Here is a 288,358-nt window from a genome sequence, read left to right as displayed (position 1 = left end):
GACACAATTTGAGATTTAAAGAGAATATTCACAGACCCAAAGATAGAAAATATTTTCCTGCATAATAATTTAGGAGTAAACCTGGCACAATTCAACTGAAGCCCCAAATCCATGTGTCCCCCTCCTTTCTCACTGTCACTGATCTTGTTCATGGCCTCATAGCTCTTACCCAGAAGTTGCCTCAGAATGTTCCACTGGCAACCACTGACTTCCAGTCTCCTACTCCCCTACTCCATCTGACATACCATGTGCAATTGCTAACATAAGCAGATAATATTTTCCTTGCATCAAAAATATTTTTCACAATAATGTCTATAAATAAAGGCCAAACTCCTTAGCATTGCATTTATGGCCCGTCTTGATCATTCCAAGTCCTTTCTCCACTGCATAGATCCTCCACTGAAGCCGAATCTTTTTACCATTCCCCAAACATGCTCCACACATTCTCCCCTTTGGAACTTTACTGTTGTCCCCTGTGCCTAGAAGGCCCTTATGTCATCTTCGTCTATTGAAATGTCCCAATCCTTTAATGGTCAGTTCAGATGCCTCCCTCTCTACTACCCTAATTCTCAATCAAAATTAATTTCTCCCTTTTCATATCTATAGTCTTTTTTTTAATAGTACAAAATTTAACTTTAGATTTTTACAAGAATTACTTTTATACAATGAAATTAGGAGTGTGAGAACAAATGCTAGATTATTTAATTTTGAATCTCCCCACAGCACAAAACACATTTATTTAGGTAGGTGATTAATAAAGATTGTTGCAGCTAAAATTTAGAAGTTTTCATACTTAATGAAATTTCACACAGTAAACGTCTAATCAAATAGTACAGCCTGTCCTTCTGACTCAAGTATAAGTGTCCTACAGACTCTTTCTGCCCAGGAGACTTGAGAGGAATAATTTCATTAAACCACAAGGAGCCCATTCCTGCTTAGGCACCACAATTAATGAACATGCTGCTGGTGAATTTCACCAGAATTTAGGCCTATTAATAACAACCTATATCCTGTGCATCTTGAAGTTGGAAATAGATAACCAAATGGATTTGAGAAAAAAAAAGAAATTTATGTTTAAAATGTAAACTTAAATATACTAAACATTGAAAATAAGCACACCCAACTAATTGCATTTGTGTGTGTGTTATTTATTCAGAACATATTATCAAGCCTCTATTATAAGCCAACCATTGGACATATGAGAGAATTAAACATAATCCTTGCTCTTTGAAAACTTCATAGTGTACAGACACCAGACAACAAAACATACACTGAAAAAATGTCTCACAAAAACTGTGCGAAGTTCTGTAGTTACATAGGGAAGTTGCCTCAGGAAGGCAGTAAAGATTTAACAAAATATCACATTAGAATTCATGATCATGAAAGATGAATACATGCTTACTGGGTATAAAGAGGACAAGAAAAGTTCCATGCAAAGGAAACGGTAATGAAGTGCAAAATGACATGGCATATTTGCAAATCCATCAGTGGCTTAGAACAGCTAAAGCACATGGGAAGGGAATGAGGTAAAGGTGGTAAAACAAAAAGTGTACAGACTAAGAAGAGCTTTATGTTCCATAACAAGGATTTGGCTTTTATCCTCCTCCAATTGGTGGGGTTATGGTCAGAACAGCAACATGATAGTCTTTGTGCTTTTAAAATTCAGTTCTGACAGCGATACAGAGGGCAGAATGAAAGCAGACGCCCCAGTTGGGAGGCAAGGTGACAACCAAGGCAGAAGTCTGAAGATCGTGAACTGTGCCAGTGGAGGCAAGAGTGAAGAGGAGAATACAGATCGAAGAGATACTTTGGAGGAAAAATTGAAGATTTGGTAAACAACAAACCGTAAAGTTAAAGGCAAAAGAGGAATTTAAAATGACCCTGATTTCTAGCTGAAGCTAGATGCTGATCTAATAAATGATAGAATGAAAAAGAAGTGGGTTTGTAGGACAAAAACAGAGGATTAGTTGGAGACACAAATGTTTTCAAGACATCCAAACGAAAATATCAGTTGAAAAGACAATTGGAAATGTAGATGTGGGGTAACAGAGGGACCTGGGTATTGGAAAAAGAGATTTGGGAATCTTAGATACAGTCCATTCTCGTTATTCGCAGATTCCATATTTGCATATTCACCTACTCACAAAATGTATTTGTGACCCCCAAACCAACACTTGCAGTGCTTTGTGATCAAACCCATACACAAAGGAGCAAAATATTTCTGTTGCCCCATGAGCACATTCCCAGTTGAGCTCAAACAAGGTGACACTCTGCCTTTTTATTTCAGCTTTTATACTTTAAATAAGTGTCCTTGCACAGTCTATTTAGTGCCATGTTTTTCACATGTTTGTGCTTTTTGTTGGTGCTTTGCTGTTTGAGATGACCCCCAAGGGTAGTGCTGAAGTACTGTCTGGTATTCCTAAGTACAAGAGGCTGTGATGTCCTTATGGAGAAAATGCATGTGTTAGATAAACTTCCTTCATGCAGGAGTTATAGTGCTGGTTGCTGTGAGTTCAATGTGAGTGGATCAATAATCATATTAAACATAGGGTCTTCAACAGAAATAGACATAAAACAAGGTTATGCATTGATCAGTTGATGAAAATGTAAGAAGTTCACAGGAACCTACCCTGTATTTCCCCTAGCAGCAATGATTCAGTATTCAATAACTCAGCGTTCTCAATGACTTTAAAGAACATAACTACTGTAAATAATGAGAATTGACTGTGTGTAAATAGGAGGTATGAGAGCAGAAGATATTGAATAGCGAAAGCATAAACACAGTGAGCAAATAAGAGTGGCAAAGGCAGAGCCCTAAAGAACATCATTATTTAGAGGGTGGATAGAAGATAAAATGTTAGAAGAAGCTCAAAAGGAATGCTCAGGTAGGTGAGAAGAGCAATGTTAAGAAGTATCATGAGGAAATTTCAGGAAAGGTACAATCACAAGAGTCAGAGGCTGAAAAAAGCTCCCAGGAGACACGGAGATAGTATTTTTTAACCAAAAAAAAACAAAAACAAAAACAAAAAAAAGCATATGCTTTTGAGTGTAATGGACCTGAATTTAAAATTTAGTTCTGCTACTTAATAGCTGAGCGACATAAGGAAATTCATCTTATTTCTCTGATCCTCAACTACTTCTGTAAGGTGGAGACAATACCTATCCCAGAAAGTTGTTGTAGATTACATGAAATAATGTGCAATCCATGAAAATTACCAACTGTAAATATTCTATTTCTATTTTTGGAATGAGATAAAAATGTTTTAAAGGATGGAACAAGGCTATTATATATTACAGTGACCTCTGATCTTGTTCTCAGTGATGTCCAGCATATGTAAAATTACACAAAAAGTGAGTTTCATTTAGGTTGTGAAGTTGGAGCTGGATTTGGTTTAGAAGTGCAAGATAAATAGGCCTGCATTTTATACTGTCTGTCCTGTCTGTATCTAATGAAGATATCTGTTGATAGATCTTATTTCTTGACTTTCCATGAATGGAAAATGGGCTTTGGAGATAGTCAAATGTGGTTTGAGTTATGGATCTGATATGGTTTGAATCTGTGCCCCCACCCAAATCTCAGGTTGAAATGTAATCCCCAGTGCTAGAGGTGGGCCCTGGTGGGAGGTGACTGGATAACAGGGGCTGCTTCTAATGGTTTAGCACCATCTCCCCAGTGCTGTTCTTGTGATAGAGTTCTCACGAGATCTGGTTGTTTAAAAGTGTGTGGCCCCTCCCCGCACTTCCTCCTGCTCCAGACACGTAAGATGTACCTGCTTCTCTTCCCCTTTGCCTTCTGCCATGATTATAACTTTCCTGAGGCCTCTAGAAGCCAAGCAGAAGCTGCTCTGCTTCCTCTATAGCCTGCAGAACAAAGAGCCATTTAGCCCCTTTCTTTATAAATTATCCAGTCTCAGGTATTTCTTTATAGCAGCACAAGAACGGACCAATACAGGATCCCTACCACCTTCATTCACTCACTCATGCAAATAGTTATTAAAAGTACATATTATGATCCCAGCACTTTGGGAGGCCGAGGCGGGCGGATCACGAGGTCAGGAGATCGAGACCACGGTGAAACCCCGTCTCTACTAAAAATACAAAAAAATTAGCCGGGCGTGGTGGTGGGCGCCTGTAGTCCCAGCTACTCGGAGAGGCTGAGGCAGGAGAATGGCATGAACCCGGGAGGCGGAGCTTGCAGTGAGCCGAGATCGCGCCACTGCACTCCAGCCTGGGTGACAGAGCGAGACTCCGTCTCAAAAAAAAAAAAAAAAAAAAAAAAGTACATATTATGGTTCCAGGTTCTATGTTAAGGCACTAGAGATGAAGTCCTGGCCCACATACTCCATGAGCTTAGTCTAATGGAAGGAGAAAATAAGTATAATGAAATGTCTAACATTAAGTTTCCAGTTTAAGCACCCCATAATATACATGATAGGTCAAAATGGGTGTGAGAAAGACGCTCCTGGAGAATGTTTCATAGACGACGAATGTCGTGATTCTTGAACCTCCTCACCCACTTTGAGAATAGAAAATAGAGAATTAAGGAGAGTGAGGTATGTAGTCATAGTTCCTTGAAGAAGAATGGGGAAAGATATCACTTTCATCACAAGCCAAAAGAAAGGAGACTTCAAGGGGACCACTTGAATGTTTGTTGATATTTTTGTTCACATTAACAAGATACACATAAGATGCAAGTGAAACACAAACATCCATAGTAACTCAACGATGTGAGAAACTTCTTCCAGAATCAGCTAGTAATTTTCAAATACTAGAGGAAAATTTACATTTTTTTTCTTTTGCTATTCACAGCATAACAGCTGCAGGCACAGCATACTTTTAAGTCTTATCTGCCTTGTAAACATTTTCTCCAACAGATCCTTAAATCTACAGTGGGCAATCAACAAAACTAGAAATCGAACTTTTATTTATGGCATTTACCAATTTCTGAGGTGGGAATACTTATACCATGGTAGATTTCAAGCTACTAACATGTTGTCACTGAATGCGAATTGGGAAGAGGTGTGCAATAGCATCTCCACCATATAGATCCAATAGATGTAAATCCCCTCAGGAGCATAGATAGTAGCACAATGTATTCAAATAACTAGGAAATGAGAGATTTGAATATTTATTGCATGAGTTTTCAGTATAATTTAGTTGTACATTTATATCATTTAATTTTTAATAATCCCTGTTTAACAACTGCCTTGCAAAATTCCTAAAAATTTAACAGTAGGCTCTCATAAGCCAGTGCACAGCAACTTCTGCACACGACTGACATTAAGTTCATTGAATATGTAGCCTTCACTGTCCTATCTGTCACTCTGAAACTAGTAAAATATGGATTTTCTTCACTAACTATGAAATTGGTGGTAACTTTTGAGACAGCATCTCCTTTTCCTTTAATCCAGTGGATACTTTTTAGTCCTAATCTTTCTTGATTATCTGTAGTAAATGACATCATTGGTCTTCCTGTTGAAACTGCCTCATCACCAGTTTTTCCAGTCTCTTGTGTTCCTCTCACCTCTCTATTACTCAGGGCTACATTGAAAGCTTTCCTTTTTCCACTGAGTTCTTCAATGTTGGTGTTTCTGAGTGTTCTTAATCCTCGTATCTTCTCACATTTCACACTGCTCCTGCGAAGCCTTGTCTACTCTATCATTTACATGCAGTCAACACCAAAATCTGTATCTCCAAACCAAAATTCTTGCCTAATCTTCTAATCTTTAGACCCACATTTGCAATTGCTCCATGATGCATTTTCGCCAGAGTGTTCCACACACATTTTGAACTCAAAATGTCCATAACAAACTTATTTCCTTTGAAATTTGTTTCCCCCTTTCAACTCAATAATTTACAGATAGCACCATTTACCAAATCACCTAGCCAAATCCCCAGACGTCATTTTTTATTCCTCTTTTTTTCATGTATTCCACATTGAAGACTCCAGCTCCTGTCGGTTCTGATGTTAATATTTCTACCAAGTATTGCTTCTTTCTGTTCTCACTGCCACTGATAAAAATTGAGTCCTAATTACTTCCCATTGTTGTAATAATCTTTTTCCTAACTTTGACTCATCATACACATCGATGCATCTGTAATCTTTGTAAATCACAAATCGTTTAATGGCTCCCAGTTGCCTTAGAGCAGTGGCTCTCAAACATAGCTGCACAACAGAATCAGCTGAGCAAGGATTTTGTTCAATCAAGTTTATAAATGAATAATTTACATATAATAAAATGCATGCATTTTAAGTGTATACAGTGTTTTTTTAACAAACGTATTAATATATACCTATTAATATATACCTAATAACTACCACCACAATCAAGTTATAAAACACTTCTGTCACCTCAAAAAGTTCCTACATGTCCTACAATTGGAGAATTGAATCCTTACCCCAAAAGACAGCACCAAGCTACCACCAGCTTTTAGTCATTAAAGGTGTTGCCTGTTCTAAAATTTCATATAAATTGAATCAGACAATATTTACTCATTCGTATCTGGCTTTTTTTTACCCAAGATAATATCTTTGAGATTCATTCAGGATGTGTGAATCCATAATTTCTTCCTTTTTACTATTGAGTAGTATTCCATTGTATGATTTATCAAAATTGTATCCATTCATTGGCTGATGGACATTTGGATTGTTTCCAGTTTGCAGGCTATTACAGGTAAAGCTTCTATGAACATTTGGGTAGAAATACTTTATAAATGTATACTTTCATCCCTCTTGGGTCAATATTTAGGAGTAGAATTGCTGGTTCTTATGATAATGGAATATTTAACATTAGAAGAAACTGACAACCTATTTTCCAAAGTGGCTGTACCATTCTAGGACCCACTAGCAGTGTATGAGAGTTCCATGCAGAAAGCCAGGGCAACAGCTACTCGGGAGGCTGAGGTGGGAGGATTGCTCTAACTAGAGAGGTTGAGGCTGCAGTGAGGCGTGATTGCACCACTGTACTCCAGCCTGGGCAAAAGAGAGAAACCCTGTCTCAAAAAATAAATAAAAATAAAGAGCCTGGGCAAATATAGTCACCTTGTTCGTTTTCCTTCTTTCAGATATCACAGACCTGTACTGCCTATTGCTCAATGCCTTAAAACTGTTGTTTTTAGTTGTTAAGAGTGGGAGGACAAGTCCAATATCAGGTATACTGTCATGGCCAGCAGCAAAATCCACTTTGCGAACATCTTAAGAAATACGATGCCTGAGTTCCACTCTATACCAATTATTAATAAATCTGAGTACCTGGAGACAAGGGAGAAGAAGTGATTCTAATGTACAAGAATGTTAGAGAATCACTGGCTCAGAGGATTCCATCCCCAAACTTAGGCAAGATCCTTCAGAATCTGTCTCAAGCCTCCATTCTAGATCTGTCTCCTCCCCACCATTCCATAACCATCTTTTGTCATTTCTAAGCTGCAACCATATAGCAATTTGCTGACATGAATATAATATTTCAAATATCGGTGTCTTTGTAAATGTCTTTGCCTTTACCAAGATTCTTTCTGGTCTAACACTTCTACTGGAAGTACTTTCCTTCAACACTCAGCTAAAATGTCTTTGGCTCTATGAGGCATTTCTTGTTAAAGAGCCCGAGATTTCTAGGGCAGAATCTGGTGTCAAAAGAGTATCAAGAAAACAAGTGCAGTTTAGTATTTGGCACTGCCATTTACTACAGGGTGAAGTTAGTCTTTATCATCTGGTTTCCTCAGGTATAACAAGATAATCATAACTACCTAGTAGAGGGATAAATGAAATTACACAGGGAATGCACAGCTGGGGGGAGAAAAATTTCTCCTTTACTCTCTCAGAATCTCCAGCTGGGTCCAAGAATTAAACGGACACAAAACAGATTAACAGGGAAAAAGCATACAAATTTTATTTAATAAAACTTTACGTGTAAGTGGGTGTCCTCACAGGAAAATAAACACCCAAAAAAGCGGCGAGGCCTAAGTGCTTATACATTAGGTTGAACAAAGAGAGGCAATCGTGGAAGAGTATCTAGGAAGATACCGGTTAGTTTAACAATATCTGTATAGATGTCTCTCGGCCTCAACTCCCCTTCTCTGGTGATGAGTATCTTTCCTCTTGGTATAGGGAAGGCATCTATCACATGGTAGTTTCTCTTCCTGCTTTCAGGGAGAAAAGGTCAGAGTGCTCTTCTTGCACCTGCTGTTTATCAAATGCTTTTTTTTTTTTTTTTTTTTTTAAGACGGAGTCTCTCTGTGACACCCAGGCTGAAGTGCAATGGTGCATCTCTGCTCACTGCAACCTCTGCTTCCCGGGTTCAAGCGATTCACCCGTCTCAGCCTCCCGAGTAGCTGGGACTACAGGCATGCGCCACCATGCCCGGCTAATTTTTGTATTTTTAGTAGAGACAGGGTTTTACCACGTTGGCCAGGCTGGTCTCGAACTCCTGACCTCAAGTGATCCGTCCGCCTCGGCCTCCCAGAGAGTTGGGATTACAGGCGTCAGCCACCGCGCCCAGCCTCAAATACCTTTATACATCAAAACGATCAGTATGCCAAAGCTCGGGTGGCAAGCTGTCAACTCCAGCACCTAGCCTGGTGCACACAGCAGATAGCAAAGGAGTATTTCCCCTCACGTGGCTCACATTTCCTTTGTAACCCTCCCAAGCAAAGCTCTACTGCAAGCTGCATCTTACCCTTTTACATATCTCTTTTCCCCACTAGACTGAGTTTCACAATGACTGGGACTATTTCTTTTTACCTTTGCATCCCTTGGGCATAAAAGTGCCTAGGAGGCCGGGCGCAGTGGCTCACGCCTGTAATCCCAGCACTTTGGGAGGCCGAGGTGGACGGGTCATGAGGTCAGAAGATCAAGACCATCCTGGCCAACATGGTGAAACCCCGTCTTTACTAAAAATACAAAAATTAGCCGGGCGTGGCGGCGCGCGCCTGTAGTCCAAGCTACTCGGGAGGCTGAGGCAGGAGAATTGCTTGAACCCGGGAGGTGGAGGCTGCAGTGAGCCGAGATGGCGCCACTGCACTCTAGCTTGGGCGACAGAGCGAGACTCTGTCTCAAAAAAAAAAAAATGCCTAGAATAAGAAGACCGGAGTCTAAATCAATCTCAGCTGAATGACGAGAGCGTGATAGTCTGGAGTTCTGCTTTTTTTTTTTTTTTTTTTTTTGAGACGGAGTCTCGCTCTGTCGCCAGGCTGGAGTGCAGTGGCGCGATTTCGGCTCACTGCAACCTCCGACTCCCTGATTCAAGCGATTCTCCTGACTCAGTCTCCCAAGTAGCTCGGACTACAGGCACGCGCCGCCACGCCCAGCTAATATGTATGTGTGTGTGTATATATATATATATTTTTTTTTTTTTTTTTTTTTTTTAGTAGAGACGGGGTTTCACCACGTTGGCCAGGATGGTCTCGATCACCTCGTCCGCCTCGGCCTCCCAAAGTGCTGGGATTACAGGCGTGAGCCACTGGGCCCGGCAGAGTTCTGCTTTTAGCAAATTATTCCAGGCACTTTTTACGGTGTTTTTCACGCTCAATGCCAATTCACGCTGTGGTGACGATGTACCATCCAATCCTTGATAGGAAAGACGAGAGAATCTGACCAAGACTACAAGGAGAGGCTACAATTTTCCATCAGACGAAAAATCCAGAGGATGTTTTCACTGTTGTGCTAAATGAATCTACAAGTCTATGCTGCCCTCTAGGGTGGCCTACAGTGCCTTTAGGCGAGTAGCAGGAGCAACACAAAACTTAACAGAGGTTTCCCTATGGAGAAACTTCCTTTAAGAAAAAAGGGGAAACCGAAAGGGTGGGCCAGCACCGGAAATGGGGGCGAGGGTTCGGGTAGCGGGGACGCGCACGCACCTTGCGCGTCTTCGCCCCTCCTTCGGTTGCCAGGCAACCGGCCCCGGAAGTTGCGGGAGGTGCGTCCGCAGCGGGCGCCGCTAGCCAGCGGAAGATGGCGGAGGGCGGAGGCCCTGATCCCGGCGAACGGGAGAGGAGGTCTTCCGGGCCGCGGCCGCCGAGCGCGCGGGATTTGCAGGTGAGGCGAGCAGCCGGGGGAGGGAGCGCGGCGGTGGACGCAGGCTGGTGACGGTGCGGGCTGGTGCCAGTCGGAGGCTGCCTTTCCCCGACCCCGTCTAGGGATAGAATCCGGCGCCCGGTCTCCCGAAGTCGGCGCTTAACACTGTGGTGGTCGTGGATACAAGTACCCGAGCCTCCAGCGCTGATGCCTCGTCTGCCTTCCACCCTACCTACGATGTAAAAATAGCTATTCGTTTAGAATGACATTTTGCGGGGTCAGTTGGTCGGTTCACGGGTTGATGCTTCCTTCTTGAGACTTACTCCGTAAGAAAGGTTACTGTGGCCTCAGGGAAGTAGGCAATCACCTGAACGGTAATGATACGTGATTTGTTCTTTTTTGTCTTGGATGCTATTTCTGACTTGCTTGCTTAAATATAAAAATGGTTCCATTTTATCAGGTAAGCTTTTTTTTTAAAGGGGTGAAGGAAAACGATGCACGCTATGCCCATACAGCCTAGTTGTCTAAGCTGTGGTCTTTAAAACATTGCACACAAGAAACAGGGGAATAAAACTTCGTAATGTTGTGTGGAACACTTAGTTAGCTAAATAGCAGTGCACCAAATCCCGTTTTATCAGGTACTAACTCCACTTTTCTCATTTTAGGCGTTTTTATGTCTCATTATAAGATTATTGATAAAAATTTAACAAGTAAATATCAGTAAGGAGATACTAAGGAGAATCTTGGTAGAACAGTTTTACAGTATTAGTTTACAACCACACTTCATTCTAATGTGAACAAACCACCATCCATTGTAACATACTGCTGATCTTTGGGAATGTGGAAATAAGGACATCAAATCCTTAGTCGGTGCTGAACTCTATTGATGGGTATGTAAGTGTAAAAGACAGTTCTACCTTTTGGAAGCCTACAGATTTCTTCGCAGAAATAGGGTATGATTACATTTAGCATAACATTTTAAGATGGAGTATGATTGGGTACCAAAATAAGCAGTGCATAAAGCGAAGAATTTGGAGACTGGAGAGATCAGTGTAATATTAGGAGGTGAACTCAATGTAGAATAGTTCCAGCTCATAGTTGGTTCAGTAGTAGTAAACAGTAGCAAGGGATAGGAAGCTATTGTGTACCTCATCTTTCCTATTATAAACCCGCATCACTAAGAGGCAGCATGGAGTTAGTAGTCCCACCAATTTTGATTTGCCTCCGAGTCCTGCTACTTAGTAGTTTTGTGAGCTTAGGAGAAATGTCTTAACCTGTCTGATCCTGTGTCTTCATTTGTAAACTGAGGAATGTGAGGGTGCTGGTGGTGGTGTAAGGATTAAATAATGTTGTAAAGGGCCTATGCAAAATTCCTACATTATCCTGGCTCAGTTGTTGCTGGGCAAATATTTGGTTCCTTTTTCCTCAGGAGAAAGATGCTATAACTTTCCCTGGCTAGTCAATTCTAATATCATTAAAGTTAATACAGTATGTAACTTGGAATGTCCTTTCCCTAATTTAAATCCATTTCTTCTTTTTATGTGAAAAGTGAGAACAGCTTGGTTAATGACCACCTGATTCTTGGCAAATTGTTTGTAGACTTAATCCAGTGGATCAAAGTATGATTAATGTTTGGAGATACTCTGGTAGATGTTGCTAATTGTGAGAATGCCTTCATTTCCACCCTAAGTTATGATGGGGATTTTTTTTGTCATCTCCTGTCTACTTGTAGGTTAGGGCAGTAGGAAGCTAACTGATTTCTTTATGAATGTGATTTGGTGTATCAAGTACAGTATCTAAGTATTGATAATCTTTCCTTTAGAACTTAATATGAATGTGAAGAACTTGCAAAGAAACTTGAAAACAGCCAAAGGGATGGCATATCAAGAAATAAAGTATGTATCAAAAGTTTAAAAGAATTAAATAATGTTCTTCCCAAATGGTATCTTGGATATTGATTATTTATAGATTATCTTGTTATCGTTTAATCTAGACATGCTTTTCTTAAGAGTTACCCAGTTCGTGCAGCTTTCAGTAGATATTTCTTACTTCCCTAACAGCTTGCTCTAAGAGTCTTTCAGAGTGAGTAAAGGGGCAACATATTTCTAATTGGAACAAGCAGAATTACCGCTGAGTAAGTGTATCTTAGCTGCCATGCAGTGTAGGGTTTGTCAGCATCTAAATCAGGAGGGAGTGTTCCAGGTACCACCAGAGAAAAGCTGCATAGTTGCTTCCCAAAAGGCCTCCCAGCCCTGGGAGCCCCCAAGTTACAAACTGCAGACTCGGAAATGTTTTTTTGCATATCAAAGTAGATTTTCATAGCTCCCTTCATCCCCCTCAAATAAGGAGATTGTCAGGGGGAAAGTTAGGGGTGGGATTGTTAGTGGCAAAACTAAGCCCAAAACGTCATCAGTGTTCAATAGTATTTCTGAATTGCTTTCTCCTCTGGTGTCCCTCAGCCCGTCCACACACATGTTCATTAAGGTATTTAGTTGTATACTCTGTTCCAGTTTTCCGCCACATATTATGTGTTTCTATATAGGTTGGACGGGGAGGGAGTGGGAACAGGGTTAACTTCAGTATTACTAGGGTTAGGATTGGATTTTTTAGGATGGACTCAATAGTGGGTACTATAAATGAGAAGAATTAAAATGTCCGATAACTGTGTTGCCACAAGTACCCTAATCATATTGAATGTCATTATTCCGTATCGTTGATTCTCTAGTGTGCATCTGTGACCTGGAAGGTTTGTCAGAGATTGCTGTGCCCTACCCCAGAGTGTGATTCATTGGTTCTAGAGTAGAATTTAAGCATATGCATTTCCTACAAGTTCCCAGGTGTCTGTATAATAATCATTTATTACAGCTTCTAGAATTGGTTACTCTAAGGCTGAGAATTCCAGTACTTTTAATATTTTGCTATATAAATTTTCTCACCCATTCCTTTGCTTTCAGGTTTCAAGTTCTTCACATTTCAAATTCTAGAGGAAAGATTATCAATACTTTATTTACATACTTTATCCTCTGCATATTATTGAAACATTTTCTTAATTACGTTTTGAGATTTTTTTGTTGTGTTAGTTTTGACCAGTACTTCAATTAATATTTATCAATTTAAATTATCATTTCCTCTTTTGATGTAATATCATCTGCTATGTTAAATAATATAAATTAAATTTGTTTGTAGTATTTACTAATGAACTCATGCCATATGATGCCATATGGCATCAACTCCCTCTAAATATCACTCATTTTATTCTAAGTTTTTAATGATGTACAGTTAATAACAAGAATCTTTCAGCCAGGTAGACTCTTTAATATGATTTTCCTCATATTCCTCTTTTGTTAATGTATGTTCCACATTCCATGGGGTCAGAGGCACTTTTGCTTTTTTAATTTATGTCACCAAAGGAAATTGTTATTTGATTGGAAGCATTTATTCAAATCTTGTTAAAGCAAAAAACGTTTAGCAAATATAACCCCAATTTAAAATCCATCTATCTATATCTATTTCTGATTCACTTTATATTATGTTCTTTATATAATTCAACGTGAATTTTGTTGCCTTTTAGATACAGTATTAGAAACAATTTGAGAAACTTAAAATCTAGTTGGGGAAATAAAACAGCCAAAGTACACAAGTAATGACAACATAATGCTTAATATGAATGTCATTGGGGTATCATGTGCTGTGAGTATTTAGAAAAAAATTAGAAAAGATTTTGTGAAGGAGAGCTGAAATGGGCCTTTGAAATACAGATGACATTTTCAATGATGAGAATAGGAATATCATAAAAGTAATTCATAAAGCTGACATAATCAGCTCAGAAGGAAATCCATAAAATACTACTACTTTAAAGAAATTTCAAGGAGGTCAAATTTCTGAAAACTTTAGACCCTAGTCATCAGACTGTGTATGTGCATGTCTGTCTCTCTCTCCTCTGTCATTTGTTTGTTTTTTGTTTTGTTTTTTTGGAGGGGATGGAGTAGTAAAGGACCATAAGGAGATATAACACTGTAGGAAGAAAAAAAAATCTTGGGGAAAATGAAATACTGATACAATCATTGCTAAACATTTAAGAATAATATCTTCTAGTGATGGAACACATGCTTTGTGTTTTCCATACATTATTTAATCCTTCAAATGACTATGGTGATTTTTTATAGGCGTTTGAAGATGTGGTAACTAAGGCTCAGAGAAATTAAATAATTTGCCCAAGATCACACAGGAAGTGCCTAAGTTAGGATTTGAATTCAGTCCTTTTAGATTACCAAACACTTTTATAATTCAGATTTCTAGCAAAGTTGCCATTGTACAAATATGAATGTTACTGAATGTGGGAGGGTAGGGGTAAAAAAATTAGCAGTCTTTCATTTTGTTTTACTTGTGTATATTTTAAAAGTTGACTAATAGAATTTTCAAAGAATTAACGTTGCCCCAATGCCCTGTTCTTCTTGGAGGTAGTTTTCATATAATTTGTGTGTCTAAAAGAAACATTTTAATCTGTTTTGTTTTGGTTTTGGGGTTTTTTTGGAAAAAAAAAAACCCAGAGATTATGGTCATGCCAATTGTAATTGAATAGCCACAGGAGCATTAAAGAAAGTTGTTGAGTTGTTGTCCAAAGATGTCAAAAGTCAGAAAAAATTCTATACAGTACTGAAATATTGGATTACTTTTTAAAATTCCATTTTAAGAACAAGTACAATTTTATTTCATTTTGAAATAAACTATCCAGCCAATATCTAGAATGTATAATTTGGTAATATTATTTTCTAAATGGTATATAAACCATAGATAATTTATGGTCTTGTTTGTTCAGAAACTCATTTTCCTAAACACGATGAAATTTATAAGTTTAGTAGACTTTTAAATAGAATACTTCTGAAATTGTTTTATGTGCTTGGAGTTTGAAAACTTGAATAGCTGAATGAAACTATTTTATGAGATCTGATGAAAGAAGCTGACATTAGTGTGAACATCTTCAGGAATTCTTAAAAGAATTGCACAAGAATTTTAGGTTTAAATTTGAAAATGGTTTGTTACGTAAAGCAGATTTTGATGCTGTTCAATAGTTAATTGAAAATAAGTAATTATTATAACTTATTCTAATAGATGTGGCATTTTGGTTAGCTCTATATAATGAGATGCAGTAAGTTTATTTCAGAAAGGACTCATCTGAAGCAGCAGCTTTTTTCATGAAAAGTCTTTACCACTCAATTTTAAGTTAGTGTTCTACACATAACTTCTAGTTGTATGGAAGAGGTTATTCCTAGTGTTATACTTTGTAACAAGCCTATTATTATGTAGTTGGCCTTGGCAGAATTGTATGAAGATGAAGTGAAGTGCAAATCTTCCAAGTCTAATAGATCTAAAGCTACAGTCTTCAAGAGCCCACGGACACCACCTCAACGGTAAGTTTTATTTTGTTTTGTTGTAAAAAGAAAGTATAATCCTTTCTAAAAATTTACTAACTTCAAATTATTTTAAATGGCCTTCTTCAAGGTTTCTTCAATAATTTTTAAAAATTATTATTCCAAGATCGAGGCAGATTTGGATAAAAAATAGAAATGATTAATATCATTTAGGTACTATTTTTAAAACTTTTACAATCAGAAAGCTAAAAGAAACTTATGGAAAAATTACCTTAAAATACCTAATATTTTGGTAGATATCATATGAAATTGTATCCTGAATACTATTTTTCTTGGGCACAATGGTTCTTTAATATTTTTTGAGTCATAGGACTCATTAAGGGTCTGATGAAAGCTATAGAATTCTCCTCTCAAAACAACTTTCATGTGCAAGTTTGTCGTTCGTTTTTAAGGATTTGTGTGTTTCTTGAAGCCACTCCATGGAGCCTGTACAGGTCTTTTGTCCTCCATTTAAGAATCTATGATTTTTGAAGTCTGTCTCTTCTTCCTTTGGGTGATGATTCCTCTAATTGTGACCTCCTAAATAGCATTTGTTGTTATTAAAATCCCTGAAGTATAAAAACAACCAACTATGAAGACTTAAGAGATGAGAACCAGGTGTATTTTATTGCCATGAGTTTTCTTGTTGCCAGTAATATTTTCATTAACATCTTTTTAGTACTGTAAATATCATCCCTGGGGAAGAAACGTCAGTTTTCCCATTATATCTTATTCTCAGAAAGTCTATTTTACAAGTTTTCAATTCATCAGAAATCCAGACTAGTAGAGTAAATACTGTGTTTACTTCACTTATATTCACCAAGTTGTTACAATGTTACATTGAACTTGTGCACATATGTATTCTCTCTCTTTTACTCAACTGTTTGAAAGGAAATTGTAGCCATCATGACACTTCACCTCTAGATACTTCAGCATGAGTCTCCCAAGAAGAAGCACACACTTACAAAATTGATAACACCTTACAAAATTAATAATAATTCAGGTGGGGAGTGGTGGCTTATGCCTGTAATCCCAGCTCTTTGGGTGGGCCAAGGTGGGCAGATCACTTGAGGTCAGGAGTTCAAGACCAGCCTGACCAACATGGCAAAATCCCACCTCTCCTAAAAATACAGAAATTAGCCGGGCATGGTGGCACGGGCCTATAATTCCAGCTACTTGGGAGGCTGAGACACAAGAATTGCCTGAACTTGGGAGGCAGAAGTTGCAGAGGGCCGAGATGGCACCACTGCACTCCAGCCTGAACGATGGAGGAGGACTCTGTCTCCAAAAAAAAAAAAAAATTAATAGTAATTCTATGATGCCATTTAATATATATTCTGTAGTCACATATCTCTCATAGCTTTTTCTTTGGATTTAGGATTCAACCGAGGACATTGCATTGCATTTAATTATTCCTGTTTTGAATTTCTGAATATACAGAATTCTCCCCACCTTTTTATTGTTGTTTTTAGCTCAGCTACATAATCTAAAATTTATTACATTGACTTTTTTAGAGAGTCTAGGCCAGATGTCTTATAAAATGTCTAACATTCTAGATCACTGTTTCCTCATGATTAGATTTTTATTAGAATTTTTGTCGAGGATGCTAGATAAGTGATATTGTCTGCCATTTATTACATGACACCAGGAGTCATAATTTCAGGATTTTCCACCATTAGTGATATGTTCATTTGGTTAAGGTGCTGACCACCACAGCACTCCATTGTAAGATACTGTGTGTGCTTTGTAATCAGCAGGTTGGTATCTTGACACTGTTTGAACATCCTATTCTTTCATTTGATTCTTATCTTTATACATATAAAATACTGTATTTTTAGCTGCTTCTTTAATTTGTATATTCTCCCAAGTCTTGAAAGTACTTAATATGTATCTGTGTACTTACATTTTACTCACTATTTGGCCACTGTTTCCCCAGTTTGAGCATAAGTTGAATGACTTAATATTTGAGTTCTTATCGTAAGATTACTGTATGAATATTTTCCTTGCTCTTCAAATATAATCACTAAGATATTTCAGTGAAGGGTTTTCTTTTATGCTGTCTGAAACAATGCTGTGATTAATAGGTGTAATTCAGTAATCCAGTTTTTAAGGATTTTGTGCCTCATGTTTGATCTCTAGTATAATTTATCTATCAAAAGATCTGAGCTTCCTTAAAATATATAGGTTGAGACGTAAACTGTGTTTAATCTGTTTATAATACAATATATAGCAAATTGTTCGCAATCTTTTTTCTAAGTATGATATTTTCTAATGTAAAGTGTACACTTCCTTTTATTTCATATTCAATATCGAAATTTTCCCAGTTTTGTTGTATTTCTACGTGTCTGTTTTGTACAGAAAACAGTGCTTATTTTCATGGCCCACCTCCTTGGGCAATATTTGAAATCAAAACAGTTATTGTCTCATTGTCATTTTAAGCCAAGATAGTTTCATTATCTGAAACTCTGGACAGCTATTGCACAAGGCCCCATGCTTAGAAGGGCCCTGTGCTTGGAGTAATGCTTTGCTGTTACTGTTTTGAAATTCTTAATTGGTTTTGAACAAGGGGACTCGATTTTCACTTTGCACTGGGTCTCACAAATTATGTAGCCAGTTGTGGATACAACCTTGAAGACCAAGAAGATATGTTGCACCTGTGTAGAAGGCAGTGGAAGATCAGTTTGTCTTTTAATAAAAATTTAATGACAAAACTATAATACAATGTTAAAAGCTTTGACTCGAGATAGATACATCTCAGTTGTAATTTTTTGTTTTCATGTAAGAAAATGATTTTATTCCTAATTTTTAATTCCCATACAGTTTACAAATACACTTTTACTCTGATAATACGGCTTTGCAACTAGCAAAGCAGTTGCGCTAACACCCATAAATATAGGTGGGGAGACAATTAACATCCACTAACGTTTCTCTACATAAAGTATTCTTTTAATGTCATTTTTTAAAAAACAGTGGCAAATAGACTACATAATATAAGTGGGCAAAAAGGCAAGTGAATCTCTTGAAACAGTAAATGTATAATAAACAGTATATTATCAACATTTACATGATTCACATCAAAATGATGACATCCTAAAACATATTCCTTTTAAAAGATAGATTTACCAATAAAATATTACATATCTTTTAATACTTTGGTACTTTATATACTGCAGGAAAATTAATTGTAGGTCTAGTCATCAGCTTAATCGGGGATCCTTTTCCCATCAGCTTTTATTAATAAAAGAATCACTATTAGGTCACAAATAAACAGGCAAATTATTAATTACATGATTTGAGGCTTAGGATGAAAACTTGTCAAAATTAGTTTGATATACAGCAAAGTTATATGACCCACTAAAACCAACTGTTGAATAGTTTTTGCCTTGTGTGAACTGCCTGTAGTAAAAAAGGAACAAATTTTTAATGATGAAAGATACAATAAACCATATTTTGGAACTTTTCAAGAGGAAGAAGGAAAAAATATTTCAATAAAATTAAGGGCAAATACAGATCCTGACAAAGGCATCCTGACATCAGGGAGGCCACGTGCTTGCTATATGTAAAACTTGATTCCCCCAACAACATACAGAAAATAAAAACTGCACTGGCTTTGTAGTTATGTCTACAGTCTAAGTTTCCCTCATGGATACTAAGCTAAAACAAAACACTTCACAATTGCAAACCTTTCCACATCCCCCTGAACTAAAAATAACTCAAGATATTATTAGTTCTTAAAATCCCCAATAAAATAACCTCTAAAAACAATCTTGACCGTTTTCTTGACTGTTTCCCCGAAACAACTGGGCTCTTTAAAGAATGCACACACACCAAGAAAGTCCTACACATGTTTTCTCATCCCCATTTAGCCACATTTGAAAAGACCTTGATTTCAGTGGGAGAGATGACCATAAGTTTCAGGAGGGCCACACACTAGACATGAAGTGCCTTTTTGTTTTTGTTTTTTTTTTTAAGTTATTAAGACTGTGAAATTTTTCTTTTTTAAAAAACCCCAATACCATGTGCCAGATAACTCTTTCACCCCAAAATATAAAATCCTATGCTTATAATTTTAAAATCCTCAGTGAGCTCTGGAATATTGTGCGTATTTAATACCTACCAGCAACCTGGAAGTAGACAAATACCATATATTTGTGACACCGACTTTCCAAATAACCTGATTCACCCATTACTGACTGCTCTGGCCCTGGGCTGTCTGACTTCCTCAGAAACCACCTCTTTGGAACTTTAATTTCCACACCTTTTTTTAAAACCTGCACCTCGAGCTTTCTCCATCATCCCAGCCTCTCTGCCTGATTCCATCCCATGTAAAGTAACCTCATTTGAGAACCTGCAATCACCTTTTACCAAACACGTGATAAGCCTTAGCAACCTAGGGACTATGATAACTCTGGCCTTGGCCTAAGGTTACATAAGAACATGATAGTTTGCTGACCTTGTGGAGGGAAATCTAAGTGAAATCAATATAACAAACAAAGCTTGCCAAGATCAGGTATTTCCATTCTGAGTATAAAAGCAACTGATCTTAAGCAACAGGCAGAGATGTTAATACAGGAGATATATTTGTACAATCAAACTCTTGTGTGCTGGTGAAAGACTTTACCCCCAAAGTCAAGTCAAAACAAAACCAAAGCAAAATGGAGAATGAGTCAATGTCACAATGCAATAAAAAGAACAGGATTCAAGCTTCTTGCTGCAAATACTGAACTGGAATCTTCTTCTTTACAAGTTTGACTAGAAGACAAAAGTCATGACATTTCCCTAATAAGGGAATACCTTTAGGCCACACCTGTGCTCTGAAGCCATTCAAAGTTCAATGAATATTGGGGGGCAGGGGTAGGGGTTGATACACATTTTGTTAGTGAGAATGGCAGCCAAATTAATTCAGAGTCTTAAAAGACTGAGAGACCTCAGAAAGGAACTACTACTACCAGGGCTGGATCTAGGCCTTCCTTTCAGGAGCCAAAGTCGGAAGAATCCAAGGAGACAATAACTTCACAGCAAAGATACCATAGCATTTTATTACCGTCACAAAAGTCAACCAATGATACTTTCATTGAAATATCCACACTTGATGATTCAACATATAAGTCAAAGAGGGATGTCTTTGGAGAAGGCATTTAAGGTGGAACATTAGCAAATGTTACCATTTGACTAAAACAAAAATGAGCTCGTTCAACCTGGCTGGAGACCTGTTAGGGCTGTTCCTTCTCACTGTGGCCTGACCAAAAACCAGTGGCATTGGCCGGGCGCGGTGGCTCAAGCCTGTAATCCCAGCACTTTGGGAGGCCGAGGCGGGCGGATCACGAGGTCAGGAGATCGAGACCATCCTGGCTAACACGGTGAAACCCCGTCTCTACTAAAAATACAAAAAATTAGCCGGGTGTGTTGGCGGGCACCTGTAGTCCCAGCTACTCGGGAGGCTGAGGCAGGAGAATGGCGTGAACCCGGGAGGTGGAGCTTGCAGTGAGCCGAGATCGCGCCACTGCACTCCAGCCTGGGGCACAGAGCAAGACTCCGTCTCAAAAAAAAAACCAGTGGCATTAAGAAAGAGTCACATTTCCCAAGTCTGGGGGTGCCCCAGTGGGGTGGTGCTGCTTTCAAAAGCCCTGTGTCCCTAAACACATCCATCCTCACAAGATCAGTTTCCCCAGGTGCTAGTTCCAAAAATAGGCTCAGGATTGGCAGAAATCATTCAGGAAGCTTCTTGAAGGCCCTCTATTTCTCAGTCTTTCAGCTTGTCTCAGCTACTGTAAGCAGCTTCGGCTTCCCAAGGTCACTAGCAACTTCTGCTTTTGCTAATATCCTTGGTTTTCCATGGCACTGGTTGTGACCATCTGTTAGACTAGTGGCCCCCCAATTAACTGCACCTCTACTTCACACCCTTTTTTTTAATCTGGGCTGGGCATGTGACTTGTTTAGTAAGTAGAGGGCATACTCCAGCTCTCTTATGATTAGAAAAAATCATCATCATCATCGTCATCATCATCATCATCAGTAGAGGGCAGTAGAAGGGAAGCTGTGACAATTCTGGACTTACATCTTCAGAAGGCCTGGCCACTTCTGCTTTTGAGCTCTTGGGAGCTCTGAGCTGCATGTCAACCACAATGCAAGCCTTCCAAATCCAATTTGGTCTTCACATAAACTTTCTTGCGAAAGCTTGATCTTTTTAGGGAGAGGGTGAAAGTCCACATCTATTTTTGTGCTGCAGCTTTGGCAGATTCTCTCATCTGAAACTCTTCTGCTGTTGCATCAGGCCCACGTTTTCATGGACTCTAGCACTGTCTCCTCTCATTTCTGCACAACGTGGAGTTGGAGTACAAGCCGGAGGGGGCTCTGATCTCCACTCATCTGGTCCGCTAGAGAATACTTAGTATTTGTATATTCATGCCCTTTCCTCTTGCTTTTCTGCTCTTCTTCAATCCTGTGCTGTAGAGTTTCAGTATAATGCTGGACCGCCATATAGATAAATCGGTACTGTGCTTCTGTCTGGACCATCCCTGACCTCTGAGACCGCACCATCTGGATGGTTTTGGGAACATCAATGTCACAGTCAACACCTTTTTCTCTGATGATGCCAATCAGAATATCAGTCACAACGTATGTCCCTGTCTGGCAAATTCCAGCACTGCAGTGCACCATGATTGGCCTTGCATGCATGATGCGTTCCTGCTTATGGTGCACCTCTCCAGGAAGTCCAGCACACCCCCAGGGTCAATGGGCACTCCATGGTCCGGCCAGGTCCAAAAGTGGTATTGCCAGACCATTCTCTCCATATTCCCTTGTCCAACCTTTGAAAGTTTAAGTTCTCTTAGCATATAGTTGTGAGCGGCGCTTTCTCTGATGTTCCTAACACACATGATGCCATATTCTTTCAGAGCATACTCATCAGGCCAGTATTTGACACAGTTACTCTTTCCTGTCTCCACTTCTTTCGTTGTTATGACAATCACTCGGGAGTTTTCTTGGAACACCATCCGCCAAAAGTCATTGACCATGTTTTGCAGGCAGCCTTGTGTAGCAATGTAACTCTTTTTGGGCTTTGATACACTTGGTTTCAAATTCGGGCATGATGATATTTGCATTGATGTCATCTGAAACAGGCTCATTGGGATCACCACTGTGTAGGACAACCCTGGTATGATCAAAGGGCAGGATGTTTTTATATCTATTTTTGTTTTTGTTTTCTTGCCTTTGACCCTCTTTTCGGCTGTAGAGAAGTTTGCACTCCTGTTGTTGTAGTGTCTCAAATTCTTCCCAAAAGCCTTGTTTGACTTTATTGTGGTCTCAGCTGATTTGCTTAGTTCTCGAACTCTGCTTTCTATTTCAGCAGCATTTATACGAGTTGTGTTAAGGGGCTACTTGAGTTGTAGTACTGTACCCAGTGTTTCCACCATAGGATTCTTTTTGTAATGTTCCACAAGATCTGTCAAAGAATCAAACTGTTCTCCTCCACCAACATCATATTTCAGTTCCTGACAGCAAATCATAACATGGGCCACTTTAGACTTGCCGTTATTGCTCTCCCCTTTGTCATCACTGGTGCGCACAGAGAGAACAAAATCTCCAAGGTGGCTCTGGCTCTCTCGTACAAGAAAACTAACATGTTTTCCTTTTTCAGTTAATAATTTCTCTGCTTCTTTCCCAGAGAGGTGTCCCTGAAACCACCTTTCAGAGGTTAGGATCTGCACAGTTCAGAGGATATTTAAGATCAATAACATCTCCATTCTTCTCTTTTAATTGCCCGTCATGTTCTATGTAATGCTGGACCAACTCAGCCAAAGTGGAAAATTTCTCCCCTCCATACAGATCATAGCAATCACTAGTGTTCTGAATCTTTTTTTTTTTTTTTTGAAACAGAGTCTCACTCTGGCACCCAAGCTAGAGTGCAGTGGCACTATCTCGGCTCACTGTAAGCTCCGCCTCCTGGGTTCATGCCATTCTCCTGCCTCAGCCTCCTGAGTAGCTGGGACTACAGGTGCCTGCCACCACGCCTGGCTAATTTTTTTGTATTTTTTAGTAGAGACCGGGTTTCACCATGTTAGCCAGGAAGGTCTCAATCTCCTGATCTCGTGATCTGCCCGCCTCGGCCTCCCAAAGTGCTGGGATTACAGGCGTGAGCCACTGCGCCTGGCCCAGTGTTCTGAATCTTGATGTGGGTGACAGCTCCATTTCTTCTAACAGAAAGTGTGAAGTCTCCAGGGTTACTTTTACTAAGCCTTGCCAAAAAACTGCTATCAGCTCCTCTTGTCAACAGTGGGTTTTCTGCTTCCACCCCAGTCATATTTGGGTGAAACCATCTCCATGATGTCATGTTCCTCCCACATTCCAGCTCCATGACGGACCCGCTCCTTGTTCAGGCTCCGCTGGGCTTGGTCACATTGGGCTGACCCAAGGGAGGCCCGCACGGGACCAGATGTGGGACAGAGACAGTCAACTGTGCACAGACCCCCCTCCAGGCCTGGGGATCCCGGAGACTGTGCAGCCGCCCCCCAGGCTGGCTAGCTCCTACTCCCTGTAATTTTTGTTCTCTGTCTTCTAATAAGGTTTTGCCAATTGGCAAGTTATTTAAACTCCTTCAGTCTTAGTTTTCTTACCTGTAAAATAGGAGTAATACCATTGTTAGAAGGATTAACTAAACACATAGTCATCCCTTGATAAATGTTAGCTATTACTATTCATTTAGGAAAATAGGACTGGCAATACTGTATAAAATTAATGAGGATGGGAGAACAGGATAAAGAGGGAAAGAAATCAAGACACAAGTAATTGAGGTAAACTAAGGAATGAGCTAATAAGACTTTGGATTCAAGGCCAAGGACGGTGGCTCACGCCTGTCATCTTAGCACTTTGGGAGGCTGAAGCGATGCAGATCGCTTGAGCTCACAAGTTCAAGACCAGCCTGGGCAACAGGGCTTAAACCCCGTCTCTACAAAAAAAATAGCCAGGCGTGGTGGTGCACGCCTGTAGTCCCAACTACTCGGGAGGCTGAGGTGGCAGGATAGCTTGAGTCCAAGAGGTGGAAGTTGTAGTGAGCCAAGATCACGCCACTGCACTCTAGCCTGGGCAGTAGAGCCATATGTTGTCTCAAAAAATATATAAATAAAATAAATTTTGGATTGAGGTAGTGTCAATGGAATGGAGAGAAAAGGGTGAAATTAATGCAGGATATTTTCAAGGTGTTTATTGTAGAAATGTAGTGACACGGGATATAGGGAGTAAGCCAGTGGGAAAGAGTGGAGACTTAAATGTTTTAAATTTGGGATACAGGAAAAAGTGTGATTGTTAATGGGAGGGCTTATGTGTAGAAATAGCTTCAGTTTTGGAGATGAACTTGATTGAAGTAGAACTATCTAGCAGGTGCTTTTAAATTCAACATTGGGCCATAAGTGAGTGGTAAAAGCATATATTTCAGAGTCATCTGTATAGAAGATGTTATCTTTGGCAGTGGATAAATATTTTGATGATGACATGAGCTTAAATAAAGAGGAATTGAAGTCAAGGATATAGGCATATTTATGTAAGAGTAGGAGGAAGAAAACTCAGTAAAATAGAGAAGGAGATGTTGGATCCCACTGGGCAAAGAAACAAGCAATTTTGGTATGATGAAAGTCCAGGAGAGAGTTCAACTATGAAACAGCAAAAGGGAGAAGAAGGATAGGCTCAAAAGGATCAAATGTTTCAGAAAGTGGGTAATAACTGAGGAAAGTCTTTTATGTTTGGCAATGAGAAGATAACTCAGAACCTTTGAGTATTCAGTAGCAAACCTTGAGATTCAGTAGCAAAATGGGAGCAAAAATGTTACCGCAGGGAGTAAATGCACAGAAAAGATGGGCACCAGTCACAGATAATATGTTTAAGGTTTGGGTAATCATCATTAGGATCTAAAGAGATTGAAACCGCCCAACTCTTCTGAAGTTGGGAACATTATCAGTGGGTAATCCGTATCACAATTTTCATTCAACTTGTACTGGAGGTTTTAGTCAGCACAATGAGATTAGAAAAACAAAAGTATACAAATTGGAAATAAATAAAATAAAGCTCATTATGTGTAATGGCATAATTGCATACAAAGAAAACTGTAAAAGACTGATTCTTTTTCTGATTTCTCTGGTCATTTTGATTTTTCCTCCTGTGTTCCTCTTCATTCCTAGAATTTTGTCCCTTGTCCTCTGTGCTTATCTAAGTCCTAATGTCCTAAATCCTTTTAAGGCCCAGCTAAGTACTAATTCTATACTAGGCATCTTTTATTCCCTTTCACTTATATTTAATAAGTCAGTTTGAATGAGTATAGAGAATTACTTCAGCAATCAAATATTTTTGCCCCAAACATCCATGAAGAATTAAGTTGAGGACTTACACTGCTGCATGCAAAGACTTATTGTAAAGCTGCAATCGTTAAGAGAGTAAGAACGGACAGTAGACCATGGACCAAAATAAGAGAACTCAGAATCATAGGCAACTTGATTTATGACACTGCAGAGCAGTGAGGGGCAGAATTTCATTAGGTAGTACTGGGACAAATGGACATTTATATGGAGAAAAAATAGTTCTTGTCCTCTACCTTATACCACCTATAAACGTCAGTTCCATATGGGTTGTGGATCTAAATATAGAAATTAAACAATAAAATCTCTGGAAGAAAATAGAATATCTTTATGACCTCAGAGTAGGCAAAGATTTCAAATAATAAAAACCATTAACCATAAAGGAGATAGGAAATCATTTGCTATGACCGATTTTTGCAGTAAGGTCTTTCTCGCTAAGACTGAGATAAAAAGGAATGATTATTCATTTTGCCAGATTAGAGACGTGGACAACCTTGAAGGTGACTTCCGTTCCTCGTTTCCAGGGCACTCCAGAGAGGGGAGGAGTGTTACAGCAGCAGACAGCTGCAGCAGGAAGCACTGCTTTGCTTTTCTGTGTTTGTCGTAGCTACCTAAAATAATCTGCTTCTAACACTAAGGCTTGTCTTAAAAGCCAGCTAGGGCAGTGTTCAACCTTGCTTGCTACCCTGGACCCTTGAGTGTAAGCTTGGGAGGAAGGCTTCCATAGGCTCCTGCTCTAGATAAATTTGGGCCCAGTGTACTTCTCCAGAGCACTGGCAGGATGAAGCCCCACCTCCACCTTCTGCAGTTTGTGGGGTTTAGTAGGGTTCTCCTGGTGTCTCCTTGTTCTCCATCCTGATGGATCTTTTCCTTCCTTTACTGCAAAGTTAGAGCTGGTCTGTTCTTTCCTCTATCTTACTCAGTTTTGCATATTCTAATTTAGGAGAAAGCCTTGAAGATGAATTCCATTCCTAGTCTCCAAGGCAGATATCATTTCCCCCCATTGTTTTGTTCTATGTGTCAGTTCAGTGTGAATTTGGAATTGAATTGGAGAGTTATAAGTATTTTAACAAATGAAGTTTGATTGTCATCTTACCCTGGAAGTCTCCATGCTGATACTTCATTGGTTATAGTTTCTGATATTCTTGATAGAAAAAATCTTGAAAGATAAAAGTAGGTTATTAATCTTACGTAAAGGTAATTTTTATGTTTCCTAGGATCATTTATGAAGTTGGAGTCGAAGTAGAAATTGGTCGCCAAAAAATTACTGTCTAAATTATTTACTTTTAACAAACACAGGGGCTTATACGGGAGTAGGTCTCTTTTAAATCCAAAAATCTCTGAAAGATAAATCCTCTATAGATAACCCTTTAGTTTAGAATTAGCTGTTTATACTGTCTAAATCTAGAGATCTCGTCACTAACTAGGTCTCTACTGAGTGTGGCCTTCTTAGAGAGAAGGGACTATCTTTTGATTGTTGACACTGCTTTCCCTTCTACATCAGAAGTGCTGAATTAGTGAATGAGATGTATGTGATAAGCAGTTACAGAAGGCTGAAGGATCAGCAAGCAAGCCAGTTACTGTGCTGGAGGCTGAACTTGCCCTTAGAATCAATCTTTGCAAACTCAGTGAGAAAGTATATGATCTATTTCCTATTTATTCTTTTCCTTAATCCCATTTTAAAAATTATATATTCTCATAGAAGTCAAAAGAATGCCTCTTTTTAAATAAAATACTTTTATTTTCATAAGACTGTGTAGCTTTTTACTTCAGTTTATGTCTGTTATCCTAACTTTTTATTCATGAACTAAAATGTTTAAAGGTTTTACTCAAGTGAACATGAATACAGTGGATTAAATATAGTTCGACCTTCAACTGGGAAAATTGTGAATGAACTTTTCAAAGAGGCAAGGGAACATGGGGCTGTCCCTCTGAATGAAGCCACAAGAGCTTCAAGTGATGATAAATCTAAGGTCAGTGCTCAATTTTAAACTAAATACATTGTTTCTATATTTTACCTCCTCTTTCATTTTTATATTATTTGCAAACATTGTTTTTCTAATTGTAAATTTCTGTTTTAAATATTTGTTTTCATTTTTATAAAATTATAATATTTCTATTAATGATTGAAAGTTGAGACAATTTCTTACATTTCTGAACAACTTTTTGATTTACCTTTTAATTACAAAATAATTAGTAGAGTCACAGGCATTTGCAAAAAGAATACAGGGAGGTTTCATGTACCTTTCACTTAGTTTCCCCCAATGGTTACATTTCACATGATTGTAGTATAATATGAAAGCCAGGAATTTGGCATTTCTCTCTGTCTATGTCCTTTTATCACATGTGTAATCACCCAGCTGAAGCTCTCCTTCATAGCCTACCCATTTGCACTCACACCCACCCCGTCTCTCCTGCCATCCCTAACCTCTAGCCAGTACCAGTCAACTGGGTTTTCATCTCTATAATTTTATCATGTTAAGAGTGTTACACCAGCCGGGTGTGGTGGCTCATGCCTGTAATCCTAGCACTTTGGGAGGCCGAAGCGGGCAGATCACAGTTCAAGACCAGCCTGGCCAACATGGTGAAACTCCAGTGTTACACAAATGGAGGCATACAATATGTGACCTTTTGGAGTAGCTTTTTTCACTTGGCATAATGCCATTGAGATCTGTCAGAGTTACTGCTTGTATCACAACCTTGTTCCTTTTTAATTCCTGAGTAGCATTTTATGGTATAGATACACCACAGTTTAACCATTCATTTATTGAGGGATATTTTAGTTTCCAGCTTTTGACTATTACAAATAAAGCTGCTGTGAGCAATTGGGTACAGGTTTTTTTACTTACGTATGGTTTTATTTCTCTGGGATAAATGCTCAGAAGTGCAATTGGTAGATCATACATTGTGTATGTTTAAGAAACAGCCAAACTGTTTTCCAGAGTGGTTGTGCCATTTTATATTCCCACATATATGAGAGAGCAAGTTTCTCTGCATCCTTTTCAGCATTTTAGTATTGTCACTATTTTTAATTTTAGCCATTTTGATGGGTGTGTAGTGCTAACACACCATGGTTTTATTTTATTTCTCTAATAACTAATGATGTTAATTTGCATTTTCCTGATAGCTAGTGATGAACATCGTTTCATGTGCTTCCTTGCCATTATCTGTATTACTCTTTTCAAGGAAATATCTCTTCATTACTTTTCCCACTCTCTAATTAGATTATTTTGTTACTGTTGAGTTTTGAGAATTCTTTGTATATTTTAATAGGTATGGGTCCTGTGTCAGATACATGGTTTGTAAATATTTTCTCTCAGAATGTCATCATATTTTTATCCTCTTAGCAGGATTTTTCACTAAGCAAAATATAAACTTGGATAAAGTCCAATTCCTTTTTTTTCTTTTATGGATCATGCTTTTGCTGTATTGTCTAAGAACTTTTCACTTAACTGTAGGTCCCAAATATTTTCTCCCTTGTTATCTAGAAAAATGTTACAGCTTTACATTTAAAGCTATGATCTATTTGAATTTTTATATAAGGTGTGAGGTTGACACCAGAGTTTATTGTTTTGCTTACGGATGTCCAGTTGTTCCAGCATCACTTCTTGAAAGGCACTCCTTTCTCCATTGAATTGCTTTTGTACCTTTCTAAATTTCTTTCTTTTTTTTGAGACAGGGTCTCGCTCTGTTGCCCAGGCTGGAGTGCAGTGGCACGATCTCGGCTGACTGCAAGCTCTGCCTCCCGGGTTCACGCCATTCTCCTGCCTCAGCCTCCGGAGTAACTGGGATTACAGGCGCCCGCCACCACACCCGGCTAATTTTTTGTATTTTTGGTAGAGACGGGGTTTCACCATGTTAGCCAGGGTGGTCTCGATCTCCTGACCTCGTGATCCGCCTGCCTCGGCCTCCCAAAGTGCTGGGACTACTGGCGTGAGCCACCTCTGTACAGCTTTTACAATTGTTATCAACTGACACAATATTGATATACTAAAGACGAACAGTTACGTGTCTTTTGTGATATCATTTCATACATTCTTATAAGTGGCATTTCTCAACCTGGAATTTCTCCATCAAAATCATTTGGGGAGGTTGTCTAAACTACCTGATGGCTTCAGGTATTATGGTTCAACAGATTTGGGATATGCCTAGAAACGTGTCTTTTAAAAAAGCCTGTATGATAATTTTGACATCCATTGTCGAGAACCGCTGCTCTAATGAAACTTAAATTTTGGTTTTCATTTCATTATTCGTCAATGGTTTGAAATTATCTTTTAGTCAAGTCTTATGGTAATTTTGGTTCTTGAAGGCTCCCTAGTATGAGCCACTTTGGCTAATTAGAATTTATCTAGTTTTAAAATGCATATCACATAATAACTTTTTGCCAAATAATCCTTTGTGTATTTTAACTCATTTGCTATGTATTTTAGTCATTTACAGGTGGAGGATACAGATTGGGTAGTTCTTTTTGTAAGCGGTCTGAATACATCTATGGAGAAAATCAGCTGCAAGATGTAGGTACAATAATCAAAATGAAAAAGTATAAATATTTGCTTCTAGTTACTAAAACTGTTGGTTTTAAAATTAAGAATTGATAATATAAATATATTTTTGTTACTTTTTAAAACATGGGTTAAAAGGACCAAGGATATGTGAGTTTTCAGTCTCAATCTTTATGTTTTGTATCACAATTATGCCTTGCACGTAGAGATATGTAACTGTTTGTTGAAAGAATGTGTGATTCATTTTCCAAATGAATTTGCAGCCAGGCATGGTGACATGCATTTGGAGTCCTAACTACTCCAGAGGCTGAGGTAGAAGGATCACTTGAGCCCAGAAGTTCAAGGCCAGCCCGGAAAACATAGCCAGACCCTCTCTCTTAAAAAAAAAAAAAAAAAAAAGGTGTTTAAGAAAATGAACCTGGGCCAGGCACAGTGGCTCATGCCTATAATCCTAGCACTTTGGGAGACTGAGGTGGGCAGATTGCTTGAGCCCAGCAGTTCAAGACCACCCTGGGCAGCATAGTGAGACCTTGGCTCTTTAAGATAAAAAATCAATTAAAAAAAGAAAAATGAACAAATATATAGTTATTATTATAAATGATATATTTTCATAATCTAAAATGAGGTGAGGTGTAAATGTAGAACACCTAAAGTCATTCTTTGTTTCTGTTGCCTTTTGAAATTTTGGAGGTTTAATTTTATTTTAGACATTTATAGTTTCTTGGAAGGTCACTGGAAATTCTGTTCCCCTTAGCATGAATATTTAAGCTCTGTAGCAAAGAAGAGTATGGATGCAGATGAAGGAAAATGAAGGAAGTGGGAATCATGGAGTACAGCTCTTCTCATTGCTTTCATTTTCTAGTGAACCATCCACCAATAGTTGTACTTCAAGGCCAGGGTCCAGCTGCAGGACCTTTGGTATTTGCAGCCATTGCCCATTTGTTAAGCTGAATGCAAACTAGCTAAACAAACACATGTGGTTTCATTAATGTCTTTCACTATGAATAAAGAATAGTAGAAATAACTCCCTATTTTAAATTAAGTAAATACGTTTTATGATATCACATTTGGAACTTAAAATTATTTAGGGGAGATGTATTCTTATATATATGTGAATATATATATATATTTTTTTTTCTTCTATACCCAAAAGGTTCAGATTTTGCTTAAACTGTGGAGCAATGGTTTCAGTTTAGATGATGGAGAATTGAGACCTTACAATGAACCAACAAATGCTCAATTTCTGGAGTCTGTTAAGAGAGGGTAAGATATATTATTTGTCTTCTATTTGTTACGTAGAGTGGGACTTATTTTCTTAACAGACTACTCATTATTAGTGCACTACGGGTTTTCAAGAAGTAGTTCCTGGAATATATTAAATAAGTGGTTGCTGGAGGTGTAGGTATTCTTAAGTTTATAAAGGATATACTGCTATCTGTAAGTCACTAGTTCTTAATTTTGTGGGCCAGGGGCATTGGACATTGGCCCATTTTAAAATCTGATGAAACTATGACCCACCTCCAAGAAGAAACATCTTAATGTGATAATCAATGAATTAATTAGTATGTAGCTGCCCACCCACTAAGCCACTGTCCTGCTCACTGTTGACAGGGTGACTCTCATTGCATGTATGCCTGAAATTCAGCAACTTATGTTAGAAATCTTTTAATGTGGCATTACTGCTGGCAGAAGATTGCAAAAGGTTAATTTGAAGTTGTAATTTGTGAAAGTAAACCCAGATATTCAGTGCTCTCACCCATCCAAAGAACATTGTAACTTACCAGCTCTTCTTGCTAAAAGATGAGAAATCAAGTGATTTTGCTATGATAATAAAAGCTTTTCTGTGTTACGATTAAACTAGCTGAAAGTGGGGTTATTTCTAAGTAGCTATGCAACTAAAGACATAAAGTTGAGCATTAACTGGAGAATTAAGTTGTAGGAAAGGATCAGAGTTTTACTGTATATAACCAGAGTTATATATACAGGGTTATACTCCATAAAGGAATAGAGAAGGTGCAGCATTTCCAAATGTTGAAATATGTCCAGGATGAGTGGCTGACATGGAGTGGAGGTTAAATTAGTCTTTTAGAAGACTAATTAGCATGAATATTGAATTTAAATTATATACAGATACTGTCAGGATACCAAACAAAGGCAACAAATGCCATAAGAAGTATGCTGAAGGCATTGGGAAAGGTGGGAAGCTGTCCTTGGAGGCAGTATATGGGGGTGGCAAATACAGGATATAATGGTTTAAGTAAATGCTGTGGACTTGGAAACCTGCAGAATCACTGGGAAGAGCTATGAGCAACTAGGTGGGGGAGGTTTTGATTGGCTAAGTGAAGAGCAACATAACTATAGAAATTGATACTAATTTCAAGATAGTGGAAACAAAGAACATATTGAGAATGAATGTACTATCATATAGATAAAAACTAATTTATTGTTAAATGAAAATAAACCATAAACTTTATAGGCTAATGTTTAAACAAATGTGGTATATTAAAAGAACTTTAAAATTTGAGCCACACCATATCTGCAATAATGTACAAATTATGATCAATAAGAGTTTTAGAAAAGACTCTTTAAAGAAAATGAGTAATGTCAGGTAGTGATTCTCAGCTGTGTAAGACCCATTGTCTCCTTTTTGTAAGAAATATTTTGTGAAACCATCTACACTATCCTCAAAGAAGAACTCATAGATAATATAATCTATGTACATGATTCTCCAAAAGAAATTAATATATGTTCTACCTTAAATATATTGAAGAAATAAAGTAATTTATTATACAAATGATACATGTTTTAGTTTATAAATGCCCTGGTATGACCACACAGCACACATAAGAAGTAGTTAGTTTGTACCTCTGTGCAGTCTAGCACTTCCCATGTAAATGTGACAGGTATAAAAACAGAAAAATGAAGTATATGAGGTTGTCAGGTTAATTACAAGTAGCATTGCATTCAAGGACTTGGTAAAATTCCAAACAAAACAAAGTACAGTCTTCCCTCACTTTACATTCCTGGAGATTTCAAAGTATATTAATACAATAGCCTAAAAAATGCGTTTTGCTTGTATATGAGACAGAGTTAGGTTTTAGGATCAGACAGTATTATCCATATGACTCCCTGAAGAGCAAGTGATGATTCTTTGGAACCCAAGACGAGTCTTTATCATGTAAGACAAATCTCCTGTTGGAGTGCATCTGACATCCCCTACCTCGACACTGAATGACAGCAGTGCTCACAAATCACGCCATGATGTTTAGGTGGTTTAGATGTTTTGTCCTCCTCAAATCTCATGTTGAAATGTGACCTCCACTGTTAGGGGTGGGCCTGTGGGAGGTGTTTGGATCATGGGGTGGATCCCTCACAAATGGCTTGGTGCCATCCCCATGGTAATGAATGAGTTCTTGTTCTGACAGTTCAAGTGAGCGCTGATTGTTTAAAAGAGCCTGGAACCTCCCCATCTCTCTTGCTTCCACTCTTGCTGTGTCATACACCAGGTCCCCCTTTGCCTTCTACCGTGATTGTAAATTCCCTGAGGCTTCACCAGAAAGAGAATCTGGTACCATGCTACTTGTACAGCCTGCAGAACCATGAGCCGAAATAAACCTTTTTGCTTTATAAATTACGCAGCCTCAAGTATTCCTTTATAGCAGTACAAACAGACTAATACAGAAAATTGGTACCAAGGAGTAGGGCATTGCTCTAAAGATACATGAAGATGTGGAAGCATCTTTGGAACTGGGTAATAGGCAGTGGTTGGAAGACTTTGGATGTCCTTGAAGAAGACAGGAAGACAAAGGAAAATTTGGTACTTCTTAGAGACTTCTCAAGTGGTTGTGACCAAAGTACTGATAGAAATATGGACAGTGAAGTCCAGGCTGATGAGTTCTCAGATAGAAATGAGGAAGTTATTGGGAACTGGAGTAAAGGTCAGCCTTGTTACACCCTAGCAAAGGACTTGTCTGCATTGTGTCCATACCCTAAGGCTTTGTGGAAGGTTGAACTAAAGAGTGATGATCTAGGGTACCTGGTGGAAGAAATTTCTTTTTTTTTTTCTTTTTTTTTTTTTTGAGACGAGTCTTGCTCTGTCACCCAGGCTGGAGTGCAGTGGCGCAATCTAGGCTCACTGCAACCTCCACCTCCCAGGTTCAAGCAATTCTCCTGCCTCAGCCTCCCAAGTAGCTAGAATTACAGGTGCTCGCCACCACGCCCGGCTAATTTTTGTATTTAGTAGAGATGGGTTTCACCATCTTGGCCAGGCTGATCGTGAACCCTTGACCTTGTGATCCACCTGTCTTGGCCTCCCAAAGTGCTGGGATTACAGGCATGAGCCACCACACCCGGCCCTGGTGGAAGAAATTTCTAAGCAGCAGAACATTCAAGAGGCTTTGTGGCAACTTCTAACAACCTGTGGTCAGACATAGGAGCAAATAAATGATTTAAAGTTGGAACTCGTATTTAAAAGAGAAGCAGAGCCAGTTGAAGTTTGGAAAATTCTCATCTTGGCTATATAGTAGAGAAGGAGAAAGTGTTTTCAGGAGAAGAATACAAGCAGGCTGTGGAGCAACCACTTGATAGACAGATTTGCATGAATAGAAGAGAGCCTCGCCTAGTGCTACTAATCAAGATGATGGGAAGAAAGCCTTGAAGGCATTTCAGAGACCTTTAAGACAGCCCCCCCAATCCCTATCACAGGCCCAGAGTCCTAGGAGAAAAGTGTGGTTTTGGAGGCCAAACCCGGGGCCCAGCTGCCCTGTGCAGCCTCTGAACACTGTTCCCAGCATTCCAGCTGCTGCAGCTCCAGCCGCAGCTCAAAAAGCCCCAGGTATAGCTTGGGCCTCCACTCGCTCTGAAGGGCACAAGCCACTACTGTAAGCCTTGGTGGCTTCTACATGGTGTTAAGCCTGCAAGCCCACAGAATGCACAAGTGAAAGAGGCATGGGAGGCTGCACCTAGATTTCAGAGGGCCATGCCAAAGGGAAATGTGAGGTTGGAGCCCCCAGACAGAGTCCCAGCTGGTGCACTGCCTAGTGGAGCTGTTGAAAGGGAGGTGCCACTCTCCAGACCCAAGAATGGTGGAACCAGCAGCAACCTGAGCCTGGAAAAGCCACAGGTACTCACCTCCAACCCGTGAGAGAAGCCACAGGGCCAGACCTACCCAAAGCCTTAGAAGCCCACCTCTTGCACCAATATGCCCTGTATATGAGACATGGAATCAAGGATTATTTTGGAGCTTTAAGATTTAATGTCTTCCCTGCCGGGTTTCAGACTTGTGTGGGGCCTGTTGCCTCTTTGTTTTGGCAGATCTCTCTTTTGGAATGGGAATGTTTACCCAATGCCTATATCACCATTCTATCTTAGAAGTAAATAGTTTATTTTTTATCTTACAGGATTATAGGTAGAAAGAACGTGGCTTGAATCTCAGATGAGATTTTGGACTTTTGAGTTAATGCTGGAACGAGTTAAGACTTTGGGGGACTATTGAGAAGGGATGATTGTATTTTGTGATGTGAGAAGGACATAAGATTTGGGGGGCCAGTGGTGGAATGATATGGTTTGGATGTTTTGTCCCCTCCAAATCTCATGTTGAAGTGTGACCTCCATTACTGAGGTGGGGCTGGTGGGAGGTTTTGGATCATGGAGGCAGATCCCTCATGAATGGCTTGGTGCCATCCCCATGGTAATGAGTTCTCACCCCGGTAGTTCACTCAAGAGCTGGTTGTTTAATAGCCTGGAACCTCCTGTCTCCCTCTTGCTTCTGCTCTTGCCATGTGATATGCTGGGTCCCCTTTTGCCTTCCACTGTGATTGTAAGTTTCCCGAGGTCTCACCAGAAGCAGATTCTGGTGCCATGTTGCTTTTACAGCCTGCAGAACCATGAGCCAAAGTAAACCTCTTTGCTTTATAAATTACCCAGCCTCGGATATTTCCTTATAGCAATGCAAATGGACTAACACCCAACAAGCAAAAACACCCATATCAATTTTCAGAACTTTCTCCAAGGAGTTTATTAATAAATACGCACATTACCTTTTTATCCTCATAGGAATTTTCTAGTGCTGGTTTACATATAAATTGCTGTCTTAAAATTTAACTTTCTAAATGCCAGAAGCTCTCCAAGATAATTGTGACAACCAAAGCATCCCTGTGTTGAGAACCAGTAAGGAGTAATGTGAGTGACTTTAAAAAAGATCTACAAGGACTAATCAGTCATCATGGAAATTTTTGTGTTCTAATTTAAGCCAAAAATTATGTTTTCCAGTGTAGCTCATGAAATAATTACAGTAATCTCAACAGTGTAGTTTAATTCTTGAAAAACTTAATGATAACCTTTTCCCCCTTTTTGAAAGAGAGATTCCCCTGGAGCTTCAGCGCCTTGTTCATGGTGGCCAAGTGAATTTGGATATGGAGGATCATCAGGATCAAGAATACATAAAACCTAGACTGAGGTTCAAGGCTTTCAGTGGAGAAGGGCAAAAACTTGGAAGGTAAAAATCCTAAAATGAGAAAAATACCTTTGTTGAACATGAATTTTTCTTTGAGAATAAGAAAAGCAAAATGACCTATGAAGTAAAAAACAAAAATATGAACCATGCACATTAGATATCTAAATCTGTTAATAGTATTATATTATTATACCGCTATATCATTATGATATTAATTGCGATAATAATACTGTAATTTATATTAATACTTAGATTGCAGTTACCATGTTCCTGGCCCTCTAAGCCCTATACATGTGTTATCTCACTTAATCTTTACAACAGCTCTTTGATGTAGATACTGTTATTACTTCATTTTGCAGATGCAGTAGTTTGCCCAAGATGATTGAGCTAAGAAATGACTAGCATGTGAGATTCAAACCCGGGCACTCTGACTCCAGAGTTTGTGCTTTTCACCACTATATTATATGCCTCTTTCAGATTACCTGCTTTCAGAGGAGAGAACTGTAAAGGGTCGTCGATGAGATAAAATAATGGATACCTTACATCACAACTTAAGCATGCATGTCTGCCATCAGTAATGACCAAGCTCTTGCAGCAGGAGCAATGTGCTTAGCTTTGTGATTTTCAATAGTTTTTAAACAGCCAAACCCTTTTTTCACGTCATGGAAGCGCAATATGTAAAACCTGAGCTCCTCTGATTGTCGGTGAAAGAAGGCATTGTGTCTGAGACATTTCCAAAGAACTTTAGGACTTTGAAGAGCACAATTTAAAAACCAATGCACATGGCAGAATGTATGAGTGGTTTCCTTTATAATAGCCATGGCTTAATGTAATCTTAGAAATTGTAAAATATGTTGGTAAAAGTTACCCTCCGCTTGTCCACATTTTGTTGCAGGTGATATGAAATTGCCGCGTTGGCGATGTTTCCAGTGTATTCTTTGGTGCATCTTTTGCTTCTCTTCATGTGATTCCTTCCCTTCCAAGCCCCTTCAGTTGCCTGGTGTATACTGGTTGTCTATTCTCCTCTTATTTTTCAAGATAGGAAATAATTCAATATTGCTTCTTTATGCTTTGCTATCTCTAGTCTCCCTTTCTGTATTCTCTTCTCCTGATAGAGACTGGCGCTGGGGACATAAAGGAAATACAGGAATTTATGTTGACCTGTTTTTCTTAGGACACAAACTCTTCAATTTTAAGTCACAGGTTTACTTGGAAATTTTCTCCCTCATCTCTCTTTCCTGCCAACACATGTCAGGCTTCTCTTTCTTTCTTTTTTGAGATGGGGTCTTGCTCTGTTGCCCAGACTGGAGTACAGTGGTGCAGTCATAGTTCACTGCAGCCTTGACCTCCTGGGCTCAAGCAAGCTTCCTACCCCACTCTCCTGACTAGGACTACAGGCACTGCCGAGCCCAGCTAATTTTTTTTCATTTTTAGGTTTTGTAGAGATACTTGTCTTACTGTGTTGCCCAGGCTGGTCTTGAATTCCTGGCCTCAAGCTGTTTTTCTGCCTTGGCCTGCCAAACTGCCTGGGTTACAGGCATGAGCCACTATGCCTGGCCAGGCTTCTCTTGAATTGTATGATATTATGTTTTTACTCCTCTTGTTGTGATCAACATATATATTAATTTTCTAGCACTTCCCATTTTTACTTAATATTTATTGAGATTACGGCTTCCTTCCTTCCTTCCTTCCTTCCTTCCTTCCTTCCTTCCTTTCTTTCTTTCTTTCTTTCTTTCTTTTCTTTCTTTTCTTTCTTTTCTTTCTTTTCTTTCTTTCCCTCGCTGGCCCAGGCTGCAATCTACTCGGCTTCCTGCTGCCCGCGCCGCGGACTGCCTGGGACTGCCGGCGCGCGCCGCCGCTGCCTGCCTTTTCTCCTTTGGATGCAGGCGCGCGTTCGCCATCTTGGCCACGCTGGTCGCCAGCTCCTGACGCCGAGTGCCCTGCCCGCCTCGGCCTCCCGGGGTGCTGGGACTGCAGACGGAGTCTCGCTCACCCAGTGCTCGGTGTTGCCCGGGCTGGAGGGCGGTGGCGTGGTCTGGCCTCGCGGCAGCCTCTACCCCCCGGCCGCCTGCCTTGGCCTGCCAGGGTGCTGGGATTGCAGCCCCTGCCCGGCCGCCGCCCCATCTGGAAGGTGGGGAGCGCCTCTGCCCGGCCGCCCCGTCTGGGAGGTGAGGAGCACCTCTGCCCGGCCGCCCCGTCTGGGAAGTGAGGAGCGCCTCTGCCCGGCCACCCACCGTCTGGGAAGTGAGGAGCGCCTCTGCCCGGCCACCCACCGTCTGGGAAGTGAGGAGCGCCTCTGTCCGGCCACCCACCGTCGGGGAAGTGAGGAGCGCCTCTGCCCGGCCACCCACCGTCTGGGAAGTGAGGAGCGCCTCTGCCCGGCCACCCACCGTCTGGGAAGTGAGGAGCGCCTCTGCCCGGCCACCCACCGTCTGGGAAGTGAGGAGCGCCTCTGCCCGGCCACCCACCGTCTGGGAAGTGAGGAGCGCCTCTGCCCGGCCACCCACCGTCTGGGAAGTGAGGGGCGCCTCTGCCCGGCCACCCACCGTCTGGGAAGTGGGGAGCGCCTCTGCCCGGCCGCCCCGTCTGGGAAGTGAGGAGTGCCTCTACCCGGCCGCCCCATCTGGGAAGTGAGCAGTGCCTCTGCCCGGCCACCCACCGTCTGGGAAGTGAGGAGCACCTCTGCCCGGCCACCCACCGTCTGGGAAGTGAGGAGCGCCTCTGCCCGGCCGCCCCGTCTGGGAAGTGAGGAGCGCCTCTGCCCGGCCGCCCCGTCTGGGAAGTGAGGAGTGCCTCTACCCGGCCGCCCCGTCTGGGAAGTGAGCAGTGCCTCTGCCCGGCCGCCCCGTCTGGGAAGTGAGGAGCGCCTCTGCCCGGCCACCCACCGTCTGGGAAGTGAGGAGCGCCTCTGCCCGGCCACCCACCGTCTGGGAAGTGAGGAGCGCCTCTGCCCGGCCACCCACCGTCTGGGAAGTGAGGAGCGCCTCTGCCCGGCCACCCACCGTCTGGGAGGTGAGGAGCGCCTCTGCCCGGCCACCCACCGTCTGGGAAGTGAGGAGCCCCTCTGCCCGGCCACCCACCGTCTGGGAAGTGAGGAGCGCCTCTGCCCGGCCACCCACCGTCTGGGAGGTGAGGAGCGCCTCTGCCCGGCCACCCACCGTCTGGGAGGTGAGGAGCGCCTCTGCCCGGCCACCCATCGTCTGGGAGGTGAGGAGTGCCTCCGCCCGGCCGCTCCGTCCGGGAAGAAGTGAGGAGCGCCTCTGCCCGGCCGCCCTGCCCGGGAAGAAGTGAGGAGCGCCTCTGCCCGGCCGCCCCGCCCGGGAAGAAGTGAGGAGCGCCTCTGCCCGGCCGCCCCGCCCGGGAAGAAGTGAGGAGCGCCTCTGCCCGGCCGCCCCGCCCGGGAAGAAGTGAGGAGCGCCTCTGCCCGGCCGCCCCGTCCGGGAAGAAGTGAGGAGCGCCTCTGCCCGGCCGCCCCGTCCGGGAAGAAGTGAGGAGCGCCTCTGCCCGGCCGCCCTGTCTGGGAAGTGAGGAGCGCCTCTGCCCGACCGCCCCGTCCGGGAAGAAATGAGGAGCGCCTCTGCCCGGGCGCCCCATCTGGGAAGAAGTGAGGAGCGCCTCTGCCCGGCCGCCCCATCCGGGAAGAAGTGAGGAGCACCTCTGCCCGGCCGCCCCATCCGGGAAGAAGTGAGGAGCGCCTCTGCCCGGTCACCCATCGTCTGGGAAGTGAGGAGCGCCTCTGCCCGGCCGCCCCGTCTGGGAAGTGAGGAGCGCCTCTGCCCGGCCGCCCCGTCTGGGAAGTGAGGAGCGCCTCTGCCCGGCCGCCCCGTCTGGGAAGTGAGCAGCGCCTCTGCCCGGCCGCCCCGTCCGGGAGGAGGTGAGGAGCGCCTCCACCCGGCCGCCCCGTCCGGGAAGAAGTGAGGAGCGCCTCCGCCCGGCCGCCCCGTCCGGGAAGAAGTGAGGAGCGCCTCCACCCGGGCGCCCCGTCCGGGAAGAAGTGAGGAGCGCCTCCGCCCGGCCGCCCCGTCCGGGAAGAAGTGAGGAGCGCCTCCGCCCGGCCGCCCCGTCCGGGAAGAAGTGAGGAGCGCCTCTGCCCGGCCGCCCCGTCCGGGAAGAAGTGAGGAGCGCCTCTGCCCGGCCGCCCCGTCCGGGAAGAAGTGAGGAGCGCCTCTGCCCGGCCGCCCCGTCTGGGAAGTGAGGAGCGCCTCTGCCCGGCCGCCCCGTCCGGGAAGAAATGAGGAGCGCCTCTGCCCGGGCGCCCCATCCGGGAAGAAGTGAGGAGCGCCTCTGCACAGCCACCCATCGTCTGGGAAGTGAGGAGCGCCTCTGCCCGGCCACCCACCGTCTGGGAAGTGAGGAGCGCCTCTGCCCGGCCGCCCCGTCCGGGAAGAAGTGAGGAGCGCCTCTGCCCGACCGCCCCGTCCGGGAAGAAGTGAGGAGTGCCTCTGCCCGGCCGCCCCGTCCGGGAAGAAGTGAGGAGCGCCTCTGCCCGGCCGCCCCGTCTGGGAGGTGAGGAGCGCCTCTGCCCGGCCACCCATCGTCTGGGAGGTGAGGAGCGCCTCTGCCAGGCCACCCATCGTCTGGGAGGTGAGGAGCGCCTCTGCCCGGCCACCCATCATCTGGAAAGTGAGGAGCGCCTCTGCCCGGCTGCCCCATCTGGGAAGTGAGGAGTGCCTCTGCCCGGACACCCATCGTCTGGGAGATGAGGAGCGCCTCTGCCCGGCCGCCCATCGTCTGGGAAGTGAGGAGCGCCTCTGCCTGGCCACCCATCGTCTGGGAAGTGAGGAGCGCCTCTGCCCGGCCACCCATCGTCTGGGAAGTGAGGAGCGCCTCTGCCCGTCCACCTATCGTCTGGGAAGAAGTGAGGAGCGTCTCTGCCTGGCCGCCCCGTCTGGGAAGTGAGGAGCCCCTCTGCCCGGCCGCCCCGTGTCTGGGTAGAAGTGAGGAGCTCCTCTGCCTGGCCGCTCCGTCTGGGAGGTCTACCACGGAGGCCAGAAGCAATGTGGGGGCTGGACGTGGTGGCTCACGCCTGTGGTCCCGGCACTCTGGGGGGCGAGGCGGGTTGATCACTTCGGGCTAGGAGTTCGAGACCAGTCTGGCCAACTTGGCGAAACATGAAGAATACAACAGACAAACCAACCAACCAACTCAATGACAACAAAACAGGTCTACCCTGGAGTCATACTCTAATTTTTTCTATTTTCCTCCCTTTCTGATCCTTTATCCCACTTTCTTTTTCTTCCTCTTCCTTCTCCCTCTTCTTTGTCAAATAGAGGATTGAGTTATTATCACTGATCCATATAAAGTCCCTCTCTCATTTAAAAAAAAAAAAAAAAAAAAAAAATATTTATTGAGATTACGATTTTTAATTAGAATGCAGATAAAATGCCTAGTCATCTCTTTGCTATATACATATTCCTTCTCTATTATTTAAATGTATGACCAAGAATTAATGTTAGACTGCACATCCTTGTTAGTAGACCTACAGTAAATCTAGACTTGGAATTGAAGAAGGTAGCGTAAAGGGAAGGCAGCTGAGGAGAGCCAGTGATTATTAAACTCACGAAAATAATGATATTATCTGATGATAGTATCTCACAAAGGCCAATCATTTTCCTTATAAGGCAAATAGAGAAAATAACAGAAAAGAAAGAAACTGATGGAAGAAAGTGACAGATCAGTGGTAATAATGCCATGTTAATTTACTAGCCATATTGATCAAGATTTTGATTATAGAAAACAGAATGTACTTGCCGGTAGTAATAGGTTTCTTACAGGATCTTGTGTAGTTTATAGAATATCTGGAAGAGACCAGCAAACCAAGCTTTCCTTAGCCAGGAGAAACAAACACAGTAGAAGAGTGTTCCAGAGAAAACAACTATGTCCCCCAGTCAGGTGCTCGGTGCCCATGAAACTAGGGACTAGATACTAGAACATTCCATCATAGAAGAAATAAATGCCTCCACCACCTTAGTAACCAGAAGAGCTACAGAGTTTCCACTTTGCAGTGCTTACTTCTGCCAAACAAGTGTATGTTTGTTTGCTTGGTGGAAGGGTAGAATCATGAAATCCTAGCTGCAAAGAGTCTGAGAGATGGAGTCTTTAGAATTTTCAGCTTCTAACGGAAGGAGATAGCATGAAGATGTGAGACTATGTGTACACAAACCCAAATGTTGAATAAGCAAATATCATATATTCTAAAGTGAAGAATTACATAGAACATTTTATATTAAAGATTTACATTAAGAAATATATTAAAAGCTTAATAGTTAACCTTCATTTAGAAAGTAACTTTCTAAAATGGCTTGGTTCTCAAGAGTTCAAGACAATTATTTACTGAGCAGGAAATAAAAAGAGGCAAGTAAAACAAAGGAAAATAATCTATTGTCTTCCATAGATGGCAGTCTGATTACACACAGAATGTTACACAGATAGGAACTGAAACTTTTCATGTGATGTACAATTATGGTGCAAACCAAAATGCCGTAAAAATGTTACATAGTACCCTCACATAATAGAAGAAAGCAAACCATAGATATAAAACTGCAAATTTGCAATGGTAGAACAAACTGTATTATTGAATAAAAATTAGTTTGTTGAGCTAGAGTAGTGCCTAACAAGTAAAAGACCTACAAAATCACGGAGTCATTTTTAATAGGGAGGACTAGCGAATAGGCATTCTTGGCAGGCTTTTGAGCTGGCGTGTGTAATGATAAAAATCATGATTTGAAGCTGATCTTTCTGCAGAAGAAACAGTCACTGCCTGTTTGTCCTACTGTTCTCTTCAAAAGATTGTGCTTGCCACTCTCACTCACCTGAGATTTGACTTCATCTGGGGCCCTAGACCCTGAGGGCTCTCTTTAAAACTTCAAAGCCTTACCTTATCTCAGCTCTTCAACAGCTGTGGCCTGACTGAAGCCTGACTGGATTGTCAGCCCCTTGCGACTCAGTACTTCTGGGGACAGTCTCAGCTGTGCTGAGCAGGCAGTGCTGTGCCTTGCCAGTCTCACAGGCCTGAGCTGCTTTCCTAAACCCCCTCCTCGACCCCTGCCCCTCACTCTCAGCAAATTTCTTTGCTTCCAGCTTCATTGAGAAAATAGAACCTGATGGGAATTCACATTCTTATTATGTTTCCCACCAGCCTTCAAGCTGGTCATTTCCATCCTCTTCTCCCTCCATAAGTTTGAAGAAGAGGGTGTTTCTCCTCCTGTCTGAGGGAATTACAACCTACATCCTTTCCTGCCATTTGCCTACAAACCTTGTTGTACCAATTAATTTTTCTTTCTTAAAAAATTTTCTTTTTAATGTAAAAGTTTTACTATGGCTTGAACAATTGAATGATACGGAGAAAGTTTTAAATAGCAAACAGATGTGATTTTGACAGCTAAATATTAGAATTAACATAACTTGCCTGGGCACAGTGGCTCATACCTGTAATCCCAGCACTTTGGGAGGCCGAGGCAGGCAGATGACGTGAGATCAGGAATTAAAGACCAGCCTGGCCAACATGGCAAAACCCCATCTCTACTAAAAATACAAAAAATACAAAAAAAAAATAGCTGCACGTGGTGACAGGCACCTGTAATCCCAGCTACTTGGGAGGCTGAGGCAGGAGAATCACTTGAACTCAGGAGGCAGAGGTTGCAGTGAGCTGAGATCACACCACTGCACTCCAGCCTGGGCAACAGAGCAACACTGCATCCCAGAAAAATAAATAAATAAAGTAAATTAATTAACATAACTTTTTAAACTGGTTTTTTAATACCACACTAGCAGCTTGTCCAGCTATCTATCTGTGTGGTTCTGAGCATGTCTTTTAGTCTCTCTGTGACTTGGTTTCTTTTAGATAAAATGATATGGTTGGCCTAAATTATGTTGAAAGTCCATCCATTCCAGTTCTCAAATGTTACTATTCCATATACAATAGTTTCATTGTCACATACACACATTTTCTTACCTAGCTTCCCCATCCTGTATTTTCTGTTCTGAGAAAAAGCATACCTGGTCAGAATCTGCCTTAAACAGAAAGCAGTAGATTACAAAAATAACAGGGAGGCAACTTGGTGTGTGGAAAGAGCCCAAGATAAACCTCAGCTCTCTCACTTACCAATAGGAATATTGGGGGTAACTTTTTTTTTTCCAGAGTTGTTGTTAGGATAATTATAATGCTAATAGCCAACTTTTAGTAGTACCAACTATATAAAAGCACCATTTGAAGTGCTTATGTGTCCTAATTAATTTAATCTTTACAACACTGCTGCTGTTGTCTTTCAGGCACAATAAGGGTAAGTGACTTGCCTGGTGTCACAGAATAAGTGCAGAGTTGGGATTGAAACCAGGTAATCCAGCTCTGGGAACCATGCTGTTAACACTGCTTCCTAGGCTGATGTAAATGAAATAATGCATGTGGCAGAGGTGGTAATGGTGGTAGTGACGATGATAATGTGTGTACCTGGTTATCAGTGAGGCGGAGGTAAAGAGGACCTTTGCATTCAGTGTCTCATGTCTTTTCTCTTGGATTTTCATCCCCCTCCCTTGTATAAGAAACGCTGGACTGTTGGCACAGTAAACCAGATTGGCAGTGCAATTACTTAGGCCCTCAATTCCAAATTGAAAAGAAATTCCTTAATATCTGATCATTTATTGTAAGTCATAATTTTAACCTTATGTATATTTTTATGTATCCTCAAATCAGTTCTAAAATTAGCGTCAGGAAATGGCTAAAGAAAGAGAAAGTGTCAGCAGTTATTACCAGGTAATTTTATCACTTTACTGTGTACTCTGAGAGAGAAACTTTTTGAATAGGAGTAAGAGTCATGATGATTTAGATTGGACTAAAGCCCAGATGCTCATAGAACTTTTATACTAGTAATATGTAGATATATGTGTGTCTTTCTTCCAGAAGAAAATAATCTATAGGAAACCATCTAAATCTCAGTGTTCAAGAGAAAAAACTTCAAGGCTATCAAAAATTCCTTGAGATGACTGAGAAAATTGAGCTAAATTTATTTTAATTATTTAACCAAAAGAGCACTCCTCTATTTTTGGCATTCACTTTTGGCATATACTGGCTGATCATCCTGCTAGTGTTAGAAGGGGCTAAGACAGCAATGCTACGGGTCACTAGTAACCAATTTCAAATGGTAAGATGTTCTATCAAGCTTCATTATGAATTTATTATCATGTAATAACATTTTATTCCTCACTAGTACTTAGAAGTTGTTTCGCTTTTGCAAAGCAGTGCTTGAATCAGATATTTTTAAGTAATATTAACCAAGTTTAAATTAAATGAATTTAGTGCTGATAATATGTACACAAAAGCTGGCACCCGTTGAAACACTGTGTTCTAGGCATAATATTAAGGACTTACTGATATAATATACCTTCATAACATAGTATTATTCCCTCACTTTATAAATGATAAAACTGGGATTCAAAATGATTGATGTACTTACCCAACTTTACACAATTGACATACCTGGGATGTGAAACCATGTCTGCCTGTGCTCTTAGTGATTCTTTGACACTAAGTCAGAGTTGCTCATATTTCTAAATAAAACTGGTTTGCTAAACAGTGATGAAGTTGCAGACAGTTAAATGAGGAAAGGATGCAAAGTTAGTTCTTTTTTTTTTTTTTTTTGGAGACGGAGTCTTGCTGTCACCCAGGCTGGAGTGCAGTGGCACGATTTCAGCTCACTGCAAGCTCTGCCCCCCGGGTTCACGCCATTCTCCTGCCTCAGCCTCCCAAGTAGCTGGGACTACAGGCACCCGCCACCGCGCCCAGCTGATTTTTTGTTTTTTTTTTTTTTTTTTTTTAGTAGAGACGGGGTTTCACTGTGGTCTCGATCTCCTGACCTCGTGATCCACCCGCCTCAGCCTCTCAAAGTGCTGGGATTACAGGCGTGAGCCACCGTGCCCGGCCGAAGTTAGGCTTTTAAGAGAGATTAGATAAACCAAATAAGAATCATAGGATCCAAAATAACTTTAATATAATGAAAGAGGTTGAAAGAACTATAGGAGACTCAAATGAAGCCATGTTCTAAGTGTGTATCTGCTGTCTTCAGTTTGTCACATATTTTACATATTCAGATTTGTGTTCTAATTCTTTAATTCTTCTTTTTTAGCCTTACACCTGAAATAGTCAGTACCCCTTCTTCTCCAGAAGAGGAGGATAAATCAATACTTAATGCAGTTGTTCTTATTGATGATTCAGTGCCAACAACAAAAATTCAAATCAGGTTAGCAGATGGGAGTCGTTTGATACAAAGATTCAATAGTACACATAGGTAAGCCTCTTTACCAACAGTGTCCTGTTTACTGTTACATACACTGGATTGCTTATCTAAGTAAAACTGTATGTGACTTGAGTAATGAAGAATATGATATTCTTTAGGTTTACTTTTGAAGTAAGTTTTTGAGAGAAAAAACATTTTTAAAAGGACAATAGCTGTGTATAAGAAATGAAATATGTGGTATTTAAACAGTCTCTATAAACTATCCAAATTCTAATGTGATCTCAGATATCACACAAAAATAAATTAAGAACTATAGTTTTACGTTTTTACTAAAACTATATGAAGTAGAATCAGATTTAATTTAACATAGTAAAACCTTTTGGGGACTTTATTCATTTAAATATTTGTGATAATTTTGATTGGGATTAATTTTCTGTATAGCAAATACTTCATAATATAAATGTGTATTGTAAATCAAGTTTAATTGAACTTTTGTCAAGAACTTCAGATAGTTTTAAATGTTTCTTTAATATTGATTTGTACATCAACATTTGATTTGTCCATTGAAGTAAGACTCTAACAGATGTATTTATGATTTTGGTTGAATTACTATGTTTATGTGAGAGTAATTTTTTAAAATTATTCCTATGATAACATATTTCATAGTTTTAGACTCACCTTGTCACAGGCCAATCATAGTTACCTTTTTCTGGGTCATATGCTGCTAACATATTTTATACTCTGAAAAAAGTATGACCTGCACTTTTTTTTTTTTTGGAGACAGAGTCTTACTCTGTCTCCCAGGCTGGAGTGCAGTGGCGGGATCTCAGCCCACTACAAACTCCGACTTCCAAATTTAAGCAATTCTCATACCTCAACCTCCTGAGTAGCTGGAATTACAGGCAGCCACCACCATGCCCAGCTAATTTTTTCTGGTTTTAGTAGAGACAGGGTTTTCACCATGTTAGCCAGGCTAGTCTTGAACTCCTGGCCTCAAGTGATCCGCCCACCTCTGTCTCCCAAAGTGCTGGAATTACAGGCGTGAGCCACCGTGCCCAGCTGGACCTGCACTTTTAAAATAACAACGTTAGTACACTTACTTTATGCATAACTTACCTGGAGATTGTTTCCATTTTACAGGAAAAGTAAATGTTAAGTACACACTAAAGTTATTTTACCTTTTAACTGAAGCCTAAGATAAATCCTTTAATTGAAATACTATATATTAAAGAAAATTACAACACCTTTATATAAAGATTAAAATTTTGTGATTTTTATTATGATTCAGTTTTAAGTTTACATGAAAATAGTGATTTTTTATATTACAAATTATTTTTATCTTACTTCTTCAGGATCCTGGATGTCCGGAACTTTATTGTACAGTCTCGTCCTGAATTTGCAGCTCTTGACTTTATTCTTGTGACTTCATTTCCGAATAAAGAGCTAACAGATGAAAGCCTGACACTGCTAGAAGCAGATATTCTTAACACTGTGTTACTCCAGCAACTAAAATAATATTGTTCCTGTCCATGCAGTAGCATGTGGGAATAGATGATGTGCCATATTAATAAGGACAATACTTCAGCATTAAAAACAACCAAATTATTTTTATTATTTTTACAGATAAATTTTGGTTTTATTGCTATTCTGTCTTCCAATCTGAATATAGACAAATTTGGATTAGGAATAGACCTTGAGATAAGTATGTTTGAGTTTTTAGTTGAAGGACTGGCTTATGTTGATAGTTTTTGGATTTCTAGGCAAATCAGTTTGTTACGTGCTTAGTGTTAATGTAACATTTGTTTGCAGAAAAAAATGAACAAAACCCCTTTTTGATAAATGCATTTGGTAAAATTTGCACTAAAGTTTCTTGATGCAGCATTGACCAACAGCCATTAAGAAATCTTTTGATCAAATAAGTTGAAAATTTGTCTATAATATATACTGAAACGTGTCTTACTTTGATTTTGAAATTGATCATACAATAATTATTTCTCCTATTAAGATTTTACACATCCTTTTTACTTACTGATTTAGATATATTACTACTATCAGAAACTACAGTTTTGCCTTGTGTTTTACAGAATTATGACTGTTGTGAACTTAAACACATAAAGGTCAGCAATTTTTTTTTTTTTTTTTTTGATACGGAGTTTTGCTCTTGTTGCCCAGGCTGGAGTGCAATGACATAATTTCTGTGCACCACAACCTGTGCCTCCCAGGTTCAAAAGATTCTCCTGCCTCAGCCTCCCAAGTAGCTGGGATTACAGGCATGTGCCACCACGCCTATCTAATTTTTGTATTTCTCCATGTTGATCAGGCTGGTCTCGAACTCCCAACCTCAGATGATCCACCCACCTCAGCCTCCCAAAGTGCTGGGATTACAGGCATTAGCCACCACACCCAGCCTAAAGGTCAGCAGTTCTTAAGAAGATATGGTAAACAGCAACAACATTTTAAAATCAAGTAATTACAGTTCCTCCCAGAGCTTGCATTGATCACATTCATTTATTCATTCAACACATTTTTCTAGGAAACTCACTGTATACACTAAATACTCTTCTATGTGCTCAACCTAGAATGTCTTCTCCAGAACAAGACTAGTGTAGAAATACAGGAATGTAAATTCTGTCGGACACACTAGATCTAAAGAATTACCAGCATAAGTATTTGTATTTCTGCTGAAGCCAGAAGCTTTTCCTTTTTCCCGGACACCATTTCATCCTTAGTTATCGCTTCTGGTTAGTTTTCCATTGCCACCATAACAAGTTACAAAATGTGGCTTAAAATAGCACAAATTTATTATCTTCACAATTCTATAGGTTAGGAGTTTCGCGGTGCTAAGATCAATTTGTTGGCAGGGTTGCATTCCTTTAGGAGGCTCTACAGGAGAATCATTTCCTTGTCATTCCACCTTCTAGAGGACATCTTCATTCCTTGGCTTGTGGCCTCCTTCTTCCATCTTAAAAACCAGCGCTGTTTCATCTCTATGACCCTTCTGTTACCACATATCTCTGACACCAGCGTGGAGAGGTTCTCTGCAGGACTCATGATTAAATTAGGCCCACTGGATAATCTCGGCTTATCTCCCCGTCTTGAAATCCATAGTAACCTTAATTACATCTGCAAAATCTCTTTTACCATCTAAGGTTACATACAGGTTTGGAGATTAGGACATTAACATTTTACATGGAACATTATTCTTGCCTACTACAGTTCCTACCCACCCCCCCGCTCCACCCCTGTGTTAAAGATTCAGATTCATCACAAGCAAATTTGCGTCACTCATAGGCGCTCAAAAGTCACAACCCATAATTACAGCATCAACTCTAAATCCAAAATCTTATCTGAGTCTCACCAACTCAAAAGTCTCAAATCTCACATTAAAGCCATCTAAATTAAGTTTGGGAGAGGATATGTGTGATTTCTGAGGCATAATTCCATCTGTGCACTTGTGAACCTAGAAAACAAGTTATCTGTTCCCAAGTATGATGGCATGACAGGCAGACAATAATAGTTATACACATTCCTATTCAAAAAGCAGAAATTGGGATGAAAAAAGGAGCCATTAGCACCAATCAGTTTACAAAACCAGCCAGGCACCCTCCTTTAAGTTTCAAGGCCTGGGAGTAATCTTCAGCTCACTGCTGTTCTCTGAGCTTGTTGACTGTCTCAGAGTCATCTTTACTTTTTCACAAAAGGTAGCACACGCTTGCAGCTATCAGTTTATCAGTTTGTTTCTTCTTTTATATTCTCTAAAGCTTTCTGTTAAAAATGGTGGTGCTTCTGCTGCTATAACGTTGTCAAGAAACTTGTGGGTCTCTTACATATGTCACGGGGATGCACTCATTTAGATAGGAGGCTCCTCACATATCTTTCCTGGAAAATCCTGTCTCTGTTTTTGGCTTTTTCTGAAATAGCTGAGAGGATTTATGATTCACACCCTTAATATCTTCAAAGAGTCTTGTGTGTGACCTGATATTCAGACCTTTTGATGTTTCTGAAGTATTAGCTAAAGGTTATACAGCCATATCTTCATCAGTTTCTCTAGAGAAGGCTGTCCTGACAGTGAATCTTAGTTTTAGTGGCTTTTGCCATTTGAATAGGCCACGAATTTCCCAAATCATCAAGTCCTGGTTTCTTTATATTTAACAGTTCTTCTCTCAATTTATCTACCTCCTTCCACATTTTACTGTAATCAGCAAGAAGACAGCAGGCTGTACCTTCCACAGCTCGCTTGGAAATATCCTCAGCTAAATATTGAAATCATCACTTAAAAGTTCTGCTTTACACAAAACTGCAAGACACAATTCAGCTTAGCTTTTTGCCACTATGTAACAAGGACTCCTTTCCTCCACTTTTCCAATAACATATTCCTCATTTTTTACCAACAGTCTATTCATGATGATTTAGATATTCTATGGCAATCGGGGTATTCTCTATTATGCTCCTTTCTTCAAGGCCGCCCTAGCATTAACATTCCATATTTCTACTAACAGTCTGTTTAAGGCAATTTAGCTTCTTTTCTGGCATGCTCCTCAGAATTCTTCCAGCCTCTACCTACTGCCCAATTCCAGAGCCACTTTTCCACTTTTAGGGATTTGTTACAGCAGCACCCCAGGTACCTAGAAAAGTCTTTTATGCCTGCTTCTCTGCCAGATGACTTGAATATCCTACTAGATTTGGAATTCACCTTTCTCCAAGGTCACTGTTTATTTCAAAGAGGTGAATTTACCTGTGCTAGGGTTTTCACACTGGGAGTGCTACCAGAACTACCACAGGATGAAAGTGGTGAGCCCACCACTGCAGAGAAGTTTTCTCAGTGCCGTAATATAGAGGAATTCTCAAAATAAGCCCTACACCTTTTCACTTACTGAAAACAACTTGGGTAATGTATAACAGCCAGCCCCATTTCAAAAAGATTACCAGGGGTAAAACAACTTTTTCATGGGTCAAAATCATCTGCCGAAGACAATGATTTCTTAAAAGAATTAAACATTGTAAATCAAAGGGCATTGTCCTGTTTTGGATTAACAAAACAGGAAAAATAACCAATCCTTGTAAAAGTATTTGAAATTTTCTTGTTTTTATCAGTTGAGTGCCTATAGATGCACACGCAAAAACAACTGCCATTTTTGTATATAATAGTCTTCCAAGATAGAGATTTACATTAGGAGAGAATTAAACATCCAGGAGGGATAAAACAGTATTTCATGTGTGCTATGTAGTGTTTTGCTTCATTGAGAGTCATTTTCATGAATTATTTTTACTACTGCAGTCATCTTAAATTTATAATCATCTCAAAAAAGATGTCACAATGAACAGACAACCATCTGTGAGGTCAGTCATTTTGCATGATGTATGTAATCAAAAAGTTTGAAATGTCTGCTTACTAATAAAGAATGTTTTCACTGAAACTTACTGGAAAGGTTTTTCAAATTTTCTTTGATTTGTAGTTTTGAGTGCCTGAATAGATTGTTTTAACATGAATAATATTTCCTGTGGTTTAATTTCCCTTGGTGCACCTTTGTCAGGGACAGAGAAGGAACTGGTTGTAGCAGTGTTATCTGAATATCCTGTTACTCTTTCTGTTTTTATTCTACCCAAATAAAAAGGTTCAGGTGCTGCTTTTTTGCCACAATGTATTTCTGAAAACCTTGTCACAACTGTGAAAGGAAAGTAAATCTTGGGACCCCAGAATCACTAAGCTAAAGGGAAAAGTCAAGCTGGGGACTGCTTAGCACAAACCTGCCTCCCATTCATTCTATTCAGTTATCTCTGTTCACTGAGATAAAGGCCTGTCTGATTGCCTCCTTTGGAAAGGCTAATCAGAAACTCAGAAGAATGCGACTATTTGTATCTTATCTACCTGTGCCCTGGATGTCCTCTCCCACACTTCGAGTTGTCCTGCCTTTCCATATTGATCCAATGTCCATCTTACATATATTGATTGATGTCTTATGTCTCCCTAAAGTGTATAAAACCAAGCTGTGCCCCGACCACCTTGGGCTCATGTCATCAGGACCTCCCGAGGCTGTGTCACACTTGCGCATCCTTAACTTTGGCAAAATAAACTTCCTAAATTGAGACCTGTCTCAGGTATTTGGGGTTCATGCAACATATGTTGTTAAAAAGTGCATCATGTTGAAGCGGCCTTGTCTGGGGCGACCCCTAAGGTTCGTCTCACAGCCACAGAGATAAAAAATGCAGACACACAGAGTGAGGTTAAGAGCTGAAGTTTAATAGGCAAAAGAGAGAATAGCTCTGCTACCAAGAGGGGTCCTGGAAAAATTGGTTGCTGATCCGTGGTGAAATGCAGGGGGTTTTATAGATGAGCTAGTGGGGAGGTAGTGTCTGATGTACATACGGTGCAAAAAGCCAGTTAGGAAGAGGTGTGCCATCTGCATAGGGTGTAAATCTCTGGCAGCCCCCACCCCAATCTTTTATTATGCAGGTGGGTTCTCTGCCTGAGCTTCTCCCTGTTGCTCATTTCTTACTGTACACATGCTAACAAAAAACGGAAGATGGAGTTTCCATGATGGACATGTCTGGCCCCCAGGTAACCCTTTTCTATTGGCGCAGCTGCAGGCATCCTCCCGTGCAAGCTTCCAGCCTCCTTACCTATGTTTGCAGCTCGATCTTTCAGGCTGCTCTTCGTTAGAAAAGAAATGATTTCTAGGGCTGCTTTTTGTTAAAAGGGAAGTTCTGCTGAGGACTCTTTTGCCCTCACTATCTGCCTAGATAATTTATTTCTATATCCTGTATTAGTGTTTGCCCCTTAAGAGTGTCCCTGATCAATGATGTGAATATATATGTGACCAATATTGTCATAAAAGCTAATAATTTCTATAATCCTCTGTAAAGTTTTTAATTGAAGTATCTTCTAACTCAAATAGTTTATAAAAAGAGTCCTAGTACACATGTGTAACCATGTATATGTATGTGAAAGGGTGACTCTGTAGGCTCAGACTCAGACCACGCCACACCGGTTGCAGTCAAGAGATCTTTATTGGAGGAGTCCGAGGGAGAGCTGAAGCGGAAGAAGAAAGAGAGCGAGGGCTCTGCAGCCTCCGTCTTTTATGCCTAGGGACGTTACGTGGGGGTCGCTGGTTGGCTGAGGGGCTGTGTCTAGGCTGAGGCGGGAAGGCGTGACCTCTGATTGGCTCCTTTTGGCCGGCCTGTGTTGGGGAGGAAGAACCCGGAACCAGCGCCATTAGGGTGCTCTTGTTACCTAACATTCCTCCCTTTTTTGTTTTTTAAGAAGTGGGGAGGTGGGCGTCGCTGTTCGTCCGGCTACTTCCTGCTGAACGGGGGCGTCGTGGGGAACGGATATTGGAGGACTGTAGGGGCAGAGCAACAGCAGGAAGCCAAAGAAGACGGCGCTGAAGGTGAACACTTCCCGGGGTGTGAAGTCTAAAATGTCCCTTGTAAGTAGAGGTCATCTATGAACACGAGCCATCCGTATGGCAGGGAAGGACCTGCTATGAGCCACGTATCTTCTTGGAGGGCCTGGAGGAAATCTAAGAAATTACGGGTCCTGGAGGCGGAGGCCATAGGTACGGGAGTCCTCTTAGTCTTCCTCGGTTGCTAGGAGTTGGTAGTGCCTGATGAGAGGCTGGTTAAAAGTCTGGTTAGACAAGGAGGAGATTCGTTGTTGTATGAACTTTATTAGGCAAGGGAGGAGAATACACAAGGCCGCTATGCCTAAGAGGGGTCCGAGAAACGGTAGGACCCAAGCTAAAAGAGGCATTTTTAGAGTGTCCCAGGAGAAGGAACGAGAATCTGAGATGCGTTGTCTGATCTCAGAAGCCTTGTCCTGTATACGCTGGGCAGCATCTCGCACTATCCCTAACTGATTTGTGTAAAAACAACACTCTTCCCCTAAGAAGATGCAGAGTCCTCCTTTCTCAGCAGTGAGGAGGTCTAGGCCTCGGCGGTTTTGGAGAGTCACTGCTGCTAAAGAGTCTATTTGAGATTTTAAAGTAAGGATAGATTTTGTTATTTCTTGTAAACTGTCTGAGAAATCTTTTGAGAGGGTGTGGTAGTAGAATAATGACGTGGACAAGCCGCCTATTCCAGTCCCTGTGGCAGTGGCTATTTCTAATCCTATAAGTAGGGGTATTAGTTGCACAGCTCTTCGCGGACGGACTTGAGCTTTGAAGGGTACTGATAAGGTCTGATTCCCTGGGGCAATGTCAGTGTGGGGGCTTAGAAAGACTAAGGTGCAGGTGCCTGTCCAGTTAGTGGGGAGGCAGATATAGGTTGACATTCCACATAAGAAGAATATGCCTTGGCTGGGTAGACAGAACTCGTTATGTATGTTAAAAAGGTGTGTGAGTTTGTTGTTTTCATTCTCCCATACTCCTAGAGTACTTGCTAAGGTGGCTCCAGTGAGTGGCTGGAAAGGGGTGTTGGGAGTAAACTGAGTGGCTCCCTGTGTTTTATTTTCCCATTGAAGGAAAAAAACGTTTTGTATCTACTAGGAGCCATTCGAGAGAGCGATTGAAAGAGGGGATGAGAAGGCACTCACTAGTGGTGGGGGCGCTGCTGCAGGGAGTCCAGGGGTGAATGATCATGCAGGGAGTATGTCTGCCATTACAGAACCGGGACTGTTTGTTGATTAGGGAGGAGGTGATGATTTTGGGGGGCCCAGAGAAGCGGACAGGCTGGTTGAATGGAGCTGTTTGGGTGACTTGAAAGCTAGCATGATCCATTGGGGCTTGAAGTTGTGAGGTGTAATTACACTGATGTGGTGGTAGGTGCCCTAGAAGCAGGCCAGATGACAGGTTGCATTGTATGCATAAAGGGGCTTGGAAAGTTAAAATAGTATTTGTGGTTACAGGGCCGTGTATGGGCTTTTTATTGTTTGTGTAACGGGTGATGTTGGAAATGTAAGAAAGCAAAAGTTGGGTTGCACGTCCTGTCATGGTATTTTTGGTCGTATCAGAGATGGGAAAGTCGGCTAATGACTGCATGTTTAGAAGTTGGAAAGGGTCTTTTCCTTCATAACGAGGGTGGTAGGTCAAGTTGGTGAAGACCTAGTTTTTTGTGGGAATGGGAGTGGCAACATAGCCAGAGGTTGATAGAGAGATACACAGACAACAGTCATTTGCCAGAGAAGGATTGGACTGGTTTAACAGAGTGTGAGTTAAGTTGAGAGTCTTGTAGAGGTAATTAGGAGCTAGTGGAAGGGGAGAGGTGGTTGTGTGAGGTGTTGAAGGAAGTAGGAGGGACAGATAGGCAAAGAGTAAAAAGGAAGGTAAAGAGGGTGCTCTGGAAAACGAGACCATTTTATCCAGTCTGAGTTCTCTCACCTATGTTTTTTGGAGGAAGCGGCCGTTCCTCAGGATTAGTGGTAGGAGCCTTTTAGTCTGGGATGTTTCTTTCTGAAATAGGAGGTGCAAGTCCTCTAATTGTTCACAGGTGTCTTGGGATTCCTGAGCTGATGATCCCCGACTATGGGAGGGCCAGAGGTGGAGACAGGGCCCCAATACTCCTGCAGAACCGAGAAAGTAGCTCCGGTATTGAGAAAAATGACGAGACGCCCATCCACTGTAAGAGGCACCCTGGGCTCCTGCATGGTGATGGTGTGTGTCGGGGAAGAGATCCCAGGGCCCCGTCAGTCGTAGGCCGCTAACCCAATGAGATCGGCTTCAGGACGGGGGTCTGGCCCAGCTCCCCCGAGGGAGCTGGGGCAGTCGGTCGCCCAGTGGCCGGATTGTTGGCACTTGGGGCACGGTCTTTTGGGTGGCCTGGGATTAGGACACTCACGAGCCCAATGACCTTCGTTCCCACATTTAAAGCAGGGTCCAGGGGGTTGGCGGTGAGTGGTGGACATAGAGGCATGGCGTCTGATAGGCTGGGTTGAGGCCTTGAAGGCCTGAGCCAACATCTGGCACTTTTGCCTCCTTGCCTGCTCGTCACGGTTGTGGTAGACTTTGAATGCGGTGGCGAGGATCTCGGTCTGCGGGGTAAAGGGACCTCTGTCTAGCTTTTTTAGTTTGGCCCGAATGTCTGGGAAGCTCTGTGCGAAGAAATGGGACATGAGAAGTTGCCTGCCGTCGGGGGCTTTGGGGTCTATGTTGGTGTATTGTTGGAGTGCCTGTGTAAGGCAGGCAAGGAAGGCGGATGGGTTTTCATGTTTTTCCTGAATGATTTCGTGAAGTTTTTCAAAATTGACTGCCTTTTGGGCTGCCTTGCGGAGACCTGTTATTAAACAGGTGGCGAAGTGGTCTCGGGCTAAGACACCGTTCTGGGAGTTATAGTCCCAGCCAGGGTCGTGTTCGGGGACTACCTGCGCCCCGATGGGTAGGGCTGGGGTTGTTTGGTGAACCTGATCTGCATAAGTACGGGCCTGCTCCTAGACCGGTCTGCGCTTCCTGAGAAGGAGGGGGTTAGAGAAATTCTGATGTAAGAGGTGGAGTTAGAAGTGTATGAGCCTAAGCGTTGACAAGCCAGTCACAGAGAAGGGAACATGGACAGGAACAATGTATTTTGTTCGTGTAACTTCTATAAGAGGGGCGACCACGGAAAGGTGTGATGTGGAATGAGAGATGGGAGGGCTGAGCGGTGGAGGGGAGGGAGCTGGAGGGGTTGTGGAGGAAGGGGAAAGGAGAGAGAAGTTGGGGGAAGTGGTAAAGGGCGGGGCTGCCGCTGGCCGGGCTGCGGCCGGAGGGTGGGGCTGAGGGTGGTGATATGGAGTTAAGATTGGGGGAAGGTGAGGGCAGCGATACGATGTTGAGGGTTATACAGGGCTATGGGCATAGGGGATCTCTTCCCAGTCTCCTGTTCGTTCACAATATTTAGAGGCCCATAAATGGGTCATTTATTTTGGTTGTTTAAGGGGTTGTGAATTGGATTAAGCATTTAGGTTTGAGGTCGGCGGCAAGGCCTAGGGTAGCCAGATTGTCTAGAAGGCATTTTAGGGGAGAGTCGGCCGGCAGGGATGTGGAGCCTCTGATAGTGGGCAGTGATGGCTAAGAGGGCGTCCCCTAATTAGCCGAACACTGTAACCAGGTTCAGAGCCTTCGGTTGGTCGTCACCAAGGCGAAGGGACTGAAGGGCCAACAGGATGGCCGAGGGACCGTGAGCCACCTGGTACCAGGATTTTGTATGTAGCCAACAGTATGGCGTGGGGCGGAGGCTCAGGCAGGAGGGGCGAGGAAGAGAGGGAGAAAACTCCGTTCCCTGCGGGTCGAGGAGGGGAAGCGAATGATAGGGGCCTACCACTGCCGTAGGGGCGTCGGGCGAAATGTGTTTGTGGAGGCTCCGAGTCACGGCACCAATGAAAGGGTGACTCTGTAGGCTCAGACTCAGACCACGCCACACCGGCTGCAGTCAAGAGATCTTTACTGGAGGAGTCCGAGGGAGAGCGGAAGCGCAAGAAGAAAGAGAGCGAGGGCTCTGCAGCCTCCGTCTTTTATGCCTAGGGACGTTACGTGGGGGTCGCTGGTTGGCTGAGGGGCTGGGTCTAGGCTGAGGTGGGAAGGCATGACCTCTGATTGGCTCCTTTTGGCCGGCCTGTGTTGGGGAGGAAGAACCCGGAACCAGCGCCATTAGGGTGCTCTTGTTACCTAACATTATGTGTGTGTGTGTTATAGCACATGAAAATAGCACGTGTGTTCTAAAACTAATAACTAGCTCTAATCCACTTAGCTTAACAGTTTTGCCTCTTTGGAATTTGTAGCTATGACCTGGGGATCTGTGCAGGGGAAAATGCTCTTTTAGAAAGTTTGAACTTGATGATTCATTTTCCTTTAGATAAATGTTTCTTTATTAAGGGAGGAGACCACCCCTCATATTGTCTTATGCCCAATTTCTGCCTCCGAAGAAAGAAGAAGTAAAAACTAAAAGGCAGAAATGAAATCCACAGGCAGACAACCCAGCACCGCACCCTGGGCCTGGTTAAAGAACGACCCCTGACCTAACCGGTTATGTTATCTATAGATTCCAGACACTGTATAGAAAAGCATTGTGAAAATCTCTGTCCTGTTCTGTTCCATTCTGATTAGAGGTGCATGCAGCCCCCAGTCAGGTACCCCTTGCTTGCTCAATCCATCACGAACCTCTCACGCGGACCTCCTTAGAGATGTAAGCCCTTAAAAGGAACAGGAATTGCTCATTCAGGGAGCTCGGTTTTTGGAGACGTGAGTCTTGCCAGCAAAGCTCCTGGCCGAATAAAACCCTTCCTTCCTTAACTTGGTGTCTGAGGGGTTTTGTCTGCGGCTTGTTCTGCTACAATATAAAGCAGAGACATTCAGAATCATCCTCGCAATGGCTACCTTAAAATTTCCTTTGAGTCCTATAGTTTGATTTCATGTGGCTTCACTGGCACAATTCCAAGTGCACCTACTCAAAGGAAAGCCACAAGGAAAGAGAATGCTGATAAACCACTGTTTTGTTGATTGTATCACAACACTTCTTGCTTTCTTTAGGGGGCGTAACAGTTAACTAACTTATTAGCATGGACTTAAAGACTTCACACATAATTAGCAATACAATGTTTTCTGATGACTTATTGTTGAATTAAGGTGTGTATGATAATTAGGAAACATTAAAAGAGGACTAAGAAAGGTTTTTTCTCACAAGATTCTCTTTACTGTCCTTTACCTCCTTCAGTTTACACTGGCTTGGAAATAGTGTTTAAAATGGCTCACAATGGCCGGGCGCGGTGGCTCAAGCCTGTAATCCCAGCACTTTGGGAGGCCGAGGTGGGCGGATCACGAGGTCAGGAGATCGAGGCCATCGTGGCTAACACGGTGAAACCCCGTCTCTACTAAAAATACAAAAAATTAGCCGGGCATGTTGGCGGGCGCCTATAGTCCCAGCTACTCGGGAGGATGAGCCAGGAGAATGGTGTGAACCCGGGAGGCGGAGCTTTCAGTGAGCCGAGATCGCGCCACTGCACTCCAGCCTGGGTGACAGAGCGAGACTCCGTCTCAAAAAAAAAAAAAAAAAAAAAAAAGTGGCTCACAATTAGTGTCAATATTGGAGCCAGTGCCTTTTCTCACTTTAACATTGGAGATAGAAGAATATTTAAAATGAGTACATGTCCTTTCTGTTTTATGCCTTTGTATTGATTTTTGGTTTGTGTTTTCCTTACATAGTGTACCTTTCAATGTACTTTTTAGAACATTCTTAATTATAAAAGGTGTTTCCTCATAGTTTCTGTATTTAACATCTTGCCTTTATTCTTCAGTTTTATCTTTGTGGGAAAGGCTTGTTTAACAGATTTTATCATTTTTATCAGGAATGGTAAAAACTATAATGTTTAGTTTTCTATAAGTATCTATGTTGATTAAAAAGTAGCAACTATAAATACTACAGATATTCAGAGCATCAGTAGACTTGAAAGTGAAAGCATCAACTAGTTGATACAAGTGGAGGTCCTGCTTGCCCTAGCTTGGAATTTGCGACTGTATGTGGGCTTTTGAGAAAGAAGGTAGTAGGATGAAGTTATATCTTGTAGAAAGAAATGTTCATCCTTTCTACAAACTGATAATAGGTTCAACATTCCAGGGGATGAGGTGGTCGTTTTTATGAATACAGTAAAATTACATGCAAATACCATGTTTAAACATGTATTTATAAAATACGTAATATTGAGGCTAGGAGGGATTTCTTTTCCCCTTTGAAAACCTATGATAGGCCAGGCGCAGTGGCTCATGCCTGTAATCCCAGCACTTTGGGAGGCCGAGGCGGGCAGATCACGAGGTCAGGAGCTTGAGACCATCCTGGCTAACATGGTGAAACCCCGTCTCTTCTAAAAATACAAAAAATTAGCCGGGTGTGGTTGCAGGCACCTGTAGTCCCAGCTGCTTGGGAGGCTGAGGCAGGAGGATGGCCTGAACCCGGGAGGCGGAACTTGCAGTGAGCCGAGATTGGGCCACTGCACTCCAGCCTGGGTGACAGAGTGAGACTCCATTTCAAAAAAAAAAAAAAAAAAAAGGAAAACCTATCATAAGTATTTGTAACGTAAGTAGATGTTAGTGTCTAGAATATGGTGTACATTGGTGTTCTATGGCAACCCAAACTAATCTGACTTTGTTTAATATTAAGCATATGTATGGTACTTTTGCAATAGAGTACATGACTTTTGGAGGTTTTTATGTTTTGTTTTCGTTTTTCTGTTTGAGATGGAGTCTTGCTCTGTTGCTCAGGCTGGAGTGCAGTGACACGATCTTGGCTCACTGCAAACTTGGCCTTCTGGGTTCAAGCGGTTCTCCTGCCTCAGCCTCCCAAGTAGCTGGAATTACAAGCGTGCACCACCATGCCCTTCTAATTTTTTTTTTATTTTAGTAGAGACGGGTTTTCACCATGTTGGCCAGGCTGGTCTTGAACTCCTGACCTCAGGTGATCCACCCACCTTAGCCTCCCAAAGTGCTGGGATGACAGGTGTGAGCCACTGTGCCCAGCCAGGAGTATGTAACTTAGAGATGACTACTTGGACTTACCACTTATTGAAGGCCTACCAAGTACACAGTCCTGTATTTGCAGGCAGCACATTACTTAGGGTAAATAACACTCTCTTACAGTTTGTCCTTCCGACCTCAGCTTAATAAATGTAATTTCTTCAGAAAGGCCTTCCCTGATGCCTCAATCTAAAGCCATCTCTTTTCTCTCTCAGTTACTTTTTACACTATTTACCGTAGCATTAGCAATACCTGATATTTTCTTGTTAACTTGTTTGACTAACATGCTCCTTTCCCATTCCTCTAGATTCTCCACTGTGTGTCCCTATAGCCCAGAACAATATCTTACATACAGAAGTCACTCGGTAAATGGTTAATTAGTAATAAATCTGTGAATGAAGAATAGAACCCTCTGGACCTTGAGAAAATATATACATTAATGTTTTTTAAACGAGAGAACAGTACCAACGAAGTTGATGCTGGTGATAGAAAAATGTATGTTGACTGGGCACAGTGGCTCACACCTGTAATCCCAGCAGTTTGGGAGGCCGAGGCAGGAGGATTGCTTGAGGCCAGGAGTTCAAGACCAGCCTAGGCAACATAGCAAAACCCTGTCTCTACAAAATATTTTTAAAGGCTAGCAGGGTGTGGTGACACATGCCTACAGTTCCAGCTATTCAGGAGGCTGGGGTGGCCGAGGATCACTTGAACCCAGGAGGTTGAGTCTGCAGTGCTATGTTCATACCACTACACTCCATCCTGGGTGACAGAGCAAGACCCTGTCTTAAAAAACTTTGTATATATGTATATATACATATATATGTATATATATATGTATATATATATATATATACACACACACATATATGTATATATACATATATATGTATATATATATGTATATATATATATATATACACACACAGACACATATAAAATATAATATATATGTTTTGATTGAGTTTTAAAGGGAGGAAAAAGGCATTTTAGAAGGGATGTTGGTTCATTTCTGGGTGTTGGTAATATCTATATAGCTTTAAGTGAAGTGTCCTTGGCAGTTCCCCATGGTAGAACGGGAAAGAAAAAGCCGAAGGAATGCCCATATAAGAACCCACAGTGTGTGAAATACCTACGATTTTCTTAATTCCAGTAGTAGTAACTGCTGTGATTCTAGAAGTCTGGAGATAAGGAAGAACACTGTGCTATGAAGACATTGTAGAAAACTTCAAGCTGTTCAGTAACTATTTTTGTTTTCACTCTGAAACAACCAAAGTTTCCTTGTCACTTGTTATGCAATCTGATTGCTTACAGTATGATTATTATAGATTTTATTTTTATATATGAACTCTATATAATGCAGGCTATATGATACAAACCTGTGTAATATCCATTTTTCAATTTATTTTTATTAAGTTTCACATATTCCAACATTTTCAGGCTTTGAATGTAATATCTCATCATCATTTATTTGTTACCTGACTACTGACACCCAAAAAATGTGAAAGAGGACTTAATGAGATTCTAAATCTATGTAATAATTTTTTAAATAAAAAACTGCAGAAAATAAGATGATACTAGAGGCTTTAGTTATGTGGCACTCATGCCTCTGAAATCAAACAAGTTCAAGTAGCTGTTGACTTTGGCTACCCACTCAGTTTGGCTGAACTTATAAAGAAAATTCTCACTTGTCATTATATATTGTTTTTGTTCTCTAAATTAACTCACTTACGCAATCTTTCACGCAAGCAAAGGCAGTAGAAATGACCTGGACTTACAGATTTCCAAACAACCTTTATAAACAGACAAGGGTATCTGCAAACATGCCTGAGTTTCAATGTTCTTTTTGGAATTATTTTTCAGAAAAAACAAATGATATTATAAATTCTTCTTAATTTGGATAGTTCTTGAAAGTACCCTTTTGTGCGTGTTAAAATATTCAACCAGTAATTACTTAATTTCCATAGGTTTTTATTACATATTATAAATAAAAATCTTAAGTATATTTGACATTAAAAATGGCACTAAAATTTACAAGAGATCAGGAGTTCTCTATATTTAGTTCTTAAAATGAGAAACTACTTTTAACATAGGACTGTACCCACGCATCTCAATCGTTTTGTTTTAGATGTAATGAAAATAGCAAAAAGAAGTCTTGATGGGTTTCCAGGTCATGTTCATGCCACAGTGAGTGAATGGCATATATTAACGTGATCCCACCTTCTTAGATGCAAAGGATCACTGGATAACTCACAAACTCTTTTTTTTTCTTTCTCTAAATTAGTTTTAAATTAGGAGGGGCTACCTTAATCTATTAGTGAAAATAATAACATTATAAAAGATGTTTGCATTTCTAAAAGTTTTTAAATTTATGACAAGTTATTATTGTATACCTGCAAACAGATCCCCTAATTCCACTTTTTACCACTTTTGATGGTTCACCAATCAAAGCTAAGATTTTACTTAGATAATTGCATTTAAGCATATGCAAAAACATGTTTATTTCCTCATTATTCTTCCCGCTGTAAGCAGGTTGGTATTTACTTTTACTCATTGTAAATATGCCAAAATATTTTTAAAATCTTCATACTATATGTAAATAGGGTAGGGTAGTGGTGGCGGTTTTTTGTTTTATTCATATACTTCTAAATCTCCAACCAACTTTCAATAAACTTTCATAAACTTTCCATAAAGTTTCAAACACTCCATAACTTTCACTTCTATTCCTCTTGGGTTCTTTTTTCTCATTGTTCTCCATATACTTCTAAATATTACTTCCAAAACTTTCTGACTCACTGGGAACTTTCCTTGGAACATTGAGTTCCCCTGACAGTAACATGTCAGGAGAAGTACCAAGTGTGAATGGAATCTTGCCAGTGGCAGGGCAGAGGTGGGGCACCGTCAACTCTAACAAGGCTAACTAGAGGATCGGAAGAGCAAAGCCCTGTAACACAGACAGCTTTCATCAGGAATATCTTTACATATAAGATAACATTGGTATTGGTGCCAATTCAACTGCAAAATAAAATAGTTGTTTATCGATGATTCTCTATCGAGTCCCTTTAAGGGCAATCTGAATGACTTAACTACAAAAATCAGTTTACATTCAACACTTGGGGTCATCTAATTTGTAAATGGAGATATATCTATAAATACCAACAATGTAAAATCCTATATAAACATAAATCCTGAAATATCTCTACTATGTCAGCACTTGTGTTTGTAAAGCTCTTCGCTCGTATACAAAACTCATTATTTCAAAAATATGGCTTCCACAAGAACCCTCGGAGATCAGCAGAATAAATCTTATCCCCATTATTTTCATGGGTAAAAGTTGAGTGACATGAAGAATCACATCGTGAGTAGAGATGAAGTCAGTATCTCCTTCTGGTTGGCATGGTTCAGTTTCCATTGTCCTACAGTTTTGGGTAACAAACATTGTCCTTATTTCTTAATAGTAATTAGCAGTGTAGGTACAGAGATATTGACATATTCATTTTATAGATTATTATAAAGGATTAAGTAGTTTTCTAAAGGATATTCAGAAAATATGGTGAGTATTCAGCATATTAAGTAATTTTCTGAAGGCCATTCAGCAAATGTAATTTTTGGCCTCACTGCCAAAAGCATCCTCAGATGAAATGTTAATGGACGAAGATTTGGTAGTTTGGGTTCTGTTTAACTTTCTTGTGTGGAGTGTTCTAATGTGTTTTAATGTTTTGATATATTTTCCTTGAATGTTTGCTGTTTTTGTTTTGTTTTTCAAACCTATCATAGAAACTTTATTATATCAAAAATGATGTGGCAGAAAAAGCAGAATATTTGAAAGGCACTGGCGCTAATTCTATAAGAAAATTATGTTTTTCTTTAACCGGAGATAGGAATATCAAGTTCTTTTTTTTTTACATTGATCTAGTGCAAGAATCTGGTATTCCTATTCAACTGTAAGCCAGAAAAGAAAAGACTACATCAGATATCACTGGTTGGCAGCAATTAGAATATCAAGAGTACTATTGTTTATTACATTTTCACTTATTTGACAAAGTGACTTGGATCTGATACAACGACCCAGGCTGTAAGACAAGGAACTGTGTGATTTCCACCTACTGATAATGTATGTATGGGCGAGGAGCCACGTCAGGTAACAATGAGTGACGAACTATGTTTTTTTCCCCCCAATATTTCATTATCTGGCAATAAATACTTAAGGTCATAGAGCCTGTTAATCTTTACAAAATCAAGGTGCTACTTGTAGTAAAACAAAATCTTATACAGTAGTTACCTTTTGACAAGTTAACATCAGGTCATCAGGGTATGGGAATTTGGTTACTTCTTGTTGTCTCCACCAGGGGGTGTATAGGTCCTGGGAAAGAATCCATGCCAGTATCTTTCCCATATCTGCACTAATAAAATGAAGGGAGAGGATCAAAGTTACCTGTTCAAATAAGAATTAGAAATTACCCAGACATCAGTATCATGTAGCCACAGTTTCTGTGACCTCCTGCAGTACGGATGAGGAATATTTGGCTGAATATGATTGGCATTTTCAGAAATGTAATATAGCTAATGTCAAAGCATAAAAATATTGAGGGTGTCAGTGTAGTAGGCCTTGGGTTTCTTTTTTTTTTTTCTTTTCTTGAGACAGAGTCTCTCTCTGTCGCCCAGGCTGGAGTGCAGTGGTGCCATCTTGGCTCACTGCAACCTTCGCCTCCCTGGTTCAAGCGATTCTCCTGCCTCAATCTCCTGAATAGCTGGGATTACAGGCACGCGCCACCATGCCTGGCTAATTTTTGTATTTTTGGTAGAGACGGGGTTTCACCATGTTGGTCAGGCTGGTCTTGAACTCCTGACGTTGTGACCCTCCCGCCTCGGCCTCCCAAAGTGCTGAGATTACAGGCATGAGCCACCACACCCGGCCGACCTTGGGTTTTTTTTAGGGTCGTGTTGCCCATCAGATATTTACCAGATGTCCATCACTTGAGTGTATTGCTCACTGACCATGCTCCCTGGACAGCATTTAAAATGCCCCACTGAGTGCTCCCCTGACTTCTCAATAATGCATTCTTTATTTAAATGCACTACCAGAAAATTTAGTCTTTTTCCTTTTTTTTTTTAAACCCATTCCATATTTCCTTCTGTTTTCCTTGGCTAAATTCTGATTTATCAGATTTGAATTCCTAGCTCTTTTCTACCTTTGCAGTTACAAGTTCTCACAACTTCTACTTTTGTTGGGAACAGGCCCCCCAAAATCTGGCCATAAACTGGCCCCAAAACTGACTATAAACAAAATCTCTGCAGCACTGTGACATGTTCATGATGGCCATGAGGCCCATGCTGGAAGGTTGTGGGTTTACCGGAACGAGGGCAAGGAACACCTGGCCCGCCCAGGGCGGAAAACCGCTTAAAGGCATTCCTAAGCCACAAACAATAGTATGAGCGATCTGTGCCTTATGGACATGTTTCCTGCTGCAGATAACTAGCCAGACCCATCCCTTTATTTCAGCCCACCTCTTTGTTTCCCATAAGGAATACATTTAGTTAATCTATAATCTATAGAAACAATGCTTATCACTGGCTTGCTGTCAATAAATGCGTGGGTAAATATCTGTTCAAGGCTCTCAGCTCTGGAGGCTGTGAGACCCCTGATTTCCCACTCCACACCTCTGTATTTCTGTGTGCGTGTCTCTAATTCCTCTAGCGCCGCTAGGTTAGTGTCTCCCCGACGGAGCTGGTCTTAGCATACTTTGATCTTTACCTTTCCCTCTTGCAAAATGTTGTTGCAACTTTACAATTATCAAGTGTGCTAACAGAGATATAAGTGGCAGAACTGCAAAATGAAAATGGAGAGAATTAGCATAGGAGTTGGATGTCCCAAATTTTTAAGCATGCCCCTACCACCAACTCTGCAAGTCCCAACTTTCTCATCTCCAGAATGAGGAGATTAGAACATGGTCCTTCAGGTACAGCCGTTATGGAAAACAATATGAACGTTCCTCAAAAGTTTGAAAATAGAACTACCATTTGATCCAGAAATCCTACTTCCGCATATCAGTTCTACTTCTGAGTATATGTCCAAAAGAAATAAAATCACTGTCTTGAGAGATGTCTACACTCCCGTGTTCACTGCAACATCATTCACAATCACAAAGGTGTGGAAACAGCCTAAGTGTTCTACAGCAGACGAACGTATAAAGAAAACATGGTGCATATATACAATGGAATATTACTTATTCTTAAAAAAAAATAGAAGGAATTTTCTAGTTTTTCTCTGCCACTTCTGATAACATGGAAAAACCTGAAGGACAATATGCTAAGTGACATAAGCCAGGCACAGAAAGATAAAAAGACAAATATCACATGAGCACTTACATGTGGAATCTAAAAAAAAAAATGCTTAAACTCCTAATAACAATAGAACGGTGATTACAAGGGATTGGGGAGTGGGGAAAAAGATTTATTGATCAAGGAATGTGAACTTTCAGTTATAAAATGAGTAAGTCCCGGAGACCTAATGTACAGCATGGTGACTAAAGTTAGTAATAAGATATTGCATACTTGAAATTTGCTAAGACAGTAGATTGCTATTGTTCTCACCACACACACACAAAAATATGTGAGTTGATGAAGCTTGATTATGATAATCATTTCACAATGTGTGCTGTAATGCCCAATCTTGTTTTCACTAACCCTGTTCTTAGACTCTCCCTTTCCTTTAATCACCTAGCCTTGTTTCCACCTGAATTGACTCTCCCTTAGCTAAGAGAGCCAGACAGACTCCATCTTGCTCTTCCACTGGCAGCCCCTTCCTTGTGCAAGCTGACTCCCAGCACATCCAAGAGTACAATTAATTGATAAGATACTGTGGCGAGCAATATCTGCAGTTCCCGGGAATTCGTCTGATTGATAACACCCGAAGCCTCACATCTATCACCTTGTAATAGTCTTTTTTTTTTTTTTTTTTTTTTTTTTTTTTTTTTGAGACGGAGTCTTGCTCTGTCGCCCAGGCTGGAGTGCAGTGGCACAATCTCGGCTCACTGCAACCTCTGCCTCCTGAGTTCACGCCATCCTCCTGCCTCAGCCCCCCAAGTAGCTGGGACTACAGGCGCCTGCCACCATGCCCGGCTAATTTTTGTATTTTTAGTAGAGATGGGGTTTCACCTTGTTAGCCAGGATGGTCTCTATCTCCTGACCTCGTGATCCGCCTGCCTTGGCCTCCCAAAGTGCTGGGATTACAGGCACCTTCTAATAGTCTTAAAGCCCCCGCACCTAGAACTGTTTACTTTCCTGTAACCATTTATCCTTTTAACTTTTTTGCCTACTTCTGTAAAATTGTTTTAACTAGACCCCCTCTCCCCTTTCTAAACCAAAGTATAAAAGAAAATCTAGCCCCTTCTTCAGAGCCGAGAGAACTTTGAGCGTTAGCCGTCTCTTGGCCGCCAGCTAAATAAACGGACTCTTAATTCATCTCAAAGTGTGGCGTTTTCTCTAACTCGCTCAGATGTGATACTTGTATCAAAATGTCACATTGTACACTTTAAATATACACAATTGTTGTCAATCATACTTCAGTAAAGCTGGAAAAAAAAGAAACTGTTCCTTTAGTTCTAAATTCTGATATTGTTTCACAAAGTTAAACCCTAACCAACAAAGTGCTTAAAGATGTCCTGACGTGGTTAAAAATGGAAAAATGATGCAAATCAGTGAATAACAGTGAGCAAATCTAGGGAAGATATAACTTGTGTTGTTTATTGCCTTCCATTTGAGTTGGTTCTCTGGTAAGATAATTTGAGAATTCTTACTGAAAACATTTTCAGTCTAGTAAGATCTATGAACTGGTTTATAGGGTATAATATTAACAAGTAGGTTAAAGTCAATGAAAATTTTGTAGGACCACTACCTTTCCTGGACTTAATAGCTTTTTGAAGAAAGTTTAACTGCACAAGCCTATTCATCAAAAATTATAATACTTTCATAGAGCACCAGTCACTTAAAACGGCCTAGTAGACAGGGCCGGGCGCGGTGGCTCAAGCCTGTAATCCCAGCACTTTGGGAGGCCAAGGCGCAAGGTCAGGAGATCGAGACCATCCTGGCTAACATGGTGAAACTCCATCTCTACTAAAAATACAAAAAATTAGCCGGGCATGGTGGCGGGCGCCTGTAGTCCCAGCTACTCAGGAGGCTGAGGCAGGAGAATGGCGTGAACCCGGGAGGCAGAGCTTGCAGTGAGCCGAGATCATGCCACTGCACTCCAGTCTGGGCGACAGAGCAAGACTCCATCTCAAAAAACAAAACAAAACAAAAAAGTCCTAGTAGAGTATTTAATAATGTGGGGGAAATTCATGATAAGAACAAAGTCGGAATCCAGGCCCTTCCACACGCGTGTGGGCGCGGGGGCCCCGAAGTGCTTGTGGTTCCGCGCTAGGTCTCCGCTGGGGCAGGAACCGGAGCCATGGGTGGGACCACCAGCACCCGCCGGGTCACCTTCGAGGCGGACGAGAATGAGAACATCACCGTGGTGAAGGGCATCCGGGGTGTCAGTATACCAGCACTAACTTCATTAACACACTCTCTGCTGCACCTGAATTTGGAGCCTCACATTTTTGGACGTATGATGCCTGAACCTAGTAAATAAAGCAATTTTGACTTCAAAAAGTTAAAAAAAAAAAAAAAAAAAAGAACAAAGTCAAGTTAGAAACAAATTTACCTTAAGACTATAGTTTAGTTTTTTTAAAAAAATATCATTTCAAACCCAAATTTTGATCTCTAGTATCATTGCTCACTAAAAGTAAGCAGGACTCCTTGAAGAAATGGCTGATTCCAGATTTAAGACAGGGAAACACAAGGTGAGCCCACATTATCTTCTGACCAAAGTAAAGAAGCTTTCAAAGACAGGGAGTCATTTCGTTTTTTTTTTTTTTTTTTTTTTTTTGAGACAGAGTCTCGCTCTGTCGCCCAGGCTGGAGTGCAGTGGCGCGATCTCAGCTCACTGCAACCTCCGCCTCCCGGGTTCACGCCATTCTCCTGCCTCAGCCTCTAGGAGTAGCTGGGACTACAGGCGCCCGCCACCACGCCCGGCTAATTTTTTTTTTGTATTTTTAGTAGAGACGGGGTTTCACCGTGGTCTCGATCTCCTGACCTCGTGATCCGCCCGCCTCGGCCTCCCAAAGTGCTGGGATTACAAGCGTGAGCCACCGCGCCCGGCCAGGGAGTCATTTCAAAAGGGCACAAAAACCTCGTAGATGGGGTTCCCACTGGCCTAATTTGCCACCACTTGAACATTGAGATTGTAGGTAACTGAAACACATTGGGTCTAGGAAAATTCATAAGTCCATCATAACTCTCAAATAAGTCATAAAAACCTATTTGTTACCATTTGAGATGGCCATTAAACCAACGTCTTACTTTGAAAATTGTTAAGTAAAGGGAAGTATTATACATTTATTCTGCCTTTCCAGTAAGACCGGTATTTCTGAGTAACTAGTAGCCCTAGTTGACAAGTCAAAGCTGTACTTTACAAAAGAATGCCAGCTAATAAATATAGATGGTAATAGAAAGATAAAATTCACCATTTTGCAGCCCTGATGAAAATTACTGACTCAGGCAAGGATTATCAGTTGATGTTAAAATTGTTAGGTGATCAATTGGTGGGGAAGTGTATTTCGTATGTGATTTGCTTAAGGAACATCAAAAAAAGATCACATTCTTTTCACAAGGGGGAAATCATAAATATACAATGGCAGAGGCAGGATAAGACTAAAATTGTACAATAGAGAATAAGGCCATCATCATCCTAATTCATTGACCAAATTTAGCACCCCTAATGCTAGAACAACCAGGTATTATCCATCTCCTAATGAATTACCTATGGTATATACACGTTAACTATGATGCACTTTCAACTAAAACACTTAACTTGAACCTATGAAGACTTTATTTTTTTTGTTGTTGTTGTTGGTTTTTTTTGAGACGGAGTCTCGCTCTTCCGCCCAGGCTGGAGTGCAGTGGCGCTATCTCGGCTCACTGCAAGCTCCACCTCCCGGGTTCACGCCATTCTCCTGCCTCAGCCTCCCGAGAAGCTGGGACTACAGGCGCCCGCCACCGCGCCTGGCTAATTTTTTGTATTTTTAGTAGAGACGGGGTTTCACATCGTTAGCCAGGATGGTCTCAATCTCCTGACCTCGTGATCCGCCCGCCTTGGCCTCCCAAAGTGCTGGGATTACAGGTGTGAGCCACCACGCCCAGCCAAACCTATCAAGACTTTAGATGTAACTTTCAGTTTATAGGAAACATATAGAAGAATAAACAGTTGCCACAATGAAACAATTAGATAAATTCAGGTGAAACACTTTACAGAACAGATCAGTGTCATTGAGAAAAAAAAAAGACTCTTCCACATTGGAGAGGTAAGTAGTGTGGCTTGGACAGGATCCTGGTTTGTATAGACCAGCTGTAAATGATATTTGGAAGGCGGTTTGTGAAATATGGACAGGGTATATTAAAAAATTATGATTAATTTTTGTGAATTATGATAATATTTTGGCTATGCAGAAAATGTTTCTTTTAAAATACATACTAAAGTTAAAATATCTTCAAAAATGTAAATGGTGATGGAGTATAGGCTTTGGAGACAGGCCTGGTTTGACACACCTGACTTCATTTACCAGCTAGTGACGTTTGGTCAAGGCATTTAAACTCTATGCCTTAGTAACTGTCAGGCCTCTGAGCCCAAGCCAAGCCATCATATCCCCTGTGACCTGCACGTATACATCCAGATGGCCTGAAGCAAGTGAAGAATCACAAAACAAGTGAAAATGGCCGGTTCCTGCCTTAACTGATAACATTCCACCATTGTGATTTGTTCCTGCCCCAACTTAACTGAGCGATTAACCTTGTGAAATTCCTTCTCCTGGCTCAGAAGCTCCCCAACTGAGCACCTTGTGACCCCTGCCCCTGCCCACAAGAGAAAAACCCCCTTTGACTGTAATTTTCCACTACCCACCCAAATCCTATAAAACGGCCCCACCCCATCTCCCTTCGCTAACTCTCTTTTTGGACTCAGTCCACTGCACCCAGGTGAAATAAACAGCCTTGTTGCTCACACAGATCCTGTTTGGTTGTCTCTTCACATGGACGCGCGTGACAGTAACCTCATCTGGTAGTACCTACCCTTGATAGATAATGGAAATTACATGACATAATGCATATAATGTATTCTAACATTGAACTACTGCGCTTCTTTCCTCATTAACATACTGCTGGTTGGCCCATCTACTTTTTTTCTATTCTTAATTCTTCTTTTTCTTTTTGAGACGGAGTCTTGCTCTGTTGCCCAGGCTAGAGTGCAGTGGCACGATGCCTCAGTCTCCTGAGTAGCTGTGATTACAGGCGCCTGCCACTGCACATGGCTAATTTTTGTGTTTTTAGTAGAGATGATCTCTTTTCTGTTCCTCTCTGTTTCAAGCTTTCACTGGATTTTGCTCTTATTTCCACTCTTGATTCTTTTGATCTCTTTGTGCACTATGAGAACTCAGTGTGAAATTATCCTTTGTTATTTGTGTTTATGCAACTGAGTACCCCATTACTTAATTATTCACTGTCTTAGGTCTTCTTGTCTCTAAAAAGTTCAACAATCTCTGCCTCTTTGTCCTTTATAGCTCTTCACTTAGGACAATACCTTTTTTTCTTATCGACTCTTCATAATCTTTAGCCATTCATTCCTAAAATCTCTTCTTCTCTCTCTGTCTCTCTCTCTGTCTCTCTTTCTTCTCTCTTTCTCTCTCTCTCCTCCCCCCATGCCCTCTAACCATAGACCTTTCACTCTCAGTGCTAAGGGATGTAAGGGAGAAATCTGCTTTTCTCTTTGAATGTTCCTACACTTCTGACATCCTCATATTTCCTTTATCTTGCACCTAAGCCAAAGTTGAGAGGAGAGTCTAAGCCAAAGTTTGCTTCTGAAGTTCTTTGCATAAACACTTGAATTGCCTCAGCTGTCCCCTCTCCAATGCTCTGTTCTATTTGGGCTCTTGCTTCTGTCACCCTTAGTTGTCAGAAACAGCCATAATAAGGTCTTTTTTAACCTCTTCCTTCTTAACTAAATTCAAAATCCCCATTGTTAGCTTAAATCTTCAAATGTTTCAGTTACTTGTGATTGTAATTAAAATCCAGTCTCATCGTTATTCATTTCCATTTAACTAGCTTTCTTACTTTCCCAGTAATTTAATTCTACCATTTGACTGCAACCTACTTGACATTCTCTCTCACTCACCCCTCATTTATCAATAATGAATGTTTTCCCATATTTTCAATATATTTAGTTTTTAATTCCTCCAATGTCTGTGAAAACAGTAGAAACATTCTATCTTCTGGAGTAAATTCACCCAAGAAAATGGACTCTGGGGAAGAACTAGTGGTGAAAGATAAAATAAATGATGATATAGCAAAGGTAATTAATTCCTTTGAAAGCGCCTATTAATTTAGGGATCTCAATATATAGATCGATAAATAATTACAGTCAGTAATACATGGCAAACTGAGATTTTTACATTATATGTCACCAGTCATTCTCCCCGTTCTCATAAGCATGCATTTCCTCAGTTCCAGAAGGGATCATGTCACTTTTATGAAGCCCAGTGGAATAAATATTGCCCTGGAGTTGGACAGATCTCAGTTAATTCCTTGCCCTGTTACGCATTCCTGATTGGCTCTGAAAAAGTTATTCAGAGCTGTAGTGTCTCCATTTGTAAAATGAAGTAGAAGCTAATAATATTCTGCAAGGGTAATAGCATTAAAAGTTAGGTAAAGATATTTATATATTTGTTAACCACACTCCTCCCTGCCTAAAGAGAGAGAGAGAGACAGAGACAGGCAAATAGACAAGGTAATCCTACCAAAAGTAGCTATGCTTTCTCTTCCTTTTAACTTCTAGATAAGGTCCCTTCCTACATCCTGTGGAAGTGAAAAGCCCTTCCCCACATTTCCCCAGATCCCCAGGAGACTTCATTTTCATTAGCATCCTTACCTGAAACTCCTTGTTTCTATTTAATCAGTTGGATTTATGATCATCCCTGTGTCCTTGTATGTGGTTCCTATTCATACTACCTTGACACAGATGTCAAACTTAGAGACCTCTGTGGTTTCTGCACCCATCCTACTCTCCCCAAAAAGAAAAGCCTAGAAGAAAGAACACAAAACTCTGTACACAAAACCTTCTTGATTTTGGCAGCCAATGTTAACAAAAGAAGATTACAGAAAGAGAAAGAAATATTACAGCATTGCAAACAACTGCAACAGAATACTCAATATTTCTTCATTTATTTTTAGACAGAGTCTCACTCTGTCACCCAGGCTGGAGTGCAGTGGTATGATCTCAGTTCACTGCGACCTCTGCCTCCCAGTTCAAGTGATTCTCCCAACTCAGCCTCCCAGGTAGCTGAGACTACAATTGAGCAGCACCACACCCGGCTAATTTTTGTATTTTTAGTAGAGTCGGGGTTTCACCACGTTGGCCAGGCTGGTCTCAAACTCCTGACCTCAAGTAATCCACCCACCTGGGCCTCCCAAAGTGCTGGGATTACAGGCGTGAACCACCATGCCTGGCCAACATTTCTGTTTTCAAGTCCTTCCAACTGTCCCTCCTTGGAGATTTTTCTTTAGCCACGTTTTTCCATGCCACACTCTCAGACCTATGCTGTCACAGCAACTTCATGTTCTCTGTTTGGAGACAAGATGCTTCCCGAAACTCTGTGTCCCCACCCAAATCTCATCTTGAATTATAGTTCCCATTATCCCCACATGTAGTGGGAGGTACCAGGTGAAGATAATTGAATCAGAGGCAGTTTCCCCCATCCTGTTCTCATGACAGTGAGTTAGTTCTTATTAGTTCTGATGGTTTTATGAGGGGCTTCCCCCTTTTTCTGGGCATTCATTCTCTCTCCTGCCACCCTGTAAAGAGGTGCCTTCCACCATGATTGTAAGTTTTCTGAGGCCTCCCCAGCCATACAGAACTATCAGTTAAACCTCTTTCCTTTATAAATTATGCAGTCTTGGGTATTTCTTCATAGCAGTATGAGAATGGACTAATACAGTAAGTTGGTACCACAGAGAGTGGGGTGCTGCTATAAGGATACTTTATGTGGAAGTGACTTTGGAACTGGGTAACAGGCAGAAGTTGGAACAGTTTGGAGGGCTCAGAAGAAGACAGGAGAATGTGGGAAAGTTTGGAACTTCCTAGAGACTTGTTGAATGGCTTTGACCAAAATGCTGATGGTGATATGAAGTCCAGGCTGAGGTGGTCTCAGACGGAGATGAGGAACTTATTGAGAACCGGAGTAAAGGTCACTCTTGCTAGGCAAAGAGACTGGTTGCATTTTGCCCCTGCCGTAGAGATCTGTGGAAGTTTGAACTTGAGAGAGATAATTTAGGGTATCTGGGGTAAAAAATTCTAAGCGGCAAAGTGTTCAAGAGGAAGCAGAACACAAAAGCTTGGAAATTTTGCAGCCTGACGATGCAATAGAAAAGAAAACCCCATTTTCTGGGGAGAAATTCAAGCTGGCTGCAGAAATTTGCACAGGCCAAATGTTAATCACCAAGACAATGGGGAAAATGTCTTCAGGGCATGTCAGCAGCCCCTCCCATCATACGCCTGGAGGCCTAGAAGAGAAAAATGGTTTCCTAGACTGGGACCAGGGCCCCCTCTCCCTTTCCACCCCACCTGTGCAGCCTCAGGGCATGGTTCCCTGCATCCCAGCTGCTTCAGCTCTATTCAAGGCTAAAAGGGGCCAAGGTACAGCTCAGGCCATTACTTAAGAGGGTGCAAGCCCCAATCCTTGGCAGCTTCCACATGATGTTGAGCCTGTAGGTGCACAGAAGTCAGGAATTGAGGTTAGGGCCTCTGTCTAAATTTCAGAGGATGCATGGAAACACCTGGATGTCTAGGCAGCAGTTTGCTGCAGGGGCAGAGTGCTCATGGAAAACCTCTGCTAAGGCAGTGTGGAAGGGAAATGTGGGATTAGAACCCCCAAACAGAGTCCCCACTGGGGCACTGCCTATAGAACTATGAGAAGAGGGCCACTATCCTCCAGACCCCAGAATGGTAGATCCACTGACAGCTTGCACTGTGTGCCTAGAAATCTGTAGACATTCAACACCAGCCCATGAAGGCAGCCAGGAGGGGGGCCTGTATCCTGCAAAGCCACAGGGGCAGAGCTGCCCAAAGCCATAGGAGCCCACCTCTTGCATCAGTGTGCCCTGGATGTGCATGGAGTCAAAGAAGATCACTTTGGAGCTTTAAGATATGACTGCCGCACTGGATTTCGGACCTGCATATGGCCTGTAGCCCCTTTGTTTTTGCCAATTTCTCCCATTTGAAAAGGCTGTATTTACTAAATGCCTGTGCCCCCATTGTAACTAGGAACTAACTAACCTGCTTTTGATTTTACAGGCTCCTAGGCAGAAGGAACTTGCCTTGTCTCAGATGAGACTTTAGACTTGGACTTTTGAGTTAATGCTGGAATGAATTAAGACTTTAGGGGACTGTTGGAAGGGAAGAGCATGATTGTGTTTTGCATTGTAAGAACATGAGATTTGGGAGGGGCCAAGGGCGGAATGATATGGTTTGGCTGTGTCCCCACCCAAATCTCATCTTGAATTGTAATCCCATAATCCCCACATGTTGTGGGAGAGACTCAGTGGGAGGTAATTGAATCATGGGGATAATTACCCTCATCCTGTTCTCATGATAGTGAGTTAGTTCTCACAAGATCTGATGGTTTTGTAAGGGGCTTCCCCCTTTGCTGGGCTCTCATTCTCTCTCCTGCCACCCTCTGAAGAGGTGCCTTCTGCCATGACTGTATGTTTCCTGAGGCCTCCCCAGTCCTGCAGAGTCAATTAACCCTCTTTCCTTTTTAAATTACCCAGTCTTAAGTAGTTCTTTATAGCAGCGTGAGAATGGACTAACAAAAACTCCAAATTCTCTCTCTGTCTTAATAGAGAAAATTACATCTCTTTTGCCTCTGATCATAAACTTAGCCCATAAGCAAAACCAATTGAGGTCCTCAGCAGGAAAAGGTGGGGTGGGAAGAGTTCATTCAGTAGGATTTTCCTTTCTTAGAAGTTGTAGTAAATAACATTTCCCCCATTCATTACATAATAATTTGGGTCTTGTTCTTAATGAAAGTGTGGCTATAGCATTGTAGTTTTTAAAAATGCCACTTAATTAGAGTTTATAAATCTAAGAATATAGAACTACCTCAACATAAATGTAATAATTACAATACACACAGGATCAAGGCTACATGCCAGTGCAGTCTGGTGTCAATGTTCTCAAACAGCCGTAGTCCATAGTTTAAATAGTTAAAAAAAAAAAAAGAACTTGATAAATATTGTTCAGGGTCTACTCTTATCAGTAATCAGCCTTGATCTTTGCTGTTGGGTCCAGAGTTGATCAGGATCTGTATATCACCTGCTGGCATATGTTGACTTTGGAAGCTTTGTGGCTATTTAGTGTCAAAATGCTTGGCATTTCTAAGCTTTCTAATACACATGCATGTACACAGCTCTTCTGACACTTCTTTATTCTAATAGATATAGTCATGAGTTTACCTTCTTGTATAAATCTATTGTTGTATAAGCTTTGAAAAGTGTGCCATTTCAAACCAAACAGAACAAAGAGAGGAAAATCATACCCTCAATTCAATTAACATATCTCTATAGAACCAATCTTAGTCCTCATGCTTTATTAGAGATTTATTTTTCAAGCACTTGTAAAATGTCATGTGTGGCCAGCAAAATACAAACTCAAGATGGAATGGAGGCTGGAGTGTGGGAAAAGTTCTTGCAGTCTTTCCTTGAGCTTCATAATGTCCAAAATCAATTGAACAACTAAGAAAAACAGCATATGACATGACTTCAGATGCTTGAAGAAAATTTTCAGTTAAATTGTAGTAGATTAAAATCTGTTGTTCTACGCTGTTCTCCCATCCACCTAGCATTGTGGCAAGTATCTGAAATTTGTCCTTTCTGTTTTAGTTCAGAACTCTAGACAAACTCTGAATCTTCAGAAGTATTATCTGGATATGTTTTAGTTCAGAGGTGGACTTGATCACCTTCACTGAGAAAGCAGGATTTCAAGGAGGGCAAGACTTCTTCTAAACCAAGATTTTATAATGCAGCTTTATTTCTGGCCTAACAAGCCACAAGCCAACCCAGACTCAAGGAGAGGGCAAATGGACTCCACTTCTCAATGAGAGGAGTAATACTTTTTATCTGCCACAATTTCATTGTCCAGAAACATTACTCTCTAATAAACTTTTATACCTAAAGGGACATTTCTAAAAGCCAAGATGGATTCTAAGCATGACATAAAGCATTAAATCTAAGACACAGAGTCATTATGATAGCTCACTGGGAAGTTCTTTTCTTTTCTTTTTTTTTTTGGTTTTGGAGTTGTATACCAAAATGTGAGTACTATGCCATTACCCTATTTTGGGGATCCATTCCTCTTGCTATATAGCTTCAAAAATATCCACTCTAGGTTAAGATAAGCCACTTCATTAGGCATTGTGGGCAGTTGCTTAGGGAGAAATGCTTTTTTCTAAAACAGTTAATATTTATATTTGTATCAAAAAGTATTACTGAATGCTAGAAATAATCTCCCAGAGTCTGGTAGCTGTGCTTTACCTACTTCAATATATAACTAATGTGTATTTTTATTTTAAATCTAGTGTCTCTCAACTAACAGCTAGTGGAAGCTAATCAGCTGCTAATAAGTACACATTGTCTGTGATGTTCAAGGTTTTACAGATAGTATCAACAGGTCCCACAACAAAAACAACTTGAGCGAAACTGATCTTTTTAGCTCTACAGCTTACACAAACTCACTTTGTCAGCTTTGGAATCAAGCCATTGACTAAGGCAACTATCATATGAACAGCTCCTGTGGATGGAAGCCTCCCAGGTTGTGTGCCGTAAATAGGTGACAGCAGGGCACAGAGAGGCAACACGTGGCAGGCCAGTTGGGCACTGGAACTCCTAGAGCCCCAAGTCAATGACCAGCTTCAAGAAGGATCTTCTGGTTGCTCCCAAAGGACTAAAATAGAATGTATTCTGTGTTGTGGTTTTCTACCACGATGGAGAAAAAATAAACATGCATTCACCTAGTAACAGCTATCATCATTACATTTTTTAATATCCAGATTTGAAGATCTTCAGACCTAATATCTAGATCAATTTACCAAGAAATATATGTGTTTTCTAATAACTGCAAGGTTCCAGAACATTGAGCTCATCCCCAGTGTTTTATTTTATTGTAGTAAAATACATGTAACAAAAATTTACCATTTAAATCATTTCAAATAGACATTTCAGTAGTGTTAAGTGCAACCATCACCACCATCTACCTCCAGGACATTTTCATTTTGCCAAACTGCAACTCTATACCCATTAAACAACAACTCTCCATTTCTCTCTCCCTCCACTCACCATTCCACTTTCTGTCTATGAATTTGACTCCTGTAAGTGAAATCATACAGAACATGTCTTTTTGTAACTGACTTATTTCACTTAACAAAAGTTTCAGTCTTATTGCAGCATGTGACAGAATTTCTTTTCTAAGGCTGAATAATATTCAATTGTATGTATATACCACATTTTGTTTAGGCTATCTTTGTTTTGTACATGTTTTTATTACTGATACAAACTTACTTGCCTCCCTGGAGCAAGACCCAGGTACCTAGAAGTCACTGCAGTATGATCCTTTTTTTCTTTTTAATTATCCCCTTAAGTAAACCCATCTGCTAATAAATCAGCTACAATACTTCATTTTTGCCTTGGAAATGTATAATGGATGTTATATAATGAAAATGGGACAAACATTATTAGAACTCTAAAACGGGCTAAAGCATTTGCGTGTCTGTGACATTGACTGAAATGTCCTTTATGGCTGAGTTCATTAAAAAAAAAAAGAACTGTATTGATGAAGACTCTTGCTTGCTAGTGATTTACTGGATATCTTACAGAATTTAAAGAGAATCTGAGGAGCAGGAAGGAAAGGATTCCTTGGGGATGCAAAAACAAGTGGAAGCAGGAAATCAAATACCATTGAGATCTTCACTTACATTATCTACTTCTGTCTCTATCCTTCCCCCTACGCATACTGGCCTTTTCCATGGGGCAGCAAATATAACAGCTTCAGAATCTGACTGAGCCGTAACAATTGTCAACATGTGGATTTTTGATAGCCTTTGAGAAGGGGGTCCTTCCCAAAACCCACTTCAGATGTAACTGTGAAGATAATGAGTACCTACTGCCCAGAGGGTAGATCCAGAGACCCCAGAGAAGGACAGACAAAGCATTCTTTATTGAGAGTAGGATCAAGATCTACTTAAGGACACACACACACACACACACACACACACACTTACACTGACACAGCAGTGCCTGCCCTAAGAGATTCTGGCTTGGCTACAGAGCAGTGACTATTGTATTCCTTTTCTGAATGGGAGTTTTTTTTGTTCTTTGTTGTCTATTTTCTGTTTTTGTCTTTTATTTATTATTTTTGAATTGACAAATGAAAAATTGCATATATTTGTGGTGTACAATGTGATACATGTTTTGATATATGTATACATTGTGGAATGATTAAATCAAGCTAATTAACATATCCATCACCTTCACATCCTTACAATTTTTGTAATGATAATATTAAAAATCTACTCTCTTAGCAATTTTCAAGCATACAGCGCATTATTATTAACTATAGTAACTATGCTGTTCAATAGATATCCAGATTGTATTCCTTCCTCCTAATTAAAACTTTGTACCCTTTAACCAACATTTCCCCATCTCCACCCACACCCCCAGCCCCCAGTAACCACTGTTCTAACTCTCTGCTTCTATGAGTTTGACTTCTTAAGGTTTCACATGTAATTGAGGTCACGCAATATTTGGCTTTTTGTGCCTGGCTTATTTCCCTAAGCATAATGTTCTGCTGGTATATCCATATTGTTGTAAATGAAAGGATTTATTTCTATCTTAAAGCCAAATAGTATTCCACTGTGTATGCATATCATATGTTATTTATCCATTCATCTAAGGTTGCCTGGATGTCTTGGCCATTGTGAATAGTGCTACAATAAACATAAGAGTGCAGATACCTTTTCAACATACTGTCTTCATTTTCTTTGGATATATACTTAGTAGTGGGATTGCTGGATCATACAGTTGTACTATTTTTAATTTTTTGAGAAATGTTCCTACTGTTTTTCTATAGTAACAGCATTAATTTACATTGCCACCAACAATGTACAAGGGTTTTCTTCTCTTGATACACTCACCAACCTTTGCTAGCTTTTGTCTTTTGATAATAGCCATCTTAACAGGTGTGAGATGATATCACTCAATATGGTTTTGATTTGCACTTCTCTGATGATTGGTGATGTTGAGCACCTTTTCTTTTTTTTTTTTTTTTAATCATTAGACTTTTTATTCAATTCAATAACTTACTTTTGGGAAAATGTAATAATAAAGAAATTCAAACAAATTCTAAAGAGACAAAATTTGAGCTTTGTTACATTTCTCTCAAATTCTCATCTCCTTTGATTTTTTTTTAATTGTGGTGAAATTCACATAACATACAATTAACCATTTTAAAGTGTGTGATTTAACGGCATCCAGCACAATCACAATGTTGTGCAACCACCACTTCTCTCTAGTTTTATAACTCTTTCATCATCGCAGAAAAATACCCCTAATCCAATAAGTTATTATTCCCTCTAGTCCCTCTGCCCTCCATCTTCTGTTAAAAACAAATCTGCAGCTAGGCACAGTGACTCAAGCCTGTAATCCCAACACTTTGGGAGGTTGAGGTGGTTGGATCATGAGGTCAGGATTTTGAGTCCAGCCTGACCAACATGGTGAAACCCCATCTCTACTGAAAATTTAAAAATTAGCTGGGCATGGTGGTGCGTGCCTGTAATCCCAGCTGCTTGGGAGGCTGAGGCAGGAGAATAACTTGAACCCAGGAGGCGGAGCACCTTTTCATATACCTGTTGGCCTTTTGTATGTCTTCTTTTGAGAAATATCTATTCGGGTCCTTTGCTCATTTTTTTAATTGTGTTGTTTTCTTGTTATTAAGTTGCTTGAGTTCCTGATATATTTTGTATATTAACCCCTTATCATATGAATGGTTTGCAAATATTTTCTCCCTTTCTATAAATTATCTTTTCCTTTACTGTGCAGAAGTTTTTTTAATTTGGTGCAATCCCATTTGTCTATGTTTCGTTTTATTGTTTTGGTATCACATTCGAAAAAATATTTGCCAAAACCAAAGTCAAGAAGCTTTTTTTTCTATTTTTTCTTCTGATAATTTTACAATTTGAGTTCTTACATTTAGTCTTTAATCCATTTTGAGTTGATTTTTGTATATGGGGTGAAATAAGTGTCCAATTCCATTTTTCTGCATTTGGATATCCAGTTTTCCCAACACCATTTATTGAAGAGACTGTCCTTTCCCCTGTTGTGTGATCTTGGCACCTTTGTCAAAGACCAGTTGACTGTTATGTGTGGACTTATTTCTGGGCTCTCTATTCTGTTCCATTGCTCTATATGTCTGTGTTAGTGCTAGTACTATATTGTTTTGGTTACTACAGATTTATAGTAGATTTTGAAATCAAGTAGTGTGATTCTTCCACTTTTGTTCTTTTGGCTCAAGACTTCTTTGGCTACTTGGGGTATCCTGTGGTTTCATACTAATTTAAGATTGTTTTTATATTTCTATGAAAAATGTCATTAGAATTTTGATAGGGACTCTGCTGAATCTGTAGATGGCTTTGAATAGTATGGCCATTTTTACAATATTATTTTTTCAGTTCCTGAACATGAAGCATTTTTCATTTATTTGTATCTTCTTCAATTTCTTCCATCAATGTTTTATAATTTTCAGTGTACAGATCTTTCATCTGTTGGTTAAATTTATTTCTAAGTAACTTTTATTCTTGTAAAATGGAATTATATTCTTGACTTCTTCTTTGGATAGTTCACTGTTGGGCAAATGGGAGTTTTTATTACAATTATCTGAGCCTTGCACACTATGTTCTCAGCTGAAACACAACACATCAAACCACTTTGTGGCCTCATATTCTATAGGGTGTCCAAGCACAGCTGTTTGTATTTGACTCCCTTGTTCTGGTCTCTAGTCCTTCCCTCTTCCCACCTCTGCTCAGAGAGGGCTCAGGAAAGGAAGAAAAGCAATGTTCCTCCCTTTCTCCCCTTAGCCATTTTGTCAAACGTGGCTGGTATACCTCAGATCTTTCTTTCTGCAGAAAGAATTCCGTCACCATCTTCACCACAGTCAGAGGCTAATGAGTTGAGATGTAAGTTTTAAATTCCCAACATCATTAACATGTTAGTGTTGGTCTTTAGTGGTCTGGCCCCACTGAGACTCTAGATGTTCCAAAATTAATATTATGTCCTCAATGATGGCTCTGGCTTTGAAAGAAAAATCTTCCTATTCCCAAACCAACTGTTAGTAAATAACATCTACCTTTCCCTTCATGTGAACAACAGCAGAAGGTCTTTGGGGCTTCACCTTGGTGCCTACTGGGAAAGGGGTGTGATGGGGCAGTGCTACTCAATTTGTAATCTATCCCCTCCTCACTCAATTATTATTATTATTTGAGATGGGCTCTCACTCTGTTGCCCAGGCTGGAGTTCAGTGGTGCAATCTCGGCTCTTACTGCAGCCTCAACCTCGCAGCCCATCCTCCCACCTCAGCCTCCCGAGTAGCTGGGACTTCAGGCATGATCTGCCATCCCTAGCTAATTTTTTGTATTTTTGGTGGAGACAGGGTTTCACCATGTTGGCCATGCTGGTCTCAAACTCCTGAGCTCAAGTAATCCACCTGCCTTGGCCTCTCAAAGTGCTAGGATCACAGATGTGAGCCACCCTGTCCAGCCCACTCTATTATTTTAAAGACAGCAGCCTGCTCATTGAAAAGAAATACACACACACACACACACACACACACACACACACATCAGTTATTCAGTTTGAGAATTCTAAGTTCTTTATTCTTTAGTCATTAGTTTTGTGGTATAGAGCATATGCTTTCAAGTCAGATCTCTGGGGTTCAGATGACTGGTCACAAATTATTTAACTTCTATAAGTCTCAGTTTTCTCATATGTAAAAAGAGCTAATAATATTACATACTTCCTGTGGTGATTGAGAGGGTCGAATGGACACTCACGAAAGCCCTCAGTACAGTGTCTAATAGATAATAAGCATGCAATAAATTTGCTATGATTACTATTATTCTCTACCAGCCCAAAACATTGGATGGAATTAAACACTTGAAATTTCAATCTGATTTAATAAATCAAAAGGTCTGAGCCATGGAAATCTCAACGGAATTCGTATGTCACGTCCCATCACTAAGCTTTATTAATTACAACAGCTTCTAGGTGATTGATGTACTCACTGTCCTGAACACGTGGGTTAAAGGACAGAGTGAAGACTTATGAACTTTGTAAACTTCTCATGCAGCACAAGGTGAAGAAGATCTATTTTGGGAGATGTACCCTTGTGCCTTATATGATGATCCTCTTTAAGAAGTTGGCGGTTTGGCTCGGAATTCTCTTGTTTTTACACTCCCAGCCTGACAAGCAGATCATGAGAGTGCTATCTAAGTTCTCTTTACTGGCAGTTGCATGGCTTTCAGGTCTGTTAGGGAGGCATAGCTGTCCCCTGAAATCAATACTGAGTTGCAGGGATATGTTTACTTTGACTTTAGTCCTATTGGAATTCTGTGACCTTGGCCTAAAATGGACAGTGCTCAAATATATTATTTCTGAAGGGCAAAGTTAAGAGATTTAGCCTTAGGAATGGGAATGGGGACATCAGAAATAGGACAAAGCTGCTGCTCTTCAGGTTCTTGAAGGACTTCTCAAGGTGAGACTTAGTTCGTACGTCCCCTTTTCTCCGTGCTCCATGCCATGAGAGGGGAATTCCAGTCACACTCTGTCTGGGCAGCTGTTTATAATTCTGCTACTGCTGATGTTAAGCCATTTTATTTCTCTTTCAGTGCCACATCTCTGTGGATAATGCACTTAACAAATATATCACCTACTGTGTAAACTACTACAGAAAGTTCTTATTTTTATGCCCATAACATTCTGAAACCCAGAGCGTTAAGCAATCCCTTGTAATAAATTAAACTTCTGTAAGGCTTTCTCAGTGCCATCTAGCATTTCAAAGCACTCGTTTACTCCTCATAACGCCCCTCTGAGTTCAGTGCTTTAGGTTCTGAGAACCTAAAGGTGAGGAAACCAAGGCATAGAGAGAGCTAAGACCATGAGGCTAGGAAGTGGAGGAGCAGAGCAGTGCATGCAGGCCTCCTGGTGCAGAATGCCGGCTCCAGCAGCCTCTGAGATGGTCCTCAGCGACCCCAGACTTCTGCTGTTCACGCCCTTGTGTGGGGACTGAAATTGTTGACTTTCAAGTTAAATACAACAAAAATGATGGGATATCACGTCTGAGCTTAAGTTACGCTCATGTGTACCTACTTGAATGAGTCCAGAAGCAGATTCCTCAGCCCCCATCTGGCCTGCAGATGACTGCAGCCTCCAGAAAGAGCCTGAACCTCAGGCACCCAGCTGAGCAGGTCTGGGTTGCTGCCCACAGAAGCCATGAGTTAAACTTTGTTGTTTTAAGCCGCTACATTTTGAGGAAATTTGTGATATAGCAACAACACAACACCTGAATCGTGCTGCTAGGTTTTTGTTTTTGTTGTTGTTGTTTGTTTGTTTTTAAATAACACAAGATTTCACAATTAGAAGTAGCATTTCTTAATAAGGCCTATAGTTAGTGAGGGCACTTAGCCCATGCCTGTGTTGATTACTGGCTCCATGCAAGTTCCTCATTCATGTTCAAGCAGGATTATTTCTGTATCTATTTCATGATGATTAAAATTCTTTTTTTTTTTAATTTATCAAAGACTTTCTGAAATTCTAAACTTATTCACTGCTCACCCTTATTGATTTTTCTCTCTCAGAGAATTCCTCTGGTCATGCATACCTTACTGGAATTATGTGGACAACTTTTGTTTAGTGAAGAGAGATGGTGCCCCATAGTATAGGCTCTTTGAGCTTGGAACGTGTGGAAGGATCACCCAGGGGCAATCACCCCAGTCTGCCTTCCCCATCTGGTCCCTGCAGTGTTTTTTTGTCTTGCTCTCTTTTGTCTTTTCTTTCTTCTTCATCGTGTGTGTGTGTCTGTATGTGTCCATTTGCGATCTGCTCAGCATCTGACACAAATTAACATACTCTGACCAGAAATTTTTTCCTAGATTCCAACAAAAATATCAAATTCTTTTCATGTGGGTTGAGTAGTTTTTCAACATTTATCAACATAGCTTAGAAATGCTGAGGGACAATAATATGATCTTGTTTATTTTATAGAAAATTTGATCAGAAGAAACTCTTTAAAGTATTCATCAGTCAGGAACCGGCCAAGGACGTATTTAATCTGTGAGTCATCACTTTTCTTCCTGAAGGCTTTGTCCCATAATCATGGAGAGTTCCATAGAATGCACCCTTGAGGATTTGCCATTCACAATTGTGACCATTCTGGAAGGTCCCCCAGTGCTCATAACATTTAGTAATTTGTGGTTTTGCCAACTGAGGTTTGTGTACACGAGTGAGGCACTCACCTAGCAGGTAGACACCTGACCATCAGCCCAACATCAGCATCTTAACAGAATTCTATTGATATGTAATATAAGCAGAATATATGTAATATATGGCAGGCATACATTATGGGGTGATTGCATATTACAGCAGTATTTTATAAATTTAGTAGGTCTCAGAAATACATCTCTAAGAGCAAAGGGGCTACTGAATCTTTTTGTTGTTTTTGTTCTTTTGTTTCTTCTCAAATTCTTTTGGCCTGCCTCACTTTTAGTTTGCCATCTAGAGTTGGAAATTTTTTGTTGTTGTTATTTGAAAATGTCTTTCCCTGCTTTTATTTTGTATAAATGCAAAGCTTTACTTATATTTGTTTATGTGTGTGTGTGTGCGTGTGTGTGTGCCGTGCCATATATGAAAAAGGCTTCAGTTTTCTGCACTCTTACCCATCAGCCTTGCCACTACCCTAAAGTGACTTTAGGGTATGTCTTGCTGACTTACCAAAAATAGAGAGATGGTTACCTCATTTCACCAGAGGTAACCAAGGTCAACACTTTGTAAGTCACTATTGACTCTAGATCACCTGCCAAAATTGCAAACACCATGAGACAGCATTGGAAGACATCCAGCGAGAGTTTTTAATTTGGAGCACTGAGCCCCAGCATGGTTTTGCAGGATTCATATGCCAAGTGAGTGATGATAAGGGCTAAAGAGTTGTGGTGTGTTTTTGTTTTTTTTTTTTTTTTTGAGATAAGAGTCTTGCTCTGTCACCAGGCTGGAGTGCAGTGGCGAGATCTCGGCTCACTGCAACCTCAGCCTCCTAGGTTCAAGAGATTCTCGGGCCTCAGCCTTCCAAGTAGCTGGGATTACAGGCATGTGCCACCACGCCTGGCTAATTTTTTTGTATTTTTAGTAGAGATGGGGTTTCACCATGCTGGCCAGGATGGTCTCAATCTCCTGACCTCGTGATCTGCCCGCCTCGGCTTCCCAAAGTGCTGGGATTACAGGCATGAGCCACCGCGCCCGGTCAGGCTAAAGAGTTTTGATAAGTAAAGAAAAGAGCTCAAAAGAAAATTACCCCTTGGTGTTTTGTAACTGAGCGGTCAAATAGAAGCAGCAGCCATTGTGTGCTTGAAGCATGGCCAGGCTCCAAAGAGCAATGACCCCCAAGTCTGACTGCAGCAAAAGACATCATCATTTTCCTAAAACAGTATCACCCACCTGCCACTCAATATCCCCTAATATTGGCGGGGCATGCTGGCTCATGCCTGTAATTCCAGCTCTTTGGGAGGCTGAGGCAGGCAGATTGCTTGAGCTCAGGGGTTTTGAGATCAGCCTGGGCAATATGGCAAAGCCCTGTCTCTATTTAAAAAATAAGAAAGATAGAAATCCCCTAATATAGAATGAAGTCTTTACATTCTGCACTTAGAAGTTACACTCTAAATACCCATGCCTCAGAAGAAATAATACTTTTAATCCACCCTTTGGTATGTATGGAGTTGGAATTAGACCCATCTAAAATGATTGGACTAGACTCTGAGTGCCTTGAGGGGAGGGAGAGGGTCTTCCCATTTCTATAAATCACTGCTCCCAGCACTGAGCCTGGTACAGCCTGAGCACTCAGCAGCCCTCAATTCTTTCCTGAATGACAGATGGGCACTGTGAGATGAGGAAGGGAGCACCAAACACGAAATATGCTTCATGCTTTTGCTTTGCCTTGTTCTCAAATGTCAGAATAAAATAATGTTGGACTAGGCCAGCAGTCCAATGTGAGTCCTTCTGGTTGAATGAATGCTGTAGGTACCGGGTAATTAGAATATTGTCATCAGTTACCTTCTAAGGGACCCACTGCCTGCATGAAAATAGAATGTATCGAGTGAGGCTGAGATTTGTTCTGTGATCCCCATTGTTCTGCATTTGCCTACTTCAGAGGAAAACAGGAGTGGAGTGGGCCCTGGATATGAATGCATATTTATGCTATCTTTCTTTTTTTGTATTAGCACATCCAACACTGCCCATGTTATACCTTAGATTCCTAGAACTTGCTTTGTATAAACTTAGACCAATATATATCCTTTGACCAATATCTTTGTCCTTCTAACCCCCACCCACCCCCCGCCCCCTAGTAACCATGATTCTACTCTCTACTTCCATGAATTTGACTTTTTTAGATTCCACATATAAGTGAAATCATGCAGTATTTGTCTTTCTGCATCTGGCTTATTTCACATAGCATGTTGTCCTCTAGGTTCACCCATATTTCCCCCAATGGCAGTATTTCTTGTTTTTGTGGCTGAATAATATTCCATTGTATGTACATACCACATTGTCTTTTTCCATGCAGCCATCGAAGGACACTTGGGTTGTTTCCATACCTTGCCTATTGTGAATAATGCTGCAACATGGGAGTTCAGGTAGCTCCTGAAGATACCACTTTCATTTTCTTTGGGAATATTCTCAGAAGTGGGATTGCTGGATCATATGGTAGCTCTATTTTTAATTTTTTGAGGAACTTCCATACTGTTTTTCATAATGGCTGTACTAATTTACCTTCCCACCAACAGTGTACAAGGGTTCATTTCTCTCCACACCCTCGCTGCCAACCTTTGTTATCTCTTACCTTTTTGATAATAGCCATTCTACCAGGGAGGAGGTAATACCTTATTGCGGTTTTGATTTGCTTTTCTCTGATTATTGGGGCTGTTGAGCCTCTTTTCCTATGCTTGTTGGCCATTTGTATGTCTTCTTTCAAGAAAGGTCTGTTCAGTCTGTGTAGGATGGCACTGGGTATTTCTAGCCCTGAAGGAAAAGTGAAACGCATGAGGATGAAAATTTAGGCTCTTTAGTCACTTTCCACACCTCCCTCCAACGCCCTCACGTAGACACACACACACACACACACACACACACACACACACACACACACAGGTCAGGCTTATTCAAGAACCAGCAGAAGCCCCCAGCTCCCTTCTTCCCTGCCATTATTGCTTGGTGGGCTCCGCTCTGTTCACTTGGCACCTTAATAGTACTACACCCTCTTTAACTTTCTTCTTGCTTCTTCCACGCTCTCTGCGTGCTATAGGCTGAATTTTGTTCCTCTCAAATGTATATGTTGAAGCCCAAATTGCCAGTACCTCAGAATGTGACTGGGCCTTTCACGAGTAATTATGGTTAAGTGAGGTCACAAGAGTGGGGCCCTAATCTAACAGGACCAATGTCCTTATAAGAAGAGAAAGTGACAGTCAAGATGCCTGCTCATAGAGGAAAGACGGTGTGGGGGCACAGGGAGAAGGTTGCCATGTGTGCACCAAGGAGACAGGCCTCAGGAGAAACTAAACCTTCCAGCACCTTGATCTCAGACTCTCCAGCCTCCAGAAGCCTGAGAAAATGCATGTCTGCTGTTGAAGCCACCTGCTCCCGGGTCCTTTGCTACGGCAGCCCTAGTAGGACAATACACTGCTCTTTCCCACTTCCTCCAATTCCTCTGTATGGTGCTGTCAGCCCTCTCCCCTCCACCTCCCTCCCTTTACTGGCAAAGCTGAATGAAAGGTAAATAAAAGGATAAGCTTTGAAGTACAATGATAAGTAGTCTTCTGCCTCTTGTTTTCCTCAGCTACAAAATAAGGGATTCGCTTTTACCTATAACCTGGAGACTCTATGATTCTAAATCACCTCCTGTGAAATGCCTCCTTTGAAAATTTCTAAGTGATTCCTTCAGAATCTTCATGTTTTATCTCCCGTCCTCTTTTAAGACATCTGTTTTCAAGATAAATTAAAACTATTTCTTAGTCAAATTAAAATATTCATATTTCAACAGTGGGTTTTCTCCCTTTCTTTACTTTTGCGTTGTAAAATTATTCAAAACAGAGTGACTCATGATATTATGGGTTACACTGACTTTTGTTTGTTGCTCTGGGAACCTAAGTCCCATCTATAACATAATTTCTTCAATAAAATGTGTTCTGAATCCCAAATATTCTATTCAAGAGTGAATCTTTGAAACATACTGCTTATGCATTGGGGACTGTTTAAATATGGTTGAATTGAAAGAAGTCATACATCCTGACACTATTTCTTTGGAAGTAAGCTTTCATTATTATGAGACAAGTTGCTTTGCCTAATTATAACAAAAGGAGAAATCAAACAGGTGGCCAGCATTATGGAGCAGTCCTCCAGCCCCAGAAAACTGTACAATGAATGGATTTCTTCATTGTGTTGCAAAGCAAAGGCCTGACTGGAACCAGAAGCAGGCTTAGACCTTCAGTAGGCTGAACATTTCTGAAACTTCACTTAATAAAGAATAGAAAATAAATAGGAGATTCAGTACATTAATGACTGGATTGCGGGTCGAAGAAGACTCTGTCTGCTTCCCCCCTGGGCCTTTGCCCCATGCCGATCTATTGACTGTGCCAATGGGGCCCACCTCTCTGTGTCTCTGAGCCCTGTCAGCTGCCCACAGAGCTGACGCCTTCTCCACCTCCAGTTTGTTTCAGCAAATAGTAAACCTGCCTTGTCACGCAGCGTGGGCCTGAGCACTGGCCAGCTGTGTTCTCAATTCTGTGTGTAACTCTTTCCCAATATTTCAATAGAGTGAGAGATCGATAGAGAGAATCAAAAAGATCTGCTAATAAAGCAACCAAAGTGTTTGCAACTCACTAGAAGGCTAAGAAGAAAAACAGAGACCCCAAAGTGCCCAATGCCTCCGCACAAATAACACACTTATTCCATCACCGTCTTCAACTGTTTGAGCTCCCGCCATGTTTAAGGTGTCAGTTGGAAGCTTCGGTGGGCTATGCAGTTGAGTAAAATACAATTGCCCTCCTTGGGGAACTGCCATTCCCTGGAATCACTCCAGAGAAGTGATGAAGTAAAGGCATTTACAGCCAAGTTTCTGAGAAACTGCTGACTCTGTTTGATTGCCACTTGTCTGTGGCCAACGCACTCCCAGGGACACCTGACCTCACTCCAATACCTCCCCGTGGCCCTGGCACACTGTTACCTGGAGCACCAAATGTTTCACTGAGATGATATCCCTGTGTCCCTTCATCTGCCCCCAACCATCTTCTCACCAACACACTCCAAGAAAAACTGTGAGGAAAAGTATTTTCCTGTACATATTTTCCTGCACATATTTTCCTGCATGCACATACTATTGTGTTTTAAAATAACAATTTCTGTTTCCAGTGGAGTTTGTTTCACATTGTTTCTTGCCAGAAAATCAAAAGAAAAAAGGGTTCCATTTTGATGTCTTGTTGGTGATAGTGGGGAAGAAGATAATTAATACCCCATCAGCTCCCTCCTGTTCGCCCCATTCCTTGCTCTTCTCCAAAGAATTATAGGAGCCAGAGATAAAACCTCAAATTGGAAACTTGAAAGGAAATTAAATATGAAAGCCTTAATTGAAATTACTTTTTGAACCATCTTTCTGAGTAAAGGCAAATGTGGCAAAGTATTAGGATGAATCTAGGTGAAAGTCATGGGTATTCAATGTATTTTTTAACTGTTTTTCATGGATTGAAATTCTGCAAAATAGCACATGGGAAGGTGATCAGCCCTCCTCCTGTCACCTCTCACTTCTCTCATGAATTCTCTCATACAAGTTCTTATAATTCTTGAAACTGTCATTGATTTAATCCATGAGAACTTGCTCCAGAACTGTTAAGTGTAGAATCTATATTCTAATTAACTTTTCCACCTATGGTTGGATAACTGTCCATGAGAAACGGTTCTTCAAAATGGAGTTGAGGCTACCAAAGATTGTGGGTGCACATTTTTTTCAATAAAAGTGGGGAGTTTTCATATAGTCATTTAAAGTTTATGAATATTTCTATTTTTCACTTTTTATTTTTTTTTTTGAGACAAGGTCTTGCTTTGTCGCCCAGGCTGGAGTGAGTGACACAATCTCAGCTCACTGCAACCTCTGCCTCCCGGGTTCAAGAAATTCTCTTGCCTCAGCCTCTCCAGTGGCTGGAATCACAGGCATGCGCCACCACACTGGGCTAATATTTGTATTTTTAGTAGAGATGGGGTTTCACCATGTTGGCCAGGCTGGTCTCGAACTCCTGACCTCAGGTGATCCACACACTTTGGCCTCCCAGAGTGCTGGGATTACAGGCGTGAGCCACCACGCCCAGCCAGTATTTTTATTTTTAATTAATTAATTTTATTTGTTCATTTTTTTCATATGTAGCTTTATAGATGAAGAAACAGACTTTGTGGAGTCTATGAAACCTATGCCTGTATTTGAAAGGTAGGTCCTAACATATGCGTTAGTTCAGTGGATACAGCATTTCATGTGCAGACAGGAGGTTTCTAGATTGGGGCCTGCCTTATAACTTGCTGTGCAACCCTTTAAACAAAAATCACCTCTGTTTCACCAAATATGATTTTCTAACTAAAATGAGGGCTTAGACTAGAGGACTTTAAATAGCTGTGAATAGTCTGTGAAGCATCAGTGCTGCTGTCTTGACCTCACTTCATAGGCCCGAGCCTCTGCATTGGTATCAACCAAGGTGGTGTGGAGATGATGCTGATAAGAAGCTGTATTCCATAATCCACTCATAAAACCAAGGCTAAAACCTTAAGCCCATTGCCTCAAAAATGTATAACATGGACCTTAAGAGAAACAACATGAGAATACACAATTAACTCCAAGCTGTTGGTGAGAATGAAGAGACACTGTCCTACCTGAAGGTGAGCACAGCATAATGTTGTATTTGATTATACTGTGGCTCTTCACGGGCTCTCAGCTAGAGTCCTCAGCCTCCCTCCTGACCTTCCTAGGCCTAGCAGCTAGAGTGCCCCACCCTCTGACCAAGTGATCCTCCCAAACAGTGAGGATTTAGGGACAGAAGTGACATCATGGATTTTGTTTACTGTGGCATATCTTTTCAATGACCTGAGTCAAGACAGTCTGTCACCTCGACTTGCCACAAAGGGAAGAGTGCTGGCTCTGGAGTTGGAGCAACCTGGATTCCAATACTCCCAGCTCTTGCACCTGTCAGCATTGTGACCTTGAGCCAGTGACTTAACCTTTCTGGAGTTCTGCCTTTCTCTTCTGTAATATAGAGGTAATAGTAACACAAATCTCAAAGAACTCTTGAGGATATGGTGGGATGATGCATGGCATGTGGAGTAGTGACCTGGCCCTGGCCCATGGGAATCTGAATAGATTCAACCATGAACATCTCTCCTCCTAGGTCTATTTGATCTTACAATAGGTCGTAATGTCTTTTAGGTGCTTTTGAAAATAAAAATATCTTTCCTAAATGGAATGGTTTCATCTCCAATAAAGTTCTAACTTAATGTTGTCTAAGATAAAATTATATCTATAGCTTTATTTATTTGTTTATTTATTTATTTATTTATTTATTTTGAGTCAGAGTTTTGCTCTTGTTGCCCAGGCTAGAGTACAATGGTGTGATCTCGGCTCACTGCAACCTCCATCTCCTGGGTTCAAGCCATTCTCCTGCCTCAGCCTCCCAAGTAGCTGGGATTACAGGCATGCGCTACCATGCCTGGCTAATTTTTTTTTTTTTTGTATTTTTAGTAGAGATGGGATTTCTCCATGTTGGTCAGGCTGGTCTCCAACTATCGACCTCAGGTGATCCGCCCGCCTTGGCCTCCCAAAGTGTTGGGATTACAGGCATGAGCCACTGTGCCTGGCCATCCATGGCTTTTTAAATGTATTCTCCTCGCATGCATTTTTCAAAAAAGACAAAATACTTCATATACCAATGCATGTATACATTCTTTAAAGTTAGTAACATTATAGTACAAAATAGCCTTTGGGATTGCGATACAACAGGGATTGGCAAACATGTTCTGTAAAGAACTAGACTTTAAATATATCAGGCTTTGTGGCCACATGGTCTCTGTTGCAACTGCTCAGCCCCACAGTGGCATCGCAACAGCAGGCAGGGACAAGAATGCAAACAATGGACATGCTGCGTCCCAATAAAACTTGACTGATTGGCCGGGCGCGGTGGCTCACGCTTGTAATCCCAGCAGCTTGGGAGGCCTAGGCGGGCGGATCACGAGGTCAGGAGATCGAGACCATGATGAAACCCCGTCTCTACTAAAAATACAAAAAAATTAGCCGGGCGTGGTGGCGGGCGCCTGTAGTCCCAGCTACTCGGAGAGGCTGAGACAGGAGAATGGCGTGAACCCGGGAGGCGGAGCTTGCAGTGAGCCGAGATTGCGCTACTGCACTCCAGCCTGGGCTACAGAGCGAGACTCCGTCTCAAAAAAAAAAAAAAAAAAAACTTGACTGATGGGTGTGGAAGTCCAAATTTCACGTACTTCTCATATGTCATAAAAGATTCTTATTCTTTTGATTTTTTTATCTAACCATTAAAAATGTAAAAATCATTCCCAACTTTCAGGCTATACAAAAACAGAGGCAGGGACCCTTTGGTTCATGTGCTAGCAGTTGCCAACCCTTGATCTACAAGAACAAAGATATGGAAAAATGTGGGATGCATTTAAAAAGTCATAAAATCTATTAGTAAATCACATTGGAAATTTAGTTTATAACTGTTCACTATAAAATAGATTTTTGTTAATCTTGAACCACATCTATATGACTTTAATTTTCTTAATATAAAAGGTAACCTACTTAAGGGATAAATCTATGGTAATATTAAATAGCAAGATGAAAACTTTTAATAAATTTTACATAGTATGAAGGAGATTTTTGAGTAAATTATTACATTGAATATTTTTGCAATATTTGAATACGTGTATTTTGAATGAATATTCACCCAGCTTATCAGTGGGTGAATGTTTTAAACACTCTGAATAATTCAAAATTTAAAACACATAGATTCGGCCAGGTGCGGTGGCTCGTGTCTGTAATCACAGCACTTTGGGAGGCTGAGGCGGGCAGATCACCTCAGGTCAGGAGTTTGAGACCAGCCTGGCCAACATGGTGAAACCCTGTCTCTACTAAGAATATAAAAATTAGCTAGGCATGGTGGCACATGCCTGTAGTCCCAGCTACTTGGGAGGCTGAGGCATGAGAATCGCTTGAACTCAGGAGGTGGCGGTTACGGTGAGCCGAGATCGCACCACTGCACTCCAGCCTTGGCGAGAGGGTGAGACTCTTTCTCTAAATAAATAAATACACATAGATTCACACTTTTATTTTTGAAAGATGAATCATTTCAAAATTATCAAATGTTAGAATATTTTCTTAATATTTGTAAAATAAGCAAAAAGGTACATATAATTTAAATATAAATACTACACAGAAATATAAATTGACATAGAGCTGATAACTCACACTTAAAATATTTTATCAAAGCATTGTTGTACACAGCATTTAAACACTCGGGTCACCTTATTTTTTTTTTCATCTGCAAGTCATTTAGCGAAAAAAAGCATTTAAATAAAACGTAATGTCAAGCTGCACTTAATACACTCCACATGTTTCATAACCAAAGCTTTCAAATGGCTATTTCCATCCAGTTTTAACTTTAAAACATATCACATAAAAGCTACATTTTTTCAGTGATAATGTGTATTTAACAATGACAGAAAAACTACCTTTTTTAATCTCTGAGAAAACTCTTCTCATTAATATGAAATGGAGAAGATAGTTAAAGCTGGACATAGAGTTTTCAGCAACAATAAGTTAAAACATGAAGGGAAAATAAAACCACCTTTAGTGTTTTTGGGAAATCAAGATAATCATTTTTAAAGCCCTGAATTTTGGATATAGAAGAAGTTGAAAAATATTTCCTTTTTATTAAAAGACATAACTAATCATAATCATTTGAAATATCGTTTATGATATATGATCACACCCGAGGAACCCCACCATCTAGTCAACAAATAATGCAGTTTCACTAGAACGTGAATTTGAACACTTTTCATAATTGTTGGGCAGTTTTATAAAAATAAAGCAGTTTCCTTAGGAAAAAACAATCTGCCAATTAGAATATCTTTTCTTTAGAGACGGGGTCTCACTAAGCTGTCCAGGCTGGTCTTGAACTCCTGGGCTCAAGCCATCCTCCTTCTTTGGCCTCTTGAGTAGCTAAGACTACAGGTGCCTGCTACCACACCTGGCTGGAATGCATATCTTCATTTTGAAAAAAAAAAATAATAAAGGTGTTTTCCTCTGAAAATAATAAACTTCAATCCCTGGCTATATGAACATTCATGGACTTATACAAATGTAAACAAATTATTGTGCTCCTAGAAACCAGTTCTTTTCACTAGCAGAGTCTGCAATAGCATCTGGAAACTGTCACCAAAATGTTAAGATTCACAAGCAAGCATTGGTGAACAACACTGGACGTGGTGAATCATTTCTACCACCACTAAATGCATTTGTCCAAAGGGACTGTGTGGTGATGGTGTTCTGCAGACCTGTAATATCATCTAGTGTCCTCTTATTCCAGCCATGTATTCACAAATGCTTGAATTTATATTTAAATTCAATATCATTCAATGGCGGCAAAATGCCCAAGCCTGCCCGGGACTGGTCCAAAGGCGGACATTTAGCTTGGCCCTCTGCAAGCTCCAATTCAAAATAAGAAAGCATCAGAATCAAAAATTGCTTGATTTCGTGGATAGCAAACAATCTTCCAGGACATATTGTAGCTCCTGATCCAAAGGGCATGTAGTAATACTTCAACTTGAGTCCATTACAATAGAAGGTAGTCTTTGTCTTCCCGTTTTCATCAAGATACCTATCATATTTAAAAGTCTGCAATAAAAATACAAAGAAAACAGCCTTTAAGCTAGTTTTAAAGAAATTTTTCTCTTTCTCAACCTGGAAGCTCCAAAGAGTAATTTTCTTTTTAAATCTCCTCCATTAGTGATTTAGCAAATACTCCACATTGAATCAGAAAGTAATAAGGAACAGGAGCTTAATGAGCTAAGGAAGTCTTCTGATACCTCCTAACCTGCTTGAACGATTAGTTCCTTAGGCAGGCAGAGCTAGAGAGAGAAGAGTTCCCAGAAGAAACTAGAAGAATCAATATATTAGCCTCCAATTTCCTGGATTTGGGAGGAGGTGCTTTTTAAGAAAAAAAAAGTGGCAGTTTTATTATCATGACTGCAAATATAATCTAGCAAAGACTGTGTGATGGCAAATATTAGGACTAAAAATGAAAAATTCAGACCACTATCTGAATTTTCCAAAATATATGACTATTTAACACAATTAAGGGGACAATCCCTATGACTACAGTGACAAAATCAATTCTACCATTGTAAATTTCCTCCTTATTTAGATCTAGGTAGCTATCACCTGGATATTGAACTTCAATGAGCAGGCACTTACCAAAGGGTCTGGGTAGATTTCTGGATCTAAGTGCATTAACTGTGGGTAAAGAGCTATGATGTCATCTTTTCGGATGTTGTAGGAACCGTCCTCAAGGTGCAAAGTGAAATCCTCCTTAGCTGTCCGGATGTTGAGGGAGGCACTGGAAAGCCTCAGTGATTCCTTGATTATACTATCTAAACATTTTAAAAGAAAAAAAAGATAAAAAATGAAAGAAGGAAGGGAGGAAGGAAGAGAAGAACAAACCAAGTGTTTGAAGGTCATATGATATAGAGTCTGAACTACAGACAGCCTGGCAGTGCATAACACAAAGATGAACAGGGTATGGGAAGCTGATCAGATAAAAATTTCCCAAACTTTCTTTCTGTTACCACTATGCTGTTATCAATGATTCAACTGTGTCTGAATTTTTTTATTTTTGTTTTTCTTTATAGCCAGGGTCTCATTCTGTTGCCCAGGCTGCAGTGCAGTGGCATGATCCTGGCTCACTGCAGCCTCAACCTCCCAGGCTCAAGTGATCCTCCCACCTCAACCTCTCGAGTAGCTGCGACTATAGGCATGTGCCACCATACCCAGCTAATTTTCTTCTTTTTATTGTTTGTAGAGACAGGGTTTTGCTATATTGCCCAGGTTGCTCTTGAGCTCCTAGGCTGAAGCGATGTGCCCATCTCAGCCTCCAAACGTGCTTTGATTACAGGCGTGAGTCACGGTGCCTGGCCTGAATGTATCTGTAAATCTGATCCTCTGAGTTAATAATAATCTTTTGATTAAGAGATAATCATCTTGGTCATAATTGGGAAACAAAATTCCATCATTTTATAGAAGAGTAATCTAATAAAACTGGAAAAATTTGTAATATATTTTTATATAAATTATTCAAAGTTTATCACTTCTGAGATTGAATATACTGAGGACTTCTGAGATTGAATATACTGATAGCACTGATATATACATATGTTTCTTCTAAGTGTTTAATGCAGCTTCAGTTCAACATTTACAAGAACCTATTTTTATCCATATACTATCTGATGTTGTGTGGCGATCCCCACTACCTGGTAAAGGCATAAAGGGACAAAAAGAACCAATCTGAAAATGGCTGAAATACAGAGAGCTCACGAGAGGTCCAGGCTGACCTTTTAGCCTTATCCTTTAACTGTCATGTTTTAGGGTGCTCATCACATGATTGTGTATAAAATCCCAGAATGTTAGCATTTTATTTTACAGATAAGAAAAGTAAGGCCCCCAAAAGAGAAGTGACATGTCCATAGTCTCCCAAGTCAGACCCAACATGGAACCTAAGCTTCTTGCCTCCTTAAAGAAAATAACCAAAAAAAGAAAACTTTATTACTATAAACATATCATATTGTCGGCCGGGTGCGGTGGCTCATGCCTGTAATCCCAGCACTTCGGGAGGCCGAGGTGGGCAGATCACTTGAGGTCAGGAGTTCGAGACCAGTCTGGACAACATGGTGAAACCCCGTCTCTACTAAAAATACAAAAATTAGCCAGGGTGGTGGCGTGCACCTGTAATCCTAGCTACTTGGGAGGCTGAGGCAGGAGAATGGCTTGAACCCAGGAGGCAGAGGTTGCAGTGAGCCAAGATCGCGCCATTGCGCTCCAGCCTGGGCAACAGAACGAGACTTTGTCAAAAATAAATAAATAAATAAAAATAAAAATATCATATTGTTATAGTTCCATAAAATGTAGAAAAGCAGAACAAAGAAAAATCAAAGAACATTCAAATCCATCGCTCAATCCATGCAGGTAACTGTGGTTTCTTAGTGGTTCTTTTCCCTCCTTTACTTTATGAAAATGACAATATGCTTCCATTAACAATCAGATTAGTGGTAAGAGGAATACGAGAAACATAAGGTGGCAGTGCAGGGTGGTAGTTGAGAGAATAGGATGCCACATAATGATGTATTTGATTCTACCCTGGCTGCAGCTTAACCTCTAGGTGTCAGTTTCCTCACTTGGTACAAATAAATAGTAACAGTCCCAAGCCACAGGACCGTTGTGAGGATTAACTGAGAAAACTCATATGAAATACTTAATTTAATGCCTAGAATTCAGTAAGCATATAATTTATGTTGGTCATTATTGTTAAAGTAGTAGGACATAGAAAATGAAACTCAACATAACAAGTATACCCACCTAATACTGGCAGGTCATTCAGTTCTGTTTGACTCAAACAAATAGGATTGCCTTCCAAGCTGACTTTTTGACCAGCATTCTCTAATGTTCTTTTCACTTCTTCAGTAGCTGCTTTCATTGCTTCCGGGTTCCTATTAAAAGTTAAGAGAGAAAAAAAAAGTTAAGAGAAAAAATATATGTACAGAAAATAAACTTTTTCCATACTTTGAGATCTGTAAACAAATAGGCCTTTTCCCCTCCTTTTAACTAGATAGTGAAGATATCAGGGGAGGAGGGAAAGGGATATTCCTGTTTGCATTTACTCCATTTGTAATTGCATTTATGTCCTTGGATATTAGTAAGAATTGTTGCCTTAAAATGGCCTTGCAGCCGGGCGTGGTGGTGCACACCTGTAATCCCAGCACTTTGGGAGGCCGAGGCAGGCAGATCATGAGGTCAGGAGTTTGAGATCAGCCTGGCCAACATGGTGAAACCCTGTTTCTACTAAAAATACAAAAATTAGCCAGGCATGGCAGTGGGATCCTGTAATCCCAGCTACTCAGGAGGCTGAGGCAGGAGAATTGCTTGAGTCCAGGAGGTGGAGTTTGCGGTGAGCCACATGATCACGCCACTGCACTCCAGCCTTGGTGACAGAGCAAGACTCTGTCTGGGAAAAAAAAAAAGAGTAATAAAAAAAATGGGGCTTTGCTACATAAAAATCAAACTTTGGTCAGGGCTTTTATTTTATTTTTATTTGTTTATTTATTTATTTTGAGATGGAGTCTCACTCTGTCGCCAAGGCTGGAGTGCAGGGGCGCAATCTTGGCTCACTGCAAGCTCCACCTCCCGGGTTCATGCCATTCTCCTGCCTCAGCCTCCTGAGTAGCTGGGACTACAGGGGCCCGCCACCACACCCGGCTAATTTTTTGTATGTTTTTTAGTAGAGACGGGGTTTCGCTGTGTTAGCCAGGATGGTCTCGATCTCCTGACCTCGTGATCTGCCCCCCTTGGCCTCCCAAAGTGCTGGGATTACAGGCGTGAGCCACCATGCCTGGCCTGGTCACGGCTTTTATAAATAAGTGTTTCTAATAAGGATTAGACGTGTCTAGGGAGCTACATAACAAAATTACAGTAAGTTGAGTCTCAAAATGTTTGACTGATAAGTATTTGTGAGGCTATCATAAAATATGGCTATAATTTCTTTTATGATGTTAAATTGATGTTGTATGCCTGCTGTAAATATGTGAATTTATTCTGGATGTGCTTTCTCAAGTAATAACTTTGGAAGATAGTCAACATTTGTGACAAATTAATAATAAGTTCTCACATCTGAAATTAAGTTTTAAAATATTTTATAAGACCTAAAGTCGGCCAGGCGCTATGGCTCACGCCTGTAATCCCAGCTCTCAAGGAGGCAAGAGGCGGGAGGATAGCTTGAGCCCAGGAGTTCGAGACCTGCCTGGGCAATATAGCGAGACCCCGTTCTCCAGAATAAGAAAAAAAAAAAACAAAAGACAAGACCTAAAGTCATCAGCCATGAATAGAAAGTTGGCATTCCCAGTCCTATGGAGGAGCAATTTTGTGTCTACATGATGATACTAAATATCTAATTTAATTGGAATAATTCAATAGACCATTCTAATTTCAAATTCCCAAAAGACTAACACTTTGGAGAGAAATCATGTTATGTAAAACATATTACAGTTTTTTTCTGTTACATACAGTTGGAAAAAGCACAACGTAGTTAAGTCTCTAATTCAATAGACCATTCTAATTTCAAATTTCCAAAAGATAAACACTTTGGAGAGAAATCATGTTATGTAAAACATATGTTATTACAGTTTTTTCTGTTACATACAGTTTGAAAAAGCACAACGTAGTTAAGTCTCTTATCAATAATAATAGATTATGATTGATTCGTAGCTCTCATAATTGGTCAAATAAACAGAAGAACAGCAATTCCTAATTGAGCGAAAACAAACTGAGAATGAACAAATAAATAAGGCATAGTCACTGCCCTGATTGTTGTCCATAAATCAGTAATCACTTAAATACATTTTTATGATTATGAAAACTGCATTTATGGAATGGAGTTGGTGTCGTGAAGAACAGTATGGGGTTAAGAGCAAGGGCTCTGGGCCAGGCAGCCTGAATTGACCCAACACCAGCACATGCAAGCTCTGTGGCTTGGGGTGACATCTCTTTCTGTAAAACACTTTTACCAGTCATAGCTGCCCATCTTTTTGTGAGGACTGAATGAACTTATACATGTTAAACACTAACACGTGTTAGTGCTATGTTCTTGACTGATGACATGATAAAGTACTATGAGGCTTTTTTTCTTAAAGTTAAAATGGTTTAATTTCTACTTTCTACTAAAATTAAAAAAGAAATGAATATGGTATTAGTCACCTAATCATTTGAAATAAACTCCAGAAAGTCGCTGGAATGGTGTTTGCTTGAGATGCCCAGAGGACCACGAGGTGTGTCTTCGCCTTCTCCAGGTCATCAAAGGTGGACAAAGTGTCATTGAGAAACATGCGCAGCCTGATCAGTTCTGAGATGCTTTCCCTCTTTTGGAGGTTCTCGTGCCTCAAGCTCTCTGCCAGTTTCTCCCGGGCATTGTGCGCAGTCCTGAACATGTGAATGGGGAGGCCTGCTACCAGGGCTGGAAAGACTTTGTCGAATTGCTTGAAGTTGTCAAGATTGTTTAGAATATGTGCTTTCTGTGTATCCTGCCTTGTAAGATCTCTGCCAAAGATAGTTAAATACCCAGCTTCAAACATCACTCGGTAGCAGAAAGAATACATTCCTTCTGTCACCCAAGCAGCGGTCTTTGAGTTAGAGGAGACTGGAGGTCTCATGATACGTTGCAGGTTTTCCATCATGCTTTCCGTGAGGGAATTCAAGGCATTGCCCTGCAGGGTTTTGATGAAAGTGTCGTTTATGTTTTCAGTGGTATTTCCATCCCTCGGGTCAATGCTTCTGTGCCCAAATGCCTGATAGCAAATAAAACATGCAGAAAAAGAAATTAAACCTGACCTAGTCATAGTAAATGACTGAAAAACAGATTAGATACTTTCATAGTTCCTTACTTGTTAAACACGAGAAATTGGCTTTCCATTGTACAAGTTCATAGCACTTTACAAATAAATGGCCAAACTGTACCTTTCCTTTAAAGCCAACTTCAGTGGCACTACCCTGGATCACTCAAGTCATCTATGTCTTATTTCTTATGCTACTGCACTTATTTACACCTATTACACATAAACTAATTGATAGTGTTTTAAAATCATTAGTTATCTTTTATATTATTTGTAGATTTCTTTTCCTTTTTCTGTTAGAGATGGGGTCTCACATTGTCACCCAGGCTGGAGTGCAGTGACACAATGATAGCTCACTGCAGCCTCAAACTCCTGGGCTCAAGCGATCCTCCTGCCTCAGCCTCTCAAGTAGCAGGGACTACAGGTGTGTTCCATTGTGTCCAGCTGTAGATGTATTTTAACCAAACTTTAAGCTACTTAGACACAAAGACCAAAGCTAATATTTATTTGCAGTAAGTAAGTAATTATTGTTTTTTTCCCTCAGTAACAGAGCTTCTTTTATTACATCTAAATGATGTTAAAATATCTTGCCAATTCCTTAACAAAATGAAACACTGTGTGGCATAAGTGTGGTAAGACAACTGTTGAATGTTAGGTTTCCGTCACTTGCATTCTTGCATAGACATTGCCGATGTGATGAATTTTTATCTCTCTTATTCATACAGTGCCACCTGTCTCAGTAGAGCATTTAATGTATATTTCACCCTCATTAGCTCGTCAACAAATGACAAATCTATACCTATTTTGACTTTCTAAATGATTATTACTAAGAAGCTATGTATAATTTAATTTATTTATGTTTCTAAGACTCTCTACATAAGGATAACTCTCTTCAACACCTTTATCATAAAATCTAAGTACATCAAAATTTCTAAATAGACTAGCACATAAAAAGGTAGAAGACAAACAGAACGGTATATAAACGTAAAACTGCTTACCTTCGCAGAAGTAGCAAAGTGAAATTTTTTCCAATCAAAATATTTTCCATGGCACAACACCTTATGGTATGACAAGGGATTTGTGATGAAATGGACATATTTTCCCATTAGTTTGCAGGTAAAAACATGACCATGTTTCCTTTGATTTGCTCTGAGGAACTCAAGAGGATTGGCACCAAATTGCAGAGCACAGCCCAGGTATGGAATCAACCCATTCTCTAGAGGTGGTTCACCCGTTTGCCTGTCAGACACAAATGTATGACAGACATGGATGATTACAGATTTGGGTTTTTACTTACATCAGGTTTTAAAATTTTTCCAACTGACTTCAAACTTTGAAACCCTATAGTTTATAAATATTTCTTGTGTTGAATGGGCCCTGCTCTTTTACTACAGTAATAGGTTATATTAACCTAGTAACATGATATGTTGGTGGAAAGGATTACTAAATCCATCCATTCATGCATCTGTCCATATACACATTCAACAAGCACCCGTCTACTATGTGCTCGTCACTTTTCCCAATGATACAGGCAAAAGGATTTACGAGACCAACAAGATTCTTGCTGTCAGTGCGGAAACAAAACTACATTCTAGTGTTTATCATTTTGCTAAGCATCATTTTTCTAAATATCTCAAAATGTTTCTTTTGATTATTTTCTTTAAAGACACAGATCACTGAATAAGAGAGGATTTCAGAGAACTGAGGTTTTCAAAATCTTCCTAGTTTAAAGATATTACTATTCTGTAAGGATGGTTTCAGAGAAGAAGAATCTCATGTGAGACATCAGCTTATTATAAAATGAAATTGAGTAAGATAAACACTGACAGAATCACCTATTGTAACTCAGTGCTCCTTTAAAATGTTTTTATTAGAACATGTAAACTTATTTTCCAACATAAACTTCTGTACCTCTTGATAGAATAATACAGTATAACGTAATTACTTTTCCTTTCTTAGTTTGAAGATAAGTAGTTTTTTTCTTTGTTTTGTTTTGTTTTTGAGACGGAGTCTTGCTCTGTCGCCGAGGCTGGAGTGCAGTGGCGCAGTCTTGGCTCACTGCAAGCTCCGCCTTCCGGGTTCACGCCATTCTCCTGCCTCAGCCTCTCCGAGTAGCTGGGACTACAGGCGCCCGCCACCACGCCCGGCTAAGTTTTTGTATTTTTCAGTAGAGACGGGGTTTCACCGTGGTCTCAATCTCCTGACCTCGTGATCTGCCCGCCTCGGCCTCCCAAAGTGCTGGGATTACAAGCGTGAGCCACCGCGCCCGGCCGAAGATAAGTAGTTTAATTAAAAGTAAAAAGTATCAGGCCTGAAAGAAACTGCAAAAGGCAGAAAACACATAGCAATCTACAAAGCTGAAATATGCTCAGGGTGATTTTCTCTTTTTGAGATTGACATAGCAGAGAATATCTATATGCCTCCCCACAATTACTCCTTGAGCCAATTAGAAGTTAAATAAACTTTGGTTCTGGATCTGACTGTATTTGTTTTTCTTGCATTCTTGAACCAGTTGTAAATAAATGAAATCGATGTCACATACACCAGCAAACTTTCCCAATTCACCATAGTTGATTAACATTGATTTAAAAACAGTAATAGAATGATCAGCTCAGGCTCTATGCTCTTGTCAGGCTTAGGCTGAATCTATACGATGCACAAGAATGAGCTTAAAAGAGAACATTTATTTAGTAAGAGTGTCTATTGAAGCCATGTGAGAGAAAGCAGTCCTTTCCATTGTAGATTCCCACTTGCTACTTGTATCCTTACTAATTTGGGCTTCCTCTTTAGATACACATATAAATGTACATAGAGACCTTATACAATTTCTGTCAATTATGTTTAACACGAATATACAGTTATATATTACCATCAGTATATGCCAATACTAAAAAGGGAAGCTGTCATCATATGTTTTGTGAGATATAGTAAAAAAGATATTACTTTAAAAATTCAAATCAAATTTTTCATTTAAAAAATAAGGAAGATAATGTTAATATGTGTAAGTATAGACAACCAAATTTACTGTATAAAAATGAAGGTAAAAAAATTAAATGGATGAATCAAAGAGCAATTTAAAGATAAAACATTCCTTACCTTCTCCTTATTCCAAGAATAAGCCATAGACAACAGCATGCTGCTATAGCAATCCCCCAAATCAAAGATATGGTCATTTTGCAAATCTAGGCCAAAATCTCTGAGGAAGAAAATCTCGGATTAGAAAGGCAAGGATGCCACTGAAAAAAGACTCAGACTAGGCTTTTTATATACATAGTACCCAGGTCCATTAACTTGAGCTTGATTGACAAAGCAAACAATTAGCCATTTGTTCATTCTATTAGAAAAAAAAAAAATTGGTAGTAACTGGCCTTGAACTAAGTCCACAGGTATCAGAAGTGGTTCCAAAGCAATCAGAGACCTGCAATACTTGATAAGTTGAAGGTCTCTCAAATAAATGTTGACTTAACATTCGGACCTGGGGACAACAGCTGATATTAAGAGTTTGGTATGTGTAAAAAGAACAAATAAACCTGTTTAAGATGGGCATAGCTAATAAATACATAAAATATAATAATTTAAAGAAAAATAAGAATGAGTTATTCATCAAGCTTATAATTTGGTCTTGTTAACTTTTAAAGAAGAATTAATTTAGGTGCTTTGCCAGAGAGACGGTGATCAAGTTCAGAGGAAAGAGAACTGGGAAAAACATTTCTGTTGCTTCATGTTTCAGTGCTTTTATAAAATCATAGATATTTTACTACATATAGTAACATGTTACTTACCTAACATCCTCAAGAGAGTATTCTACATGAGTGCATCCTCTAGATAAATATAGCTTATTGGAAGCATCAAAATTTTATCTATCACTTGTAATTAAAATGTTTATTAATGTTTCTAATTATTAAAGTAATAAATTTCATTTCAAGTAAGTTAAGACTAACTAAAACATATCTTGGTGGAAAGTGAACATCTATTAATAATTTACCTACCACGCTACTCCTTTACTCAGAAGTAACCACTATTAACAATTTAGCATATGTTCTTCCAAACTTTATTTCTGGGTACACAAAAATATTAGTTGAGTATTTATTCCGTGCCAAGAACTCTTCAAAAGTATTCTAGTTACAGGCATTAACAAGATAGGCAGATTTCCTAATCTAATGGAGATTCTATTCCAGTGGAGAAAGGAGTAATAAAATACATGTTATGAAAAAAATAAAGCATGATAGTATAGAAAGCTATGGGGGAATGAGGACAACTTTAGATATGATGATCAGAGATGCGCTCTCTGAAGATGTGACGTTTGAGGTCTGAATGACAAGAAGAGACTACTCATGTGAATATCAGAAGGAAGGATATTCCAGGAAGAAGAAGCAGCAGATGCAATGTCCTGAGTCAAGGATCAACTTGGTGAGTCTAAGAACCAAAAAGAAGGACGTATCCTACTGAAGCAGAGTGAATGAGAGTTCACAGAATTAAAAGACAAGAAGGTAGGCAACAGTACTGTGTGTGTACATATATGTACATATACACATACACCCACAGTATTCTCTATATTTATACATGTATGTGTATATATATATGTGTATAAATAATTATATTGAATATGTGCTTAATCTTCCATTGGATAAATGTACTATAATTTATTTAACTGATTTCCTATTGATGGATATGTGGGTTGTTTCCAGTTTTGGCTATAGATGCCATAGATTTATTTCATGGGTTTTTTGTTTTTGCCTGTTTAAACAGAGATCACACATTTTTTGTGTGTAATTTATCACCATAATTATTAATATCAATCATTGTATGGCAGTACATAGATTTTTCTTAGAATCTAGGTTTTTGGGGGGCTTTGTGCATATTATTTAGACAGTTGTATTTTTTAAAAATTAATGTATCTTTTTAAAAATACGGCTCATAGAAAAGCTGACCTTATACATGGCCAATCACAGCAAGATATCCCAGTCAGATAAAATGCCAATCTAATATCCAAATAATACAGCCCTTTAGAGTCACTTCTCAGGCACATGAAGAACAAGCAAACATACAAAAATGGAAAGGAAGTCAGGCATGGTAGTGTGACATGGTTTGGCTGTGTCCCCATCCAAATCTTATCTTGAATTCTCACGTGTTGTGGGAGGAACCCGGTAGGAGATGATTGAATTATGGGTGCAGTTCTTTCCTGCGCTATTGTCGTGATAATGAATAAATTTCATGAGATCTGATGGTTTTAAAAAGAGAAGTTTCCCTGCAGAAGCTCTTTTCTTGTGCCATGAGATGTGAAAGGCCATGTGAGATGTGCCTTTCTCCTTCCATCATGATTGTGAGGCCTCCCAAGTGACGTAGAATTGTAAGTCCAATAAACCTCTTTCTTTTGTAAATTGTCCAGTTTCAGGTATGTCTTTATCAGCAGCATGAAAATGGACTAATACAGTAAACTGGTACCAGTAGAGTGGGGCACTGCTGAAAAGATAACCAAAAATGTGGAAGCGACTTTGGAACTGGGTAACAGGTAGGGGTTGGAACAGTTTGGAGGGCTCAGAAGAAGACAGGAAAATGTGAGCAAGTTTAGAACTTCCTAGAGGCCTGTTGAATGGCTTTGACCAAAATGCTGATAATGATATGCACAATGAAATCTAGGCTGGGGTGGTTTCAGATGGAGATGAGGAACTTTTTGGGAACTAGAGCAAGAGGGACTCTTGTTATGTTTTAGTAAAGAGACTGGCAGCGTTTTGTCCCTGCCCTAGAGATTTGTGGAACTTTGAACCTAAGAGAGATGATTTAGGGTATCTGGCAGAAGAAATTTCTAAGCAGCAAAGCATTCAAGAAGCAACTTGGGTGTTGTTAAAGGCATTCGGTTTTTTTTTTTTTTTTTTTTTTGTTTTTTTTTTTTTTTTTTTGAGGCAGAGTCTTACTCTGTTGCCAGGGCTGGAGTGCAGTGGTGTGATCTCGACTCACTGCAACCTCCGCCTCCCGGGTTCTAGCGATTCTCCTGCCTCAGTCTCCCGAGTAGCTGGGATTAAAGACACCCGCAACTATGCCCAGCTAACTTTTTGTATTTTTAGTAGAGACAGGGTTTCACCATGTTGGCCAGGCTGGTCTCGAACTCCTGACCTTGTGATTCGCCTGTCTCAGCCTCCCAAAGTGCTGGGATTACAGGCGTGAGCCATCACGCCTGGCCAGGCATTCAGTTTTATAAGGGAAGCAGAGGACAAAAGTTTGGAAAATTTGCAGCCTGACAATGCGATAGAAAATAAAATCCCATTTTCTGAGGAGAAATTCAAGCCAGCTGCAGAAATTTGCATAAGTAACAAGGAGCTGAATATTAATCCCCAAGACCATGAAGCTAATGTCTCCAGGGCATGTCAGAAGCCTTCATGGCAGCCCCTCCCATCACAGCCCCAGATTCCCAGGAGGAATGTATAGTTTCTTGGGCCAGGCCCAGGGTCCCCCTGCTGTGTGCAGCCTAGGGACTTGGTGCCCTGTGTCTTAGCACTCTAGCCTGGGCCACATAGACAGACACCATCTTTTTTTTTTAAAAGGGAAAGGGTATGGGGGAACCTCTCAGTACAATCTTAGCAACTTCCTGTGAATCTAAAATCATTTTGAAATTAAAAGGCTTCCAAAAATGGTAAATATATGGCTTTGCAGATGCTGATGACACCCCTGCTACCAGCCATGGTTAACTCCACTGTATTATCTGACATCTTGGGTCACGTCTTTTTTGAGCTGTTTGCAGACAGAGTTCCAAAGACAGCAAAAAACTTTCATGCTCTGAACACTGGAGAGAAAGGATTTGGGTATAAGGGTTCCCGTTTTTACAGAATTATTCCAGGGTTTATGTGTCAAGGTGGTGACTTCACGTGCCGTAATGGCACTGGTGGCAAGTCCATCTACGGGGAGAAATTTCATGACAAGAACTACATCCTAAAGCATGCAGGTCCTGTGTTGTTCTTGGCAAACGCTGAACCCAACACAAACGGTTCCCAGTTTTTCATCTGCACTGTCAAGGCTGAGTAGCTGGATGGCAAGCATGTGGTCTTTGGCAAGGTGAAAGAAGTCATGAGTATTGTGAAGGCCATGGAGCACTTTGGGTCCAGGAATGGCAAAACTAGCAAGATCACCATTGCTGACTGTGCACAACTCTAATAAATTTGACTTGTGTTTTATCTTAACCACAGACCTTGTGAGAGCCATTTGCTCACATTATCCTGTAATATTTGTGCTCTTGCTGCAGTTCCTTTGGGTGCCATATATTCCCTATTCCCTTCCATACCTAGCTGGATTGCAGAGTTAAGTTTATGATTATGAAATAAAACTATATAAAGCTAAATAAAAACTAAATAACAACTGTCAAAAAAAAAAAAAACTGTGAAATACATTCACAACCTTCCTCACCCCCTCTCAGAATATCACAAGCTCCTTTCAAATGTAGATTGGTCAGTGTTTATCTAGATTTCCTTTATCCTAATATTTTTACTCCTACACTTACAACCCTTCTTCTGTACAACAAAAGCACAGGAAACATACACACCCAGAAAAGCAGAGTCTTAAATATTCATATTTATTCATTTTTCTTATTATATGTGGTTTATATTTTCCCTTCTCAGGATGTCACTTCTTGCTGCTGTCATGTGTCCACAAATGGTACTTATCACAGCCCAAATATGCTGCTTTTAATCCAACAGGTGGAAATTCAGATGCTTGTTACAGTTGTCAAAACTATTAATAGACTGTAAGGAAATACTAAAAGATTTCCTGATGAGTGAATGGATCTTATGACATGTTGGTGTGTTTTTAGCACAGTGCCTGGTGCATCAATTATTGAATAAATGCTAGCTCAATGGCACGTCCTTTGCCTGCTTTTCTCTTCTCTTTGTTTCGGCTGGTGAAATTTTATTTATTCTCTTTCTCTGCATCTCTCTGTCTCACCGTCTTTCTCTCTCTGTGTCTCTCTTGTTTCTCTGTCTCTCTGTCTGTCTCACTCTTTCTCTCTGACACTCTCTCTCTGTGTCACACACACACACACACACACACACACACACATTGTACCTCTACTACATGCCAGGCTCTGAGTCAGCAGTGGAGACAATGTGAACAAGAAAGCCCTGTGGAGTTGCCACTGCATCAGGAGAAAGAGTAAGTGCCCTGACAAAGAAAAGGGGTATAGTTGCCAGAAAACCTGGCAAAATAAACTGAGCTAAATGCGAATCTCACCACAGCCTGTCAGTTTCCTCTTTGTTTACATAGAGTAGTGAAGAGGACCACACTTTCTAAAGTGTGGAAGAAATACTTATTCTGGGCCTCAGAAAATATAAAGCCTGAATCAAATATCTCAACCCCATGAATGGAAATATACAAAACACAGAAGCTCAAACCAGAGGAGTAGAATGTAAAGAGAACAACTAAAGCTATGAGCTTATGTAAACCCACTATGGTGCAATGAACATAGAACACACACATCAGTTTGACTGCTTTAAATAAAATGAACTGAGAACATGGACAAAAAATTGAGTCAAACCAGTTGCTTTCCTGAATTCACAAGTTAAACCACCTCTCTGTAGTGGGACACAGATTGCCTCAATTAAGAAAGCACTTGGCATTTTCCAAGAGCATCACAGAGCTGTCCTGAATCAAGACCGTATGTGAGGTTTCTAAGTCAGGGCAAAGTAATGGAAGTCTATTGTGGAATGGGCTGGTGAAGTCTTGTGATTAATTTGGGGCTTTCATAATAAACACATTCGAGCCACATTTTCATGAAGCCATAGGGAAAGAAACCAGTTATGGCAAATACAAATATAGTTTTGCATCTCAAATACATGGTTTTGAGATTGTAAATGCCTAGCAGGACTAGAGAAAAAGAAGGTGTTGACAAATTCTAAAAGAATCATCATAATTTTTACATTCGTTTTGAGGTTTTCACATTTTAAAAGCTTCTCGTGTATTTTTCTACTTTAATGAAATAACTAACTTGGGCAGGACAGGTATTTTGACCATGTTAAAGATGAGGAAATAGAGGCAAGAAGGTTCAGTGGGAAATATTACATAGCTTGAATTAGTTCAAATGGTAGATGAAGAGGAAGCTGCAATTAAATCTAGATTTTCATGTTGGCTTGGCCATTAAGTATCTACCTTTGAACAAGATGCTTTTCCTCTCCAAGTCTTTGCTTTCTTATCTGTAAAATGGGGATGGTTATAGTGCATGACTCAGATATTAAGATGAAATAAGACAATGTGTGTAAGGCAGTTAGCCTAGCACTTGGCACAATGTATGCTCAAAAATGTTTGCTGTAGTTAATAAACTGGCAAATCCAGGATTCAAGCCGAGATTGCTCTGAATTGAAGTGTGATAGTCCACCTTTACAGCACAGTACCTCACAAGAAGTACAGGGGAGTCAAAGGCCACCTGACTACAGGTTTAGGAAAGGGTAAACACACCACCAACTGGGTATGAATAAATCATATGAATTTTATTCATTCATTCATATGAACTTAATATGTACCTTGCTCAAGGCACCTTTTAAGTACTGGAGATACAGAGATAAATAAGACAGGAAAAGTTGCTGCCCTCTAGGGGACATAGCTAATCAACAGGAGAACAAATATATTGATTTGATTTCTGACAACAAGAAACCACCATTTTTTACTATCAGAAAAAGTCTGGCCAATGCATCAATATTCAGCGTCAAGATCATCAAAAATTTGCTTCATTTAATTCACAGGGTAGCACCATGAAGCAGGCACTGTTGCCTCAATGTACAGATGACTGAATATGGTGAAGCTCTGGCTCCAAGCCCAGGGCAGCCCCTACTATGCGGTGCTGTAGCACAGGAAGAACTCCATTCACTCAAATTAAAGACAGGCTCAGGGGCCTGGAATCGAAGAAGGCTAAGTGGTTCCTTTACTTTTGTGATAAGTTTCAATCCAATCTCAGCCTTCTGAAACTTAGTCCAAGAAGCCCAACTGGTTCATCGGACTTGCTACGACCAATTAACCTTGCCAGCTCAGGGACAGAGAGAGATAGAGAAGAGGGCAGTCAGGGGAAGGGAGAGAAAGAGGGAGAGAGAGAAAGATAGAGGAGGTTTTTTCCTGAATGTGAGCAATCCTGGCTTCTTTTATCTCTTCAATCTCATGGACATATTTCCAAAAGGACATATTGAAGGAAACCAAATCTTGAGCCATAGAGGAAGCTGGTCTTGTCTTCTCAGGCCAGTTCTCAGGGCAGTTCATTAGCTGGGGTACTACTTTCACTTTCCTGACTTTCCCTAGCTCCTAGGAGGAAGGCTGAGGTTCTTAGAGATGGAGCACAGAGAGAATAGAACAAACGTCTGTATGTTAATGGCCCTGGAGATGTTCTTGAACTGGTTCACTTGCTGAAGTACTATTTTCCCCTGCAGATAAGGAGGTGAGAAAAGAGAAGACTTTTCCCTGTAGGCTAACAGAACAAAAGGTGGTGAGGAACCATGAAGAATGTTAGCACCTTGACCTCTGACTTGCTCCATTTGTTCTGTTGTAAAAGGCAAGTAAGTTCTGTTGTCCTCTTTCTGACATTTTACGAAAATGCAAAAACGTTTTTGGAAATACGTGATGAAAGTGTCTCTGAAATGTGTGGCAGAGCCTCTACTATGGGGCCAGGGTCTTCACATACATTGTCTCATTTAACCCTTACAATAGTACCATGAGAAAACAGGAGGTCAGAGTTTCAGCAACTTCCCAAAACTCAATTAACGGGAGTTGCAGATCTAGGATGCAAACCCAGGGCTCTGGGACTCCACAGCTCACATGCATGCCCTTTATATTTCAGAGTTTTTCTCCCAGAGCTCCAGGGCTCCCTGTTGTGGTGGGGGAGAAAGCCAAAGGAGAGGCTCTGCCCACTGCCCTCTTCTGCTTCATGAAAGAGGACTGTAGTATGAAGTTTGTTTCCAGGAAGGGCTCCATAACTAAAACCAAGCAAAATGAAAATAGCACACGCCCTTTGAAAATCACTGTGGAATGCCAGTTACCCTACAAACCCCATGCCATCAGGTATTTTCAATGATTTAGTTACTTTTTATTCATTTTTCTCGAGATAAAATTCAAGTACCATAATATTCACCCCTTTAAAGAGTACAATTCAAAATTTCTAGCATATTCAAAGATTGTGTGACCATCACCCCTATCCAATTCCACAACATTTTCATTATGCCCAAAAGAAATTCTATATCCATTTGCAGCCACTCTCTACCCTCGATCCCTGGCAATCACCAATATACTCTCTGTTTCTATAGATTTGCCTGTGCTAGACATTTCATATAAATGATATGACACTATTATGTATAAATATTTGCATCTGACTTATTTAGCATAATATTCTCAAGGCTCATCTACATTATAGTATTTATCAGTATTTAATTCCTTTATATGGCTGAATAATATTTCAGTAAATGGACATAGGACATTTTATTTACTAATCAATTAATGGACATTTGGGTTGTTTTCACTTTCTACTTTCTATTAATAGTGCTGCTGTGAACATTTGCAGATAGGCTTTTGTGTAAAAGTATGTTTTAAATTTCCTGAGTATGTAGTTAAGGGTGTACTTGCCTGTCTTATGGTAACTATATTTAACTTTCTGAGGAACTGCCAAACTGGTTTCCAGAATGACTGGACCATTTCACTTTCCCATGAATGAGGAAGGAGTGTTCAAATTTCTTTATATTGTTTGTCAACACTTATTGTTGTCTGTTTTTTAAATTATAGCCACCTTAGAGGGTGGTAGGTGGTATCTCATTGTGGCTTTGATTTACATTTCCCTAATAACTAATGATGTTAAAAATGTTTTCATGTGTTTATTGGCCATTTGTAAATCCTCTTTAGACAAATGTCTATTAAAGTCCTTTCCTTATTTTGTTAAACTGGGTTTCTGTCTCTTTCACTGTTGAGTTGTAAGATTATTCCAGGCAATTAGACCCTTATCAGATAAGACTTTTACATATTTTCTCCCATTCTGTGGGTTGTCTTTGCACTTTCTTGATACTGTCCTTGGATGCACAAAAGTTTTTATGTATGTATGTATGTTTTTTTTTTTGAGAGAGTCTTGATCTGTCACACAGTCTGGAGTGTAGTGGTGCAATCTTTGCTCACTGCAACCTCCACCTCCTGGTTCAAGAGATTCTCCTGCCTCAGCCTCCCAAGTAGCTGGGATTACAGGCACATAACACCACACCTGGCTGATTTTTGTATTTTTAGTAGAGATGGGGTTTCACCATGTAGGCCAGGCTGGTCTCCAACTCCTGAGACCTCAAGTGATCCACCCACCTCAGCCTCCCAAAGTGCTGGGATTACAGGCATGAGCCAGTGTGCCCGGCCTTTTTATCTATTTTATTCTTATTTTTTATTATTATTTTTTGAGATAGAGTCTTGCTCTGTCACCCAGGCTGGAGTGCAGTGGCGCTATCTCGGCTCACTAGCTCACTACAACCTCTGCCTCCTGGGTTCAAGCGATTCTCCTGTCTCAGCCTCCTGAGTAGCTGGGACTACAGGTGCCTTCCACTACATCTGGCTAATTTTTGTATTTTTAGTAGAAAATGGGGTTTTGCCATGTTGGCCAGGCTGGTCTCGAACTCCTGACCTCAAGTGATCAGCCCACTTCGGCCTCTAAAGTGTTGGGATTACAGGCATGAGCCACCACGCCTGGCCACAAAAGTTTTTAACATTGATGAAGTACAATTTATCTTTTTTTTTTGGCTGCTTAGACTTTTGGTGTCATATCTAAAAAACATTGTGTAATCCACGGTCATGAAGATGTATGCTTATGTTTTCTTCTAAGGGTTTTATAGTTTCAGTTCTTACGTTTAGTTCATTGATTCATTTTGTGTTAATTTTTGCATATGAACTGAGGGAGTAGTCCAACTTCATTCTTTTGCATGTGGATATCCAGTTGTCCCAGCACCACGGAAACCTATTCTTTTCCCCATGGAAATCTCTTAACTTTCTCATTGAAAATCAGTTGATAAATGCATGTGTTTGTTTCTGGACTCTCAATTCTATTCAATTGATCTGTATGTCTATCCTTATGCCAGTAACGCAAAGTTTTCATTACTATAAGCTGGTAGTAACCTTCAAAATCAGAAAGTGTAAATCCTCCCATTTTTTTTTTTTTTTAGATAGATCCTCACTTTGTCGCCAAGGCTGGAGTGCAGTGGCACGATCTTGGCTCACTGCAACCTCCACCTTCCGGGTTCAAGCGATTTTCCTGCCTCAGCCTCCTGAGTAGCTGGGATTACAGGCACACACTACCATGCCCGGCTGATTTTTGTATTTTTAGTAGAGATGGGGTTTCACCATGTTGGTCAGGCTGGTCTCAAACTCCTGACCTCGTGATCCACCTGCCTCAGCCTCCCAAAGTGCTGAGATTACAGATGTGAGCCACTGCGCCTGGCCCAATGTGTTCTTTTTCAAGATTGTTCTGAATATTCTGGATTATGGATACTTTACATTTCCATGTGGATTTCAGGATCAGCTTGTCAATCTCAGCAAAACTGGAAACTGGAGCTTTGATAGGGATTGCACCCAATCTCTAGATCAATTTGGAAAGAGAGTATTACCATCCTAACAATACTGTCTTCTGATCCATAAACATGGATGCCTTTGGATTTATTTAGGTCTTCTGTAATTTATTTCATTGATGTTTTGTAGTTTTCAGTGTACAAGTCTTGTACTTCTTTTGTTAAATTTATTCCTAAGTATCTTATTTTTATTTATGCTATTGTACACGGAATTGTTTTTCTTCTTTTTTTTTTTTTTCTTGAGACTGAGTCTTGGTTCTTCGCCCAGGCTGGAGTGCAATGGCGCGTTCTCAGCTCACTGCAAGCTCTGCCTCCTGGATTCACGCCATTGCCCTGCCTCAGCCGGAGTAGCTGGGACTACAGGCGCCTGCCACCACCCCCGGCTAATTTTTTGTATTTTTAGTAGAGATGGGGTTTCACCATGTTAGTCAGGATGGTCTCGATCTCCTGACCCTGTGATCCGCCTGCCTCGGCCTCCCAAAGTGCTGGGATTACAGGCGTGAGCCACGGCGCCGGGCCGGAATTGTTTTTCTTAACTATTTATAGATTTTTCATTGCTACTATATAGAAACAAACTAATTTTTGGATGTTGATTTTACATCCTACAACTTTGGTGAACTTGTTTATTAGCTCTATAAGCTTTTTTTGTGGATTCCTTTGGTTTTTTAATATGTAAAATTAGGTATTCTGAAAATAAAGACAATTTTATTTTCCTTTTATTTCTTTTTCTTGCTTGATTGCCTTAGATATAACTTCCAGTACAATGTTGAATAGAAGTGGCAAGAGCAGATGTCCTTGTCTTATTCCTGGTCTTAGAGAAAAAGCTTTCAGTCTTTTACCATTAAATTATTAGCTGTGGGTTTTTCACAGATTTCCTTCAATCATATTGAGGCAATTCTCTTCTTTTTCTAGTTTATTTAGTGTTTTTATCAGGAAAGGGTGTTGATTTTTTGTCAAATGCTTGTTCTGCATCTATTGAGATAATAAAGTGGGTTTTTTCCTTACTGTTTTAACGTGGTGTACTTCATTGTTTGATTTTTTGTATGTTAAAACATCCTTGCATTTTGGGGTAAATCTCATTTGGTCATGGTGTATGATGCTTTTATATGTTGCCAGATTTGGTTTGCTAGTATTTTGTCGAAGATTTTTGCGTTATGTTCATAAAGGATATTAGTCTGTAGTTAATTTTACTTTTAATATATTTGTCTCATTTGAATATCAGATAATAATGGGTTGATAGAATGAGCTGAGAAGCAGTCCCTCCTCTTCTAATTTTTGGATGAATTTACAAAGGATTAGTGTTCTCTCTTCTTCTTTTTTTTTTTTTTTTTTGGTCAGGCTGGTCTCGAACTCCGGACCTCAGGTGATCTGCCCACCTCGGCCTCCCAAAGTGTTGGGATTACAGGCATGAGCCACCGCGCCTGGCCCGTTCTCTCTTTTTTGACTGTTTGGGTGAATTGACCAGTGAAGCTATCTAGTTCTGAAGTTGTCTTTGTAGGATTTTTAAAAATTCTATTTTAATTTTTTTTTGGTTATAGATCTATTGAGGTTTTTTTTATTTCCCTTTGAGTTAATTTTGATAGTTTGTGTCTTTCTGAAATGTATTTAATCTAACTAGGATATCTGATTTGTTTGCATACAACTGTTCTTAGCATTTCCTTATAATGTTTTTTATTTGGGTAAGGTCAGTAGTAATAATATACCTTCTTTTATTCTTAATTTTAATAATTTGAGTCCTCCTCCCCTTTCTTTTTTCAGGTTAGGTGAAGGTGTGTCAGTGTTGTTGATATTTTCAAGTAATTAGCTTTTGGTTTTGTTGACTATATCTATTATTCTTCTATTCTACTTCTTTATTTCTGCTCTGATTTTTATTCATTCGTTCTTGTTTCTTGGTTTAAGTTTATCTCACTCTTATTTTTCTAGGTTCTCAAGGTGAAAGGCTAGGTTATTAACTTGAGATCTTTCTTCTATTTTAATACAGGCATTTCAATTATAAGTTGCCCTGCAAACACCGCTTTTGTGGCATAAGTTCGGATTTGTTACATTTTTATTTTATTTATCTCAGAGTATTTTCCAATTTCCTTTGTGATTTTTTTCTTTGATTCATTGGTTATTTAGGAGTTATATTTTTAAATTTCCACATATTTATAAATTTCCCAATTTTTTAAAAAATTCTTTTTTATTTTATTATTTTATTTTATTTTTTTGAGACAGAGTCTCCTTCTGTTGCCCATGCTGGAGTGCAGTGGCGTGATCTCAGTTCATTGCAACCCCTGCCTCCTGGGTTCAAGTGATTCTCGTGCCTCAGCCTCCTGGGTAGCTGGGATTATAGACATGCACCACCATGCCCAGCTAATTTTTGTACTTTCAGTAAAGACATAGTTTCACCATGTTGAGCAATCTGGTATCAAACTCCTGGCCTCATGTGATCTGCCCACCTCAGCCTCCGAAAGTGCTGGGATTACAGGCATGAGCCACCATACCTGGCCTGTTCTATCCATTATTAAAGGTGAGATACTGAAGTATCCAATTATCATTATTGAATTGCTTATTTCACCCTGAAATTCTGTAAATTTTGCTTCACGTGTTTTGGGAATCTGTTGTTAGGTACGTATATGTTTATAATTCTTATAACTTCTTGATGGATTAATGGTTTGATCATTATAGAATGTCCTTTTTTGTCTCTAGCAACGCTTTTTGTCTTACATTTGCTTGCCTTTCCCCCTATTATAAGCATTTCTGGAAAATATTAAATATATTACAATCATAGCACAAATCAGAAGTAATATGGAAATATGGTAAATATTTGTTGTTCTAGAGTTCATTCATTTCGTTCATTTCCTAAGGTACAAACTATGTTTGTGCTAGAAATTTGGTAGTGTCATGCTTAAAGAGGCTAATGTGCATATCACCCTCTAGTGGACAATTATGTACATTGACACATCCTCTGTAGTTAAGTGAACATGAGGAGGCAGCCATAACCCTTAGTGATAGAATCATGAACTAGAATCCTAGAACGTTCTATATAAACCCAGTTCACACAACCAGATCCCAGTTGCCAAATTTAAAGCCAACAAAACCTGGGCTTGGGAAAGACTCTATTTTGTTGTTGTAAGCCACGACTCTGGTACAAAACAAGGTGTCAACACCGTTAAGGGACACAAGATCCTGGAGAAGCTCAGAACTAGAGATACCAGAACTAGCCTATAGGAGTTTTCCTATTTTCATACTATGTAGAGGAATATGACAAACCCAGCAGTGGGTCAGATTGCCAGTGATGGCTGCTACTTGACTCCTACTGAACATATGATTGTTTTGCCAGGGTGCGTGCTGGATGCATACATAATATGTTTTTTTTCTCCTCTGGCTGCCTTCAAGCTTTTTCCTTTAACTTTGCTTCTCATTGGTTTTACGATGATATTTTAGGGTTTTTTTTCTTAATTTTTGGTTTGTTTTCCTTTATTGATTTTGGATAATTCTTGCCCATCTTCTCTTCAAATATTCTTTTACTTCACTCTCTTCTTCTGGAACTCCAATTACATGCATGTTAGACAGTTGTTATTATCCCACAGCTGATCTCTCTCTCTCTTTTTTCTATTATGTTTAAATTTGATTCCTATTTACTTATTTTCAAGTCTGGTGATTCTTTCTTCTGTAGTTTCCAGTTTGCTAGTAAGCTTATTGAATGAATTCTTCACCTCTGCACCCGTGTTTTCTATTTCTAGCATTTCCACTTTGTTGTTTAGTTTCTGCATTTCTAATAAAATTCCTCATCTGTTAATGCCAACTTTCCACCTATTCCACTAGATCCTTTAACAAGGGAGTCCCCAACCCTTGGGCTGCGGATTGGTACCCGTCTGTGGCCTTTTAGGAACTGGGCCACACAGCAGGAGGTGAATGGTGGGTGAGGGAGCATTACTACCTGAACTCCGCCTCCTGTCAGATCAGCAGCGGCATAAGATTCTCATAGGAGTATGAACCATATTGTGAACTGCGCATGTGAGGGATCTAGGTCGTGTGCTCCTTATGAGACTCTAACTAATGCCTGATGATCTGAGGTGGAACAGTTTCATCCCAAAACCATCCCCCATCCTTCCCCCAGTCTGTGGAAAAATTGTTTTCCACAAAACCAGACCCTGGTGCCAAAAAGGTTGGGAATTGCTGCTTTAACATACTAATCATGGTTATCTTAAATTTCCTGTCTGTCAGTTCCAACATCTGGGTCATCTCTGAGTTTGGATCTGCCGAATGCTTTATCTCTTGAAGATAGATTGATTTCTCCTACTATTTGTAGAATTTCTCTTCTGTGAGATTTAAATGGTCCTATGTCAGCTGGCAGGAAAAAAAATTCACCAGGAGAGAAAAAGGAAGCTACTGAGGTCTGTGATTCAATAGGAAGGCTTGAATATTTGTGGTCAAGAGCAGGGTCTGGTCAAAGTATATGACTGAAGCAGAAAGGGTTTCTGAGATCCAGCCCCCAGATTAGGCAGTCAAGCTTCAAAAAAAAAAAATCTAAGTATGTGAATATAAAAATTGTAAAAGCCAATATAATAACTAGGTGTATGTGAATACCTAGGAAATAGCTAGGAATGTGAATATAAAAATTGTAAAAGCCAATATAATAATTTTATTGTATAATAAAATATCAAATCTAACACATCCTGCTGCTTGCACAGGGATTCAGACAAGGAGCACCATCACATCAGAGAGCCATCTGGCTGTGTGGAATCAGTTGGGTTTTTTAAATTAATAGATTTCATTTTTTGGAACAATTTTAGGTTTACAGAAAAATTGAGCAGGAAGTATAGAGACTTCCCATAAACCCATTCCCCCCCAGTTTCTCCTATTATTAACATTTTTCTTTGGTATGTAACATTTGTTACAGTTGATACTATATTATTAAATAAGTCAATTATTTGTATTGAAGTTCACTCCTTGTATAGTCCTATGGGTTTTGACAAATGCATAATGTCATGTATCTACCATTTATTTCAGTACTATACAGAAAACAGTTTTACTGTCATAAAAATTTCCTTTGTTCCACCTATTCATTATTCCCTCCCCTCTAAACCCCTAGAAGCCATTGACCTTTTTACTATCTATAGCTTTGCCTTTTCCGGAATGTCGCATAGTTGAATCATAAGTATGTAACTTTTTCAGCCTGGCTTTAGTCTAAAAAGTCTGGATTTCACTTATAATACTCATTGAAGACTATTTGCATGTCTTTTCATGGCGTGATATTTCATTATTTAATCATTGAATGATATTTCACTGTATGGATTTAACATAATTTGTTTATTCATGTACCTGTTGAAGGACATCTTAGTTGTTTCCACCTTTCAGCAATTATGAAAAAAGTTGCTACAAAAATTTCTGTGCAGGTTTTTGTGTGAACAAAAGTTTTCAATTCATTTGGGAAAAACCTTGGAACGCTATTATTGGCTTGTATGGTAGACTATGTATACCTCCGTAATAAATTGCCAAATGGTCTTTCAAAGTGGCTGTACCATTTTGCAGTCCCACCAGCAATAAATGCAAGTTATCGTTGTTCCACGTCCTCACCAGCATTTGGTGCTATTAGCTGGAACCAGTTTTTAATAGTGCTACAATGTGCAGCAAAAATATTTTAAAATGAGAATCTACTGGGGAACAGATGCGATTTTGTTCTGACTTCTCTTTTGGTGTTTGGGAATAGAACTGACATCTTTGGATTTAGTAGGTTCTTTGAGTTCTTATACCTTGTTGATAAGAAGAGTTTACAAATGGGTATTGGATATCTTTCTAATTTAAACAGGTGAGTACTTAAGTAATAAATTGAAAAAATAAGAATATTTTTGCAATTGTACTTGAAGCTATATAAGGAGGTAATGTGTCATACGACATTGGCTCTTGCTTGGAAACGTATTTTGAACAAAGCAACTTAAAATGATCTCCTTTAAGAACCTAGTTAAGGGCTGGGTGCGGTGGCTCACGCCTGTAATCCCAACGCTTTGGGAGGCTGAGGCAGGCGGATCACGAGGTCAAGAGTTCAAGACCAGCCTGGCCAACATGGTGAAACCCTGTGTTTACTAAAAATACAAAAATTAGCTGGCACATGCCTGTAATCCCATCTACTCAGGAGAATGAGGCAAGAGAATCACTTGAACCCAGGAGGCAGAGGTTTCAGTGAGCTGAGATTGTGCCACTGCACTCCAGCCTGGGCGATAGAACAAGACTCTATCTCGAAAAAAAAAAAAAGAACCTAGTTAAAACTGAAGGTTTAGTAAACTGACTCCAAGTGAAACCATGATTATCTTTTACGTACCTCTGGCCCGCCACTTCCCACCCTCTCTCCACTCTGAGACATGAAGAAGTGAGTACGGGCATACCATGTTTTACTGAGCTTCAATTTATTGTGCTTCTCAGATATTGCACTTTTTACTAATTGAAGGTGTGGCAATCCTGCATTGAGCAAGTCTTCTTATGAATAAGCAAAGAAAGTGGTTTCTTGAGATGGAATCTACTTCTAGTGAAGATGCTGTGAACCTTGTTGAAATGACAGCAAAGGATTTAGAATATTACATAAACTTAGTTGATAAAGCAGGGGCAGGATTGACTCCAATTCTGAAAGTTCTACCGTGTATAAAATGGTATCAAGTAGCAACATGCACTACAGAGAAATCTTCAGTGAAACATAGTCAATCAATGTGGCAAACTTCATTGTCATATTTTAAGAAATTGCCACAGCCACTCCAACCTTCAGCAACCACTGTCAACACCAAAGCAAGACCACCAGCAAAACAATTAGGACTCACTGAAGGCTCAGATGATCGTTAGCATTTTTTAGCAATAAGGTTTTTTGAAATTAAGATATTTAATGTTTTTTCTAGACATAATGCTATCGCACACTTAGTAGACCGTAGTATAGTTTAAACATAACTTTTATATGCACTGGGAAACAAAAAATTTTGTGTGAGTTGCTTTATTGTGATCTTTATTGTAGTGGTCTGGAACTGAACCTGCAATATCTCTGAGGTACGCCTGTATATATGTCTTAAGATAATTCCATCTGTTAGCTGCTTACTACTATAAATGCTGACTCACCTAGAATTTGGCTTCTCAGCTTAAGGTTTTAAGAGAATTTAAAGCTATGATTTAAAACTCTCTCTTTTCCCATTCATTCCAAAAGACAAGAAGGGAAAATGCCTTAACAATGTTCATTACCTTCAGACAGGTGAATATAAATGACATTTCCAACAAGTTGAGTAAATTAACGATGACATTTAAATTTCAAGCTAAGAATAGTCGCCTTTGTGTAGTGGGATAATAAGTACACAGTACTTCTTCATTTTTTTTTTACATTTAAAAATGCAATCTCCTCTTTCTCCACGTGGCATTTGTCTAGAAATTCAGTAGACAAACAATAACAATGATGAAACAGTGTTTTCCTGGTTCATATTCCACTTTGTGAATTACGGACGTTCCCATTCCATCCTCCAACACTATACCCCTCCCCCACACCACACAGACCTCAAATTCCTCCCAATTCTGCCAACTCTGTATTCCAGGCACTAGCCTGCACCATTGAGAAAAAAAAAATGATTAAATGTTTGGAAATAAATGTAGGACATGTCACAGTTGTAGTGTTATGGAAGCCCCAAGGGATAGAGGGCACTGCTTGTCATTTGCCATTGGTTCTTCTCCCACCCCCATCTTGCCTTGTGAATGTCTCCTTCCCAGGTTGCCCTGTATGTGGGAATATGGATTAGCCTGGCTCTCTGTCCAGGCTATTTTGTCCTTCTCTTGCTATGGCATCCTGTTAGTCTTTGATCTGGACTGCAAGGTTAGTTAACTTCTACCCCCACTTAGTTTACCAAACACTATTTGTAAGATATAATGCTGTTCTGACTTGCGTTCCCAATGTCTAATAGGGAATCTTCTTATCTAGCTAAAGAGCAGGATCTCCTCTCCCAAGAACTCAGCATAAAACCCTCAAAGTAGATTCAGAGAACAATTTTTTTTTTTGTTAATTGAGTTTGTGAGCCTCTACTCTCTCTTCTGAATACTTCCCAAGAGGTCTCTCAGACCTATATTCAAACAAACCCCTGCTGGTCTCTCCTAACACCACTTGATGGCCGTATGTATACGACACATTTTGCATTCCACTTCATTCTGATAATAGAACTCTATTTTTTTTTCCTTGGGGAGTTATCCTTTTCCATGTAATTTGAATAGTTTAGTTGGGCTGACTTCTTTAATGGCTACTGTGTTTGATTAAAAATGGCTGATAGCTGGGCATGGTGGCTCATGCCTGTAATCCCAGCACTTTGGGAGGCCGAGGTGGGCAGATCACCTGAGACTGGGAGTTCGAGACCAGCCTGACCAACATGGAGAAACCCTGTGTCTACTAAAAATACAAAATTAGCCGGGCGTGGTGGTGCATGCCTGTAATCCCAGCTACTCGGGAGGCTGAGGCAGGAGAATCACTTGAACTTGGAAGGCAGAGGTTGCAGTGAGCGGAGATCATGCCATTGCACTCCAGCCTGAGCAACAAAAGCGAAACTCTGTCTCAAAAAAAAAAAAAAAAAAAAAAAAATGCTGACAATTATTTGTTACTCTTCTGGTTGAGAGAGGTCTAACTTCCCTATTTATGAATCTGGGATGCCTTAGTGACTTGCTTGGTCAATAGAATATAGCAGAAATGAGAATCCGAGACTTTTAAAACTAGGTCTGAAGAAGGTTTGCAGCTTCTACGCAGGGTTCTTGAATGACTCATTCTGAGGACCACTGCCTACTAGGTAAGAAAAATGACTACCCTGAGACTGCTGTACTGCCCAAGTTTCCAAGTGAAAAGGCTTCCAGGAGAGAAAAAACATCTGGCCAGCTCCAGATGTCCCAGCTTAGGCACTAAATGTATGAGTGAAGAAGCCTTCTTGGTCATTACAAGCTCTAGCAGTTGCAGTATGGAGGACTGGAAACCCAGCTATCAGCCAGGACCAAAGTCCCAGACATGTGGTTCTAGTCAAGATGTTTCATTCTCTCCAGCAATTTGGGACTGAGACATTGGAAAGCAAAAATGAGGCATTGCTTCCATGCCCTGCCCATATTCTTGACCCACAAAATCATGAGTATAATAAACTTGACACCATTAAACTTTAGGGCAGCTTGTTACACAGATAACTGGAACAGTTCCAGAGATGGGTTGTTAACTCATATGCAGGTAATCAGAACAGTAAATCCGCCCAGTCATAGTATTTGGTTCAGGACTGAGAACATGACCCAACTCTGGCCAGTCATCATTTCCATCCCCCCAACTCTAGTGGATGGTTAGGAGATGGGTTTGTTATTCAAGGTGGTTCAATGAAGTACTGTAGTTGGAACTTTATATAAACTAGAACAGTCTCTCTGTCTGTAACATTGCTGAGAGGGTATTATATAAGCACAGAAAAAGAGAAAGTCATCATGCTACCACCAGCTAGCCTAAGAATGGAGGAGGGAAGAGCTTACCTAAGAAAACAGCAGCAAGAGATAGAGTAAGAATGGATCAGATAGCATCATTAAAGCCAGATCTACCTTGGACCTCTCAGATTAAAAAGCCAATGCCTTCTCTATTTTGCTTAACCCTTTTTTTTTTTTTTTGGCTCACCTTACCTGGAGCGCAATGGCATGATCACAGCTCACTGCAGCCTCCAACTCCTGGGCTCAAGAAATTTTCTCAACCCAGACTCCTGAATAGCTGGGACTACAGGCACGCTCCACTATGCCTGTCTAATTTTAAAACTTTTCTTGTAGAGATGAGATCTCACTATGTTGCTCAGGATGGTATTAAACTCCTAGACTCAAGTGATCCTCCTGCCTTGGCCTACCAAAGTGCTGGGATGACAGTCATGAGTCACCACACTGGCCTGTTTAAGCAAATTTAATTTTTATTGTTTCATTAATGGAAACCAAAAGTGTACTAACTACCATATATATAAATTATCTTCATGGTTCAACTAGACTTCCTAGCAGAGGCCGTGATTATTTGTGATTTCTAAATTTTCCCTAACAAATATGTCTAATTTTGTTAATGGAAATTTTCAAACTTTATTCTTTAAAATTTGAAGCTGAATCTTCATGTAATAGTAAAGTATATAACAACTAATCTGGTGGTGGAGCATTATCATCACCATAATTTTTCTAACTGACTAACAACCTCATTTTACCTCATTTCTGTAAAACGAAGAAATCAATGAAGGAAACTAACTAAGCCAGTAAATGCTTAAGCAAGAATCTGAACTCACATCTGGTCCTAAATTCCATACTTTATACTTCTGGAAACAACTTATGAGTTCTAAAAAATTTGATAAGATGCCACATATTGGAACATAAAATCAAATGTATAGTTAGTACATATACAAATACCACAGAGTCACTTTGGCTTTCTGAAATTCTGGAGACACACAAAATTGCAGATGAAAATTCAATGCATCTGACTATCACCAAACCTTTCTGCTCTTTCTCTTGTACACTTTTTATTAACTTGAGGTTTGTAACTTCTTTTTGTGACCAGAAGTTTTTTTCTTTTTTTTTTTTTTTTTTTTTTTTTTTTTTTTTTTTTTTTTTTTTTTTTTTTTTTGAGACGGAGTCTTTCTCTGTCCCCCAGGCTGGAGTGCAGTGGCGCGATCTCGGCTCACTGCAAGCTCCGCCTCCCGGGTTCACGCCATTCTCCTGCCTCAGCCTCTCCGAGTAGCTGGGACTACAGGCGCCCGCCACCACGCCCGGCTAATTTTTTGTATTTTTAGTAGAGACGGGGTTTCACCATGGTCTCGATCTCCTGACCTCGTGATCCGCCCGCCTCGGCCTCCCAAAGTGCTGGGATTACAGGCTTGAGCCACCGCGCCCGGCCCAGAAGTTTTTTTCAAATGTCATCATCCTGTGGACAATGGTTGAGATACCAAGAGTCAGGTAAGAAAAATTTGAGATGGGCCCCATCTCTCATTCCCCTTAGTTTATCCCAAGCCTCCACCATACACCTTTTTATATTGACCTGTTTACTTCTCATTCAATAATGTAACTCTTCATAACTTTTTAATTTTATTAAATTTTGAAATGATCACAAATTTACAGAAAAGTGGTAAGGAGAGTACAAAAAACGTTTTCCCCTGTGCATTCGACAGTAAGTTGCTGACCTCATGCCCTGTCACCCACAGATACTTAGGTGTGTGTTACCTACAAACAAGGACATTCTCAACACAGCTACCCTCCAACCCTCAAAATCAGGAAACTGATATCAAATCTCAGATTCTATTCAAGTGTTGCCAATTGTTCCCAATATGTTTTTTTTTTTTTTTAACCAAAAGATGAAGTTCAGAATCTCATGTTGTATCTGATGGTCACATCTATTTAGTCTTCTTTGGTCTGGAACAGTCTGGAATAGTTCCTCAGTCTTTCTTTGACTTTTATGACTTTGGCAGTGTTGTAGGTTATAGGCTAGTTACTCTATAGACTGTGTATTAATTTAGATTTTTTAAAAGATCCCCCTAGATTTGCGTTTCACATCTCTGGCAGAAATACCACAGAATGATGCTGCAGTTTCGTCATGACATCCTGTCAGGAGCATGGTAGCAATTTCCGGTCACTGATGATATTCACGCTGATCACATGATTCAGATGGTATCTGCCAGGCTTCCCACTACAATGTTACCCTTCTTCCTGTGCATAGAACACACTCACCTCCCTGCCAAGAGAAATAATTCAGTCTCATCCAGTTACTGCATTCTGCTAAAAATCCAACATCTCTGGGTGATGCACAGTTGTGTCCAATATGGCTCTTCATGGTGGGTCTAGTAATTTGATGTTGTGTTTATGGAGATTTTTCTATATACAAATATTTTTATTTTAATGTGGTAAAATTTTTTAAATCTTAAAAAAAAATCTGTGCTTTTTGCATCTTGTTTAAATAAATCTATCCTATCCCCGAGTCATAAAGAGATATTTCTCCTCTATATTTTCTAAGAAGTTTTGACATTTTGGGCAGTTATTTTTGCCTGTTTTAATTACTGCTATATTCCAAATGCCTAGAAGAGTATCAGCACATATCAGGCACACAATATTTGTTGAAGGAGTGAAAGGAGAGAAATTCTTGGGGGGAGAACAAAGCAAAACTGGGAAGTCAGAAAGATGAAGGGAACTGGATCAAGTTCTTTGATTTGTGCAAGGTGGAGCATTGCAACTGAAGCATATAAAGTGAGGGCCTTCATTGTCCTTAAGAAAAGAACTCTCAGCGCCTTAACAAAAAAGGTAAACAAGAAAAAATTGTTTGGCTTGACATGTAAAAGGACAATTATTACATTTTATCTAGTATTTAGGTGTTTTATAAGGGAGTCATTTTCAAGTTTCTTGGCCTACTGTATCACAAGAAATTTACTAATTAATGTTTGAACTACATCAATAGATTTTAGATGCTTTAATTCATCCCTGCATTCCTGGGGTAAATTATTCTTGACAATATTATTAGATTTTTATTTGCTAATATTTTAGTCAGGAATTTTTGCTTTTTATGGTCATAAGTAATACTGGCTTCTAGCCTTCTTCATGGTATCCTTGTCCAATACAGGTATATGGACATGTTAGCCTTATAGAATGAGTTAGGAAGTTTTCCAGTACTATCTATGCTTTGGAAATATTAATAGAACACAGAATTATGTTTTAAATATTTATAAAACATACTTTAAAACTATCACGGTTGATTATTTTTTTTCTCTTGAGACAAGGTCTTCCTCTGTCACCTAGGCTAGAGTGCAGTGGCACAATCATAGCTCATTACAGCCTTGATCTCTGGGGCTCAAGTGATCTCTCCAACCCCAGCCTCCTGAGTAGCTGGGGTTACAGGTGCAAACCACCATTCCTGGCTAGCTATGTTGCCCAGACCAGTCTTGAACTCTTGGCTCAAGTGATTCTCCTGCCTTGGCCCCTCAAAATGCAGGGATTACAGGTGTAAACCAGCATGCCCAGCCAGATGTTTCCTTTTTAGAGACAGATCTTTTGCCAACATTTTCAGCTTTATTTTTAGCAATTTTTGAGTTGATTTTAGTCATTTATTTATATGTAATTAGTTGTTAAATGACTCTTTTCCTATTGTCTCAGATTTTCAGCACAGCAATTTAAGACCAAGAAATTTAGGTGCCAGGCCCTCATGCAGGACATTCCAAGAGATTGTGAAACCAACTGTTAAACTGCAGCCCATCACCCACCTTGAGGATTTATAGGTAAAAGTAAGAAAATTCTTCAAGAGAGGTCAGTAGTGAGGATTGCTCTAATGACCATTGCCAATGTGCTGTGTGCTCCCCAGATACTGGAAGGATGAGGACTTTTAAAGTAACTACTCCTGGACCTTGCTATGTGCTCCCTGGCATTTGACTGCATAGCTAAGAGGCTGGCTGGAGCCACTGGGGTGACAGAGAAAAGTGAGGGCTTCGTAGGCAGCAGCCTGCACCTCCGGAAGCAGACAAGGCTCAGCATATCCTCAGGGAAAATCTCTGGTGTTGAGTCATCTTGGGAAGGTTTGAAATTTTGATTGTGGCAATCGTTACACAATGCATACATATATCAAATCATCATACTGTGCACCTTTGATATATTTATGTAGTCTACTTTTTTCTCTTTTTCCCAAATGAAAGAAGTATTGTGATGAAGCAAATTAGAAAAAAGCCTTAGCTTGCTTGCAAGACACGATTTCTAAAGCTCTCATCACATTCCACCTTTGAGCAATTGTCATTGATAAGGCACAATACATCCCTGTGTTTGGCCATTATCCAAAACAAAGTCAAGAAAATAGCTGTTGTCTCAGCTGAACATAAAATTTGTGCAATAATGACACACAAGGACGGGGCTTTGACGCACGAATGCCTTTACCCAGCTGCCTAGAGAGCATCATTTATCAGTTCTTAACTGGTTACTAATTCATGCGATGTGTCTCCCATATTGTTAGGTTCGTTTAATGACTAACTCTATGGCTTCTCTATATTCTATTGGCCTTTGATATAGCATTAGATAACATTGTTTTATTTTGGCTTTAAACTGATAAAGATGATCTATGTTTAAATCCTTGGACCCAAGGATGTATTTCTGGCTCTCATAAGTTTTGATCCAAACATCAAATTCTCCTTTTGAGGTTCTTTATTATCCCTCAGCCCATGTGAGCTTCATAGCTGTATAGATAATGATGTTAATTGGTTTCACTAAATTGACATTCATTGTTCTTTGAACCAATGTAAGAATGGCCTGATATTTTCCCAAGCAACAGTGGTATGATATGGCCCCCACTGTTCCCTAGGTTTAGAGCGAAGGCAAAAATGTTTCAGAAGCTGCAGTGACAGAATACCAGGGCTCCCAAACTGAGCTGGTAAAAATCTTCTGTAGGGTTATCTGAGTAGAAACGGAGAATGTAAATCACTGGAAGTTAAAAAGTGAACATCTTGTTCAAAGAGAAACAGAAATGGATACTTCTGTGGATGTAAAAACTGACTGGGCAGATCTCACATCTTTACATACCACAGGACTTTAATATCATACTCTAGAGTATCTTGCTTTTATCAATTCTGTTTTCTATGTGACATACATAGTTAGCATATCACAACTTGTTATAAAATGGTACTTTTCTTTTTCTTTCTTTCTTTTTTTTTTTTATGAGACGGAGTCTCTCTCTGTCACCCAGGGTGGAGTGCAGTGGCGTGATCTTGGCCCACTGCAACCTCTGCCTCCCAGGTTCAAGTGATTCCCCTGCCTAAGCCTCCTGAGCAGCTGGGACTACAGGCGTGCGCCACGATGCCTGGCTAATTTTTTGTATTTTTAGTAGAGATGGGGTTTCACCATGTTGGCCAGGAAGGTCTCAATCTCCTGACCTCATGATCCGCCTGCCTTGGCCTCCCAAAGTGCTGGGATTACCAGCGTGAGCCACTGCACCCAGCCTAAAAATAGTACTTTTCAACTAGTATGAATACACTTCATTCTTTCTCTGGTTGTCTGTACTGGGTCCATGATGTCTATTGATTGGTTACAGGTGTTACATTGGATCACTCAACCCACAACAATAGCTAATTATTGAAGACTTCAATACATTTATTGCATTGTAAGCTGTATTGGGGCTATACTCAAATATTTTTATCCCCCATTCTTTCCGAGTCCCAGTTTTTCCCCCATCCTGCTTCCATTCTCACAGCCAGGTCAGAGTTTATTGTCTTCTATATTTTCTAATAAGAAATTCTAGTCCACAGAATTTTTAATGATTATTTGGCTGCAGTAAAATGTCTGTGTATGGTATTCCTATTATACAGCCAAATGCAAAGTTGAAAAAGAAGAATTTCTTTTAAAGACTCCATCACTTGAAATAGTGGCAGCAAATACTTAATATTTTGCCTTGTTGATAAAAATATTTACACTCAAATATTGGACCTCACTCTGTCCACATGACAGTCATCTAAACATTGTCTTAAAGTCCAATGGATAGACACCAATTATCAATGTTATTTGTTTCAATATATTAATTGCTATTAAATTACTTCAAAAAAGAATTTGAGCACATCTACAGTGGGGTTTGCTCTCTTACAGCTGTTGTGCCAAACCCCTATTAACTTTAACAGGGAGGGCACCATGTTCAAGAAGCCAAAGAAGAGATCCAGAGCCAGCAAAATGAGACATGGGGTTTCATTAAGGGCTCACATACAGGGGAGAGAGTCCGGTGGTATTAGGCTGGACAAGAGGATTGCCTTAATTACAGGAATGGTCCAGTGATGGCGAGCTAGGCAGGAAAACTGCATGGTCCAGTGGCGGTGGGCTGGGCAGAAAAACCTCAACCACCTGCAAACATCATGCAGTTTATACAGCATTTTCACTTAACATCCTCCCCTTAATGACCTCCACCTGGCAACCTATATTTAACCCAGAACTCAGGCCCTCAATCTCCTGTACAGCCTGTGTGCCACAGGACAGACTGGGGCTTGATGTTTACCATAGATAAGAAACGAATCTCTGGGTTGGCCACTCCTGGATTCTCTAGCTTGGAAAACACATTCAGGTGTGTCTGCCCTACAGGGAAGGGTATGCCTAAGTTATTGTTTTCAAGTGTGTGTACCCTACAGTCCATCCAGCATACCTTTGAATGGCCCTTACATTCTTATCACAACATTCTTCTGCAGTTTCCCTGGGGCCAGGTATGTGGAGTATCATTGCAGCCAGATGCCTGAGCAGCAATAGAAACTGTAGCAACAAAAGAACAACTAATACAGTAAGGATCATGAAGTTCTTCCAGTCGCTTGGGAGTTGATCTTGGATGAACCATGGCAGGCCCATGGTGGAGGAGAGGGGCAGTTCTCCTCAGGCCCAACAGTTTATTTTGCCCTGAAGAAAGGCCACTATCTGTGCCCAATCAGCAAGGAGGTTTTCTGTACACTATCTATGGGTGGAAGGTGAGATGTTTAGTGGGTATAAGAAAGGACAAGTCACTATGCAGCCATAAAAAAATGATGAGTTCATGTCCTTTGTAGGGACATGGATGAAACTGGAAAACATCATTCTCAGTAAACTATCGCAAGGACAAAAAACCAAACACCACATGTTCTCACTCATAGGTGGGAATTGAACAATGAGAACTCATGGACACAGGAAGGGGAACATCACACTCCGGGGACTGTTGTGGGGTGGGGGGAGGGGGGAGGGACAGCATTAGGAGATATACCTAATGCTAAATGACGAGTTAATGGGTGCAGCACACCAACATGGCACATGGATACATATGTAACAAACCTGCACATTGTGCACATGTACCCTAAAACCTGAAGTATAATAATAAAATAAATAAATAAATCAGAAAAAAAAAGAAAAAAAAGAAAGGGCAAGTCATGACATTTAGCAAGACACAAGAAGTTGCGTCACCACCCCCTGGCAACAGCTTGGTACCTAGTTTACAATACCAAACAGATTGGTCCTCTCTGTGACATGTGGTGGGAGGCCAGAGCAAGACACTGGGAGCACCATAATGCAAGGATGATTGTCCCCCTATGTGAGGAAGGACCATTATTATTTGTTTCAAGAAATTTTTTAATTTCCTTCTTAATTTCTTCATTGACCCACTGGTCATTCAAGAGCATATTGTTTAATTTCCACGTGTTTGTGTAGTTTCCAAAATTCCTCGTTATTGATGTCTAGTTTTATTCCACTGTGGTTAGAGGAGATGCTTGGTATTATTTCAATTATTTTGAATATTTTAAGACTTGTTTTGAACCTAACATATGGTCTGTCCTTGAGAATGATCCATGTTCTGAGGAAAATAATGTGTATTCTGAAGTCATTGGATGAAATGGTCTGTAAATATCTATTAGGTCCATTCATTCTATACTGCAGATTAAGTCTGAGGTTTGTGATTTTCTCTCTGGAGATGTGCCCATTATTGAAAGTGGGGTGTTAAGGTCTCCAGCTATTATTGTACCTGGATCTATCTATCTCATTAAGTCTAATAATATTTGCTTTATGTACCTGGGTGCTCCATTTTTGGGTGCATATATATTTAAAATTGTTATATCCTCTTATAACAACCTACAGAATGGGAGAAAATTTTTGCAATCTATCCATCTGAGAAAGGTCTAATATCCAGAATCTGTAAGGAACTTCAACAAATTTACAAGAAAAAAACAAACAACCTCATCAAAAAGTGAGTGAAGGATATGAACAGACACTTCTCAAAAGAAGACATTTATATAGCCAACAAACATATAAAACAAAGCTCATCATCACTGGTCATTAGAGAAATGCAAATCAAAACCACAATTAGATACCATCTCATGCCAGTTAGAAAGGGAATCATTAAAAAGTCAGAAAACAACAGATGCTGGTGAGGCTTAGGAGAAACAGGAATGCTTTTACACTGTTGGTGGGACTATAAACTGGTTCCACCATTGTGGAAGACAGTGTGGCAATTCCTCAAGGATCTAGAACCAGAAATACCATTTGATCCAGCAATCCCATTACTGGGCATATACCCAAAGGATTATAAATCATTCTACTATAAAGACACATGCACATATATGTTTGCTGCAGCACTATTTACAACAGCAAAGACTTGGAACCTACACAAATGGCCATTAATGATAGACTGGATAAAGAAAATGTGGCACATATACACCATGGAATACTATGCAGCCATGAAAAAGAATGAGTTCATGTCCTTTGCAGGGTCATGGATGAAGCTGGAAACCATCATTCTCAGCAAACTAACAGGAACAGAAAACCAAAGACCGCATGTTCTCACTCATGAGTAGGAGTTGAACAATGAGAACACATGGACACAGGGAGGGGAACATCACACTCATGGGCCTGTTGGTGGGTGAGAGGCAAAGGGAGGGAGAGCATTAGGACAAATACCAAATGCATGTGTGGCTTAAAACATAGATGACAGGTTTATAGGTGCAGCAAACCACCATGGCACATGTATACCTATGTAACAAAGCTGCACGTTCTGCACATGTATCCCAGAACTTAAATTTAAAAAAATTGTTATATCCTCTTGCTGAATTGACCCCTTTAACATATATAATGACTTTCTTTGTCTCTTATAGTTTTTGTCTTGCAATCTATTTTGACTGATATAAGTATAGTGACTCCTGCTCTTTTTTGGTTACCATTGGCATGGAATATCCTTTATCACTCCTTTATTTTCAGTCTGTTTGTATCTTTATAGGTGAAGTGTATTTCTTGTAGGCAACAGATCATTGGGTTTTGTTTTTCATCCATTCAGCCACTCTATGTCTTTTGATTGGAGAGTTCAGTACATTTACATTCATTGTTATTTTTAGTAAGTGAGGAGTTATGCCTACCATTTTGTTATTTGTTTTCTAGTTATTTTGTGGGATTACAGGTGCCCAACACCACTCCCAGCTAATTTTAGATTTGGCCTTTTGTGGCAATTTTCTAGATCTTGTAGGCATGCTTGATTGTTTTCAAGCTCACTAATTTCTTCTGCTTGATCAGTTCTGCTATTAAGAGACTCTAGGCCAGGCGCAATGGCCTGTGACTGTAATCCCAGCACTTTGGGAGGCCAAGGTGGGTGGATCACCTGAGGTCAGGAGTTCAAGACCAGCCTGGCCAACATGGTGAAACCTTGTCTCTACTAAAAAAAAATACAAAAGTTAGCCAGGCATGGTGGTGCATGCTTGTAGTCCCAGCTACTTGGGAGGCTGACACAGGAGCATACCTTGAACCTGGAAGGCAGAGGTTGCAGTGAGTCAAGATCACGCCACTTGAAAGGGCTTGGGTATTGTGATCTAAGACATATTTGCATTAGGGGGAACCACAAGCCCAGTAATGCTGTGGTTCTTGCAGAATCTTAGAGGTATTGCCTTGGTGGTATTAGGTAAGATGCAGAAGAATTCTCTGGATTACCAGGCAGAGTCTCTTGTTCTCTTTCCTTACTTTCTCTCAAACAGAGTCTCTCTCTCTCTCTCTCTCTCTCTCTCTGTCTGTCTCTCTCTCTCTGTGCTGAGCTCCCTGGGTGGGGAGTGGAGTTGGGGGTGGACACAAGCACCCCTGTGGCCACCACTGCGGGGACTGCACTGGGTCAGATCTGAAGCCAGCACAGCACTGGGTCTTCCCATGGCCTGCCATAACCACTACCTGGGTACCACCTATGTTCACTCAAGGCCCTAGAGCTCTACAATCAGCAAGTGGTAAAGCCAGACAGGCTTGTGTCCTTCCCTTCAGGGCAGTGAGCTCCCCCAGGCCTCTGGCAGGTCCAGAGATGCTATTCAAGAGCCAGGGACTGGAATCAAAAATCTAGGAAGTCTATCTGGTGTTCTATTCTACTATGGCTAAGTTTCTCCTCAAACCATGGGGTACTTTCATGGGAAAGTACTCCCATGGGCCTGTGGTGGTGGTGGCCATAGAGTGAGTCTTCTCTGCCTGTGGAAAGGGGAGGGAAGAGTGGCAAGTTCTCTTCCCACTCAAGGACTCAAATTAAAGGGGAGGGAAGAGTGGAAAGGACTCTCCCTCCCCTTTCCACAGGTAGAGAAGCCTCACTCTATGACTACCACCACCATAGGCCCATGGGGAATACTGCCAGGCCACTGCAGACGTTCACCTAAGGCCCCAGAGCTCCTCAGTCAGCTGTGGTGCATACTGCCAGGCTTGCGACTCACTTTTCAGAGCAGCGGGCTCCCCTCTGGCCCAGGGCAGATCCAGAAATCTGGCAGGTGGTATTGCTTCAGCACTACTACTCACTGTGGGGCTGGTAACTGTACCAATGTCCATTCCACATTCCCTCCACCCCAATCACATGCTTCAGATGGAATTCCCTGGCAGCTGCTTCATGTGGGGTCCTGCCTGATAAGAGAGCCATTCGCAAGATGTGTTCTGGGTTGGGAGCTATGTATACTAAAGAGTTTGGGTGGCTGTTTCCCAACTTGTAATACTAGTTCAACCTGCCTGACTTTTACAGCTCCCACTCCATAGCTATCTATCGCTGTTATAGGCACTTGGAACCAATGAGTGTTGCCATACACGAGGGTGCATTCAGCTCCACTAGCGCAAACACAGTCTGTTTATTATTAGGTGACCAATATATAGTTAGCTCTACATGTGATCTGCAGTCCCTGGACACTTTGGCCACCATTACTCTTACTGGGATTCTGAGGCCTTGACCTTCATACCAGTTAAGTTAAAGGGGTTGGTGTCTGCCATCCCTCTGTGGGAGGGACAGTGGGCTGAATCTGAGGCTCCTGAGTGAACTGTTGTTGTAGCTGGAGCTTTCATCCCAGTCTAACCAGAACAGCATTAGGTTGCTCATCTATTTGCATAGTAGGTGTCCCTGCCACTCACGCCACATTTGTCCACAGACCACCTTAATGGGCCCCTTCACTGTCTCCTTCCCTTTGGCTCCCTTGTCTTTCATCTTGGCTACCCACACACTGGCCCGTGCAGTTTCTCTGGTTCCCCTAAGGCAGAGGCTGCCTGGGCTGACTGAGACACTGCCTGTCTTACCAGGTCTCTCAGGATAGACACTGGCATGCCCTACCATTGGTAGGGTGCCAACTGTAAGATGGCATCTTTTATGCCAGCAGTGAGAAGCTCATTGTAGGACATCAGTAATGCTCAGCATAATAGCATGCTTCATCCCTAATTCCCCATGGATGTCCCGCAATTCCTCCACAGTCTGCCACTGCAAAGGAGACATGGGGATAGCTCCCTCATTTGGCCAGGCTGCCCTGCAGCCCGCAACCACCAGCTGAAGGGGATGGCCCGATCCCCATTACCAGCACTGCAGAGGAGCTGCCTCAGGGCTTGGGGGGTTTGTGGTGCATGTTATTTTACTCAAGTTCAGGGAGTATAATATCTTCTGCCCTTGAGTTCATAGAGGAAGACACCTGCGACCAACACTGTCACCTTCTGCCTGAGCCTATTTCTCAGCTCTTCCAATTCCACAGCAGTGCTGTCCTCATTGTGCTGAGCTGTCAACCTCCAGGCAGGGAAAAGTTTTGCGGGTGTGCTCCCTGCAGGCGCAGGGCAGTCAACGGCCCTTCAAACCAGCTACCTGACAAGCCAGGGTGTCCATCTCCGTTCTGTCTGGCACCTCTAATCGCAGTTCGCCCTGTAGCTGATGACCCCTCGCCTGCACGGTGGCTCCGCCTCGGTGGCTGCTAGGAGTACAGTGAGAAGCGCCAGCCACTGTGGCTGCGACCCTCGGGCATCTGAGCCTTGCTCAGTCAGATGCACCCCCTGCCACAACTCTTCCAGACTCCTCAGCGTTTTCAGGGCCACCCATACTCGCGGACCCCATCCATCAAGGAGAGCGGCTATCGGGCTCCACACTGAAGTGGACGGCCGGCCAGCTTGGATTTCCCCTGAGGATTTCCCCTTCCCCAATCCCATTGTCTTAGTGCTCAGGGATTTTCTCTGACCTTCTGGCTGCCTCGCCAATTGCTGTGCCAAACCCTTCTTAACCTCAGTAAGGAAGGCACCAGGTTCAAGAGTTCAGAGAAGAGAACCAAGGCCCGCAAAAGACACATAGGCTTTTATTAGGGGCTTACATATTGGAGAGAGTCCAGTGGTGGTGGGCTGGACAGGAGAACTGCAACCGCCTACAAACACCAAGCAGTTTTTACAGCATTTTCAGTGAACACCCTCTCCTTAATGTCCTCCACCTGGCAACCTTCATTTACCTCAAAACTCAGGCCTCAATCCCCCGTACAGCTCATCTTCTACAGGACAGGCTGGGGCTCAGATGTTTATCATAGATAAGGAATGACTCTCTGGGTCGGCCACTCTCAGATTTCCTAGTTTGGAATACACATTCAGGTGCATATGCCATACAGGGTCATTCTAAGAGTATGCCTAAATTATTACTATCAGGTGTGTTTACCCTAAAACACCTCAGTCTCTTCCCACAGATACCTTCCAAACATGTTATTGGGCATTTTTAATAGAGTCCTTGGCTGGTTCACCACATAGAGGCCACCATATGATACCTATTAAGTCTTTCCCAAACAGGCTAGTTCCCCCTTAACCCCAGGGGACATCCCAAGACTCCCAGTGGATGCCTGATATCATGGATAGTACTGAGCCCTAGATATACTATGATTTTTTTCGATGCAACCAACATGGCTACTGACCAATAGGAGTGTAGTCCATACAGTGTAGATACACTGGCCAGAGATGATTGGGCTAGATGCAATGCCTGGAGATTTTGTCCTGCTGCTCAGAACACTGGCAATTAAAAACTTATGAGCTTTTTATTTTTGGAACTTTCTATGTAATATTTTTAGACTGCAGTTGACTGCAGGTAACTGAAACCACAAAAAGGAAACAGCAGATAAGAGGGGCACTACTGTATAACGGTTTCTTAGGTATAAGTCATGCCACTTATCAATAGAGGGGAGAGCATCCCATTCTAAATACTACACATGGAACTCCAGCCTTGAAGAGTAGTTACTATCACCAAGGGCAAACATACTGGAAAAAGAAAATCATATTAAAGGATCGACTTTAAATGATTGCAGAATCTTAAATTATATTTGCCACATATCCTTTATTCTACATATTCAGTGTTACTCAGCCATTAGGTTTTCACTTTTGGGCTCAGTTCCTAGATAGTTCATTTGGACAAAGTGTATTTTCTTTTTTTACCTAAATCTTTTTGGCACACAATAAAGTTGTAAGTTCTTATTCTGGCTTATTCAGTAGATTATTACCAAGTTGTTCCCTCAGTTTATGTAAATAAAAACTTATAAGGACTAAGCAAATGAATAAAAAGTTTGATTCTAATTCAAATAATAAATAAGAAAAATCAAGTTCATTGATTTTGTTAAAAATGATTTGTAACCATCAATATTCGGTATATATCTTGTTTCAATATTTAATATGATAAAGGAAAAATAAGATAATTTAGAATTCTTGTTCCTACTTCCTCTTTATCCAAGAGTTATTTTGTGGGTTTTTTGGGGGTTTTTTTGGGGGAGGACAGGGTCTTGCTTTGTCACCTAGGCTAGAGTGCAGTGGCGCAGTTGACTTACAGCAACCTCCACCTCCTAGGTTCAGGCAATTCTCGTGTCTCAGCCTCCTGAGAAGCTGGACTACAGGTGCCTGCATCTCCACACCTGGCTAAATTTTTGCATTTAAGTAGAGACAGGGTTTTACCATGTTGCCCAGGCTGGACCCAAACTCCTGAGCTCAGGCAATCCTCCCACCTTGGCCTTCCAAAGTGCTAGGATTACAGGTGTGAGCCACGGCACCCGGCTCTTCATCCAAGAGTTATTTTAAAGTGTGATTATAAGTTCCAAATGGAAGGAGTTTGTTTTGTTTTGACTTTTGTTATTTTATTGTGAATTTCTAAATTTACTGTATTGTGGTTAGAGAATGTAATCTTATGTAAATTCAGATTTTTTAACTCTGAGATTTTTTCAACGTGGCCTAATATATCATCAGTTTTGGTGAATGTTCCATGTGATTTCAAAATAAAGCATATATTTCTACATGTTAAGTATAAAATTCTACATCCTTTTATTATATAATAATTATTATTTGTGTTTAAATTTTTGATATCCTTAATATTCTTAGTTTGATATTTTGATTTCTGAGTTGTAATGAACTTTCCTAATACGGTTTAAGATTTGTCAATTTCTCCTTGTCATTTTGTCAGTTTTTGCTCTCTCTATATTTGAAGCTGTGTTAATAGGTACCTATTGGTTTATGATTAAGAAATGGCCCTCTTCGCGGTGGCTCAAGCCTATAATCCTAGCACTTTGGGAGGCTGAGGTGGGCAGATCACGAGGTCAGGAGTTCGAGACCATCCTGGCCAACATAGTGAAACCCTGTCTCTACTAAAAATACAAAAAAATTAGCAGGGCATGGTGGCGGGCGCCTGTAGTCCCAGCTACTCAGGAGGCTGAGGCAGGAGAATGGCGTGAACCTGGGAGGCGGAGCTTGCAGTGAGCCGAGATGGTGCCACTGCACTCCAGCCTGGGGACAGAGCCAGATTCTGTCTCAAAGAAAAGAAAAAAAGAAATGGCCCTCTTTTTAAAGTTTCTTGCCATACAGTCTAATTAGTTTTATTTTTATATTGTTATACCTGCATTTTTAAATTAGTGTTTGCCTTGAATATCTTTCCAATTTCTTTTAGTCATTAAAAAAATTTTTAAGTATAGTTTTTAAAGGGCAAACAGCTGAAATTTGTTTTTAACTCACTGTGAGAGCTTCTGTCTTTTAATAGAATGAAATTACCCTTTTGTGTTTATTTTGGTTTCTCATGTCTGATTATCCTATTTTTGTTTCCCAATTATCACTCTTTCTTTTTTCTTTATCCCCTTCGTACCTTTGTTGGATTGAGGATTTTTCCTCCTATATTTTATTTTCATCTTCTCTTGTGGTAAAGGAGTTATATATCTTATTTTAATTTTTATAGTAGTTATACTCATATTTTAATACATGTATTTATCTTGTATTTTTTCCAACAGAGATATTCTGTGTCCTTTTGTCTTCTCAATCGTGAGAAAAATTTAGCATGATTTGATTTTCTTCCTTTTTATATCCCAGAAACTATGTAATTTACAATTTAAATTCCAGATTGTTATTTTAAGTCACTGGGTCTTTTCACATTGTATATCAATGATTAGACTTAACTGTAAGTTTTGCTACTATTACTCACCACTACTTCTTTTATCCCACATATATATCCCCTTTCTTACAATCATTGTTTAATTTACTAGAATACACCCTCAAATAATTCTTTTAAAAAGGGCATGTGGATATTTCTTTAGCTTGCTTGACTTTGAGAGCTCTTCAGTTTTTCCAGAAATCAGTCACCTGGAATAATTTCTGGCTCATCCCGTTCCAGTTTCCTTACTTAGTGTTTTACCTGTGAGGTGGTTGCTGCTGCCCTTTGTCCACATGGGAGGCAGAGAGGGAGAAGGGGGAGTAAGTGTACTAGCTCTGCATCCAGTTCTTCCTAAATAATTCTGCCAAATATCCTGATGACTCTCTCTTCCTTCTTGGATTTAGTTATTCGGGCTTGGAGTTGCTCTGAAATGTACATGTCTTCAAGTCAGAGTTCTCTTGCATATATTTTGGGCTAAAATTTTTCTGAGTTTTGTTTCTCTGCTGGGGGTAAAAAAGAGCCATCTCAGAAACCTGCCCATCACCTGAGTGCTTCTGAGGGTCGTCAAGGAATCGTCTGCTTAACTGGTACTTCAGTGTGCTCACAGCAGCAGAGTGCTACTGTTCAGGTAGGATAGAGCTTTGATGGGTTGTGTCCAAAGCTAAACAGTCTCTTCTTTTCATAGTGGTCCTTTGTACTAGGGTGGTAGAGAGAATAATGGTCTTCCAAAGATGTCCATGTACTAATCTGCATAACTTGAGAATATGTTAACTTACATGGCAAAAAGGACTTGGTAGGTGTCATTAACTCAAGGATCATGAGATAGAAATATTATCCTAGATTATCAAGGTGGCCCAACGTAATCACAAAGGTTTTTATAAGAGAAAGGCAAGAGTTTAGAGTCAGAAAAATAGATGTGATCATAAAAGCAGAATTTTGAATGATGCACTTCGAAGAGGGGGAAGGGGCCATGAGCCAAGAAATTCAGGGAGCTTTTAGAACTGGAAAAGGCAAATAAATGATTCTCCCCTAGAGTCTCTAGAAAGAACACAGCTCTGCCAACATCTTGCTTACTGCCTAGAATATTCATTTCAGACTTCTGACTTCCAGTACTGTAAGATAATAGATGTATGTTGTCCTAAGCCAATAAATTTGTGCCATTTTTTTACAGACACAATAGGAAACTAATACAGGTGGCATCTTTCTCCAGCAATAGTAATTCTCTGGGTATGGGATACATATTCCCCGTGCTATCTTTAATAAAGGGCAGTCCAAGCCAACCAAGCAAAGCTCTTTGGATAAAACTTAGTTTTCTCCCTCCCTGCCAGAGTCAAAGGAATGGACAGGTGCTGTGCTATCTACCTCACAAATGGGGAGCCGTGGCAGTTTGCACTTCAGTGGAAGCATGCTGTTGAGTCTTTTGGCTGCTGGAAAGGCAAAATGACTCAGGAATGCAATTAGGAGGTGAAGGATGAAACATGGTTTAGGAAAGTGGGGCAAAGATGGGAGCAAATGAAGGGCTGCTCGCCCTGATGAAACTATCATGGGTTACCAGGTCCAAGGCATGGACCACCTGGCTAAGTTCTCTGCTCTGGCTGCTTTCCAGAGTCTCTTGGCTGTGAATCTCTGAGGGAAAGAAATCTCCCAGGACTATGTCTTTAAGTTCTTAAGTCCAAATTTTACATCTGGAAGCAACCTGCTCTTTGAGATGTGCAAGAACTTGTGAAGCCCAAGTTGACTTCTATAGGCTGGGGCTGGTCCAGCCAGGACCCAATCTTATAGGACTCAGAAGCTCCATGCTTCACTTCCTCTCTCCCTGATTCAGCATGAGCTGGCTCCCCCTCCAACCTTATGGTAACTTGTTTCAGGCACCCTATTTCCTATGTCCACCTTGAAATTTTATCTGGGTCATCCTGGCTGATTCTGGAAGATTTCCATAACTTCAAATCTTAGAGAATAAAGATTATGGGGGCATATATTCTTTTCCTTCTAGAAGTCTCTGAGCTCTTTAACTAAATTGGTACTTGGTCCTCTCAAATGAGAAAATTCTGCTTCAAGGTGACTCCTCTGTCCCTGGCTGTGACTGTGAAGCAGGTGGCAGTCTCTTTATATAAAGAGAAAAATTAGACACATGCAATTTTTGGCAGTGCACTCTTTGGGTAAGGCACTCTGCCACGAGCGAGCTTGAATCCCTGTTCTCTTACTTCCCACAAATTATCCTGACTAAAGTTATGCATCATATCGTAATGCATCTTTAAAGACAGGAGCCAAGTTTTACACATCTTTGAATTTCTCATCACTTAACACAGTTTCTGGCATATTATAAATGCTCAATACATATTAAATACTTTGAAACAATACTTTGGGGCAGAGAATGCTGATTGGCTCATAATATTCATTCTTTCTTTTTGTTTAGTAACAGAACCCTAAAAAAATGTGCTTGGAAAAAAGATATTTCTTAGACCCTTTTGCAGCTATATATGGCCAGTGAGATATAAGTGTTCTGAAGCTTCTGGGAAGGCTTCGTAAAAGGAGAAAGCTTGTGGCCTGTGGCCCATCTGCTCTTCCTCCTTTCTGCTGTCTGGAATATAGATGTGACGGTTGGAGCAGAACAGGAATTTTTACATCATGAGATGATTTTACTTCTAGATTTCCTTTACGTGAGAGCAATTAATGTCTATCTTGTTTAAGTGACTTTATTTTAGGTTTCTGTGTACAGCTCAACATCATCCTAATTAAATCAAACAACGTTTCCCTTGAGCATAGAGAAAAATAAAAAAAGGAAACATGGAGAGTGGATTCAGAGGAATCAGGAAACATTAAAAAAAATGCAATCCAAAATCTAGGGGTGGTGTATTCCCTAAAGTCTTTCAAAGAACAAAACATCCAGTTTGTTCTGCTACCACATATGTTTTGGTAATGTGAATTAGCTCATACAAAACTGGTAAATGGGAGAGTGATATTATCTAATAATGTTGAAATTGTTTTGGTTGATATGCATGTAATTATCCCAGTATGTGATTTCCAAGAAATCAGGAAGGAAACTTTCTAAACAATTAAAAAGCAAGCCTTAGCAATATGCAAACACCTTAAGGAAAAACTTCTAGAGTGGCACCTTTCTTTATTGAAACAAAGGCCGGATTAGTGGTTTCAGGAACTGCTATGTATCTCATGATATTAAGCTATCTGGTGAAGTGTGAAGACAGATAAAGAAGCTCCAAAAAAAAAAAGAAAAGAAAAGAAAAAAAGAAAATCCAGTTTTGTTTGAAAACATTAGGAAGGCCCCTGAAGCAAATTTTTAACACTGATAAAACTGGTATCTTGAAAGTAAATACTCTTACATCTCAAAAGAGCAAGCCCCTGAGTTTAAAAACTACTCAGGGTAGGCTGCTAGTGGAGATTGACTAAGCCAGTATTTTATAAATAGAGGCTTATTGTTTTCGTTGGTGTTCTTGTTATAAAATTGGGTGGTATGGTCTGTCCGTAGCCCTATTTGTGCCATATGCCCAGTTATTTCCAGTGTATGCTTTTGTAGAATGCAAAGCTGGGTGTGAATGCACATGTGGTTTTACAAAAACATGGCTGTATGTAAGAAAGCAAGAAGACTAGCTTCAGAGCAAACTATAACTGATACTCTTTTTTCACATCTTAACATCAATTCTTCAGTCAGGGTTGGCTTTTTAACCTGCTTCCTTCCATAATTTTATTTAACATCTAGAATCAAATCTTGAAAAATGCAATGCCTTAAACATTTTACCTTTAATGCTTACTTTCTCAGAAAATCACTAGAGGACATGCTCATCCAAAATGAGGCAGTGAACAAGGGACCACAGGAATCAGGGACTCAGCATAGGAGAGCATGGAATAAAGACCAAGATGATGGTGAACTAAGTCACAGGAAAATAGCTGTGTGGACAACTGAAGCACAAACTGCTCAGACTGAGCTCTGGAGAGGGAGCTTCTGGGGGTGACTAGAACTGAGGGACTATCTGATATTTAAAAAGTAATGTCTAAAGGTGTTTTTCACAGATATATTGGGAATGCCAAGAAGGATTAGCTGTGAAAATATGGAGAGCTGATGGTACTTTTATTTCCCACTAGGTAGAATGGATCATGTGTCCTAGGTTGGCTCTTTGGGTTTAAGTAAAAATGGATGTCATCCTGTTACTTTTCAAAAGTCCTGGTGGGGCACAGTGGCTCACGCCCGTAATCCCAACACTTTGGGAGGCCGAGGCGGTTTAATCACCTGAGTTTTGGAATTCAAGCCTAGCCAACATGGTGAAACCCCATCTCTACTAAAAATACAAAAATTAGCTGTGCGTGGTACTCAGCACCTGTAATTCCATCTGCTCAGGAGGCTGAGGCACGAGAATTGCTTGAACCTGGGAGGTGGAGGTTGCAGTGAGCCAAGATTGCGTCACTGTACTCCAGCCTGGGGGATGGAGCGAGACTCAGTCTCAAAATAATAACAATAATAGTAACAAAAGTCCCAGTAAAAACCCGGTAGTTTTAATAGATTTACTTGCAGTAACCACACGGAACACCATCCTGCTTTTGTGCCAGTGGCCTCACGCCAGGGGGTTGCTCTATCTCCCCAAAGCATGGTCAGGAAGCCCTATTGCTGCACCTCCCTCACAGGTGCAAAACACAGTAAGAGCGCTATGATTTTGATTGTGCACGTGGCTCTTCTCAAGTTGTGTGTCCTCTATGCAGACGTTTGGTTTTACACAATGACAAAACACTTATTTCTCCTAATTCTTTATGCCCTACTTAGATCTTGATCCTGAAAAATTCTCCTGCTCATTTGATACACCTTGTATGCAGATGTTAGGTTTATTGGTGAGCAGGCTTCTCTCGTCAAGGTTGGGACTTCATAGGGGCAGTCATTGATGGGGTTAATCCTCAGAGAGGAAACTAGAACTAAAATATGTGCAGGATGAGGTAGGGAAATCCCATCCATTTCTGGCCTCGTTTTATTGCCTTTAATTGAAAGCTGCCTCTTACCTCATGGTTTTGAGTTACTTCATTGTGTAATCTTTTTGAAGGCATGAATTTCAGCAAAAATTAGGAATCCCTCGTTTATGTTAGAAATTTCACTGTTGAGCGCTATAAATGCAAACAATGGAACTGAGGTGACAATCTGCTGAAGGGATACCTTTGGAGTCTGGCTGAAGGTCACATGTGGGTAGGTGAAGGAAACAGTTTCAACTTGCTTTTCGGCCTGAGAGTGGGAATATTCTTTTGACACTGATAATTACAGACATCTTAAGTTCTGAATTGTTAAAATGGTTTTTTAAAATGTTACTCTTTGAAACAAGAAAATATGGTAATTCTAGAAGCAACCCTTTTCAGTTTCTCAGGCACTGTGCCAGGCATCAAAGACCATTTAAAGTATAGCCCCAGCCCTCAAGAAGTTCTGGTCAGAGGAAAGAATGATTGATACCAAAGAAACCACAGGGAAGAAAAGTGAAAAAAAATCACTTCTGATTCCATGTAAAATTATACAGTTATGAACTATATTAATAGCTGAAGGATAAGGCTGATATCCAAAAGTCAAATAAATTTAATTCCAAATTGTCCACATACAAGAAACTAAATGAATGAAAGAAGCAATAGTAATTTTCCGTATAAATACAGTTGAGAAAGTATGCATTACCCTGGCTGCACAAATACGACTGCTATAGTTGACTCTGAACATCTGGAACATTCTGGACATGTGTAACTTGGAACCGAGGATATGGCGTTCTTTTTAAGGGTGTGTGTATTCACAACTTAGGAAAGAATCCCAAATCGAATTCCATAGTTAAAAGCAAAAACAAGATTTAACATACTGAAAGAGTACACTCCTGTCTGGTAGAGAGAGATCAGCCAATAAATGATGGATCCCCGGGCAGCTCAAATGCCAGTGTGGCACGTTTTCTATGGAATGTGGAGGCATTCGGAGACTTAAATGATTTTACTCTTTCAACAGAACCCAGATGCTCTTAAATATTACAGATATTATTATAAATTAAACAATATAAGTAGCCACAAAATATTGTAGTTAGGGTTTCTATAAAAATTGTTTTGAACACTGATACAGAAAGAGCTGTATCCTTTTTCCCAAAATGGCTATTTCAAACCTACGATAGTATATTCTTGTATATTATTTATCACCTCTTTATATTTTCTGTTATAAACATCCTATAAAGTATGCTAATATATTTGTTAATTTCTCTCCACATAAATATTCATAATGTCCTGTCCAAGAAAGTAGAAAATGGGACCTTGAAATAAAACAAATAACCCAGTCAACAACTAAAACTCCTTTAAAAAAAAAAAAAGTCACGAGCCAATTTACCTTTGCTTTAATGGTTTTTGGTAGCCCCATAAAATGGTCTTATTTTGTGAAGGGGAGACATTTCTAAATATGTAAAATTTGTTTTAATTCTTTAGGAAAGCAGAATTCAACACATCTTTGAAAGAAAATCCAAATGCTGTATTATAAGTTAATTTAACTTATATTTACAAGTTAGGTTTAACTTACTGGTATGTCAACCAACAATATTTTTACCACCTGTAAAAGGTATGGGTCATGAATGTGATAGAATCTTTACTATAAATAATTTCTTCACTATGGCAAAATATTCGATGATGGAAGAACTTTAAGAAAAGCTTTATAGGCTGGGTTCAGGGGCTGACGTCTGTATTCCCAACATTTTGGGAGGCCGAGGTGGGCGGATCACGAGGTCAAGAGTTCGAGACCAGCCTGACCAACATGGCGAACCCCTGTCTCTACTAAAACTACAAAAATTAGCTGGGCATGGTGGTGCGCACCTGTAATCTCAGCTACTCAGGAGGCTGAGGCAGGAGAATTGCTTGAACCCAGGAGGCAGAGGTTGCAGTGAGCTGCAATAGCACCACTGCATTCCAGCCTGGGCAACAGAGCAAGACTCAGTCTCCAAAAAAAAAAAAAAAAGCTTTGTAGAACTATAACTACCTGGAGAAATGTTTAATTTAGCAATAGAGGCTGGGCGCGGTGGCTCACTCCTGTAATCCCAGCACTTTGGGAGGCCGAGGCGGGCGGATCACGAGGTCAGGAGATCGAGACTATCCTGGCTAACGCGGTGAAACCCCGTCTCTACTAAAAATACAAAAAATTAGCCGGGTGTGGTGGCAGGTGCCTGCAGTCCGAGCTACTCGGGAGGCTGAGGCAGGAGAATGGCATGAACCCGGGAGGCGGAGGTTGCAGTGAGCCGAGATCGTGCTACTGCACTCCAGCCTGGGCGACAGAGCAAGACTCCGTCTCAAAAAAAAAAAAAAAAAAAAAATTAGCAATAGAGACTATTGTAATTTATGCAAAATTTTAAAAATATTCTATTTTAAAATGCCCAGCTATACTAAATCTAAAGTTAAAAATCCTGTTAAATAAGGAATAATTTAAGCCTTTCAAAAGTGTCTAGGCTTCACAAAATGATTTGTTTCAATGTTCTTTTCAAATAGACAGCAGCCTTGGAAGCACATTTAGAAGGTGACTAAATTGACAAAATATGATTTACATATTTCTTCTTAGGAATATATTTTCTTTCGAGTGAGATCCTCTAATTGTACATAAATAAATTTGTTCCAGGAAAGTCAGCTGAAGAATGTTTTAAGTGGTGGTTTCACTGGTCAACAAAACATTGTTCATAATCTTGCTGATGGAACGTAAAACCCTGAGAGGGGAAATGTGTTCTGGAACAAAGCCTGATGTTATAAGGAGTTTAGGGAAGGCTGATTTATTTGTCATGTGGCTGAGATTTTTAAAAGGAAGAGGAAGTTCCATAATTCAACAGAGCAAGTGACCTGCAAATGATCAACTTTTAAAAAATCATTTACTGTGAAATAAAATCTTCAGAAAGAGCAGTAGTGCTAATTATGGTCATAGTATTATGTTGATATTTCAAAAAAATTAAATTATCTGTTCTGAAAATTTAATAAGAATGTATGGCAATTATTCTCATCTTTACTCCTACCCATAAGCAACATTATAAACCAGGAAGAGACCTAAGAAGTATCATTTTGAATAAAGAATGCTGTACTTTAGGCATAGCACGTAATATTAAAGAGATTTTTTATGCAATAATATCTTTGGTAACAGTATATTTATATTTGTGGATTTATTTTTGCATCAGACTACTGAAAGTCCTAAAGAAAGCAGCATGTTCTGGAAAATAACTAAATTAGCATCCATAGTTAACCTATGATCATGGTTTGGGCCTACACTAATAATATGTAGATCTTACCATGTTTTCATAAATATTATTCAAAAATGAGTCATGCAGAGTAATGCGATTACATTTTGATCAGTTTACCTCTTTCCTCCCTTCCCCATTTTCTACCAGAAGCAAGAATCTCTCACTATGTCCAAACACACAACTTTTCTCTGAGACATTCCTTCTAGCACCCTCTATCATCCAATTCCAACATGGATTTCTGCTTTCTGGGCCTTCTACATAACTGTCATCCCAGGCCCTCCCTTCAACAACATTCTGTAACTGTTTGCCTCTTCCTTGTGCCCTGGTGTTGTGGGAACCCTCTCACCTCCTTTTCCTTTTTGTTGTTATAATCTTATCTTTTGGAGCAAGTGCAGCTTTAATTTCTTAACAAAGGGAGCATGAGACGTAAACTTTGATTGCTTGTATGGATTAAATGTCTTTATTCTATCACACTTGAATGACATATGTGGCTCAGTTTAGACTTCTAGGTTAGAAATAACTTTCTCTTATAATTCAGAAGGCATTGCTCCATTATCCACCAGCTTCAAGCATTTCTGTTGAGAAACCCAATGCCATTAAGATTTCCAATCATGGGTATGTACCTGTTTCTTCTATCTGGGAACTTTTAGGGTTCTCTCTTTTCTGTCATATTCTAAAATATCACAATGATGTGTTATTGTGTGAGTCTTTTTTTTTTTTTTTTTTTGACGGAGTCTCGCTCTGTCACCCAGGCAGGAGTGCAGTGGCGCAGTCTCGGCTCACTGTAAGCTCCGCCTCCCGGGTTCACGCCATTCTCCTGCCTCAGCCTCTCCGAGTAGCTGGGACTACAGGCGCCCGCCACCACGCCCGGGTAATTTTTTTGTATTTTTAGTAGAGACGGGGTTTCACCGTGGTCTCGATCTCCTGACCTCGTGATCCACCCGCCTCGGCCTCCCAAAGTGGGAGGGGATTACGCTGGGATTACAAGCGTGAGCCACCGCGCCGGGCCTTGAGTCTTTCTTACAGTTAATTGTTGTGGGTAATTAGTGCATTCTATTAATCTGGAGACACGTGTTATCCAGCTCTGGTACTGTTTGTGCATTCGTTTGATAATTTCTTCCTTTCCATATGCTCTTTCAGGTATTTCTAGTATTTGGACACTAAACTTCCTGGATCAATCCATTATCTTATTTTTTTCTCTTAAATTTATTATCTTTTTCATTCTCATTTCTGGAAGATTTATTTGACTTTATCTCCCACACCTTCGATAAATATTTTTCTTTTAATCAGAAGAGAGCTGGAGTATATAAATTTTTTAAATTTTTGTCATAATACTTTTTCATTTCAAACATCTTTTTTAAACATAACATTTTGAATCTTCCTTTAAAATATTACTCTGTTCCTCTTTTATGAATTAAGTATCTTCTTTATCTTTCTGAAAAAGATTCATAATAGATTTTTAACCATCTGTGTCATTGTTTCTTCTTTTTTATGTTTCTTTTATCTTCTGCCTTTCATGCTAGAGGCTTTTTCAAATTTTGGGGAATCTTGGGGTATCTGCTCACTTTTAAGAGGGGACAAAAAGATAACTTAGGGCAAGGATGGGACTTCATTATAGGGGGATGAGGCCACCTGTCAGTATCTTTCAGTCTTTTTTTCTTGAGTTGCTCAGTTTTTCCAGAGAGACATCTTTCAATCTTCTGCCTGAGCAGGAGCAAGGGATGGGTATAAACCTGACCATTAGTGTCCTTGAAGCCAACAGGCAGATGAAAAACAAATGGTCAGTGCTTTCATCATTCAATATACAGATTTTCACATCCTTTTCCTTCTTTCACCAGGGAGTAAGTCTTCATTCTTCTGCAGACATAGGTGATCAACAGTCCAAGATGATTCTGTCAAGGTGCAGACAGGGCTGGTTTCTTTTGGAGGCTCTAGGGGAGAATCTGTTGCTTATCTTTTCCAACTTCTAGAGGTTGCTGATGTCCTTTGACTCATGGTCACATCATTTCAATCTCTGCTTTCTTCCTTATATCTAATTCTACCAACTTTGAACCTTCAACCTTTCCCTCTTATAAGGACTCTCATGATTACATCAGGCCTACCTTGATAATCCAGGACTATTTCCTCATGTCAAAATGCTTAATTTAATCACACCTTCAAAGTTTCTTTTACTCTATAAGGTAACATATTTACAGTTTTGCAGATTAGGATGTGGACATCTTTGGCGGGGGCATCATTCAGCCTAGCACAACTGGTAACTCACAGGCTATTCCAAATTTAATAAATCCCAAGACAATCTTCTAATCTTCCCATCTCCGAAATCTGCTCATCTTAGTGAACCCCATCTCAGCAAATGTGCCAACATCCACATATTTCCTCATCCCAGAATCCTGGTACTCATTTTAGACATGTCCCTGTAATTAATCCACATCCCACCATCCACAAAGTCTTCCTGATTCTTTATCCTAATCTTTTTTTAAATTTTTGATTTTTTCCATCTTCAATATAATTGTCACATCAGGACGACTGCAGTAGTCTCCTAGTACAACTCCCCACATCCCAGACTTATTCCCACATCCAATTTATCCTCCAAGCAGTAACCAGAGTAATCATTTCAAATGCAAATCTAATCATGTTACTCTTTTCAGTAGTTCTAATCCTAATCACATGCTCAGTGTTTCTGGTGACAAGCCCCTATCCTGAAGCTTTTTAAGGCCCCTCTTCCTCACTCCCCTGACACGAACTACCTCATTAGCAAAACAAAGACATTCCTATCACTAAGGGTATTCCAAGGGTTTTTGAATCTCTGCACTAGGAACAAGAGACAAAGACTTTCTATATATACACACACACACACACACACACACACACACACGTGTATATATATAATTTTATATATATTATGTATATTATTTATTATACCACATACTGTCCTATGGTTTTTGACAAATGCATAATGTTACATATCAATCATTATAGTATCATACAGAATAGCTTCACTACCATAGAAATCCCCTGTGCTTCACCTACTCACCCATCTGCATCTCTCCCAAACCCCTGGCAATCATTCATCTTTTTACTGTCTCTATAATTTTGCCTTTTCCAGAATGTCACAATGTTGGAGCCATACAATATGTAGTCTTTTTAGACTGACTTATTCACTTAGAAAAATACACTTATCAATCTCCTTTTTTTTTTTAAATTTAGAAATGAGGTCTCACTGTGCTATCCAGGCTGGAGTGGAGTGTCTATTCATAGACTGCAGCCTTGAACTCTGAAGCTCAAGTGACCCTCCTGCCTCAGCCTCTCTAGTGGCTGGGACTACAGGTGACTGACTTTCCCGTGTCTTATTAAGGCTTGATAGCTCATTTTTTATTGTTGAATAATATTCAGTTGCATGGATGTACCACAGTTTGTTTCTCCATTAACCTACTGAAAGACATCTTGTTTGTTTCCAATTTTTGGCAATTATGTATAAAGCCTCCTTAAATATTCACGTGTAGCTTTTGTGTGTACATAAGTTTTCAACCAATTTGAGTAAATACCTAGGAACATGATTCATGGTTCATATGGCAAGACTATGTTTAGCTTTGTAAGAAACTTCTGAATTGTCTTCCAAAGTGGCTGTACCATTTTGCATTCCCACCAGCAATGACAGTTTCTCACTCTAGTTGGCATTTGGTATTGTCAATATTTTGGATTTTAGCCATTCTAATAGGTGTATAGTGGTATCTCATTGATGTTTTAATTTGCAATTCCCTAATGTTACATGATGTTGGGCTTCTTTTTACGTAGTTATTTGCCATATCCATCTTCTTTGGTGAAATGTCTGTTCAGATCTTTTGTCCAATTTTTAATTGGCTTGTTTTATTATTGTTGAGGTTCAACTGTTCTTTGAGCATTTTGAATACAATTTTTTTTTAAATAAAATAGAGATAGAGTCCCACTATGTTGCCCAGGCTGGCCTCAAACTCCTGGGCTCAAGTGATCCTCCCACCTCAGCCTCCCAAGCAGCCGGGACTACAGGTGTCTGCCACCACATCCAGCTAATTTTATTTTTTGTTTAGAGGTAGGGTCTCACTATGTTGCGTAGGCTGGTTTCAAACTCCTTGGCTCAAGCATTCCTCCCACCCAAGCCTTCCGAAGTGCTGGCATTACAGATGTGAGCCACGGCACTTGGCCCAAATTCTTTATCAGACATGTTTTATACAAATATTTTCTCCCAGTTGTAGCTTGTCTCCTCATTCTCTTGACATTGTCTTTTACGAAGCAAAAGTTTTTCATTCTAGTAAAGCCCAATTTGTCAACTTTTTCTTCCATTGAGCTTTGTTGTTTCATCTGAAATCTTTTTGCCAAATCTGAGGTCACCTATATTTTCTCCTATGTTATCTTCTGGAAGTTTTATAGTTCAGCTTTTAAATTTAAGTCTATGATCCATTTTTAGTTAACTTTTGTGAAGGGTGTTAAGCCTATGTCTACATTCAATATTTTTTTTTTTACATGTGGAATTCCAGTTGTTCCAGCACCATTTATTGAGAAGACTGTCCTTTGCTACTTTGCCAAGGATCTGTTAAATGTATCTGTTTGGGTCAAGTTCTGTGCCTTGTATTCTGTTCCATCGATCCATTTGTCTATTCTTTTGTCAATACCACGCTCTCTTGATTACTATAGCTTTATAGTAAATTTCAAAGTTGAATACTTCTATGGACTGAATGTTTGTGTCCCCCCAAAATTTATATGCTGAGGCTTAATCTCCCATGTGATGGTATTTAGACCTAAGGTTTTTGAGAGATAATTAGCTCATGAGAGTTGAGCCCTCATAATGAAATGAATGCCCTAATAAGAATAGATAGAAGAGAATTTGCTTTATCTGTCTCGTTTTCTGCCATGTGGGGATACAGTGGGAAGACTGCCATCTGCACACCCAAAAGTGAGCCCTCACCAGATTTCCAGATCTGCCAGCAACTTGATTTTGGGCTTCTCAGACTTAAGAGATGTGGGAAATAAATTTCTGTTGTTTAAGCCACCCAATCTATGGCATTTTGTTATAACAGCCTGAACTAAGCTACTGTTAGGCCTCCGACTTTGTTCCTCTCCTTTGGTAATGGTTTGGCTCTTCTGGGTCTTTCATATTTCCATATAAACTTTAGCATCAGTTAATATCCACAAAATAACTTGCTGGGATTTTGATTGAGATTGTATCAAATCTATAGATTAAGTTAGGCAGAACTGACAGTTAAATATCAAGTACTCCTATCCATGAAAATGGAATATCTTTAAATTTATTTAGATCTCCTTTGAACTCTGTAGTTTTTTTCATTGGAACTTTTTTTTATTAGAACTTTCTAGTTTTCCTGTATAAACCTTTTACATATTTTGTTAGATTTATACCTAAATATTTCATTTTATTTTGGTGCTAATGTCAGTGGTTATTGTGTTTTTAATTTCAAATACCAATTGTTTATTGCTGGTATATAAGAAAACAACAGACCGTGTATGCAGGTCGACTATTCCTAGTACAGAAATCCAAAATATGAACTACTCTAAAATATGAAACTTTTTGAGTGCTGACATGAGGACCAAGGGAAATACTCACCGGAGCATTTTGAGTTCTGGAGTAGGGATGGTAAACCCATAAGTATATAATGCAAATATTACAAAAGCAAAAAAAAAAATCCAAAATTGGAAACATTTCTGGTCCCAAGCATTTTGGCTTAGAATGAGCCTGTTTTAAACTTGTTCATGCAAACTTGCTATAATTGCTTTTCATTCTGTTTTTTTAGGCGAAGAGTGTCAATTTTTTCCGGATTTTCTATGTTAGATAATCATCTCATCTGAAAGCAAAAAGTTTTATTTCTTCCTTCCCAATCTACCTTGTAATTATTTTTAAATGTCCATTTCATCAGCCTGACTATAACCTTACTGAGGGCAAAGTTTTCATCTTTAGTTGTCACCTCTTTTACACTCAGATTTTTATTAGTTTTGCCACATATTAAATTATTCTGGCACTAATTTAGCTACAAATAAACTGCTTGCAAATGCTATTTTGTCAAGGACTCTACAGTATTCCATGGTAACTATGATTACTCTTGGGTAAACTGTGCCTCAGTTTCTTTGTCTGTAATGGGATGTCTTTATTTCATAGACTGATGTGAAGACCAATAACACTATACATTAAGTTCGTAGTGCTATGGCTGGCACAAAATCAGCCCTCAAGAAATGATCGTTATGTTTTTGTACTGGGAAGCAATTACTTTTGCGCAGCACCACACATAACTCTCAACAGCGAAGGAATGTTAGCTTAGGTGGACAGAGTAATACGCCCCCCACCACCAACATCCAAATTTCCAACAGAAAAATAAAGCAGGAGTTGAGACAGGGTCGTGAGAGGAACGTTTCTGAGTCTATGGTGGAGAGGTACAGCAAGCGGAGAGTGAGACTAGGGCAGCAGTTGTGGAAGTCGAAGGCGTCCCAAGAGGGAACACGCGCTCCTGAGACCTCTTTGAATTGGGGGCGACAAGAACCAAGCGACTGTGAGCTGCGATACACTCAGTAGTGAGTGGGTGGCACAGGGCCCGCGGGCACGAACTGCCGAAGAGCGGAGAAGACTGGGAGCATAACCGCTGGGCAGCGGACAGCGGGCGGCATGGACGGCCCTACTTTGCCGGATACCTGGAGCTGCAGGAACGACCCACGCCCAGGCCTCTTTATCCCTACCGCCCCGTTACCTTGGGGACGGGATCACCTGACCCGGCGCCGTGCGCCTGCGCGGGCTGAAGGCGGGGGCGGTGCCATGACGCGCCTCGGGGGCGGTCCTCGGGCGCGCGCCGCTCTCTTACCCTCGGGCCTCAGAAGTCCGTGCCAGTGACCGGAGGCGGCGGCGGCGAGCGGTTCCTTGTGGGCCAGGTGAGAGGCCAAGGGGGGAAGGAGGGACACCGGTGCCAGGTCCCGGGCGCGGGGACTTGGGGAGAGGCGTGACGGTCCCCGGGCCACTTCACGGACTGCATCCTGGTCGCAGCCGTTTTCGCGGGGCAGCGGCGACGCCCTCTCCTCAGGGGGCTCCGCGCCCCTCCCTGCGCCCTGCTGGCTGGGGGGCAAGTTTGCGGGAGCAGCGCGCTCTGCCTGCCGCGACCCCGCGGGTTTCGGGTTCCTGCCCGGGCTGGAGCTGGGGTTGGGGCTGGGGCTGGCACTGGCAGAGCCCGGAGGCCCGGCCGGGTGAACGCCGGCAGCCCCCGCCCCAGCTCTGGGGTTCTTCCTGGGACCGTCTCTCGATCCTTGTTTTCTCCTCGATAAGATCTCGAGATAAGTTAAGAAAGAGCCTCTGGCCACGGTTCCTCCCAGTGCTCGGCGTTTCTAGCGCTGTATTTAATCACCCTTCTTTTGGGTTATTCGGAAAGTCTTGGATTTGAAAGGAGGAAGGAAGTGTTTGTTTAGTGGGAGAAGTCTTGACTTTTTTTGGAAGGGGGTGGGGAGAGGTTGTTTGCTTTGAGCTTTTTCCTGGAGAAGTTGGACCTGAGGGAGAAACGTTTCCAGTAGGGTGTGTTTAGAAGGAAATACCCCTGAGATCTGACCCCAGAGATCTGATGACTCAGAGCCTTCCTTTCAGGATTTCCTTGTAATAATGGGAAAGGGAGGGCATATGGATGTGGAAAGTTTTCACTTTTACCAAAGTGGTGATTTTTGAGTCATGGAGTCTTCTAATGTGTCCATTTTTGAAAGGAGTTTGTAGATTATCTAGTCTGTATAACCACATACACATTTACGGTTACCTTTTCCATTACGTACATTGCTTAGAAAGTACGCTCGGCTTACCAAACTCTTAACATCCGCTTCTTTAAAAAAGAAATAGTTGATTAAAGCAGGAAATTTACCCTGAAAAACAAGGTAAATTTAAAACTGCGGGCCTTTTAAATTAAATTGATTTCTAAATGATTAGTTAAAACTCAGATTTGTTCAGTCTTTTTATTTTCCTGCTTAAGATTGAGGGATAACGGTAGAAAATACGTCCTTTTGTCTTCTGTGTTACCAACTTAATTCTATAAAATTTGTGCCTTAAATGGCACATAAATATTATAAATCAAGTGGTTTGTGGCACAGAATAAAAAGAAGTAGAATGACTTTTAAAATGGTCAGTAAATAGTCACTCCATTATAAACTAAATTTAACTTTGGAGACATTAACTTTTAGTTTTGGGCATTATAGGAAAAGATGTAAAAAGGGGAAAAAGATGAACAAAAGGGGAAGAATTTGCTAATGGTTGCCGGTTAAATGTACTGTTTAATTAAAGAGTTTCTTAAAATGAGCGTGACACAACTATTTTCCCTGTTTTTGCCAGATTTGGGAACTTTTTATAGGTATTAAATGCCAAGAGATTCTAAAAAAGAAAAGCGCCCCCAAATAACTTTAAAATACTTTCTACTTTTAGCAATAGTTACGTTAGCATTTATTAATTTCTTTTCAAGTGCTGCCAACATCTTTTGTAAATGTATTGTTTTTGAGTAGGTGAACAGTCACATGTCTCAAAATTTAAGCAGCATAAAAAGATATATAGTATCAAGTCTCCTTCTGGCAGGCAGGCAACTTTTTCACATTTCTTAGGTTTTCTAGGCAAATTTTATATCTACACAGGCAAACATATAAGCTGTATTTGCCTCCTTGCTTTTAACACAAACGTTAACATTTTATATACTTCTTCACATTTTGCTCTTATTTTTCCAGTTAGTGATAATATTTTGGAGCTTTTCTAATATCAGCATAGATAGCTTTGAAGTCTTTTGCTGTTACAGTCAGTGCTGCGGTGAATAAACTTTTACATATGTTGCTTCCTTTGTGCACATATATTTTTACACTTCAGGTTTTGAGACCTGAAGTGATACTGCAGAGTTGGAGGGTATCTGAATTTAGAATTTCGGTAAGATACTGCAAACTCACTCTCCATGGTAATTGTACTAGTTTACACTCCCATTAGTAGTATATGAGTGTTTCTCAAAGCCTTGCTGTCAGAGAATGTTGTCAAACTTTGGATTTTTGCCGGTTCACTAGGTGAGAAATGGAATCCTATGGGTAAGGATTAGTTATTCTACTTAGAGTGGACTTCATATGGACATACTTCTTAATGGCTGATCATCAGAAACCCCCAGGATACTTATTAAAAAGAGTTCCTAAGTCCTTCCATGAAATCTGTGTCTGCCCAGGAAGCTGTTTTTAAAATAACTAGAGCCTCGGGTAATTTGGCTCTGATGATTAGCCAGATTGAGAAACATTGCTCTGGAAGACTGCTTAGGATATATCAAATTGTGTTTCTAGACCTCATGTATGAGCCATCTGGAGTGCTTACTGTCTGGGTCCAATGGACACTTTATTTTTTCATTTTTTAGTTTTTATTTTTTTTAAGAGACGAAATCTTGCTATGTTGCTCAGGCTCGTCTTGAACTCCTGGGCTGAAGCAGTCCTCCTGTCTCAGCCTCTGAAAGTGCTAGGATTACAGGCATGAGCCATACAGTTCCTGGCCTGATACTTTTATTTTTACATTTTTCAGTCATTTTATGAATAGTTCGCAGAAGTGAAATTGAAGAGATAATGAAACACAACTTTACTAGAAATTTTAATAACTGCTTCAACAAAAGAAATCCAGATTATTACTCTAAATTTTCCTGGTTTTGAAGATATGAGTAGTTGAAATAGGCAATATTTTTTAATTCAACTAATTGCTTATCAACTGTCATGTAATTTTTTTAAAAAATCAACGATTCTGCCGTCCTAAATTTTTATTATCCCAAGATGTTTTTACTACAGCGGTTCCCGACATTTTTGGCACCAGGGACTGGTTTCATGGAAGACAGTTTTCCACGGACGGAATAGGTGGATGGCTTCAGGATGAAACTATTTCACGAGGAGCGTTTAACCTAGATCCCTTGCATGCGCAGTTCACAATAGGGTTCCTGCTCCTATGAGAATCTAATGCTGCCACTGATCTGACAGGAGCTAGAGCTCAGGTGGTAATGCTGGCTCACCCGTCACTCACCTGCTGTGGGTGGCCTGGTTCCCAATGGGCCACCGACTGGTACTGGTCCATGGCCTGGGGGTTGGGAACTCCTGTCTTAATAGCTTAGATTAAAAGAAGCAAATAAACATTATTTCACCTTAAACAGTCACATGTCATTTTTAAGGGAGGCCAGCTGTAGTTGGTGGTTTGGGAAGGGGTGAGGTTAATAACTAAGAAAATGATGAGTATTGCCATTCTAGGTGATATTATTTGGAAATCTTTGCCAGTGTTTCCTACTTCATTAATCAGAATATTGTGTCCAGAGAACAAATAAACTAGAATTCCAAAATATCACATACAGTATTTAAGTTGAGTACTTTTGTTCTGTACACATATTTAAAGACTTCAAGGAGGTTACTCTGATATTGCCCTGAGGGGGTTGAGGGACAAGTGGGAAACTTGGTACTGAGGCAGACAATATATAAATACATACATACATGTGTATATATATATATATATAAATAGCCTTTTGGTGTTCTGAAGAAGTCCGAAACTATCCCAACCACTGAAAGATCTCTTAATAGAAACTATTTGGGAGTTATTTCTGAGGCCTGAGATACATTGGGTTTAGGGGCCTTTCATAAGGCATGAAGTGAGTCACAGAGATTGCAAATAATGTAGTGTGGGCCAAACCTGGTCAAAGGGTATGTGGGCAGTACCATTTCTTTCCAAGGAATTAGGCCAGTGGAAAAAAGCTGTGGTGGTCAGGAAGTTTTGATCAAACTCTTAAAGAGTAATGGGAGTTTTATCTTCTTAGTGATTACTCAGCTCGAAGGAAAGCCTAGAAACAAAATTCTTTAGTTTGTACAATAATAATGTTTGATAAGAGTTGCAAGTAAGGTAAAATGAGATTCTTACACTGATGTAATAGTTACTTTCAGAATCCTCTTAAACCTCATTATTGGTCATTATAAAATTCCAGCCACAATTAGAAGGATTTCCCAGAGGTAGCTTTGTGGTTCTTGAAAAAGGGCTGTGTTTCTGACAGTTCCCATTAGGTCAAAGATTTAAATATAATGTACAAGTGACTTAATGGAGCCCTTCAGAAAAATAAAGCATTTATCATTTTCCTGGAAGGCTTTTTACACTGCTAGGTTCAAAAGTACAGACTTGCCCTAAGAATATTTTGATTTTTCGATAAGTGTTTAAAGATATCTTATTTACTGTTGTTTTGATGACATTTGTCAAAATACTAACATTCGGTATCTTTTTAAAAAGTTTTTTTTATTGGTGAGACAGAGTCTCAGTCTGTCCACCCAGGTTAGAATGTGGTGGTGTGACCACAGCTCACTGCAGCCTCAACCTCCTTTGCTCATGTGGTCCTCCTACCTCAGCCTCCCGAGTAGCTGGGACTACAGGCATGTGCCGCTGTCCCTGGCTAGTTTTTTATATTTTTTGTAGAGATGGGGTTTCTCCATGTTGCCCAAGCTGGTCGCAAACTCCTAAGCTCAAGTGATCCACTTACCTTGTTCTCCCAAACTGTTGGGATTACAGGCACTGCGCCCAGCTACATTTGATACTTTGAGGATGAGGAAAAAGCATTTATGCTGTGTAAATAAATTAAATGCGAGTCCTGCCTTTAAGTAGTAGAGATAAACATATACTAGCTATAATCTAAGGCAGAGTTGAGAGGAGTTGGGAGGAGCAAATAATATCCAACTGAAGCCATCAAAGTCACCCTCTTTTAAGAAGTGACACTTGACCTAGGCCTGAAGGCTAACTAGGATTTTGATTGGTGGAGAAGTCCTGGGAAGAATTCCTGGAAGAGAATGCACCTTTTACAAAAATATGCAGGCATGGAAGCACGTGACCTGGGTGGCAAATAAGCAGTGGTTTGCAGCTACAACGTTTTAATACTTGGAAAGAAATTTAATGAAATGGGTCAAGAAAGTAAAATTGAGGAATGCTTTGTGATTTAAAAAATAGTGAGAGTTAATTAAGATCAATACACTTAAAGCAAACCTGAAACTTACTTTTTTCAGAAATGTAACTTACGGTAATATTTCTTATTTAAAAAAAATTTTGAAAGTCCATTTTTCTTCTAGGCTTGAGTTCCTGGTGTGTGAATTAACTCAAGAGTTGTTCAGACAACTTCAGTTAATATTTATTTGAAGAGAAACTTCTATGGAGAGAAAAGTTAGGAAACCACTTCATTTTTCATGAGAACAGTGGGATTTTGAAGTTAGCCAGTGACAGAATCAAAAAAAGAAACCAAAGATAGAAATAATATTAGATGGTCAGGTAACATTCTTTTCAGTGCATTTTGGTTGTTGATATTGCAACTTGCTTTGCATTTTGTATATTATATATCATATGCATTTTGTTTATATTGATAGAATGGCTGAAAGTTTAAATAAGGCAAAAAATTGTGTTTAGGGAAAGGCTGCTAGGAAATTGATCCTTTGAACCCAAAGAAGATAATTCACTTTGTTGTCCTGGATTAATACAATTAAACCATATTTGATAGTGCTCTCTCAGGAATGTGATTTTTTTTTTTCCCACAAACCCAGATTCTGTTTTTCCCTTAAGGACTGTACCAGGCCACTACTTCACCATTGTACTGGAGATTATAGCCAGAGAAATTAGAAAAGAAACAAATAAAAGATGTGTAATAGCAGCAAGAAGGTGCAATAGAAAGCTCATATGCTTCTTCTCCCCACAGAAATACTGATTCAATAACAATACACACACCAGACCTCTTTGTGAGAAATCCGGAAACTAGTTAAGAGGCTCCTGCATTCTAGGTGAGCAGTAAACCAGCTGCAGTGAAGATGGTAGGAAAATCCATCCTACTTGCTCACCATAGTTCATTCCTCTGGCTCAGCATGGCATGAGCAAGAGGAAACTCCAGGCTCCTGGTTTTTCCCTGGCGGGGGAAAGAGAAGACTGAAACATATGTGTGACATTCAGATTTTTCAGAGGTCTGCCCAAGGGTCTGGTTTTTATTTTGCCTGAATATAAGTTCTGACAGGAAAGGGCACCAGGTTGCAAGGTCATTGAAAACAAAGTTGACAGTTTAGATTAGCAGGCACTCACCATGGTCCCTCCCCCTCCCTCAGCATGAAACCAGCAGGAGAAAATCCTCAACTGTTGGCTTCTCCTTGGGGAGACAAAAGAGTTGGAATGTGTGTCCAGTGTTTCACCTTTTCAGTGGGCTGAGGGACTGACTTCTGTCTTGCTTATCTTGGAAAGCTGACAGGGGCTGGTGTATTCCAGGTGCCCGGGAGCCACTGAGAACAACAGAGAGCTGGAAGACTTGTTGCTGCTGTAGAGGACCTATGGTAGGGCAGACAGAGGATGATACAGCTCAGCAGCCTGTCCCTAGGTGTGCCGTGAAAGGGGTTGGGGAGAGAATAGTGGAGTATGTGTCCAGCATTCCAGCACTTCAGAGAGCTACCCCCAAGGGACTGGCTTCTGTTTCACCTGACTTGGAGCACAGGCAGGAGTGGACATACTCTAAAAGCCCACTGGCAGGAAAGGGCACCAGGTTGGAGGCCTCTGAAAACAAGAGAGCTGGGTGGCTTGCAGCGGCTCCAGAGAACCTGAAGTACCACAGACAGATAGCACAGGGAGCAAAAGATTATGAGATCCTGAAAAAGGAAACCAACAAGTTCATCTTGAGAATTTGTACACACTGGTCGAGAAGAAGCATCTTCAGGAAAGGTTCAAAAGGCATGCAGAATCTCTAGGCAGGCTGATCAGTGAGGATCTTTCTCTGTACAGAGCCAGTCCACAAAGACTGGGAGGGGTGATATTTTTTCAGATGGTTGGATCCCAACATGATGTTAAAAGACACACAAAGAAATAGGGAAACATAGCACAATCAAAGGGTCAAAATATCCAGGAACCTACTTTAAGGAAACAGATATCTTCATTATCTCAGAAGGAATTCAGACTAACCACCATAAACACGTTCAGTGACCCAAGGAAAATGCTGCATGAACAAAATGGTATCAACGTAGAGATTGAAAACGTAAAAAGGAACCAAACAAACATTGTAACAGATGCAATATGCTTCTTTGACCAAATTGAAAGATTTACTAGAGGAGTTTAGCAGCAGTGTTTTTCAAGGAGAAGAATTAGTGAACTTGAAGCCAGGTCATTTGAAATTATCCAGTCAGAGAAGCAAAAAGAAAAAGAATAAAAAAGAATGAAGACAGCCTAGAGTACTAATGGGACAGCATCAATTTTATCAATGTAGATTGTATGGAAGTTCCATATGTTGGAAAGAGAAAGGAGCAAAAAGCTTATTTGAAGAAATAATGGCCAAAACTTCCCAAATTGAAGGAAGGCAGTGGACATCCAGATTCAAGAAGCCCAATGGACTCCAGAGTAGAAATCCGAAGACATCTACATGGAAACACACTGTAATCAAATTGTCAAATAATTTTTTTTCTTTTTTTTGAGATGGAGTCTCGCTCTGTCGCCCAGGCTGGAGTGCAGTGGTGCGATCTCGGCTCACTGCAAGCTCCGCCTCCCGGGTTCACACCATTCTCCTGCCTCAGCCTCCTGAGTAGCTGGGACTACAGGCACCTGCCACCACGCCTGGCTAATTTTTTGTATTTTTAGTAGAGACGGGGTTTCACCGTGGTCTCGATCTCCTGACCTCGTGATCCGCCTGCCTTGGCCTCCCAAAGTGCTGGGATTACAAGCGTGAGCCACCGCGCCCGGCTCAAATTGTCAAAGAATTTTGAAAGCCGCAGGATAAGAATAACTTGTCATGTACAAAGGAGATTCTGTGGGACTCTAAGTGGATTTCTTAGCAGAAACCTTGCAGGTCAGAAAGAAGTGGGATGATATAGTCAAACTGCTGGAAGAAAAACTGCCAGCAAAGTACTGTATGTGGCAAAACTTTTCTTTAAAAGTAAAAGAGAAATAAGATTCTCAAAATCTGAGAGAGTTCATTACCACTATATCTGACTTAAACGCTAATGGGAGTCTGTTAAATGGAAACAAAAGGATGTTCAACATGAAAATATAAAATTAAATGATAAAGCTATGGACAAATACAGACCTGCATATTATTGTAATGGTGGTGAGTAAATCACTTATTTCTGATATATAAGTCTAAGACAAAAGTATAAGTGCCTATAACTATAAAAATATTAATAGATGCACAACATAAAAGATGAAATTTGTAGCATCAGTAATGCAGTATGGGGATGGATGAGAAGAAGCAGTATTGTATGCAGTTGAAGTTAATCAGCTTAAAATAGGTTTATTAGAAGATGTTTTATGTAAGCTCCATGGTAACCACAAAGAAAATACCTATAGAAAATACACACACAAAAATAAGGAATCAAAGCATATCTATTAAAAAAAACAAAACAATGAAACAAAAAGCATGATGGCAAGAGAGGAAAGGAAGGACAAAAGTTTCAAGATAGAAAATAATTAACAAAATGTCATTCTAAGTCCTTCCCTATCAGTAATAACTTTAAATGTACTAAATTCTCCAATCAAAAGACATAGAGGGGATGAATGGATTAACAAAAATAAAACCAAGAGCCAGCTATACCCAGTTTATAAGAGACTCACTTCGGATTTAAGGACACCTTTTATTTATTTTTTTACAGAAATGGATATACTGAGTCTAAAACTGATACTGAATTGATAGGGATTTAGAATAGCCAAAACAATTTCGAAAAAGAACAAAGTGGGAGGATTCACATTAACTGATTTTAAAACTTAATACAAATGTACAGTACTCAAGAATGTGTGGTACTGGTATAAGGATAGACATATAGATCAGTGAAATAGAATTGAGATTGCAGAAATAAGTGCATACAGTTATGATCACTTGATTTTCAATAATGGTGCGAAGACAATTCAAAAATGTTATTTTCAAAAAGTGGTGCTGAAATAACTGGGTTTCCACATGGATAATAATGAATATGGATCTATACCACACACCATGTACAAAATTAACATAAAATAGATCAAAGATATAAATGCAGGAATTAAAGACATAACATTTTTAGAAGAAAACATAAGGGTAAGTCTTCATAACCTTGAGTTGGGCAATAGGTTCTTAGATGTTATATCTAAAGCGTAAGCAACCAAGAAGAAATATAGATTCAACCTCGTCAGAATTAAAAACCTCATATTTCATTGAGCAGTGGTTTGTAGTTCTCCTTGAAGAGGTCCTTCACATCCCTTGTAAGTTGGATTCCTAGGTATTTTATTCTCTTTGAAGCAATTGTGAATGGGAGTTCACTCATGATTTGGCTCTCTGTTTGTCTGTTATTGGTGTACAAGAATGCTTGTGATTTTTGTACATTAATTTTGTATCCTGAGACTTTGCTGAAGTTGCTAATCAGCTTAAGGAGATTTTGGGCTGAGACAATGGGGTTTTCTAGATATACAATCCTGTCATCTGCAAACAGGGACAATTTGACTTCCTCTTTTCCTAATTGAATACCCTTTATTTCCTTCTCCTGCCTGATTGCTCTGGCCAGAACTTCCAGCACTATGTTGAATAGGAGCGGTGAGAGAGGGCATCCCTGTCTTGTGCCAGTTTTCAGAGGGAATGCTTCCAGTTTTTGCCCATTCAGTATGATATTGGCTGTGGGTTTGTTGTAGATAGCTCTTATTATTTTGAGATACGTCCCATCAATACCTAACTTATTGAGAGTTTTTAGCATGAAGGGTTGTTGAATTTTGTCAAAGGCCTTTTCTGCATCTATTGAGATAATCATGTGGTTTTTGTCTTTGGTTCTGTTTATATGCTGGATTACATTTATTGATTTGCGTATGTTGAACCAGCCTTGCATCCCAGGGATGAAGCCCACTTGATCATGGTGGATAAGCTTTTTGATGTGCTGCTGGATTCGGTTTGCCAGTATTTTATTGAGGATTTTTGCATCAATGTTCATCAAGGATATTGGTCTGAAATTCTCTTTTTTGGTTATGTCTCTGCCAGGTTTTGGTATCAGGACGATGCTGGCTTCGTAAAATGTGTTAGGGAGGATTCCCTCTTTTTCTATCGATTGGAATAGTTTCAGAAGGAATGGTACCAGTTCCTCTTTGTACCTCTGGTAGAATTCAGCTGTGAATCCATCAGGTCCTGGACTCTTTTTGGTTGGTAAGCTATTGATTATTGCCACAATTTCAGAACCTGTTATTGGTCTATTCAGAGATTCAACTTCTTCCTGGTTTAGTCTTGGGAGGGTGTATTTGTCGAGGAATTTATCCATTTCTTCTAGATTTTCTAGTTTATTTGCACAGAGGTGTTTGTAGTATTCTCTGATGGTAGATTGTATTTCTGTGGGATCGGTGGTGATATCCCCTTTTTCGTTTTTTATTGCATCTATTTGATTCTTCTCTCTTTTCTTCTTTATTAGTCTTGCTAGCGGTCCATCAATTTTGTTGATCTTTTCAAAAAACCAGCTCCTGGATTCATTAATTTTTTGAAGGGTTTTTTGTGTCTCTATTTCCTTCAGTTCTGCTCTGATTTTAGTTATTTCTAGCCTTCTGCTAGCTTTTGAATGTGTTTGCTCTTGCTTTTCTAGTTCTTTTAATTGTGATGTTAGGGTGTCAATTTTGGATCTTTCCTGCTTTCTCTTGTGGGCATTTAGTGCTATAAATTTCCCTCTACACACTGCTTTGAACGTGTCCCAGAGATTCTGGTATGTTGTGTCTTTGTTCTCGTTGGTTTCAAAGAACATCTTTATTTCTGCCTTCATTTCATTATGTACCCAATAGTCATTCAGGAGCAGGTTGTTCAGTTTCCATGTAGTTGAGCGGTTTTGACTGAGTTTCTTAATCCTGAGTTCTAGTTTGATTGCACTGTGGTCTGAGAGACAGTTTGTTATAATCTCTGTTCTTTTACATTTGCTAAGAAGAGCTTTACTTCCAACTATGTGGTCAATTTTGGAATAGGTGTGGTGTGGTGCTGAAAAAAATGTATAAAAGAGGATACAAACAAATGGAAGAACATTCCATGCTCATGGTTGGAAGAATCAATATCGTGAAAATGGCCATACTGCCCAAGGTAATTTATAGATTCAATGCCATCCCCATCAAGCTACCAATGACTTTCTTCACAGAATTGGAAAAAACTACTTTAAAGTTCATATGGAACCAAAAAAGAGCCCGCATCACCAAGCCAATCCTAAGCCAAAAGAACAAAGCTGGAGGCATCACGCTACCTGACTTTAAACTATACTACAAGGCTACAGTAACCAAAACAGCATGGTACTGGTACCACAACAGAGACATAGATCAATGGAACAGAACAGAGCCCTCAGAAATGATGCCGCATAGCTACAACTATCTGATCTTTGACAAACCTGACAAAAACAAGAAATGGGGAAAGGATTCCCTATTTAATAAATGGTGCTGGGAAAACTGGCTAGCCATATGTAGAAAGCTGCAACTGGATCCCTTCCTTACACCTTATACAAAAATTAATTCAAGATGGATTAAAGACTTATATGTTAGACCTAAAACCATTAAAATCCTACAAGAAAACCTAGGCAATACCATTCAGGACATAGGCGTGGGCAAGGACTTCATGTCTAAAACACCAAAAGCAATGGCAACAAAAGCCAAAATCGACAAATGGGATCTCATTAAACTAAAGAGCTTCTGCACAGCAAAAGAAACTATCATCAGAGTGAACAGGCAACCTACACAATGGGAGAAAATTTTTGCAACCTACTCATCTGACAAAGGGCTAATATCCAGAATCTACAATGAACTCAAACAAATTTACAAGAAAAAAACAAACAACCCCATCAAAAAGTGGGCAGAGGACATGAACAGACACTTCTCAAAAGAAGACATTCATGCAGCCAAAAAGCACATGAAGAAATGCTCCTCATCACTGGCCATCAGAGAAATGCAAATCAAAACCACAGTGAGATACCATCTCACACCAGTTAGAATGGCCATCATTAAAAAATCAGGAAACAACAGGTGCTGGAGAGGATGTGGAGAAATAGGAACACTTTTACACTGTTGGTGGGACTGTAAACTAGTTCAACCATTGTGGAAGTCAGTGTGGCGATTCCTCAGGGATCTAGAACTAGAAATACCATTTGACCCAGCCATCCCATTACTGGGTATATACCCAAAGGACTATAAATCATGCTGCTATAAAGACACATGCACACGTATGTTTATTGCGGCACTATTCACAATAGCAAAGAGTTGGAACCAACCCAAATGTCCAACAACGATAGACTGGATTAAGAAAATGTGGCACATATACACCATGGAATACTATGCAGCCATAAAAAATGATGAGTTCGTGTCCTTTGTAGGGACATGGATGAAACTGGAAAACATCATTCTCAGTAAACTATCGCAAGGACAAAAAACCAAACACCGCATGTTCTCACTCATAGGTGGGAATTGAACAATGAGAACTCATGGACACAGGAAGGGGAACATCACGCTCCAGGGACTGTTGTGGGGTGGGGGGAGGGGGGAGGGACAGCATTAGGAGATACACCTAATGCTAAATGACGAGTTAATGGGTGCAGGAAATCAACATGGCACATGGATACATATGTAACATTGTGCACATGTACCCTAAAACCCTAAAGTATAATAAAAAAAAAAATAAATAAATAAAAATAAAAACCTCATATTGCAAAATGCACTATGAGAAAAATGAAAATACAATCTACAGAATAAGAAAAGTATTTGTAAATCATATATGATAGTGGTCTATGATATGGTCTGAATGTTTGTGACTGTGTCCCTCCATTCATATGTTGAATCCTGTAATTATCAAGGGGATGGTATTAGAGTTACCATATGACCCAGCAGTTCCATGCTTAGCTATATTCCAAGAGAATTAAAGATGCATTTATTAAAAAAGTATATAAACTTACATATTACTTGCTAACAATGCAAATGCTGATTGGCATTTTTAACAGCATTATTTATAATAGCCAAAAAGTGCAAATAACCCAAATGTCATCAGTTGGTGACAGCATAAATATAATGTGGTATTCATACAATGGAATATTATTCCGCTATGAAAATGAATGAAATACTGATACATGCTCCAACACAGATGAACCTTGAACATATGCTATGTGAAAGAAGCCAGATGCAGAAGGCCACATATTCTAAGATTCTAGATTAAGTATCCAGAGCAGGTAAATCCAGAGGCGGGAAAGCGTATGTTGCCTGGAGCTGGGAGGAGGGTAGAATGGGGAGGCATGAGTTTTCTTTTGGGGAGGATGGAAATATTTGAAGATAGGTAGTGGAGATGATTGTAGAAGTCTGTGAATATACTAAAAACCATTGCATTGTATACTTTGAAAGGCTGAATTTTAGAGTGTGTGAATTAATTAAAAAAAAAAAACTATCTCATACTGTCCAACTAGGAGACAGAGACCATATAGTGATTTTAACAGTGGAGGTTTAATACACAGAATTATTAGTTATAACATGATTGAAGAAATAGAAATTGACTTGTAAGAAGTAAAGACAACTTTGAAGAATACTGTAAGAGCAGACTTAAGTAGCCACTAACTCTAGGGCTGTTAACCATACTGGGGCTGAGATTCAGGTCTGGTTGAAGAGGGGACAGATGTCACTGGCAGATGGTGAAGTTGCCGGATACCATGCTTCTGGAACTTATTCTCCCTCTGGCATTCTGAACCTTGGAATTTGCTGCAGAAGCCACGTGAAGGGGTTGAGAAAGCTGCTCGGGGAGATTCCTTGGTGGTGGCATTCTGCTGTAGAGTTACTCAACAGAGTGCTGGGGTGAGCTTCTGCATGCTTGTGAAACTACTCCTTGCAGGAGTCTGGCTAAGGTAGTACATTGGAAACCATGAAGAGAAAAGCTCTTCCTCCTACAATGTACCTACAGTTGCCTCTACTGACAAGGCTTAACATCATGCCAGCTGGTAACAGAGCAATGGTGAAAGAGCTCAGCTCCATTTTGGGAGAGAAAGCAATAAGAAGTGCATTTGGAAATGGGAGGTAATAAATTGATACCTGAATCAAGAATCTTACATTAAACCGTATACCAGTTTAGCATATATTCTGTTTTATTGGGTTGAGTGAAAGTATCAGGTATTCATCTCAAAACAGCTAAATAAAATTTAAAATATATATTCATATAATACATTTAGAGAATTGTGTTATAAATTATTACAAAAAGCAATTTATAACTAAACATACTTCTACTTAATATAGAAGTATTTTAAATGAAAAGTAAAAATTTCCCTTACTCCTCACTCCTTTACCATCTGTCTTCTGAAGAAAAATCTGTTAGCAGTTGATACAGTTTCTTCTGTATACATATATGTGTGTATATATTTTTCTTAGTAATAGAGGTTTCATGTATTGATACTACATATGATCTGCTTTTAGGCTTTTATTGTTAGAAGGAAATGTAGCTGTGTAGTGCCCAAGGGCATTGTACTAAGGGTAGTTTCCTAGTCCTGGCTAAGTTGCAAGTACTTGTGTAAGTTAGGAGTACGTCACATAACTATTCTATTTGATTTTCTAAATTTGTAAAATGAAGGGACTTTTACTTGAATTTTAAAAATCGGTGATGGATATAGTTCAACAATAATATTAGGGGAGGAGAGGTAGTTTGGTAATTAAGTATCAGCTAACTTAGTATGGCCTATATATTCTTATTTTTTAATATGTTTTGCAATTTAAATTTTTTTATTGCGTTAAATAGTTCTACGTGTTTATGTGTCTGTGGCTAGCTGTGTATACTATTTCAATTTCTATGACATCAGAGTAATAAAACTTTCTTTTTTTCTTTAGAAGAATCCTGCAAAAATGTCTCTCTATCCATCTCTCGAAGACTTGAAGGTAGACAAAGTAATTCAGGTATGATAGTTTAAATACTTTTTTCAAAACAAACACAGTAACATGCATTCTACTTATAGGTGAAATAAAGCAAGATAGTTAAATAGCAGATATATTTGTTCATTTTTACACTTCATAAACCTTTTTTTAGTTTTATTAATTGCAGACTAAAAAGTTTACAGAAAAACTAGCCATTTTTTTTCATTTCACTGTGAATTAATAGGCATGAGATTTTTTTTTTAATTCAACTTACACTTTTTACATGTAGCTTAATTTTCTGGCTAAAATTTAAATTATATGTAACATTTGAGTTGACAAAATATACTCCAATTTTTTAGATATTCATAGTTTTGTATAAAATTGGTATATTTTTCTTTTGGATCTTTAGGTATGACCACTCTTTAATTCTATGTCTCTTAAATGAAGTTAAAATTACAGAAATAGTGGAGTACATGCTACTTTTAGAAGAGCAGTCATGTAAAAGCACAGGGAAAGTGTAGTGATTTCTTTCCTTTGAGAGATGAGCAGCGGACATTTCACTTGTTCATTCTCTAAATGACTGTGTAGAGATTGCAGTATTTCTAATTGCATTGAGTTGAAAATTTTTATAGTCCTTTGTATAAGTATTAGCTTTGAAGACAAACGCTTCTGCTTAAGAATGAAGTGAGGAATTGGGACCAATTCTGGCTAATTGGGCAATTTTTGGTAATTATTTTAACTGGGGATAATTTGTAGTGTATGATGAATTTGTCTGTTTACAGTTAGCTTTCAACTTGATCTCTTATCAATTTAGAATTTCTTCAGCTGTTGTTTATTGTTTTAATTTGACAAGATAAACGAAAACTCCTTACCTTGAAGATCATTTTATTGGGTCCCTATCTTCAGTTTACTAGAAAGTGAGATTTACTTACTGATAATTGAACTATGAACAATTATTTTCTATCATAGATCCAGTATGGATATTAAAATGAGGTTTGTATAATCTCTGAAATCTACAGTTCAGCTGCCAAGGCTTTGATGCCTCAAAGTTTCAAGTGGCCTATTCAGTCATCTTTTACATGTTCCTATCACTTCTTTAGTATTTTGTCAGTATTTTCTTCATGTGGTTTTTATTTCCACATAGTTCATCTAAACAAGCACTCTTTCTTTTTAGAAGGCTTTTATCTGAAATATTTAGCTTTCCAGAATAACTGCTTAGCCATTAATATGACATCAACACATTAACTGATAAGGATTTTTAGATGGACCTGTAAGAATGACTAATCTGTTCTTTGTTTTCATCCTTTTTTTGTTAGCTTTTTATGGAATTGAATGTAAATTCACCGTAGTCAGATATGAGCTGAGGCTTTTGATTTTGAAAACAGCAACAGAAGAAGAGTTGATATTGACAAATATTGGAATGAAAAATAAAGAGGGCTACAATCTATATCATTCTGCCCTCTTTAAGCAGAAGTGAATTACATAGATATTTACATTAAAGAACGTTTTATGTTCAGAGCAGAAAGCAGCTGGGAGATAGAACAGTGAATAAGGAGTAGGAAGCATGGTTCTTTTACTACCCCTGAATTAAAAAATATTCCTAATCTAGCCATTAAACTCTTTGGCTGTTTTTTTTTTTTTTTTTTTTGCATCATTTTCTAAGGTGGATGATACTCATGTTTTTTTTTTTTCTTAAGATTCTCCTGAAACGGTATTATGAAGGAAGGTAGTATTCATTTTCTCATCTGCTGGCCTTTAACACCACAGCAAAGCTAAATTACAGCAATGCACCAACCATTCATATTTTGTAAACTATTCTGCAGTAGCCATTAGGCTGTGGCTTTTAGCATCATACAGTCCCTAGACCTTTTTCTCTCCATTCCAAATCCTGACAAGAGCCTGTGGTTTCCTCTACTTATGCAAAGTAAGCTTTTAATAAATAATGATATATAGAAGCAGAGTTTATCAGTTTCCTAATATGGTGGGCAGAATTTGGCAGAAGTGACGCTACAAGCATGTTTTTCCACATCCTGTTAATGGCAGAAACAGTAGGCCCTGGCATGCTCCTTGGGGCACCCCAACCCCTTTTTTTAGTAGTGTCAGATTTCAAAGTAAGTTTGAAATAAGTAGCTACATTTAATGGTTTATGTTACTTAAAACTGGGTTACATCCTTTTGTTTCATTTTTACTGCAAATAACATAATTAAATTTATATAACTTTGCAGGGAGCTTTCTATATGTATTCTTCAGTATTCCTTGGATTAAAAACAATAGCAATGAAAGAATAGAAAATCATAACTACATACAAAGGAGAAGTATTTTAAATTAATAAGCTGTGTTTTAGAGCAATTTTAGATTCGCAACAAAACTGATCAGAAAATACAGTATACCTTCTGTCCTCACACATGCACAACCTCCCCTAGTATCAGCATCAGCACCAGAGCGGTACATCTGGCTCATTAATATCACCTGAAGTCTACATATTTACATTACATTACATTAGGGTTCACTGTTGGTGTTATATGTTCTATGGATTTTGACAAATGTATGGTGACGTGTATATAGTCGTGTTGCTTAAAGACGGATATGTTCTGAGAAATGCCTCATTAGACAGTTTTGTTGTGCAAACATTATAGAGTGTACTTCCACAAATGTAGATGGCATAGCCTACTACACATCTAGGCAATATGGTATAGTCTATTGTTCCTATGCTACAAACCTGTATGATTGCACCTGTATGATACAGTAATACTGCATGTTACTGTACTGAATACTGTAGGCAATTGTTACACAATAGTATTTGTGTATCTAAACACAGAAAACGTATGGTAAAAATACAATGTAAAAGATTTAAAATGGTACATCTGTATAAGGCACTTAGCAGGAATGGAGCTTCCAGGACTAGAAGTTGCGCTGGGTAAGTCAGTGAGTTAGTGGTGCGTGAATGTGCGGCCTAGGACATTATTGTATACTGCTGCAGACTTTATCAGTACTCTATACTTGGGCCGCACTAAATTTATTTAAAAATGTTTCTTTCTCGAATTATAAACTAACCTTAGCTTCCTGTAACTTTAATTTTTTAACTTTCTGACTCTTGTAATAACACAGTTTAAAACACATTGTACAGCTGTATAAAATATTTTCTTTATATCCTGATTCTATAAGCTTTTTTCCTATTTTTAAAATTTTTAGTTTTTAAAAATCGCTTATAAGTTTGTTAAAAACTAAGACACACACTCACATTAGCCTAGGCCTGCACAGGCTCAGAATCATCAGTATCACTGTCTTCCACCTCCACATCATCCCACTGAAAGGTCTTCAGAGGCAGTAACATGCATGGAGTTGTCATCTCCAATGGTAATAGTGCCTTCTGGAATACCTCCTGAAGGACCTGCCTGAGACTGTTTTACAGTTAACTTTTTTTGTAAGTAGAAGGATATACTCTAAAGATAAAGTGTATAACACAGGAAATACATAAATGAGTAACATAGTCATTATCATTATCAAGTATTATGTACCATGCATAATTGTAGGTGCTATACTTTTTCATATATGACTGGCAGTGCAGTAAGCTTATTAACACCACCATCACCACAAAGTAATGAGTTGTTCTGTGTGACGGCAGCTATGATGTCACTAGACAGTAGGAAATTTTTGAGCTCTTTTATAATCTCATGGGACCACTGTTGTATATGTGGTTCATCATTGACCAGAACAGGCAGCCCATGACTGTATACCATTGTAGCATTAGACAGAATAGGTTCATTGCCCGAAAAATTATTTAATGCCTGTTCTTCCTTCCCTTCTAGAAACTCCTGGCAACCAATAATTTGCTTTTGCTTTTGTGTTTTTTTTAGCATCAGGATGTTGCTCTGTTGCCCAGGCTGGAGTACAGTGGCACAGTCATGGTTCACTGCAGCCTCCATCCTCCTGCCACAGCCTTCTAAGTAGCCAGGACTACAGGCATGCACCACCACACCTAGCTAGTTTAAAAAAGAATTTTTTTTCCCCCTGAAACGGAGTCTCACTCTGTCATCAGGCTGGAGTGCAGTGGTGTGATCTTGGCTCACTGCAACCTCCTCCTCCTGGGTTCAAGCAGTTCTCCCTGCCTCAGCCTCCCGGGTAGCTGGAATTTACAGGCATCCATCACCATGCCCGGCTAATTTTTGTATTTTTACTAGAGACGGGGTTTTGCCATGTTGGCCATGACAAACATGACAACATGCCATGTTGGTCAGTTGAACTCCAGACTTCAGGTGATCTGTCCACCTCAGCCTCCCAAAGTGCTGGGATTACAGGCCTGAGCCACTGTGCCTGGCCAGAACAATTGTTTGCATAGGCAGGGTTTTCCTAGTTTTCCTATATTGCCCATGCTGGTCTTGAACTCCAGGCCTCAAGCAACTCTCCAGCTTCAGCTTCCCAAAGTGCTGGGATTAAAGGCCTGAGCCACTGTGCCTGGCCTAATATTTTATTATCTCCACAATTTTGCGTTTTTCAAAATGTCATATAGTTGGAATCATAAAGTATGTAGCCTTTTGAGATTGGCTTCTTTCACTTAGTAATATCCACTTAAGTTTCCTCCATGTCTTTTCATGTCTTTGTAGTTCTTTTTTTTTTCCCAGTGCTGCACAGTATTTTTTTTGTTAGACATGATTCAAGAAGTAATATAACAAGCCACTAGCTCCTTTTAGCTAATCGGTGGTGAAAGAACTTTCAAAGTTCAACATATGTTCAATTTGTGGATTGTTATTTACAATTTATAAAGATTTTCATGCTGTATTTTGTTTAAATCTAGAATGTTTAACAAATTATGAAATAATAAATATTAAAGGATGACTCAACAAGTATATCAGAACATATAATTTTAGTACCATTCAAAGCTTTTGTAGGCTTTACTTATTTAAACTAAGCTTTCATATCTCCAAGCATCTTTGGGACTACTCTTGACATTGATTTTAGGGCTAGGTTGAGATACTACTATGAACTTCATTTTTAAAATGTTACATTTCCAATAAAGTAAAAAGTTGGTAGAGATTGGTCATACAACTTATTACCAAACTTGTCTCTAATGACATATAGCTATTTCAGAAAGTCAGATCTAATTGTAAAGGATAAAGTACTTCCATCAGTGAGATACTTCATATGATGTAGGCCATCAAGACAGCCCTGAGAAGAGGATACTTGAGCATGAGTAGCATTGATAAATGCTAGAGTGTCAGAGTGTGTCAGAGTGATTTTGGCAAGTTTGTTTAACAGTTACAAATTACATTACCTTGTCATCATCGATTTATGTCAGTGATAAACTGTGCTATTTTCATAATTTCTGATATTTTAAAAGTATTTAGCATAAACCCCTTCCTATACTTGCTGCAATGAAGATAAAGATGATTTCAGTGGGACATGCTTAGTATTAATTTTTTAGGTGTTTTTCTGATATGTGACTTTTATATGAATATGGGCAAGCTTTTTTCTTATGAAAATAAAATATTTTGGCCGGGCACAGTGGCTCACGCATGTAATCCCAGCACTTTGGGAGGCCGAGGCGGGTGGATCACGAGGTCAGGAGATAGAGACCATGATGAAACCCCGTCTCTACTAAAAATACAAAAAATTAGCCGGGCGTGATGGCGGGCGCCTGTAGTCCCAGCTACTCGGAGAGGCTGAGGCAGGAGAATGGCGTGAGCCCGGAAGGCGGAGCTTGCAGTGAGCCGAGATTGCGCCACCGCACTCCAGCCTCGGCGACAGCAAGACTCCGTCTCAAAAAAAAAAAAAAAAAAAGAAAAGAAAATATTTTTACTTGGACTAATTAGTAAAAGAGTAATGAAAATGTAAAATTTATTCATTTTAGAATGCACTTTGAAAATATTCATTTATTGTGGAAGCACTACGAAATACTGGTTATAAGACATGTAGAATGGTACTTCTATAATTTTTTTGTGATAGCCTTAAAAGTATTTAGAATATCAAATATAGTTTTGATTTGCAGATTTCCTTTGAAAAATGTATTGCTGACGTGTTTGAAATTAAACTTTCTTACATAAATCTTCATTGTTTTAGTTTCTTTTTGGAAGTACTGGATTTAGCTTATAAATTATATAAGAATATAAAGTAAGTATAGCATATTGTTAGAATTTTCTTCTTTTCTTTTTCAGGCTCAAACTGCTTTTTCTGCAAACCCTGCCAATCCAGCAATTTTGTCAGAGGCTTCTGCTCCCATCCCTCACGATGGAAGTAGGTTTATACTTTGAGTTCATTCTCTGTGAACAGAAATATTGTTATCTTCTTTTGCTCAGATAAGGAATCCAAGATTTTTTTTTGGACAGGCTGCATAAAATTGGTAGTTAAGCTCAAATAGTTATGAATAAAAAAAAAATGTTTACTTCAAAAAATAACCCTTTTTCTAATTAAGATAGTGAACTGTGGATATGGGGGGATGTATTTCATGGCTTAATGAAAATTAATTTTAGACTGACTTGTAAATCCCTAACATGTGGCTGATTCATTTATGAATGAATTATATATATGAATTCACATTTAAGAACTATTATGCTGCTGCTGTTGAACTTTCTGAATTGTCTTCTGTCTTTCCTATGGGAGCTTCTGAAATTTCCAACCACCTCCTCTTTGGGAAGCCTCCTAAATCTTGAGGCCTTTATTCATTCTCTGTATCCTGTCTTTGGTCCCTTTTTCTTCAAGGTTCAGAGGGATTCGGGACAGAGCTCCTAAATACTATGACTTAAGATACAAAATAAGTGTTAAATAAGTTTTTGTGGCCTGTCATTTTGTCTTACAACAGTTTATAACATTGTGCCTCATAGAAAATTCATTTTAAGTCACAGAGACTTAAATTAAGTCTCATGTAAAAAAGAGCTTTTGGAAATAGTATATAACTACTAATAAGTGAAATAATGTTAATATTTAAAAATACCATTTCCAGGATTTCATTGGAATGTGGTTAAAATTATTAAAATGATAAGATACTAAATAAATTTACAAGCTTTCAAAAAAATTGTTCATAAGAATCATTCCATATCCCTGTTTACAGAATGAGTTATAAAGTAGCTGACTTGACAAATAGATATTTTTGTCAGTTGTTCTGAATTGGAGAATCAGTGGCATTCTTACTAAATTCCTAATCAAGTAAGTTTATTTTAAGAAACAGGAAAGGCAAGATAGTTTATTTGGAAAAGTTATTTCTACTTTTAAGTGTTTAGGAATCTCTGGTTGTTTCAGTTCAGATGTCTTCATATTTTATGAATTTTATACATTTTCTGTATTTTCCATTTCTGATTATTACAGAGATGGGGAGATGCCTTTCCAAATTGCTACTTTAAATTTATTCTAGATTTTATAACTTCAGTGTAATTTTGTTAATACGCAGAAGCCCATAATAAGAGAAGTTTTCATTTTGTGTATTCTGTAAGTGCTTTTTAATTTATTCATTTACTTTTTAGATCTCTATCCCAGACTATATCCGGAGCTCTCTCAATACATGGGGCTGAGTTTAAATGAAGAAGAAATACATGCAAATGTGGCCGTGGTTTCTGGTGCACCACTTCAGGGGGTATGTATAGTGTAATTAATTTTGAATTATATAAAATCATACTTTACATGTTAATATAAGCTTTCCTCTTTGTGGCTAACTCACAGATATACTACTAGCATTGAACCTCACTTCTCGGAAATTTTAGACTTCCTTTTGGATATCATTTCTTACATAGTCTACTTCATTTTGTGCTACACTGTTTTGAGTTTATTAGGACTTAGATTCAGATACCTTTTACTAGTTCGTTCTCCTTTGTCTTCTGCATTTAGTCAGTGACTAAGTCCTATTGATTCTGTTTCTGTTTCTTGTATTCATTTTATCTGTTTTTTATCCATTCTAGTCCTACTATAACCATATTCAGGGTTTCTATACTTCTAGCCTTCATTATTATAATACTCCCTTAAATTTCCTCTAGTAACTTATTTCAGACAGGAGTAAGTCGCTGCTAAGTTAATCATTCTGAAATACACATATAGGTCTATCATATCTTTATTGCTCATAATCTTTTTTTTTCTTTTCTTTTTTTTTTTTTTTTTTTTTTGAGACAGATTCTCACTCTGTCACCCAGTCTGGAGTGCAATGGCGTGATCTCGGCTCACTGCAACCTCCACCTCTTGGGTTCAAGCAATTCTCCTGCCTCAGCCTCCCAAGTAGCTGAGACTACAAGCACACGCCACCATGCCTGGCTAATTTTTTGTATTTTTAGTGGAGACCAGGTTTCACCGTGTTGGCCACACTGTTCTCTCGAACACCTGACCTCAGGTGATCCACCTGCCTCGACCTCCCAGAGTACTGGGATTACAAGCATGAGCCACTGCGCCCGGCCTTTGCTCTTAATCTTTTAATATTCTTTTTGAAATTCAAAGCTCCATGTAATTAGACTCCAGAGTCTAGGTTAATTATAATGGATCTGGTAACCTTTTATTAAGGTTATTGCTATGACCATAGCACTTTGTACCACTTATTGTAATTGTAGTTAAATCTGTGTCTGTCTTGTTGCCATATCCCAATGCATATACAGTACCTGGCATTTATGTATTTACCAAATATTTATTGAAAACTTGCTTGTATTAGTGGTGATGCTGTTGGGAAAACAATTAATAGTAGGTATTTTAAGAGGTTGAAAAATTGAAAAAAACATAAATGGACATAGATGTAATTGCAGATAGCTAGCTGCTTCTCCTAGGACTGGGATAACACAGGAGAGAGATTGGAGTTAGCAGAACCTAGAAGCTCGAGGGAGGCCGGGCGCGGTGGCTCACGCCTGTAATCCCAGCACTTTGGAAGGCCGAGGCTGGGTGGATCACGAGGTCAGGAGATCGAGACCATCCTGGCTAACACAGTGAAACCCCATCTCTACTAAAAATACAAAAAATTAGCCGGGCGAGGTGGCGGGCGCCTGTAGTCCCAGCTACTCGGGAGGCTGAGGCAGGAGAATGGCGTGAACCCTGGGGGGTGGAGCCTGCAGTGAGCCGAGATTGCGCCACTGCACTCCAGCCTGGGCGACAGCGAGACGCTGTCTGAAAAAAAAAAAAAAAAAAAAAAAAAGCTTGAGGGAAGAGCTCCACAAAGCTGGGACTCAGACCTTGGATGAGGGGACACTACTAGTGCCTCTGAGAGGTTGTAATGAGGCTGGTTCTGGGAGTGTCAGTAAAAGTTGCAGACTGGAACCAACTGCTGCTGCCAGTGTAAAGGGCCAGGCTTACACAGTACTGACAGGAGCAGGAAGCACACAGGAAGGAACGAGGTGCTTGTCATTCCAGTCACTGACAAACGAAATTATAATTTGCACAGTTAGGCCCAGCATCACCAAGTAGAGTCTAGAAGGGTGGATTTGGAGCCGATAAACAGTAGCTTAGTATCTGTTACCACCTACTCCGTTGACTGCTGAGTATATCCACACACTTGTACAAACATTTGAATTTCATGTGACAACAACAACAACTTTATACTTTCTCCTTGAAAGATGAACTTCTTCATAAAATCAAAGTTCAGCAAACTTTATAAAGGGCTCCATAATAAATACCTTAGGCTTTCATGGTCACTTATTATCTTTATCACATATTCTTATTGTTATTTGTTTATTTACAATCTTTAAAAATATAAAAATCATTTTTAACTCAGGGGTGTACAAAATGAAGCCATGTACCCTTCAATGTAAATGAAGTTGCTCTCACCCTTTTCTCTAGAAAGGGATGATACTAGTTAATGTGGCCATCTGGGCAGTCGTCATGGTATTGATTACTATATGATATTAATTACCCTTCTAAGTATTCACATTCCCAACAGAATATTTTTAATTTAAAGGCAAAAGTGTAAAGTTAACCACTACCAACAATTCATACATAAAGGTAAAAAGAGGTATAGAGGAACAGAAAGATTATCTGCCGTATTTACAGAAAATATACAAATACAAAGAAGAACAGAGTCATAGCTGCTCTGATTCTTATTTTAGTAACTGGTCATGAGGCCGTAGTTAAAATTTAGAACTTCCTTTGTTCACTATATGGATGCTTAGATCCCTTTGCCCTTGGGCAATACTTCAGCTGGTCTTTTTTTAAAAAAACCTAATACCTAGAAGGGTGATATAAACCTTCATTATTTGTGTCCGCATCTCCAGGGTTCTTCAGTGCGCCGCCTTTTCTTTTTCTTCTGTTCTATTTTAAATTAATTTGTTGCTGGAGATTTCTGTTAACTCTTCATATCTAGTGAATTTTTCATTTCACATATTGTATTCTTCTCTTGATGTTCCATCCAGATCTTCCTCTCCCCAGCTTTGTTGAGGTATAATTAACAAATATAAATTGTATATATTCAACTGTATATATCAATACAACTTGATGTATTGACACACACACAAACACACACACATTGTGAAATGATTACCACAGTCAAGGTTATTAACGTATCTGTCATCTCACATGGTTACATTTCTTTTGGTGTGTGATGGGAACACTTAAGATGTACTCTTAGCAAATTTCAAGTATACAGTACAGTATTATTAGTTATAGTTACTATGATGTACATTAGATCTCCAGAACGTACTCATATGATAACTGAGAAAGTCTGTACACTTTGGCCAACATTTTTCTCGTTCTTTGCCCTGCCCACCCCCAGCCCCTGACAACCTTCCTTCTACTCTACTTCTGTGAGTTTGACTCTTTTCAGATGCCACGTATAAGTGGACCTAGACAGTACTTGTCTTCTGTGTCTGGTTTATTTCACTTGGAATAATATTCTCTATGTTTATTCATGTTGTCCAAATGGCAGGATTTCCTTTTTTTAATGGCCTAATATTATTCCACTTTCTTTTTGGTTGGGGAAAGGTTCCACTTAAAATAAACCAGTTTTGGTTAGGAAAACTTGAAAAAATTAGATACTTGAAACATGGTACATGACACAGGTCCCTAATGTAGGTATTCTGGGGCATTCTGGTTTGTGCATATGATTTGTTAATCCATAGATGGTTACTAGAGGGGAGGAGACATAATAGTTGACTGTCTTATGTGTGCCAGTGCCCATACAACATGCACTTTTCATTTAATCCTCTCAGTAACAGTGAGGTAGGAAGTTTGCCCCTTTTATGGAAATTCTGAAAGGATAAGTAGATTGTCAAAGATCGTGACATAAAGAACCATCTGGAAAATGTTTCAAAAGTATATGGCCTTTAAGTTCAAAGATAATACATTTGAGATGAAGACAAGCCAATATATCGGTGAAACAAACGCCAGCGAATTCAAAGGGCAACAGAGTCATTGAATCTATTAGAGATGATATGTGTGGGAATAAGTTAGTGAAGAATCAGTAGTAGAGCCAGTGCCATTTTCATAAACATCAAACTTTATCTGAAGGAAATTATTTGTCGATTCGAAAGCCAAAACTGAGTAAGTTCCAGTTAATTATCATTGTTTTTTTCAAAGAGAGTGTTTCTAAATATTGACACATTGTATATGGTTTTGTCAGCAGTTGGTAGCAAGACCTTCCAGTGTGAACTATATGGTGGCTCCTGTAACTGGTAATGATGTTGGAATTCGTAGAGCAGAAATTAAGCAAGGGATTCGTGAAGTCATTTTGTGTAAGGATCAAGATGGAAAAATTGGACTCAGGCTTAAATCAATAGATAATGTAAGTATTTTAAATACCTATTTGAATTTGTCTAAATATCTTACATAATAAGTGATTAATGTTAAAATAATTTGAAAGGAAATGCTTTAATTATAATAGTGCATCTGTAGTTGAGAATATTTTAAATCTACTAACTTAAATGTTTTCAGTTGGGGATGTTCTATTTTGCAGAGGCACAGTTGGGACTTCTGACCACATTACTTTGAAGGATGTTTCTTTTCTGAATATTCTAACTGGAATACATTTCACTGGCCTACATATATTATAATGTAGTTTGTATAATAGAATTGTGACAGTTAAATAGAGCAGATGTGAAGGTTAAGAAAAAACTTTCCAATGAGAGTCAATGTCAGTGTGCATTTTTTTTTTTTTTTTTTTTTTTTTTTTTTTTTTTTTTTGAGACGGAGTCTTGTTCTGTCGCCAGGCTGCAGTGCAGTGGTGTGATCTTGACTCACTGCAACCTCCGCCTCCTGGATGTGTGTGCATTTTTAAACCAAATGATCAGTATTTAACTGGTGAGATGGTTTTTGCAGATTTGTTATTAACATCCTTCACATTTGAATTTAATATGTCATTTTCTGAGTAAAAAAACATGGAATATTCTTTCTAATTAGGGCAGCCATTACTTGACTTTATAATTACCTCTCACCTTAACATACTGAAGATATGAAACAGGGTTATTCTCTAAGGAACCATTTAGAATTGTTAAGGACATGCTGAGTCTTTACCCCAATTTATAGTTTTAGCCATTACCTTATTGGATTCAGTTTCAGTCATACATCTCTAGCTTAGTGCATGCAGCCTTTCTGCATAGAAAATTATAAGTGTGGTGCACTGCTGTAAATGGAGGAGGCTGATCTTGGCAGGAAGCCCCGACCCTGCCTGCCCACCCAGGGGGCTGAGGCCATCGATGATGGCCTTGCTCACTTGTATATTACTCAAAATACATCTGTGTGCTTGGTTGGGATGCTCTGACTTTGCTGCCCTTTCTCCAAAATCTTCAGGGAATAGAGTATACTGCTGCTCCTTCCACCAGGATTGCTCTTGTGTTCTTTCTCTGTCCTAAAGAGAAAAGATACTTTTCATAGGCCCCTTGGCCCCACTGTAGGTAATAGTTGCAGTGGATTTGTTCACTTGGCCAAAGGGCATTTGTTCATTTATGGGTGCTACCTACTTCTTATCATTCTACAATGTAACAGATGTGTGATAGAAATATGTGACCTAGCTTAGGATTGTAGAAGTAGATGCATTTATATTTTACCAGGCTTATTCTTCTTTTATACTTATCTATTTATATTTTGTTCAACTTCTGATTGAATTTTACATAAATAAAAATATCCATGTAAGTGTAGTTATTGGTTAACAGTACTTGAGTTTTCTGTATTTATTTCATTGTGTGTTCTTTATAAGCCTGTGCATGTAGATTTAATATGCCCATCTTTTTAGTCTAACAAATAAACTTTAATCTTACTTGATTATACACAATTTAGCAAATGGGTAAAGGAATGCTTCAGCTCAAAAGGTAGAATTATGACCTTAAACTGTCATTTATTAAGCTGTAAAAGAACTCATCAAACTTTCTTACATGTGACTTGCTTTTCCCCTAAATATGATTATGTACTGATAATTTGGTATTCTATCAGACTCATAGGCGCTTACATTTATTAAAGTTGTCCTACTGTATTTTCCTTAGTTCTGTATTCCAAGTTGAAGGGGGGGATTGTGGTTGTTCAGGTGGGTTATGATTTGGTATAGAAATTGCCATTGAAATCTCACTTTTTTGCCTTATTCTTTGGAGTTGCTGTCTTGATAAATTTTTCAGTTTCTTTTGAGGTGATAATATACTCATACAGTTTTTCCTTTTTTTTTTTTTTTTTCTTTTTTGTCACTGGGGTAGAGTTTTCAACATAAACAGTTGTTTCCTAATTTTCTAGCATTTAAAACCGTATCATAGTAGTGGTAAATGACAAAAATTATTTTCTTATTATCTAGGGTATATTTGTTCAGCTAGTCCAGGCTAATTCTCCAGCCTCATTGGTTGGTCTGAGATTTGGGGACCAAGTACTTCAGATCAATGGTGAAAACTGTGCAGGATGGAGCTCTGATAAAGCGCACAAGGTGCTCAAACAGGCTTTTGGAGAGAAGATTACCATGACCGTTCGTGACAGGTAAGCTGTTACTAAACAGCTCAAATGAAAATTCAATACTAGTTTTCCATTTTTTTGGGCTTTCAGAGTCTGTGAATATATTACTCTGTTGCAGAAAATGATCAAATGTTATTGATGAGCCTTACAGTCTTGCAGTTGAATGGTGCAGATTTTTCTTACATAGTTTGTTTTTAAAGCATTCTGATACGATACCTTATTTCAGAGTTTATAGGACAAATCTCTCTAGAAAATAGAAAACGTATGTTGGAGAAGTAACTGAGTAGCAGGGCATCTCTGGGCTCGCTTTCCAACTTACTGCTTAGATACATCCAGCCTAGGGTGTTCACACACAGTGGTCCCTTATTGTGAGGGTCAGAGCCCATGCAGACTTCCAAGTAGTGTGGGAGTTCTGAAAGCCGTATCAAGACTTTTGGGTAGTTACGAAGCAGTAGTTTTCAAGAACATGGAATATTCTATGTAGCAGCTCATTCATTTAGAACTTAAACATTTAGCACATGAAATAGGGGCCTCCATTTATTTTCTTGTCTACTCCGTACCCAATTAAGGGTAGACATATATCACATTGTTATAGTAAACTTTGAGTTTTTGTTCCTTCTCAGTGAAACTTCTGTTTTATCTTTGTGTTTCCAGCTTCTCATTCAGTGTAGGTATTTAGTAAATGTTTCAGATGAATGTCCTTTTTACTTTCTATCTAAGCAGGTATTTCAAAGAGTAAGTTGTACTAACAGGAAGAAATGCCTCTTCTGAATTTAATAATGTAAATACAAGTTTATCATAAAACCCTTATGATAACATGATAACAAGAGTTTATAGAGAATCAAGCAAATGTAACTGGTATAACAACTCTAGAGGGACAGCGGGATGCCTTTTAATAATAGCTGCATGCCTCCCTTTCCAAAGGGGCTTGAGGAACTTAAGTCTTACTGCTGCTCTAGTTTTTCTTTTCAAATATAGCAATGTATAAAATTTTCAAAATCAAGACGTGAGAAATATTTTAAAGGTTTTAAATAAAAGAAATAGTTCCTAAAAATGGATTTGGCTGTAGAAAATACCAAAAGTTAATAAAAAATAAAAATTATTTTTACCACTGTGATTTACTTAAAAAGCCTATCTCATTCTTAATGCTGTAAAGTCTGATTAATTATAAAGGAAAAACATATTGATGAAACGATATAAAGCAGTTGTCTTTGATACTTAAGAAATGTTGATTAGTAAATCAGTCAAACCATAATGAATAAACTAAAAAAAAACTTTTACACAAAGATGTTCCATGAATGTATAAAATCAGAGCCATAAGTTGCTCTTATTAGAAACTGTTTATTATAAAAGTATCCAATATGGCAACATTTATGGTATATGAAATCCATTAAAATGTTTACCTTAGAATTAAGTTTTTAATTGAACCCATTATGTTTGTAGGCCCTTTGAACGGACGATTACCATGCATAAGGATAGCACTGGACATGTTGGTTTTATCTTTAAAAATGGAAAAATAACATCCATAGTGAAAGATAGCTCTGCAGCCAGAAATGGTCTTCTTACGGAACATAACATCTGTGAAATCAATGGACAGAATGTCATTGGATTGAAGGTAAGGAACAGACTTTGTGCCATGTTCTGCTGCAGTTTTAGAAAATGTCTGTCTTTTGACTATATTTAGGTGGCGCTGTTTTCATATTGACTTAGGTGGGAGATGGGGAACGTGGGGCCTGAGCTCTTGCTCTGGCCAGTCACCGGAATTATTTGGGCTGTTATCTAGAACTACAGTTCCTATAACAAGGGGGCTGGAATAAATGATCTCAGAAGTACGTCATACTAGAATTCTATAGAAATATGGGCAACAGAGATTTAGAATATGAATAGTTGCCCAGCATTTCTCAATCCAGGAATATAAGGAAATGAATAATAGTTTTGGTTCATATTAATACTTTATTTTTATAGTTTTTCTCCACAAATTCCTAAATAAGTCTGTCTTAAGGTCAAAAAGTTTTAAGCATGACATCCTCATTTCATAGAATTTGATTTCACAGTTAACTAAGAGGAGATGGTAGTATTGTATATGGGGAAAATTAGTATTCAGAAACGAAAAGTTTTTTTTGGTTAAAATATTCAACTCAGTCTACTTAAGCAATTTGGTTACTAGCTGTAAAATAGTGTACAATTAAACTTGGTAAGAAATACTAGAAAAAATTAGAAATACCAAGCAGGATTTTAGAGATACTAACAAAACATAACAGGACATATATTTTGTATTTCTTTCCCAAGCTGGCATAGTTTTGTATTTATTAATAAAGCCTCTGTGGAATTAATTTTTAATATGTGTTTTTATCAGGACTCTCAAATTGCAGACATACTGTCAACATCTGGGACTGTAGTTACTATTACAATCATGCCTGCTTTTATCTTTGAACATATTATTAAGCGGTAAGTAAACAATTCCTCAACTTAATGCATAGGGCCATGTGACTTAATATAAGCACTATACTTTAATTCTCAGCCCTTTGGTTCTTTTACCTAAGGAATGGATACTGGTGTTTTATCTAGAAATTTGAAGTAAGTTATTTAAATCAGAGGGGCTGGTAAGGATGAGCTCTTACAACTTCCCAAGTACTGAATAAAATTCACATATACTTTCCTCAGTTTTTATAATGCCTAGTAGAAAAAAGGTATGCAAGGAGAAGTGGACATGCTTTCAGTTTTCAATTTGCAGTGCAATTGACTGCAGTTGCACCGCCTACCACTCCTCTGCTCAGTATAAATATAGTTGTGGTGGTTCGTAATGGAGAATTCTTGCTGGTGGAATGCTAGGAGTAAGTTTCCCTTCTCTCCAGAATCTCAGGAGGCAGATAGACAAGTGTGGTATGTTGGTGCTATCTGTGCTCAGGAACTGAGGATTAGAAAGCCAAGTGATCAGAACTGAAAAGAGGCAACAAGGTTACTTCTATAGAGCTTTTCATATCCTAGCATATACCATAGCTGTTTTTGTCAAGCCAGCTTGGAATCCTTCTTTCAGAAGCTCTATTACGCATGTGAAAATGAGATTTAAAAGATTCATAAACATAACCATTGTAATGAAATTTTTGTGTTGGCTTCTGGATAGAATGCACCTAGCTACCCTTGGAGGGGGTAAAAACGAGTTATTGTCCTGACTAATTGTTCTAGGCTTCTCTTTTCTTAAATCACTGATGGATCCCTCTACCCCAACTCATCACAGCCTTGTCATTTTCTTTCTGTTTTTTGAAAATCACCATGTTTAATGTACAGGAATTCATTTGTATCCTAACTTCTCTAGCCAAATACAGATAGCCTTTCCCACTGAGTGTCTGTCAACAACTAGATTACCAGAGATGCTTCTGGACTCATTTAAAAGATCTTTCCCTTCTCTCCATTCACATTTGATGCTAACAGGTGCTAAATTGGAAGTGGGAATTTTCTTGGATTAACGTAGCATTTTTGAAAAACAAAAACCAGAATCTCAGTATATAATAAAAGTACCTCTCTTGTAGGATGGCACCAAGCATTATGAAAAGCCTAATGGACCACACCATTCCTGAGGTTTAAAATTCACGGCACCATGGAAATGTAGCTGAACGTCTCCAGTTTCCTTCTTCGGCAACTTCTGTATTATGCACGTGAAGCCTTCCCGGAGCCAGCGAGCATATGCTGCATGAGGACCTTTCTATCTTACATTATGGCTGGGAATCTTACTATTTCATCTGATACCTTGTTCAGATTTCAGAATAGTTGTAGCCTTATCCTGGTTTTACAGATGTGAAACTTTCAAGAGATTTACTGACTTTCCTAGAATAGTTTCTCTACTAGAAACCTGATGCTTTTATAAGCCATTGTGATTAGGATGACTGATACACAGGCTTAGCTTTGTGTGAAAACCAGTCACCTTTCTCCTAGGTAATGAGTAGTGCTGTTCATATTACTTTAGTTCTATAGCATATTTGCATTTTTAACATGCTACCATAGTACATTTAGAAGAATTGCCTTTGATTTTTTTAAAAAATGTGTGTGTGTGTGTGTGTGTGTGTGTGTTTGTGTAAAATGCCAATTGAGAACACTGGTTTCATACCATGTAAGCATTAAACAGTGTATGTAGGTTTCAAGAGATTGTGATGATTCTTAAATTTTAACTACCTTCACTTAATATGCTTAAACTGTCGCCTTAACTGTGTTAAGCATCTAGACTAAAAGCCAAAATATAATTATTGCTGCCTTTCTAAAACCCAAAATGTAGTTCTCTATTAACCTGAAATGTACACTAGCCCAGAACAGTTTAATGGTACTTACTGAGCTATAGCATAGCTGCTTAAGTTGTTTTTGAGATTTTTTAGTCAATGCATAATGGAAACTTCTTTCTTCTAAAAGTTGCCAGTACCACTTTGTGAGAAGTGAATCACTATATGTAATGTAAAAGTTACTACACGTAACAGAATAAACTTTTGACTCCCCTTTTGTTCATTTGTGGATTAAGTGGTATAATACTTAATTTTGGCATTTGACTCTTAAGATTATGTAACCTAGCTACTTTGGGATGGTCTTAGAATATTTTTCTGATGACTTGTTCCTTTTCCTGACTCCTCCTTGCAAACGAAATGATAGTGACACTTTATCCTGATTTTTTTCTTTTTTTTGGTTTGTGTCTAGTCTGATTAAATATGTATACATAAACTTACATTTTCGTCTGTCTATTACTGCATCATTGGCTTTCACCAAACTTATGCATGATCTAGAAGATAGGCAGGTGAAATTCATTTTCAGCTGTGGGAGACATCATCTCCCAGAATAAGCTGACATTCAGGGGCCCTAAGAACAGCTCCCGACATTGAGTGTCAGGAAAATTGCTTCCAGTTGGGAACCCCAGATTACCAGGGCCAAGAGAGCTGGTTCACACCTGCCATGCAGCAGGAACTCATTGAGGCTACTGATTGATTGTCCCTAGCAATACCTGAGAACAGGTAATATTTAATAACACTTGAAACTGACTTTGGAAATTCTATTAGTGTGGTCTGACTCAAGTTTTTTCTGTCATACTACATGCAAGATACAACAATGTTTTTAAAGAGTATAGAAAAAATAAATAAGTCACACACTTACCATGGTTCAGAGGTTGAATATAAAAGAAAATCTGCTACTGCTATGCAGCTTACCTTGTTTGAAATTTGGAAGAGAAAAACAAAAATATTTGATTATCTACCTGAGTCTGAAGATAATTTCAAAAGTAATGGAATTACATTCATATCACTAAATACGGTTTTCTAGAAGATGATTCTAGACTTGTGGTCTTAAAAACACTAGTCAAGTTACTTAAATAACATGAAAACAGCTTTCTTTAGAGAAAAATATTTTTAATGTAGAAAAGATGAATAGCTATAATGAAATACAAACCGTTCCTATACACAGTAAACTTACTGTTATAAGAACTGCTAATCCTTCTCCAGGTTCTTAGAATCTGGGTACAGCATTATACAAAGTAACCACTCTATGAAAACACACACCCAAAACCCGATGGGTGGCAATTGTGATAGATTAGGAAGACAAAACAGACTCAGAAGTAGCAGAGAATACTGCACATTTTCAAAATTCGTAATTGTTCAGTGCTTCCTGACAAGTTTCCCCAGCCCAATTTATCTCTTAGCTATTCTCTGCTACCTAGTCCTGTCTTCTAACAATCATCATACGGGGATGATCATCTGCCTTACAGTGTAACATGTTTTCCCTAACACTGCCACATTTTATCTGCCGTAAGAGAATGGCAACTAATGGCTTTCAGTGAAGTCACCATGATTTAGAAAGTTTAAAACCACAAATTTTCCATGTGGTAAAACTTCTAATTACTAACATTGCACATTCACCAGTCCGTTTAAAAGTTTGGTTTAAAAATGCATTAAATAGAGTTCAATTCAATATTCAGGAGAGGAAAAGGCACTTAATACTGCAATTTCCAGAATATAATTTGTCTGTCTTCCCCTCCTGTGATGATACTGCTACACTGTTCATTCATCCATATACATGTCACAGCACCTGAGAGAAAGACATTTTGGTTAGTTAGGAAGTTGACCAGGAGTCACCCAAAGATAAAACTTCACTCTGATGCTTACTCTTGCTTTGCTATTCATTTACTAAACAAGTGAAGTAAGTTCTATTTTTTCTTGTCTCCTTCCTATAATAAAACCCTTGAATAAATTAAAAATAATTGCTTGGTACAAAGATCTTGTGAGGAATAATAAACCATTTAAGTGTAAATCTAAACCTAAAACAACTAGGAATTATGGATATAGAACAGAATGCAAATAAATACCTTGGCGAAGTAAGTATAATACAGGTATAACATGACAAAAGTTAGGAGACAGATGTGAAGGAAAAGGTGGAGAATTGGTGTAAGGTTATTGGTTTATTTCCTTTTCCACTGGAAGAGGTCAAATCACATTAAAGTTACTAAGTTGAGAACAAAAGTCACAAAGAATTTCATTTTTTTGAAACAGTCTCGCTCTTGCTCTTACCCAGGCTAGAGTACAGTGGTATGATCAAGCTCACTGTAGCCTCTATCTCCTGGACTCAAGCTATCCTCCCATCTTAGCCTCTTAAGTAGCTGGGACCACAGGCATGTGTCACCACACTTTTCTAATATTTCTGATTTTTAGTAAGAGATGAGGTTTCGCTATGTTGCCGAGGCTGTTCTCAAACTCTTGACCTCAAGCAATCCTCCCACCTTGGCTTCCCAAAGTGCTGGCATTACAGGCCTGAGCCACTGAGCCTGGCCCAGACTTTTTAAGGTATACATTTAAAAAGAAATAATCATACGAAGTCGAGTGACACAGGGAAGAGAATGAAGGTAGGAAGTTACCGCTTACAGCGGGAAGTCAAGGGGTAACGAGACATTAGAAGAATTAAAAACCAAGTCCTCCAAATGATCAGAAAGCAAGCAAGAATTTGTAAGCAAACAATCTAGTGAATCTCCAAGAAATATTACCAAATGAAAAAAATGGGCAGAACAGTTTATTATACTTCACATAAACAATTTTATACACATATACCCTCTCATTCACAGGACACACACTGGTAAAGTACTGTAAGGAGGACTGGGAGGTAGGAGTCAGCGGTAGAAAGAAGCCTTAATTTTCATTGTAGTTCCTATTGTTTCTGGGTTTATTTTTTTTCTCTTTTTTTACTATTCTAAAAATTTAAGATCATACTATTTAAGAAAAATAATAGCTTTACAATGGTTTTTAATTCTCCATATGAAAGTTAAAGACTTCCTTTTTGGAGTCCGATGCCTGTTAACATAAATCTAAATCCTGAGTAACCTACGAGATGCAGATCACCTGGCCAATCAAGAGGCTCCAGGGACATGTTTATAACGTGGAAAAACCATGGATGTTTTTTGCCCAAGAAGAGTGTGTTCCTGATGGAAAAGGCAGACTTGAGTTCATTATCTTGAGAACAAAGGTCAAGACAACTGCAGTGGCTGCTTACCTGTGTGGCCCTGTATTCTCTCACTGATTTTTGCTCCAAGGAGGTCCCAAACGAGCAGCTCACCAGACTGACTTCCAGATAAAACGGAATTTCCATCCCAGACAAAGCATCTGCAAGAATGATTCAGAAATAGTCCTTTCTTCATCAAGAAGGAAAGACTATGTTAAACTGGCCAATGTAAGCCCAAATGAAGTGATCATGAACGTGTCTGTAAAAGTCTTCGCCCCCAGTAACTCACAAACTATACCTCTGGGGCTCATCTGATGTCATGGAGGAGATGAGCATTCCCGTCTGCACATCAATGACATTAAGACAGCCATCTGCTCCTGTGCTGAGGACATGGCGACTATCTGCAACACAAGGTGAGACTCAGATATGAGTGACAGCTTCAGAATGTGGTTTACGTTATTCTGGATTTTATTTCTGAGTCCAGTGGCCTAATCTCCACATTCGTTTTCTTCAAAATCGTTGTACTTAAGCAACGACTTCCTCTCCTTGAAATGGTTCCAGCTCTTTCCAAGATGTAGGGATGAGATGACCCTTTGATTATGAGTTCATTTTTATCTTAAATTAATTTCTCTAATGAGTTGAGGAATTAAAAATACCCAGTCCTGCTTTTCTACCTGATACAAATGCCACAAGTATACTGTATCCTGGCATAAAGCAGTGTTAGCTATTGGCAAAACCTCTTTTATCAGCAAATAGTGTTTTTCTTTGTACATTTTATTGTTTATTTCAAAATTAACAATATTGTTTATTTCAAAATTCCAATTTACCTAGTATTATCTGTTTCAAAAAGGATAATATCTACCTGGGCTAAAAGCAGTGTCACATACAATCCCTGAATGGCATGGAATCTGGTGCATTAAGGTGGCCGTTGTGAGGTCCCAAATATTCACTGTGCCTTCTTTGGTGCCGGAAACTAACAGTGTGCTTGCAGCATTTAAACTGATTGTATCTACCTAAGGAAGAGAACACATTGATACATATTCCATTTAGATTTATGGTCATTAGCTATGTTTCTCTAGTCTGATTCAAATATGTAGTCACCATGATATAAATTAAACTATTGTGCAGTGTGCTGGTGTTGCTAATGCAGATGTATTTCAGCATCATCCTACTGAATAATAACATTTTAAAAATGAAATTAAATTCTTTATAAGCTAGTGAATACAAGAAGAAATGAAGTATTGCTAGAGTAAAGGTAATGCTGTTTTAAAATAGCTTAAAACTGACAGTCTCAGAAAGATAACTCTATGAATAATAAATTACAGTGAGCCGCCAAACTGCCTGAAGCACAGCCAGTCCATGATTATTTGAGGGATTTGTGGGAGTGGGGGAATCTCTCGAAGCTCTACTTGCGTATCATCATGAATTACATGCTAAATATTTCTCAAACTCAGCTAATCTGAAGCCCATGGAAATTAGGCATCAGTTCACAACCTTAGAGAAAAGGCAGTACTGTCAACTACAGCATAAGATGCAGCAGCATGACCCGGAGAAAACTGAGCAAGTGAGAACTGAGGGCACTTGACCATCCTAGACAGCTGCTCACTGTCCCCCACTGTTGGATGAGTCTCTCCTGGACAGATGGTTCCCTTCCACCTTCTAGATCAGAAAACATGAAGGATCATAGGCCCTATCTTGTTGTCTCAAAGAGTTTGAGGGTACCAAATATTCAACGTCCTTCTCAGAAACTACTATTTTGGAATTCTAGTTGGATGGTAGCTAATTCTCAGGAAAATGTGCAAAGAAGTAACTTGGAGAAAAAAATAAAATAAAACAAAGTAGACTTGGAAACCTAAAGTCAACACAAAGAAAAGAACTGAGATTTAGCCTATAATCTTCCATTAACCAAATAAAGCAAAACAACATCAATAAAACCAAAAACCTTCTTCCAGCCCAACCCCTAGACTTTCAAGGTCAGTTTTCTGCAGTTTGTTGCTGGTACTCACACTGACATCATGTTCCAGCTCAGCCAGCAAGTCAAAATGGTGTCTTTTGGTGCCTGGCATCTCTGCAGGAACACCAGACCACACCTATGATGGAATACATTGCAGAAGGTATTTTCAAACATTTAACAAAAAGTCATTTCTAGTGCATTCAAGAAAAACTCCTCTGCTCAATTTCCGTTTAACAGACTTGCCAATAAAGTTAAGCTGCACAGTGCTCCAGCTCCTCCTCCCTATGCCTGCACTTTTTCCCACCAGCATGTGCTTGCTTACTGTCCCTTGTTTGTACCTGTGTGTTTCTATCACCTGCACTTGCTGCTGTAATCATGTGACTTTAGTATGTGAGCTAAGGAAATATGAGTGTAGAAGTGTTACAGTGTCTTGAGAACACTATTAATGTTTTGAGAGGACCAAAAAGGATGTTACCCCCAAAATAACTAAAAATAGCTACAGGCAAATAAACTTATCTAAAAGAATGGAAGAAAAATTCTGAAAAACTCCTGGAGGAATTCTAACAATTTTAGGTTCTTGCTTTCTTTTACACCAACACAAAATAGAAACTGAAAATAATGAAAGGTGGCGCGGTTTATGTAAGATTTCAAAGAAAAGACCGAACATGCTCCTATCAAAAGAATGGTGAATGAACGTGCATTCAGATATTTTAAGTTTAAATAAAATGTGTCTTTTAATGATTCCTCACTTTAACTTGACATTTTCTAACTAATTATAATCAACTAATATTTCTGATCACGGCAGATGAAAGCGGCTGCTACTATACATTTCTTTCTAACTCTGCTATTGAATGAATGCTAGACCATTCACCCCGCAATGGAATATACAGTACAGAAAACATGATAAACTTCTTATTATATTAAGAAGTGGCTATAATTTCCATCACTGCACTCTAGCCCCAGTCTAGGTAACAGAGCAAGACACTGTCTCTAAAAAAAAAAAAAAAAAAAAAAAAAAAAGGAAAAAAGGAAGTGTTTTCTTTTTTAAACAAAAAATAAAAAGAATGTACATATCACAAAGTATGTGATACGTAAGGATATGGAATGTTATTGCCTGTGTTTAAAAAAATATATAATATGTATTATATAAATAAAAAATATATAAATATATGTAAAATATAACAGATATTATATTTTAAATATAAATTATAAATATATATTATAGATGTATTTTATACATATTTTTTAAACACAGGCAATAACATTCAATATGCTTACACTCACATGCTTTGTGAAAAACAGTGAAGTGACTGAACACATTAACAACAGGTAGTTGAGTGGCTTATAATATCTGTACATTTTAAGCTAAAAATTATATATATGCCATATAGCATACCAAGTTAAAAAAATTTTTTTAATTATATATGAACCTTCACTGTAGAGTCCCACGATGCAGAATATAGCCTGTTGTCATGCCAACAGATCTTACTAACAGCATCATCATGTCCCATTAATGTGTCCTGGCGTCTTCCAAATGCTATGGAATAAAAATAGCTAAAAGATAATGAGAAGTATTAAAACAGTAGTCTGGCTTAATTTTAAGGCTCCTAAACATATATTAAAGAAATGTTATGTTTTTTCATTCTATACTTACTACGGCTCACTAGAATTACAAATTGCTTGTTCTCAAATTACTAAATCAAAATATTCAAAATTTGAATTTAAAATTAGAAATTTCCATGTCTGGCTCATCTGTGTTTTCACCTCAATTTAAAACTTAGAGAAAAACAGACTCCAACTGGAGAAGTTATTCAATCCAAGTAATCATATTCAAATCCAACCATACTGTCGTCATCTCTAATATCTGTTCCCTTTAGAAAATAGTACTGTGTCCTGGCAGGGAAAGCTTCTGGCTTTTCACACCTCCTGTCCACAGAGGCAGCTATTCTGCACGTGGAATCACAGAGCAGGGTGCACAGATACATACACATTATTATCCCATGAAGAAGTTATGACAGTGGCATCTCCTGGTAAAAGTAAACAAGATGATAAAGCCTGAAATACAAATGATTTGACATTAACAATCTATAATAATTAGTAAGTCTCTAACACAGTAAAGCTATCTTATAAGTTCTCCCAAAAATTAATGCTCAAATTGTCTTTATGGTGGCTCTCCTCCTATTTACACAGATTTTCTCAACTGGCTAATTCCAGCTGTAGAGTTTTCTCCAAAATGCAGAAAGGAAGGTCCACGTATGTCAAGGGTATTTATGACCTAGCCTGAGGACTCTCCAGGGTCCTACCCTGGGCTGGAAGAAGCCCACTCACACTCTGGAGTAAATCTCCAGTTGGGGGCAGGCTGGGGATGATCCTCAAGAAAGAAAATACCCCCTCTGGACTACAGACTTGTGTGGGTAAGAAAACCTTCCAAAATTCTTTAGAGAATTCCAGATCTTTTGCATGATTTACATTAAAAATAAGATGTGTTCTTTCAGAAGAATTGGTTTTATCATATTAGATATCCCACCAACTCAGAGATGCATAAATTAAGTAGCACATAACATTTAGTCTGACAGCTAAAAAAAGGAAAGGTTTATTCAGCAGAATTCTACTGGGTAGCTCTCCAAGTATTTTAAGCTAAAGATGAAATCACAACAGTACGAGAAAGTGGCAACCTGAAAGAAATTTTAAATTGAAATTAGAAGTAATCTAACTAAGGTATTTGGTAGGTTTACCACACAGGAATAAATTCAATTGTTTGGGGAGAAATAAAGTATTATTGTATGTGTGTGTATAAAACAAACTACTACACGGATTTCTATCATAATACTAGTAAAATGAACTCACCATATTTGAAAATGATATACTTCTTTGTAGCGTTTTTGATTCTTTAGAAAACATCTTCAAGGTGGAATCTAATAATGAGAAGTAGACATATAAGAAAGACATATAAGAAATGTTAAGTGCGGCCAGAGAGAAAGTCGGGTTACCCACAAAGTGAAGCCCATCAGACTAACAGCTGATCTCTAGGCAGAAACTCTACAAGCCAGAAGAGAGTGGGGGCCAATATTCAACATTCTTAAAGAAAAGAATTTTCAACTCAGAATTTCATAGCCAGCCAAACTAAGCTTCATAAGTGAAGGAGAAATAAAATCCTTTACAGACAAGCAAATGCTGAGAGATTTTGTCACCATCAGGCCTGCCCTAAAAGAGCTCCTGAAGGAAGCACTAAACATGGAAAGGAACAACTGGTACCAGCCACTGCAAAAACATGCCAAATTGTAAAGACCATCGAGGCTAGGAAGAAACTGCATCAACTAACGAGCAAAATAACCAGCTAACATCATAAGGACAGGATCAAATTCACACGACAATACTAACCTTAAATGTAAATGGGCGAAATGCTCCAATTAAAAGACACAGACTGGCAAATTGGATAAAAAGTCAAGACCCATCAGTGTGCTGTATTCAGGAAACCCATCTCACGTGCAGAGACACACATAGGCTCAAAATAAAGGGATGGAGGAAGATCTACCAAACAAATGGAAAACAAAAAAAGGCAGGGGTTGCAGTCCTAGTCTCTGATAAAACAGACTTTAAACCAACAAAGATCAAAAGAGACAAAGAAGGTCATTACATAATGGTAAAGGGATCAATTCAAACAGAAGAACTAACTATCCTAAATACAGGAGCATCCAGTTTCATAAAGCAAGTCCTTAGTGACCTACAAAGAGACTTAAACACCCACACAATAATGGGAGACTTTAACACCCCACTGTCAACATTAGACAGATCAACAAGACAGAAAATTAACAAGGATATCCAGGAATTGAATTCAGCTCTGCACCAAGTAGACCTAATAGACATCTACAGAACTCTCCACCCCAAATCAACAGAATATACATTCTTTTCAGCACCACACCACACCTATTCCAAAATTGACCACATAGTTGGAAGTAAAGCTCTCCTCAGCAAATGTAAAACAACAGAAATTATAACAAACTGTCTCTCAGACCACAGTGCAATCAAACCAGAACTCAGGATTAAGAAACTCACTCAAAACCACTCAACTACATGGAAACTGAACAACCTGCTCCTGAATGACTACTGGGTACATAACAAAATGAAGGCAGAAATAAAGATGTTCTTTGAAACCAATGAGAACAAACACACAACATACCAGAATCTCTGGGACACATTTAAAGCAGTGTGTAGAGGGAAATTTATAGCACTAAATGCCCACAAGAGAAAGCAGGAAAGATCTAAAATTGACACCCTAACATCACAATTAAAAGAACTAGAGAAGCAAGAGCAAACACATTCAAAACCTAGCAGAAGGCAAGAAATAACTAAGATGAGAGCAGAACTGAAGGAAATAGAGACACAAAAAACCCTTCAAAAAATCAATGAAGCCAGGAGCTGGTTTCTTGAAAAGATCAACAAAATTGATAGACCGCTAGCAAGACTAATAAAGAAGAAAAGAGAGAAGAATCAAATAGATGCAATAAAAAATAACAAAGGGGATATCACCACCGATCCCACAGAAATACAAACTACCATCAGAGAATACTATAAACACCTCTATGCAAATAAACTAGAAAATCTAGAAGAAATGGATAAATTCCTTGGCACATACACCCTCCCAAGATTAAACAAGGAAGAAGTTGAATCTCTGAATAGACCAATTACAGGCTCTGAAATTGAGGCAATAATTAATAGCTTACCAACCAAAAAAAGTCCAGAACCAGATGGATTCACAGCAGAATTCTACCAGAGGTACAAGGAGGAGCTGGTACCATTCCTTCTGAAACTATTCCAATCAATAGAAAAAGAGGGAATCCTCCCTAACTCATTTTATGAGGCCAGCATCATCCTGATACCAAAGCCTGGCAGAGACACAACCAAAAAAGAGAATTTTAGACCAATATCCTTGATGAATATTGATGTAAAAATCCTCAATAAAATACTGGCAAACTGAATCCAGCAGCACATCAAAAAGCTTATCCACCATGATCAAGTGGGCTTCATCCCTGGGACGCAAGGCTGGTTCAACACATGAAGATCAATAAACATAATCCAGCATATAAACAGAACCAAAGACAAAAACCACATGATTATCTCAATAGATGCAGAAAAGGCCTTTGACAAAATTCAACAACCCTTCATGCTAAAAACTCTCAATAAATTAGGTATTGATGGGACGTATCTCAAAATAATAAGAGCTATCTATGACAAACCCACAGCCAATATCATACTGAATGGACAAAAACTGGAAGCATTCCCTTTGAAAACTGGCACAAGACAGGGATGCCCTCTCTCACCACTCCTATTCAACATAGTGTTGGAAGTTCTGGCCAGGGCAATTAGGCAGGAGAAGGAAATAATGGGCATTCAATTAGGAAAAGAGTAAGTCAAATTGTCCCTGTTTGCAGATGACATGATTGTATATCTAGAAAACCCCATTGTCTCAGCCCGAAATCTCCTTAAGCTAATAAGCAACTTCAGCAAAGTCTCAGGATACAAAATCAATGTGCAAAAATCACAAGCATTCTTATACACCAATAACAGATAAACAGAGAGCCAAATCATGAGTGAACTCCCATTCATAATTGCTTCAGAGAGAATAAAATACCTAGGAATCCAACCTACAATGGATGTGAAGGACCTTTTCAAGGAGAACTACAAACCACTGCTCAATGAAATAAAAGAGGATACAAACAAATGGAAGAACATTCCATGCTCATGGGTAAGAAGAATCAATATCGTGAAAATGGCCATACTGCCCAAGGTAATTTATAGATTCAATGCCATCCCCATCAAGCTGCCAATGACTTTCTCCACAGAATTGGAAGAAACTACTTTAAAGTTCATATGGAACCAAAAAAGAGCCCGCATCGCCAAGTCAATCCTAAGCCAAAAGAACAAAGCTGGAGGCATCATGCTACCTGACTTCAAACTATACTACAAGTTTACAGTAACCAAAACAGCATGGTACTGGTACCAAAACAGAGATATAGACCAATGAAACAGAACAGAGCCCTCAGAAATACCACACATCTACAACCATCTGATCTTTGACAAACCCGACAAAAACAAGCAATGGGGAAAGGATTCCCTATTTAATAAATGGTGCTGGGAAAACTGGCTAGCCATATGTAGAAAGCTGAAACTGGATCCCTTCCTTACACCTTATACAAAAATTAATTCAAGATGGATTAAAGACTTAAATGTTAGACCTAAAACCATAAAAACCCTAGAAGAAAACCTAAGCAATACCATTCAGGACATAGGCATGGGCAAGGACTTCATGTCTGAAACACCAAAAGCAATGGCAACAAAAGCCAAAATTGACAAATGGGATCTAATTAAACTAAAGAGCTTCTGCACAGCAAAAGAAACCACCATCAGAGAGAACAGGCAACCTACAGAATGGGAGAAAATTTTTGCAACTTACTCATCTGACAAAGGGCTAATATCCAGAATCTGCAATGAACTCAAACAAATTTACAAGAAAAAAACAAACAACCCCATTAAAAAGTGGGCGAAGGATATGAACAGACACTTCTCAAAAGAAGACATTTATGCAGCCAACAGACACATGAAAAAATGCTCATCATCACTGGCCATCAGAGAAATGCAAATCAAAACCACAATGAGATACCATCTCACACCAGTTAGAATGGCCGTCATTAAAAAGTCAGGAAACAACAGGTGCTGGAGAGGATGTGGAGAAATAGGAACACTTTTACACTGTTGGTGGGACTGTAAACTAGTTCAACCATTGTGGAAGTCAGTGTGGCGATTCCTCAGGGATCCAGAACTAGAAATACCATTTGACCCAGCCATCCCATTACTGGGTATATACCCAAAGGATTATAAATCATGCTGCTATAAAGACACATGCACACGTATGTTTATTGCGGCACTATTCACAATAGCAAAGACTTGGAACCAAGCCAAATGCCCAACAACGATAGACTGGATTAAGAAAATGTGGCACATATACACCATGGAATACTATGCAGCCATAAAAAATGATGAGTTCATGTCCTTTGTAGGGACATGGATGAAGCTGGAAACCATCCTCAGCAAACTATCGCAAGGACAAAAAACCAAACACCGCATGTTCCCACTCATAGGTGGGAACTGAACAATGAGAACACATGGACACAGGAAGGGGAACATCACACACAGGGGCCTGTTGTGGGGTGGAGGGAGGGGGGAGGGATAGCATTAGGAGATATACCTAATGTTAAATGAAGAGTTAATGGGTGCAGCACACCAACATGGCACATGTATACATATGTAACAAACCTGCACATTGTGCACATGTACCCTAAAACTTAAAGTATAATAATAATAAAAAGAAAACCCCAAGACTCACAAATTACAAGGCTCTAATGTGCTTCGAAAATCCTATATTTGAGATATGTAACAATCTATTTTCTAACTTACACAACGTGATGTCGGAATGATCTTTAAATAATTTCTTCTGCACAGTATAAGTTAATAATTCAACCCAATTTTTGCAACCCCAACACACAGAATTCCTAATTTATAAACATGAGCCTCAATAAGACACTCTTCAGCATTAATTTGAAAATGAAAACAGAAGAATAAACACAGTATCACTTGAACTTTCCCCTGAGCAGTATAATTAGATCTGATAGTCTTCCCAAACTTGCTTTTGATTCTCTTAGGCAATTCTGAGCATTCACCACAAAATCTATTTAAGATGATTAATTTGGGACATCCTACAAAAAAAAAACATAAACCAGTCAGTTATATAAAGATGTTTTTCTCTCCCTGATGTCTAGTGGTTAGGATGTGGTGCTCTCACTGCAGCAGCTTGGGTTCATTTCTCAGTCAGGGAACCAAAAAAATGGAAAAAGAAGATAATAAAACAAAAAAAAGGTGTTTTTCTTGAAATCAAAGATCCCCTGTACTAGAGGTAATCATGTTAAAGACTGCAGTAAAAGCTAAGCTCATAAGTGGTGGGTTCTGTGCATGCCCACATACCTAAACATACTGTATACTAGAAGAAGATATGTAACTTTGGGGTGACCATCAGGATACATATAAATCAGTAATATGAATTATGAAAATCTAAATATGAGAAGAAACAAACAGAAAAAACAAAAGCTTTTGACTTTATTTTTAAACTCTCTCAGCCAGCACGGTGGCTCATGCCTGTAATTCCAGCACGCTGGGAGGCTGAGGCAGGCAGATCACCTGAGGTCAGGAGTTCAAGACCAACCTGGCCAACATGGTAAAACCCCGTCTCTACAAATATACAAAAACTAGCCAGGCACGATGGTGGTTGCCTGTGATCCCAGCTACTCGGGAGGCTCAGGCGGGAGAATCGCTTGAACCCAGGAGGCGGAGGTTGCAGTGAGCCAAGATCGCGCCATTGCCCTCCAGCCTGGGCGACGGAGCAAGACTGTCTCAAAAATAAAAAACAAACAAACAAAAAAAAACACACAAAAAAACCCCTCTCTCTCCTCTATTGGGAAAATCCACAAGGAGTGACATAACGCTTAATAAGCCTCAGTGGTTTGAAGCCACAACACTCATCAAATTCATGGTTAACAAGGTCATACAAGTACAACTGAGCTGAACGATTTAACAAGCCATCCCAGACAAATCCTGCTAAGAACACAGGTTTTGCTTAAAGATAAAGCATTTTGTCTGAGGCTATAAATTTTGGCAAACTCCACAGGTAGAAATCCTGGCAAAATACAGATTGCTTCCTTCTATCAGAGAAGTGCCTCTGTGACCCTGATGTGGCCCAGTTTGGGAACTGCACGTGAACTTCCTTTCGGTCTACTGTGTAGAATCACTTCCATGCTTTGTGGAAAATTTTTTTATATACAATCCAAGACAGTATTTGAAAAAGAACAGAATGAAATGCTACAGATCATAAACAATTATAACAGAATCTAAGAGTAGTAATTCTGATTTTCCTGAAAGTGTTTAATTGGATAGCACCTTGTCTTAATGAATGAAAAAAATATAATTTCCTACGATAAAGACTAATGAATGAGTAGCCTTACTTTAAAAAGTTACAAACTTTGTCAGAACGAGTTATTTTCTCATGGATGCAGGAAGCAAAGATACTACCTTTTCATCTCTGCATCTTCTAGAATGCCAACACAGTGCTCTCAACATGACAAGGCCAAGACATACTTTAATAAATAATATATAATGCAGACTACCAGGGAGAGAACAATGGTGTATATAGTAAGGGATGCTTTCTGCTTCATAGCTATAAGTCATATCAATGACACACTGCAAGAGTTTTTATAATTTTGATAATGTATAAGCATATTAAATAATATATGAATTTGATCTTGAGCTAAATCAAATATCCCGAAGAAATATACACTGAATGACAAAACTGCAAACCGTAACAGCAAATCTGCATCTCCACATGCTGACAGGCACACACCAACTTCTGATACAGCACTTGCTACTCACAGCCAACCCCAACAAGTGGACAGGGCACCTCTTAATGGCAGGCGGGAAGGGCCTGACCCAGCAAGGGTGTGGAAAGGAGGCTGTTTCTGTCCTCCACCCTCAACTCTGGGAAACCTCATCAGCAACAGAAAGATGTTTCATTATTATTTTTGGCAAATTACCATGAAACTCTATGTAATGTACCACAAAGGAACTGCTCTAAGTTTACTTTATGTGGAGGCAGCACATGCAAGTGCAGTCCTTGACCACGAGCTAAATAATAAAGAACTCAAGACATTCTAGGATTTTGGTTAAGCCGCCTTTCAGGGAGGAACACTGACCTTGGGATGTTGTGAAGACTGAAGATCCATTGCGAGAGACCGTGATTCCAGTAACTGCTCTGCTCAAAAACAAAGTTTCACAAATTACTACTCATCATGTGTAAGGATACCCTCTTTGTTTCATGTCCTTGATTTAATTTTACCAAGTTTCCTTAATTTTTTTCTTCACAGCATGTCTGTCGGATCTGTCCCAGCATTAACCTGCCATTACCAAATCACTGCTTGGCACCTTCTAATGTTCTGGCAACACCTGTGGCTAAAAAACATACCCACTCTTTGCTTCCCTGTGTTCCACATGCAATGCTTCACATATTCCTGACAATTTCTGGCAATTGGAAAACTCTTCTCCTTCTATTCCCCCTCATTTGACCATCACCAAAAGAACAAACTCTTCTTCACAGTCACTTCACTTGCTCATTACTGAAGCTAATTTACTCAGCGACTATTCAATGATGAGAAAATTGGTTCCAGCCTGTCCTCTTAAAGGATCACTCAGTCTTCACTACCTTGGATTACAAGATCCCTTCCTACGTGCCATTTAGAGAAGTTGAGAAAAGACAGCCATTGTCATCATGAATCAGCCATAACTCCTTGTTTCTCTTCAGGAAGCTGGACTGTGACGTGAAGCCATCCATCTAATGCAGAGAAGCATGCCCAGCTCCACCCATGACTAGTACGCCGGAGTGGCTGTCTGTGGTCATGGAGCAAGGTGGGGCCTAGTCTGTGGACCTGGGTTTCCTCTCTGTAGCAGGACGAACAGGCTAGGTCAGTGCTTCTCAAGCCTTTCTACCAGAGAACATGAAGGTCTTAATGACAGAGGGCAGAGAACACACATATCGTCTCTGGGTCCAACAGCAACAAGCCCAATTTCTTAGAAGCATAATTATTGTTATAATTATTGTTTTTAAAATTCATGTGAACTTTGCAATGTTCTCTGAGAGAGCTAACTTTTTTTAAAAGGTGCCTTTTTGCCTACATTATGTGTAAATTCCACACTTGTGGGGTATACATCACACTTCTCCCATCAAAGACTCAAGGAGCTGTGTACTCCAATTTGAGAGGCACAAAACTGGCTGCTCTCTGCCGACCACATCTTATACTCTGAAGTGACAGACTGCAGAAATGACAGCATGGTAGCCATCACAAATCATTTCGTGCCAAACTTTCCCTACTACATCCACCTCAGGTGGAGATCACTATAGACATTTTGGGGAGATTTTTAAAAATAAAGACAACATTGAAAGGGAATTTCCCTCTGACTCAGCTTAAAACAGTTTAATCCCATGCCAAGACCCTAACTTTTGCCAGGACTATCAGCTGCTGAGAAGAAGCAGAGATATTCTTACTCTTTGTGGATTTTATAGTGCTCGTGTAACTGCAGTTTGGTGATGTTATTCCAGGCCAGTGTTTTGCTTTCTTCGGTCAGGTCTTCAAAAGACTCTTCACCTGGAGAGACTACATTAAATTTTCACTAAGTCAACTAAGTTACCAACAGGCAACAGCATCAGATTCGCAATATTTTCTATTAAAATCAAACAACTAAGAAACGAAACACCCTGTCACAATATAACTGCTTTGAAATGTACCTGTTAGATGGTTCCATGTTAGTCAAGGAAAAAATTGTATAGAGAAAGATAAAATGTATCTTTGAATAATACTAGAGTCTTTTTATACTTTTATCAATGTTTGCAAAGTTTTCACTTGGCCTCTAACTTATGAATTTGGGGAAATACAAGACTGAGTCATCATTTCCTTGTCAACATTCTTTCAAAAACCTGACAATTGCCTAAGAATGCGACAGTTTTGTTTTGGTTTGGGGTGGGGAAAGCAGAGATGAAATCAATTACTGCAAGGGCTTCTGGCAGGAGTAATCCTTTTACTTCTGCTTTAAGAAGGGCTGAAACAATTACCCTCTTAAAACAATCACATGACAGTGGTTACGGCCTGGTGACTAAGCAGAGTGCAGTTTGAAACAGCATCACAAGATAATCCTGTGATCTTCATGATTTAACCCTCTAAAGTATTCTCTTTTAAAGAAGCTACCCCTGGGTCATGTAACTCCAGGAAGCTATTTCTCCATGCTTGAGAGAATGCTCAGCTATGTATGCCTAAAATGTCTGGATGTCCTTGGAACAGACAGGAGGATTGGAGATAAAAAGTGATTTTGCTCCCAAGGCTCCACAGAGTGTCAACCTCCTTCTGGAAACCTGTAGGTTTGAAGTTGTCTTATGTAAAATCTAAAACCTGGGTAACTGGAGAAAGGTGAGTGTTCTTTCCTACCTTTCCAAATATTAGATGTGAGAACTGGGTCAAGTTCAATTTAGTGCCTAGCACATGCCCAGCGCAGAACAGATACCCTGTAAATGTTTGTCAAATGTTAAATAAGTGAAGTCCAATGAAGAAGAGAGAGCACTTTGAATTCAAGATGTATGTGGGGCCGAGCGCGGTGGCTTAGGCCTGTAATCCCAGCACTTTGGGAAGCTGAGGAGGGTGGATCATGAGGTCAGGAGATCGAGACCATCCTGGCTAACACAGTGAAACCCTGTCTCTACTAAAAATACAAAAATTAGCCAGGTGTGGTGGCAGGCGCCTGCAGTCCCAGCTACTCAGGCAGGAGAATGGTGTGAACCCGGGAGGTAGAGCTTGCAGTGAGCGGAGATGGTGCCACTGCACTCCAGCGTGGGGGACAGAGCAAGACTCCGTCTCAAAAAAAAAAAAAAAGATCTGTATGTGGGTATAGAAGAGCATAATTAGGGCCAGAGAAAGTCCTTTCTGGAAGACAGCAGGGCTTACAGTGACTGGGAAGGCAGACTGGACAGCCAGGACTGTAAGAATGAAAAGGCAAATAGCTAAGGATCAAACACCAGCTTCAAAACCACAGAAGAGAAAGAGAACCACATCAAAACATATATGGCCAAGTTTCACTCATATTCAATTGCCAGAAACTAAAAGCGATTTGATTTCCCTTATAGTCTATAGCTGAAAACAAACAACATCAGCAAAAACAGGTATTTGTTTTCAGGAGAACTGCAATGAGGCCGGAGGACACAATGATCTCTAGGTAGCACAAAAGTATATGTCTTATCTCCTCTTCAGAAACATCTTCATCACAGAAGAGAAACAAAAGGTGCTCACGTTTATTCTCTTTACAAAACTTACCTGGGGAATCTGCCATAGAAGCATTGTAACTGGAGGTCTGGGACAAACTTTTAAACTTTGGGGTGATTCTTCGAGGATGTGGTGTCACAAATAGTTGTTTCGGTGTCTGCCCAAATTCCAAGATTTGCGTAAGCATGGCTACCTTCTCATCAGGATCCTGGATGCTTTGGGACAGAATACAAATAATGTAGTGAACCACTAGGTTCGAGTTCCTTGAAAGCACGCATTTCAAATAGTACTGATCAATAGGAGGGATTAACCCTCAAATAATGACAGCAACTATGTACCACGATTGTCTAAACCTCATTACAGACCTTCAGAGTATTTTCTGATGCTCAATAACACAACAGTGAAAGCAAGACAGAATTCATTTAAAAATTTCCATACCTCAACATTCAAATAAATACATTAATAATTTAGATAAAGACATATCTTATAACTCAAGTAGAAACTCCTTATTGACATATAAGTACCTGTTCAAGTCTACACCTCCTTCATAGGTCAGGGGATGAAATACTGAAAAAGACATACAAAGCACTATTGAAAGATGTGCTATTTCAATGTAATATACACGGTTTAGAACCTAAACAATGCAACAACTTAAAACTCATGTTCAAAGAAATTGCTATTCGCTTTGCAAAACAGACTAATATCCAACTGCAGTAAATACCAACTTGAATATTATCTTCAGATGAACAAAAATCTACTTGTCAGGTAGAAGACCTGTCATCTCAGCCAGCATTATTTTCTCCTGAGAGGAAGCATGACTTACAGAATTAATAAGACGGAATTTCCATGTAAAAAATTAGGTCTGAATTTCCAGCTACAGCTCCTTGTTATGAACATGGGAGATATGGATTATATGTAAGTTCATTTATTAAAAAAAGAAAACACACATGAGAAACGTGGAAGAAGGTAAGCATTGAAACTGAAGAGAAGGTATATTGCTGCTATTTTCTTTCTGTTAAATTAAAAAAAACTCTGGCAGCTACTTGGGAGGCTGAGGCAGGAGGATTGCTCGAACCCAGGAGCCAGAGGTTGCAGTGAGCCAAGACTGCGCCACTGCACTCCAGCCTGGGTGACAGAGCAAGACTCCGTCTCAAAAGAAAAAAGAAAAGAAAAGAAAAATAAAAGGAAAAGAAACTCTGGGTCTTCCATAGGAATTGAGGCCACTGTTCTATCACACTGTAATAGAGTTTTAAGTGAAATTATTGAATGGGATGTAGAGTATATGCTAAAATTAGAAGACTTTATAAAAAGACCTCTTGGGGCCAGGATGAGTTTGGTGTTATTTGGGCAAAAGTCCTCCCTTCTCGTCAGTTACTCAATATCTAATCCAGGGGCTGGGCGCAGTGGCTTAAACCTGTAATCCCAGCACTTTGGGAGGCCGAGATGGGCGGATCACCTGAGGTCAGGAGTTTGAGTCCAACCTGGCCAACATGGTGAAACCCCGTCTCAACCAAAAAATAATACAAAAAATTAGCTGGGCGTGATGGCAGATGCCTGTAATCCCAGCTACTCGGGAGGCTGAGGCAGGAGAATCGCTCGAACCAGGGAGTCGGAAGTTGCAGTGAGCCAAGATTGTGTCACTGCACTCCAGCCTGGCGACAGAGCAAGACTCCATCTCAAAAAGAAAACAAAAAAAAATCTGATCCAGGGTCATGGAGCCAGTGGACACTGGAGTCTGACAGAACATGCTTCCGCTGAAGAAATAACACTAATTGCTTTGGCCTCACTTTTTTTTTTTTTTTGGTATTGTTTGCTTTCATTTTCCAATGAAAATGAATAATGCTAAATATTCACCCAATGCTAAATAAAATGTCAGTGAATATTACCTACCATTATGGGCCCCAACTGCATCACTCCCTTTTTGTTTGTAGCCAAATATTAGATCAATCCACTCGTGAAGGTGTTCAGACACATAATTGCTTTCCAATGCATCTTTGCTCTTCTGGAGAAAGTCCTCGGGACCTATTAGATTAGACTCAATCAAAAAATCAGGGAGTCTTCATTTTTTTCCTCCCATTTCTCTTGTCCATCTATATGTATATAAAGCTTCTAGGACAGGTAAGAGGTCCAGATTTCTTAATGCAGTTTTTTTTTTTTCTATCATATGAAATATAAGTTTTTTGGGGAAAAAAGTGGCAAGAATCATTTTCACATTAAGGTCTCTCAAATACATATTAATGTTTTCACATCATAGACTCATAGAATACTTCTGATATGGAATAGGGCTCATATCTCCTTATTTAGATAGAGAATTTTCTTGTGATTTTTAAAAATCTAAGCAATAAAATAATTACTGAAATTGCACTACTTGGTAAAGGGTGTCTATAATACAACACCTCCAAGGGGGGACTCACTGGAGGCCCAAGGGGGAAGCTCCACATCGTCAACCATCTGTCCTCCTTGTCTCTTTCCCAAATCCAACTTCAGGCTATTGACTAGAAAGCTCACATCATCACCATAGAATTCTGGAATTAACTGAAAGTTTCGGGGAAAAATAAAAAAGAACAACAACAAACATGTTTTAAAGCAGTTAGAAACCCCAAGTCCAGTTACTCATCAGCTTTATTAACTGCTTACCTCTTTAAAATCCGTTGCACCATCCAGACAGTTTTTCCAAGTTTCTGCAATACTACATATGAAAAAAAAATCACCTATTTTCAGCTAAGGAAATAGCAATAGCAGCATTTCCTATGCACTTGGGGACTGTTCTACACTTTACCTGTATTAACTTCTGTTTGTCATTCACACATAGTTCTAACCATCCCTCTGCATGTTCCACTTTAACAAAAGGGAACACTGGGGCCCAGAGAGTTTATGTAACTTCTCCAGGGTCACATGGCGGGAGTGGGCATGGAGTCCGAGTCCACACCGTTAGCTACCATATACACATTGCCTCATCCAAGGGCCAAATGGAGCAGGGTGCCTACACACTGAAAGATTAGCACCACTGGTAGGGTGCGGTGGCTCACGCCTGTAATCTCAGTACTTTGGGAGGCCAAGGCGGGTGGATCACCAAGTCAGGAGATCAAGACCATCCTGGCCAACATGGTGAAACCTCGTCTCTACTGAAAATACAAAAGTTAGCTGGGCGTGGTGGCATGCGCCTGTAGTCCCACCTACTCAGGAGACTGAAGAAGGAGAATTGCTTGAACCCGGGAGGCAGAGGTTGCAGTGAGCCGAGATTGCGCCACTGTACTCCAGCCTGGGCGACAGAGCGAGACTCTGTCTCAAAAAAAAAAAAGATTAGCACCACTATCTGAATGGCCCATTGCAAAAGGAATTATTATTAGATATGTGTAGAGTTCAAAAAAAATGAAAAGGACATACCAAAAAATTAACAACAATTATTATCTCAGTGTGGTGGGATACCAAGTAAACTTATTTCCTTTTTTATAGTTGCTGATTTTTTGGTAAGAAAATATTACTCTTATAATTTAAAAAGTAAAGCCATTTAAATACACACAGGGAGCTGTATTCAATTCTCAGCAAAATTATCAAGAATAATAAAGTGTGGGAAACAATCTAAATGCCCAACAATGGAGAAAAGAAGTTGACATAAAATATGGCATATGTTAGAATGTGATACAATAATTTTAAAAAAGAATCATTGTTTTGAAGAATACCTAATAATATGGGGAAAACTCTAAAATTTAGTATTAGGCTACAAAAGGCAGGACAAAAAGCTGTACTTAAAATATGTTCTCACACTTACACACACATATACATGTCTAGAAAAAGCCTGAGAGGGATAGAACAATTTGTGATTTTTTATATATTTTTTAAATTTTTTTATTACATCTAGTGCCTTGAAACAAGTATGTTGTATATATACAATCAGAAAGTGTTAAAAATGATAAGCGAGGCATTTGTATCAAACCTGTTGAACATTCTATCTGCATTATCAAATCTTCCATTCTGCAGGCACAGCATATACTCTGGTGCTAGAGGGGAAAAAGTCAGAGGTAAGTCAGATCACAGAATCATTGAAGAATATAGTGAAATAAAATTTAATTGGGGGTAATGATAAAGAATCTTACCAATCCTAACAAGATAAAAAAGTACATAACCCGGGGAAGAGTAGTGACTCCCATACATGAACTTTGGTTCAGGCATTTCCTGGTAGCGTGTCTAGAATACAGAAAAAAAAAAAATAATAATGCTGCGTTGGCTATGAAATAATAACTGACAAGTAGTAAAAGCCTAAAAGAAATCATAACATAGATATACCATATTCCTTAATTTCTCTGTTAGATAAGAAAAGGATAAGAGGGAAAGAAAATCTGTGGCTAAACAGCATTCCTGAGACAAGTACTTTGGTTTCCCTGGCTTAATGGTAACAAAATGTTGGCACTAGATTAAATAGAACTGATTTTATGTGTCTCTTATGTGATTTACCACAGAATGCCTTCATGAAAATAATCCAGTGAACCTGTAAACACGTCGCCCTCCTCCTTCCTAAACTGTAGACAAGAAATGCAAATGGTGGGCCGAGCGCGGTGGCTCAAGCCTGTAATCCCAGCACTTTGGGAGGCCGAGGCGGGCGGATCACGAGGTCAGGAGATCGAGACCATCCTGGCTAACACGGTGAAACCCCGTTTCTACTAAAAACACAAAAAATTAGCCGGGCGTGTTGGCGGGCGCCTATAGTCCCAGCTACTCGGGAGGCTGAGGCAGGAGAATGGCGTGAACCCAGGAGGTGGAGGTTGCGGTGAGCCGAGATCGCGCCACTGCACTCCAGCCTGAGGGACAGAGAAAGACTCCGTCTCAAAAAAAAAAAAAAAAAAAAAAAAAAAAGAAATGCAAATGGTGAGCAGCTAATTCACGGTCAGGAGAAAAGTAAGAAAAAACTCTACGTAGAGTCACTGGTGTAATTCCCCTAAGCCTTGGAGAAACGAATTTCCTTCCATAAAAACACAGGCCATGGCTTCTCGTGTTGCTTAGAAACCAAGAATCTCTAAGTCCACATACCAGTAGTCTCTCCAGCCGTTCCTTATTTAGGGCCCCCACTGGCTTACTAAGATCCCGGAAGGTTCCTGGATTTGAAAAATCTATAAACACAAATCAGTAAATAACTTCAGCTTATACTTAGTACCATTAACCTCCTGAATTAATTCAAATATACACATTTACTTCCACAAAAGTTTTCTTAAAAATTGAGAGCGATCCATGAGAGTTATTTTTTTTAGTTATTTATATAGATGTAAAGAAAAGGTTAGCAATTTTGAGTTTTAAGTTAGACACAACCACTTAAGAGCAATATCTCTAATTTGACAATGCCCTGAACATTAATTTTTTTAAAAAAGTTTCTGATTAAGGAACATATATATATTCCAAGTAAAACAACTACAAAAAAAAGAATTTTTAAAAGCCATTATTCTTCTACTAAGATTTACTTTCTATGTTCGAATTCTAGTGAATATTATTATTCTGCAATATTAGCCTATTTGAGAACTAGTGAGCTAAATATTTTCAGAGAAACACATTCTCATATTTCTAGAAAATATATTATCTCTTTCAAGTACAAAGGCTCAAGATAACGTGTCAGAAGGAACTAACTGTTTACAATATATAATTTTTAAATATTACAAAATAAAGTTACAATACAATTACATTTTTCTTAAAATAATCTGAGGTAGCAAGAGAAGAGTAGATATGCCCCAAAGGTAAAATGGTTATCTCTGTAATATAATTATGGATGATTTTTATTTTCTTCTTTGATTATTTCAGGATTTTCCAAGTGTTCTGTAACAAATAATCACAGTTTTTAATGTGATTTGGTAAAAACAGTATGGTAAGGTGAGTGAAATTTTCAAAGTGAGAAGCAAATATTTCAAAACGTGGTACTTATAGGTAATAATAACCCTGGATTAAAATCATGCCGATTTTTTCTCTGTATGTCCTTCAAGAAGTATGGTGGAAAAAACATACATGAAACACTTATATAACACTTATATAGTATCTTGGAATGGAAATTGGCAGTCCTTAGCAATACAACTGAAATGAGTTGTAATTTGTTCACATGCCACATCACAATTATAAAATAGAATTTATTCTCTTCTTTAAAAACAATATAGCTGACCACTCCCCACTCAACTTGGTCAGAATTCCACGTGTGGCAGTTACCTAGTTCTGAGCTGGAATAATCATGTATTATCCATGGAAACACAGGGTACTGGGAGAGGTCGTTGCAGCTGCGGTCGGCCAGGTTGTTGAGGTGAAGGAGGTACTGATAGTTGGAAAGGTGTCCACGCTGCCACTGCAGCATGTAGCTCTCAGCAGTGTGCTCTGCCACATGGTGCTCTGGGGAAAGAGGACCCATGAGGTCTGCCACTTAACTTCACAAACTTAGTATGCAAAAGCTAGGGGCTTAACGTGTAGACCCTTCCTATGCATTCTTGAAAAATGCATTGTAAGAAAAAGAAAAGTAGGCTGCTGACTTGTTTTCATAAAGTATTTGTTCAGCTATGTATAAATAGTTCCAAGATCAAGGAGGGGAAATTATTAAATACACTGAGCTATTACACTACCCTCCACAATATGATATAACCTAAAAAAATACAAAAGTGTAGAGCAAATATATAAATATTACATGTTAATAGGTAATATTTATACAGTAACAAAGAATCCCTCCAAATGTGCTGTGTCTCCATGCATTTAAAAACCCATGGCCATCTGGGAAAGCTTATTTCTTTTATTATTTATGAAATTAAAGCAATCTTTTAGTTTTCTTTTAGGCCTGGAAGAGATGTACTACTGTTAATTTGTCAATGACTACATATTATTTATGCATGTTGAAGACTAAGGAAATGAAAAGAAATTGTTAAAGAAGAAAACAGGCATTTGGCAGGAGGACCAATTCCCAAACTAAAAGAACCAGACCTGCCCCCTGAAATACCTCAGGAAAAATGAGATCTTAGATAAATGCAGCGATGAGAACTTCCCATTCAGAGTGTAAAATGAATTAACTGTCCTACAAGTGGATTTTCCATTTTGTTCAGAAAATTCTGCTTTCAACCTTTCCTGGTGCATTAAGCATCTTAACTCTCAATATTTATTCTCATTTACTTTTATAAAGTTTCTTCTCTAATCAGCTACTAGGAAAGGGCTTCAAAAATCAAAACACACTTCCCCCTCATTTTCTACTTTTGAAACTCCTCAGAAAAAGTATGAACAATCTTAGGAATAAACTCAGTGAGAACTGACAGTTTCTTAGAAGACGGATATTTTAGATCATGGCAAAGTTTTTGGCTTGAGATTTTAGGACTCACCATGAAAACTGATCTTTTTATTGTAATCTTTTTTTTTTGAGACAGAGTCTCACTCTGTCACCCAGGCTGGAGTGCAGTGGCACGATCTCGGCTCACTGCAAGCTCCGTCTCCCGGGTTCACGCCATTCTCCCGCCTCAGCCTCTCCAAGTAGCTGGGACTACAGGCGCCCGCCACCACGCCCGGCTAATTTTTTGTATTTTTAGTAGAGACGGGGTTTCAACGTGGTCTCGATTTCCTGACCTCGTGATCCGCCCGCCTCAGCCTCCCAAAGTGCTGGGATTACAAGCGTGAGCCACAGCGCCCAGCCTGTAATCTTGTTATAGTTAAAAAAAATAAAATTTAAAAACCTAGATCACGAGACAGGAAATTAAAGTAAACTTGTAACAAAGCTATACTTATACATAAAGTTACCTTGAATAGCTTAATGTATGAACAAAATACTAGCTATATATAAACTATATATAAGTAGTTATATATAGTAGTTATACATATATAAACCTACTTTAAAATAAAATGTGTTCCCTACTGAAAGCCAAGTATTCCTCCTTGAAGTAAAATTTTATTGCTAAGGGAAGATGTACTTTACTACAAATTTCACAAATAGTTTTGTGGTACACTAAAATAACAAACACATTAAGATTTTTTTTTTTTTTTTTTTTTTTGAGACAGGGTCTCACTCTGTCACCCAGGCTGAATTGCAGTGGTGTGATCACTGTTCACTGCAGCCTTGACCTCCCAAGCTCAAGCAATCCTCCCACGTCAGCCTCTCGAGTAGCTGGGACTACAGGCACACGCCACCAGTCCCAGCTAATTTTTAATTTTTTTGTAGAGATGAGGTCAAGCCATGTTGCCCAGGCTGGTCACAAACTCCTGGGCTCAAGAGATTCTCCCTCCTCAGCCTCCCAAAGTGCTGGGATTACAGTCATGAGCCACCATGCCTAGCCCCAAAATCCATTTTTAAAGATAATCCCTTTCCAGTTATCTAGCAACTTTGTAAATTAGAATAATTTAATTTAGCCTTGCAACGTAATAAAAAAACTTTGGGTTTGAATATCATAATATAAGTATTTTCTCTGGCAAGGGTGGGAAAATTCACATTTTCCATGAAAAACTGAGGAAATACCATTAATTAAAAGCAAATTCCACTCCAAAGTCAGTATATTGAGCATAGAAGGTTCACATGTTCCTTTTGCAGTCTTTCAGCTTTGTGGTTCTGACCACAATCAATGATCACAAACATATGAATAACTCACTGCCTCGCAGTACAAAACCGAGTCTTGGTTCTCATAAACTAATATAAGACCTGACTGAACATAAAAATATTTGAGTGGATTCTTCAAAATCCATTCAATTTGGAGGATGTTAAAATATAAGAACATTTAAATATATTTATCTAGAGTTTTTAAAACATACATTCAGAATGAACTATTACCAAAGTGAATTTATATTTCCCAGAATTTTAAAAATATTATTTTGGCAATTATAGTTACTGATGGGAAGAAATTAGAACCACAATGAGGCGATTCTAGAAATAGCATTTTTCTTCTCTTATTTCCTATCCCAGATCCTTAGGAGTTGAACTACCTTCATATGAATAGAAACCTTGTCTCTACTAAAAATACAAAAAAAATTAGCCAGGCGTGGTGGCGGGCACCTGTAGTCCCAGCTACTCGGGAGGCTGAGGCACGAGAATCACTTGAACCCAGGAGGTGGAGGTTGCAGTGAGCCGAGATCGCGTCACTGCACTCCAGCCTGGGTGACCGAGCAAGACTCAGTCTCAAAAAAAAAACAATGAAGGGTGAGCACCAAACCTAGGTATGTGGCAATGTAAAAATAGAGATCATCTCTATCTTGAGGTTCATAGAACTTTAGGTAGATGTCGGAACACAGATCATCTTCTGTGCAAAATACTTCCAAGCCCTATAAATTCAAAAAGAAAAGAATAAAATAAATAGCATTGTATTCATCTTGCAATCCCAATATAAGTATATAATTACAAAAACATTCAGTTAAACATTTGTGTTTATTTTTATAACTTATATTCCTATTTTCAATCTATAAATTTAACTCAGTGATATATATACACATGTATACGTTTGTGTATATATATATGTTGTGTTTATAAATGTTCTGAGAACAAGATAGTATCTCAGCTAAACTTTGTAAATCACCTTGGGTGTTGAATATTTTCATTAATAATAGCTTTTGTGAACTTACTATTTTGAAATTCAAAAATAGCTGATCCATGTCTTCACATCTCTTCTTCAAACATAAATGTTTAGCTTTCTTTCATAAGTTAAATAACATATATGTTTTGAGACCAGGTCCTGCTCTATTGCCCAGGCTGGAGTGCAATGGTGTGATCATGGCTCACTGCAGCCTGAAACTCCCAAGCTCAATTGATCCTCCCACCTCAGCCTCTCGAGTAGCTAGGCTACAGGCGCACCATGCCCAGCTAATAAATAAAAATTATGCACGCCTAACAAATTGATAATTGAATAACCCATTCAATTAATACATTATTATTATCTTATAAAAACCTATGAGCTTTGTGACTATAGTGTTAGTAAGGCTGAGCTAGCAAAGGAACAGACAAAGCCAGGATGAAAGCCCAGAGCTACCCTTGGTTCAAATACAGGCATTCACCATGTACTAGCTGGGAGCTTAGGAAGTTGACCCCTGGAGTCTCAATTTCTTCACCTGCAAAATACAATACTATCTACTTCACAAGGCTTATAATGGCAAATAAATGAAACATTATATATAAATTGCCTGTTACATAGAAAGCACTTAATCAATGTTAATTTCTTCTCTTTTTCTGACTGCAGCTCTATACCCAAAGGAGGAGATTTTTAATAGTATCTGTTTCCCTGATCTGCTATTAGTGCTGGAAATGGAGGAATGGCCTTTTAAGTAAAATAGGCAGCAAAACAGTAGAATTTCACAAATTAAAAGCACAAAAATAAGAGTTAAAATTCCACAATGCTTTTGTAATGTCACCAAGTTACTGGTTAATCTTCAAAGGAGAAAAAATGAATTTCTATTGGTGTCGAATTAAAACACTTAGAATCATACCTTCTGTAGGGATTGGTTACTGAAGTAAGACATGTGTCAGAAATAGGACCTAAGTATAGAAATACACTTATTCAGGGAATGGTGGAAAGAACTGCCTATATGATTTTAAATGGTTATTTTGTCATTCAGCCCAAAGGTTGAATTAATGTAAGTTAACTGTGAATATACTAGTTCCACTAAAGAAGAAATTTTGTAATATCTTCCAGATTTTGCTTTGAGACCTAGCTGCTATGAATGGTGGAGGCAAGAACGGCACACGGTTGGTTTTACACAGATCATTCTAGCCTGAGCCCAGAAACTGAGAATGCAGGAGTGAGAAACTCAAGAGCACTCTAGCCCTCTTGCTCTTGGAGCCAAAAATATTTCATAATAGAACCTCTTCTCTACATGAAGGAGTTATTCCTTTATGAATTTCTACCTTCTCCAAAAGAAAGAACAGCAAAATCAGAGTCTATTTTCTTACAAGACAATGTACTTGTACTTTCAGACATCTCATAAGTGTTTACTGTCAATAAACTGCTGGCTAAACTGAAAGTGTGACAATCATGCGCCAGCACAGACTCCCAAGGACTCACCAGAGGCATGAGGCCGTGCCTCCTTTTGTAGATGCGGCGGACATCTTGGAGTGTTATCTGGACCACAGGTTTCTTTAAAAGTAGAAAGACAATCTCAAACATTATTGTTCTGACACAATTAGAAGTTGTTCTGTAGTATCAGAAAGGGGAAAAAAAAAATCACCAAATCTTGCCTTCCTAATGAACCATTGGAAAAGGAAATCTTGGAACAAGGTAATATCTGGCTTTCCATTCTGCTCTGCCATCTTTCACTAGCTTTATGACCTTGGGCAAGTTTTCCTCCCCGCCATGTGGCACCCCCCAAATGATAATGCAATCATCTATCTTTCAGGGATATTTCAGGTTAGTTTGGGGTGGGGTGATATCTTTCAGGTTAGATTGTGGGGTGATAAGAAATATAAAGAACTGGCATAAATAACCTCTCAGGAATCTTGCTATCTTTTTTTAGACAAATAGTTTGCTTAGTACTGACACACATCTTTTTTAAAGAATCCTGTCTTTTATCTCATTAAAAATTACAGTGTATTAAGGCTCACAAATTACTAAAGTATAAAGCAAGGCCTCTAAATTTTTTCTTTGGTAATGAAGAAGAAAGTTGTCTTGCTTTTCTATAATTTTAAAACACTAGTAAGAGAGAAAGGAGGTTTAAAAAGGCAGAGATTGGCTAATAGCTATGCTTCCGTGGTCCTCCTCCCAAGTGGGAGGGACGATGGGTGTGCAGAGGTCAGTCTGTCCAACAGTGGAAACTGCCCTGGAGGCCCAGAGTCAGGTCTTGGAAATGACTGGTCAAGGATCCTGGCCAGTATTGGGAAGGAGTAAAGGCCCATACCATGGATTCTGAAGCTAGGATACACAGACATTTTTTCTCAAAATTTCTGACCCAAGCAATAGTAGCAGCCAAGCCAATTTATTACACTCCCTGAGAATGCTGTGCTAGCAGCATGCAGTGTCTACTGGAGAACTAGGAAAGTGAGCCCCACCACCTAGTGGACACAATCGCTATAACATAATCTTTCACTCAGGAGAGTTTGAGATGTTTTAGTGCCCTGTAATGACCAGCCTGGAGAATTTCCAAGGTGGAACTTTCTCTGGCAGAATTCTTGGGCCCTGCCAAATGGCCCCACAGCACTACCAGGGTGTGTTAGGATTTCTGTTCTTTTAATGGATCATGCTAAAAAGTGGCCAGATCTAGATAAGCAACAAATCTTTACAAGTTTCAACATGGATATCTAAGTTTATCTTTATTTTCTGGCTTTGTAAGTCTGGTGTCATTGTGAAAGAGAAGATTGTTTCCAACATCCTAGCAGGAGCCCACAACTGCCAGACAGCAGGATCTCCACACGTACCTCTGCACTAGCTGGGAGGACCTGCTCATAGTTCTCCTTCAGGAAAAATTCAGATCTACTGAGGTTGTTCATCATTAAGCAAAAACAAGAAATACCAACCTCTGTGTATATATAAGCAAATATATTTCAAAATCTATTTCTTATTAATCATAGTACATTTCACTGGTCTCTCGGAAATGCCTCCTAGAAGAAAGGTCTAAATCTCTAGCGACCCTTTACTAAAATCGGGAGGAGCAAGGTTTCTTTTCACCACACTGAGAGCAAGTGCCCCTGACATGACTGAAAACAGATCAGACGAACTCAAACTTCAGAGACTCCACATCATGATTACACACGGTGTTTGTAAAATACACAGATGCTGCATGTGAAGGGGGTGGGCGGGGACATGACTTGATCCTCATCAAAAAGTGAGGTCCCTGGCATTGTGAGGCCATGGTCTGGAAACAGCTTAAACATGGGCAGCTCCCCACCTGACCCTGCGGTCTACGCACCGGGTAGCCGTTGAGGGGCTGAAAATACAAGTTTGTGTCCGTGATGCACACGTGTCCGGGATTAGTCACCAGAGGCGTCACCATTTCTGCTTTGCATTCCACGTGCAGCTTTTCAGAAATGTTCTGGAACCTGAAAATATGTTTTTCAGCAAAAGTAAGAAAAATCAGAAATTGATCTACTTTCTAGGTTTATCTAAGGGAGCTACAATGTGACTTTCTATGACATTGTCTAAACACTACATTTAATACAATAAAAATGGTAATATAAATTGATTGCTTAGATAAAACTGACTCTTTAGAAATGGCATGATAAAAACTCATTGTTCAAAGAAATAGGTGAGATTATCTACCACAGAAGCTGTGACAGACAAATAAATAATACCAAATAACCCTTAGCTAAACTCATTCCCCCCAAAATAAATAGGCCTTGAAACTATTCTTACATTTAAATTATTTCCTATTTTTCTGTCATTATTTTTATCGTCCTATAAACCATTTTGACACAAGTGGCATTTATTTCACACTACACTTTATAAGGCTCTGACTACATAATTATAATTACTTGAATTATAATACATTTGAGTAATTGTATATTCCTTTGTATATTTTTGAGTATATCCCTCTGTGGATTTACTGCAGAAAACCTCTGAAAAATGATCTCTCCACTACCCACTCCTAAAATATTTAATCAACAATGTCCCCTCTCATTCTGCTTTACTGATTTAAGAAAAAATAAGGGAAAACAACCAAATCATCAACATTTTGAGGCAATTACTGAAATAACTGGGTTAAAAATAAATCTCTTTATAAGTGACAGGACAAAAAGATGCAGGGGAAGATCTCCACCTCAAGTTAGGATGGGAAAGCTATACGAGACTGTTGAAGCTTTCACCCTAACAACCAAAATGAGCTGGATATACTGAACAATCTTCATAGCTTTTTAAAACCCACTGGAAAGTTGAGCATGTAAAGAAACCTAAATGAACATGATTGCAAAAAGGAAAGAAGAGATCAACAGGTGAGTGGCAGGAGGAGGAGCAACCTAGGATAGACCTGAGTAAGGGCTGCAGAATGAAGAGAGATCTTCAGGGAAATGGAAAGCCAGAGTTGAGACTGGAGAGCGAAGAAAGCTCCCCAGAGATCCAAAAATGCTGTCGACTGAGGTGCAAAACAAGGGAAACCTCCCGCAGTTCTGAAACCTGATGGCTCAGTTGTAAAGCACAAAGATACCTCTAGAATCCTTCAAGTGCTGAGATCCCAAGTCCTGTGGAAGAGAAAGTCTTTATCACTCCCTCAATAGAGTTGTAGGCAGTGTTGGCTTAAATTTAACCACAGGTGCAACAAAGTCTTACTGCAGCTCGTGACAGATTTGATTGACAGAGCCTCCCTGTACAAGTAGCCTAACAGAATAAGAGGTGGCTTGACCACTTCTGGAGGTAAATATTATTAGTTCGGTCTCAACACTTCCTTTTTAATAAACTGCTCAATAAAAAAATTACAATACAATAAAATTATAATACATAACAAAGAAGCAAGAAAATATGACTCATGCTCAAGAGAGAAAAGACTCTATAGAAGGTGTGCCAGACATTGGATCGATCATAGGAAGACTTTAAGATAACTACAGTAAATACGATAAAGGATCAAGAACAGTCCAGGCATGTTGGCTCACACCTGTAATTCCAGCACTTTGAGAGGCCAAAGCAAGAGGATCACTTAAGCCCAAGAGTTTCAGACCAGCTGGGTCACATACTGAGATACCATCTCTACAAAAAATAAAAAATTAGCCAGGCATGGTGGCATGTGCCTGTGGTCTCAGCTACTCAGGAGGCTGAGGATCACTTGAGCCCGGGAGGATGAGGTTTCAGTCAGCCATGATTATGCCACTGCACTCCAGCCTGGGTGACAGAGTGAGACCATGTCTCAAAAAAAAAAGAGAAAAGGGTCAACAAGAACAAAAGATGGACAACACATGTGAAAAGACAGAGAGTTTCAGCACAGAAATAGAAACTATGAAAAAGAACCAAATGGAAATATAGGAATAAAAATGTTGATATCACAAAGAATTAATTAAACAATCTTAACAACAGACTGGATGCAGTGGAGGAAAGGTCCAGTAAGGCTGAAAACAGGTCAATAAAAAGTGTCCTAACTAAAACAAAACCAAAGGAGAAAAAAGAATGAAAAAAATATATAGGAGTGTGTATCTGAGATCTGAAGGAATATATTAAACATACTAAAGTATAACTGATTATAGAAGAAAAGACAGAAAATAGGACAGAGGAAATGGAGAAGAGAATGGCTGAGAACTGATGAAAGATATCAGTTCATAGATGCATGTTATTCTGAAACTCTATGTGACATAATAAAAAAATATATCATTTGGTCTCTGCTCCCAGTTCGTGGCACAGAGCTCCTGAAACTTGTGTAATTTCCCCAGTGACAGAGGTGTTAGGTCCATCTTTTGTTCTAATATTTGGTCTTTGGTCCTGATTCCTGACATAGACCTCCTAATCTCTTGGAATTTCCTGAGTTACAGAAGCATCTTTTGCTCTAATGAGGTAACTGTGTATGGGATCCTGGATGGGTGTTGGTCACCAGAAGGACCAAGCCCTGATGAGAGGCTTAGAGCTTTCGGCCACACTTGCCCTTTTCAGGGTAAGATAGAGAGGCTGGAGACTGAGTTAATATTTGACTATGCCTATGTGACGAAGCCTCCATAAATACCCCTAAACTATGAGGCTGGGAGAGCTTCTGGGTTGCTGAAGACATCTATGTGCCAGGAGGGTGATGTACCCTCACTCCACAGGGACAGAAGCTCCTGCACTCAGGACCCTTCCTTCCAGATATCACCCTACGCATCTCCTCATCCGGCTGTTCATCTGTACCCTTTATCATGTCCTTTATTATCATAATAAACTGGTAAACATAAGTAAATATTTCCAAGTTCTGTGAGCCATTCTAGTGATCAAACCCAAGGAATGTGTTGTGGGAATCTCTGATTTATAGCTAGTTGGTCAGAGCACAGGTGACAACTTGGATTTGTGATTGGCATCGGAGGTGAGGGGGGCAGCCTTCTTGGACTGAGCTCTTAACCTCTGGGGTCTGTGCTAACTCCAGGCAGACAATGTCTGAATTGAATTGTAGAATACCCAACTGGTGTCAGAGAACTGCTTGGTATAGGAAAAAGCCCCACAGCTGATCACTGAAGTGTTCTGTGTTGACAGCATAGTAGGAATTTCCCCATCATACACTCTGAAACCCTCAAGCAGGATGAGCACAAGAACACCACATCATACATAGTGAATAGCAATTCAAATCATGGGGCTCTTCACCGGAAACAATGGAATGACAATCTTTAAAGGGGTAAGAAACCTGCTAACCTAGAATTCTATATCAAAAACACCCTTCAAAAATGAAGGTAAAATAAATATCTTCTTCTTGGACAAAGCTGAGAGAATTAATCTCTAATGGATCAGCTTGTAATGAATGCCACAAAAAGTGTTTTAGACTAAGGAAAAATGATACCAGATGAAATACTAGATTTGCAGAAAGGAAACAAGACTAGAAATTATAAACATCTAAATATCTAAGTATTAAAAATATTGTTTAGTATTTTTAATTTCTATGCAAACACATATGTATGTATCTAAATTCTTTAAAAAGCTATTGATTTTTAAAGCACAAATAAGAATACTGTATTGTGGGTTTATGGAATATGCATAAATTAGCCACAAGATAAGATCATAACAGGCAGGAGAGGCTAAATGGAAATACATTGGAGTAAGGTTCTTATATTGGTGTAAAGTAGCATGGAATAATATTATCTGAAGGTACACTCTGGCACAAGGTACATATTGTAATCTCTAGAATGACCACTAAAAATAACACGAAGTGCTACAGCTAAAAAGTCAATAGAGTAGATAAAATGGAGGACTGAAAAATACTAGATTTACCGAAAAGAAAGGAGAAAAGGAGGAACAGAGGAACAAAAAAAAAAAATGAGACACCAAGAAATAAATACAGAAACAATGTGTGCCACATAATGATGTTTTGGTCAATGACACTGTATATAACAGTGGTCTCATAAAATTATAATACCACATTTTTACTCTACCTTTTCTATATGTAGATACATAAATACTATTATATTATAATTGCCCATAGCATTTAGTACAAGTTGAGTATTCCTTATTCAAAACACTTGGGAGCAAAAGTGTTTTGGATTTTGGAATTTTGAATGTTTGTATCATATCGGTGTGCCTCCCTAATCACAAAATCTGAAATCTGAACTGCTCCAATGAGCATTTCCTTTGACCATCATGTTGGTACTCAAAAATTTTTGAGTGCATTTCGGACTTTTGGAGCATTTCGGAATTTAAATGTTTGAATTAGGGATACTCAAGAGGTACAGCAAAATGCTGTGCAGGTTTGTAACCTAGAAGCAATAGGCTATACTGTATAGTCTAAGTGTGTATAGTAAGCTGTACCATTCAGATTTGTAGAAGTGCACCCTATGATGTCCTCACAATGACCGTTGCCTAACGACACGTTTCTCACAACATAGGAGGCGGGAAATTAAAGAAAAATAACATTAAAAAGAAAGAGAAATAAGTTTTCCTGTATTAGGCTGACTTGTCTCAGAGGCAGCAACAGGCACAGCCCAGACCCAGGAAAAGTCTTGATAATATTATCTAATGTGCTCTGAAGACTCTCCCAGCACTCCTTTAACATAGGGAGAAGAAAAACAAATTTTCCTTTGTTTTACAGAATAAGTTTACAGATTCCTCTTCTCTGTAACTAGTGACTTCAAGTATTGTTTTATCTAAGCAGCACAGTGAAGGTCATGAGCCTCTGAGCACGCCTGAGTTACGGCCACCTGGGTGCCATAGTGAAAGTTATAGGATAAGCCCGTGCCTAGGCAAACCTAGATAATGGACATCTGGGTTGCATAGCAATGGTTATGTGCAATCCTGAGTTATGAACCTGTTACAATTTGATTATCTGTCTTTGTCCTGCCTCTGTATCCCTGCTTTCACACCACTGTAAGCTTGCTTCAAGCTGGCCCACCCCTTTGGTGAACTGTGTATAAAAAGTCAAGTGCTGTCTTTGTTCCGGGCCCAGTCATTTGGATGCTGAGTCAGCTGGGCCTGGGTGCATTCAATAAAAGATTCTCCTGTTTTAACCCGAGGTCCCTCTCTCGTCCTCCTGAATCCCACAAGTATCCCTGTCATTAAGTGATCCATGACTATCCTAAGATACTAGGCTTAAAACCAGCTAGTCTATAATTATATAATTATAAATTATCTAAACATTCCCATTGAAAAGCAGAGATTGTCAGAATGCATAAAAAGCAAGACTCAACTATATATTTAAAGTATATATATTTTTAAAACAATAAATACACAGGTTAGTAGTAAAACGACAAAAAAAAAGATGTATCATGCAATCACAACACATAAGAAAACTGATGTGGTTACTCTAAAGGAAGACAAAGCAGGCTTCAAGAAAAAGACTATCACAAATGAAGAGGGACATTTCATAATAATGAAAGGATCAATTAATTAAGAAGACATTATGCATCTTAATGTATATGAATCTAATAACAGAGCTTCACAACACAAAATGCATAAATTGACAGAAATAAGAAAAGAAATAACTCACCACTGACAATTTTAACATCCTTCTCTCAGTGACTGATAGCACAAGTCAACAAAAAAAATTAATGAAATATATTTGATCCAAACGACCAGCAACCAATTGGACCCATATGGCACTCATGGAATACTACTTTCAACAACTGCAGAGTTCACATTCCTTTCAACGGCATGTGAAATGTTCACCAAGATAGGCCATATGCTGGGCCATAAAACAAATCTGAACAAATATCAAAAGACTGAAATCACACAGAACATATTCTTTGATCAGATATTAAATTATAAATCAGTATCTATAAAATATCTACTAAAAATTTCCAAATATGTGGAAGTTAAACATACTTCTAAATTACCTATGGGCCAAAGGAGAAATCATAAAGAAAATTACAAAATATTTTTACACTAATGGTAACAAAAAACATATCAAAATCTGCAGAATGTTGCTAAAGCAGTGCTTAAAGAGAAAATTATAAGTTTAAGTGCTTCTATTACAAAGGAAGGAATAAAATTGGTGACCTAGACTTTGTTCTTAGAAAGCTATAAGAATAAATTTAAACCCAAAGCAAGCTGAAGGAAGGAAATAATAAAAGTAGACATCAACTATAACTAAAGTGAAAAAGCAGAAAATATCAACAAAGTCAAAATGTGGTCATTTGAAAGATTAATAAAATTGGTAAGCCCTGGCAATACTGATTTTTTTTAACGAGAGAAAACACAAAGTAGCGGCATAATGACTGAAAGAAGGGTAGATACTACAGATGCTGCTGGCATTAAAAGGACATTAGCAACTTCATACCAATACGTCTGACAATTTAGATGAAATGGACAATTTATTTGAAATACACAAGTTACCAAAACAGGAACAGAAGAAACAGACAAATGGAACAGTCCTATGTCTAGTAAATAAATGGAATCCCAAAGGACACTTTAGACCTAGATGGCTTCATCAATAAATTCTGTTAAAAATGTAAGGAAGTAATAACACCAATCCTACACAAACTTTTTCTGAAAACAGGAGATAAAGAAAACCTCCATACTATGAGGTCAGCATAACCTGTACCATACCTGACAAATACCTTACAAGAGAATTACAGAGCAATATCCCTCATCAATATAGACACAAAAATACTAGCAAAGCAAATCCAGTAATACGTAAAAAAGATAAGACATCATGATCTCAAATTAGATTTAGACCATGAATACAAGGTTGGTTTAACACTGAGAAAAATCAATCAATGTAATTCAAAACATTAACAGAATAAAGAAAAAAATATGATCATGTCAATGAATGCAGAAAAAATATTTGACAAAATTCTACACCCATTATTGAAAAAACTCTCAGTAAACTAGGAACAGAAAGGAACATTTTCATTCTGTTAAAGGGCAGCTATGAAAAACCTACAGCTAGCATCACCTTTGAACGATGAAACATTAAGCCCTTTTCCTGTAAAATCAAGAATGAGGCAATAATGTCCATTTCCACCACATCTATTAATAAAACTGTGCAATGAGGCAAGAAATAGAAAATAAAAGCCATAGGGATTTCTGTGAAACTGTCATTATTCACAGATTAAATGATTATGTACATGAAAACTCCATGGAATCTAGCAAAAAACACTCTAAGACTAATGAGTGAATTTAGAAGAGAAATAGTATACAAGGCCAATTAAAAAAAGAACTGTATTTCTATATACCAGTAACAAATAGTAGGAAAATAAATTTTCAACAGTGTCAAACAATCAAATATCTAGGAATATGTCCAACAAAAGATGGCAGCATCTACATACTAAACAGAACAGGGATTCTGAGTGAGGAATGAAAGAGAAATCTGTACTATCTTCTAGTCTGTTCTTCTTAAATCTACAATCATTACAAAATAAAGTATTTTAAGGAAGACTTTTGAGGTAGAAAAGGGTAAATTTTTAATTCAGGATGGATTAAAGACTTATATGTTAGACCTAAAACTATAAAAACCCTAGAAGAAAACCTAAGCAATATCATTCAGGACACAGGCATGGGCAAGGACTTCATGACTAAAACACAAAAAGCAATGGCAACAAAAGCCAGAATAGACAAATGGGATCTAATTAAACTAAAGAACTTCTGCACAGCAAAAGAAACTACCATCAGAGTGAACAGGCAACCTACAGAATGGGAGAAAATTTCTGCAATCTACCCATCTGACAAAAGACTAATATCCAGAATCTACAAAGAACTCAAACAAATTTACAAGAAAAAAACAAACAAACCCATCAAAAAGTGGGCAAAGGATATGAACAGACACTTCTCAAAAGAAGACATCTATGCAGCCAACAGACACATGAAAAAATGCTCATCATCACTGGTCATCAGAGAAATGCAAATCAAAACCACAATGAGATACCATCTCATGCCAGTTAGAATGGTGATCATTAAAAAGTCAGGAAACAACAGATACTGGAGAGGATGTGGAGAAATAGGAACACTTTTACACTGTTGGTGGGAGTGTAAATTAGTTCAACCATTGTGGAAGACAGTGTGACGATTCTTCAAGGATCTAGAACTAGAATTACCATTTCACCCAGCAATCCCATTACTGGATATATACCCAAAAGATTATAAATCATGCTACTATAAAGACACATGCACATGTATGTTTATTGTGGCACTATTCACAATAGCAAAGACTTGGAACCAACCCAAATGTCCATCAATGATAGACTGGATTAAGAAAATGTGGCACATATACATCATGGGATACTATGCAGCCATAAAAAGGGATGAGTTCATGTCCTTTGCAGGGACATGGATGAAGCTGGAAACCATCATTCTCAGCAAACTATCGCAAGGATAGAAAGCCAAACACCACATGTTCTCACTCATAGGTGGGAACTGAACAATGAGATCACTTGGACACAGGGCGAGGAACATCAGACACTGGGGCCTGTCGTGGGGTGGGGGACTGGGGGAGGGATAGCATTAGGAGAAATACCTAATGTAAATGATGAGTTGACTGGTGCAGCAAACCAACATGGCACATGTATACCTATGCATCAAACCTGCACTTGTGCACATGTACCCTAGAACTTAAAGTATAATTTTTTTAAAAAAAGGGGAAATTTTAATATGAAGCTACAAGATGATATTATGATTTTATATTTTTAATGATTTTATGTTTTATTATGATTTTATTTATTTTATTATATGATATATTAGATGATATTATGGAATTATTGCTAATGGAATATGATAATGGTAGCAAGGAATGGAGGGTATCCTTCTAACAAGTACTTGCTGAAGTACTTATGGGAGAAGTGTTATGATACCTCAGAATTTAGTTTCAGATGGTTCAGAAAAAATATATACACATATATTATATATATAATACAAACATATACATTTATACATACAAATAACACACACACACAGAGCAACAATGTGAGTAGGAGCAGGCATGACTTAAAGAAAATTTGGCAAAATGGTAAATTAACATCCGGTGAATCATAGGGGACCTGCCTTCATTGTATTAGTGTTTCAACTTGTGACGGTTTAAAATTTTTCAAACTAAAAAGTATTAAAAATAGTTTTCCTTATATTCCTTTAACAAAAAATTATCTCCTCAGAAATATGATGAAAGCTTATCTTAGCGGAAGTTTACTTTTTTTCTTCTAGGGAAAGTATACAACACTGTAATATTTCATTTCATATTGCAAAAATCCCTTCCCCCAAATTCTTTAGCCTAACATTTCAGCAACTGGATACATTAAAACATTCACAGTGAACGATTTTTTAAATGAATGTCATGCTGAAGCCCAGAATTGAAGTCTAAATTGCTACTTGGAAAAATGACACATTCTAAGTAGGTCAGAAGAAGCTAATTCTTCTTATTATTCCCTTTCCTTTCTGAAATGGAAACTATTCTTCCCTAAGCAATTCACTTACCTAATATATCCTGCCAGTATAAAAATGGAAATAAAATTAATGCTATACGGTGAAGCACAGAAAGAATCAAACAAACATAAACACAAAAAACACATTACTGGCCAGATGGCTTTTCTGGCAAGTTCTTTAACACGTTAAAATGTAGGGTAAGGGTCAAGATGACTGATTGCCAAATCTCACAAAGGTAGCAATAAAATAGAATATTACAAACTACTCTTATTTATAAACATAAGCTTCTAGCAAAAGCCTAACACATAATAATCCATAAATAAATGAACCTATTCTACCAATACTTTCTGCTTTGTCCTAAGCATGAATGATTACAGATGCAAAAATCAAAAATAAAAATGCTAGTGAATAGAGACCGCAAATAATTCATAGATAAGATTTTGTAAATATAAAGAATCTAAATATACAGTTAATGGAATTGGTCACAGTTTAGTAGGGTTGCTGAAAACAAAATGAGTACACTAAAACCTATTGCGTTCTATATATCAACAATAAACAGAAAATGAAATTTTAATAACATAATAACATAATATAATATCATCACAAATATGAAGCACTGGGAATAAATAACATAAGCTAGGAAAGACCTTTATGAAGAAAATCATAAGGAATATATTAAAGGGGACCTAAATAAATAGAGAGAAGACTATAGATTCACGGCAATTACAATCAAAATCCCAGCACAATTGCTTTTATGGAAATTGACAAGCTGATTCTAAATTCAGATGGCAGTGCCTAAGACCAAGAATACTGAAGACATAAGTGAAAAAGGAAAATAAGGTCTGGGGCCCTGCATTACCAGATATCAATAGTTACCATAAAGGTATAATAATTAACTTAGTGGTACCAGAGACGAAGATACAGACGAATCGCCTAAATCTCCTTAATATAAGGCAATAAACAAGTAAGAGAATGGGATAATACAGAAATGTCATCTTTGCACAAAATGTATACTTAAGAAAAGCCAAGAAAGACAATGAAAAAACCATTAGAACAGTAGAAGTGTACTCTCTTGGACCCTATAGGGTGCCATAGGAAGGTACTTATTGCAACCTGAAGTCTCAGGAAAGACCTTCTAGAAGTGACAGCACAGCTGAAATAAGAAGAATAAGTAACAGCCAGGTGCAGAGAAGGAGGATGAGTTTTCTAAGCAGAGGGAACAAGAACAAAGGCTCAGAGGTAAGAGACAACGTGGCACAACAGAAACTGCAGGCAATGCAAGTAACTAAGGGCACAGAATTCAAGATGCATCATCAACGACTAGTAGTAAATAAGAGCTAGCACCTAAGTCTTGGGGCCATGTTAAGGTGTTTAGGCTTTATCTTGAAGGCACTGGGGATGGGGGGTCTTGAAAATTTTTATTTTATTTATATTTTTAATGGCCTTTTATTGTATCACTTTCTTTTGGCAATATGAAATAATCCAGGGAATTTTAAAGTGTATGGCTATAAAAGACTATTTGTTTCTTGGTACAGTAACCTTTGATATTGTCAATGAAAGACAGGCATTTAAATTAACTGTTATTGAAAACTCTTTTGCTTGTTACTGTTCTAGGAGCTGGTTGGTGGTACCTGATAGGCAATTTTTCGATCCTCACCCTCCTCCCTCCCATCCTCCAACCTCAGGTATGCTCAGTGTCTATTGCTCCCTTCTTTGTGTCCATTTGTACTCAATGTTTAGCTCCTGCTTATAAGTGAGAACATGCGGTGTTAGTTTTCTATTCCCACATTAATTTGCTCCAGCACCATCTGTGGCCTCCAGCTCCATCCAATGTTGCTGCAAAGGGCATAATAATGTTTGTTTTAGGAAGATAACTGTGGACCATATGAAGAGGCTGGAGGAGGAGAAATAATTCTAGTTGGCCCGAGGAGAGCTAATGGGGGTCTGGGAAAATGCAATGGCAGTAAAATGGAGAGAATCCATTAATTTCATTCACTGTAATATACCATACTCTGTGGATGCAAGAGACCAGACAAGTTCCTACTCTCAAAGAGTTAACTTTTTTTATTTGTTAACTTTTAGTTTCAGGGTACATATGCAGGTTTGTTATACAGATAAAATATATGTCTTAGGGGTTTGGTGTACAGATTATTTTGTCACCCAGGTAATAAGTATGGTACCTGATAGGCAGTTTTTCGATCCTCACCCTCCTCCCTCCCAACCTCCAACCTCAGGTAGGCTCAGTGTCTATTGCTCCCTTCTTTGTGTCCATTTGTACTCAATGTTTAGCTCCTGCTTATAAGTGAGAACATGCGGTGTTAGTTTTCTATTCCCACATTAATTTGCTCCAGCACCATCTGTGGCCTCCAGCTCCATCCAATGTTGCTGCAAAGGGAATGGTCTCTTTTTTTGTGGCTGCAAAGTATTCCATGGTGTATATGTACCACATTTTCTTTTATCCAGTCTACCACTGATGGGTATTTATGTTGATTCTATGTCTTTGCTATTAATATTTTGAATAGTGCTGTGATAAGCCTACATGTGCATGTATCTTTATGGTAGAACAATTTATTTTCCACTGGGTATATATGCAATCATGGGACTCCTGGGTCAAATGGCAGCTCTGTTTTAAGTTCTTTGAGAAATCAACAAACTGCTTTCCACAGTAGCTGAACTAATTTAAATAGGGTACAAGCATTCCCTTTGCTTTGCAACCTCACCAGCACGTTATTTTTTGAATAACAGCCATTCAAAATTTATTAAATTTTTTAAATAATAGCCGTTCTAACTGGTATAAGATGGTATCTCATTGTGCTTTTGATTTACATTTTTCTAATGATTAGTGGCATTGAGCATTTTTTCAGATGTTTTTTGGTTTTGGCATGTATGTCTTTTTTTGAAAAGTGTCTGTTCATGACCTTGGCCTACTTTTTAATGGGGTTGTTCATTTTTTGCTTCTTTCTTCTAGATTCTGGATTCTTAGACCTTTGTCGGATGCAAAGTTTGCAAATATTTTCTCTCATTCTGTGGGTTGTCTGTTTACTCTGTTGATAGTTTATTTTGCTGTGTAAAAGCTCTTTAGTTTAATTAGGTCTCATTTGTCAATTTTTGTTTTTGTTGTAATTGCTTTTGTGACTTCGTCATGAAATCTTTGCTGGGGCCTATGTCCAGAACGGTATTTCCTAGGTTTTCTTCAACAGTTTTTATAGTTCTAGGTTTTACATTTCAGTCTTTAATCCATCTTGAGTTAACTTTTGTATATGGTGTAAGGAAGAAGTCTAGTTTCAATCTTGAAGAATTTTAAACGGGCAGGTGATATGATCAAATAAGTTGTTTTAGAAAGGACATTTTTAAATTTATTATTTTAATTTTTTGAGATGGGGTCTCACTCTGTCTGGAGTACAGAGGCATAATCATCGCTCACTGCAGCCTCGACCTCATGGGCTCAAGGGATCCTCCCACCTTGCCTCTCAAGTAGCTGGGACTTCAGGTGTGCACCACCATGTCCAATTAATTTTTTTTTTTTAGATGGAGTCTCGCACTGTCACCCGAGCTGGAGTGCAATGGCATGATCTTGGCTCACTGCAACCTCTGCTTCCCAGGTTCAAGCGATTCTTCTGCCTCAGCCTCCTGAGTAGCTGGGATTACAGGTGCCTGCCACCATGCCTGGGTAATTTTTTATATTTTTAGTAAAAACAGGGTTTCACTATTTTGGCCAGGCTGGTCTTGAACTCCTGACCTCATGATCTGCCCGCCTCAGCCTCCCAAAGTGCTGGGATTACAGGCATGAGCCACCGTGCCCGGCCTAATTTTTTAATTTTTAATTTTGCAGAGACAGGATCTCACTATGTTGCCCAGGCTGGTCTCAAACTCTGAGCTCAAGTGATTCTCCCACCTTGGCTTCCTAAAGTGCTGGGATTATGGGCCTGAGCCACTGCACCTGGCCCTTAGAAAGAACATATTTTAAAACGATGTCAGGTAGAGGGAGGAGAAGAAAAGTGGAGAAGGGAAGATGGAGTCAGGTAGGTGAGCTAAAAGCTGTGCTAGTGCTCTGGGTGGGAGGTGACGGTGGCCTGAACTGAGGCAACACAATGTGAAAACACAGAAGCAGAAACCGAAGCATCTAACAGACCTTTCTGACTGACAGACATCAGGATGGAGAAGAGTTGAGGAAGCCCTAGAGAGTTCTCCTGCACTGAGGCTGAGCCATTCTCTAATACAAGCAGGTTTTGGGTGAGACCAATGATGACATCAGGCCTGGATTTGCTGAATGAGGCATACAGATGAAAATGTCCACTGCTTTTCTAATTAGGAAAGATCATTAGAAACTTACCTGTTTTTGTCAAATGATGTTCTAGCTAAACGAGACTGCAAAATAGCTGTTATCTATTAAAACAGAACCAAGAAAAAGTACGAATGTAAGTATTTATAAGTAAAATATCAATACAAGTTAATTGACAATCAAAGACAGACATTGTTAGGAATACTTACCATGGCGGTTTGGTCACCCAATTTGTCAAGGCAGGATGCCCTGTGAAGCTACAGTATCATAAACAGACATGAATTTATTTTTTCTCTCAGATGATATGAAGTATTTCTTTAGAAGCAATGAGAAACAGCAATCATTCTGTTAACAGTCAAGATTACTTCTGATATACCTATGGCTTCTTCCTAATATATAGTTTTTAAACTCAACATTTTAAGTCAATCTGCTACATATTTAGAAAACAGATGATGATTTGGGTAAGGTATATAAATACGAAATTTATAAAAACAGTTTGGGCCTCAGTTTGCTTTGAATTTTCTACCCAGCAAGTGCTTACCTGAAGCAACGTCTCCACAACATCTTCCACTTTCCCGGGAACATCCAATTCAAAAACATATTGCATTTTGCCCTAACAAAAAGGGGAAGATATCAAAATACAGGAAGAGAAGCAGCGTGCCAAACTATGCTACTTTAAGAACACGTGTACAGAACCTGCTATGATAAAATCTGCATGTTTTACCTAGTGTAACTTCCCCCCTGGAATGAGAGTTCTAAGGGAGCAAGTCTACATAATTTGCTGCTCTATTTATTATTTCCTTCCTTCTTCTAACTTTGGGTTTAGTTTGCTCTTCTTGTTCCAAACCCTTAAGGTATAGAGTTAGGATTTTTTTTTTTTTTTTTTTTTTGAGACAGAGTCTTGTTCTGTCGCCCAGGCTGGAGTGCAGTGGCACAATCTTGGCTCACTGCAACCTCCGTCTCCCGGGTTCAAGTGATTCTCCTGCCTCAGCCTCCCGAGTAGCTGGGGCTAGAGGTGTGCACCACCGCACCCGGCTAATTTTCGTATTTTTAGTAGAGACAGGGCGGGGTTTCACCATGTTGGCCAGGCTGATCTCGAACTCCTGACCTCAGATGATCCACCCGCCTCGGCCTCCCAAAGTGCCGGGATTACAGGTGTGAGCCCCCACGCTCGGCCTAGAGTTACGATTTTTATTTGAGGTATTTCTTCTTTTTTAACGTAGACATTTAATTCTATAAACTTCCCTGTTTATACTGCTTTTGCTGCATCGCCTAAGTTTTGGTATATCACGTTTTCATTTATCTCAAGATTTTAAAATTTCTCTTTTGTGTTTTTTCTTTGACCCATTGGTTTTTTGAGAGAATGTTGTTTAATTTTCACATATTTGTGAATTTCTCAGTTTTCCTTCTGCTGTTGATTTCTAGTTTCATTCCATTATAATTGGAAAAATATACAGAATATGATTTTAATCCTCTTAAATTTGTTAGGACTTGTTTTGTGACCTCACATGTGATCTGTCCTGGAGAATATTCCATGTGCTTGAGAGGAACGTGTATTCTGCTGCTGATGAGTGGAAAGCTCTGCATGTCTGTTAGGTCCATTGGGTCTACAGTGTTGTGCAAGTCCTCTGTTTCCTTACTGATGTCCTATCTGAACGTTCCACCCATTGTCAAAAGTGTGGTATTGAAGTCCCCTACCATTATTGTGTTGCTATCTATTTCTCCCTTCGGTTCTATCAATGTTCGCTTCATATATTTAGATGTTCTGAGGTTGGGTACATACATATGGTGACGATTAATTTCATATGTCATGTTGACTGGGCCATAGAGTGACCAAATATTTGGTTGAACATTATCCCTGGGTGTATCTGTGAGGATGCTTCTGGATGAGATTAGCATTTAAATTAGGAGACTGAGTAAAACAGATTGCCCTCCCCAATGTGGATGGGCCTCATCCGATCCATTGAGGGCCTAAATCGAATAAAAGGCTAAATGGGAAAAACACTCTTTCTTCCTGTCTTCAAGCTGGGATATTGGTTTTCTCTTGCCTTCAGACTTGTATTCAGACTCAGACTAAACCCCATACCATTGGCTCTCTCCTGGGTCTGGAATTCTTGGCCTCTATAATCACATGATTCAATACTTTATAATAAATCAATTTCTCTCTCTGTATATATACATATATACAGCAATATACTCCTAGATGGGTGTATATGTCTGTATATATGTATATGCATATGTATGTATGTATGTATGTATATATATATATATGTGTGTATGTATGTACACACACATCCTATTGGTTCTGTTTCTCTGGAGAACCCTGACTAATGCATGCATTTGTAATTATTTATCTTTCTGATAAATTGACCCTTTCATCATTACATAATATCCTTCTTTGTCTCTTGTGAAAGTTTTTTATTTAAAGCCTATTTTGTCTGATATAAGTATGGCCAGCTCTGTTCTCTTTTGGTTACCAAGCATGGAATATTTTTTCCCATCCTTTCACTTTCAGCCTATGTGTGTCCTTAAACCGAAAATGAGTCTCTTGCAGATGGCATATAGTTTTAGATCTTATTTGTTTTAATCCATTCAGGCATCCATATTTTTTGATTGGGGAATTTGATATACTTAAAGTAATTATTGATAGGGAAGGACTTACTGTTGCCATTTTAACCATTTTCTGTCTGTCTTGTAGCTCATTTGTCCTCTTTTGTCCTCTATCTTCCTTTGTGTTGACATTTTATCATGACATAGTTTGATTCCTTCCTCATTTTTTTTTAAATTTATTTTGATAGTTTTTGTGGTACAGGTGGTTTTTGGTTACATAAATAAGTTCTCTGAGGTTTTGGTTTGCCTGTCACCTAAGCAGTGTACATTGTACCCAATATGTAGTTTTTTATCCCTCATCACCCCCCCATTCTTCCCCCTAAGCCCCCAAAGTCCATTATATAATTCCTTTTTTTTTTTTTTTTTTTTTTTGAGACAGAGTCTCGCTGTGTCGCCCAGGCTGGATGGAGTGCAGTGGCGCAATCTCGGCTCACTGCAAGCTCTGCCTCCTGGGTTCACACCATTCTCGTGTCTCAGCCTCCCAAGTAGCTGGGACTACAGGCACTTGCCTCGCCCGGCTAATTTTTTGTATTTTTAGTCGAGACAGGGTTTCACAGTGTTAACCAGGATGGTCTTGATCTCCTGACCTCGTAATCCGCCCACCTTGGCCTCCCAAAGTGCTGGGATTACATGCATGAGCCACCACGCCCGGCCGCATTATATAATTCTTATGTCTTTGCATTCTCATATCTTAGCTCCCACTTATAAGTGAGAACATACAATAATCTGGTTTTCCATTCCTGAGTTATTTAACTTAGAATAATGGCCTTTAGCTCCATCCAAGTTGCTCAAAGGCCATTATTTCACTTTGTTTTATGGCTGAGTAGTATTCCATGGTGTATATATAGGACATTTTATTTATCCACTTGTTGGTTGATGGGCATTTATGTTGGTTTCATATTTTTGCAATTGCAAATTGTGCTACTATAACTATGTGTGCATGTGTCTTGTTCACATAATGGCTTCTTTTTCTTTGGGTAGATACCTGACAGTGGGATTGCTGGATTGAAAGGTAGTTCTACTTTTAATTCTTTAAGGAATCTCTATTCCGTTTCTATAGTGATTGTATTAGCTTACATTCCTACCAGCAGTGTAAAAGTGTTCCCTTTTCACCAAATCCATGCCAACGTCTATCATTTTTTGACTTCTTAATTATGGTCATTCTCACCAAGTAAGGTGGTATCTCATTGTGGTTTTAATTTGCATGTCCTTGATAATTAGTAATGGTGAGCATTTTTTCATATGTTTGCTAGTTGTTTGTATATCTTCTTTTGAGAATTATCTATTAATGTTCTTTGCCTACTTCTTGATGGGATTATTTGTTTTTTGCTTGCTGATTTGTTTGAGGTTCCTCGTAGATTCTGGATATTAGTCCTTTGCCGAATGTGTGGTTTGTGAAAATTTTTTCCCACTCTGTGGGTTGTCTGTTTACTCTGCTGGTTATTTCTTTTTGCTGTGCAGAAGCTTTTTAGTTTAACTAGGTCCCGTTTATTTATTTTTGTTTTTGTTGCATTTGCTTTTGGGTTCTTAGTCATGAATTCTTTGAGAACTGGAACAAGACAAGGTTACCCACTTTAACCACTTACATTCAACATAGTAATGGAAGTTCTAGCCACAGCAATCAGACAAAAAAAAAAGGGCATCCAAATTGGAAAAAAGGAGGTCAAACTGTCACTGTCCACCAAAATGATATGACCATTTACCTAGAAAACTCTAAAGACTCATCCAAAAAGCTCTTAGATCTAATAAATGAATTAAGTAAATTCCCAGGATAGAAAATCAATGTACACAAATCAGTAGCACTGCTATACACCAACAACAGCCAAGCTGAGAATCAAATCAAGAATTCCATTCCTTTTATAACAGCTGCAAAAAAAATAAAATAAAATACTTAGGGTTATACTTAACCAAGGAGGTAAAATAGCTCTACAAGAAAATCTATAGGGCCGGGTGCGGTGGCTCACACTTGTAATCCCAGCGCTTTGGGAGGCCGAGGGGGGCGGATCACGAGATCAGGAGATCGAGACCACGGTGAAACCCCGTCTCTACTAAAAATACAAAAAAAATTAGCCGGGTGTGGTGGCGGGCGCCTGTAGTCCCAGCTACTCGGAGAGGCTGAGGCAGGAGAATGGTGTGAACCCGAGAGGCGGAGCTTGCAGTGAGCCAAGATTGCGCCACTGCACTCCAGCCTGGGCGACAGAGTGAGACTCCATCTCAAAAAAAAAAAAAAAATCTATAAAACACTATTGAAAGAAATCATAGATGACACAAACAAATGGAAACATATCCCATGCTCATGGATGGGTAGAATCAATATTGTGAAAATGACCATACTGCCTAAAGCAAGCTACAGATTCAATGCAGTTCTTATCAAGATACCACCATCACTCTTCACAGAACTCCCATCAAAATACCTTTGTCAATCGGAAACAATCCTAAAATCCATATGGCACCAAAAAAGAGCCCAAATAGCCAAAGCAGTGCTAAGCAAAAACAACAAATCTGGGGGCATCATATTATTCAACTTCAAAATATACTACAAGGCTATAGTTACCAAAATAGCATGGAACTAGTATAAAAATAGGTACACAGACCAATGGAACAGAATAGACAACCCAGAAATAAAGCCAAATAATTATAGCCAATTGATCTTCGACAAAGCATACAAAAACGTAAACCGGAGAAAGGACACCCTATTCAATAAATGGTGCTGGGAAAACTGGCAAGCCACGTGTAGAAGAATGAAACTGGATCCTTATCTCTTACTTTATACAAAAATCAACACAAGGTGGATCAAAGACTTAAACCTAAAACCTGAAACCATAAAAATTCTAGATGATAATATTGCAAAAACTCTTCTTTTGTGTATCTTCTATAGGTATTTTCTCTGTGGTTACCATGGGTCTTATATAAAACACCTTACAGTTATAATAATCTCTTTTAATCTGTTAACAACTTAACTTCAGTCACATACAAAAACTATTCCTTCAGATACCTGTCTCCCTTTATGTTAATGATATCTCAAATTACATTCATTTAAATTGTGTATTCATCAACACAGATTTCTAGTTATGGGGTTTTTATACTTTTGTCTTTTAATTTGTATACCAGAATTAAACTGATTTACACACCACCATTACAGCCCTACAGTATTCTGTATTTGCCTTTATCAGCAAGATTTATAATTCCTACACTTTCATGTTGGTGTTTAGTATCTTTTTGTTTCAAATTGAAGGACTCACTTTAGCATTTCCTATAAAGCAGATCTAATGGTGGTAAACTCTGAGCTTTTGTTTATCTGGGAAAGTCCTTATCTCTCCATTTTTTTCAAGGACAATTTGCCAGATACAGTGTTCTTTGTTGGCAGGCGTTTTTGTTTGTTTGTTTGTTTTATTTGGTTTTGTTTTTACCATTCTGAATTTATCATCCAATTTTCTGACCTGCAAGCTTTCTGGTGAAAAATCTGATCATTTTACGGGGGCTTTCTTCTGTGACCAGTCACTTTTCTCTTGCTGCTTTCAAAATTAACTGTTACTTCTGATAATCTGATTATTATGTGTCTTGGTAAGGACATCTTTGAAGTCCTCCTATGTGGAAGACTTCTTAAATCTGGATGTCCATCTCCTTCCTCAGTTTTGGCAAGTTTGGGACCATTATCTCTTTAAATACACTTTCTGTTTCTTTCTCTCTCTCTTCTCTTTCTTGGACTCGCATATTACGTATTTGGTCCACTTGACGGTGTGTCATTAGTACTTTAGGGTTTCTTAACTCTTTTTCATTCTTTTTTCTCCTAGCTCCCCTGACTGGATAATTTCAAAAGACCTGTGTTCCAGTTTGCTGATTTTTTCTTCTGCTTTATAGTCTGTGCTGAACTCCTCTAGTGAACTTTTTAGTTAAGTTACTACATTCTTCTCCAAAATTTCTGTTCAGTTCTTCTTTATATTTTCTCTTTGTTAATATTCTCTTTGTTAAAATTCTCATTTTCTTCATGCATAATTTTCCTGAGCTCATTAAGCATCTTTATGACAATAGTTTTGAATTCCTTGTCAGGTAATTAATATAGCCCCTTTTCTTTAGGGTTGGTTTCTGAAAATTTATTTTGTACCTTTGATTGGACTACTTTTCTCTGATTCTTTGTGCTCCCTCTAATTTTGTGCTAATATCCACACATTAAAAACAACAACAACAACAAAACCAGTTACCTCTCCAGTCTCTAAGGACTGGCTTCATACAGAGAAAGAGACCTTCATTAATCAGCCTGGCTAGAGATGCTGGAGGCCTCTCAAACCTTTTCTATGTCTTCTCTGGACTTATGCATGTAGATTCCTAATTAGAGAAATTTATTGGTTTCATATTTTTCAGAAGCTTGGAATCCTTTGCTGTCTCTCGTGTCTAGATGTCTGCTGTACCACAGGTCCTTTGAAGCAGTAGTGTGCTACTCAGCTCTCTTTTGTTATCAGTGGCTCCAGGCATCTAGAGTATGCAGGGTTCCATCTGTACTCTGAGACAGAAGAGACAGAAGCCAGTCCCTTGGGCAGCTCTCCTGAAAAGTCAGAACTCTGGATGTATAGTCCAATTTTCTCTTTCCCTCTCCAGGGAGAATCTAGAGGCTGGGAAATTTCTTCCCAACCATGTGGTGCTGTGTGGGACAGATGATGGCCAGATAGTGACACAAATTTTTATACCGGCTTTGATGTGGTTAGTTTCATGCTCACCAGGGGTGCAGGATCCTCTTAACTAGTTTCCGGATTTCTCGCAAAGGGAATTTGTCCATGTGTTGTTGAATCAGTGTCTTCACAGGAGCAAGGAGGGGCTAGAACTTCCTATTCTGCCATCTTGCTGCTGTCATTCCACCTCACCCATTTTTTTTTTTTTTTTTAAATCTGAGAATGCTTTGGTATTATAATTCACATTGGAACAAAAGAGCTTTTCTTTACTCAGACAACCTCACTTTTACTTCCTTTCACATAATCTTTCAATGAACCATGTGCAGGTATGCAATTCAGCTGGCTCTCACGAGAGCCGTTAGAGGAAGGGCACCCCAGGTGAGTGGTTCTCAACTTGGGGGGTAGGGTTTCCTACCGCCCCCAGAGGCTTTTGTCAACGTGTGGAGGTGCTGTAACAACAACAAGGGGAGCAGTGTACGAGAGGCATTTGTTAGGGGAAAGAGCTGTAATATAAGTGACAGCCCCACACAATAAAGAACAATCCTGCCCAAAATGCCAAAAGCACCACTTGCGAATAATTAAATCTCAGTATTTATAATTTCTGACTAATCAGCACACGCAAGTATTCCTTGTCTGTAAAACCCAGAGACCACTAAGTATACAATTTGTGCCACCTAAGAGATTGCAGACTGGCCTGAAACTGAAATTCAGATTCAGCCTGTGGGACTACATTTGCCCACAAACGGTGGCTTTTCCTAATTCACACAGATGTCATTATAAGGAGCACTAGCCCTGTCCTTAGGTCCTGTAAAAACTCTCTTTTAGTAGGAGTTATCCCTCTACTAGGTATTAAGCTGAAGCATAAAGAATTAAAGTACAGAATAGTTAAATGAAATGTCTATGCTTAAGTGAAAAGTCCCAGGGAACCAGACATTGTATCCAAGTCTACTCATAGTTTCTACCTAATTAAGAGTACTCACAAATTATTACTGAGTTCTCAAATAAGAGTATGTTATAACCAGTAAATATTTCTAGAATATTTTTAAAACTAAATTTTTTAGTAATGTACTGGTAAATAAATTCTCAGTAACACCCAGTAAACAATCTTATAAATAATGCATATTCTGATTTTAATTTCTAACCTAATCATTTGGGTGTTTTTTTTTTTAGGCACTTTTTTTTTTTAAGTCAAAAAGTTAATTGAATTCTCTTGAACTAAAATCTGTGGCTCCCTTGGGTAATTTTGTTATAACTTCCAGGTAAGAAGCTTTTAAATACTCATTATTATTATATTTGATTAAAGATACTAACAGAGTCACAAAATTTTATTGTTCAAAATGACTATATAAATTGCTGGAAATACATGAAAAGCTTTACTTACCCTTTCTATTTTATATGGTGCAACAACATTATGTTCTTTAATGAAATATACCTGAGCAAGAAAAAGCAATACTTGTAAAATAATAACCAAAATGTTTCATTGTAAAGAGTAACTACAAATCAGAACATTACAAATCAAAAGTTCTAAATCATTGTTATATAATCTCTATTTCCAGAAGTATTTGCTTTAGTATTAGTACTAGTATGGCTTTAAAGTACTGATGTTAAAATAACAAATATCAAATTAAAAAGAGAATCATCCAGGCAACAAGATAGCAACAATCACAAGATAAATAAATATAGAAGACATTTTATGAATGCCATCACTTGCACCAAGTAACCAAGCAGACAGGGAAGGAGGCTAATCCAAGTGCTGATTTTTTAAGAAACGAGTAAAACAAAGTTACTGTGGTATGAAATATGTTCACTAACATACAGAAAACTTAGAGGTAATCTGGGCACATGGTGCTTTCACATGCACTGGGCCACTGGTCCTCACATAGTATATTAATAACTATGTAGAATAAGTGACACCATCTACCAGAGCCATCAATCTCCTTGTACCTGTACTTCCATCACTGCTTTTCCTCCTGCAACAATGGAAGTTGCCTGAGCTCTCAAAGTCCAGCCCCTCTACTAGGGCATAGAATGTGAACACCTCCCCAAACCTGTCAGATATTCAAAAACTTTGCTCTTAGGATTATATACTGCACTCTCTTCCTTTTACACACACACACCCCCACACACATACTTCCTTTTAATCTCACATCCTCCTTTTGCCATTTCTGTTCCTTTCTGTGGCAAAATTCATTGCAAGAGCTGTCTGTACCTTCCCTTGGGCCCATGACAGGTTTTCATTCTACCATATTATTGAAACCACTTTTAGATGGTCACATGAAGTGCATAAGATCTCCATGTCACCATATAATCAATTCTCAAGTCCTCCTTGACTCTCCTTCTCAGAGCATGTGACAGAGCTGATGGCTCTTCCTGAAGCAGTTTTCCACATGGCTTCCTGGACACCTGCTCCGGCTTCTCTCCAACCTCACTGGCTACTCCTTCCGTCTACTTTTGGACCTTGCTTTCTTCCCAATCTCTTAAGTTAGAGAGCTGCAGGGCCTTAGTTCTCACACCACTCTGTCCACTCTCAGTCCCCAGGAAATCTTATCCAGCCACAGGGCTTTAAAAAGTCTCTAGAAACTTCCAGCTCCCCAGTATGTCTTGCTAGCCTCTGCCTCCTCTCTGAAACCCAGATGGATGCATCCAAATGCCTGCTGGACATCTCTCCTTAGAGTTCTCGTGGCCATCTTAAATCTCACATTCTACTTGAAGCCTGCTCCTTCCCAACTCTCTTTATCACTATAAAGGGCACTACTGTCCATCTCACTGGAGTCATTCTTGACTGTTCCCTTTTATACCCTGTGACTAATCCGTCAGCACATCTGTTGGGTTTTCTTCAGAATATACCTAGACAATGACCACCTCTCACCATCCTGGTTCAATACACTTGGATTCCTGGAACACCCCAATAGGTCTCGTTGCTTCCACTCTTGCGCTGGTTTGTACAGCGTGTTCTCTACCCAGCCCCCGGAGAGACTTACATACAAATCAGATACACCCCTTCTCTTTCAGATCTCCAGTGGCGTTTCTCTCTGTGCTTTATTCTAAGTCCTTACCTTGGCCCGCAAGGCCCCGCATGACACGGTCCCTGCCCCTATTCCAGCCTCCCTTGAGTGTTCTCCTTGACTCGTGCACCCCAGGAACACTCACACTCCTGCGCCTCCCACCTGTCAAGGACATGGCCACCTTCAGGCTTCTCCCCCGCCACTCTCAGTACCTGGAATGCCAGTGTTTGTGATAATTGCACAGCTCAATGCCTTAAGCCTTCTGAGTCTCTTGGTAAGTGGCCTCTTCTCAGTGATGCATCTCTGACTACTCTTTCTAAAGCAGCACGAGAATATTCCTTATCATTTTCTATCCTTCTGTCTTGCTTTCGTTTTCTTCATAGCATTTGTCACTGCCTGACATTAGAGGAGACATTTGTTTACTGTCTGTCTCCCCCACTGAAAAGTACAGTCCATGGAGCAAAAGGCTTCAGATGTCTTGTTCTTCCCTGGATTGCCAGAGCCTTGAATATAACACTTATTGAATCCATGAGTTGAATCTGTTATTCATATAAACATGCACACACCCTTCTTTAGCAGCAACAAAAAAATTGGAAGCAAAACTCTCTAAATATAAAGCACCATACTATATTTCTGAGATCTTGTGACCTAGTATATAATCAAAAAACCCAAAAGTTGCCTGGTTGTATACTTGACACAGGAAGCTTTAAATAATACTTGAAAGAGTAGCTTGTGTCGGGCTGGTTTTCAGCTGGTTTCATACAAGACCTCTTCTATAAACTATTAAAAGTAGGTGGGGGAATTTGGGGGCTTTATTCCTAAGCTCAAAGTTATTAAATTTTTACTAAAATAACTAAAATGTGTAGTTTTATAATGAAAACCTTATCTCCAAGTCAAAAAGTACCTCTTCCTTTCAAGATATGGGCTTTGTGGAACAAGGTCATGAAGTAGAATGATACGATAGACATGAGAGTATGGAGGTGGACCAGAATTATTAATAATGATGTACGGTCCCCAGAGCAGTATATGGTTGTCACTGTCTTCACATATACCAGTTAAAACAACATGAAGCTGAGGAAGCCTGTGAAATGTTTTCTTCTTTAAAATTAATAGAATCATGGAAGGTAGATGTAGAAAATCAAATAATCTGCTACCTCTCAGCTTTCATAAAATAACTTTCAACACATGTTAAAAGTGTTCTGTGAACAAAAGGCTTCAGTGATAGAAAAAGTGCTGGGAGCATGCTCTACCCCTCCCCATCTGCCTCCTAGGGACACTCTGCTCTGTTGCATGAGAGGATTTAAGTCAAGTTTTGAAGCCAGAAATTCCGTGCATCTTTGTTCCCACAGCTTTTCTTACCCCTTACTTCATCCCAGAACAATTCTTCTCTGAACACTGCAACGCCCCGAGGAACGAGAGCTCTGCAGAGGGTCAAGGCAACATCTGCTAACCCTTTCGCTTTAAAGACGAAGCAGGTGAAGCCCAGAGCCAAAAGAAAGTAGTCCCTTCTTATTTAACATTTTTTTAATCTACATACTAATTAATAATATGACAGGAGAAAAAGCGTGTTTTAATTGACCTTTTATTGCCAATGCTGTCCTGCCTATATTGAGTGCAGTGGTGGGTGCATAAATGTAAAGGGAATAAATCTGGAATGAACAAAAGGTTATGACCACAAGGGTCATAATGATACAAGACCACCAATCCCAAGTCATTGCCTTGGTTGTCCTAAGTCCCTGAGATCATTTAAGTGGCGTGACAATGTGCTCTCGCCTTCTAAATAGCTAGGAAGCTACAGGAAGAGCTGCATCCCTTCATTTCAAGCCTCGTAAATCGTAAATTGTGAGAGCTCCAAGGACAAAACTGCAAGCCCACATATACCACACACTTAATAAACACAAAGAAGCCCATTAGGGATCACATCTTTTTAAAACTATATTTCTCAATGACTGAATTCTAAAAGCATTTGAATTCTATTCCATGGTTTTCAACTGATATCTCTACAAATAAATAATTTCATTCATGCACATATGTAAGAATGTTCATTCAGATTAGGAAAGAATATTTATTATGTGCTTACCTGACTGAAAATGAGTGAAATACCCCCAGATTTTGCCCTAAAATACAGATAAAAGTCATTAAATATATACAGCTTTTTGGTTGAAGTAAAATTAAACAGTGGTGAAAATGACATACTTTGTGAAGTGTCTATTGGCTCCATTTTCTGCATGCTTTCCTATTTTTATACAGTCTCTCAAAGGAATCTGGATAAAATTGAGAGAAATATCATAAAAATCAGGAAAGGTAAGACATACACAAAGAATAGGAATGTTTCTGTTCATATTTAAAATGTATTTACCTTGATGATGGGCTGGGATATTGCATCCGGTTCAAAAATCACTGATTTTGAACATATTTTTAAGGAGCCTCTGATTTTCCTAGGGATCCAAGTACAACAGATTGTTTGATGAGCATAACAAAAATCACAAGACAATCATAGTACATTTTAACTAGAAAGCAGGTTACTAAAGCATCACATAATAAAAGATCAACAATGCATATAAAGAGAACCTCTCTATTTTTAGATTAACTGGTAAAACAAAACACAGAATAGTGGTTCATATTGGCATTTACAATTCAAATGTTAGAGAGTTTTTAATTTAACTTCTTTGATTTATATGTGTATCTCCATATAGTTTACAGCATCTATTGGCTAGAAACTTAATGTATCCAAGAAACATCACATTGAAAAATAGTCTTGGCCGGGCGCGGTGGCTCACGCTTGTAATCCCAGCACTTTGGGAGGCCGAGGTGGGCGGATCACGAGGTCAGGAGATCAAGACCACGGTGAAACCCCGTCTCTACTAAAAATACAAAAAAATTAGCCGGGCGTGGTGGCGGGCGCCTGTAGTCCCAGCTACGCGGAGAGGCTGAGGCAGGAGAATGGCGTGAACCCGGGAGGCGGAGCTTGCAGTGAGCCGAGATTGCGCCACTGCACTCCAGCCTGGGCGACAGAGCGAGACTCCGTCTCAAAAAAAAAAAAAAAAAAGTCTTACAGACTGAGAATGCTTACACTTACCCCACCCCAAGGTAACACTGCCTGTTCCTTTGTGAGCAGTAAATATTTACTTTAGCTTTCTATTCTCTGTGCTCAATATATATGTACTGAATAGATGAGAAGGCCCATCCTACTGAAGGTCATGATGTAGTTTGCAATTCTTTCTCAAAGGGTTTTTGAAATTTGATATCATTTCATATCATTTTTCCAAGTTGTTAACTGCATTTATTTTTCTAATACCCAAAATTACCCAATAGTAACATAAAAACTTCTATGAAATTTCTAAACATATACAAATAGAAAACTCCCATGTACCAATGGCCTAGCTCTGCAATTGTCAATATGTGGTCATTCTTGTCTTGTGTATAACCCCCTGTAACCCTGCTGAATAACAAAGAAAATTATTGGCATCATATACTTTATCCATAAATATTTTAGCAAAAATCTCTGAAGACAGGCTCTCTTAATAAGTGACCAATCATGAACACACTCTAAAAAATTAATAGTTCCTTAATGTCATCATGTATACAGCCAGTGTTCAAATTTTTCTATTTCATAAATGTGTTTTCATAGCCAGTTGGCTCAAATCAAAATCCTAACAAAGTCCATTTTACATTTAGTTGACATGTCTTTTTTTTTTTTTTTTTTTTTTTTTTTTTTGAGACGGAGTCTCACTCTGTCACCCAGGCACCCAGGCTGGAGTGCAGTGGCGCAATCTCGGCTCACTGCAAGCTCCGCCTCCTGGGTTCACGCCATTCTCCTGCCTCAGCCTCTCTGAGTAGCTGGGACTACAGGCGCCTGCCACCACGCCCGGCTAATTTTTTGTATTTTTAGTAGAGATGGGGTTTCACCGTGGTCTCGATCTCCTGACCTCGTGATCCGCCCGCCTCGGCCTCCCAAAGTGCTGGGATTACAAGTGTGAGCCACCGCGCCCGGCCTGACATGTCTTTTACATCTGTTAATCTAAAATAATTTTCCCACATTATGAATTTGGCTGAATGCATCTCTGTGGTATTCTTCCAACCTATGAATTGCTTCTAAATTATTTATAAGATCTTCTGACAAGAATACTTTCAGAGGTAGTGCACAGGTACTGCCTTCGCATCCAGAGGCACTGGGAGGATCAGGTGACGTCAATCTCCATATATCCATTACAAAATTTCCCAGCAGCTTCTCTCACCTAAAGGTTTTAGCAGCCATTGAAAATTACTATCTAAATCAAGGGCTGGTAAACTTTCTGTAAAGAGCCAGATAGTAAATATTTTTGCTTTGTGGGCCATATGGTCTCGGTCACAACCATTCAACTTTGCTGTTATAGGGAAAGCAGCCACACACAGTATGTACACAAACGGGAATGGCTGTGTTCCAGGAAAACTTTACAAGAACAAGTGGCAGCTCAGATATGCCCCAAGGGCTGTAGTTTGCCAAGCCCTGCTGTGAATCCATTCTTTCATTAGGCATTGAAATTTTTTCATTCCTTCTACGCTATGAGCTAGAATTTGACAACAAAGAACAACTTTACTTATCAGCAATTTGGCTACCCTGAAGTACAATTTACACAAGGAAAATAACAAAAATGCTTGATTCTTTACCTTTATTTATCAAGTGTCACAAAAATCAGTTATCTTCCTATCCTTCGAGGGTAACTGATTAAGATTATACACACATACACACATATTTATAAAATTACATACTCATGAACTTTAACATTTATGAAACATTTCAATCCACCGCAGAGGTTATTCTTTTTTGATGCTTACATTGTCCCATTTTTGACCCAATTTAGCATCTTCTGCTTGCCCCTGCGTCCTTTTAATTCATTTACAGTAGCCTTTGATATCTTCCTTACTTGCCAGTATGACAGGATGTCCCAGGTTCATCTCACACATTTCCTGCCTCTGACTTAGAATCAGCCATTTCTCCAAAGAACCCCCATCCTTTCAGTGGGAAGTGGTATTAAGAGACCTGATTCTTGGTGCTAATTGCTACTGAGTTATTTCTAGGCCTTTTCAAAAGATAGAGGTAAGAAATACTGTCATTTAAAGAGAAAAGCAACACAAAGGTGCCCATTCTTACCACTACTGTTCAACATAGTACTGGAAATTCTAGCCAGAGCAATTTGGCAAGTAAAAGAAAGAAAAAGCATCCAAATTGGAAAAGTTAAACTGTCTGTGTTAGCAAATAACATGATTATATATATAGATAAAAACCCTAAGGATTCTACCAAAAAAACTATTCAAACCAATAAACAAGTTCAGTAAAACTGAAGAATACAAAGTCTATATACAAAAATCAGTGTTGCATTTCTATATGCTAACAATGATCTATCCAAAAAAGAAATTATAGAAACAATTCAATTTATAAAAGCACCAAAGGAAAAATAAAACACTTAGGAATAAATTTAACCAAGGAGATAAAAAGTCTGTACACTGAAAACTACAAAACACTGATGAAACTGAAGTAGACACAAATAAATAGAAAGATATCTGGTGTTCACAGACTGGAAGAATTAACACTGCTAAAATGTCCATATTTTCCAAAGCAATCTACAAATTAAAAGCAAACTCTATTAAAATCCCAATGGCATTTTTAACAGAAACAGAAAAAAAAAAACCTAACATTGATATTGAACCACAAAATAAACAAAACACCCAAAGCAATCTGTTTTGTTTCATTTTAAGAAATGGGATCTCACTATGTCACCCAGGCTAGAGTGCAATAGCATGATTATAGTTCACTGCAGCCTCAAACTGGGCTCAATCAATCCTCCTGCTTCAGCTTTCTGAGTAGCTGTGACTCCATGTGCACCACCATGCCCAGCTAATTTTTAGTTTTTTTTAGAGATGGGGTCTTGCTAGGTTGCTCAGGCTGGTCTCCAACTCCTGGCCTCAAGTGATCCTCCTTCCTCAGCCTCCTGAGTAGCTGGGGTTACAGGTGTGAGCCACCATGCCTGGTCCAGACTAATCTTGAACAAGATCAAAACTGGTGGCATCAAACTACCTGGTTTCAAAATATACTACAAAGCTACATTAATCAAAACAGCATGATACAACCATACAGACCAATGGAACACAATAGAGAAACCAGAAATACATCCACATATATGCAGTCAACGAATCATCCACAAAGGTGCCAAAAACACACAATGAAGAAAGGATAGTTTATTTAATAAATGGTGTTGGGAAAACTAGATATCCCCATGGAAAAAAATAAAAGTGAACCCTTACCTCATCCCATACATAAAAATCTACTTGAAATGAACTGAAGACTTAAATGTAAGTCCTGAAATTGTAAAACTGCTGAAAGAAAAAATACGGAAAAGCTTCTCGACATTGGTCTGGGCAATATTTTGGATACGACTCCAAAAGCACAGGCAATATAAGCAAAAATAGACAAATGGGATTACATAAAGCAAAAAGCTTCTGTACAGCAAGAAAAATAATTAACAAAGTCAAAAGACAATCTATGGAATGGGAAAAAATAGTTGAAAACCATACTTCTGATAAGCGGCTAATATCCAAAATACATAAAAAACTCGAACAACTCGATAAATAAGAAAACAAATAGCCTATTAAAAGACAGGCAGAGGACCTGAATAGACATATCTCAAAAGAAGACATACAAATGGCTGGGCGCGGTGGCTCAAGCCTGTAATCCCAGCACTTTGGGAGGCCGAGGCGGGTGGTTCACAAGGTCAGGAGATCGAGACCATCCTGGCTAACATGGTGAAACCCCGTCTCTACTAAAAATACAAAGACATTAGCCGGAAGTGGTGGCACGTGCCTGTACACCCAACTACTTGGGAGGCTAAGGCAGGAGAATCGCTTGAACCCGGGAGGCAGAGGTTGCAGTGAGCAGAGATCATGCCACTGCACTCCAGCCTGGGTGACAGAGTGAGGCTCCATCTCAATAAAAAAAAGAAGAAGAAGAAGAAGACATACCAATGGCCAACAAGCATATGAAAAGATCCTCAGCAGCCTTAATCATCAGAGAAAAGCAAATCAAAACCACATTGAGCTATTGCCTCACACCTGTTAGGATGGCTATTATCAAAAAACAAAAGATAACAGTTGTTGGCAAGAGCGTGGAGAAAAGAGAACCCTTATATACTGCTGGTGGGAATGTGAATTGGTTTAGCCATTAAAGAAAACAGTACAGAGGTTCCTCAAAAAACTAAAAATAGAACTACCATACTATCCAGCAATCCCACTTCTGGGAATACATCCAAAGCAAATGGAGTCAGTATGTTGAAGATGTATCTGTACTCCCATGTTCATTACAGTATTATTTACAGTAGCCAAGATGTGGGATCAATCTAAGTGTCCATTGATAGATGAATGAAGAAAATATGATATATATGAATATAAAATATATAAAAATAGACATACATACATACATACACACAATGGAATATTATTCAGCCTCAAAAAAGAAGGAAATCCTGTTACTTGTGGCCATGTGGATGGACTTGGGGACATTATGCTAAGTAAAATAAACCAGCCACAGAAGGACAAATACTACATGATTTCATGTAGAATCTAAAAGAGTTGAATTCAAATTAGAGACTAGAATGGAACTTACGAAAATTATTTGGGTGGGAAAGCTCAGAGCTTTGTTCAGGCAAGAATAAATTAAACTTCACAAAATTAAAGGGGGTGGAAGAAATGGGGAGATGCTGGGCAAAGTGCACAAGTTTTCCATTATCCAGGATAAGTTCTGCAGATTTAATGTAGAGCTACTGACTACAGTCCATACTGTATCGTACACTTGAAATTGGCTCAGAGAGTAGATCTTATATGTTCTTACTCCCACACACACAAAAGAAGGTAACTGTGAGGTGATGGGTGTGATAATTAGCTTGATTGTGGTCATTATTTCACAATGTGTATGTATATCAAAACATCACATTGTATACCCTAAATATATACAATTTTTTTAATCAATTATATCTCAATAAAGCTGGAAAAAAGGAGGAAAGTGCATGAGAAAGGCTTTATTTCTTTAATATTACATGTATGTTTCTTTTCTTTTATACTGGAAAATCTGAGTCTTGGCCATACTTATTCAATTGTTTTATCCAATTATATAAATACATATACATGCGTGTATAAAATAGTTTCAAAATAATAATACTAATAGTATACTATTAACAACAATATTGCAACTGGAAAGTTTACAATTACTTTACATTCTTTTTCAACTTCTTTGCAATTCTTTTTCATCTTACCAGAGACACACAAATTATTATACTGTAAAGTTGATTAAAATAATTTTCTGTGGCTAACTCCAACTTTATAATTAAATTCATTTGTTTCTTGTCTTTTCTTTTTTTAATATGTAATTGTAATAAACAGAAACAGAGTTTCATTATGTTGACCAGGCTGGTCTCAAACTCCTGGCCACAAGAGATGGTACTGCCTTGGCTTACTAAAGTGCTGGGATTACGAGTATGAACCACCACACCTGAACTGTTTCATTTTCTCTTTGATTTTTAGGGTTTACTGTTTCTTTTTTATTTTTATTTATTTATCGATTTATTTTTGAGACAGAGTCTTGCTTTGTCACCCAGGCTGGAGTGCAGTGGCGTGATCTCGGCTCACTGCAACCTCCGCCTCTCAAGTTCAAGCAATTCTCCTGCCTCAGTCTCCCAAGTAGCTGGGATTACAAGGGTGCACCACCACACCTGGCTAATTTTTGTATTTCTGGCAGAGACAAGGTTTCACCATGTTGGCCAGGCTGGTCTCGAACTCCTAGCCTCAAGTGATCCACCAGCCTCGGCCTCCCAAAGTACTGGGATTACAGGCATGAGCCACCACACCTGGCCTCACTGTTTCTTTTTAAATTTAATTCTATATTAAAAATCTACAAAAGATGGCCTCTCAGCCTCTTAGCTAAGACAAAGTGTAGTAAAAATCTATAAAATATTTATATGGTTCCAAAACGGAAGTTATAAAATAAGGAGCATTTGGAGAAGTCCTCATTCCACCTCTATATTGTTCTCCTGATCCTTCCCCTCTTCTGTGTAGATAACCATCTCCACTAGCTTTTAGTTTATGCCTCCAATTTTTAAAAACATAATGATAAATCTGCCCCCTTCTGAAAAAAGTAGCTTACGACACACAGTATCCTGTCCCTTGCTTTTTACACTTAATACATGTAGAGATCACTTCACAGCATTACAGAGAACTTCATTCCTTGTTGAACCTGCATAGTACTCCATCATGTGGCCATTCCTTATCAGTCAGTTCAGTCAGTCTCCTGTAGGATTGTTCCTAGTCTTTTGCTAGTACAAGTAGTGCTATAATAAATAACCTTGTGTATATGTCTATTTATATAATTGCCAGTGTCTCTTTGAAATTATATCCTAGAAGTAGCATTGCTAGATCAATAGGTTAATGCACATGTCATCTTACCAGATATTACCAAATACACCTACATGGGGCTGTACCATTTTGCCCTAATAGTTACTTTAAAATTATAAAAACAGGTTTCAGTTTGCTACCTGTAGTTATATTTTAATAATAAACAAGTACATTTAATTTTAAGCAAGGCATTATAGATGATATACGATAGAAGAATGTTGGAAGGAAAAAAGATATGGAATTAGGGAAAAGAATATGAGCAAAATTCCAGAGATAAGAAAGCAAGGTGCTGTGTTCAGGGATGAAAATTATTTTATACCACTCTTGTGGCTTATAATCATTACTTTATAACATTGTCACCCAAATAATTGAGAGCAGAGGATACTGCATAACTACAAGAGGGATGCAACAAAAAAATGATGGCATGGATTGGAGTCCTATCAAGCTTAAGATATCTACAACCCCAGAAATGGAACAAATGCTTTTTAGCTTTGAAAAAGGTTTCAAGTTACAATTACAACTTTTAAATACACTCTTCTCATTACTTCCCTAATAAGAGAAAAGATGAAAAAAACTTCATGGGAGATAAAATAATAAACATAGCAAAAACCCTCCAAAAGACTCTCCTAGGTTATAATCCTCAATAAAAGTCTAAATAAAATTTAATTTTTTTAAAGCCTAATTTTTTCTTTAGTTAACACCTACATGATCACACATTTAATTTTAAAAGTTCAGATATCAGAAAGGTTTGTTTGTCCAAGGAGATACAGAAGCTTCCTTACCTTTCATGGTGACTGCCCTTGTGCAAAATGTGATTGGCTCTATGCTGTTCAAAGTAGTACTCCTCCAAGTTAAGCAGCAGCAAGGAAAATCTGGATTCGGGGGGAAAAAACAACTTTCAGTTTATTTTTTAGTAAGTATAAGAAGGCAATATATTTAAAACGTCTGATCCCAAAAAGCTTTTCAATTCATGAATTTAACAAACACTTATGAAGCATGTACATCATGCCAGGCAGTCCTCTCTACCCAGTGGCAGGAAGTACATAGCTGGGCCTGCCTTGTGTCCAAATAACTGCTATGTCAAAAATAAAATCACTCACCAGGTGGATGTACTACTCTTTTACAGAAACCTTGAATTTTGTGAAGTTAAACTTACCCTTATCTGAACAAAGCTCAGCGCTTTCCTACTTAGGGAATTTTGGGCATTTGTTTCCCGACTGAACAATGCTAGGCTTCCCCACCTCTTCCCTGTCATACCTCCCTGCCCCCAACATCTGTCTCATGGTTATCTGAGTTACTCCTACAAGAACACATGCCTCTAGGAGAGAGATATTTTTTTTTTTTTTCTGATGGAGTTTCACTCTTGTTGCCCAGCCTGGAGTGCAATGGCACAATCTCAGCTCAAGTAACCTCCACCTCCCGGTTTCAAGTAATTCTCCTGCTTCAGCCTCCCAAGTAGCTGGGATTACAGCTAATTTTGTATTTTTAGTAGAGACAGGGTTTCTCCATGTTGGTCAGGCTGGTCTCGAAGTCCCAACCTCAGGTGATCCACCCACCTCGGCCTCCCAAAGTGCTGGGATTACAGGCATGAGCCACCGGCCCAGCCAACAGATCTTTAGATATTCCCCTGTGATAACCAGCCCATGCTGTCTACACAATGGGTGTTTAATAAGTAAAATGAGTAAACCAAACTGAATGGGATTGAAATATAGTTCTTTTTAAAGTTGAAAGTGATTTAAACTTTTAAAAACAAGAGAAGTCATTAAGAAAAATTATTAATTTTGTTGTATGGCTACAGCAACAAATACATGACAAAGAAGTGAAAACAGGCATTTTTTTGTTTTGTTTTGTGATAAGGACCAGGAAACATCAATGAGTTACAGGCAAAAGCTTTCATGAAAAGTGTGGGCCTTGAGATGGGCCTTAAGTTCCAGTGTGTTGGAGGAAGAAATTTACATTAACATGGCAGATTACACATATGTTTATTTCACTGCCTCTTGAAACACCACTACAATGTGAATAAAACTATTTTTAAATGGTAAAACCCACAGGCTAAAGCAAATTGGAGAGATATTAAAGCAGAGAAGAGACATGAACAAATCTGTGAGAAATGGAAAGCAGACTGGGGGAATAAGCAGTGCTCAGAAATCAGAATTTCAGATGCCTCCAGAGAAGGCACCACTCAGGAGAAAACCAGTTCAAGTCAACGGACTTCCAAAAAGTTCAGAAATTGCAGGATCAGGTGCTGGAGAGGATGTGGAGAAACAGGAATGCTTTTACACTGTTGGTGGGAGTGTAAATTAGTTCAACCATTGTGGAAGATAGTGTGGCAATTCCTCAAGGATCTAGAACTAGAAATACTATTTGACCCAGCAATCCCATTGCTGAGTATATACCCAAAGGATTATAAATCATTCTGCTACAAAGACACATGCACACGTATATTTAATGCGGCACTGTTCACAATAGCAAAGACTTGGAACCAACCCAAATGCCCATCAATGATAGACTGGATAAAGAAAATGCGGCACATATACACCATGGAATACTATGCAGCCGTAAAAAAGGATGAATTCATGTCCTTTGCAGGGACATGGATGAAACTGGAAACCATCATTCTCAGCAAACTAACACAAGAACAGAACACCAAGCACCACATGTTCTCACTCATAAGTGGGAGTTGAACAATGAGAACACATGGACACAGGGAGGGGAACATCACACATGGGGACCTGTTGGCGGGGTGGGGAGCCAGGGGAGGGATAGCATTAGGAGAAATACCTAATGTAGATGATGGGTTGATGGGTTGATGGGTGCAGCAAACCACCATGGCACGTGTATACCTATGTAACAAACCTGCACGTTCTGCACATGTACCCCAGAACTTAAAGTATAATTAAAGAAAAAAAAGAAATTGCAGTATCAGGTACCAAGAAGACAGGGTTTGTAAAGCATGAGGGGTGGTTAAAAGTGAATGAGGGCAGTGGCCCCCAATTCTTTTCCTGATGGGTTAACCATACTGCACTCTGGCATGTGGTTCTTCTATTAAAAAAAAAAAGTGGAACAAGAGGCTCCACACTAGGTATCAGGCACGGTGGAGAGCAGGACTACAGTGTGAAAAGAGGATGACTATGCAAAACATGAAACAGATGAACACTAGTTTGCTGAGAATTGTGGTTTCCAGCTTCATTCATTTATAACTCCAGGCAGGAGTCTGGTACATTAGTTTTGGAAAAAACTAAATAGCCTCAGAGAAAAAGCCAGGTCTCTACAACATCATCCCACAGTGAAACTCAACTGAAATAGCCCATTCCCAGTGACACACAATTACATGCTTCACATTTAAATATGAATGAACAGCCCAAGATCACAGCCTCTAGGATGAAAGAACAAAGCCAAAGCAAGTAGGAAGAATGCAACTTGAAGGACTAAACACAATGCAGAGAATAGAAGAAAAGGTCAAAAGGCTATAATTAATGAATGTCCCTACAAAGAAGAAGTTATATTCATGACACCAGAAGAGATGCTCATTAAAAAAAAAAAACAGGCCGGGAGCAGTGGCTCACACCTGTAATCCCAGCACTTCGGGAGGCCGAGGCGGGCGGTTTGCCTGAGGTCAGGAGTTCGAGACCAGCCTGGTCAACATGGTGAAACCACCTCTCTACTAAAAGTACAAAAATTAGCTGGGCGTGGTGGCGGGCGCCTATAATCCCAGCTACTCAGGAGGCTGAGGCAGGAGAATTGCTTGAACCCGGGAAGCAGAGGTTGCAGTGAGCCAAGATCGCGCCACTGCACTTCAGCCTGGGCAACAAGAGCGAGACTCTGTCTCAAAATAATCATCATCATCATCATCATCATCTGAACCAAAAGAAAAGTAACTCAAAAAATTAAAAATGATAGCAGAAACCAGTTTTACCATCCTAATCGGTAACTTTTATTGACCTGTCCTCCATATTTAAATCCAAGGATAAGAATCAATTACAGGCTAAACTGCCAGAGTGCAAAACAAAATGCACACTGTCAATACTTAATCTGAATTTCAATATAGTCACAAGACAGAATTGGAGTTACACGTCCTTCCTTCTCTTTCCTACTCTCCTCACTCCTTCTCTTATAGAGAGGGAAGAATAGAGTAAGTATTCTTCAATAAGACAATGGCATAATTTTATTTCTATGAAGCACAAGTAGCCTTCAGAGACAACTCTTCCATATAATTATTAAAATATATCAACTATTTTAGAACTGAAGTCATCATTTTGGTAAGTGAATTAATTATAGCCTCCTTAATTTATCAACATGCATATTTTGCAAGAAATGTAAAACACACAGTGAAGGGATATAACCAAATCATATTGTTTGAAGTGAAAGGATTAAGAAACTTTTCTGAGTCTATGTTTTCTTTTTACTAAAGTGTTGTTCACCCACTTTAAAATTTTTCTATGTAAAAATTATTATAATTAAGTTTCATGATTTTTAGAACAATGATTTTCAAACTACATTTTATGGAGTAAAAGAGTCCATGCTTTAAAAAAAAAAATTAAAATCACCGTTTTGTAATTGGATGGTCTCATCCTTTGGTATTGTATCTGACTGTAAATTATTTCTTTAAAAGACTCTTAGCCCTGCCCCAACATATTCCTAGTTTAATCCTCCTTTACAGAGGTGTGGTTTCATTCTCTTTAGAGAAGTTTCCTCATTGAGCAACTCAACATTCCTAAAAAGATGTTTTCTCATGTCACCTAAATTTTAAAGCCTACTGTACAACACTTAACCAGAACTTAAAATAGCTGGAGTAACCTTGCATTCCACTCAACAATTATTCAACAATCAGCTGATGAAAAGTATTTACAGTGGATCCAGAAGGTTTTGCTAGTCAATGCTTTCTCTAAGAGGCTTCACTGTGATAAGAAGTGTAACTCAAGCTCATTGGGAGGAAATGCTGTGATGCCATGACACTTTCGTGATGTGTGCAGAGGCAAAGGAAAGCACAGGAGTGCTGTGTATTTGCCACCTCTACTCTCAATATCCCAACACCAGCCTTGTATGAAGCTAGACTACAGTGCCCCTACTAGAGAGTTGATTTAATTAAACAGGCGATTTTTAAGAGGCTTCTGAAAATGATTTCTGAAATAAGGAAGAAATTAGGAAAACTGCTATAGACAAGGCAAGATCGCAGTCCTACTACCCACCATTGGAAACATCCCCCCAGTAATACATTGGATGGTGATATAGTTTGGATGTTCTGTCCCCTCCATATCTCATGTTGAAATGTGATTCCCAATGTTGGAGGTGGAGGCCTGGTAGGAGGTGATTTGATCATGGGGGTAGATCCCTCATGACTCAGCACCATCTCCTTGGTGATAAATGAGTTCACAATCTGTTCACTCAAGCTCTGGTTGTTTAAAAGGGTCTGGGACCTTCCCCTTCTCTCTCTTGCTCTGTCTCTTGCCATGGGATACACCTGCTCCCACTTCATTTTCTGCCATAAGTAAAAGCTCCCTGAGGCTTACCAGAAACCAAGCAGATGCCGATGCCTTGCTTCCTGTACAGCCTGCAGAACCATGAGCCAATTAAGCCTCTTTCCATTGTAAATTACCCAGCCTCAGGTATTTCTTTATAGCAAAACAAAAACAGACTAAGACATAAAATTGGCACCAGGGAGTAGGACATTTTATTATGGATATACGTAAAGACATGGAAGCAGCTTTGGAACAGGGTAACAGGCAGAGGTTGGAAGAGTTTGGGGGACTCAGAAGAGAACAGGAAGACAAGGGAAAGTTTGAAACTTCTCAGAGACTGTTTAAATGGTTGTGACCAAAATGCAGATAGCAATATGGACAGTGAAGGTCAGGTTGACATGGTCTCAGATGGAAATGAGGAAATGAATGGGAACTGAAGCAAAAAAAGGTCGCCCTTGTTACAAACTAGCAAAGAACTTGGCTGCATTTGTGTCCATGTTCCTAGGGATCTGTGGAAGGTTGAACTTAAGAGTTAAGGACTTAGGTAGGGTATGTGGCGGAAGAAATTTCTACGCAGCAAAGTGTTTCAGAACTGGTCTGGCTACTTCTAAAAGCCAACAATCAGATACAGGAACAAATAAATGTCTTAAAGTCGGAACTTACATTTAAAAGGAAAGCAGAACATAAAACTGGGAAATTTGTAGCCCGGCCATGTGGCAGAGAAGGAAAAAGCATTTTCAGGAGAGGAATTCAAGCCAGCTATGGAGTAAGCTATGGAGTAATTGCATGCTAGAGAGATGAGCATGACTAAAAGGTTGCCAAGGGCTAATATCCAAAACAACGGGGAAAAGGCCTCAAAGGCATTTCAGAAGTTTTCAGGATATCCCTCCCATCACAGAGGGCCTAGAAGAGGAAAGAAGGGCTTAGGGGGCCAAGTCCAGGTTCCCACTGCCCCACACAGCCTAGGGACACTGCTCCCTGCAGACCCACTGTTCCACCTCCAGCCATGGCTCAAAGGGCCACAAGTCCAGCTCATGCTGCTGCTCTAAAGGGTGCAAGACATTAGCCTTGGAAGTTTCCCTGTGGTGTTAGGTATGCAGGTGCACAGAATGCAAGCAAGAAGGAGCCTTGGCAGCCTCCCCCTAGATTTCGGAGGATGTGTGAAAAGGCCTGGGATCCCGGGCAGAAGCCTGCTGCAAGGATGGAGCCCATACAGAGAACCTCTAACGACAGCAGTGTGAAGGGGAGAAGTGGGCTGGAGCCCCCAGAGTCCCCACCAAGTGGAGCTAGGGGAAGGGGGCCACCCGCCCTCTAGACTCAACAATGGTAGAGCCATCAGCAACTTGCAACCTCAGCATGGAAAAGCTGCTGGCACTCAACTCCAACCTGTGACAGCAGCCAAGTGGGCTGCACCCTTCAAAGCCACAGAGGCAGAGCTGTCTAAGGCCTTAAGAGCCTACTTGTTACACTGCTGGCCCTGGGTGTGGGACAAGGAGTCACAGGAGATTATTTTGGAGTTTTAAGATTTAATGACTGCCTTACTGGGTTTCAGACTTCAATGGGGCCTACTGCCCCTTTCTTTTGGCAGATTTCTCCCTTTTGAATGGGAATGTTGGAGGCAGAGCTGGCAGTGAGCCGAGATTGTGCCACTGCACTCTAGCCTGGGCAACAGAGCGAGACTCTGTCTCAAAAAAAAAAAAGAAAAAGAAAAAGAAAAAAGAATGGGAATGTTTACCCAATACCTGTACCACCACTGTATCTTGAAAGTAGATCAAATATTTTGATTTTACAGGCTCACAGGTGGAAAGAAATAGGTGTAAGATGAGACTCAGGACTTTGGACTTGATGTTGAAATAAGTTAAGACTTTGGGGGACTATTGGGAAGAAATGATTGTACTTTCCAATGTAAGAAGAACATGAGATTTAGGGGGCCAGGGGCAGAATGATATAGTTCGGATGTCTGTCCCCTCCAAATCTCATGTTAATATGGAATTACCAATGTTGAAAGTAGGGTCCAGTGGGAGGTGACTGGATCATGGGGGCAGATCGCTCATGAATGCCTCAGCACCATCCCCTTGGTAATAAGTGAGTTCATGCTAAGTTAGTTCACATGACAACTGGTTGTTTAAAAGAGTCCGGAGCCTCCTCCTCCTCTCTCTTGCTCCCTCTCTTGCCATGTGATGTACCTGCTCCCATTTCACCTTCCACCATGAGTAAAAGCTCCCTGAGGCTTCACCAGAAGCCAAGCACATGCCAGTGCCATCCTTCTTTCTTGTACAGCCTGCAGAACTGTGAGCCAATTAAACCTCTCTTGAATTACCGAGTCTCACATATTTCTTTATAGCAACATAAAAATAGACTAACACAAACAACAATCTCTGAAGAGAGTCATTCAAACATTATTCCACCTAAACTAATTTCCCCTTTCTCAGTTGTGCTATGAAGTCTTCACCAAAGCAAACCTTCTCCTTTACCAAAGTTCAGATTAATTAAATCTACTGCCTTTTCCTGACTTTCCTGCATTTGACCAGACTTTAAACATAGTCAGAACGCTGTCAAAAGAGACGAGATTAGCAGCATGACGTTCATGCTGGTGACAACAACTTCCTCTTCTAGTGCTTTATAAATAATCTGTTGATCTAGAATTTGCATTAAACCTATTTGTGCACACATGTTCTTTCAGCACCTTTCAAAGTTCCTAGATCATTGAAATAATTCTGTGGTTCTACACTCAAACTCTCCCAGGATTTTACACCAGGAGACATAAGCACGTGGGTACCCTTCGCATCTTCACCCATCTTGCAAAAGTTCATCCTATCTCTTTCAGTCTGAAGGTTAGTATTATTAATAGAGTACAAAATAAGAGGTTTCTCTGTCATAAATCAATGTTACACCTGGTACCAGGCTAGGCCTAGGCAGCAGCCCAGTAATTCCTAGTTCCAAAGGCAACTTTAGAAGTTTTTTTGTTTTTATTTTTTTAATCTGTACCATTTTTCAAAGGTTCCACTCATTTGGGGCTTTAACCTTTTTGAAATTAACTATGTATAACCTTCTTGTTTTATATTAAAACTAATAATTATAAACTCAGAGAAATACTACCTGTACAACCATTCTTTATTTGCTAGCCTGATTTTCTTCTTCTTTTTTAGCTTCCTTCCAACATGCAAGCTTGCCTGATTTTCTGTAACTCCTCAGAAAAGATCATTTGGATTAGATGTTCTTAATTGTATTTTTGACAGTTTCACAAACTTCCTGGGCAATATGCTTTCCAAACTGTGCAGTAACAGCACCTATCTTTTGTGTTCCTTGGAACTTTCAATATCTGCTTTCTTAAAAATCTAGGTTCTATGTATGACAGGATCCCTCTCAACTCTCCTGAGCTCCAGCAATAAACAACTTGATATGACTGCTTTTTCTGATGGTTCATTTCATTGCTACTTGGTTAATAATTTGTCTTTAATATGCAGAATTAAGTAAAGTTCTCAAGTTTAGGATAAATTAAAACTTTAACAAAGGAAGTCAATAAACTGTACTTAGATTTCACTAAGCATTTCAGCCAGTATCTCTATTGCCACTTCCTGTTTTCCCATTTACACCAGGTACACAGCCACCATTTCTTCCACCCACTTAACGTGGCCTGTAACAAAAGAACACAATCATGTTATCTTTGTTCCTCTTTCCAATTGTGTTCTCTGGGTTTTTTTCCTGGGGTTTCATGGATTCCCCTTCAGATGTATGTATACCTTCTTAACATTCAGAGAACACTGCCTCACCTCCTGGCAGGTCTTTCCTTTTCAATAGGTCTGCAGCTTTTCAACACTAGATTCCAATCTTGGGTCTCATCTTACCCAACTGCAGTGATACCTAAAACACATATTAATCCTTTTTTGTTAAAAGACCCAGCTCATTTTATTATCCACGTTCTACACATTTGCAAAAAGACATCTGAGGGACTAAGTATCATTTCTAGTTCCTGTACCAGTTGTTTTCTCCTGTAAATTACTGGCCCTTCTTCCCTCCCAGAAAGAGTTCTCATGAATTTAAACAATTTCACTCTTTCATCTGGCCTTTTTAGCCCTTCCCCTCAGTAATTAGGTTAAAGCTTTCTATCACTCAGCTAGACTTCAGAAAATTACATTCTCCCCGACTATGTGAGATGCAGTGACTTCCAACCAAGATGGTTCAGATATCAAAATCCCTTTCGCTAACACCATCCATAAAGACAGTCAATTCTATTTTCAAGTCTCAGCAATTTATGAGAAGAAATGGTAAAAATGTCATCTATGCTTTCAAAGTCCTCCAGTTTCCTCATCAAGGGTCATAGTGCAGGGCAGGAGGTTTCCCTGAGCCTTTTCATATGTACTATCAAGAAGTTAAAGAAGGAAGTTCAGCTGGAAGGAACAAACAAATAAAAAATCAAGATGAATGCTGAATTACTGTTATCTAGAGTAACGCTTCACAAAGGTTAATTTGCAACACAATCATCTGGGGATCTTGTTAAAATGCACATTCCGAGGCAGCAGCTCCAGGGTGAGGCCTGAGAATGTGCATTTCTAACAAGCTCCAGGCATACATGCGCTGCTGGCCTGTGGACCACACTTTGACTAACAAGATTCTGATATCTACATAAAACAGGCTTCATTCATTCCTGAATCAGTCTAAATTTCAAGGATACCATAAAAATAAGCACTGGCCAGTAGCCCACAACCTAGTATTTAAAATAGAAGCAGTATGGTACAGTGGAAAAGAGGTTGGACTTGGATCAGAGAACATTTGTTCTAGCCTTAGCTCAGCTTGGCTCCAAATTTTCCAAAACTATTTTAGCTTTAGGAAGCTCAAGCAGGATAGATGAAGAAAAAAAATCTATATCTAGACAGCAAAACATTACAGAGAGGAGATCTTAAAAGCAGCCAGAGAAAAGACAGATTACCTACAAAGAACAATTAGACTTAACAATATTGGTTTGTTGCAGGCTGGTCTCCCAGAAGAGAAGGTGGCCTCCTGCAAAGTTTTCAGGGAAAACTGCTATGACTGTGTTTAAGGCAATCAAACCTCATCAACCACAAGGCTTAAACCCCAGTCCCCTAACCATGCCAGGAAAAAGGTTAGTGTTTCCCCAATCAGGAACAAACTCTGCCACATTATACAGATTTAGCCCCAATCAAGCCAGCAAGGAGGAGAGGATATCCTGCAGCCACGAATGCTGAGCTAGGATGAGTGAGCCAAGGTTCCATCACAGTATGGTCCTGCTGTACTCTGGCCCCTGGTCACTCCCTGGAGTGCTGGTTTCTCCTGAAGTCTGAAGTTGGCCCAGCCAGGTAGCTAAATGTTGCCCCAGGGGGACAAGGCACAACTATCACCGACCATTCTCTGTGACACCAATCTCTGTGACGTATCCCGCAACACCCCAGAGCACTCCAGCAAGTCTGGTGCATATTCCCTGGCCCTTTGCCTTTGTTTGGATAATCTTCAAAATGCTGACAGAATTAAACATCTAGCAAAATGGATTTTCAAAGCAAAAGCAAAATAAGGATATGTTCAGACAGACAAAAACAGAGGTGGTTTATCATCATCCAACCCCGATCAGAGGAACTTCTAAAGGATATTCTTCAGGAAAGAGAAAATAATTCTGTAACGAGGATATGACATGTAAGAAGGAATATTGAACAAAAACAATGGTAAATATGCATGTAAAACTACAGAAGCATTAACCAGGCAATTAGTAATGTACAATCTGTAGGTTTAAAATAGAGATAAAAAATACCGGACAATAACAGACTATAATTGAGGATGGGGGCACAGGGGTTAAGTGTTCCAAGGTTCTTACAGTAGTAGAGAGGAAAGATAATGATTAGCTTCAGATCTTAAATTTAATATGCTAACGTTTTAAGGATAAGCATTAGAAAAACAAATAAAATATATAACACTTCCATACTCTTCAGGAAAAAATGAAAGGGAGCAAGGGGGCCTTATTTAATCCAAAGGAAGAACAGAAGGAAGGCAAAATAAAAGAACAAAACTAAAAAGTAAAAAGTGAATTCAGATATATTTGTAATAATAAATGTAAACAGACTAAACTAATTCATTAAGATAAAAATTATCAAAATGAATCATTAAAAAAAAGTCCAAGTATAAGCTACTTAGACACAGAACAGTGAAAAGTAAAACAACGGAAAATCCCATACAAAGCAAATAACCAAAAGAAAACTGATATAGCTATATCAATATCAGACATAATAGAAAAAAAATTACTAGAAGTGAAGAGTTCATTATGAGAGGTGACAGCGTGCTGGCAGTCCTCACAGCCCTCGCTCGCTCTGGGCGCCTCCTCTGCCTGGGCTCCCACTTTGGCAGCACTTGAGGAGCCCTTCAGCCCACCGCTGCACTGTGGGAGCCCCTTTCTGGGCTGGCCAAGGCCAGAGCCAGCTCCCTCAGCTTGCAGGGAGGTATGGAGGGAGAGGCGCGAGCGGGAACCCGGGCTGCGCGCGGCACTTGCAGGCCAGCTGGAGTTCTGGGTGGGCGTGGGCTTGGCTGGACCTGCACTCGGAGCATTCGGAGCAGCTGGCCCTGCCGGCCCCGGGCAATGAGGGGCTTCGCACCCGGGCCAGCAGCTGCTGCGGAGGGTGTATTGGGTCCTCCAGCAGTGCCAGCCCACCGGCGCTGGCTCAATTTCTCACGGGGCCTTAGCTGCCTTCCTGCGGGGCAGGGCTCGGGAGCTGCAGCCCGCCATGCCTGAGCCTCCCACCACCTTCATGGGCTCCAGTGTGACCCGAGCCTCCCCGACGAGCGCCGCCCCGTGCTCCACCGCACCCAGTCCCATCGACCACCCAAGGGCTGAGGAGTGCGGGCGCATGGCGCGGGACTGGCAGGTAGCTCCACCTGCAGCCCCAATGGGAGATCCACTGGGTGAAGCCAGCTGGGCTCCTGAGTCTGGTGAGGATGTGTAGCTTTATGTCTACCTCAGGGTTTGTGAATGCACCAATCAACACTCTGTATCTAGCTACTCTGGTGGGGCCTTGGAGAACCTTTATGTCTAGCTCAGGGATCGTAAATGCACCAATCAGCGCCCTGTCAAAACAGACCACTCGGCTCTACCAATCAGCAGGATGTGGGTGGGGCCAGATAGGAGAATAAAAGCAGGCTGCCCCACCCAGCAGTGGCAACCCGCTGGGGTCCCCTTCCAGACTGTGGAAGCTTTGTTCTTTTGCTCTTTGCAATAAATCCTGGTGCTGCTCACTCTTTGGGTCCCCACTGCCTTTATGAGCTGTAACACTCACCATGAAGGTCTGCAGCTTCACTCCTGAAGCCAGCGAGACCACGAACCCACCAAGAAGAACGATACAACTCCAGACCGCTGTCTTAAAAGCTGTAACACTCACGGCGAAGGTCTGCAGCTTCACTCCTGAGCTGGCGAGACCACGAACCCCACCAGAAGGAAGAAACTCCAGACACATCCAAACATCAGAAGGAACAAACTCTGGACACACCGCCTTTAAGAACTGTAACACTCACCGTGAGGGTCCATGACTTTATTCTTGAAGTCAGTGAGACCAAGAACCCACCAATTCTGGACACAATTATATATTGATAAAAAATTCAACTCACCAAGAAGATAACAATTCTAAGTTACTTACTGAATACAAGTTACAAAAAAAACAACAAAAAGATAATTTCCAAAATCTATGAGTTGGACATTTTAAGACACAATTCTAAATATCTGATGGTTAAAAGATGAAATGACAATGGTATTTAGAAGAAAAATAGCACTGAATTCCTTAAATGACCATTCCAATTTTATATCACATTAAAAAATTTTTTAGGCCGAGCACGGTGGCTCACGCTTGTAATCCCAGCACTTTGGGAGGCCGAGGCGGGCGGATCACGAGGTCAGGAGATCGAGACCACGGTGAAACCCCGTCTCTACTAAAAATACAAAAAAAAAATTAGCCGGGCGTGGTGGCGGGCGCCTGTAGTCCCAGCTACTCGGAGAGGCTGAGGCAGGAGAATGGCGTGAACCCGGGAGGCGGAGCTTGCAGTGAGCCGAGATTGCGCCACTGCACTCCAGCCTGGGCGACAGAGCGAGACTCCGTCTCAAAAAAAAAAAAAAAAAAAAAAAATTTTTAAATGAAAATTATATAGCTTACATACTCAAAATCCATTTATGGATAGATTCCTGTGACTGCTCCATGGTAGCCACTTTGGAAGAGGTTAATTTGAGATAAAAGGGAAGTAAGTGAGTAGGCTAGTAATACATTTTGGGTAAAGTCAATATGGAGTCTAAATTAACCAAGAAATTTGCAACATTTATTTCCTCTGCCGCTGTTTTTCATGCGAGAAAAAAAAAACCCTATTTCTTTAAGTCATAGTCAGGTAGATTTCTTGGGACCTATCGGCATTCCTGACTAAAAAGTCCTGACTTTATCTCCACTTATCTCGATTTTCAACACCTGGTAGATCCCACAAACAGATCTGAAAAGACTGGGATGATAAGCCTTAGAAATGAAAGATTAAACCGAAGTACCACAATCACTTTGCCCTCTCGCCAAGTGCTTTTTATAAAATAAATATAGACACAATTGATTAAACAAATATATTGATTAAAAGAAAGTTAGGCCGGGCATGGTGGCTCACCTGAGGTTGGGAGTTCGAGACCAGCCTGACCAACATGGAAAAACCCCATCTCTACTAAAAACATAAAATCAGCCAAGCGTGGTGGCTCATGCCTGTAATCCCAGCTACTTGGGAGGCTAAGGCAGGAGAATTGCTTGAACCCAGGAGGCGGAGTTTGCAGTGAGCCAAGATCGTGCCATTGCACTCCAGCCTGGGCAACAAAAGGGAAACTCCAACTCAAAAAAAAAAGAAAGTTAATATTAATCAGGGTTTGTGTGCCACCAAACCCGGCTAGTTTTTTTTTTATTTTTAGTAGAGACTGGGTTTCACCATGTTGACCAGGCTGGTCTCGAACTCCTGACCTCAAGTGATCCACCCACCTTGGCCTCCCAAAGTGCTGGGATTACAGGCATGAGGCACTACACCTGGCCTATTTAATATTAATCAAGAGTGTTATACGCTCATGGAATGTCCGAAACAAAGTTGAAACCTCAAAGTGCCTGTTAAACTATTAATGTAATATGTAGGCACCAAATACAGAATTCAAGATCACTAATTTCCATCCTTGAGTAGAAATTTTATGGAACTTACAAACCACAATTAAGAATTTATTCTGGGCCAGGTGCGGTGGCTCACGCCTGTAATCCCAGTACTTTGGGAGGCCGAGGCGGGAGGATCACAAGGTCAGGAGATCGAGACCATCCTGGCTAATGCGGTGAAACCCCGTCTCTACTAAAAACACAAAAAATTAGCCGGGCGTAGTGGTGGGCACCTGTAGTCCCAGCTACTCGGGAGGCTGAGGCAGGAGAATGGTGTGAACCCGGGAGGCAGAGCTTGCAGTGAGCCGAGATTGAGTCACTGCACTCCAGCCTGGGCGACAGAGCAAGACTCCGTCTCAAAAAAAAAAAAAAAAGAATTTATTCTATGACATTACAGAGATAAACCTATGACTCTTCCTCAGAAGGAAACATATCTCAACTATCTAAATTTCTTTTGTATTATGTATTTATTTTTGAAACAGTCTCACTCTGTTGACCAGGCTGGAGTGCAATGGCACAATCTCAGCTCACTGCAACGTCTGCCTCCCAAGTTCAAGCGATTCTCTTGTCTCAGCCTCCCGAGTAGCTGGGATTACAGGTGTGTGCCACCAAACCCGGCTAGTTTTTTTTTTATTTTTAGTAGAGACTGGGTTTCACCATGTTGACCAGGCTGGTCTCGAACTCCTGACCTCAAGTGATCCACCCACCTTGGCCTCCCAAAGTGCTGGGATTACAGGCATGAGGCACCACACCTGGCCTATTTATTTTTTAAATAGAGACAAGGTCTCCCTATGTTGCCCAGGCTGGTCTCAAAACTCCTGAGTTCAAACGATCCTTGTGCCTTGGCCTCCCAAAGTGCTGGGATTACAAGTGTAAGCCATGGCAGCTGGGCAAGTATCTAAATTTCTACATTACCCAAGAAATAGCTGTCATCCCAACACTCCACAGTGGATAGTAAAGCAAAAAAATTTAACAATTTGCCTACCTTAGTCTACTTGTAAATCATAAAATAGAAATGTCTTTTTTTTTTTTTTGCGATAGGGTCTCACTGTGTCACCCAGGCTGGGGTGCAGTGGTATGACCATTGCTCACTGTAACCTTGGACTCCTGGGCTCGAGCGATCTTCCCACCTTTTAATATATTTCATATTAAAATAGAAAGTTTGTATAATATCCTCATCTACTTACCTACTGTATACACCTGCCATCCCTGACAAATCCAAGGAAGACATGTGAATTGCCTTTAAAAAATGTTTTCAATTTACCCTCACCAACACCTGCACAGGACATTTTTAAAAAACAATAAAATCAATATGATTCCTGCCATCTAAATCTTTTTTTTTTTTTTTTTAGATGGAGTCTCGCTCTGTCGCCCAGGCTGGAGTGCAATGGCGCCATCTAGGCTCACTGCAACCTCCGCCTCCCAGGTTCAAGCAATTCTCCTGCCTCAGTCTCCTGAGTAGCTGGGACCACAGGTGCATGCCACCACGCCTGGTTAATTTTTGTATTTTTATTAGAGATTGGCCAGGCTGGTCTCGAACTCCTGACCTCGTGATCTTCCCACCTTGGCCTCCCAAAGTGTTGGGATTACAGGTGGTGCCCTGTGTCTGGCCTGCCACCTAAATCTTAACCAGGATATAAGTATACTTATTTTGAATGGCCAAGTGTCTGTTTGTTTTCTAATCCTTAAAATTACCAAAACATTTATTTATAAACATCACCATTAAATGGCACCACTTTATAGTTATTAAAATCAGAAGTCTGAGAGTAGAATTTCCATGTTTAGCAAATAAAAATATCATATGCCCAGTTATATTTGAACTTCAGATAAATAATATACTTTAAAAAATTTTAGTATAAGGGCCTGGCGTGGTGGCTCACGCCTGTAATCCCTGCACTTTGGGAGGCCGAGGCGGGTGGATCACGAGGTCAGGAGATCGAGACCATCCTGGCTAACACGGTGAAACCCTGTCTTTACTAAAAATACAAAAAATTAGCTGGGCGTGGTGGCGGGCACCTGTAGTCCCAGCTACTCAGGAGGCTGAGGCAGGAGAATGGCATGAACCCGGGAGGCGGGGCTTGCAGTGAGCCGAGATCACGCTACTGCACTCCAGCCTGGGCAACAGAGTGAGACTCAGTCTGAAAAAAACAAAAAAACATTTAGTATAAGTATATACCAAATATTGCATATACTATCGCATTTACTTATACTAAAAAAAATTTTAGTATAAGTATATACCAAATATTGCACATACTATCGCATTTACTTATACTAAAAAATTATTCATTGTTTATCTGAAATTCGAACTTAACTGGGTGTGCTGTATTTTATGAGATAATTCTAGCTGGAATTCTTACTTTATCACCTCTCACATACAATACACCACACCAAGACCTGTCAATCACACTTCCTAAAAACATCTAGAATCCATCCACTTTCCTCCATCTATTCTGCCACCACCTTGGTTTAAACCACCAATGCAAGAATCTCCTAGTCAGTCTCTATGCTTCTGCTTTCACAGGAATATCAAAGTACATCAACCTAACAATAAGAGAAATAAATGCTCATTTCAAGTTTCTTTTCTGGGGTCAATATTTGGTAGCTCTGGAAATCTAAAATCCCTTAATTAGCATGAGAGCCACCAGTGAACTTACAATGAACAGGTTGAGGCCTCTCATGGGTAACCTCTGAAACAATCCCTCTTCAAGTTTTCCAAGGAAAGTAACAATTTTCTTGGGTAAGCTGGAGCCAATGACCAGTCCAATCCATTTGCTAATGTGTTTATTGACGCAAGGGGATAAACCAGGAAAAATCTGGGCAGAAATGGTAAATTTGGGGCTTAATAAAGTTGCCTTGAAATATTCTTCTGTTTCAGAATGAATTCTAAGATTTATAAAGAGACTCCTTGATTCTAGTGCATACCTGATGTGAGATAGATTCCTGTCATTCAAAGGCGTATTCTATGCATTGAATGGAGTATGCCCATCAACCCAGGTTGCAAAGCCATGGAGCAGAGCACTAAACAATTTGGGCACTCAGCAAGTTATAATTCAAATAAATATAAAACACATGGCGCCAACTTTTTCAGATGACTGATGCTCAGGAACAGTTGATGCCTCCTGACTGGATAGATAAATGTTTTGGTTGCGAGAGCTAGAGTTCTCTCTGAACACTGCCAGGCTATCATGTTGTTGTCTGATCAATGAATTCTAACAAAGCAGCATATACATGGAAATATAAGTACAGGTTTCAAGGTTTGTGTGACACCACGGAGCTGTATGAGCTACCCAAATTGAACACAAATTACTTCATCGAAATAACAGCCAGAACCAAAAACGTTTCCCTGTATATCAAAGAGGCCACAGTATTGGCACGAATGACTCATATCATACAACATGATGGCAATTAAAGTGTGTCAAAGTTCTCACAATTTAAATCTGAATGTTCACCCACTCAGTACAGAGCACCAACAAGTCTTAATATTGTTGGTACTAAACAACGAAACTCCACTCAAGCTCTTTCCACAAGAAAAATGCATTACAAAATTAGTCAGAAGGGCATCCCTAAGTGTGAGTTACATAGTTAAGGCTCAGTTATTTAATAAACAACTCTTTCTGTGACTAAAACCTAATCACATCACCAAAAACATTTTTGAAAGCCATATCTGAGATATGTTTTCTGTGTATCGTATCTTCTTCTCTATAGTAGAAAAATTACATTTCGTACTGTGGACACACTGGTTAGACCAACATTACAGATTAGAGAGGGATGAATGTCTGGATCAAAGGGGTCGAGTCAACCCTTATAAAACAAGTGTAGACAAATCTTGAAGTCTGCACTTGTATTCCCACGTGTAACCTGTTTTGCTGGTATTCACTGATGAGACAACGTGACAGGCTAGCAGCACTGGAAGATCTGTAGCTCTCACAATCAAAACAGTGTGTTTGTAAAAATGATTCAGCCCCCCTTTCCTTTTGGCATCTGAGCTGCAGACCCAGCAAGTTGTTTCTGTCACCAAAAATGCTCTGGGAACTATACATAGAGCCGAAGTGAGCTTTCTTATGAGACTTCCCTTGGGGACAGGTCCAGAATCTCTGAAACGGAACTGCTGTGAGACCATTTTAGCTCGAGGGATCCCAAATCCTTACTGGGATGCCAGTGAGAATGAGTGCTCCGCTGCCGCACCGCGATTTCGACTGCAAAGTTTTCCAACACAAGGTCCACTGCGCAGGGAGCAAGTGTTTGGGAGGCAGGACCTTGGCTTTCCTCAGAATCAGGCCTTTCTGGCGGCCCTCCTCCCAGCCTTCCAGGGCATAGAGGTAGTCCTGTGTCTAAAGGAGTCGGCAAGAAAAAGGCGCGGCAATGCGAGTGGGTGGTCGCCGGCCTGCTCGGTGCCGCCCGGCGACCAACTCTGCGGCGCCGGCGCCGAGTGCCTGGACCCGATTAAGGGGAAGGATTAGAAAGGGGATGCCCGCCGGGCAGCGTACTCACCCTCCCCCGCGAACGCCCGGGCTCGCGTGCTGGGCGCCCGGGTAGGGACCCACGCCCGGACCCCGCGCGGCCTTCCGGGTGAGCTGCCCGCGGCCGCCGGGACCTGCACTGCAAGCTGGCTCGGCGTGCCTCGGCTCCGCGGTGGACTCTGGCCTGGCCCGTCATCCGGTTCCAGTCCCCGGCAGGCTCCGGCCCAGACCAGGCCCCCGGCCTCTCACCCGGACCTCAGGTTTCCGCCACAGCCCCCAGCCCAGGCCCTGGACGCGCGTCCGGCCCCTGCCTCCGTGCCCGGCCCCCACGCCGCCTCCCGTCCCTCAGATCTCCAGCCGGCGTCCCCACGACCGGCCCCGACCAGGCCCCCGGCTGGGCCCTTCTTCAGCTGGGCGCGCACCTCTCCTTGGAGTAGAGCTGCAGCTGCTGCTCCTGATGCTTCTTCCGGATAAACGCCATGGAGGGCAGGCGCGGGCAGGCGCAGAGCACACAGGCAGGCCCCGCCGCCGCCTGCCGAAGAGGTCCGGAGGAGTGGGGGAGGGCGGGCTTCGTGGCCGGCTGGAGAGCGCGCGGCTGCCGGCCTGGCTTCCAGTGCGGCGCCGCTGGGCGGCCGAGAGCCCGACGCGGCGTCCCGGCCGCGCTCACCGCAGCATCCTCGCGTGGGGACTCCGGCGGCACCGTGACTCAGGCCCGGAGGAGGGGCGTGCGGTGACACGAGGCGCCCCAAACTCAGGCCGCCTCAGAGGATCGCCAGGACCAGCGGCCAGACTAGGATCCGACCTCACACACTAAACGTTTCACCACTTTACCAACCATTGCAGGCTGCGTTTTAAGTATTTTACGCATAAAAAGGGATGCTGGTACATAAACCACCAATCTGTTGGCCACAAGGACTTGAAATAACAACGTTTTGGGTCCTGTGAAAAAAAAAAAAAAGACGGAAGTTAAAGGGGTGAAGGCAACTCGATCGTAACTATTCCAAATACACCAGGAATAAGTGGGGATTTATAGCCAAGGAGCAGGGAGCAGGTGTTCAGAAAACTGCTAAGAGGAAAACATCAATTCTGGGGGGAATTCTGGCTGAACCAACCTAACAGGAGTCCCAGCGAAGGCAGGCCAGGGGGTCAGATACCAAGGGTAGGGAATAAAGAATTTTGATCACATATGGAGGGTGGGGGATTCTTGCTAAACTGCCGTGGCAGTGTTACTTCCTAACACTGCATTTATAAGGAAGTGCACACAAGGACCTGGGAGAAGATTCCGAAGCCTAACTGAAGTTTGGCCAAGCAAAGAATCTTTAACACAGTCTCTTGATTGTTGAAATAATTGGTCGCATGACTTTTTTTTGTATATAACAGCTTTATTGGGATATAACTCACATACCAAACAAGTCAACCATTTAAAATGTATCATTCAGCGATTTTTAGTATATTTCCAGATATGTTCAACAATCACCACAATTTGAGAACATTTTCATCACATGTAAAAGAAACCCCTACCCTCTAGCTATCAGTCTTCCTAACTCTACCCTCCAAACCCCAGCCCTAGCAAACAATAATCAATTTCCTATCTCTATGGGTTTGCCTATTCTGGATATTTCATATAAATTCAGCCATACAATATGTGGCCTTTTGTGTCTGGCTTCTTTCATTTAGCGTAATGCTTTCAAGGTTCATCTATGTTGTAGCATGTATCTGTACAGTACTTCATTCCTTTAGATTGCTGGAGCATATTCTGTTGCATTTTGTTTATCCATTCATCAGTTGATAGACATTTCAGTTGTTTCCACATTTTGGCTATTGTGAATAAGGCTGCTGTACACAGTCGTGTACAGTTTTTTTATGGACCTATGTTTCCATTTCTGTTGAGTGGAATTGGAATCTAAGAGTGGAATTGCTGCATGTGGAGGCAAAAGCAGCTCCATCTTGGAAGCTAATCCTCCGTGTTGGCTTCTGATTGACCCCTGTTCTGGGAAGATTTCTACTTTATCTGTTGTTGCTTCTAAGATTTCTACTTTATCTGTTGTTGCTTGTGTAAGAGCAGGTATCTACCCAGTATGTTCTGTCCTTAATTCAAACAACTTGATGTTATTATACTTCAATTGTCCTACACATCCCTTCTGAACCACCCCTCCCCTATGGTATATAAGCCCTAAGGGGCTAGAGTGATGGCTCATGCCTGTAATCCCAATGCTTTTGGAGGTTGAGGCTGGAGGATTGCTTGAAGCCAGGAGTTCAAGACCAGCCTGGGCAACAAAGCAAGACCCTGTCTCTACAAAAAATAAAAAATAAAAATCACCTGGGCGCAGTGGCACACACCTATAGTCCCAGCTACCAGAGAGGCTGAGGAAGGAGAATCACTTGAGTCCAGGAGTTTGAGGCTTCTGTGAGCCATGATAGTACCACTGCACCCCAACCTAGGCAATACAGAGAGAGAGAGACTTTGTCTCAAAAGAAAAAAAAAAAAGCAATGAGTCTGGGGGTTAATAGCACAGCAATCCACCATCTCATCTTGCTGCCCAAGACACAGATATGGACATGGCTTCTGTTCCTTAGTCGCTATTAAATGTTTCTTCCCAAGGAACTTTATTTGTCAGCCTCTTTCTTCCACCTCCCGGCATCCCGGGACTTTGAGATAGATTTGTATAGGCCTGCCCCCCAGAGAACCGTGGGTCATATGGTAACTCCATGTCTAAATGTTTGAGAGACTGCCAGACTGTTTTCCAAAGTGGCTGTACCATTTAACATGCCCACCAGCAGCGTAGAAAGGTTCCAGTTTCTCTACATCTTCACCAGTATTTGTTATTACCTGACTTTTGTTTAGAGCTGTTCTAGTGGGTATGAGTGGTATCTCAATGTGGTTATAACGTCATATATGCTGAGAATGAGCCTTTGATTGTTTACCTTTGAGGGATTCTTGAATAACAAGCCTCTAAGTTTCTTTTTCACGTTAAACAGGTAATGTGCCGGACTCGTAACAAGGTTCAAGGGTGGCACATCTCACAGCTGCACATGAACACCCAATCATCACACTTATGAACCACAAAAGGATCCAAACCTCTGAATTGTATGCTTGTGGAAACATATCTCATACTGTCTTAAGGATGAGGTTTTGCAGGGTTACATTTTTAAAAGCTTCAAGGTAAAGGTACATCTCAGCTTTCTCTAGTAAGTCGCAGGACTGTGAAGAGAAGGCAGGGAAACCAAGAATAAAAACTGTGGCTGGGTCTTTTGAATTTGACCCCTAGCAGCACTGGACAAAATGCTATGTATAGTGAGCACACCCATTAAAAATTTTGGGAATGAATGAAGGTGCCTGGGTACCCTTTGACTGTGACTGAGTCTCTTCCATGTGTCCAAGTGCTGTGCAGAACCTGTAACACATTAGGTCAACATTCCTGGAGGAAATTGCGATGCCGTCTGGTAGCTAAGAAATAAATACATGAGCAGGTACACAATGAAATAAGATAATAAAATTTGCCAAAAGGTACATGATAAATTTCTTTATGAGAAGTACTACAAAAGGTTCTGTGAGTTCAGAGGAGAGAGATTAATTTGGCTGGAATAAGGAAAAAAAAAACCAACAACAAAAATCCAAAATGTAAGTTATCTTCTTGAAGTTAAACATTAGAGGAAGAGCCTTCCTTCCTTCCTTCCTTCCTCCCTCCCTCCCTCCCTCCCTCTCTCTCTCTCTCTCTCTCTCTTTCTTTCTTTCTTTCTTTCTTTCCCTCTCTGGCCCAGGCTGCAATCTACTCCGTTTGCTGCTGCCCGCGCCACTGACTGCCTGGGACTGCCGGCGCGCGCCACCGCTGCCTGCCTTTTCTCCTTTGGATGCAGGCACGCGTTCGCCATCTTGGCCACGCTGGTCGCCGGCTCCTGACGCCGAGTGCTCTGCCCGCCTCAGCCTCCCGAGGTGCTGGGACTACAGACGGAGTCTCGCTCACCCAGTGCTCAGTGTTGCCCGGGCTGGAGTGCGGTGGCGTGATCTGGCCTCGCGGCAGCCTCTACCCCCCGGCCGCCTGCCTTGGCCTGCCAGGGTGCTGGGATTGCAACCCCTGCCCGGCCGCCACCCCATCTGGAAGGTGGGGAACGCCTCTGCCCGGCCGCCCCGTCTGGGAGGTGAGGAGCACCTCTGCCCGGCCACCCACCGTCTGGGAAGTGAGGAGCGCCTCTGCCCGGCCACCCACCGTCTGGGAAGTGAGGAGCGCCTCTGCCCGGCCACCCACCGTCTGGGAAGTGAGGAGCGCCTCTGCCCGGCCGCCCTGTCTGGGAAGTGAGGAGCGCCTCTGCCCGGCCACCCACCGTCTGGGAAGTGAGGAGCGCCTCTGCCCGGCCACCCACCGTCTGGGAGGTGAGGAGCGCCTCTGCCCGGCCACCCACCGTCTGGGAGGTGAGGAGCGCCTCTGCCCGGCCACCCACCGTCTGGGAGGTGAGGAGCGCCTCTGCCCGGCCACCCACCGTCTGGGAGGTGAGGAGCGCCTCTGCCCGGCCACCCACCGTCTGGGAGGTGAGGAGCGCCTCTGCCCGGCCACCCACCGTCTGGGAGGTGAGGAGCGCCTCTGCCCGGCCACCCACCGTCTGGGAGGTGAGGAGCGCCTCTGCCCGGCCACCCACCGTCTGGGAGGTGAGGAGCGCCTCTGCCCGGCCACCCACCGTCTGGGAGGTGAGGAGCGCCTCTGCCCGGCCACCCACCGTCTGGGAGGTGAGGAGCGCCTCTGCCCGGCCACCCACCGTCTGGGAGGTGAGGAGCGCCTCTGCCCGGCCACCCACCGTCTGGGAGGTGAGGAGCGCCTCTGCCCGGCCACCCACCGTCTGGGAGGTGAGGAGCGCCTCTGCCCGGCCACCCACCGTCTGGGAGGTGAGGAGCGCCTCTGCCCGGCCACCCACCGTCTGGGAGGTGAGGAGCGCCTCTGCCCGGCCACCCACCGTCTGGGAGGTGAGGAGCGCCTCTGCCCGGCCACCCACCGTCTGGGAGGTGAGGAGCGCCTCTGCCCGGCCACCCACCGTCTGGGAGGTGAGGAGCGCCTCTGCCTGGCCACCCACCGTCTGGGAGGTGAGGAGCGCCTCTGCCCGGCCACCCACCGTCTGGGAGGTGAGGAGCGCCTCTGCCCGGCCACCCCGTCTGGGAAGTGAGGAGCGCCTCTGCCCGGCCACCCATCGTCTGGGAAGTGAGGAGCGCCTCTGCCCGGCCGCCCCGTCCGGGAAGAAATGAGGAGCGCCTCTGCCCGGGCGCCCCGTCCGGGAAGAAGTAAGGAGCGCCTCTGCCCGGCCGCCCCATCCGGGAAGAAGTGAGGAGCGCCTCTGCCCGGCCACCCATCGTCTGGGAAGTGAGGAGCGCCTCTGCCCGGCCTCCCATCGTCTGGGAGGTGAGGAGCGCCTCTGCCCGGCCGCCCCATCCGGGAAGAGGTGAGGAGCGCCTCTGCCCGGCCGCCCCGTCCGGGAAGAAGTGAGGAGCGCCTCTGCCCGGCCGCCCCGTCCGGGAAGAAGTGAGGAGCGCCTCTGCCCGGCTGCCCCGTCCGGGAAGAAGTGAGGAGCGCCTCTGCCCGGCCGCCCCGTCTGGGAAGTGAAGAGCGCCTCTGCCCGGCCGCCCCGTCCGGGAAGAAATGAGGAGCGCCTCTGCCCGGGCGCCCCATCCGGGAAGAAGTAAGGAGCGCCTCTGCCCGGCCGCCCCATCCGGGAAGAAGTGAGGAGCGCCTCTGCCCGGCCACCCATCGTCTGGGAAGTGAGGAGTGCCTCTGCCCGGCCGCCCCGTCTGGGAAGTGAGGAGCGCCTCTGCCCGGCCGCCCCGTCCGGGAAGAAGTGAGGAGCGCCTCTGCCCGGCCGCCCCGTCTGGGAAGTGAGGAGCGCCTCTGCCCGGCCGCCCCGTCCGGGAAGAAGTGGGGAGCTCCTCTGCCTGGCCGCCCCGTCCGGGAAGAAGTGAGGAGCGCCTCTGCCCGGCCGCCCCGTCCGGGAAGAAATGAGGAGCGCCTCTGCCCAGGCGCCCCATCCGGGAAGAAGTGAGGAGTGCCTCTGCCTGGCCGCCCCATCCGGGAAGAAGTGAGGAGTGCCTCTGCCCGGCCACCCATCGTCTGGGAAGTGAGGAGCGCCTCTGCCTGGCCACCCACCATCTGGGAAGTGAGGAGCGCCTCTGCCCGGCCGCCCCGTCTGGGAAGTGAGGAGCGCCTCTGCCCAGCCACCCCGTCTGGGAAGTGAGGAGCGCCTCTGCCCGGCCACCCATCGTCTGGGAAGTGAGGAGTGCCTCTGCCCGGCCGCCCCGTCTGGGAGGTGAGGAGCGCCTCTGCCCGGCCGCCCCGTCCGGGAGGAAGTGAGGAGCGCCTCTGCCCGGCCGCCCCGTCCGGGAGGAAGTGAGGAGCGCCTCTGCCCGGCCGCCCCGTCCGGGAGGAAGTGAGGAGCGCCTCTGCCCGGCCGCCCCGTCCGGGAGGAAGTGAGGAGCGCCTCTGCCCGGCCGCCCCGTCCGGGAGGAAGTGAGGAGCGCCTCTGCCCGGCCGCCCCGTCCGGGAGGAAGTGAGGAGCGCCTCTGCCCGGCCGCCCCGTCCGGGAAGAAGTGAGGAGCGCCTCTGCCCGGCCGCCCCGTTGGGAAGAAGTGAGGAGCGCCTCTGCCCGGCCGCCCCGTCCGGGAAGAAGTGAGGAGCGCCTCTGCCCGGCCGCCCCGTCTGGGAGGTAAGGAGCGCCTCTGCCCGGCCACCCATCGTCTGGGAGGTGAGGAGCGCCTCTGCCCGGCCACCCATCGTCTGGAAAGTGAGGAGCGCCTCTGCCCGACCACCCATCGTCTGGGAAGTGAGGAGCGCCTCTGCCCGGCCACCTATCGTCTGGGAAGAAGTGAGGAGCGTCTCTGCCTGGCCGCCCCGTCTGGGAAGTGAGGAGCCCCTCTGCCCGGCCGCCCCGTGTCTGGGTAGAAGTGAGGAGCTCCTCTGCCTGGCCGCTCCGTCTGGGAGGTCTACCACGGAGGCCAGAAGCAATGTGGGGGCTGGACGTGGTGGCTCACGCCTGTGGTCCCGGCACTCTGGGGGGCGAGGCGGGTTGATCACTTCGGGCTAGGAGTTCGAGACCAGTCTGGCCAACTTGGCGAAACATGAAGAATACAACAGACAAACCAACCAACCAACTCAATGACAACAAAACAGGTCTACCCTGGAGTCATACTCTAATTTTTTCTATTTTCCTCCCTTTCTGATCCTTTATCCCACTTTCTTTTTCTTCCTCTTCCTTCTCCCTCTTCTTCGTCAAATAGAGGATTGAGTTATTATCACTGATCCATATAAAGTCCCTCTCTCATTTATTTTAACTCCCACCCCCATTTCTATTCCCCGACTTCCCATGTGCAACCTTCCTAATATGTTTGATACGCATCTTTTTGTTTGTATGTATTTTTAGAAAATGTTTATTGTTTTTGTATGCAAAAAAAAAATTAATAAAAAAAAAAAAAAAGAAAAAAAAAAAAAAAAAAACATTAGAGGAAGATTAAATGTGATCTGATAGGTAGAGACTGTTAAGGAATCTCTCCTTAACCCAACTCTAGCCAAATTCCTCTGAGCCTACTTCTCAACTAGGCCTCAACCTTGGCCTATAAAAACCAGCACAAATAATGTAGTCCAGTCCCCATCCCCCACATTAAAAGACTTAAACAAACAAACATAATTTCTAACAGCTTGAGGCTACATCCCTAGGATAATCCAGTCCCACTTAATGTACCTGTCTGAGAAAGCTCAAAGCAATTAAAAGAATTTACTACTTGTGCCGGGCACGGGTGACTCACACCTGTAATCCCTGCACTTTGGGAGGCCAAGGTGGGTGGATCACTTGGGCTCAGAAGTTTGAGACCAGCCTGGCCATCATGGTGAAACCCCATCTGTACTAAAAATACAAAAAATTAGCCGGGCGTGGTGGCGGGCGCCTGTAACCCCAGCTACTTGGGAGGCTGAGGCAGGAGAATCACTTGAACCCAGGAGGTGGAGGTTGCAGTGAGCTGAGATAGCGCCATTGCACTCCAGCCTGGGTGACAGAGCAAGACTCCATCTCAAAAAAAAAAATAATAATTTACTATTTGTTCCAGCCAACATCTGACATAAGCCCCATCTGAGATAGTAAAGCCAACATCTGACATAGTAAAGGGTGTACTCTGACCACCCTTTCTTAGAACATTTACCAAAAAGGGCTTACAATTGTGAATCACTCCTCTGTCCCTTTAAGATGTATATGTGTCTCCTACAACTCACAGTGTCTTTCTCAAGGACCTGAAATCTATTCCTTTGAAATGTAATCATCAGGAAGTATAGGGCCTTGTCTCACAGGCTCTGTGAGAAAATAGAATCTCAACTTCAATAATGACCAGCTAGCGGACACAGCTGATCTAATCACATTTACACTGACCAACCCTTTCTAGATTTTTAATTCCCTTCCTCTATTCAGCCCCTGATTTCCCCCTCCCTACTCCCTCACTTTCACTTCAAAAATGTCCATCCACCTTTGCACAAATCAAAGTTGAATTTGTGCTGACTCCTGTCCCCTATTGCAATAATGTATTACTGATTAAAATCTGTCTTTACCATTTGAACTAGTGTCTGATTTTGTCTATCTTTGGCAGAAAGAAGGGAAGAAACACAATCAAAGGGATTGTCTTGAACAATAACTCAGAAGAGACACACTTCCTCTATAACAGTTTGTGTTTGTGGAGAATTGAGAGAACTGAGACTGGAGTTCCCTCATCCTCCCCTCACCAAAGCATCCACCCTACTAGCATCTGCCCTCTTATGCTTTGTCTTCATTTCCGCTATTTTAAGGTATATTTGCTCCAATCAAAGGCCAACTTCTCCTTTCTTCCCAACAATTTAGCTTCTGTAATGACCCTTTCTTCTTTCTTTCTCTCTCTTGCTTTGTCTATTTCTCCCTCACTGTTGAATCATTTCTATTTGAATGTAAATGTAGTTTTCGAAAAACTTTCCCTTTATCCTACATCTCTCTCCAACTCCCCATTCACAGAGGAACATCTTGAAATATCTGCCTATACATGCTGCTCCATTTTCTCACCTTGTGTTTTCTACAGTCCATTCCAATTGGACGTCCAGGCTAGATGTGGTGGCTCACACCTATAATCCCAGCATTTTGGGAGGCTAAGGCAGGAGGATGGCTTGAGGCAGGAGTTCAAGACCAGCCTGGGCAACATAGTGAGACTTCATCTCTACAAAAAAATTTTAAAAATTAGCCGGGTATGGTGGTGCGTGCCTGTAGTCCCAGCTACTTGGAAGGCTGAAGTGAGAGGATAAGTTGAGTCCAGGAGTCTGAGGCTGCAGTGAACTCTAACTACACCACTGCATTCCAGCCTGGGTAACACAGCAAGACTCTGCCGCCAAAAGTAATAATAATTGGACTTCTATTTCCACCACTCCACTGTAATGGTTCTTGTCAAATCACTACATTCACTGATTACTTTTCTAGCTTCATCTTTTTGAGCTACTTGCAGAATCAAATGTAGTATAACATAGCATTTAACGTATCTCCTCATTGGAGGGCTTTGCTCCCATTACTTCCAAGAGCCCACAGTTTCTTTGCTTTTCTCCTACCTTGATTCTTGCTTCTTGTCAGTCTCCTTAGTTTATTTCTCTCCTGACTAATTTCTTAATGTTGATTCTCTGTACTCAATCTCCAGGTAATTTCAACTGGTGCCATGACAGAGGGCTGTTGAGAAAAAAATTTCTGATACAGTTTGAGCTTCCCAAATCAAAAAATCCCAAATCCGAAATACTCCAAAATCCAAAACTTTTTGGGTGCTGACATGATGCTCGATAGAAATGCTCCTTGGAGCATTTTGGATTTCAGATTTTTGGATTAGAGATGTTCAACCAGTATGTATTCTGCAAGTATTTCAACATCCAAAACAAAATTCTGAAACCAAGAATATTTCTGGTCCCAAGCATTTCAGATAAGGGATACTCAACCTGTAGTAGCACATTCTTTTCTTACCTGAAGAAAATGGGCAATCGCCATTCCCTTACACGTTATGACTGCCTTCATGCTTTTAAGCTTCCTGTTCTCTCTGTCTAAAGTGCCGTCCTACCTTTCTACCATCTCTTCCTGTGAAAATCCTACCTGTCCTCTAAATTCCCATTCAAAACTTATTTGAAGTCTTTTTTTTTTTTTTTGAGACAGAGTCTTGCTGTGTCACACAGGCTGGAGTGCAGTGGCGGGATCTCAGCTCAGTGCAAGCTCCGCCTCCTGGGGTCACACCATTCTCCTGCCTCAGCCTCCCGAGTAGCTGGGACTACAGGCGCCCACCACCACGCCCAGCTAATTTTTTTGTATTTTTAGTAGAGACGGTGTTTCACCATGTTAGCCAGGATGGTCTCGATCTCCTGACCTCATGATCCACCCACCTTGGCCTTCCAAAGTGCTGAGATTACAGGCGTGAGCCACCGCGCCCGGCCTGAAGTCTTTTTAATGCACCCAAGTGGAATTTATCTCACATTCACTTACTCAATAGATATTTATTTCACATCAGTGTATGTCACGCATCCAGCTGGGCGTCAGTGGGTAGGTGCCTTTGAGACCATGGTTGGATGGGGATGTGAACAGTGATCCCATTTTACCTTATAAGGCCTATCTCCCTCTTTGGGTTAGAATCTCCTTGGGGACAGGAACAGTGACTTGTTGGTCTTTATATTCGCATTACCACTAAATATAGTGTCTTGCACTTACCAGTTGCCCAGTAAATGTTTGTTGAATTGAATATTGCACTTTCTTTTGTCAGCACTTGTATCTATTTTGATTTGTTGTACTGTAAATAAAAGAAAATTCAGTCAATAGTTGGAGTACATTTCCTCATCATTGGCATGGGTGGCACAGATGATTAATAGAAGCCTGACTTTTCTCTTAGACTTGTAGCCTTTTGATCACAAGATCATGCTCCATCACCATGATTGTACTCAGCTTCTGAGGAGAAATAAGGAGGAGGGGCAGGGCCAGCCTTATGTGTTTCTCTTATTAGTAGACCAAAAGCACTCCCAGAAATGCACACCAATCTTCCAGGCCAGAATTCTTGCATAGCAGCAGTGGAGACTGGGCAAACAAGTGTTTAACTCTTACAGCCTCAATATTGCCAAGCCTCCAGGCAGAAGCAGGTTGGGAATGGCTCCTGGGTCAGTCAATCTGCAATGTGTACCCCATTACTAAAATGAAAACTAGCCAGGAATACATATTGATACTTCTTCTTAAGGACGATCTTCTTCTTCTTAAGGAAGACCTGAGACTATTATTTTTTTCTTTACATGGTCTTCATTAAAAGGTATTGACTGTTTATTGTATGCCAGGAAATGTTCTAGGTACTAGAGACTCAGCCATAAATGATATGAAGTCCTTGCCCTTTGGAACTTAACTTCTGGTGAGAGTGACTATTTAAAAAGTGAATAATGTAAATTTAGGTAAGGATGAGTATCACAAGAAAAACTGGACCACAGTAAGGGGTCAGAGAAGTCTCCTCTGATCATTGATGTTTGAGCTGGCAACTAAATGAATTAAGAAACTTGGCCGGGCGCGGTGGCTCACGCTTGTAATCCCAGCACTTTGGGAGGCCGAGGCGGGCGGATCACGAGTTCAGGAGATCCAGACCACGGTGAAACCCCGTCTCTACTAAAAATACAAAAAAAAATTAGCCGGGCGTGGTGGCGGGCGCCTGTAGTCCCAGCTACTCGGAGAGGCTGAGGCAGGAGAATGGCGTGAACCCGGGAGGCGGAGCTTGCAGTGAGCCGAGATTGCGCCACTGCACTCCAGCCTGGGTGACAGGGTGAGACTCCGTCTCAAAAAAAAAATAAAAAAAAAAAAAAGAAACTTGAATGTGCAGATCCTGGGAAAAGGCATTCCAGGTAGAAGGAATAGCAAGGTCAACAGCCTGAACCAGCACTTTAGTGTCTAGAGCACACTAACGGCGAGAGATAGAGGCAGCAGGGCCCAGACCACAGGACAAAGGTGGGCACTGGATGTTTTATTATTATTGTTATTAATGTGTGACACAGGCCACTGGAGGGGTAAGAGCAGGAAAATGACATGATATGTTTTACATTTTAAAGTTTGACCACTGTGTTACAAGCCTGAAAGAAGCTCAAAACTTACATGGGCAGCAGGAAAATTTAGATAGAACTGTGATCAGCTGTTTCCTCTTGCGCATTTCGCTTAAATAACAAAGGGAATTGTATGAGTCTGGGTTCTCCAGAGAAACAGAACTAATAGGAGTTTATATACAGGAGTCTGGAATGTGTATATCCAAGTCTGAGCCCAAGAGCCTGAAAACCAGGAGAGCCCATTGTATAATCTCTAGTCTCATCCCAAGCCCAGAGGCAGAAGAACAATGTCCCAGCCCAAAGACAGTCAGGCAAAGAGAGATTATTCTCTCTTACTCCACTTTCGTGTCCTATTCAGGCCTCCAATAGATTGCTTGAGGCCTCTCCACATTGGGAAGGCTGTCTGCTTTACTCAGTCCACCAACTCAAACGGAACCTCCCCCGCAGACATACCCACAATAATGTTTAACCAAATATCTGACCCCAGGGACCAGTCAAGTTGACACACAAAAGTAGCCATCACAGGAATTTGTAGCTCAGGTACCTGGAAATCCAAAGTATAATATACATCAATGTTCGTTAATCCAGTGGCTCAACAAGTTCATCAGAGGCACAGTTTTTCGTCATCTGTCTGTTAGGCCTTCCCCATAGTTAGCTGCCTTCTAAGTCTGGTTCCCTTCCCCTATGGCTGGTAATAGGTAGCTTCTGGTATTTGGCCAGCTGCCTACTTTCTCCCTCAGGGTGAGAGACCTCATCCAGCCCAGCATGGCTAGAAAGTATCTAGAGACTCCCTTGATTGTCCCTATTAGTTCACATGACTTCCCCAAATCCAAGATTGATGAGGGAAATGAAACGTTCTCTGAGACTTTGGCCATCTCTAGAATTGGAGATAGAAGTTAACGTTCCCCAAAGTACACGGGTTAAGTAAGAAAGGGGTGGAAAAACAAATGAAAATGCGTGTGTGAGTAGGACCAGGTCCTGGGGCAGTAATGAGATTCGAGGCAGTTAAGTCACAGCAGACATTGCGTGTAACCACTTAACGTTTTCTCATTTTGGCAATGCCGGTGCAAGCCTCCTCTTCTCCCTTTCATACTTATCCGGGCCTGTGAGTTAGTGTTGAAATTAATGGGGGAATAAGACCTCACATTTTTTTTTAACAGGATTTTTTAGATGATTTTTTTCCCATGCAGTTAATACTGTTTCTGAGGTTCTGATTTTTATGTCCAGTTGGAAAAAATGAAATAGGAGCTGTATATGCCCATACTGGCAAAAATTTTTCCTCCATGGGTTCTATACAGCTTCCAGAGGGCATCTGTTATCTGTCACCTGCACAGTTTATCTTCCTTGCTTGGGTAAAGATTAGGATAATTGCTGAAGTCATCCCTCATTTAAGATCTTCTCCTTTGTACTTGATAAATCCAGCAATGTTTTTACTATGCATGTTGCTAATCAGAGATTAGTATAGATTAGGTTAGAAGATAAACAGGAAATTATAAATAAAACCATAATTTTAAGATATACATTGTATGTCCTAAAATACAGAAATGTCAACTTCATAAAAAGTAAGTGAAAATTAAAACAAAATGAGATACTATTTTCAGATATCGACGTGACAAATATCCCTACTGTCAATGGTCGTGTCCAGTGCTGAAGTGCTTAAACACTATTGCTGGAAGTAAAATTGGTAAATTTCTCTAGTGTAAACTGGTAAATGTTTAGTAACCAGCAAGTTGGAAGAAAACAGGCTGATTTGGAGTGTTTGCTAATTTCTGTCATGTAAAATACCCCCACTATGGCCAATTTCATGTTACCAACGTGAAATCACTGAATGCAGAGCTGGGAAGAGATGTATACATGTGAACTGGCTCTTCTGGAAGGCAATTTCAGTATATCACAGGATTCAACAAAATTTGTTTTTGTTTTTGTTTTTGTTTTTTGACACAAGGTCTCTCTCTGTTGCCCAGGCTAGAGTGCAGTGGCATGATCTCAACTCACTGCAACCTCCGCCTCCCGGGCTGAAGCAATTCTTTGACCTCAGCCTTCTGGGTAGCTGGGAGTACAGGTGAGCACCACCACACCCCGCTAAAAAAAAAAAAAAAAAAAACTTGTACATACACAGTCTTTCTATGTTGCCCAGGCTGGTCTCTTGAATTCCTGGGCTCAAGTGATCCTCCCCCCTTGGCCTGTCAAAGTGCTGAGATGACAGGCATGAGCCACAGTGTCTGTCCCAGTTTTACGTTTAATCAGTTAAAAACCAACAGTAGGGCTGGGCGCGGTGGCTCATGTCTGTATTCATACCACTTTGGGAGGCCTAGGAGGGCAGATCACTAGGTCAAGAGTTCGAGACCAGCCTGGCCAACATGATGAAACCCTGTCTCTACTAAGAATACAAAAATTTGCTGGGCGTGGTGGTGTGTGCCCGTAATCCCAGCTACTCGGGAGGTTGAGGCAGGAGAATTGCTTTAACCTGGGAGGCAGATGTTGCAGTAAGCCAAAATCGTGTCACTGCACTCCAGCCTGGGTGACAGAACGTTTCATTTCCCTCATCAGTCTTGGATTTGGGGAAGTCATGTGAACTAAGAGA

General features: G+C 40.1%; 4 protein-coding genes, 1 long non-coding RNA gene, 1 other non-coding gene and 1 pseudogene across 32 annotated transcripts; 2 read left to right on the top strand and 5 right to left on the bottom strand.

The window, feature by feature from the left end:
- The first annotated feature begins 9,879 nt into the window (after nt 1–9,879).
- On the top strand, nt 9,880–52,375 carry UBXN2B (UBX domain protein 2B). Of its 4 annotated transcripts, XM_055286350.2 has the most exons (9): nt 9,898–10,030; nt 15,317–15,420; nt 27,589–27,739; nt 30,197–30,280; nt 31,422–31,531; nt 36,627–36,764; nt 45,415–45,474; nt 46,844–47,005; nt 48,307–52,375. In XM_055286350.2, exons 1-9 carry the CDS (start codon nt 9,947–9,949, stop codon nt 48,467–48,469), a joined length of 1,056 nt encoding a protein of 351 aa, XP_055142325.1. In that variant the 5' UTR covers nt 9,898–9,946; the 3' UTR covers nt 48,470–52,375. The 4 variants fall into 4 exon arrangements, with proteins under 4 accessions (XP_055142326.1, XP_055142325.1, XP_055142327.1 ...); XM_055286351.2 differs by lacking the exon at nt 45,415–45,474 and having other exon boundaries at nt 9,880–10,030; XM_055286352.2 differs by lacking the exons at nt 36,627–36,764; nt 45,415–45,474.
- Nucleotides 21,604–23,752, bottom strand: LOC129486429 (tyrosine-protein phosphatase non-receptor type 11-like; annotated as a pseudogene).
- A 43,789-nt stretch (nt 52,376–96,164) lies between the features above and the next one.
- CYP7A1 (cytochrome P450 family 7 subfamily A member 1) lies at nt 96,165–106,741 on the bottom strand. The gene is made up of 6 exons (XM_055284814.1): nt 106,600–106,741; nt 104,502–104,742; nt 102,872–103,458; nt 100,481–100,611; nt 98,327–98,502; nt 96,165–97,747 (listed from the first exon to the last, which is right to left on the bottom strand). The coding sequence occupies exons 1-6, from the start codon at nt 106,674–106,676 to the stop codon at nt 97,448–97,450; spliced, it is 1,512 nt and encodes a 503-aa protein (XP_055140789.1). The 5' UTR covers nt 106,677–106,741; the 3' UTR covers nt 96,165–97,447.
- A 50,388-nt stretch (nt 106,742–157,129) lies between these two features.
- On the top strand, nt 157,130–190,699 carry SDCBP (syndecan binding protein). Of its 9 annotated transcripts, none has more exons than XM_055286344.2 (9): nt 157,130–157,268; nt 172,153–172,218; nt 178,329–178,407; nt 179,631–179,740; nt 183,686–183,847; nt 185,840–186,015; nt 187,435–187,606; nt 188,348–188,439; nt 189,522–190,699. In XM_055286344.2, exons 2-9 carry the CDS (start codon nt 172,168–172,170, stop codon nt 189,574–189,576), a joined length of 897 nt encoding a protein of 298 aa, XP_055142319.1. In that variant the 5' UTR covers nt 157,130–157,268; nt 172,153–172,167; the 3' UTR covers nt 189,577–190,699. The 9 variants fall into 9 exon arrangements, with proteins under 9 accessions (XP_055142319.1, XP_055142321.1, XP_055142323.1 ...); XM_055286346.2 differs by having other exon boundaries at nt 157,143–157,268; nt 183,689–183,847; XM_055286348.2 differs by having other exon boundaries at nt 157,157–157,268; nt 172,153–172,200.
- LOC134737213 (uncharacterized) lies at nt 181,763–187,469 on the bottom strand. The gene is made up of 2 exons (XR_010121881.1): nt 187,395–187,469; nt 181,763–182,496 (listed from the first exon to the last, which is right to left on the bottom strand). It is a non-coding gene; the product is annotated as an uncharacterized lncRNA (long non-coding RNA).
- A 652-nt stretch (nt 190,700–191,351) lies between the features above and the next one.
- Nucleotides 191,352–274,642, bottom strand: NSMAF (neutral sphingomyelinase activation associated factor). 16 transcript variants are annotated; one of them, XM_055286330.2, is made up of 31 exons: nt 274,126–274,642; nt 255,418–255,507; nt 247,575–247,653; nt 247,412–247,479; nt 247,296–247,332; nt 243,592–243,642; nt 235,475–235,546; nt 235,143–235,190; nt 234,985–235,037; nt 221,125–221,254; nt 219,288–219,359; nt 217,449–217,557; nt 214,492–214,668; nt 213,337–213,416; nt 212,406–212,496; nt 212,246–212,309; nt 210,946–210,997; nt 210,723–210,843; nt 210,199–210,330; nt 208,833–208,875; nt 208,360–208,523; nt 206,547–206,655; nt 205,201–205,259; nt 198,251–198,318; nt 197,391–197,458; nt 196,834–196,957; nt 195,456–195,539; nt 194,312–194,462; nt 193,748–193,850; nt 193,501–193,610; nt 191,352–192,048 (listed from the first exon to the last, which is right to left on the bottom strand). In XM_055286330.2, the coding sequence occupies exons 1-31, from the start codon at nt 274,182–274,184 to the stop codon at nt 191,954–191,956; spliced, it is 2,763 nt and encodes a 920-aa protein (XP_055142305.1). In that variant the 5' UTR covers nt 274,185–274,642; the 3' UTR covers nt 191,352–191,953. The 16 variants fall into 16 exon arrangements, with proteins under 16 accessions (XP_055142305.1, XP_055142300.1, XP_063499358.1 ...); XM_055286325.2 differs by having other exon boundaries at nt 206,547–206,646; nt 221,104–221,254; nt 274,126–274,624; XM_063643288.1 differs by having other exon boundaries at nt 214,492–214,692; nt 274,126–274,624.
- A 2,030-nt stretch (nt 274,643–276,672) lies between these two features.
- Nucleotides 276,673–276,776, bottom strand: LOC129487103 (small nucleolar RNA U13). The gene has a single exon (XR_008659225.1). It is a non-coding gene; the product is annotated as a small nucleolar RNA U13 (small nucleolar RNA).
- Between the last annotated feature and the right edge of the window lie 11,582 nt (nt 276,777–288,358).

Source organism: Symphalangus syndactylus, chromosome 7 (assembly GCF_028878055.3).
Source record: "Symphalangus syndactylus isolate Jambi chromosome 7, NHGRI_mSymSyn1-v2.1_pri, whole genome shotgun sequence".
In the NCBI taxonomy this organism is placed as follows: Eukaryota; Metazoa; Chordata; class Mammalia; order Primates; family Hylobatidae; genus Symphalangus; species Symphalangus syndactylus.
This window is presented reverse-complemented; position numbering and strand designations above follow the sequence as displayed.

Coding starts and splice junctions, on each gene's coding strand:
- SDCBP (XM_055286342.2), top strand. CDS start 165,395: ATGATAAAGCTATGGACAAATACAGACCTGCATATTATTGTAATGGTG. Junction 172,219..178,328: donor AGGTAGACAAAGTAATTCAG/GTATGATAGTTT, acceptor TTTCTTTTTCAG/GCTCAAACTGCTTTTTCTGC. Junction 179,741..183,685: donor CTGGTGCACCACTTCAGGGG/GTATGTATAGTG, acceptor TGGTTTTGTCAG/CAGTTGGTAGCAAGACCTTC.
- UBXN2B (XM_055286350.2), top strand. CDS start 9,947: ATGGCGGAGGGCGGAGGCCCTGATCCCGGCGAACGGGAGAGGAGGTCT. Junction 27,740..30,196: donor CAAGTGATGATAAATCTAAG/GTCAGTGCTCAA, acceptor TATGTATTTTAG/TCATTTACAGGTGGAGGATA. Junction 47,006..48,306: donor AGATTCAATAGTACACATAG/GTAAGCCTCTTT, acceptor TTACTTCTTCAG/GATCCTGGATGTCCGGAACT.
- NSMAF (XM_063643288.1), bottom strand. CDS start 274,184: ATGGCGTTTATCCGGAAGAAGCATCAGGAGCAGCAGCTGCAGCTCTAC. Junction 217,558..219,287: donor GGCACGGCCTCATGCCTCTG/GTGAGTCCTTGG, acceptor TTGAATTTATAG/GGCTTGGAAGTATTTTGCAC. Junction 210,998..212,245: donor GCAGATAGAATGTTCAACAG/GTTTGATACAAA, acceptor TTTCATATGTAG/TATTGCAGAAACTTGGAAAA.
- CYP7A1 (XM_055284814.1), bottom strand. CDS start 106,676: ATGACCATATCTTTGATTTGGGGGATTGCTATAGCAGCATGCTGTTGT. Junction 100,612..102,871: donor AGTTTATTTCAAATGATTAG/GTGACTAATACC, acceptor AACTTTTAATAG/GAACCCGGAAGCAATGAAAG. Junction 97,748..98,326: donor AAATCTACCCAGACCCTTTG/GTAAGTGCCTGC, acceptor TTTTTATTGCAG/ACTTTTAAATATGATAGGTA.